Source organism: Salmo salar, chromosome ssa12 (assembly GCF_905237065.1).
Source record: "Salmo salar chromosome ssa12, Ssal_v3.1, whole genome shotgun sequence".
Taxonomy (NCBI): domain Eukaryota; kingdom Metazoa; phylum Chordata; class Actinopteri; order Salmoniformes; family Salmonidae; genus Salmo; species Salmo salar.
In genome coordinates this window covers 36,374,557-36,620,061 of record NC_059453.1, presented here as the reverse complement: position 1 = coordinate 36,620,061, position 245,505 = coordinate 36,374,557, and the positions used below count along the sequence as shown (strand labels likewise).

The following is a 245,505-nucleotide window of genomic DNA, read 5'->3' as shown; positions in this document are numbered from 1 at the left end:
ATCTAACGTTAGCTAGCGAAGCAGGCTAGCTAACATTTTAGCTAGCTATCTACGTCATTAGAACTTAGGTCATAGCTCATACAAGTTTATTGTGTATTGTCTAGATACTGCTGGTTATGTAACGTTGTCATTTGATAATGCTAGTGAGGCAGGCTAGCTATCTAGCTAACTACAGGCCAGCTATCTAGCTAGCTACAGGCTAGCTAACGTTCACTAAAGTGATCATACAAGTTTATTCTGTATTGTCTAGGGAAGGTATTCCCAAACTGGGGTACAGGTACCCCCAGGGGTACGTGCAATGCAGATGGGGGTACGCCAAATAAAAATGTGATTCACATTTAAATATATACTATTATTTTTTTTTTATTATTTGCTTCACATTTTCAAACAGTCCATTTATATTTTCCAACGGGGCTATACATTTGGGTGAGGTTTTTTTCTCGCCTGAGTAGCCTTGTTTCACTGCCAAAAATAAAATTAAACCATCTAGTGTTCAGTGAAATAACAACACAATGTCAAATACAGGTAGCCTAGTCAAATAAATAATGAATCCAGTTGTTTGTTTCATCCGTTTCGGGAAAGTACCCGCGTAATTGCGGACGCAACTCACTTAGGTGCTTTGCTATATCACATTTGACATTGTCCATAAGCTTGAGTTCATTTGCACACAAAAAAATCCTACAATGATAGAAAGACCTGTGTGTTGTCCTTGTTAATGCAGACAGAGAAGAGCTCCAGCTTCTTAATCATAGCCTCAATTTTGTCCTGCTCATTGAATATAGTTGCGGAGAGTCCCTGTAATCCTAGATTTAGATCTTTCAGGCGAGAAAAAACATCACCCAGATAGGCCAGTCGTGTGAGAAACTCGTCATCATGCAAGCGGTCAGACAAGTGAAAATTATGGTCAGTAACGAAAACTTTAAGCTCGTCTCTCAATTTAAAAAAACGTGTCAATCCTTTGCCCCTTGATAACCAGCGCACTTCTGTAGGTTGTAAAAGCGTTACATGCCCATACCATTGCATAGTGCAGAACATACACGAGAGTTCAGGGGCCTTGCTTTAACAATGTTAACAATTTTCACTGTAGTGTCCAAAACGTCTATCAAGCTGTCAGGCATTCCCTTGGCAGCAAAAGCCTCTCGGTGGATTCTGCAGTGGACTCAAGTGGCGTCGGGAGCAACTTGCATGCGCGTTACCACTCAACTATGTCTTCCTGTCATGGCTTTTGCGCCATCAGTACAGATATCAACATGAGCAGCAGCTACGTTTGGCTACATACGTACCGTTAGTGGAATTCCCATGAGAGAATAACGGTTAATGTGATTCATGCCTCCAGTCCACTTACCAATATCTGAACAAGGGAGCCTCATCGAAATTGCAACAAGCGGTCCTGTGAAATTTGAATTTAATCAGAAGCCACTGCCAGATTTCTGGATTGGGCTGTGCTCAGAGCATCCTGCCTTGGCAAATCGGCTGTTAAGACACTGATGCCCTTTGCAACCACGTACCGATGTGAGAGTGGATTCTCAGCCCTCACTAGCATGAACACTAAATACAGGCACAGACTGTCTGTGAAATGATTTAAGACTCTCTCCAATACAACCCAACATTGTAGAGTTATGTGCATCCTTTCAAGCACACCCTTCACATTAACCTGTGGTCAGTTATTCACAACTTTTGATGAACAAATAAGGTTTTATATGTAAGAAGGTTAAATAAAGAGGAAAATGATTATTATTATATATTATTTGTGCCTTGGTCCTATAAGAGCTGTTTGTCACTTCCCATGAGCCAGGTTTTGACAGAAACTCACACTTATTCTTATGTTTAATAAATGTATCGTATAGTGTGTGTGTGTGTAGCAGACTTACAATAAAGGTCAAAAAACAACATTTGAGAGTGCGCTGACCTTGTTGCTAGAAGGGGTACGCAGCTGGAGGTTGAATATTTGAAGGGGAACGGGACTATAAAAAGTTTGGGAACCACTGGTTTAGGGCAAAAAAAAATAATGAATGCAGCTGTGGTCGTAGCTAACTCATGTCTGAATCTGACTAATACAGTGAACTAGGAGCAAAAAAACGTAATGGCGTCACCGGCCTGAATCTAATCCAATCTGGAGCTACAGTCAGGCTACATCTGTAAAGCATAGAATAGAATTAGCCTGACCCGAGTTACTGCTCTGATGACACAGACGGCTTCATCAACAACTGTAATGTGTGTTATGTGTAAAGTTTTATTAAAAATACCCGGTTTGATAAACTAGTAGGTTAATTACCCAGCTAAGCAGATACAAGTAGTAGAGTCATTTTGGTTGTGAAGTGCATAATCAAAAAGCTTTTGTCTTTTCTTTATAATAAAATGCAATTTACCACTTGGCTGTCTATTGTACAACCCTGTCACAGGCCCTCCCGGTCAATACCACCTCATAAAATGAGGAAGTACATTGTTTATGGGGATTGCCTGCTGCAGTTGTTCGAGATATGTCCAGCCGAACACGCAACACAGAGAAGACCAGCAAGGGGACCCTTCAGCATCACCGACATGTCCTTGCTTTGAGCATTCCTATAAATGGAACAGGGAGTACACTTAAACCAGGTTGGTGCCATTTAACCTGGTCAAAGGTCAAAACTGTTTAGAGTTTTGTCCAAATTCACCTTCATAACCTAGCCTGGTGAAACCAGCCTGATCACCGTGTTCACCATTCTATTTCACTTCATATATCATGATATGTGAAGTGAAATAAAAGGTGACTCCACCATGCTAATCATAACCACCATTGATAATGTAATCAGTGCTCTGGGAGTGTGTTTGTGTGTGACTGTCCAGTATCTTTGAGGGGCAAGGGGCTGATCTACACTGCCTTGCTCATCAATGGGGCGCTGGTAAAGACCTTACCTCCAGCCTCACCTCTTTCCCACTCACCAATGGTCATAGATTAGGCAGGTTTGAGTCTGGACCTGTTCAAGCTTCAACATAGCAACATGCCTATGGTAATTCAACAGTGACTGTGTGTGTATGTGTTCACAGAAACATGTATGGAGCCAGAACATGGAGACTTGCAAGATAATGTGATGAAGTCCAGTCTGACAGATGGGCTTGATACTGATGTCTTTAAATGGAGAGAGACCTGGCACTCAGCATAAAACATGTACTAAACAGCTTTTACTTGAATTGCCTTTTTTTATTATTGAATTGAATCGTATCAGTCAATATGGGGAGGGAGAAACCCTATCTATTCTGCACTAGTGGCGCATCGTGCCAACAGAAACAAGCATCTTTCTGGTAAGAAGTAGGGCGGGGGTGTATGCCTTATGATTAACGAGATGTGGTGTGATCATAACATCATACAGGAACTCAAGTCCTTCTGTTCACCTGACTTAGAATTCCTCACAATCAAATGCCGACCACATTATCTACCTAGAGAATTCTCTTTGATTATAATCACAGCCCCATATATCCCCCTCAAGAAGACACATCGATGGCCCTGAACGAACTTCATTTGACTCTATGTAAACTGGAAACCACATAGTATAGAGACAAAGTAGAGTCGCAATTCAACGGCTCAGACACGAGAGGTATGTGGCAGGGTCTACAGTCAATCACGGACTATAAAAGGAAAACCAGCCCCGTCGCGGACCAGGATGTCTTGCTCCCAGACAGACTAAACAACTTCCTTGCTCGCTTTGAGGACAATACAGTGCCACTGACACGGCCTGCTACCAAAACCTGCGGGCTCTCCTTCACTGCAGCCGACGTGAGCAAAACATTTAAACGTGTCAACCCTCGCAAGGCTGCAGGCCTAGACGACATCCCCAGCCGCGTCCTCAGAGCATGCGCAGACCATATGTCGGTGTGTTTACCGACATATTCAATCACAATCCTTATCCCAGTCAGCTGTCCCCACATGCTTCAAGAGGGCCACCATTGTTCCTGTTCCCAAGAAAGCTAAGGTAACTGAGCTAAATGACTACTGCCCCGTAGCACTCACTTGCGTCATCATGAAGTGCTTTGAGAGACTATTCAAGGACCCTATCACCTCCACCCTACCTGACACCCTAGACCCACTCCAATTTGCTTACCGCCCCAATAGATCCACAGACGACGCAATCGCAATCACACTGCACACTGCCCTAACCCATCTGGACAAGAGGAATACCTATGTGAGAATGCTGTTCATCGACTACAGCTCAGCATTTAACACCATAGTACCCTCCAAACTCGTCATCAAGCTCGAGACCCTGGGTTTCGACCCCGCCCTGTGCAACTGGGTCCTGGACTTCCTGACGGGCCGCCCCAAGTGGTGAGGGTAGGTAACAACATCTCCACCCCGCTGATCCTCAACACTGGGGCCCCACAAGGTTGCGTTCTCAGCCCTCTCCTGTACTCCCTGTTCACCCACGACTGCGTGGCCATGCACACCTCCAAGTCAATCATTAAGTTTGCAGACGACACTACAGTGGTAGGCTTGATTACCAACAACGACGAAATGGCCTACAGGGAGGACATGAGGGCCCTCGGAGTGTGGTGTCAGGAAAATAACCTCACACTCAACGTCAACAAAACAAAGGAGATGATCGTGGACTTCAGGAAACAGCAGAGGGAGCACTCCCCTATCCACATCGATGGGACAGTAGTGGAGAGGATAGAAAGTTTTAAGTTCCTCGGCGTACACATCACAGACAAACTGAAATGGTCCAACCACACAGAGCGTGGTGAAGAAGGCGCAGCAGCGCCTCTTCAACCTCAGGAGGCTGAAGAAATTCGGCTTGTCACCAAAAACACTCACAAACTTTTACTGATGCGCAATCGAGAGCATCCTGTCGGGCTGTATCACTGCCTGGTACGGCAACTGCTCCGCCCATAACCGTAAGGCTCTCCAGAGGGGAGTGAGGTCTGCACAACGCATCACCGGGGGCAAACTACCTGCCCTCCAGGACACCTACACCACCCGATGTCACAGGAAGGCCAAAAAGATAATCAAGGACAACAACCACCCGAGCCACTGCCTGTTCACCCCGCTATCATCCAGAAGGCAAGGTCAGTATAGGTGCATCAAAGCAGGGACCGAGAGACTGAAAAACAGCTTCTATCTCAAGGCCATCAGACTGTTAAACAGCCATCACTAACATTGAGTGGCTGCTGCCAACATACTGACTCAACTCCAGCCACTTTAATAATGGAAAAATTGATGTAATAAATATATCACTAGCGTCTTTAAACAATGCCACTTCATATGTTTACATACCCAACATTACTCATCTCATATGTATATACTGTACTCTATACCATCTACTGCATCTTACCATCTTGATGTAATGTATCACTAGCCACTTTAAACAATGCCACTTTTATATGTTTACATACCCTACATTACTCATCTCATATGTATATACTGTACTCTATACCATCCACTGCATCTTGCCTATGCCGTTCTATACCATCACTCATTCATATATTTTTTTATGTACATATTCTTATTCATTCCTTTACACTTGTGTGTATAAGGTAATTGTTGTGAAATTGTTAGGTTAGATTACTCGTTGGATATTACTGCATTGTCGGAACTAGAAGCACAAGCATTTCGCTACACTCGCATTAACATCTGCTAACCATGTGTATGTGACAAATAAAATTTGATTTGTATACGAGAAACCACACAGGAAGGTATGACCACTGTGACATGTTTGCCAAGGTAGCCTCATTTCCATCAGAAATTATGATAGGCACAGTATCTGCATCAGCTGGGAATGACAATGAAAGATGCACGTTGTTATATTAGCAGAACACTGCTTCTATGGTAATTATGTAAATGGTGGTTTATTCTACATGGACCTGTTACGACATTTGAATATTATCAAAACACTTTGTTTAGAATATCTACACAAATTCAGCAATTGCGCTCTCAAATTACTCTGTAGGCTACTGACCTATTTGAAGCTTCCTCCAGCATCTCACCACACATCTATCTGCCTGCAGTTGTTGAACTCAACCCGCATTAGGTTTGTTTGTTGATTGAGTGGGGTGAAACAGCTGTGAGCAAAGCTCTGACAGATGGGCGTGTCTTGATGGTGACAATGACACAACCAAGAAACACCCACATCAAACCACACAGACTCAAGCCAACTGAAGTTTTGCTTCTGTCATGGCCACCAGCATTTTTTGAGGAGCAACCCAAAAAACAAGGCCAAATCAGCCTGTCCAGTTCCCCTTTAAATATAACCGGCCCTACACAATAGCTTTCAACATACCAGTATTGGTGTAAACCAAGAAATGCTGTTCTAAATAATACATTATAAAAATAAAAAGCATGTCAAAATATCAATTTTTTTTCACATAGGTGGTTGCAATGCTGTGAAAAACAGTTGTACTGCACCAGAGTGTTAAAAAACATCGATATGCCCAAAGTTTAGCATGAATTTGCAGGGGGACTCATATTTAAAAAAATTATTTAAAAAAATCCCCGGTCGTGCTACCAGCATAATATCCTGCTGCTAAGAGAACGGTACTCAATGCCGCTGCGCGATAGGAAGCGGGGGTGTCACGTGTGCATGTCCTTGGAAAATAAAACATGTGCAACGTCAAACCGAAGACGGTGTGAATAACAATGCTTTTTATAAATATGGTTTATATAAATCATTGGTATGTCAGCCACCAATGTTCCATTAAACGATGCCTGCACTATACTTGACTCTTTAAATGATAGTTTATCATTAGGGCTCGTTTCCTCCTCCTCGGGCTCAATTTTGTTCATTCTATTCTATATTCTGTTCTTGTTCTTTTCTGTTCTATTCCATTTCCATTATTAGAAAAGCAATACCCCTTGATAAGTTAAATAATTTGATTCATTTTCTCAAGACAACTGCTGATGGCTTGCTATGATTACCCAGCACTGACATGACATTGTTTGTTGTTGCAGTTATGCATAGGCATAGAGCGTTGTGCCTACATTGTGTCCACTGTCATCAAAGGCTATCAAAAGGTTAGTAAAAATAATAATAATAATAATAAATACCAGGACATGATAGCAGCTATTTTATTTAGGGTGTATTTGCATTCAATGAAGGAATTCTGACTGAAAATGATCACATGATATGAATATCATAACCTGAGAATGTTAAACAATCAGTTTTACACCACCAAAAAGACCCTTTAAACATTGAGTCATCTGAATATGAAAAACCTTCTCATCTACATATAAACACATATATAGCACCATAGTGATACATTTTAAATCTTACAATCATATTTAAACAAATATCATATTAAAAAAACATTCATAATTAAAGCATAATGATCTTTTTAGTTCAATACTATATTCACATGACTGATTAATACAAACTCAATAAAACATTATCAATCATTATATTTAAGCGGAATCATTTTTCATTATATAATTTAATATCTGTGTTACAACTGGTAAATAAATCTAATGGAACTTATCTCTTGCATGGCTGAATGAAAAGAAATGTCTTACTTTTGGTATCTCTCCAGTAAAGTTCTTAGGGAGGAAAATCTATAGAAAAAAAAATGAGCCTCCACTCTTCAACATTGAAACATTTTGACATCCATACAAAAGTTAGCCTTCGCCTGTGCCAGTCTGTTTGTGCTATCATGCCAACTTAGATGTCAATTATTATCATGCCAAACATGACAATTTTGCTGTGAGGCTAGACTGTTGGGCTTGAGAATCTGCAATGGACTGGTCAAGAGCACAAACAGATCAAGAACAGGTAAGATATGGCTTAGCTATACTCCTAGAAAAAAAGGTGCTATCTAGAACCTAAAAGGGTTCTTCGGCTGTCCCCATAGGAGAAACCTTTCAAAAAACTTATTTGGGTTCCAAGTAGAACCCTTCTTAGTTCCATATAAAACCCTTTACACAGAGGGTTCTACATGGAACACAAAAGAGTTCTACCAGGAACCAAAAAGGTTTCTTCTTTGGGGACACCCAAAGAAGCCTTTTGGAACCCTTTTTCTTACATTCACATACATTCATGTCATTTAGCAGACGCTCTTATCCAGAGCTACTTACAGTAAGTGAATGCATACATTTCATTATTTTAATAAAAAAAAAAATTGTACTGGCCCCCCGTGGGAATCGAACCCACAACCCCAGCGTTGCACACACCATGCTGGTATTGCAAACACCATGCTCTACCAACTGAGCCACAGGGAATGCCTTTTCTAGGAGTGTATAGCATGAATTGGAACTAGGATACAGCATTGGAAAGTATAGCCTTGGGAAACACTAGATCCCGGACCCTGAGATAAATAATTACTGTATTTGTTTCTTATACAGTGCCTGAAGATACGTAAAATAACCAGGTCAATATGTGGTTACAATCTAACCTAAAATGATAATTACATCATGACATTTGACCTTAACTGAGTAAGTACTTAGATTAAGGTTAATTTCAGTAGCTGCGCTTTCCCCCAGAGTTATTTGTGCTCATATTGCTCCTTTAACTTGAAAATCTCTGAGGAACACCCTAACTAATGAACATGGTCAAAAAATAAGTAATTTGGAACAAGCTAACAGGGGTCCTGGCACCACTTTAATTGTTTTACACTCAACAATGCTAAAGGCTAAACTGTAGTAACAGCTATATTTTCATTTAACTCGGCAAGTCAGTTAAGAACATATTCTTATTTACAATGACGGCCTACCCCGGCCAAACCCTAACAACGCTGGGCCAATTGTGCGCCGTCCTATGGGACTCCCAATCACGGCCAGTTGTGATACAGCCTGGAATCGAATCAGGGTCTGTAGTGACACCTCTAGCACGGAGATGCAGTGCCTTAGACCACTGCGCCACTCAGGAGCCCCCTATATAAACAAGAAATATCTGGTTCCATCAAATATTTTCTTTGTGTACATTTTTATTAGGTGAAGTACCCCTTTAAATCTCAGATATATTTGATTCTATATTCTAAATTCATGAATACCATCTTCATGACTTAATTTTACTATTTAACTACAGTACCGAGTATCTTCATGGTTATGGAAAGGGGGAGAAAACACTGCAAAAGGAAGCGTAATAGCTAAATTGGACAGCTCTTGAAAACAATAATCCTCTCTGATTTGGGAACAGTACTGACCCACCATGCTTTCGGAAGCTGCAGGTATAGTGAATAATAGATCCAGGCTTGGTCTCCATGGGAAACACTATTGTCCACAATATACTGCCCTGAGTGTCTGATTGCACAGAGCACCTTAAGGGGATTTGTATCAAACTAAGCCAAGCAGTAAGGATTCTCGCTGTCTAATCTCACAATATATCAATGACATTAAAACCAAGCACAATACTACAATATATATTTTTTGTATTCTACAGAAAGTCTTCAAAATGAATACAATGTCTAGAAAGCAGCAATAACATTAAACAGTGTTTAAATGTAGGAATGGAAAGTACAGAATTTATGTTTAGAATGAAACATAATATTTGGTAAATCTGTTGGGAGTGTGTATGTTCAGTTTCCGGTTCCACTGTAGAGCTCAACAGTACTGGAACTCAGGTTCCTGCTCTGCCTTAGCCTCCTGCCACCTGCTGGACTCTGTAATGAGAACGAGAGAGACAGAGACAGGAGGAGAGAGATAGGGAGACACAGAGAGAGAAAATGAAAGAAATACAGATGTAATTTTTTATTTCTATTTTATTATTTTTTTTAAATACAAGGTCATGCTTTATCACTAAACTTGATTCTGAAGAGAGAGAATGGTGGGGGTGTTTTTAGAACAGGTATGTTGATCCTGGGTGAACTAAGGTGAACTATTCAGCAGGAAGCTGATAGTTTGCATTATGGCCTTGTAGCAACGTAAGCAAGTATGAATATCACTATATCAACTAGGGGACGTGTTACCTGAAAGGAGTCATCGTCATCACTTCTCTTGTTCAAATAGTTCAGAGAGGCAGCTCGTTTCATACTGCAAAGAAAAACAAAGCATTTTCATTTTTACTTAAGCAAATTTAGATTAAATGTCTTATGCTTTGGTGAGTGTGTGTGTGTGTGTGTCTTTGTTCGTGTGAGGCCACTGAAGGGTACTGGACCTAGAATGAATAGAGGGATGTATCATGTTGTGTGAATGTGTGTGTCAAATTAATGTCACAACATTTTAATTTGTTTACACATTTGTCAAGTGCATTTCATATTTTTTTGATTATGATTTAGTAACACTGTTACTGAAAATCTGCTCAGAATAGCATAGCTTTGTGTGAGATTAATCATTAATATAACAGTACATTTAAGATTATTTTTGTGCTATTTATCTTCAACTGAATCTTATACAGAAATGTTGGGTTGGTGGTCCTAATAAAGAGGAAGACAGCTGTAAAAAAATATATATATATATTAAATAAAAAATAATAATCAGACACTGGAGCATTATCCTTAACCAAAAACGCAGTGTCAGACTTGAGGTGCTGTAGTTGCAGAAACACAATTAAGATAATGAAGATTGGAGTGGAGAGGGGATAAAACTTGGTTAAAATAATCTCCAATGTGTGAATATTGTCATCTAAATATATACATAAATAAAATGGTATTTTGACACTATTGAGACAGCATGGAAATCCGATGGGGATACAGGCAGGTGGGAGAAATGTACTGAAATGAATCACGTTTGACATTATTGGCTATTTTGGCATTTAAAGCCCCATTCAGCCTCCAAAGCACCTAATTTCCTCAGCCACGTTGTGATGCAAATATATATTTTTTAACCTTTCCCATATTCAAGTCATTTCCCATCTTTTCTTATTAGCCTCATGAACATAGCAACTTGGTTGCAGCTTCTATCTGTGCTAGAATGGTTGAGAAGGCCATAAAATGAAAAAAATAAATAGAATATCGTTAACAGCCCAGAATATCCACACCGGTGCATCCCTAATTGAATGTCTAAAACCAGATCGAAAGTATGTAGTCAGGTCCAAAATTATTGGCAAAAGATCAAACAAAAATTGTATAGAATAAATAACAAGTACTGAGCAATATAATATATACTGCTCAAAAAAATAAAGGGAACACTTAAACAACACAATGTAACTCCAAGTCAATCACACTTCTGTGAAATCAAACTGTCCACTTAGGAAGCAACACTGATTGACAATACATTTCACAGGCTGTTGGGCAAATGATGTGTTATTTTAGTGTTCCCTTTATTTTTTTGAGCAGTGCATATTATTGTTTACAATTATATTCAACAACAAAAAATTATGAGATTGGCTAACACATTGGGAGGGATCTTAGACCATTCCTCCATACAGAATCTGTCCAGATCCTTGATATCCTTTGTCTGCACTTATGGACTGCCCTCTTCAATTCAAATCACAGGCTTTCAAATAGGGTTCGGGGTCTGAGATGGCCATTGCAATAAAAAATAGTGGCCAATTAACAATTTCTTTGTGGATTTTGATGTGTGCTTGGGGTTATTGTCTTGCTAGAAGATCCACTTGCGGCCAAGTTTCAGGCTCCTGGCAGAGGCAACCAGGTTTTTGGCGAAAATGTCCTAGTACTAAAGATCATGATGGAAATTAGATTGGGATACAGGCAGGTGGAAGAAACATTGGGATACGTGAATGCTGGGATTGAACCCTGGGCCGCATTCCAACACTTAAAAGACACACCCTATCTACTCAGCCCTCAAATTAAGCGGACTTCTAATGACGAATCATGACGTCTGACGAGTTGACATTTGCAGGGCAAGGGAAGAATGAATTAATTTTAAATGGACCGTTCCTGCCCAGAAATGTGTCACTCCATCCCACGGTTGTATTTTTAGTCATCGTGGAACTGTTGTGTGTGCCTTATTGAAAGGGTTGCGGAACTGGTGGCAGTGAAGTCAGACGCAGGAGAGCAGAAATAGGTAATAGCATGAGCAGTTTAATTTCAAAACCAACGGCAATAAAAAAAGAACGTTCATGGGTACAAAACCCAACGCGCACCAGTATTATAGTGCACAAGCACTTACAAACAACCAATTCCATGCAAGGACATGGGGGGAACAGAGGGTTAAATACACAATGAGGGAAATGGAATCCAGGTGTGTAGGAAAACAAGACAAAATAAATGGAAAATGAAAAGTGGATCGATGATGGCTAGAAGACCGGTGACGCCGACCGCTGAACACAGCCCGAACAAGGAGAGGAAACGACTTCGGTGGAAGTCGTGGCACTTATGGCCCACCTTGCCTGGCGAGGGTTCAGTCTCCTCGCCGCCCGGATTTACTCCAGATTGCGGTGGTCAGCCCAATGCCTTGACGACAGCCAACAGCTCCCGGTCCCCCACGTCATAGTTTCGCTCCACCGGGCTGAGCTTCTTCGAGAAGAAGGCACAGGGGCGTAGCTTAGGTTGCATACCCGAGCGCTGAGAGCACGGCTCCTATCCCAGCCTCGGACCCGTCCACCTCCACTATGAATGCCAAAGAGGGATCCGGATGGGCCAGCGCGGGAGCCGAGGTAAACAGAGCCCTCAGGTGACCAAAGGCCCTGTCCGCCTCAGCCGACCACTGCAAACATACCGGTCCCCCCTTCAGCAGTGAGGTAATGGGAGCCGCTACCTGACCAAAACCCCGGATAAACCTCCGGTAGTAATTGGCAAACCCTAGAAACCGCTGCACCTCCTTCACCGTGGTGGGAGTCGGTCAATTACGCACGGCTGAGATGCGGTCACTCTCCATCTCCACCCCTGAGGTGGAAATGCGGTACCCTAGGAAGGAGACGGACTGTTGGAAGAACAGACATTTCTCAGCCTTGGCGTACAGGTCATGCTCCAACAGTCGACCAAGCACCTTGCGCACCAGGGACACATGCTCGGCGCGTTTAGCGGAGTATATCAGAATGTCATCAATATACACCACTACACCCTGCCCGTGCAGGTCCCTGAAAATCTCGTCTACAAAGGCTTGGAAGACTGATGGAGCATTCATCAACCCATACGGCATGACGAGATACTCATAATGAACTGAGGTCGTACTGAACGCCGTCTTCCACTTGTCTCCCTCCCGGATACGCACCAGGTTGTAAGCACTCCTGAGATCAAGTTTGGTGAAGAAGCATGCCCCGTGCATTGACTCAATTGCCGTGGCGATAAGAGGTACCAGGTAACTGTACCTCACAGTTATCTGATTAAGGCCTCGATAGTCAATACACGGGCACAGACCTCCCTCCTTCACAAAAAAGAAACTCGAGGAGACGGGGAAGTGGAGAACCGAATGTACCCCTGACGCAGGGATTCGGAGACATATGTTTCCATAGCCACCGTCGCCGCCTGTGACAGAGGATACACGTGACTCCTATGAAGTGCAGCGTCTACCAGGAGATTTATCGCACAATCCCCCCGTCGATGGGGTGGTAATTGAGTCGCCTTCCCTAAACTATGGGCAAATGATCTGTCAATAAAATTCCCAGCCGCGCCTGAATCGACGAGCGCCTTATGCTGGGAATGCGGGGAAAACTCAGGAAAAGTAACGAACAAAAACATGTGTGCAACAGAGGGCTCTGGGTAAGAATGGTGCCTTCTCACCTGGGGTGATGCCAGAGTGCCCTGCCTGCTGCCTCGACCCCCAGAGGAACTAACCCGGCACCGACCGGCAGTGTGACCTCTGTGGCCACAGATGGTGCACGAGACGGAATCTCCTCCGGTCTCCCTGAGCGCAGCACCTCCGAACTCCGTGGGCATCGGAGCGGTGGTGCTGGGGGATGGAACCAACAGACCCCGATCTGGACGTCCGCGGGTAGCCAGCAGGTTATCCAGCCGAATGGACAGGTCCACCAGCTGGTCGAAGGTGAGGGTGGTATCCATGCAGGCCAACTCTCGACGGACGTCCTCGCGTAAACTGCAGCAATAGTGGTCGATCAGGGCCCTGTCATTCCATCCCGCTCCGGAGGCCAGGGTCCGAAAGTCCAAAGCGAACTCCTGTGCGCTCCTCGTCCCCTTTTCTTTTCATGGAAAAGACGTTCACCTGCCACTCTGCCCTCGGGCGGGTGGTTGAAGACTGCCTGGAAACGACGGGTAAACTCCTCAGTGGTCCAGCACCACATCTCTTTCCACCAACACGCCGTTGGCCCAGTCCAGGGCTTTCCCCGAGAGGCAGGAGACGAGGGCGGACACCCTCTCACGGCCCGAAGGAGCCAGGTGGACGGTTGCCAGGTATAACTCGTAAACTGCAGCAGGAAACCCTGGCAGCGGGCAGCCGTCCCATCGTACTCCCCGGGGAGGGTGAGGCGAATCCCACTGGAACCGGGTGCAGGGGGAGTGAGTAGTGGAGGCCCCTGTTGTGCTGGGGGAGGCGCTGGAGGAAATCCCTGTCTCTCCCAGCGGTCCATGGTTTGGACAACGCGGTCCATGGCGGCGCCGAGATGGTGGCTCACCGCCTCTTGCTCCAGGACGCGCTCCTCGACCCCTATACCAGGGGCACCTGCTCCTGCTGACTCCATATGGGTGGTGTGGAATTCTGTAAGGGTTGCGGAACTGGTGGCAGTGAAGTCAGACGCAGGAGAGCAGAAATAGGTAATAGTTTAATTTGAAAACCAACGGCAATAAAAAAAAAGAACCTACATGGGTACAAAACCCGACGCGCACCAGTAACATAGTGCACAAGCACTTACAAACAAATAATTCCACACAAGGACATGGGGGGAACAGAGGGTTAAATACACAACACTTAATGAGGGAAATGGAAACCAGGTGTGTAGGAAAACAAGACAAAAGAAATGGAAAATGAAAAGTGGATCGACGATGGCTAGAAGACCGGTGACGCCGACCGCCGAACACCGCCCCGAACAAGGAGAGGAAACGACTTCGGTGGAAGTCGTGACACTTATGTGCGTTACAGTCAATTATGATTGCATTTCATATCTTGGCTAGAAGACAACGCATCCACAGACATTGAATGCCATCCTCACTGTGTCAGGTAAATCGAAAATTTAGGAGCACAATTTGTAACTTATTTACATTAGTTTTTACTTACACTTGTATGTTGACTTCTCCATATTAAGTGTTGGTTAAGTTTTGGCAAACTTTTCTTAGAGGATGTACAATCACCGCAAAGTGAATTATGGGGCATTTCAGGCCCGGAGTGAACGAGGGCTGAGGGGCTTACGTTGCCAACTTCCCTTGTTTGGCTAATCATTTGCACCAACGAGAAATGTGGCTGCGGGAATCCCCCAATGGCATAAGGCGAGGGTAAGTGGAGAAGGGTGTGTCTTTTATGAGTTTAAAACGCAGCCAATCACTTAAAAGACACACCTTATCCCCTCAGCCCTCAAATTAAGTGGACACTTCTGATGACGTATCATGACGTCTGAAGAGTATACACTTGCAGGGCAAGGGAGGAAGGAATGATTTTAAAAATGGACCACCCTTGGCCGGAAATTCGTCATTTGTTCATCCTGCGATGATTGTATTTTCAACCACCGGTAGCTTGTGGGTGCTTTATATGCGCTACAGTCAATTTTGAGTGCATGTCTACTTATATTAAATATATCATTATTAATATATACCTACTGTATGATAGCTAGCAAATTAATTAGCTAACTAACGTTAGCCTGCCTAGCTGGAAATTCTGAAGAAGGAAAATATTTTATTTCTACAATTTCCAAAAGATAACCAAACAAAAACATTCCTTTTTAGGAGACGTGTGTGATGTCATGTTCATTAGTAGCACTTGTTTTTACTTACACTTGTATGTTGACTTCTCCATTGATGTCGTTTAAGTTTTTGTTGACTTTACCAATTTATATGGTAAATATTTTCTTAACACTTCTTGAACTGCACTGTTGGTTAAGGGCTCGTAAGTAAGCATTTCAAGGTAAGGTCTACACTTGTATTCGGCGCATGTGACAAATACATTTTGATTTGATTTGCCAGAGAGGCAAAACTGGGGTCTGAAGTTATCATGTAATCGTCAAAGCATTTTATTCTCTGATCCTTGCCACTTTCATGGCCATTTAGAGCCAATTGAATGAAAAAGTCTTACATATTGTATCTTTAAGGCAGCAAAAATGTTATAACTGTGCATGGGGTGTGAGGACTCACTAGACACTGTGTGTTTGTGCATGTTTGTCTCTCTTACTGGGGGTTGCGTGGGTCGGGGGGACCATTCCCCTGTAGTTTCTTCACCAGCATCTCGCTGCTTCGCCGTATGACGTCCCGGAGCCTCCCCATCGATCCTGCTCTCCTCAAAACCCAACTGCCATCCTGAAACAACGCCCAGGGTCAGACAGTCCTGTAAACTCAGTCTCCCAATCCATTCCTGATAGACCCCAGGGGGTGTGCACATTTTTATTCCAGTCCTGCCCAAACATATCAGATTGCTTTGACAAATTGTCTCCAAAAAGCATCAGCAATAAATCTAGGCTGCCGGCCTGAAACTTCCTTCACCATACCCAATGTGTTTTTTGCGCTGGCCTAGAACAAAAACCTGCAGACCTTGTAGCTCTCCAGGGTTGCATCTCAATCTAGTAAAGTGGCTTACTCATACTCACCTTGTCTCCTTTCCTTCATCTGTTATGGTGGGTTAGGGTCAGTACTGGAAGATTACAAATCAAGTCCACAAATTGGTAGCCACCCTATCGTTTTAAACTGTTCAGTATTTTTCAGACCAGTACAAATGAAGGCTGCAGATGAGAAGAAGCTACCGAACCAAACCCTGCCCTCGCTAAGGCATAGTCAAGGGCATTATTTCAAAATCAGTACTTCTCCAGTAGGGGGCATAAGAGATAGGAATTTACAGTGTGTTGAAGATAATACTGTACATTTCAAACAAGAATGCATGAATAAGATGAAGCTGTAGAAATTCTTTGCTTTGAGAAACGAGTCTTTGATGCCCCACCACCACTGAAGTAAACCTTCAGTCCTTAGGGACTTAAACTGACACTAAGTGCACACTTCGAGGGAGAATGTACAAGTGCACACTTCAGGTAGAAGGTGGTGGAAATGTAATTGGATTAATCTGCAGCCTATTGCTGTGTACTACATTTTTAGTATGGCAGAGAAGCTATCATGCGCCAGAGCTTCCGGGTAGCGATACTAGGTCAATGGACTCCAGAGGGAGGAGAGCATATCGGATGTGCGGTTCCCCCTCAGGTTGGTTTACACAAGCATCCAGCCAAAGAAAACCCCAAAATGAAAGTCTTTATTTTCAGTCGATGTCAAACAAGGTTAAGAGAAACATTCATCACAACACAACAAGCGAGGGTGTGCGTAGGCCCACACAATGCCGGGACAGGAGAATCAGTAATGGAGAGCACAACGTTCTACAGATGGACCGAAGGGAAAAAAAGTATGATACAGCTAAATTGCTCCACTACATAGGCCTACCAACCAGCCAGCGTGTGTCAGAATTGGCTAGCTCCACTACTGCTGCAGTTTTTATATATTTTTAATCTGTTAGCGGCATTCACTGAGATGCTAAAATGCCAGTTACATGGAATTGCATTTTCATATGGTAACGATAGTGTAATTACTTTTAACTAGACATTAACTATTTGAACTAATAGTCTCAGTACCGCATCAGTTTTGGTATAGCGCATGCACTTTCTTTTAAACCATTATCTGTAACTGTACTATGATTGAGAAAAATAGTTATTATATAATCGTTAAAGTGCTTAGAGTAACTACATGGCATACAGGCAACTTCAATTTGGTGGTGTTGGCTAATGCTGAAACGACTGGCTAGCTAGAAAGTTAGTTACTAGTACTACACTTATTCAGACTAAAATACATTGTTTCCCCTCATTCTATATTTATACTAAATAAACTAATAGTGACTGAAAAATGGGAAATATAAAAGAAACTGGGATAGTTATAAAGTAGTGGACATCAGTGAGTACATTTCAAGAAACAGCGTTGTTTGAAACATCTTTACAGTGAGGAAACATGACACTGTTCAACGATGCCTCACAATATGATCACACCCAACCGAAAATCGATCTTTAAGCTGCTATAAGCATAGCATAACAATAGTTATCAGGAGCATTCATAAAATCCAATGTCAATTTATAACGTATAGCTTTTGAGCAGCCAGCTAGGTCACATGTTACAGTGTTCAAGGTAACTAGGTTGTTGGCTGACAAGATAGCTTACCTCGGTCATTTCATGTGTGCCATGGCTGTTCATAGCCGTGTCATAAACTAAAATAAGCTGTTATGAGTGCCTTACGTCATGGCAGGGTCAAGTAGACTTTTAAGACGAGAGGATAACAAGAGGGAGAGCTGTGCGAGGAACAACAAGAGGACCATCAAGCTAAAACCAAATAATGGACCTAACGAAATTTCACTCAGAAGCTTACAAAATACAAAGTCAAATACAACAACTTTGTGCGGCAGAGTGTACATTAATTTGTGTGTTTCTGCTGTTTGCGTCCCTTTTCAACGGCTACTTCAAAACATGAAACAAGATCTCTTGCTTGGAGCATAATTACAGATTATTATATTTTTTTTTTTTCAAGATATGGGTTTGGAGAAGCAATTTGCAAAATGCCATTAAATTCAAACATTTATTCTACAGTTAGCAAGCTGACCCTCTTTAAAACGTCAATACCATAGGCAGGCACTGACAACATAATTCCTAAACTTATGGCTATATAATAATAATAATAACAATAATGACAATGCAAAGAAATAAGCATTATGATAAACACTATGCTATATAAGAAAATATTTCAAAGTAAACAAAATAAAACAGGAGACAGATACACTCATCTCAATAACAAGTAATCGATGTGTAAACTCAAAAGGTGCTTGTAAGTGGCGACGTGACTTGGAATCATAATAGCGTCACAATATTTGTTTACTTTCTTACATTTGCTCCTATATAACATAATAGTACGCATAAATATTTTACAAGGGTCACGGTCACACTTAAAACAAGTTGCAAGTTAACAAAATAAGTGAAAATAAAAAAAAGGCACCTAGGTAGTTCAATCCTGGTCAAACGTCAGGACAAAAATCTGGCTGCAGCAAAATAAAAACCACTACTGTAGCTAGTTGCTCTTCAGTGGCAAATAATGTTATAGTAGTTGGAAATATGAAGATCAATTTAAAAACAATCATATTTGCATACAAGGAGAACAGAAGAGGGAAAATCAAACAACCAATCCAAAGCTTTGATAGTTAAGTTTCCAGTGTTCAATTGGTGCCACTGTCCAACATCTCTTTTGGTTAGAATATCATACACACTATACAAGTGATGACACAGCAAGAGAAAGGGAGAGACCGAGGGGGAGAGATGGATAGAGGAAGAGAAGGGCTGAAAGATGATGCAGCATGATGAGAGAAATCAGTGGGCAGGAATGAGTGAGGAAGATAGCTAGAGAGAAAAAGAGGGATAAATAAAACAAGAGGGCAAGCGGCGAGGGGTAGCGTGTGGAAGAAGATAGAGAACATGCGTGGCAGTGTGAGAGAGACAAAGGAGGGAAGAGAAAGAGGGGGCAGTGAAAGGGATAATCAGTTTGGGCCAGGATTTGGAGTGGGGATGAAGGAGGAGTCCTCCATGAGGGATTAGAAGAGGCTTCGCACAGAGGAAATGACGAGGGGCATCCATTTTTTATTCGATTGGCGTGATTTTGATTGGTTGGCTTGATTGGATTGGTTGAGAAGAGTGAAGCGTAGGAAGGTCATCCCGCTGATTTAGGCCTAATGAATGAATGAAGGACAAAGAGAGAAGAGAACAAGAAGAAAAGTGGAGAGCGAAAGAGACCGATACAAGAGAGATTGAGGAGAGAGTGAGAGAACCAGAATGGGGAGAAAGAGACAGATACAACAAAAAAGAGAAAGAAGATAAAAATACAGGCAGAAAAACACAAGGTTAACACACCATTCTAGAGAGGAACATAGCAAGATTAAAAGATCAAAGCTTTTAACATTATTTTATGACCAATATAAATAAAATCAGTATCAAACATGACTGCACACTTGCATTTGTCATAAAAAATTCAATGTAGAAGACAGACAGTGTAGGGCCACAAATGATTGACAATTATAAAATCACAGTAATCATTTGAAAAGGTTTGGAGAAGACAAAGCTTTTGTAGTATATTCGCTAAGCTGATCTGAATGCAATATTGATGAGTCAGCTAATGACATAATCAGTGTGAACCGCAGTGGGACTCGAAGGGCACCTTGGCAGTCTGCTCACCGAATACAGCATGCACCTAGCCATCTACAGTAGGGAGCAGGGCTGTGGAGAACCTGCTTTAAAACTGATTAGAAACCATTATACACCGAGTATACCAAACACTAGGAACACCTTCCTAATATTGAACAGCCTCAATTCGTCAAGGCATGGACTCTACAAGGTGTCGAAAGAGTTCCTCAGGGATGCTGGCCCATGTTGACTCCAATGTTTCCCACAGTCGTGTCAAATTGGCTGGATGTCCTTTGGGTGGTGGACCATTCTTGATACACATGGGGAAACTGTTGAACGTGAAAAACCCAACAGCGTTGCAGTTCTTGACATAAACCTGTGCGCCTGGCACCTACCGGTGCGCCTGGCACACCGTTCAAAGGCAGTTAAATTTTTTGCCTTGCACATTCACCCTCTGAATGACACAATTCATGTCTCAAGGCTTAAAAATCCCTCTTCAACATGTCTCCTCCCCTTCATCTACACTGATTGAAGTGGATTTAACAAGTGACATCAATAAGGGATTATAGCTTTCACCTGGATTCACCTGGTCAGTCTGTCATGTATATCTAGTATATATTAAACCAAGTATAATATATAAAAATACGTTATTAGAGGATATTAGGTTATTAATAACATGTCTTCTGGATTGACAAGTGCTCGTCGAACATCTCACTCCAAAATCATGGGCATTAATATCGAGTTGGTCCCCCCTTTGCTGCTATAACAGCCTCCACTCTTCTGTGAAGGCTTTCCACCAGATGTTGGAACATTGCTGCGGGGACATGCTTCCATTCAGCAACCAGAGCATTAGTGAGGTCGGGCATTGATGTTCGGCGATTAGGCCTGGCTCGCAGTCAGCATTCCAATTCATTCCAAAGGTGTTCGATGGGGTTGAGGTCAGGGCTATGTGCAGGGCAGTCAAGTTCTTCCACACCAATCTCGACAAACCATTTCTGTATGGCGTTGTGCACAGGGCATTGTCATGCTGAAACAGGAAAGGGCCTTCCCCAAACTGTTGCCACAAAGTGGGAAGCACAGAATCGTCTAGAATGTAATTGTATGCTGTAGCGTTAAGATTTCCTTTCACTGGAACTAAGGGGCCTAGCCCAAACCATGAAAAACAGCCTAGCCCAAACCATTATTCCTTCTCCACCAAACATTACAGTTGGCTCTATGCATTGGGGCAGCTAGCGTCCTCCTAGCATCTGCCAAACCCGGGTTCATCCGTCGGACTGCCATCGAAACCCATTTCGTGAAGCTCCCAACGAACAGTTCTTGTGCTGACATTGCTTGAAGAGGCAGTTTGGAACTCGGTAGTGAGTGAGGACAGATGATTTTTACGCGCTTCAACTGTCCCATCCTGTGAGCTTGTGTTGCCTACCACTTCGCGGCTGAGCCGTTGTTGCTCCTAGACGTTTCACATCACAATAACAGCACTTACAGTTGAGTGGGGCAGCTCTAGCAGGGGAGAAATTGACGAACTGACTTGTTGGAAAGGTGGCATCCTATGACGGTGCCACGTTGAAAGTCACTGAGCTCTTTAGTAAGGCCATTCTACTGCCATTGTTTGTCTATGGAGATTGCATGGCGGTGTGCTCGATTTATTTTAGCAACGGGTGCAGCTGAAATAGCCTAATCTAATAATCTGAAGGGGTGTCCACATACCTTTGTATATATATTTTACACTACATATGCACTCAATGCCTTCCTAAATAATAAGAAGGCTTAGGTGTGTGTGTCTATGCAGTGCACTCACCCCGTTCCAGTCCACGCTGCCGTCCTCCCCTGCTTCGGAGGGGCTCTCATATTTTACGCTGCTCAGACTCTCCCTGCTCCTCCTCCTGTCTCCATCTCTCTGCAGCTCCACCCCACCCTGAACAAAAAACACAAATCCTTTCAATATAATTTCACCTTTTGTTCTTACATTATTATTGAAAGTAATTGGTGCAACTGATTGGTAAAAATCAGTAAACCATGCAGTCACAAACACACAATCAAGCAAAATAGTCCATGAATATACAGATGTGCCCAGGATCAAAAGGCAAGCAAGAAATAGGGAAATACTAATACTCAATATGCAACAATAGATCTTAAAGTCTCTGTGAATGTCTACATTCAGTTCAAGCATTTCCATAACTGAATATACCCAAGTTTGGATTTCATAGTGTGGATTAAAGCTTGAACGTGTGTGCGTTTTTATACATTTGAGGGTTAATGTGTGTGTGAGAGAGAGAAGCTGACCTGTTTTCGGGACCTCAAGGCACACTCCTCCAGGGTCTCAGCGGCCTCCATCTTGCCTTGCCGGCGGTACAGAGCTCCCAGATTACGTAGTGTGGTGTTGACAGTGGGGCTGATACACACACACACACACACACACACACACACACACACACACACACACACACACACACACCAAGGCCACTTGAAAATCACTGCAGTGACTACAGAGATGCTAATCAGTACCCTTCCTTTACTTCGGTAGTGCTTACAAGTCTTTAAGTGGACTTATTTTCTTACCTATTCACCTTGCAGTTTTTATACCAGCCGCCATAATCTCCATAGCCGTCTTTGCTCTGGTGATAGAAAGATAGAGGGGGATAGAGGAGAAAGAGAGGGGGATAGAGGAGCAAAAAAAAGACCACAAAAAGGGAAACCCTTCACATTTTCCAAAATGACTCAGCTTTTTGACATCAAACACAGTGGGGCAACATCCTGCTTACAGAAAACAGAATTTAAATCTGTCCAGACCACCCCTACTGACTGTTAGCAATGTGCACCTTCCCTTGAGGCATGCTTGGGAAGAGCTTTTTGTTGTTTTCAGGTAGCAGGAAGTTGCTGCCTCGATGTATGATGTCATATCGCTGCGTCTACCCAAAATAAGCATTCTTCCCCCTAATTTTTGTCATTTAGCAGACGCTCTTATCCAGAGCAACTTACAGCAGTGAGTACATACATTTTAATGTTTTCTTACTGGTCCCCCATGGGAATTAAACCCCGAACCCTGGTGATTTCAAGCCCCATGCTCTACCAACTGAGCAACACGGGACCAGACCGAATTGACAAGTAAACAAATAGGCGTTCCTCACAACAATTGTCACCCCTGCCAAATGTCCGTTCATGCCCGCTCGCTCTCGCACACACTTTACATGGCACTCACCTTGCACTCCTCCCGCTCCTCGGCATGCATCCAGATGGGTTTGTTCTCAGCTGCAGAGAGAGGAGAAAGAGAAAGGTGTGCTGTGTGCTGGCAAAAACATCCCCAATGAGTAACAGACAAGCGTTGAACAAATGGTAGGATACAGACGTAGACAGCTGCACCTTGCTAACATGTAGGTAACATTAGTTCAACTTTGTTCCTTTTTTCGTGTGACAAGATCGTATCGCAACCTCTCAATCTCAGTAATCGTTTGAGATTGTTTTAAATGCTGTTTCAACCTGAGACCAGAGTTCTGATAATCCCTCAAATTCATCCCCACCCCCTCACAGAATCAATTGAGACCTATTTGTTAATTAACCGTGCATTATATTGGCATGGTAAGAAACTCAAGAGAAAGACAAGGTCACAATTCTGCCTCAAATTTATTGAGAATATGGAAAAAGCAATGCGTGAAAATAAAGTAGGCATGAAAGGCACTTGTGTGTAAAAATACTAAAACCTCAAATCAAAGTCAACCCATCATTTCGCATGTTACATCTTGAGGAGAGATACCTTTGATGAAAGCATTTCATTATGGATAAAAAAATAAATGAAGCATATTTAATTGATTTCATAAAAATGTAAAAATAAAATAAACAGAATATTGTCAATGTCAAAAACATTCAATAAACTCAACATAACATGTGACTGCGAAAGACAATGAAAGTACAGTAAAGAAAAATATATGTGGTAGCTTACTTGAAATATCTTGGCATGTTAAGCCTGAAAAACACTATCATAATGAAGACATACTTATCAACAAAAACTTTTGACAGTGTATGATAACCAACCTTTGTTTTCTTTACAGCGACATAAGTATTATGCTAGTAGTTATAAGTGGTCATGTATGTTATGTATAAAAAATACATGTGATCCTATAACAGTGTTTCGGAGGCATTGTGTCAGACTACTTCAAGAAGGGATTTCCAAAGAAAGGTTTGAAAGAAGAGATGACTTCATGACAGAAGAATAGAAAAAATACCAAAACCAAAAAATACAATGCCACTATTATATAAAGTATAACAAAGTGTGGAATTTTACACAAGACAACAAAAAAAAAACACACGAAACTAACAGTCTAGACAATTCCATGCCCTCATGCATGAAGACACAAAACCGAGACTTAAATATCTTTGTATCACAAATGGTAATAAATAACTAAATGGTGAGCAATATAATAAGCAACACCTATGTAAACCAAGTTGGATTTTGTTCTTGTTTCAGATATGTGCATATTTCACTCTGGGAAAAACCCCGCCAATGTTTCCACTTACCTTCATTGCTGTGTATCATATGCACACTCCCAGTGATTATCTTACAATGTGACATATGGCATTTAGAGAGAAAGTTCAAGAAGACCTTTTATGGCACTTCGATCATCTGTAACACCTCAATTGAAAACTATCAGATACAGCTTGCAAATGCTAGAAAATAGGAAAAAGCTTCCAATACAGTCAATATGGGAAGTCGTCAATTTTTTTCTTCTTCTTCGTGGTATCAAAATACTTCTTCCAACGGGGGAATATGACAAAAAAAAATATTGTTTAGTTAGCCAGATGGCCCTTAAAAAAATATATTCAAAATCTTCAATCTTCAAAAATCTATTTTTTTTAATATAAAAAAAAAATAAAAAATCTACTAAACAATCCTTTCATATACTCTATACTCTTAGTAACCAGTTGCTTTCTTTATAATATAGAAAGTCAAATTATTTCGAAGTACTTCTTGAACAGCTCTTAAATCAGTCTGCTCTAGCCTGCACTATTCTGTACTTCAAGTCGAATGTTGACTATGTTCTCATTAGCAATGAACCGCTACACTTCATTGTCATTAACTGGGTGTCATAATAACCCATCCTAACAATTGATTGCAAAATGTGACAAATCACAGTTAGCATTGTCTGCTGGCAAACTAGCTATGTGTGAAATAACGGTGTTCTAAAATGTCAGAACCACAGACTTATTGTATGTCTATGGTCAGTTCAGTCAAGTGCTCTATTGTTCCTTCTAGAAACGTAAGACTTTGAATTCACATAAGGATTTATGTAAATGACTCACGTTGATCTCGATTGACTGAACAGCCATTTCATGTGAAAGCAACACTAGAACGTACTGTAACTTTGTGTAGATGAAGAACATTCTGAAAAAAAAGTTAGCAAATAAGGCAAAGTGACTACTATCCCCAAGTGTTTGTTGTGGCCCTTTCGAGTTTTGGACTAGTTTGCTCACCATCCACGGATCCAAATTCCTTCTCGTGAGCTTGGGTGAGGATCTCTTTGTAAAGGATTTCCGCCTCCTTGTACTTCCCCTGCTTCAAGTAACACGAAGCCTGGGAGACAGGAGAAAAAGTTCAGACATTTCACCTTTGAACTACAAGTACGCACAAAGCAAATCACTGAACCAGATGCAACCATCACGGTTTTTGATCTTTAAAAGGAAAACAAAGTTCATTCTCATCCTTGCACCATCTTGTTTAGTCTAATACCAATATAAATAAAAACAACATAACAGGATCAAAGAGCTATGGTATGGATGAGCAACTTTGGTTCTCATAGGACAGGGGTTGTCAAATTCATTCCATGGAAAGCCTAGTGTCTTTTTAAAATATTTGTATTAAGCCCTAGACAATCAGGTGTCGGGAGTCAGTTCATCTATCAAGTTCAAGGGAGGAGTGAAATCCCGCAGACACTTGGCCCCCGTGGAATGAGTTTGACAGCTGTGTCGTATGGCCTTTGTGTCTGCTGGTTTTTTGTTCTTAATTTGAAACCACCGTCTGATTTAGACCTGCGAAACCGGGGTGGGCACTTGTGTGCAATCAGTGTCAGATGAAAGAGAAAACCAGCAGACACATGAGTTGTTCACCCTTGAGCAGCAGTAGACTCAAGCGCGGCAGTAAAGCCAGGCAGCCCCCTCACCAGGTTGTTCTTGGTCTTGGCCACGTTGGGGTCATCAGGGCCCAGCCTGCGCTCGTAGATCTCCAGGGCGCGGCAGTAGTAGTACTCCACCTCCTCGTACTTGCCCTGATTCTGGCACAGCAGGGCCAGGTTGTTCAGCTGCTTGGCCACATCAGGATGGTCCTTGCCCAGCACCTATATGGGAGGCGAGAGGACAGAAGCATCAACCAACACGAGTTGAGGTGCAGCCAAATAATCATCGGAACATTTCTTCTCGTTTTGAAAGACGTACTGTATAAAGTCTCAGTCAAAAGTTGACACACCTACTCATTCCAGTGTTTCGTTATTTTTACTATTTTATACATTGCAGAATAATAGTGAAGACATCAAAACTATGAAATAACACATATGGAATCATGTAGTAACCAAAAGTGTTAAACAAATCAAAATATATTTTAGATTCAAAGTAGCCACCCTTTGCCTTAATGACAGCTTTGTACACCCTTAGCATTCTCTCAACCAGCTTCATTAGGTAGTCGACAATCCATCATTACTTTAAGACATGGCCAGTCAATTCGGAAAATTTTAAGAACTGCCATAGAAAAAGAAGACCCAGAGTTACCTCTGCTGCAATTGTAGCTCAGACTGCAGCCCAAATAACAGACAACATCAACTGTTCAGAGGAGACTGCATGAATCAGGCCTTCATGGTTGAATTTCTGCAAAGAAACCACTAAAGGTCACCAATAAGAAGAAGAGACTCGCTTGGGCCAAGAAATACGAGCAATGGACATTAGACCGGTGGAAATCTGTCCTTTGGTCTGATGAGGCCAATTTCGAGATTTTTGGTTCCAACCTCCGTGTCTTTGTGAGATGCAGAGTAGGTGAACGAAGGATCTCCGCATGCGTGGTTCCCACCTTGAAGCATGGAGGAGGTGGTGTGATGGTGCTTTGCTGGTGACACTGATTTATTTAGAATTCAAGGCACACTTAACCAGCAAGGCTACCACAGCATTCTGCAGTGATACACCATCCCATCTGGTTTGCGCTTAGTGGGACTATCATTTGTTTTTAAACAGAACTATGATCCTAAACACACCTCCGGGCTGTGTAAGGGTTATTTGACCGAGGAGAGTGATGGAGTCTGCTCTAGCCTGCACTATTCTGTACTTCAAGTCGAATGTCGACTATGTTCTCATTAGCAATGAACCTGGCCTCCACAATCACCCGACCTCAACCCAATTGTGATGGTTTGGGATGAGTTGGACCGCAGAGTGAAGGAAAAGCAGCCAACAAGTGCTCAGCATATGTGGGAACTCCTTCAAGACTATTGGAAAATCATTCCTCATGAATGATTGAGAGAATGAGTGTGCAAAGCTGTCATCAAGGCAAAAGGTGGCTACTTTAAAGAATCTAAAATATAATTTGATTTGTTTAACACTTTTTTGGTTATTACATGATTCCATGTGTTGTTTCATAGTTTTGATGTCTTCACTATTATTCTACAATGTAGAAAATAGTAAAACAATTAAGAAAAATGAGGAATGGAATGAGTAGGCGTGCCCAAACTTTTGACTGGTAGTGTATATATGATAAAACAATGATGTTTTATAGCTGCCATGAAACAATTAGAACTGTTATGGGACAGAGTGACGGCATCATTTATTAAAGAACCTCCACTATCATCGAAGCTACAAAAAATTAATTGTAATGTAATAGGACCTCATATCAACGTCTCGCCATATTAAAAATGATTCATGAGCTGGTGATGAACTTCGGTTATAAGCACCACCTATGTAAAGTTACTTTTCAATTTCAGATTGTGACATTTGCAATTGTTGAGTATATTCATTGGTAATATTGCTAATTGAATGTAGCACAGTACAAATTAACTGACATTCTATCAATGTACCAAGTATGTCTGCACTGGGTATGTACTGCACTGAACCTACCTTCTCTCTGATCTCCAGAGCCCTCTTGCAAAGGGGCTCAGCTTCCTTGTACTTCCCCCTCTTTCCATACAGCACTGCCAGATTGTTCAGTGTTGCAGCCACCTGAGAAACAGAAGGATTAGTGAGCAGCTTTCATCATGTTATGTAGCTGCTCTGTGCCTGCAGTGAGGCGAGTCAAACAAGGGATCCTGTACTGTTTTAGTGCTCCCAAAAGTGCAACTACAAATGTGTCATCTTATAGACCTCTAACAGCACTACATATTGACATTAATATACATTGACAATAATTGTTCAATTTGTGATAACGGACATTTCACCTTTGGGAGCATTTACACAACAGTGACTGAGGACCTTTGCATTCCCGTCATGCTCATGTACTTTCCAGGAGCCTGTGATGCGGATGTGTATGAATGCATATTAACTAACATCTCTCTGGCTAGATGCCTGTCCAAGTTCTGACACAACCAGGTTTGCCATTAGGAATGTGATAAATAGTACATTCCTGTAATGTATTAATGGCCCACATGCTTCAGGACTAACCAGCCCTTGGAGCCGCTGACGGCGGTTTCAACCTGACCAGCTCCAACCCATGTCCTTGCAAATCTTAATATCCAACCAAAGATTAACAACAACAACAAAAAACGCAGAAAAGTCCCTTTCGTCTAGTGAGAAAAGAGATTGCTCCATCCGGTAGACTAGCTCACCGCAGGGTGGTCTTTCCCAAGGGTTTTCTCCCGGATAGACAGTGCATCGTTGAGAAGGTGAGCCGCCTCCTTGTATTTGTTCTGATCCCTGAAAAAAAAAAAAAAGAAAAATGCAAAAGTCTAAAAGAAAAAGATCCTGAATACACTCGGTAGAGTAGAGAGAAGCAGTGTGGTGTAGATAAGTGGTATTGGTGGTGAAAAAGTGTGGTTACAGAGGTGTTACAGTATAATGACAAAGGATAGCAGCACATAAGTGTGATAACACGGCTCCGACACAAAGACACACACCTGTAGACCAGGGCCAGGATGTTGAGCATGGTGGCCACGTCAGGGTGGTCGTGTCCGGATGTCTTCTCCAGGTCCTCCAGGGCCTGTTTGCAGAGGGGCACGGCCACCTCGTAGCGGCCCTGGGAGGCGTACTGGATAACCAGGTTGTGGAGGGTCCTCAGGCGGGCCGGGATCTCATAGCCACCCTGCTGGGCCGCAGCCACCGCTGCGCTGTTATGCTGGTGCGGCACTGAAGGAGAGGACGGGGCAGGGACATATGTGGTTTGTTCACAGTTAGAAGGTTTGGGCAGTTGCTGCAGAGTTTTACGTTCGTATAATATGGATTTGGAATTCTCATTGGCATACAATCAATAGAATGTAAAGATTTGAAGACCAATAAAATGCCAGTTCTGTGCTAATAAAATGATCCGATTTGAGGGTCCTTAGCTCAATATCTCTCAATATCTCCATTTCAAATATGGGACCTTAAATTTATAAAATAAGATGACGCAGCAGATTGTTGTTTGACGTTATGGACCAAAGATATGAACATGAAAGAAACTATACTAATCCGAAACTGTATGACGACGCAGGATATGGTTGTAGTAGACAGACCGCTTACTTCCTTGACTGTTTTCCTCCTCATCATTGGGGAAGAGGTCATCCAGTGCATCTTTTGGTGGCTCTCCATCTTTCTCCTCCTGGAAAAAAACAATGTCGCTTATTGCCAATTTCATCCTTTTCTCAGGACATCTGGTTTGGTCTAAGAAGTGGAATTCTAATTATATACTCAGTGGCAGTTACATTTGCCAAGACCTACCCCACAGTATACAAACAGCCAGGGCAGCGCTTTTGACTATAAATTAAAGTTACATTGTGCCTTTATATCCCAGATGGCCACAAGAAGTTTCCATCGAATTGAGGGTCAATGTTTGACAGACAGCAGGGTGCTCAAGGAGACTCATGCACCTCATCACGGTTCCCTTCAGGCTGAACTAGAAACACTCCACCCCATACCCCCTGTCCTTGCATTCCCAGACACGTACAAGAACTATAAATATTATAAAGTATAAATATAACAGCCGACATCATTTGAACAGTGCTAAATTCCAGTCTGGACTACATTTGGTACATATTAATGACCTCTCGTCAATATGTATACATGTTAATGACTAAATGCCTTAACAGCAGCCAAGGGATAGATGACTTCCGCCCAACATACACTTTAATCAGTTCATAATGGTTGGGGCTTCATTGTAAATAAGAATTTGTTCTTAACCGACTTGCCTAGTTAAATAAAGGGTAAATGAATATTAAAAAAATATATATATATATTAAAGATGGCGAGTGAGACCCATTCATTCACCTTGGCAGCCTGCATTGCTCATGAAAAGGGAGAAAAAGAGGGAAGAATAAAGAAGATTACGAGAGTGAAATGGCTCTTTTATGACAGAATATGTCGCTTGTCTGTCTAGTTAACTAATAGGCTGCTAGGCTTTACGAAAGACGTGCTCTCAGCTCTCATTTCATCTTGTAGGGAGAATTCCCTAGCCATCAATCTGCTCTAAAAATGATCTTGCACATAAATGGAGAGATCCAAATCCTGGTTGAGAATAGAGAATTTAGACTAAATTAGGCAGTAGAGAAGAGGTCAAGTGTTATCGATAGGTCACAGTTGCAACCCCCCAGAAGCAGCTGCTTCAGCTGAGGCTTATGCAATGCCTGATTACTTGCATGAGGATTACAGCTCTGGAGCTGGTTCAATTGTTTATGATCAGGGAGTTTGTGTGTGTATTACCTCAGAGAAAGAAATGTGTTCTCCTCATACTTCATGAACTGATTCGGCAGTAGTGCCTTTGTGCTTGCGTGCAAGCGATTGTGTTGTGCATCTAAATATGGGTGTATGCGAGTGCATAACAACTCACAGTAGGGGACACATCCTCGTCGTACTTCTTCAGCTGATTCATGAACTCCAGGTGCTTCTTCTCCTCTTCCAGCTGGGCCACACTCTGCTCGCTCTTCTGCAGCTTTTGCTGGGTGCCCGCCAGCTCGTCCCGCAGCCACTGGTTCTCTTGGCACAGTCGACGTACCTGGGCACGCAGCTTCTGCTTCTCCGACTCCACAGCGTTCAGGTGGGCAGACAGGGCCATCATCACCTGATAGAGAAAGGTGCATACATGCAGAGGGATCAATTAATTATGTATCATTGCATGTGATTCAGCCCTAGGACCATGCCTCAGGACTACCTGGCGACTCCTGGTTGTACCCGTCCCCAGTCCACCTGGTTGTGCTTCTGATCCAGTTTCTGCTGTTCTGCCTGTGGCTATGGAACCCTGACGTGTTCACAGGGTGCTTTCCTTGTCCCGGACCTCCTCGCTCTCGCCCTACCTACCGCACCTGCTGTCTCAACCTCTGAATGCTTGGCAATGAAAAGCCAGCTGACATTTACTCCTGAGGTGCTGACCTGTTGCCCCTCTACAACCACTGATTATTATTATTTGACCCTGCTGGTCATCTATGAACGTTTGAACATCTTGAAGAACGATCTGGCCTTAATGGCCATGTACTCTTGTAATCTCCACCTGGCACAGCCAGAAGAGGACTGGCCACCCCTCAGAACCTTGTTCCTCTCTAGGTTTCTTCTTAAGTTCCTGCCTTTCTAGGGAGTTTTCCTTCTACATCTGCATTGCTTGTTCTTTGGGGTTTTAGGCTCGGTTTCTGTATAAGCACTTTGTGACATCTTTATAAATACATTTCATTGATTGATAAATAATGAACGTCACAATTTGTGGCAGCGGTGGATTCATGTGGCCAGAGACAGGCAGCCTACATAAACCAGAGAAAGACTAGTTAACTTCAAAACATGAAACTCTGACGCATTCAACATTATCTCCAGTTAGCGTTAACTCATGGGGATCCCACCCAAGAATGGATTGAGAAACTGTTCTATAACCACCCCAAGTCTCTTCCTATCACCCAGGGACCCTCAACTCTTACCTGCGCCTCGCCCAGCCCCAGCTCGATCATCTCCACTGACTTGCGCAGCAGGCTGGACTTCTCGTGCACCAGGTTGGCCTCCTCGTCCTTCTTCAGGCAGCGGATGGTTTCCAGCAGGCTGTGCAAGATGGAGTTGTGCTCGCTCTTCAGCGCCTCCAGGCCCTGGATCACCAGCTTGGTGCTGGAGATGATCTCCTCCTGGGACAGCTTCTCCAGACGGTCTTCTCTGGGGTACACCATGATTGACATTGCCTAGTGGACCTAGGACCTAACACACTTAGTGGAGGGAAGTGGAAGAAAATGAAGGTGGATGTTAGCTCACTCTTGGGGCAGTGGTTCCTTTTATCGCCATAACCTCACTTTTGGGGATTTTCTTTGGACCCATCAGAGAAAAACAATAGCCTACTTCTTTTCACAAGCTGGTTTTTAGTGACACAGAAGGGACTAGCCGCTACTAACCTCCATTTGGGAAACTGCTCTAGGGTCAAGTGGGGGGGGGGGGGATACACACCTCAATTGTCTGGTCTCGTTACGAGCTACACAGAAACTTGTCAACAGGAAGCTTAGTAATGCTCCAAGACAAGTCAGAGTGATGCTCCTGTTAACTATTTACAAAACATAAATATTCTATAGGCTATAGATAGCTACTACTTTGACTGTGCCACGCGTAGTTGATCTACCTAAGTTCTACAAGATTCCAATATCTTGAGACTTCCACTGCCATTAACAGCAGAAAAAAAAAGCACAGCTCAAGTAAACATTCATTCATTGAGGTTGCTCCATTTACAATCCACGCTACATGTTTTGAATTAAGCTGGATAGAGATGTACAAGAAAATGGAAGCCTTGGGATACAAAATGACAAGGTAGGAGTCCAATCTAGGCCAAAATCTCTACACTCCCTAGAATCGACAAAGCCAGAGGAATAAAACACTTTGCTCCCCCTGCCTTCACAAGACAGTCACATGATTATGCTTGACGTGGGCATAGCAGCAGAAAATTAGGCTAACCCCCGAGCATTTAGCCCTGAGTTCATCATCAAAGCGCTTGTAGATAAATATGAGGAAACTGTTGTAGCCGGCTTAATGTGCATTTCCATTGTGGAAAAATTCCGCTCTAGTCACTCGTATTAGTATTCCTATTCCAAAACAGGCAGATAAATCACCACAGAGTTCGAGATTTTCATTTAAATTGAAATATCCCATTACAAAGTCTGTTTAGAGCCATGGAAACAGACGGCCAGAAATAGAGCACCAAGAGCCAATCATAAAATGAGAACTAGTCCTGCAGTGTGCCTACGTATCATTTCACCTGGATGCACAGAGCGAACGCAAGCGTGCACACACACGCAGCTTGACAGAGTAGTACAGTAGGCTACTAGCTTGCATGACATTCCTTTCATATTGAAAACACACGGCATTGAGCCTCAATCCATTCTTTTCAGCAAGCCTTCTAAAAATAGGTAGACGATACAGCCAAAGCCTATAGATTCAGAAAAATACAGAATTTCTTTTAAGAATGGGATTCGGCTAAATGTAATCTGGAAACAAACTAAATGGATATCTAGACTCTAGACTACATTGAACACAGGGTAAATAACTAGTGCAAATGGTAGCACATAGGCGGTCACCAATGTTGATACTAGGCATGACGGATTACAGAGGTCCAATTTCAAAGAGTAATGGCGCTTTTATAGGAGCATGAGTCATATTTAATGAAAGTGGCTACGGAGCCACTATTAGACTTCTCAATAGGCATCTGTAGGAAATTCCATTTCAGATTAACCTTGAGGCATAGTCAACAGTGTTATCACTCGGGGGGCAAGTTCCAAGAAAAAACATGATTCTTTGAGCAAGCATAGACAAAGGAAAGACGTCTTCAATACCATAACGCAGTTAGTCCATACGTCCAAAAGGTAATGAGATCTGGTATCAAAAACACTGATTTATTTGCATGGTAAAGCAAAGTAGTATATTACAGAAATAATGCCACACATGCAAACCAAGCATACAGCAGTGATAGTCTTCACAGGGTCAAGTACTGTTCAGCTACAATAGGTTAAGATGTAGGCTAGTAGAATAATTATGTCTAATTATTCATTGCAGTATAAAAGTTAGCTGTGGGCTAAAAGGAAGCTTGAAATTAGCTCTCTCTTAATTATTTACACAACGTCCCAGGGTGCACACTCAGAAGAAGAAAAAGGCACAAAGCAGAAAAACCATCATGATGTTAGCTCACATGAATAAGGGATATTGGGTTCCCTCAACAGAAATCACTAGCCAGGGTTGTACTAGCCTACACTGTGTTCCCTTTCAGTCAACTTAGGGGAATCAATTGAAATTCAACTAATTAATTAACAATTTCTCATAATTCTCTACTGTGGAGTTATCAATTAATGAAGTTGAATAAAGTTCCTGATTTGACATGGTATAGACAACAAACAAAAGCTTCTAGCAAATATGACGATGGTGACCGGGGCACACTACCATTTAAAGGAGAAGGAAGCTGAAATATAGAAATTGCCCTCCTTCTCACTTCCTCTGCATAATAGACCACCACGAGTGACATTAAAATTGCATGAGAACACAGTGTGGCTAATGCAGACGCTGTCTCCATCTCCACGCCCTGTCTCGTGTCATCCCGTCTCTTTGGTAGCATAAAGCCATTACTCTACAATCCCATCACGTCCAGATGGAATTATAGGTCCCATTGGTGAGCTATCTTTAAGCTGCTGATGGCTATGGGAGTGCTTTATCTTCTCCTGCCTCTGGTCTCTGCCGGTTACCAGTGGATAGGAGGGATTGCAGACTGATGTTTCTGATTTAGGGACATGTGGGAAGGAGGCACAGGTGGCTTTGGTTGAGGAGATGATATGTAGGGACGGCTGGAAACCTACTGGGGATGTCAATCAAAAAAAGAATACAACTTCAAAATACCTTAAATAGCTTGGTATACACTGTCATCATAAATTGCAAAAGCCTTCTTTGCAAAGTGATGAAATATTGTCGTAGCCTATTGTTTACATTTTGAGCTTCCATAAACATGAGCTGGGTCTACAGACAATCACGGACTACAAAAAGAAAACCAGCCACGTCACGGACACCGACGTCGTGCTTCCAGACAAACTAAACACCTTCTTTGCCCGCTTTGAGGATAATACAGTGACATCGACGCGGCCCGCTACCAAGGACTGTGGGCCTCCCCCCTCTCCTTCTCCGTGGCCGACATGAGTAAGACATATAAACGTGTTAACCTTCACTAGACTGCCAGCCCAGACGGCATCCCTAACTGCGTCCTCAGAGCATGTGCAGAACAGCTGGCTGGTGTGTTTACCGACATATTCAATTTCTCCCTATCCTAGTCTGCTGTCCCCACATGCTTCAAAATGGCCACCATTGTTCCTGTACCCAAGAAGGCAAAGATAACTGAACTAAATGACTATCGCCCCGTGGCACTCACTTCTGTCATCATGAAGTGTTTTGAGAGGATAATCAAGGTGCATATCACCTCCACCTTACCCGTCACCCTAGACCCACTTCATGTTGTTTACCGCTGCAATATGTCCACAGACGACGCAATAGCCATAACACTGCCCTATCCCATCTGGACAAGAAGAATACCTACATAAGAATGCTGTTCATTGACTACAGCTCAGCATTCAACACCCTAGTACCCTCCAAGCTCATCATTAAGCTTGAGGCCCTGGGTCTCAACCCCACCCTGTGCAATTGGGTTCTGGACTTCCTGACAGGCCGCCCCCAGGTGGTGAAGGTAGGAAACAACATCTCCCCTTCGCTGATCCTCAACACTGGGGCCCCACAAGGGTCCATGCTCAGCCCCCTCCTGTATTCTCTGTTCTCCCATGACTGCTTGGCCATACACACCTCCAACTCAATCATTAAGTTTGCAGACGACACAGCAGTAGAAGGCTTGATTACCAATGACGAGACAGCCTACAGGGAGGAGGTGAGGGCACTGGGAGTGTGGTGTCAGCAAAATAACCCCTCACTCAACGTCAACAAAACAAAGGAGATGATCGTGGACTTCAGGAAAAAGCAGAGGGAGCACCCCCACATCAACGGGACAGCAGTGGAGAAGGTGGAAAGTTATGTTCCTCGATGTACATATCATGGACAAACTGAAATGGTCCACCCACACAGAGTGTGGTGAAGGTGCAAGAGCATCTCTTCAACCTCAGGAGGCTGAAGAAATGTAGTTGTCACCTAAAACCCTCAATCTTTTACAGATGCACAATTGAGAGCATCCTGTCGGGCTGCGTCACCGCCTGGTACGTCAACTGCACCGCCCACAACCGCAAGGCTCTCCAGAGAGTGGTGCGGTCTGCACAAGCAACACCGGGGGCAAACTACCTGCCCTACAGGACACTTACAACACCCGATGTCACAGGAAGGCCAAAAAGATAATCTAGGACAACAACCACCCGAGCCACTGCTGGTTCACCCCGCTACCATCCAGAATGCGAGGTCAGTACAGGTGCATCAAAGCTGGGACCGAGAGACTGAAAAAGAGCTTCTATCTCAAGGCCATCAGACTGTTAAATAGCCATCACTAACACAGAGAGGCTGCTGCCTACATACAGATTTGAAATCATTGGCCATTTTAATAAATGGATCACTAGTCACTAAAATAATGTTTCCATATCTTGCATTACTCATCTCATATGTATAAACTGTATTTTATACCATCTATTGCATCTTGCCTATGACGCTCTGTCATTGCGCATCCATATATTTATATTCCATTCCTTTATTTAGCTTTTTAGGTAGTTGTTGTGGAATTGTTAGATTACATTTTAGATATTGCTGCACTGTCGGAACTAAAAGCACAAGCATTTTGCTACACTTGTAATAACATCTGCTAACCATGTGTATGTGACCAATAAAATTTGATTTGAGTATAGCGAAACAGGAAGATACTGCGGTTTATACTGAAGGTGGATCAGCTAAGCAACTTTATCTTTTGAAGAATCTGACTTTGTTCTTCACTACTTCTATTAAGGATGTATTGACATTTAGAAGTAGACATTTTACAGAAAGTAACTAAGATTGACAGTTTGTCTTGAACAAATGCATCTGTAACCTAATATATCCATTAACTCATTCAACGTCAACAATCAATAACATAGCCTCTCACAAGTTGCAATTAATATGTGTATTTCTTTTATTTAAACTTTAACTAGGCAAGTCAGTTAAGAACAAATTCTTATTTACAATGACGGCCTACCGGGCAAAGTGCACATTCTATAACATAAGCTACCCAACAGTGGTGCTAAAACTACCACATGCTTACAGGCCTAGGTCACACATGCATGCCATAAAGTCTTGCTCTGGACCAGACATAAAAGGCTTGGATCAGCATTTAGTGTCTGGTTCCTCTCAGGGAACTAGTTTATTAGTAAGACTACACTTTCCCATAACGTTTCCGTCTAACTGTGGCTAAATGGTTGATTTACTTTATGTGAATATAGGTAGGCCCATTTGTACACAATATCAAGTGAAAATAATGCATTGATGCTCACAGAACTCTTCTTGCTTAGATACACTGAAGGCCTTTAGACTATAATGGACACATGCTGACTTGAGATCCACGCATATAACTTCAAATTTCTCAGAACTCTCCTTTTGAAAGTCCAATTTACACACACATATTTAAAGTTAGGATGGGGCCCGGCCCGTATGTCTCCATTCTATCAAACCCAGTAAGTCAAAAGCAATGTTCTTCCGGTGTTTTCCAGCACAAAACAAATGTTGTTTTGAACATCCTAGACAACCAGTTACGGAGATTGAATGAAAATCTCTGCTGAGTCGCTAACCACCCTCTCCCATTTGTCTCCTCGATGTGACGCACCAAGGCTAAAGATACTTTTATAAACAGCTGGTCTGATATAATGGCTCTTCAAGCTGACATTTTCCAACCAATCTGGCAATGGTGAGTCATGGCAATGAATTGTTGATGCTGGTTCAAATGCCACGCTGCCTCTTTCAGTGAGGCAGAAGGAAAGGGAAAGAGGGATAGCTAGTCAATTGTACAACAATGCATTCAACTGAAATGTGTCTTCCGCATTTAACTCAACCCCTCTGAATTAGAGAGGTGCGGAGGCTGCCTTAATCGTCATGCACGTCGTCGGCGCCCGGGGAACAGCGGGTTAACTGCCTTGCTCAAGGGCAGAACAACAGAGGGGCTCCCGAGTAGCGCAGTGGTCTAAGGCACTGCATCTCAGTGCTTGACACCCTGGTTCTAATCCAGGCTGAATCACAACCGGCCGTGATTGGGAGTCCCATAGGGCGGTGTACAATTGGCCCAGCGTCGTCCGGGTATGTTCTTAACTGACTTTCCTAGTTAAATAAGGATTAATAAATAAAAGTATTTTATAGGCCTCTTTGTATGAACATTTTTGACTGACAAAGGAGACAACGGCCCAACGTGATTTCAAAAGTCGGTATGACGAGGGTCAATTATAGGCCCATTACCGTTTGTGTCAGCCCGCTTCGAGGTTTCACCACCAGGGCATACATTTATTTGACAGAGCACGTTGAAAGGAAACTTCACTGCAAACTACTATGAAAATAATTACAGAGGAACAAAAGCTTTCATACAGTACTGTATGTCTTCTGGGTGTGTGCACTTGAGCACCTGTCTGGTAAAACTGTAACTAAGGGACCAATTTCTTCCTTTTATCTCACTCTTTCAGATCCAGTTACATATCTGACTGCCATTGTTATGAGATGTCTGCAGTCCAAAGGTCACTTTACTTCTCCACTCTAGTATATAAAACAGCCAAGTGGACTGGACAAGCATCTCTGCTCAAATCGTTTGATGTCTGTTATTAGGAAAAACCGTCTGGGGGCAGGGCTCTAAATTAACATTTTTCATTTGTCGCACTGGTGCTCCCAACTTAAATTCTAGCTACTTTTGAAGCACATGTTGAGCCCTAGAAACTAATATGGAACTCTAAATACATGACTTTATTATAAAAGCTTGGTAAGAATACCTGTCATTTAAAGTACAAAGTCATTTGTGGAATATTAGATTTCTACATTGAGTTAAAGCACTATTTTCCTACCGAGATGCATTACATTGAAAAAAAACGGCAGGTTTGTGATGAGGACACGCAAGAGATCTGTCATTCATTCATTGCTATGATCATTGATTTCCTGAAGAAGCTATCCCTTTTCCTTTCTTTGTGCCCAGAAATGTTTGGATATACTGGTAAAGTTGGCAGGTTATTAGCCAATGAGGTAACATGACTGAAGAAAGACAAATGGTTATCATCGTCGAAGAGCGAGTAGTTTTAGAACAGCTCAAGATATGGTTTATTAATGTAAAATGTGGTCCCGTCGATTAGAGGTTGACAGACTACGATTTTGCAGCGCCGATACCGATATTGGAGCACCAAAAAAGCCGATACCGATTAATCGGAATGAACAATGAACTCTTTTATTTTAACTTAATATAATAAATACATAAATGAAATCTATTTTGTCTCAAATAAATAACAAAACATGTTTATTGGTTTAAATAATGCAAACGCAGTATTGGAGAAGAAAGTAAAAGTGCAATATGTGCCATGTAAAAAAGCTAACGTTTAAAATCCTTGCTCAGAACATGAGAACATATGAAAGCTGGAGGTTCAATATTCCCAGTTCTTCAATATTCCCAGTAAGAAGTTTGATGTTGTAGTTATAGGAATTATGAAGCGTCGACTATTTCTCTCTATACTATTTGTATTTCATATACCTTTGACTAATGGATATTGTTATAGGCACTTTGGTATTGCCAGCCTAATCTAGGGAGTTGATAGGTTTGAAGTCATAAACAGCGCTGTGCTTCAAGCATTGCTAAGAGCTGCTGGCAAATGCAGTTTGAATGAGTGCTTACGAGCCTGCTGCTGCCTACCACCGCTCAGTCAGACTGCTCTGTAAAATCGTAGACTTAATTATAATAAACACAAAAATACGAGCCTTAGGTCATTAATATGGTCAAATCCGGAAACTATAATTTAGAAAACAAAACATTTGTTATTTCAGTGAAATAAGGAACTGTTCCGTATTTTATCGAATGGGTGTCAACCCTAAGTCTAAATATTGCTGTTACATTTCACAACCTTCAATGTTATGTCATAATTATGTAAAATTCTGGCAAATTAGTTCACAGTTCGCAACGAGCCAGGCGGCCCAAACTGTTGCATATACCCGGACTCTGCTTGCACTGAACGCAAGAGAAGTGACACAAGTTCCCCAGTTAATATTGCCTGCTAATATGAATTTCTTTTAACTAAATATGCAGGTTTAAAAAAAATATACTTCTGTGTATTGATTTTAAGAAAGGCCTTGATGTCTATGGTTAGGTACATTTGTGCAAAGATGGTGCTTTTTTCGGTAATGCACTTTTGTTAAATCATCACCCGTTTGGCGAAGTTGAATTAGGCTGTGATTCGATAAATTAACAGGCACCGCATTGATTATATGCATCGCAGGACAAGCTAGTTAATCTAGTAATATCATCAACCATGTGTAGTTAACTAGTGAATATTGATTGTTTTTTATAACATACGTTTAATGCTAGCTAGCAACTTACCTTGGCTCCTTGCAGCCACAAGGTCCTTTTGATGCTGCACTCGTGTAACAGGTGGTCAGCCTGCCACGCAGTTTCCTTGTGGATTGCAATGTAATCGGCATCCAAAAGGGCCGATTACTGATTGTTATGAAAATTTGAAATCGGCCCTAATTAAAATCGGCCATGCCGATCTCTACCGTCAATGTACTATAAGAAGACCTAGTTGGGCTACAAGCAAGCCGTTTTCGCTGCAGTAATGGTGAAATCATGACGCTAACGAGTCTGCACTCCCTTGTCTCTCTAGGGCAGCGTTTCCCCAAACTCAGTCCTGGGGACTCCATGGGGTTTACCTTTTTTTGTTGTTGCCCTAGCACTAAACAGCTGAGTTTGGGAAATGCTGCCCTAGTGAGACAAGGGAGTGCAGACTCGTTGGCGTCATGGTTTCACCATTACTGCAGCACTTGGAAACAACAGTAGAGCGAAGCCTTATCATTACAATAATTATTATCTGGGAGATTTGTTTTAATAGTTGCACAGTTATCCCAAAATAAAACTCCTGGTCTATTGGTTAATTTTTATGCTAGGACTCCGGTACACAGGCGCGAAGCAGGGGCACTCCAGTACAGTAGGTGGCGGTAATGCACCACAACGTCAGATGCCAACCTGCGATAAACCCCAAAGAAGAGGCGGGGGTGACAATGGTAGCTAGTTAGCTAGGACACTGATATATGCAAAGCTGGAGATTCCACCAAGTAGGTGTGGATATCACCATAGGCTACTTTGGGCTATTTGGTAGGGTTGCCTCTCCAGCTATGGGTAAACAAATAGTGACTTAAGTATACTGCAATAGTTTTACCGTTAGTCTTAGCATGTCAGCTAACAAACTGGTGGCAGAATAAGTATCATGCAAATCATTTGTTGTTGTGATAGACAAGTATGTTAATAACGAACGACACGTGAGGCTGCTGAAAACGTTTATTGAAACGACAAGAGCATCAGCAGTTTGCTTAGATTAATTAAATGAGAGTAACAGGAGTAGCCTACGGCTGTATCATACTCGGGGGCGTGGACACGTTAAACCACGCCTTGCCGTGTATCTATCGACAAAGGCGTGAAGACGGCGGGGGCGCTCGTGCATCAATCAATGGGATGCGCCCCTGCCCAGTCATGTGACATCCATAGATTAGGGCCTAATGTATTTATTTCAATTGACTGATTTCCTTATATGAACTGTAACTCAGTGAAATTTGTCAATGTTGCGTTTATATTTTTTTCAGTATAAATAAAATAGGTCTTTACTACAACTGTTATCAAGAGGCTACTTAATGTCTATAGTTAGGCTGTGTAGTTAACAAGGCAAGAACAATCACACTGCCTCTCTGATGTGTTTTCTTATGCAAAGTGTTGAATTCTGTGAGCCAAGACAAAAACACAGATGCTGGTATATGTATGTGGTTACATACCTAAATTGGTTAATTCCTCGTAGGACAGCCAGGAACTATAGGAGCCTTCTCGATGTACATGCAACAGCAAGAAACCTATCCCAACAGAATTCGCAGATCAGCACGGCGATATGGTTCGGGAAAAATGGGTGAATTGTTTTTACAAGAACGACGCCATTTTATTGCGGACAACTGACAAACAAACTCTTTGACGGTACATTCTAAATAAATATCAGGGCGACCACAATGATAAATGTGTTGCCAACGGAGCTTATTTTAAATCCAAAATGTCTTCCATGGATATTGATCTCCCAGCATCCACAGCGAATATCTTTGAATGACGTCGTCATGTATTGGATTTTTCGGGCGTGGCTGCTCAGAGGCTGTGTGTATGAGTAACAAATCCAAATACATAATTTCCATAGATACATCATTGGTCATATAGATAAATAAATCCCCCATTTATTTTATTAATTTCAATGGATACTTGCCTTCAACTAGTCTACATAGCAAATACATTAAATGTGTTGATTTGATTAATAACCTAGTTATACAAAAAATACATATATAACTAAATAGGTCTAACCAAACAAAAAAAAGAGCAAAAATCCAGATGTTCGAATATGGTAAAAAAGGAAATTCAGTATTTCACAACTTAATGGTAGATGGTTCGTTACCCTGAAAGTAGTCTATGGGAGAAGCTAATCCATGGTTCAGTTTTCTTTGAACATCCACTAAAATATTTAGCTAACATTAGCCACGACTAGCTAATAATAATCAAAGGACCAAGCAGAGGCTATTTAAAAAAATCCTTTAAAGGAAATGTATTAAACAAACGGTTCTCAAAATGGAAAGAGATCAATAGTTTCTAGTAAATCATTGTGTGATGCATTTAATCATATGATACGAAGACAATTAGGAACAAGGAAACTCCTACATTTGAACGTGGCAAGAGTTGCGGGTTAAACCACACATCACTCGACGAACAACATTAATACCACGTTCAAGACAACTTGGAACTCGGAAATGTGAGACTTGTAAACTCGTTGTAGAAAGATGAGGTCCGAGTTTCCCACTTGAATATGATCAGAATCAACCAATAGGAAGCTCCACGCAAAAAAACGTACGCAAATTCAAGTTGTCTTGAACAACAAGACATATACGTAATTCAGAGCCCACATACCCAGGCTACATTACGAACAATTAAAAGACACACCCTATCCCCTCAGCCCTCAAATTAAGTGCTTGCAGGGCGAGGGAGGAAGGAATGATTTTTAAATGGATCGCCCTTGCCTGGAAATTCGTCACTCATTCATCCCGTGATGATGTTGATTTAAGCCACCGGTAGCTTGTGGGTGCTTTATATGCGCTACAGTCAATTATGATTGCATGTCTACTTATATTAACTATATAATTATTAATATACGACTACTGTATGATAGCTTGCAAATTAATTAGCTAACTGACGTTAGCCTGCCTAGCTGGAACTTCTGAAGAATGAAAATGTTTTATTGGTACAATTTCCAAAAGTCAACCAAACAAAAACATCATTACTTTTACAAGAAGTGTTTGTGCATTAGTAGCCCAATTTCTAACCGTTTTACATTCGTTTTTACTTACACTTGTATGTTGACTATCCATATTGACATTGAGGTTTAAGGTTTCGGTGGACTTTTCTTAGAGGATGTACAGTCATCGCAAATTGAATTATGTGGCGTTTCAGGCCCGAAGTGAACATAATTGTACACTCACAAAATCGATTAAAAAAAACAAGGGCTGAGATGCTTACGATCATTTGGCGAGGGTAGGTGGATGAGGGTGTATCTTTTTTTATTTGAAATGCAGCCTGGAGACGTGATAGCCCGGCGTCCCATTGTGACATAGCTACATGGCTCTGACAGATGGGATTCACTTCAGCGATAATTTGTCAAACCACACTAGCTTCGCCCGGAGTGGCTCAACATGTGGTTGCTAGCAAACCGAAAGCATGCTAGGTATCAACCGGCCAATGCATTTGTTTGGGGTGGCAGTTAGCCTAGTGGTTAGAGCGTTGGGCTAGTAACCAAAATGGTTGCTAGATCGAATCCCTGAACCGACAAGGCAGTTAACCCACTGCCTCCTAGGCCGTTATTGTAAATAAGAATTTGTTCTTATCTGACTTAGTTAAATAAAGGTAAAAAATCAACACCCAATCCAGTAAGGTCGATTAGTCAATCACGGCTCGATATTGCAGAGAATCCCGCCATTTTCACGTTCCCTCGCCCATGCTCGCATTGCCCAACGGTCCCCCACACTCTTCGCTTCCCTCGGATGAAAATGAATGGCTTCTGTTTTTTCATCGCCCCCTATCGCCATCAGTGGATAGCTACGGTGGACACGCAGCGCCCGGGGAACAGTGGGTTAACTGCCTTGCTCAGGGGCAGAACGACAGATTTTTTACAGGTGTATAAAATCGAGCACATGGCCATGTATTCTCCAAACATTGGCAGTAGAATGGCCTTACTGAAGAGCTGTGACTCCCTCCTAGAGTCAACTGTAAGTGCTGTTATTGGGAAGTGGAAACGTCTTTCATATTTTAGATTCTTCAAAGTAGCCACCCTTTGCCTTGACAGCTTTGCACACTCTTGGCATTCTCTCAACCAGTTTCACCTGGAATGCTTTTCCAACAGTCTTGAAGGACTTCCCACATATGCTGAGCACTTGTCGGCTGCTTTTCCTTCACTCTGCGGTCCAACTTATCCCAAACCATCTCAATTGGGTTGAGGTTGGGTGATTATGGAGGCCAGGTCATCTGATGCAGCACTCCATCACTCTTCTTCTTGGTCAAATAGCCCTTAAAACAGCCTGGAGCTGTGTTGGGTCATTGTCCTGTTGAAAAACAAATGATAGTCCCACTAAGCGCAAACCAGATGGGATGTCGTACCACTGCAGAATGCTGTTGTAGCCATGCTGGTTAAGTGTGCCTTGAATTCTAAATAAATCACTGATAGTGTCACCAGCAAAGCACCCCCCACACCATCACACCTCCTCCTCCATGCTTCACAGTGGGAACCACACATGCGGAGATCATCCGTTCACCTACTCTGCGTCTCACAAAGACACAGCGGTTGGAAACAAAAATCTCAAATTTGGACTCATCGGACCAAAGGACAGATTTCCACTGGTCTAATGTCCATTGCTCATGTTTCTTGGCCCAAGCAAGTCTCTTCTTCTTATTGTTGTCCTTTAGTAGTGGTTTCTTTGCAACAATTTGACCATGAAGGCCTGATTCACGCAGTCTCCTCTGAACAGTTGATGTTGAGATGTGTCTGTTACTTGAACTCTGAGAAGCATTTATTTGGGCTGCAATTTCTGAGGCTGGTAACTGCAGCAGAGGTAACTCTGGTTCTTACTCTCCCATGGAGGTCCTCATGAGAGCCAGTTTCATCATAGCTCTTGATGGATTTTGCGACTGCATTTGAAGAAACTTTCAAAGTTCTTGAAATGTTCCACATTGACTGACCTTCATGTCTTAAAGTAAGGATGGACTATTGTTTCTCTTTGCTTATTTGAGCTGTTCTTGCCATAATATGGACCAGGTCTTTTACCAAATAGGGCCATCTTCTGTATACCACCCCTACCTTTTCACAACACAACTGATAGGCTCAAACGCATTAAGGAAAGAAATTCCACAAATGAACTTTTATCAAGGCACACCTGTTCATTGAAATGCATCAGAGGTGACTACCTAATGAAGCTGATTGAGAGAATGCCAAGCGTGTGCAAAGCTGTCTGACATCGAGGCAAAGGGTGGCTACTTTGAATAATCTAAAATGATTTAATACTTTTTTGGTTACTACATGATTCCGTATGTGTTATTTAATAGCGTTGATGTCTTCACTATTATTCTACAATGTAGAAAACAGTAAAAATAAAGAAAAACCCTTGAATGAGTAGGTGTGTCCAAACTTTTGACTGGTACTGTAAATCAATGTATATGCAAAAACACAGGTATTGAAACAAACAATTCTGAAAATCAACCTGCAATACATGCTGTGAAATAAGATGATGATGATGAACGCGGTTTTGAGTGTTTTTTTTTTTTTAGCAAACATACATTTTTATTTTACTCAACAAGCTTGTTCAAATTCAGCTCACTTCGAGCAGAATTTGTTTAGTAAACCCACTTAAACACATTAGCTTAAATTCTTGTCCTTTTGCCCTCAACTCACAGAATAATTCTGATTAAGCCATCGGTTAAATTGGCTTTTTTTTTACCATGCAGATGATGATACCATAGTCTAGGAAAGGAAGCAGCAGTTGGGTTAATGTCTTTTTAATGGATACATTAAAACAGTTATTTAATCTATACAGTAACCCAAGGTTATTAATCGTTTTTCTTAGATAATTAATATGCTTTCCAAAAGATTAATCAAACAAATCCAAATATGTTTTTAAAAATCAACACTTTCAACAATTGTTCCATCTCTTGCATGAATGAAAAAATTGCCAGCTGTGAAGTTAATTCTTTGTCGTGTACCAAACAGCATGATATGGGACTTTGTTTGATTTAAAACCAAATAATTTGCTAGAAACCATTTGTGTTCATCTTGGAGACTTGCTCGTATCTGCAAAACATTTGAACCATACAGTATTTATAGAGGACTATCGTCAGCAGACCTGGGTTCAAATAGACGTCTTTAAGAGCTGCATTGTTGACAGCGCTCTGCAATGCGTGATCAAATTGAATCCCGGCCTTCGCCTTCTTTGGAATCTGTGTCCGACACGGAATGTGGGGCTGGACGCTTGCTCAAGTCAGCTATTGTTGATTGTGCTTATGAGGAGATGACCATGCCTCTGAATGGCACAGACGGCAGAGAGGGAGGGTGAAGGCTTCCTATTTGACAACCAAAGTTGGATCGGATTTAATTCATATTAAATCCAAACATGAAATTAAGCTCTGGTGTGTGGAATATCTGACCTCATTAACATTAAATTGAAAGATTCAGATCATGATTCAGATGTGTACAATGACTCCGCCATCTGCTGTTGGTAAGGGGAATCCAACACCATGAAACACTGTCCAGCCTCAGGTATGAGCTCATATTCTGTGTGTGTGTTCTGTATGCAAAGACAGGTCTAAGTATGGTTAATAAGTGCATGGTATTATGACAACATGAGTATCTTTCCAAATTGAAACAGTAATAAAACAATGCAAATTCTCTCAACACTCCTTTAATAGCCTGTTTTTACTCACAACACTTCAAAACCCAATTTCCAAACAATTTTTTTTTTACAAAAGAGCTCAACTCTTTTATTAAAAAGGGTTAGAATCATAAAATGGCCATACAAAAACGTAATAAAGAGTAAGATGGAAATAAAACAAAAAATATTGCAATAAACTAAAACTGATATGAAAAAAAAGACATACTGACATCATAAAAACAAGAGCTTTTACCTTGTATTCTTTAGTGGTTCATTTAAAAAAGAAAGAATACTGTCTGTCACATAATTTAAAATAATGTTTGTGCAAAAACATCTGCAAACTTTAACTATACTTAAAAGAGCTGTAAAGCTCAATGTTGAAGTTATTTGACTGTCCAGTTTTTCTTGGTATTACTTGGTGCCGCTTGACTTCCCAAAAGTAGTGCTATAATATACAGTTGAAGTCGGAAGTTTACATACACACTTTAGCCAAATACATTAACTCAGTTTTTCACAATTCCTGACATTTAATCCTAGTAAAAATTCCCTGTCTTAGGTCAGTTAGGATCACCGCTTTATTTTAAGGATGTGAAATGTCAGAATAATCGAAGAGAGAATGATTTATTTCAACTTTTATTCTTTCATCACAGTCCCAGTGGGTCAGAAGTTTACATACACTCAATTAGAATTTGGTAGCATTGCCTTTAAATTGTTTAACTTGGGTCAAATGTTTCAGGTAGCCTTCCACAAGCTTCCCACAATAAGTTGGGTGAATTTTGGCCCATTCCTCCTGACAGAGCTGGTGTAACTGAGTCAGGTTTGTAGGCCTCCTTGCTCGCACACGCTTTTTCAGTTCTGCCCACAAATTTTCTACAGGATTGAGATCAGGGCTTTGTGATGGCCACTCCCAATACTTTGACTTTGTTGTCCTTAAGCCATTTTGCCACAACTTTGGAAGTATGCTTTGGGTCATTGTCCATCTGGAAGACCCATTTGCGACCAAGCTTTAACTTCCTGACTGATAACTTGAGATGTTGTTTCAAAATATCAACATAATTTCCCTTCCTCATGATGCCATCTATTTTGTGAAGTGCACCAGCCCCTCCTGCAGCAAAGCACCCCTACAACATGATGCTGCCACCCCCGTGATTCACGGTTGGGATGGTGTTCTTTGGCTTGCAAGCCTCCCCCTTTTTCCTCCAAACATAACAATGGTCATTATGGCCAAACAGTTATATTTTTGTTTCATCAGACCAGAGGACATTTCTCCAAAAAGTACGATCTTTGTCCCCATGTGCAGTTGCAAACTGTAGTCTGGCTTTTTTTATGGTGGTTTTGGAGCAGTGGCCTCTTCCTTGTCGATATAGGACTTGTTTTACTGTGGATAAAGCTTTTTTACCTGTTTCCTCCAGCATCTTCACAAGGTTCTTTGCAGTTGTTCTGCAATTGATTTGCACTTTTCGCACCAAAGTACGTTCATGTCTAGGAGACAGAACTCGTCTCCTTCCTGAGCGGTATTACATTTACATTTACGTCATTTAGCAGACGCTCTTATCCAGAGCGACTTACAAATTGGATGACGGCTGCGTGGTCGCATGGTGTTTATACTACCGTACTATTGTTTGTACAGATGACCGTGGTACCTTCAGGCATTTGGAAATAGCTCCCAAGGATGAACCAGACTTGTGGAGGTCTACAATTTTTTCTGAGGTCTTGGCTGATTTCTTTTGATTTTCCCATTACGTCAAGCAAAGAGGCACTGAGTTTGAAGGTAGGCCTTGAAATACATCCACAGGTACACCTCCAATTGACTCAAATGATGTCAATTAGCCTATCAGAAGCTTCTAAAGCCATGACATAATTCTATGGAATCTTCCAAGCTGTTTAAAGGCACAGTCAACTTAGTGTATGTAAACTTCTGACCCACTGGAATTGTGAAAAAGTGAATTATAAGTGAAATAATCTGTCTGTAAACAGTTGTTGGAAAAATTACTTGTGTCATGCACAAAGTAGATGTCCTAACCGACTTGCCAAAACTATAGTTTGTTCACAAGACATTTGTGGAGTGGTTGAAAAACAAGTTTTAAATGACTCCAACCTAAGTGTTTGTAAACTTCCGACTTCAACTGTAAATATGTATTATGAAGTAGTGGAACATATTTATGTTTCAGTTATGTATAGATACACTACATGACCAAAAGTATGTGGTCACCTGCTTGTCGAACGTCTCATTCCAAAATCATTGGCATCAATATGCAGTTGACCGGGGCAGCTCTAGCAGGCCAGAAATGTAAGGAAATTACTTGTTGGAAAGGTGGCATCCTATGACGGTGCCACGTTGAAAGTCACTGAGCTCTTCAGTAAGGTCATTCTACTGCCAATGTTTGACTATGGCGATTGCTCGGCTGTGTGGTCGATTTTATACACCTGTCAGCAACGGGTGTGGCAGAAATAGCCAAATCCACTAATTTGAAGGGGTGGCCACATACTGTTGTATATTGTTGGTATCATGAAATAGTGGAACACTGTACAGTCAAATGAGTGGGATTGACCGAAGACCTTCCCCCTTTCTGAGGCAAAACATGAGACACCTTGACCGTCAGCAATGCATGACGGGTCAAAATTACGGTAACATACACTGTTGTTAATATTCAGCTACCACGGTGAAGATGAACAAAAAATAAGTCAAATGTAATACTATCCATGTAGTATCTAATCGCAAGAGAAGCCAGTTTTCAAAGGGTTGATATTGACAAATGGGGTTACACAGTACCCCTTCTGAGCGCATGCACACACAGACACACACTTAAAATCTCCAAAACACACTTTCATCCAAATGAAATGCATTTTCGTGTCAAGTCACAAACATACAAGGTCAAAAGATGGAGAGAGGCGAAATAACTAAGGAAGGAAGCTTTGACTTCCAGGTGTCCTGCATAGCCTCGACTGAAGAGGCACAGGACGCTATTTCCCTCATAGGTCTATGAGAAAATACACCTCATGAAAAAACATCAACACACAATACAACAACATTGCTGACATTAAAATCCTGGCAATTCCCTAAAAACCAATTAAGCCTGTGGCCCTTTTTGACTCAAAGAAAGTTTAAAGAAAGTATAAAAACAGAGAACAGTGGACAGCAATTAGTTCATTGTTGAATACGGCACGCTAGTTTTATAAAGGGATTCTTGCCTTTCAGAATGGATAAAGTTAGAAAAAAGAACACTTCAAAGTCACTGGTAAATAGTTTAAGAACTGGGGAATTCTTCTACCCTTTTCACACTACTGTATCAAGCCAAACTGTACTGTGTTTAACTGTATTTTTCCCCCCCCACATGGTCATTGTGAACACAGTTCCAGCAACTATAGTGGATGCTTAACCAAGCTAGTACAGTACAGCTTGGCTTGGGTCAACTCAGTAGTAGTGTGAGAAGGGTATTACTGAAAACTGCACTGCTGAGCCCTTTGCAGAGAGTAGGCTAATCAGGTGTGTTAGAGCAGGGCACTGGGAACAAGACATTTGCTTCCTTCTTTCCTTGCCCTCTCTTTCTCTCATTCTTCTCTCTCCTATACACGTTTGTGTCCAGAAATTCTTGCATGCACCTAGGGCCCTCTTCACAAATTCACAAGTGAAGTCATTGCATTGAACTCGCCTAAGGATACATTCCACTCTCTGATGAACGTCTCTCGTTATACAGTGCCAAGATTCTTGGTTACTGATTGTCCCTATTCTGTTTCCGTACAATGTGCTTCTAAATCAAAAAGGCAAGTATACTAGCCAGAAAGTAGTGTATCAAAAACTTGAGTAAGTCACTTTTCTCAATAAAAAAAGAGAACAAAATACATCTCTTCATAGCAAGAGGGGTTCCTCTGCAAATTTCACAGCAATTCCTCTCTTAGCATCCCACCCTTTATCCTAAAAATCAGTAACACACACTGCCTCCCGGCACACACTGCAAACACACACCAACACACCCCTTCAATCCTCTTACATTATATACAGGACATTTACCCACATAGGATTTCACAGAAATAATAATATAGTAACAAAACAAAGTGCCAACAAAGCTGCCATTACAGGTGGCCATTATAAGTGTCTAACCACAATATACACTATTATACTTAAAAGGCAGCATACATTTTTTTAACAAAAGATGTTTTTTTCCTTCTTTTTTTGCTGGTGTATAAAACAGTAACATTTGACGTTGACAACAACATCCATTTTATACTGGGAACACAGGTTTGTAACTGGACAGTTTCCACAGGAAAAGGACTAGGGAGTTTGTTTACGTTTTTTGCTTAGTCAGAGCAGCCTTGGCTGGGTTCCAATCTGGTGGATTACTCCCAGCCTTCCCCACTACCTTTGGTAACTTGGAGAGCCCACGGAGCTGAACGAGTTGGATTAATTTCAAATTTAGATTTAGAAATGTATTTCTAATAATTACATTTTGAAAAATTGGGAACCAGCATATAAGGACCTATAATCTTCACTTCATGGAGCTATTACCATATTGATAGCCTCAATACCTAGTAAATACAAATATCAAAGGACAGAAAGGAAGGGAGTGATTTTTCAGAATGTATTCCAGCTTGTCTCTCTCTATGGGAGATGAGGACTGTTCAAAGGGAACAGAATAATTTTTTCAGAATTGAACCCAGCCCCAGTCTCTCTATGGTAGATGAGGTTCGTTTTAAAGGACAGAAGGAAGGGAGTGATTTTTCAGAATGGAATCCAGCTCGTCTCTCTCTATGGGAGATGATAAGGGCTGTTCAGGGGTCAGGGTTTAAGGAGATGGGGGTAGCTGCAGCCCAATTTGTCGACCAGTGTATAGGCGAGTGGATGTGTTGAAAGGAAAGTAATGGGCGTGTGGAAAGGAGTGGATGTGTTGAAAGCGCTCTGTTACAGGTTAGACAGTTTTGATCGTGCAGTTTTTTTTGTCCGGTTCTTACCACACAACTATCGTACTGCGAGAGTTTGGACTTGAGTCTGAGTCGTCCAGAGGATGAGTCTGAGTTGTATTTCGCTGTTAGTTAAACATAAATAACTGTAGATTTTAAGTTGTAAAACTGACGATTGTTTATTTTTTATTAAAAGTACTGATGATGGGTGTACTATTGCTTGTATGCGTGTGCTCACTGTGACGGTCACCCTGATATTGGCTACTAATTAGCTACTTCCCACGCCGGGACAATGGTGCTTGGCAAGCGGGAGCAAGGACACTGTGTCCAGGTGTTGTTACCCTTCATGCCATGCCCATTGAGTAGTCTGTATTTATGTATCAATGTGAAATCTAGATGGTTATCAATATTAGTTATTTCTTGTGTAGGCTTCTATCCTACTTGAAATGAAATCATAGGAGAGAAGAAAAAAATTGACACGTTAGCTACCGCTGGCGACAACTTGACACAGCTGCCCAGTGGGAAGCACCTCCGGTTAGCAGGCATCTCGATACAAAACCGGTGCACTGGTCGGCGGCTTATCAACTCGTATCAGCCATGCAAAACGGTCTTGAGCGGCAACATATCTGCTCAATTAGCTGATTATCTTTCCAATCACCCACTCCTTTCGACACACCCACTCGCCTATACTCCGGTCGCCATATTGGGCTGCAGCTACCCCATACTTGGGTTTAGGTGGCAGTGATATGTCACATGGCGGGCTTGGTGTAGCCGAAGATGCCAACAGGGAAGTGCTTGACGTGAGTGGGCCACTGGGCAGCCAGCTGGAAAAACTTGACATCATTCCACTCCACGCCGTCAATGGACACTATGGAGAGAGGGAGAGAGAGTGAAAGAGACGCAATTTATTTTTTATTTTCAACCACTTGGTGGCGATATTGCACTTCTTAAAGACTCATTGAATTGAGGCTATTCAGGGAATTCACATTAACCTATGTGTGTGTCTTCAGCACGTACTCTACAGTATGTGTTAAAACAGAATAAGTATGTAGTATACATGTATGATTGAACATGTGGGTGCATGCTTGCGTTGAAGGGATGCAGAGTGGGGTGTTTGGGTAGTGCTGTGGCAGTCATGACATTTCGTCAGCCCCGTTTATTGTCTAATTACTGTCGGTCTCACGGTAATTGACCGTTAATTAACATGAACACGTCTAGCCTCCAAGCATACAAGCCTCTGATGTGCGCCTTTGGAACATCTACATTTTATATACACCATCAAAATAAATCCATTTTGAAGGAAACATTATTGAAAGGAAACGAAGGAAACAACATTATATAAAGACAATGTATTTCAGAAGAAGAGAATATATGTCATCTGGCTATGCGCCATGCCATAGGCTGTAGGCTAGTTCATTTAGCATTCAAGATATGCATAGAAGTCCCGTGGCGTTATTTTATATTATATGATTTTATATTAAGGAGAATATAATTGAACTTAGCTGAATAAAATAGACAGGATATTTTTCCTATTCCGGAGCAAGTGCGCATATGAAGTGGCTATGTTGAGCGTAAAAGTGATCATTTGAAACAGGTCCTATATGCTAGATTTAGATTTATTTGACTACTTTAGTTGTGTTGATACAAACCTTAGAATGTCTTTGAAATCAAAACATATATGGGCTGCATGATGCGACTATAGACTATTGATGATTTGAGAAAGTTGCTAAAAAAGCTTCCGCTCTGTTCCTTGCCTCAGGCTGCACACGCTGCTCTCTCATCAAGTGCACTCGAATAGTAAATGGGGCCGCTTTCCACGGTTCGTTTTTCAATCATGCCGGGTAGGCTATTCCGGTTTTATAGCGGAGCATGTTCTTAATATGAGCAGCTGAGAAATAAATAGAGTAGCGGCTGGGATCCTCCTCTTTTTGGTGGCAACCATCAAAACTCTGCTTTCACACGGGATTGCATATCGAAATGTCTGGACTTATAATACCAGTCAAAATTTTGGACACACGTACTCATTCAAGGGTCTTTATTTTTACTATTTTCTACATTGTAAAATAATAGTGAAGACATCAAAACTATGAAATAACACATATGGAATCATGTAGTAACCAAGGAAGTGTTAAACAAATCAAAATATATTTTAGATTTTACATTTTTCAAAGTAGCCACCCTTTGCCTTGATGACAGCTTTGCACACTCATTCTCTCAACCAGCTTCACCTGGAATTCTCTTCCAACAGACTTGAAGGAGTTCTCACATATGCTGAGCACCTGTTGGCTGCTTTTCCATCACGCTGTGGTCCAACTCATCCCAAACCATCTCAATTGGGTTGAGGTCGGGTGATTGTGGAGGCCAGGTCATCTGATGCTGCACTCCATCACTCTCCTTCTTGGTCAAATAGCCCTTACACAGCCTGGAGCTGTGTTGGGTCATTGTCCTGTTGAAAACAATTGATAGTCCCACTAAGCGCAAACCAGATGGGATGGCGTATCACTGCAGAATGCTGTGGTAGCCATGCTGGTTAAGTGTGCCTTGAATTCTAAATAAATCACTGACAGTGTCACCAGCAAAACACTCCCACACCTCCTCCTCCAAGCTTCACGGTGGGAACCACACACGCAGAGATCATTCGTTCACCTACTCTGCGTCTCACAAAGACATGGCGGTTGGAACCAAAAATCTCAAATTTGGACTCATTTCCAGATTTCCACCAGTCTAATGTCCATTGCTCATGTTTCTTGGCCCAAGCTCTTCTTATTGGTGTTCTTTAGTAGTGGTTTCTTTGCAGCAATTCAACCATGAAGGCCTGATTCACGCAGTCTCCTTTGCACAGTTGATGTTGAGATGGGTCTGTTACTTGAACTCTGTGAAGCATTTATTTGGCCTGCAATATTTGAGGCTGGTAACTCTAATGAACTTATCCTCTGCAGCAGAGGTGATTCTGGGTCTTCCTTTCCTGTGGCGCTTTATGGTTTTTGCGACTGCACTTGAAGAAACTTTCAGTTTCTTGGAAAATGTCTGGATTGACTGACCTTCATGTCTTAAAGTAATGATGGACTGTCATTTCTCTTTGCTTATTTGAGCTGTTCTTACCATAATATGGACTTTGTCTTTTACCAAATAGAGCCATCTTCTGTATACCACCCTTACCGTGTCACAACAACAACATGAAGTAAAAAAAAAAAAACACAAATTAACTTTTAACAAGGCACACCTGTTAATTTAAATGCATGCCAGGTCACTACCTCATGGTGTTTGAGAAAATACCAAGAGTGTGCAAAGCTGTCATCAAGGCAAAGGGTGTGTAAGAATATTTCGAAGATAAATACACAATGCAGAGGATGAGAGGTCAAGAGAGTACTAACGATCAATGGAAATAGTGTTTTTTCTGTAAGAGAGAATTATTGATCTATGGGTCAGAGACATGGGAGGAATTTGTCTAGGCATTGAGCCTGAAATATGATACTGATTATTTGGCCATTGGCCCAGTTTTATTGCAAGGAATTCTAATTGGTCAACCACAGGCTAAGGCTGGGTTATAAAACAACATCCTGTCCCTTTGTTCTGTGGGGAGAATCACAGGAGAGAATCACTGAGGACAGGGGAGGATGAACATCTACCATCTACCTCCCCGCATGATTTGTTCTCTTTCAATAAACCTATTTTCCTCCCCTGATTTGCTTTGGGGTTTGTGTTATTGAAGAGGAACATCAACTACTAACAGGTGGCTAATTTGAAGAATCTCAAATATAAAATATATTTTGATTTGTTGAACACTTTTTTGGTTACTACATGATTCCATATGTGTTATTTCATAGTTTATGTTTTCACTATTATTCTACAATGTAGAAAATAGTAAAAATAAAGAAAACGCCCTGGAATGAGTAGGTGTGTCCAAACTTTTGACTGGTACTGTATATCCCACCATGCATCAACCACTATTTGAGGAGCATGCAGCCTCTCGCAGGTGATATTCTGCCAAAACTCTGTATGCCATGGGCTCTCCAACCCTGTTTCTGCAGCTACCCAGTGTTTATTTTGGGAAACACAGTGCTTAATTTGGGTACATTGATAGCAACATGTTTTCACAACGAAACATATTTCATTTAAACTGTTGACAGCCCCTCTCTCTGCACGCTTGAGAAAGGAATGAAGGAGAGAGAAGAGATGGAAAAGCACGGTGGTGAGATATTCTGTAGCTAAAGGTAACGTGTCAGCCTATTAATTATGAAAATATAAAACATTTCCTATTACTAGGCTATTCAAATTCAAATACAAATTCACTATAATTGTAGGATAGCTCTGTGTGCCGCCCTGCACAACCAATGAACCAACAGCATCGCCTAGGCCTATACTTTCTCTCCCAGACTCATGGATAGAAAGTTTGGAGCGTAGCATAAGGTAAGGTAACCAGACCATCCAGTATGCATAATAATGCACAATAATAAAGTCCACATTCAAAGGAGATTACTAGAATTTGTTTAATTTTGGAGTATAGGTGAGACCAATTACAAAGACATCTTAAATCAATGTTTTTATATATTTTTTGCCGTGCGTAATAGGCCTTTGCGGTAGGTTATGTATTGTATGGCACAATCATGTGCTCTAATATGTGTATGAGTGTTTTGAATGAATCATCACCTTAGAAAGTGCTGTCCATTTCGTTATGTTAGACTTTGAAACAACATCCACAACAACCATGTTTTCCACTCAGGTTCAACCTACTGTTGAACTTCTTTCTTTAAATTGATCATCACACTGAGGTGAGTTTTAAAAACACGATACTGTTTTGATGATAAGTGTTTGATGTGATTTTCGTTTTTTATTTGCATTGACGTCAGAATGGTTAGAGGGACAATAGAGCCCTGAGTACCAGGCCATTAGGACCTGATGGTCGTTAGCGAGTTGGGTACTACTACTATCACAATCTCCAGAGGAGATTACTGTGACTCAACGGTCACATGGAATTTGACTGCGGTCATGACTCATGACTACAGGTGTGACGGTAATACGGTCACCAGTGCTTGACTTGGACTGAAATAGGTAGGTGCCAGTACTAATTTTAGGTGCAGGTACTTTTTATATTTACTGTAATTTCCGGACTATTAAGCACACCTGAATATAAGCCGCACCCACTGAATTACATTTTTTATTTATTTTGAACATAAATAAGCCGCACATGTCTATAAGCGTCATTGTTTAAGCCGCGAGGTTCAAAGCCTGGGAAAAAAGTTGCGGCTTATAGTCCGGAATTTACGCTAGGTGCAGGAGCTCCACAATACTTTTGAGCAAATTTTTTATTAGAGGAATAGGAGCTCAAGCAGTAGAAAATGTGATGTGCCAGTACTCAGCTCTGGTGAGCTCCTGCCCAAGTCAAGCTCTGGCGGTCAATGCAACAACCCTATGTGTGGGTATGTGTTTATGCTTACGTGTGTGTGTGTGTGTGTGTGTGTGTGTGTGTGTGTGTGTGTGTGTTTGTCAGGCCTGTACCTCTCAGCATGGTGTGCTGGTGTTTGGCAGTGCAGATCAGCCTGCTGATGCCCTCGATCACCTGGCTCTTGGAGTCCACCTCCTTCTCCTTGGGCTTTTTACTCAGGAATATCACTGCTCATCAAAGCGTGAGAAAGAGAAGAGCGAGAGAGGACATCACTGAAGTAAAGAGATCATTTGTTTTACTAAAGATGTAAAGGTAAAAGGTAAAGACGTCTTTTTCATGCCGACATCAACACAAAATCTTGTTGTTGCTGTATTTGGCCAGATAACTAGATTACAACCAGAAAAAGACGTCTTCTTCATCAGGCACAAATTTTCATATAGAAAAACATAACATGCTATGAGTTGTAAGATCGCATTAACGCTTATAGCGGGTAATAACGCATTCAACCCATTGGCTTTCAGTAAAGCGCCACCCACCTTTCTTGTTCTTCTCCTTCATGACAACGGTCATGGCCATGCCGGGAGGGGGTGTCAGCTCGCCCCCGTTGGGGATGCGGGACACCTGCAGCGAGCGGAAGTTGCTCTTCAGGGTATTCTTGATGCCCACGTCGCGTTTCTCGCCCTCCTTCTTCTTGTCGGCGCCGTGACATGTCCAGTAGTCCACCTGGAGTCCCATCACCTCCCCGCCTGTCACCGGAGAGCTGCACGGTGGAGGGATATGGGAGAGAAACATTTTAGGAACGTAACAGGAACGTTTTGTAGGCATGAAAGGGAAGAAAAAGGCCAAAACTGCGAGGTTTAGTACCATCTGAACTTGTGCGTGGCAGTGTGGGGCTGTAGCCAGTTTATTTTATTATGTACAACTTACAGGTCAAGTCATGAAAAGGAAGAAGACAAAGGGTACAGTAGAGCTCCAGTGAAAGACAGTACGGAACACAGAACAGTGGTTATTTCCCTTCCCCTCACCCCACCCAACATCTGGTCTGCAAGGAACATCTGGATGGAGTAAGGTCATTCATCTGGGAAGTATGCGGAGTGACGGGAAAGTGGGGTGGTGAAGGATGGCTATCCTCTCTCACTCGCTCCAGATTGGTCCATCTTTGGCCTTTTAAATTAATAATGTATAGTTTACGAATGCCTCATTAAATTAATAATATATAGTTTACAAATGCCTCATGAGCATAGTTCAACTGCTCTACCCCATCAGAACCCAAAATCTAATAAGAAACTTGTTAATGTGGAAGGTGTGGTCTGTACCTTGTGAAATTGTTTTATTGGCTACTGTGGCCAATGGGCCTCTATGGGGGTTGTAGCCATAGTTATAAGGTTGACCTTCAGATAAAATAATGGTTATGAGAGAAGGGAAGATAACTTAATTAACAAGACAGCTAAGGTACAGTACGTACCCGGCTCCGGCGAGGGTGGCTGAGACGGAGGGGGAGGGGGGCGGGGTGCAGGTCTGGTCCTTCATGTAGGTTGGTCCCGGCTGGGGGGGAGGGGAGGCCAGCATATTGATGCTCCCCATCACAGCATCATCAGAGTCCACTGAGGATTAGGGAGGAGGATTTGTTAACGTCTTTAAAAAATATATATATATGTCTGTCCCATGGCGTCTTGATCTCGTCATGAAAAAGTTGCTTTACCTGGTTGTAATCTAGTTATATGATGCCTTTTAACCAGAAAACCACTCAGGCTAAATATTACATGATTAAGACATCATACATACAGTATTTTGCCCGCTGGGCCCCTTCTCTCTGTCTTCCCTTCTTCCTTCCATCTCATTCGAAACAAAGGATTACCAAACAAGACAAAGAAAACGTATGGTCAAAGGAAAATAAAGAGTAGGATGTCTTACTTGAGGTTGAGAGGTTGTGCTCAACGATGCCCACTTTCACCAGCTGAGGGGGACAAAAACCCAGATTGAGATTTACATTTTGCTCATTTAACTTCTTATGGATGGTGGCAGTATTGAGTAGCTTGGATGACTGACGTGCCCAGAGTAAACTGCCTGCTACTCATGCCCAGAAACTAAGATATGAATATTATTAGTAGATTTGGATAGAAAACACCCTGACGTTTCTAAAACTGTTTGAATTATGTCTGTGAGTATAACAGAACTCATATGGCAGGCAAAAACCTGAGAAAAAATCCAAACAGGAAGTGGTTTGTAGTTTTTCAAGTGATTGCCTATCCAAACTACAATTCCTGTGGGGTCATTTTGCACTTCCTAAGGCTTCCACTAGATATCAACAGTCTTTTGAACCTTGTTTGAGGCTTCTACTGTGATGTGGGGATGAATAAGAGCTCATTGAGTGAGAGGACTGCCAGCAGGGCATGAGCCTCAGCCATGCGCACTCACATGAGAGGTAGCTCAGTTCCATTGCATTTCTGAAGACAAAGGATTTCTCCGGTTGAAACTTTATTGCAGATTTACGATAAAAACATCCTAAAGATTGATTCTATACATCGTTTGACATGTTTCTACGAACTGTAATGGGATTTTTTGAGTTTTCGTCTGACCTGCGCATCGTGAATTTGGATTTGTGAAAAGAAGGCGCGAACAAAAAGGAGTTTTTGGACATAAGGGATGGACTTTATCGAACAAAACAAACATTTATTGTTGAACTGGGATTCCTGGGAGTGCATTCTAATGAAGATCATCAAAGGTAAGTGAATATTTATAATGCTATTTCTGACTATTGTTGACTCCAACATGGCGGATATATTGTATGGCGTGTTTTTGTGTCTGAGCGCCGTACTCTGATTATTGCATGGTGTGCTTTTTCGGTAAAGCTTTTTTGAAATCTGACACAGCGGTTGCATTAAGGAGAAGTGTATCTACAATCCTATGCATAACACTTGTATTTTCATCAACATTTATGATGAGTATTTCTGTAAATTGATGTGGCTCTCTGCAAAATCACCGGATGAAGCAAAACATTACTGAACGTAACGCGCCAATGTAAACAGATGTTTGGATATAAATATGAACTTCATCGAACAAAACATACATGTATTGTGTAACATGAAGTCATATGAGTGTCATCTGATGAAGATCATCAAAGGTTAGTGATTCATTTTATCTCTATTTCTGCTTTTTGTGACTCCTCTCTTTGGCTGGAAAATGGCTGTGTTTTTTTGTGTATAGGCGCTGACCTAACATAATCATATGGTTTGCTTTTGCTGTAAAGCCTTTTTAAAATCAGACACTGTGGCTGGATTAACAAGAAGTAAAGCTTTAAAATGGTGTATAATACTTGTATGTTTGAGGAATTTTAATTATGAGATTTTTGTTGTTTTGAATTTGGCGCCCTGCACTTTCACTGGCTGTTGTCATATCGATCCCGCTTACGGGATTCAAGCCATAAGAAGTTTTAACAGACACTCTTATCCAGAGTGACGTACAGTCAGTACATTTAACCAAGGTACAATACTTGACCAAAAGTGTGTGGACACCTGCTCATCGAACATCTCATTTGTGCATTAGTGAGGTCAGGCACTGGTGTTGGGCAATTAGGCCTGGCTCGCAGTCGCCGTTCCAATTCATCCAAATCAAATCAAATGTTATTGGTCACATACACATGGTTAGCAGATGTTAAAGGTGTTCGATGGGGTTGGGGTCAGGGCTCTGTGCAGGCCAGTCAAGTTCTTCCACACCGATCTCGATAAACTATTTCTGTATGGACCTCGCTTTGTGCACAACGGCATTGTCATGTTAACACAGGAAAGGGCCTTTACCCCCAACTGTTGCCACAAAGTTGGAAGCACAGAATTGTCTACAATGTCATTGTATGCTGTACAGTTAAGATTTCCCTTCACTGGAACTAAGGGGCCTAGCCTGAACCAGGTAAAACAGCCCGAGACCATTATTCCTCCTCCACCAAACTTTACAGTTGGCACTATGGTAGCGTTCTCCTGGCATCTGCTAAACCCAGATTCATCTGTCAACTGCCAGATGGCGAAGGGTGATTCATCACTCCAGAGAACGCATTTCCACTGCTCCAGAGTCCAACTCCAGCTAACGCTTGGCATTGCGCATAGTGATCTTAGGTTTGTGTGTGGCTGCTCGGCCATGGAAACCCATTTCATGAAGCTCCCGACGAACAGTTCTTGTGCTAACGTTGCTTCCAGAGGGCAGAGGATTTTTACGCGCAACGCGCTTCAGCACTCGGTGGTTCCATTCTGTGAGCTTGTGTGGCCTACCACTTCGCGGGTGAACCGTTGTTGCTCCTAGATGTTTCTACTTCACAATAACAGCACTTACAGTTGACCAGGGCAGGTCTAGCAGGGCAGAAATTGACAAACTGACTTGTTGGAAAGGTGGCATCCTATGACGGTGCCACGTTGAAAGTCACTGAGCTCTTCAGTAAGGCCATTCTACTGCCAATGTTTGTCTATGGAGATTGCATGGTTGTGTGCTTGAATTGTATACACCTGTCAGCAAATGGTGTGGCTGAAATAGCTGAATCCACTAATTTGAAGGTATGACCATATACTTTTGCATATATAGTGGAAGTAAAAAACAAACATATCCCAGTCATCAACATATGCCAGAAAAGTAAAACTTTCCTCAATAAAGCAGCTACAAATAAAAATATGTGCTCATTGTGCATTATCGTGACAGCTTCAAATAAATGACAGATAATTGTCAGTCTAATTGGAGATGAGCGCTCAAAGATAACACTCACATTATTTAGTTGCTAGTGAATATTCTTACCCCAATAAATGGCACAAACTTCTGACAGGAGTCCTCGTCAGGGCTGAGGGAGAGAGAATGGGTAACAAATAATAATGTTAGTCTTGCGTTAACACAACGCTCCAGGATCAACACACTCCCTGTTTTGGATGTGGTGGTGTGATGGGTCTGAAGGAAGAATGAGTTTGTGTGTGTGGCTAAGTGATTCTGGAAAACCCAGAACATTTTGGGAACGAAGGTCATGCCGTGATGGGAATGCCAGGGAACGCTCCTTACAACCGACCCCTAAACGGGTGCGTTGTAAGCCTGCCGTGATGTGAGCAGTGGAGGAGGGGTGGAGTGAGTGAGGGGGCTAAAATTGTTGGTGACATTGAATGTGAACCTAATATACAGGGTGAGTTCTGCAATCCCACTGGTTTTGGTTTCTCAGTACTTGAGGTTACTGATCGGCAAAAAAAATAAAAATCAACAGCCGAAAATTAACAAGGATGAAAATCTACAGAACTATGGCACTCGAGCTCCAGCGCCGTGCACATCCACTATATATTGTGGGGCAAATCCTAACTTCCATTTAGGTACATTTTCACTTAGTCATTCATTGATGACAATGGGAGAATAAGCTAAAAGTTGACTTAAGTGGATGTTAGGATTCGCCCCTGTATTTGTAAAGGGTTGCTTAATAGACAGAGGGTTAAAGTACTGTTAGCATATTTCACATGTTCGGTCTAGTCAACTACTTCTGTGTGAAGTTGGTAGTGCTGCCTTCGTTTTACCAAAGCTATCCTTGCCTATTTCTCACAAATCCCCCAAAATATGCTCAAAAAGATGGATATGGCTGGTGCAAAACCAAAATAACCTGCAAAATGAGGCCAGAGAAGGTGAATTTTTGGAGAGCATGGTGAAAAGCTGTGAGAAAAACATGTTAGGACAGCAATGAGGCAGGACAAACAGAGCATAACAAGTTCATCTCCCTCGCGAGACACACTCGAGTAGCATTGAGAGTTTTCTAGAGTTTTTAGAGATGGAAAAAGCATTGACTAAAATATTGAGTATACACATCTGAGACTTTGCACCCTTGCTTTTCAAAGAGAAAGAAGACAAGTAGGTACAAACATTGCACATTGAGCAAACTCAGTCGGGCCCTTGGTGTACAGTAGTTTCCCCTGCCTATCTGACCAGAATATTATCTAGGACAGGGCTCTCCAACCCTGTTCCTGGAGAGCTACGATCCTGTAGGTTTTCACTCTAACTCTTAGCTAGCACACCTGATTCTAATAATTAGATGGTTGATGAATCAGTTTAGTTATAATTGGGGTTGGAGCAAAAACAGTACAGGAACATTGTTGTAGAGCCCTGATCTAGGATAATCTTCAAGTGCGTCTCAATATTCTAACGCGGCTTCCTCTCCTGGTCTCCTGTTCTTCAATGGCACTGATCTGAAAACACATGATAGATGAAAGCATTACTCCTCTCTGCAGAGTTCGGACTCGATCGGCTCTTTTCATGTTGTGACAATGCTCAGTGGACTCTGTCCCTGTCACCAAGAGGAGACTGGGAGAGACCGGGATTAGCCAATCAAAAGTCACCCTTCGTGCCTATAGTGCACTGCGCCTTTTATACGCCTGGTAATTGTTAAGGTGACCTTTAAATGTTTACGTGCTCATCCTCCCTGGTGGATATAAAGTGTGTGTGTATGTCATTACACTCTTAAAGGCCAGAATTGTTTCTGAGGTGGGTCAACAGTGACATCTGAGCAGAGATTTGAAAATAACGGTCACTCAAAAAAACAAAAAACACGCAGGTGTATCGTGTGTGTGAGCGAGTGTCACGTGGCTGGTGTTCTCTACCGCTGCACTATCCACTCTTTCTTCCTCCCTCCCTCCTTCCATCTCTTCAAACCACATAATTAGATCTCCACTGTCATCTCTCCTTCTTTACACTCATCCTCCTCCTCATTTTTAATCTTGTTTCATCCCCTCTTTCCTGATCTCCTCCACATCTCTTTCTCTCTCTGAGGTAATAGGAAAGAACACATTAATGTCAACCTTTCTCTCTTAGATCTCATTGCTTCAAGTTTGCCCTAACGTTCCCAACTTTAAAGAGCAAAGTACGTGGGAGACCTTAAAGGTAGAGTCAGCAATGTGACATCATCAAACACAGCGGGGCGACTTCCTGATTACAGATTTCAACGATAAAAGGGTTTCAATTCACCAAGACGGTCACTATTGGCTCTTCCCAATTTGTACATTCGGCACTCCTTTGAGGCATACCGACATCGGAAAGATCCAATAATGGCAGCCTTGGCAGATTTGACTTTTGTTGTTGACTTCTGTAAGCAGGAAGTCACCCTGCAGTGTACAGTATGATGATGTCATATTGCTGACTGTACCTTTAATGCGGTTGTATCTTATCTAAAATCCACATATCCAAACCAAAAGCCAACCAAGCCAGACAAACAAGTGGTTAAGACAGTAAGACATGCAAAAATTCAAATCAATACAGGGGTAGTCGATGCAGACCAGATATGAAGTTATGACGAACAGCGAGTGATGTGTGGGTGGGTTAGACATTAGACAACAGGTTATATTGGTGAACAAAATGCAACACAGCAGGGGGGCGGGGTCAAACGAAAGGCTGCGGCCAGGTACCTGATGTAAAAATCAAAATACAAGCTTCTCTTCCTTGAATGCAAATGAAAGAAAAAGGTAGAAAAACTCAGTGTGGTAAAATGGTACAAGTCGTTGTTGTTCTTTCTTCATGAGTTCATGACTTCTGTATGAGTCAACTGTCGCAAAATATGTGCTGTCAAAGTAGAGTCGACATGTTGATATTCTGTTGGTGTTAATTTGAATAAGCGAATGTTGTCGATGAATGTCATTGAATGTTGTTGAAATTATCAATACTGGTGTTGCTTTATCCAAAAATAAATTTGTGAGAAAGTAGCCACTAAATTGAATAATCTGAAGTGTAGAGGGAGCACTTGCTATACAATAGATAATGCAAATATATAGTTTAATAGCATAATAGAATAATAGCACACAAAACTATCTACATACATAATATCTACATTTTACCAGACATTTCATAAACACACGCACACATGCACACGCGTGCATGGGCACACACACACCCTTAAATATCACCCATTCATGCTGCACTCACATGCATGCACACGTTCGCTTGCACACACACACACACACACACACACACACACACACACACACACACACACACACACACACACACACACACACACACACACACGACACACACACCTTACCTTTTCTGTTTGTAGGTGAGCATGGCCTCAGAGATGGGACACTGGTGTGAGACGCTGGCCCCAGCCAAGTACTGAGACACACGGCCTGCCACATCAATGTTGTCTTGGGAAACCCAAAGTGGAGGGCACAACCTATCATGTTTTTGTTTTTACACCCTTTTTAAATCCCATGTATTACTATTATTTTATTATTAATGTATTGTATTATCATTCAACACCTACAGTAATGCAACAGTAGAAGAATCATAATATACTAATATTGTGTGTATGTGAGCATATTACACTTAAAGAAGTATTCGGTAAAACATCCTGCTATGAATACCCTGTACATAAATAATAACTTATATATTTTGTAATCATGTTTTTAATAAATAAATACAATATTATAATTATAACAAACTACTACATTTTAAGAACATTTAGAAAGACTTAAGCAAATTTGAAGAAAAGGATGCCTAAATTTTATCAGCATATCGACTGTAGTACTCGTGCTGCTAAAACACTAGACCACTGTTACTCCAACTTCTGGGATGCATTCAAGGCCCTCCCTGCATTCCTGTCACGACTTCTGCCGAAGTCGATGCCTCTCCTTGTTCGGGCGGTGTTCGGCGGTCGACGTCACTGGCCTTCTAGCCATTGCCGATCCATTTTTCATTTGTTTTGTCTCATTTTTCCACACACCTGGTTCTCATTGTCCCTCACTATGTGTTGTGTATTTAACCCTCTGTTTCCCCCATGTCTTTGTGTGGTATTGTTTATCTGTGTTGATGTATGTGCACGTTAGTCTGGTTGCGCTGGGTTATGTATACCCGTTTTGTATTTCGTGTTCATTGTGCCGTGTGCTTTTGGTTTGCCTGAATAAAAGGCTCTGTGTGCTACCAAATACCTGCTCTCCTGCGCCTGACTCCCTTGCAGCCACTTACGCATACCTGACAATTCCTTTCGGCAAATCTAACCAAGACTCCGTTTTGATCCTCCTATCCTATAGGCAGAAACTCAAACAGGAAGTACCCGTGCTAAGGACTATTCAATGCTGGTCTGACCAATCGGAATCCACGCTTCAAGATTGTTTTGATCACGTGGACTGGGATATGTTCCGGGTAGCTTCTGGGAATAATATTGGCGAATATACTGAAACGGTAACTGCCTTTATCAGGAAGTTTATAGGAGATGTTGTACCCACTGTGACTATTAAAATATACCCTAACCAGAAACCGTGGATAGATGGCAGCATTCGTGCAAAACTGAAAGCACGAACCACCGCATTTAAACACGGCAAGGTGTCTGGGAATATGGCAGAATACAAACAGAGTAGTCATTCCCTCCACATGGAAATCAAAACGTCAGTGTAGAGACAAAGTGGAGTCGCAATTCAACGGCTCGGACACAAGACAAACGTGGCAGGGTCTACAGACAATCACAGACTACAAGCAGACACCGATGTCTTGCTTCCAGACAAGCTAAAACCAATGAGGAGATGGGAGAGGCCGGATTTGCAGTGCATTGACGCGAGTGGTGTGGTCAGTACGTAACACAGTGCCACCGACGCGGCCCACAATCAAGGACTATGGGCTCTCCTTCACCGTGGTCGACGTGAGTAAGACATTTAAACGTGTTAACCTTCACTAGACTTCCGGCCCAGACGGCATCCCTAGCCGCGTCCTCAGAGCATGCTCAGACCAGCTGGCTGGTGTGTTTACCGACATATTCAATCTCTCCCTGTTCCAGTCTGCTGTCCCCACATGCTTCAAGATGGCCATCATTGTTCCTGTACCCAAGAATGCAAAGATAACTGAACTAAATGACCATCGCTCCGTAGCACTCACTTCTGTCATCATGAAGTGCTTTGAGAGGCTAGTCAAGGTTCATATCACCTCCATCTTACCTGTCACCCTAGACCCATTTCAATTTGCTTACCGCCCCAATAGGTCCACAGACGATGCAATCGCCATCACACTGCACACTGCCCTATCCCATCTGGACAAGAGGAAAAGATATGTAAGAATGCTGTTGATTGACTATAACTCAGCATTTAACACCATAGTACCCTTCAAGCTCATCATTAAGCTTGAGGCCCTGGGTCTGAACCCCGCCCTGTGCAATTGGGTCCTGGACTTCCTGACGAGCCGCCCCCAGGTAGTGAAGGTAGGAAACAACAACACCACTTCGCTGATCCTCAACACTGGGGCCCCCACAAGAGTGCGTACTCAGCCCCCTCCTGTACTCCCTGTTCACACGTGACTGCGTGGCCAAGCATGTCTCCAACTCAACCATCAAGTTTGCAGACGACACTACAGTAGTAGGCTTGATTACCAACGACGACGAGACAGGTGAGGGCTCTGGGAGTGTGGTGTCAGGAAAATAACCTCTCACTCAACGTCAACAAAACAAAGGAGATGATCGTGGGCTTCAGGAAACAGCAGAGGGAGCATCCCCCCATCCACATCGACGGGACAGCAGTAGAGAAGGTGGAAAGTTTTAAGTTCCTCGGCGTACACATCACTGACAAACTGAAATGGTCCACCCACACAGACAGTGTGGTGAAGAAGGCGCAACAGCATCTCTTTAACCTCAGGAGGCTGAAGAAATGTGGCTTGTCACCTAAAACCCTCAAACTTTTACAGATGCACAATTGAGAGCATCCTGTCGGGCTGTATCACCGCCTGGTACGGCAACTGCACCGCCCACAATTGTAGAACTCTCCAGAGGGTGGTGGGTCTGCACAACGCATCACTGGGGGCAAACTACCTGCCCTCCAGGACACCTACAGCACCCAATGTCACAGGAAGGCCAAAAAGATAATCAAGGACAACAACCACCCGAGCCACTGCCTGTTAACCCCGCTATCATCCAGAAGGCGAGGTCAGTACAGGTGCATCAAAGGTTGGACCGAGAGACTGAAAAACAGCTTCTATCTCAAGGCCATCAGACTGTTAAATAGCCATCACTAGCACAGAGAGGCAGCTGCCTATATACACAGACGTGAAATCATTGGCCATTTTAATAAATGGAACACTAGTCACTTTAATAATGTCACTTTAATTAATAATGTTTACATATTTTGCGTTACTCATCTCATGTGTATAAACTGTATTCTATACTATTCTACTGTATGCTCTGACATTGCTCATCCATATATTTATATATTCTTAATTCCATTCCTTACTTGTGTGTATTAGGTATATGTTGTGAAATTGTTAGATATTAATTGTTATTGCTGCACTGTCGGAACTAGAAGCATAAGCATTTCACTACACCCGCAATAACATCTGCTAAACACGTGTATGTGACCAATAACATTTGATTTGATGTGACGCATAATGCACTATAATGCTGATAGATGTTCCTAAACATCTATAACTGCATTTATGAAGCATTACGAGCAGATCCCTATCATACATGGCAATGTGGCTCATAGTAAACGTTAGTTGCTCCAGCTCTCTGCTGTACCTGATGTTGGGGCCTCCAGTCTGCCAAACAAGTCCCTCCAGCCGGCGTCCATGAATATGTTGTTGAACTTGCTGTCGAACGAAGACATGTGTTTGGCCAGAGGATGAGTGCCTGCAGAGGAAGGAGCAGTCTGATTAGAAGGCCACAGGAAAACAAAACGGAGTCCAACTTTTCTAGTCTGTATGTTGTTAGCCTGCTATGATACCCAGGGTCCTATATAAGATCTGTTCCTGCAACTATTGTTTTGCGTGCAGTTTTCCGTTTGACGTCAATGCATGATTTATGGGAGTCTTGAGTTATGCGTGCAGAATTGTAAATAGGCCATTATTTTCTATTGTTTGTGGACTTTTCCAATGCATGAATGAGAGTTTAAATGTATCCCCTAAATCTACTGAATTGAAATGGAATTGACGACTAAACAGAACCTGGACTCCATGGCGATTGGCTGAATTGCTGCTTACCGACAGGGATGACCAGGAAGCGGATATAGCTGAGCCAATCAGGCGTCTTGTTGGCCAGCTGCTCGACGAAGCACCTGAGGATGGTGCTGAGGTAACTCTGGTCTCCGGCCACCGCCACTTTGATGGTGGGGGGTGTCTGGGCATTGCAGTTACAGCTAGTCAGAGAAGTGGGGGGAAAAACATTGAGAAACAGTAACTTGTTTCCACATTATAACAATGTTATTACCCCTTTATTCTGCGCTGTAATGGAAAGTGCTACCAAAACATTTCACATATCAAAAATTATACGGGCCTAATCATGACCATCATAAGATCCACTCGCCTTGGTGACCACTGAATTAAAATTCACGTTAAAAAGTCTACAAGAAACATTTACATTTTTACAATGAAGCCAAGTTAAAGTGAAATCGATTTGTTTCTCTCAACTACAACCATTGAATTAGAAAGAGAACATGTTCTGCAAAGGAAGTGAGTTCTTACAATCTCTGGATCCTGGTGACGATGGTGTTGAAGGCTGCATGGACATCCGCACCAGAGATGGTGCACACTATAGGCTGGCTGTGCTCATGGAGAATCTCAGATAGATACTGCAGGGAGGGCGGGAGAGACAGAGGGCAGAGAGAGAGAGAGAGAGAGAGAGAGAGACAGAGACAGCGAGACAGAGACAGAGAGAGACAGAGAGAGAGAGAGAGAGACAGAGAGAGACAGAGAGAGAGAGAGAGAGAGAGACAGAGAGAGAGACAGAGAGAGACAGAGACAGAGAGAGACAGAGAGACAGAGAGAGAGAGAGAGAGAGAGAGAGAGAGAGAGAGAGAGAGAGAGGTGAGACGGGGCTTGGGATAAACTGAGCTAGTCAACCAGAAGCCGACTCAAAAGACCTCAGGTCTGTGCATTTGAGTGTACATCCGCGCACGTCTGTGTTTGTGAGCGCACATGCTCCAGAGTTGCATTATGTTTACATAAGCAATGGGTTCCCCCTGATTACTAAGCCTTTCTCCAGCTAGGCTTAGAGATATCAATGTCTAAAAATACCTGGTCTGGCGCATGTTCCTAAAAGGAGTATGTTTGTTGAGTGCACAGCTGATGCAAATGCTACTGACAGAATGAGTAGCATAATATACTATATGTATATGGTAAGAGGGTAATTTCATAGTATTTATACAATACTGTAATTACGATTTTGGATCTTTACAATTGATTAATTATACCAACTGTTTTGAATTATTTTATATGCCCAGATAGTACCCTTGGTTTTACCACATAATTAGGCACACAGACCCCCACACACAGAAGTAGCCTACCTGGCCCTGCCAGTCTGTGGTGTTGATGAGGATGATGCTCTCTGGGAGCTGCTCGTCAGAGATAAGGATCTGGTTCAGCTGGTCGTACACTGACTTCCTGGGGACCTGGCGGAGGAAGAGGCAGAAGTGAAAGAGATGTTGACATATGTTGATCTTGTACACACACACACACACACACACACACACACACACACACACACACACACACACACACACACACACACACACACACACACACACACACACACACACACACACACACACACAAGCTTACTTTACTATTGAGCACACACTCACACACACCTGGATAGCGATCCTGGATTCCGGGGATGTCTCACTGTCAATGCTGCTAGTCCTGTCACTCTGGGCCTTGGAGTTCTGCCGGTCCTTCATGGACGTGCTCCTAGGACGCCTCTGCAGCTTGTTCTCTGTTTTACTGTGGACCACAAACAGGCACGGACCCAATGAAGCACTGAGCCACAACTGAGCCAGGTTGAGCCACTGCTGAGAAATCTTAATAAATAAATCTCCATAAATAGTAAGTAGTAGATATGCCTACAGCAGAACTCCTCACACAATCCTGGCCATCTAATCATCCCCCGTGACTCTCCCCAGCAAAAGCTTTTCAAGCTTTTGTTCTGGAAGCATTTTGTGAGCACAAAATGTCTGCCACGCATTATCAGTGTGGTTGCTATAAGCCAGCTACACATTCATGGTTGAGTTAAATTATCCTTGCACAATAGAGAAATGTACAAAGACACATGTGCAATGTCTGTACTAGGCAGATTGCTTATTCAATGGATCTGACTTTGATTCATCAGATGAGTAGAGCGTCGGTGAAAGTGGTGCTAGGGGACGTCCTTCTGCTGATTAGTTTGTTTATAGATAGGCGTAGAGGGGGAAATCACTGTATGGCGCTGAAAAACCAAGACACCAGCTGCTGAATCAGAGGTAGACCTGATCTCTCCCTCTCTTTCTCATTCCTTCTCTCCCCCTCTCTCTCTTCCTCCCCCTCTCTCATCCCATCAATTTTATTTAGGGCATGTGTCTTATCCAACTTAGGCCCTGGAAAGCTACTGGGTTTGCGGGCTTTGTTCCAGCCCAGCACTAACACACCAGTTTCAAATAATGAACTAGTCATGATCAATCTGGATGACAGTTAGTGGTATCAGGTGTATTAGTGCTGGGTTGGAATAAAGTGTGCACACCCATCCTTGTTTCGTCAGAGTGTAATGGTTAATAAGCAGCACTGTGTGTGTGACTGTGTGTGTGTGACTGTGTGTGTGTGCGTGCGTGAATGCATAAATGTCATACATGCAAGTGAGCGGCTACCTGGGCGACATGAGTGTCTGGGACTCGGTCTTGCAGAGTTTGGCCACTGGGCCGGGCAGTTTGTCCGTGCTCAGGTCCCAGCTGGTGGGGGTGGGGTTGGGGTTAGCCTCCCCTGGCCCTGTGCCAGCCCTAGTCTCCTCATCCTCTGCGTCCTTGACATAATGGGAGAAATATAGTTCAAAATATATACAGGAATGTAGAGTACATACTAGGGTATTTCACCCATTTATTGGATTTCCATCCGCTGCACTGTGTTCCCGCTGGTTCATTTCTCTCCTTAGAGATTAATTAACACTTTCCTTAACAGTCCTTTTCCAGTTGGTATTGTCAGTGGGAATTCACTGACACCAGAGACACAAGTCACGAAGGTTCACCCTGTGCGAGTTGAGAACACCTGTTTTACAGGTAAACTCAATTATCTGCATCCCATATGGCACCCTATTCCATTTATAGCGCGCTCCTTTTGACCGGATCCCTACAGGCCCTAAATGAGTACACTACATAGGGAATATGGTGCCATTTTGGGGCGCAGCCATTGAGATCATTGTTTTCTCAATGGGATCATTCCCAAGAGGTAGCAACCAAAACCAATACGTAACAGACAATGAAATGCATATAGTACCTAGAAATCAACTATTTCTGTGCAGGGTACCCATTGTCGATGCATTTCAATGTGCTGTCATGGTGACCATGACAACATCACATAACGCCTGGCAGATGTCCGTGAACACATTCACATAAAGCTCAGTGTGTGCATGTAAGTATCATGTGTCAGTGTGTGCATGTAAGTATCATGTGTCAGTGTGTGGATGTGTGTGCATGTAAGTATCATGTGTCAGTGTGTGGATGTGTGTGCATGTAAGTATCATGTGTCAGTATGTGGATGTGTGTGCATGTAAGTATCATGTGTCAGTGTGTGCATGTGTGTGCATGTAAGTATCATGTGTCAGTATGTGGATGTGTGTGCATGTAAGTATCATGTTTCAGTGTGTGGATGTGTGTGCATGTAAGTATCATGTGTCAGTGTGTGCATGTAAGTATCATGTGTCAGTATGTGGATGTGTGTGCATGTAAGTATCATGTGTCAGTATGTGCATGTGTGTGCATGTAAGTATCATATGTCAGTATGTGGATGTGTGTGCATGTAAGTATCATGTTTCAGTGTGTGGATGTGTGTGCATGTAAGTATCATGTGTCAGTGTGTGCATGTAAGTATCATGTGTCAATGTGTGCATGAAAGTATCATATGTCAGTGTGTGCATGTAAGTATCATCTGCCAGTGTGTGGATGTGTGTGCATGTAAGATCATGTGTCAGTGTGTGCATGTGTGTGCATGTAAGTATCATGTGTCAGTATGTGGATGTGTGTGCATGTAAGTATCATGTGTCAGTGTGTGCATGTAAGTATCATGTGTCAGTATGTGGATGTGTGTGCATGTAAGTATCATGTGTCAGTGTGTGGATGTGTGTGCATGTAAGTATCATGTGTCAGTATGTGGATGTGTGCGAATGTAAGTATCATGTGTCAGTATGTGGATGTGTGTGCATGTAAGTATCATGTTTCAGTGTGTGGATGTGTGTGCATGTAAGTATCATGTGTCAGTGTGTGCATGTGTGTGCATGTAAGTATCATGTGTCAGTATGTGGATGTGTGTGCATGTAAGTATCATGTGTCAGTGTGTGCAAGTGTGTGCATGTAAGTATCATGTGTCAGTATGTGGATGTGTGTGCATGTAAGTATCATGTTTCAGTGTGTGGATGTGTGTGCATGTAAGTATCATGTGTCAGTGTGTGCATGTAAGTATCATGTGTCAATGTGTGCATGAAAGTATCATATGTCAGTTTGTGCATGTAAGTATCATCTGCCAGTGTGTGGATGTGTGTGCATGTAAGTATCATGTGTCAGTGTGTGCATGTAAGTATCATGTGTCAGTATGTGGATGTGTGTGCATGTAAGTATCATGTGTCAGTGTGTGCATGTAAGTATCATGTGTCAGTATGTGGATGTGTGTGCATGTAAGTATCATGTGTCAGTGTGTGGATGTGTGTGCATGTAAGTATCATGTGTCAGTGTGTGCATGTAAGTATCATGTGTCAGTATGTGGATGTGTGTGCATGTAAGTATCATGTGTCAGTATGTGGATGTGTGCGCATGTAAGTATCATATTGTCAGTGCGTGGATGTGTGTGCATGTAAGTATCATGTGTCAGTGTGTGGATGTGTGTGCATGTAAGTATCATGTGTCAGTATGTGGATGTGTGCGCATGTAAGTATCATAATGTCAGTGCGTGGATGTGTGTGCATGTAAGTATCATGTGTCAGTGTGTGCATGTAAGTATCATGTGTCAGTGTGTGCATGTAAGTATCATGTGTCAGTGTGTGGATGTGTGTGCACATAAGTATCATGTGTCAGTATGTGCATGTAAGTATCATGTGTCAGTGTGTGGATGTGTGTGCACGTAAGTATCATGTGTCAGTATGTGCATGTAAGTATCATGTGTCAGTGTGTGGATGTGTGCATGTAAGTATCATGTGTCAGTGTGTTGATGTGTGTGCATGTAAGTATCATGTGTCAGTGTGTGCATGTAAGTATCATGTGTCAGTGTGTGGATGTGTATGTGTGTGCATGTAAGTATCATGTGTCAGTGTGTGGATGTGTGTGCATATAAGTATCATGTGTCAGTGTGTGCATGTAAGTATCATGTGTCAGTGTGTGGATGTTTGTGCACATAAGTATCATGTGTCAGTATGTGCATGTAAGTATCATGTGTCAGTGTGTGTGCATGTAAGTATCATGTGTCAGTGTGTGGATGTGTGTAAATGTAAGTATCATGTGTCAGTATGTGGATGTGTGCGCATGTAAGTATCATATTGTCAGTGTGTGGATGTGTGAGATCATTGTTTTCTCAATGGGATCATTCCCAAGAGGTAGCAACCAAAACCAATACGTAACAGACAATGAAATGCATATAGTACCTAGAAATCAGCTATTTCTGTGCAGGGTACCAGTTGTCGATGCATTTCAATGTGCTGTCATGGTGACCATGACAACATCACATAACGCCTGGCAGATGTCCGTGAACACATTCACATGAAGCTCAGTGTGTGCATGTAAGGATGTGGATGTGTGTGCATGTAAGTATCATGTTTCAGTGTGTGGATGTGTGTGCATGTAAGTATCATGTGTCAGTGTGTTGATGTGTGTGCATGTAAGTATCATGTGTCAGTGTGTGGATGTGTGTGCACGTAAGTATCATGTGTCAGTGTGTGGATGTGTGTGCATATAAGTATCATGTGTCAGTGTGTGCATGTAAGTATCATGTGTCAGTGTGTGCATGTAAGTATCATGTGTCAGTGTGTGCATGTAAGTATCATGTGTCAGTGTGTGCATGTAAGTATCATGTGTCAGTTTGTGCATGTAGGTATCATCTGTCACTGCGTGGATGTGTGTGCACGTAAGTATCATAATGTCAGTGTGTGGATGTGTGTGCACGTAAGTATCATGTGTCAGTATGTGCATGTAAGTATCATGTGTCAGTGTGTGCATGTAAGTATCATGTGTCAGTGTGTGCATGTAAGTATCATGTGTCAGTGTGTGCATGTAGGTATCATCTGTCACTGCGTGGATGTGTGTGCATATAAGTATCATGTGTCAGTGTGTGCATGTAAGTATCATGTGTCAGTGTGTGGATGTGTGTGCACGTAAGTATCATGTGTCAGTATGTGCATGTAAGTATCATGTGTCAGTGTGTGCATGTAAGTATCATGTGTCAGTGTGTGGATGTGTGTGCATGTAAGTATCATCTGTCAGTGCGTGGATGTGTGTGCATGTAAATATCATGTGTCAGTGTGTGCATGTTAGTATCATGTGTCAGTGTGTGCATGTAAGTATCATGTGTCAGTGTGTGGATGTGTGTGCATGTAAGTATCATGTGTCAGTGTGTGCATGTAAGTATCATGAGTCAGTGTGTGCATGTAAGTATCAAGCGTCAGTGTGTGGATGTGTGTGCATGTAAGTATAATGTGTCAGTATGTGCATGTAAGTATCATGTGTCAGTGTGTGGATGTGGATGCACTTAAGTATCATGTGTCAGTGTGTGGATGTGTGTGCATGTAAGTATCATGTGTCAGTGTGTGCATGTAAGTATCATGTGTCAGTGTGTGGATGTGTGTGCATGTAAGTATCATGTGTCAGTATGTGGATGTGTGCGCATGTAAGTATCATATTGTCAGTGCGTGGATGTGTGTGCATGTAAGTATCATGTGTCAGTGTGTGCATGTAAGTATCATGTGTCAGTGTGTGGATGTGTATGTATGTAAGTATTACGTGTCAGTGTGTGGATGTGTGTGCATGTAAGTATCATGTGTCAGTGTGTGCATGTAAGTATCATGTGTCAATGTGTGCATGAAAGTATCATATGTCAGTGTGTGCATGTAAGTATCATCTGCCAGTGTGTGGATGTGTGTGCATGTAAGTATCATGTGTCAGTGTGTGCATGTAAGTATCATGTGTCAGTGTGTGCATGTAAGTATCATGTGTCAGTGTGTGCATGTAAGTATCATGTGTCAGTATGTGGATGTGTGTGCATGTAAGTATCATGTGTCAGTGTGTGCATGTAAGTATCATGTGTCAGTGTGTGCATGTAAGTATCATGTGTCAGTATGTGCATGTAAGTATCATGTGTCAGTGTGTGGATGTGTGTGCACTTAAGTATCATGTGTCAGTGTGTGGATGTGTGTGCATGTAAGTATCATGTGTCAGTGTGTGCATGTAAGTATCATGTGTCAGTGTGTTGATGTGTGTGCATGTAATCATCATGTGTCAGTATGTGGATGTGTGCGCATGTAACTATCATATTGTCAGTGCGTGGATGTGTGTGCATGTAAGTTTCATGTGTCAGTGTGTGCATGTAAGTATCATGTGTCAGTGTGTGGATGTGTGTGCATGTAAGTATCATGTGTCAGTGTGTGGATGTGTGTGCATATAAATATTGTGTCAGTGTGTGGATGTGTGTGCATGTAAGTTTCATGTGTCAGTGTGTGCATGTAAGTATCATGTGTCAGTGTGTGGATGTGTGTGCACATAAGTATCATGTGTCAGTATGTGCATGTAAGTATCATCTGTCAGTGTGTTGATGTGTGTGCATGTAAGTATCATGTGTCCGTGTGTGGATGTGTGTGCATATAAGTATCATGTGTCAGTGTGTGCATGTAAGTATCATGTGTCAGTGTGTGCATGTAAGTATCATGTGTCAGTGTGTGCATGTAAGTATCATGTGTCAGTGTGTGGATTTGTGTGCACTTAAGTATCATGTGTCAGTGTGTGGATGTGTGTGCATGTAAGTATCATGTGTCAGTGTGTGCATGTAAGTATCATGTGTCAGTGTGTGGATGTGTGTGCATGTAAGTATCATGTGTCAGTATGTGGATGTGTGCGCATGTAAGTATCATATTGTCAGTGCGTGGATGTGTGTGCATGTAAGTTTCATGTGTCAGTGTGTGCATGTAAGTATCATGTGTCAGTGTGTGGATGTGTGTGCATGTAAGTATCATGTGTCAGTGTGTGGATGTGTGTGCATATAAGTATCATGTGTCAGTGTGTGCATGTAAGTATCATATGTCAGTGTGTGGATGTGTGTGCATGTAAGTATCATGTGTCCGTGTGTGGATGTGTGTGCATATAAGTATCATGTGTCAGTGTGTGCATGTAAGTATCATGTGTCAGTGTGTGCATGTAAGTATCATGTGTCAGTGTGTGCATGTAAGTATCATGTGTCAGTGTGTGCATGTAGGTATCATCTGTCACTGCGTGGATGTGTGTGCACGTAAGTATCATGTGTCAGTGTGTGGATGTGTGTGCACTTAAGTATCATGTGTCAGTGTGTGGATGTGTGTGCATATAAGTATCATGTGTCAGTGTGTGCATGTAAGTATCATGTGTCAGTGTGTGGATGTGTGTGCATGTAAGTATCATGTGTCAGTATGTGGATGTGTGCACATGTAAGTATCATATTGTCAGTGCGTGGATGTGTGTGCATGTAAGTATCATGTGTCAGTGTGTGCATGTAAGTATCATGTGTCAGTGTGTGGATGTGTGTGCATGTAAGTATCATGTGTCAGTGTGTGGATGTGTGTGCATGTAAGTATCATGTGTCAGTGTGTGGATGTGTGTGCATATAAGTATCATGTGTCAGTGTGTGCATGTGTGTGCATATAAGTATCATGTGTCAGTGTGTGCATGTAAGTATCATGTGTCAGTGTGTGGATGTGTGTGCATGTAAGTATCATGTGGATGTGTGTGCATATAAGTATCATGTGTCAGTGTGTGCATGTAAGTATCATGTGTCAGTGTGTGGATGTGTGTGCACATAAGTATCATGTGTCAGTATGTGCATGTAAGTATCATCTGTCAGTGTGTTGATGTGTGTGCATGTAAGTATCATGTGTCAGTGTGTGGATGTGTGTGCAAGTAAGTATCATATGTCCGTGTGTGGATGTGTGTGCATATAAGTATCATGTGTCAGTGTGTGCATGTAAGTATCATGTGTCAGTGTGTGCATGTAAGTATCATGTGTCAGTGTGTGCATGTAAGTATCATGTGTCAGTGTGTGCATGTAGGTATCATCTGTCACTGCGTGGATGTGTGTGCATATAAGTATCATGTGTCAGTGTGTGCATGTAAGTATCATGTGTCAGTGTGTGGATGTGTGTGCACGTAAGTATCATGTGTCAGTATGTGCATGTAAGTATCATGTGTCAGTGTGTGCATGTAAGTATCATGTGTCAGTGTGTGGATGTGTGTGCATGTAAGTATCATGTGTCAGTGCGTGGATGTGTGTGCATGTAAGTATCAAGTGTCAGTGCGTGGATGTGTGTGCATGTAAGTATCATGTGTCAGTGTGTGGATGTGTGTGCATGTAAGTATCATGTTTCAGTGTGTGGATGTGTATGCATGTTAGTATCATGTGTCAGTGTGTGCATGTAAGTATCATGTGTCAGTGTGTGGATGTATGTGCATGTAAGTATCATGTGTCAGTGTGTGCATGTAAGTATCATGAGTCAGTGTGTGCATGTAATTATCATGCGTCAGTGTGTGGATGTGTGTGCATGTAAGTATCATGTGTCAGTGTGTGTCAGTATGTGCATGTAAGTATCATGTTTCAGTGTGTGGATGTGTATGTATGTAAGTATTACGTGTCAGTGTGTGGATGTGTGTGCATGTAAGTATCATGTGTCAGTGTGTGCATGTAAGTATCATGTGTCAGTGTGTGGATGTGTGTGCATGTAAGTATCATGTGTCAGTGTGTGGATGTGTGTGCATGTAAGTATCATGTGTCAGTGTGTGGATGTAAGTATCATGTGTCAGTGTGTGGATGTGTGTGCATGTAAGTATCATGTGTCAGTGTGTGCATGTAAGTATCATGTGTCAGTGTGTGGATGTGTGCATGTAAGTATCATGTGTCAGTGTGTGCATGTGTCAGTGTGTGTCAGTGTGTGCATGTGTGTGCATGTAAGTATCATATTGTCAGTGCGTGGATGTGTGCGCATGTAAGTATCATGTGTCAGTATGTGGATGTGTGTGCATGTAAGTATCATGTGTCAGTGTGTGGATGTGTGCGCATGTAAGTATCATGTGTCAGTGTGTGCATGTGTGTGCATGTAAGTATCATGTGTCAGTATGTGGATGTGTGTGCATGTAAGTATCATGTGTCAGTGTGTGCATGTAAGTATCATGTGTCAGTATGTGGATGTGTGTGCATGTAAGTATCACGTGTCAGTGTGTGGATGTGTGTGCATGTAAGTATCATATTGTCAGTGCGTGGATGTGTGCGCATGTAAGTATCATGTGTCAGTATGTGGATGTGTGTGCATGTAAGTATCATGTGTCAGTATGTGGATGTGTGTGCATGTAAGTATCATGTGTCAGTGTGTGCATGTAAGTATCATGTGTCAGTATGTGGATGTGTGTGCATGTAAGTATCATGTGTCAGTGTGTGGATGTGTGTGCATGTAAGTATCATATTGTCAGTGCGTGGATGTGTGTGCATGTAAGTATCATGTGTCAGTGTGTGCATGTAAGTATCATCTGTCACTGCGTGGATGTGTGTGCATGTAAGTATCATGTGTCAGTGCATGGATGTGTGTGCATGTAAGTATCATGTGTCAGTGTGTGCAAGTAAGTATCATGTGTCAGAGTGGGCATGTGTGTGCATGTAAGTATCATGTGTCAGTGTGTGCATGTAAGTATCATCTGTCACTGCGCGGATGTGTGTGCATGTAAGTATCATCTGTCACTGCCTGGATGTGTGTGCATGTAAGTATCACATGTCAGTGTGTGCATGCAAGTATAATGTGTCAGTGTGTACAGGTAAGTATCATGTGCCAGTGTGTGGATGTGTGTGCACGTAAGTATCATGTGTCAGTGTGTGCATGTGTGTGCATGTAAGTATCATGTGTTTGGCCACTGAAAACTCCATCCTTGGGCCCCAAACACAAGCCTCCTCAGAATCCCTCCCTCCCTCTCTCTAAAGAAATGCGTTGTCAGGTGCCCCTCGTTGCCGGGGTTCCCGGGGTGAACGATTGCAGAGGAGGCAACGAAGCGCGAGAGACAACGGTGAAGAATAACAAACACTGCTCTTCTCACGGACCAATACATACGCTGACGCCCTCTCTACAGCCAGCTGGACGTGGGCCTCAGAGTGGTGTCGGTGTGTTTATATATAATGTGTGTGTGTGTGTATGAGCGCGCTCGTGTGTATGTGTGTGTGTGTACACAATGTATGTGTGTGTGTGCGTGCATGTATGCTTGTGTGTAATAATGGAGGTCTTTGTGGTAACAGTGTAAATGTACTCTTGTTCGCATCAAACTGGTCGAGTGGAAGATAAACAGATGGGAGCTGATTTATGATAATGGACAAAACAGCAGTGCAGCGAGAGAGAGAGAGAAGAGAGAGAAGCGAGAGGAGCAAAAATGTTTAAGAACCCCGGGTCTATTTCCCCCATGTCTACCGTATTTTGTTCTGTCTACATTTTAGGAATGTTTACTGACAATTGCTGTTTCCATCAGGCCTGTCTTGAGTTTTTATCCGACAGGTACATTACTCAGAAAAATGGTTTGATGGAAACATGGTTAGTCAGAAAGAGAGAGAATGGGAAAAAAAGACAGGTAGAGAGAACAACAGACATCAAATGAGAGAACAGGAGCAAGTTGTGGCAAAGAGACAGGCAAAAACAGAGACAAAGTGGAAAGAAAAAGAGAAGTACTGAGAACCACTGAGGAAGAGAGAGAACAGCAAAAGAGACAAAGAGAGAAAGAGCACTTGGGAACAGCACAAAATATGTTAAGCCTACAGGGATACTCCAGAGGTTACCACGGTGTAGAGTAAAGTTGTCCCTAGACACTGATCTTGGGTCAGTTTTACCTCACTTATGGTTAAGGTCAGAATTGGGGGAAGGGAAGCTGATATTAGAGCTGTACCTAGGGGCAGCTTTCCCACTCACCCCCGCAGGAGACTCCAATCCGGCGCTGTCGTCTGTATACTTGGTCCCTATTAGGACTTTGGCCCTGTCCGGGGTCAGCAGATCTCCACCCTAAAAGGAGCAGAACACAGGACGCAGTTAATAAAACTGCCTGCTAGGGGACGCCCTTGAGCATATCCTAATTCCATGTCTCTAATATAGAAAAATAAATCACATGAACTCTATTCACAGTGAGTTTTCATATGCGCCAGCTGGCAGCGAAATAGCTGACTACTAACCCTTAGGTGGCTGGCTACCCCCTTAGCTGGCTACTTTTTCTTGACACAAGCTTTCTTGACACAAGCTATCAGACTTTCAGGAACACACTGTATTCATGACATTTCTATCTGCAACATTCTACAAGTTTGCTTACTTAAAGCTGGAATCCTTAATGGTAAAACTGTCACATTTCTTTGTGATATTACAACAACAAAGAAGTTACTGCAAACCAAGAACACTCTTTTCTTCCCTATGACATTGCATGTGCAATAGAACAGTAGAATATGTACTGGCATTCTTTTTATCCACGTCTCGCGACGCTCCTCGCCGCTTCATCAACAAAACAAAAACGATAAGAATGGCGGTGGGTCGGACAGTGGAACTGTTTCCCCTACTGCGGAATCCATCTTTAACGTGCGCAAGGGTCAAACTCTGAAATGCCTTTATTGATACTTTGTGCTCACGTATTTGATGAGACAATCAATGTTCTAGCTAGAATAGATACATATTTTGTGGCAATGTTTGACTCGCTTGAATTAGCGACAATTCCCCCTCAGTACAAATCATTTCTGCAGGGCTTAGGACACCGTGCACGCAGAATCGATCAGAATCGATATCTGACACTCACACTAAGAAACCACCCACACAGTTACAAAGTGTCTGGTGCAGTACACAGTATTACCATACATACAATTCCGAGATTATCCAGGAATGACAATCTAAAATGCCAGGCATATGGATGCCACATATAATTTACTATTTAAAGGGTATAGCTACAAATGTACCTAATCTAAAATACCTGGCATATGGATGTCAGAAATTATGTCATAATTATAGGGATAGTTCACCCAAGCTACAAATTTACCTAAACTAAAATGCCTGGCATATATATGGACGCCACAAATCATTACTATTTAAAGGGATAGTTCATCCTTCAAAATGCCTGGGGCTTCATTTATCAATCACGTGTAGCCACAAATCTGTGTGTAAACCATGCGTGAGATCATTTCCACACAAAGTGTGAGATTTATTTGCTTGAGAGTGTGTACATTTATGCACAGCCATGACCATGCGTACGCACAGTGCCAAGTGGTAGAATAAGGGAACTGCTTGTCAAGCGTAGAATTGGGAAAATACACTGAGTGTACAAAACATTCAAACGCATGCCATTCTGGTGCACATTAAAGTGCTATCCCAACGGGCACTTTTCAGCGGGAGCTTGCTAATCGCTATCTCACATCCCTGGAGGAGCCAATGTTTCGGACGCAATCATCAGCAAAACGAACTGTGACATACCATTTCCATACACCATCGCACAACAGGTTGAAGTCAAGAGGGGTTTCTTTGCCATCAATGGGTTCCCAAATACGAACGGAGCAATAGACGGCACCCACGTTGCCATAAAAGCACCATCCCAAAACGAGTTCAACTAGGTGAACAGAAAAGGCTTCCATTCTTAATGTGCAGGTAATAGGTTATGTGACGCGTAAAAAATGCTGCTGAATGTCGTGGCCTGGTGGAACCCATGACTCGTTCATTCTGCAGAACAGCAATGTTGGTCTATACGCCTACAGGAGGGAGCTGTTGAGGATGGATGGCTTATTGGTGACTGTTGCCTACTCATTTGAAATATATTTGCCATTGCTAAAGCAACTTGAATTGTTCTCTTTTTGTAGCTATGTTTTTATTTTTACTGGTCAAACCACAACTGAGCAAACCAAATAAAACCTTTTGGTTGTACTCTATTTCAGTCTAGGAGCAGTTTTCTTTTCTTAGCTTGTTTTGGTTGCGCCATTGTAGGCTATTTCATGGTACCACGTTGTATATTACCTACTGGCATTAATTTTGCTCATATATGGTTAATTAGGGGTGCTTCGAAACGCAAATAGCCAAGGTCGTACACAAGCACTGAGGCTGAGAACATTTGGTATTTATCAACGGTTATCTCCTACCGGTTAGTGTATGACACTCGTAGGATTGTTTGATAAAACATTTTTTTTTATTCGATTTTTAGTAATAGTTTCTATGCAATATTGATAAATGATGCCCCTGGCATATATATATATGGATGTCACAAATCACTACTATTTAAAGGGATAGTTCATCCAAGCTACAAATGTTCCTCATCTTATGAATAGCTAAATAGAGATAAACCTGGAGATCTAAATAGACAATGGATCTGGATAGTCAGCAACCTACCCATGTTTGCATAGCTTTAGAGCATTTGAGAGTTGTTGGGTTAAAATAAACAATGGGAGCGGTAGGACACATGTTAGCATTAGCATGCTAATCCAAATTATATTAAAAAGATAGTCCAGCAGAGTAACAAACAAAAACATTTGTGTGTGTGTGTGTTAGTGTGTGTGGCGTGGGATTGTTGTGACCTTATGCTCCAATGGCAACAAAGAGGAGTGAGTGTGTGTGCGTGTGTGTTTACTTACAATGCAGGCCAGGTCCCTGGCCTGGCTCTTCTGACTGTGCAGACTCCCAATCTCAGTCTGGGAGCTCGAATGCGACATTCCCTCAAAGAAGGGCCTGGGTGACAACCACATAAAAAAAATATTTGAGAGACTGTGCTGAGGTGGGTAGTAGTGACACTAACTTGTGTACCCATTTAGGTGATGTTTACATACTAGTCATTCAGCTGCAGTTGTCTCTCACGTTTCTCCCCTGCAGCGACTTTCTTTTCTCTCGCTTTTGATTTGATGTACAGTAACAACGCACAAATAAACTCCCTTTAACACTCAGGAAAATATGAGTCTTCACTTTGACTAAAGTGTGAACGTTATATGGGGCCCTGTTTGAGTTTAGCTGTACTCATGACATTTTGTGCGGCCATATTTGAGTGTAGGTGTACTGGCGACATGATGTGGGGCCCTACTTGAGTTTGAGTTTATCTGTATTTGGGACATTTTGTGGGGCCTTACTTTAGTTAAGGTGTACAGTACTGATAACATTTTGCAGAACCTTACTTGAGTTTGGGTTTGGGCGTGCTGAGGACACTCTCGTTGTCCTCCATCTCAGGGCCGCTGTCACTCTGGTTGTAAACCTCCAGACTATCATAGAGCAGGTCCAGATCCTCCTCCACCTCCTGGGTCTGGTCCACTGGGTCCGAGTCCAGAACCTAGCAACAACAAATGGACAGTGAAATAACCAGTCAATCAATCAATCAATCAAGTCAGTCAATCTTTTATCCATCCATTTATCAACCAATAAAATCACTTCCAATGAGCAAGTAATAGCACACTGGCAAGGAATAACTCCTTTGGCTGATGGAGTTGAAAGTTCAGAGTAGCATTGGTAACTCAGAAAATAGTTGTATACGTACACCACCAGTTTATTAAATACACCACCCTGTTCACGAAAATGGTTCGCTCCTGAGTCACGTGGCAATGGCTTGCTATATAAATCAGGCAGACAGGCATCCAGTTACTGTTCCATTGAACGTTAGAATGGGAAAAACGAGTGGCCTAAGCGACTTTGAGCGTGATATAATCTTCGGTGCCAGGCGTGCCGGTTCCAGTAACTCAGAAACGGACGGCCTCCTTGGTTTTGCACACACTAGTGTCTAGGGTTTACCGAGAATGACGCGACAAACAAATAACATCCAGTTAGCGGCAGTCATGTGGGCGAAAACAGCTCGTTGATGAGAGAGGTCGAAGGAGAATGGCAAGAATCATGCAAGCTAAGAGGCGGGCCACAAACAGGCAAATAACGGCGCAGTACAACAGTGGTGTACTGAACGGCATCTCGGAACGCAAAATTTATGGGTTCTTGTCACGGATGGGCTATTGCAGCAGACGACCACACCGGGTTCCACTCCTGTCAGTTAAAAACAAGAAGAAGCGGCTCCAGTGGGCATGCGATCACCAACACTGGACAATTGAGGAGTGGAAAAACATTGCCTGGTCTGATGAATCCCAGTTCCTGTTGCATCATGCTGATGGCAGAGTCAGGATTTGGCGTAAGCAGCATGAGTCCATGGCCCCATCCTGCCTAGTGTCAACGGTACAGGCTGGTGGCGGTGGTGTAATGGTGTGGGGAATGTTTTCCTAGCACACATTAGGTCCCTTGATACCAACTGAGCAATGTTTAAACTCTACACCTTGTAGAATCCATGCCACGAAGAATTCAGGATGTTCTCGAGGCAAACAGGGGTTCGACCCGGTACTAGATGGGTGTACCTAATAAACTGGTCACTTAGTTTATATATCTTTAGCCATATTGCTATTGTAACAACATAATGAATACATTTTCTCTACAATAGCAATTTGTTTTCTTTGGAAACATGAGAGGTCTCAAAGGAGAAAATTGGGATTTTTCCATATTTCCCTTTGGAATTGACAAACAGCTGGCGTTATTTGGAATACTGTAGTTAGACTTATGAAGCTATTGTAATGGAATATGCATACAGAATGCATATAACACAGATAATGTTCTTTCAACTAGGAGAGTATTTATATTATTTGTCAATTAGTTCTGAAATTACTTGGAGCACATAACAAAATGTATTTATTTTAGAGGTGCAAAACATTTTAATTAATTTCCACAGGCCATACATTACGGACTTGTTTGTCTCTGTGCCTTTTATGAATCATTACCAACCGAGATAAGACCAATTAAAAATATCGAAACATCAATTAAAAACTCACTGCTAAGCGATAATAAAATCAGCGTTCTGTTGTATATTTTGAATTTAGTTTTTGTTGCAGGAAGAATAATGAATTTCCCCTCATATTCTCACTAGCTGAATATCTCCATTTATTTTGACTCAAATGACGCTCATAGTTTGTAATTGGCTTTTACAAATGAATCCAACGTCTGGATTGGTGCAGTAATAAACTAGTGCTGCCAATCAAGGGTTCCCACACCCCTGCTACTCTCATCAGTTCCAAGTGAAGTGACACTCAATGAGTAATTTACAAGTATGTAATTATGATTCAATATATTGGCTGGTGCTGAAGCACAACTTTGGGTTAGGGAAGACGAACAATGTGAAACACTGGCTCTAATGGACAATACTTTTTCAAACGTTTTCAATGATTTATTTCCTCCGACGACAGGATGCATGACAAAGCTGTGACCGGGGTCAACCAATTGGTCCATAGAATGTCCTGTCAGTAAAATAGGTGTGTTGATCCAATCCTGCACATAACCAACCATTAATGAACCCAGCCAGCCCTGTATATGTTGAACCATGGGTTGTGTCCCAAATGGCACCCTACTCCCTACATAGTGAGAGATGGGCCCTGGTCTAAAGTAGTGCACTATATAGGGAATACGGTGCAATTTGGGACATATCAATGATGCCACAGTTGCCTTTCCTACTTAGGTCACTTCCTGCTTGAAGGACAGGTAATATTGTTAAGGAGTTAGGTGATAAAGGAGAGCGGCGCTCTCAGGGCGAGACTGGTAGACAGCGAGCGAGGTTAGGTTAAAGAGACTACAGTGGGCCTACAGTAGCAAAAGCACTTAAATCAATTAGATTGATCTGTAAACAGAAAGGGTCAAAGACTCCATATATCTGGGACTTCATTAACAGATTGCATGGTATAATGGTATAGTTTATTGGTTGGTAGAACCTTTTCACAAAATGGTTCTTTGAGGGTTCTTCGTTGGGTGAAAGGGTTCTACATAGAACCAAAAATGGTTCTACCTGAAAACAAGATAGGGTTCTCCTACAGGGACAGATGAAGAACACTTTATGAACCTTGTAGCATTCTACAAAAACTTTGAAGCAGTGGCAGATGAATCCCTTGCAGCGTGTTATTCATATAAAACTGAACAGTTGAAGCGTGCAGTACTAACCTCATCTGTCACTTTGAATCTCTTCAACAGGGCCACAAACTTCTGTTTGAAATTGGGTTGCTGTAAAAGGAGAGTGAGAGAGAGGGTGGAGGAGAGGGAAGGAGAGGAAGAGAGAGTTTGGTGTCAAAAAGAGTACACCAAGAACTTGTCAGAATGAACATTTTTAGTAGGATCTCCATTTGCTGACGCCATGACGTAAGCTAATCTTTCAGAGACGTCAGTGTAACCAACAAAGCTGTCTTCAAACTCATGTGATGACAGCTCTATAATACTGAGAGCTCAATAAATCACAGTGAAGTTAACACAATAGACTTCTGAGTCTAGTCTTCACCGCCAAATGTTATTACGCTCCGGAGTGAAGTTTCCTAATAGGTAAAAATCTAGGAAAAGCTTCCCCTACTCCAATCCTAACAATATTCATTCATTGGGAAAAAGATAAACTGACCCAAAACCAATGTCTAGGGGCAACTTCACCCTACTCCCATGAATATGCTTATCTGAAGAGTGCCAGCATCTGAAGAGCACTAGGATGCGCCATTAAAAGTCAGTTAATGTTCAGACGGCTTAGTGGCTTCGACCTCGATGACCTTATGTGTGCATGATTCGCTGATTCACCAAAGGCATATTAGGTCATTGGAGAGAGCCAGGCATGTCATTATTAACAACATCAAGGATTATTGATTGAAGCAAATACCCGGGCCTAGGGAAAAGTATTTGTTAAAGTGTGCATTTATTTGTGATTTATGTTTGTGTGTGTACATCTGTGTGTGTTACCAGCTGACATGTGTGGGTCTCAGTTTATGCATGTTGGTGCCTGCATATTTTGTATTCTTAGTTGGCGTTTTAGTCTGCGTCATCTACAGTGTTTTGGTCTAAAAGTGTATGTTGAACTCATTCCAGGACAACTCTCCTGTCACTACTGCTTAGATAAGGATTTAGGAGACATCTTCTGTGCCATCCCTGAAAAGAACAAGACTGAGTAGCAGACCTAACACAGACACACCTTAAAGAGATTACAGTGGACTCTTGATGACTGCACCCATTTGCACTGGCTTGGAACTTTCGAGACAGCGCACACTAAACCTGAGCATAAAGTTATCAGGAGCAAGGAATTGGGACCGAAAAACTGTATTGCATTTAAATGTAGTTTGTACTTACAGTGCCTTCAGAAAGTATTCACAACCCTTTTGTTGAGTTACAAATTGGGATTAAAATGGATTTAATGGTCTTTTTTTCTTTTTGACGATCTACACAAAATATTTGGTCATATTAAAGATTCATTTTTTAAATATTAATGAAAAGTATTAGACTAATATATATTGATAAAATAATTAGAATCACCTTTGGTAGCGATTACAGCTGTGAGTATTTTTGGGTAAGCCTCTAAGAGCTTTACACACCTAGATTGTACAATATTTGCCCATTATTCTTTTTTAAACACTTCAAGCTCTGACAAGGTGCTTTTTGATAATTGACAGCCCTTTTCAAGTCTTGCCATAGATTTTCAAGCCGATGTAAGTCAAAACTGTAACTAGGCCACTCAGGAACATTTACTGTCGTATTGGTAAGCAACTCCAATGTATATTTCGCCTTGAGTTTCAGGTTATTGTCCTGCTGAAAGGTGAATTTATCTCCCAGTGTCTGTTGGAAAGCAGACTGAACCAGGTTTTCCTCTAGGATTTTGCCTGTGCTTAGCACTATTCCATTTATTTTTATCCACCCCCAAAACTTCCCTAGTTCTTGCTGATGACAAGCATACCCATAACATACCCATAAGAGTGGTACTCAGTGATATATTGTGTTGGATATGCCCAAAACATAATGCATTGTACATAATGCATTGTATTCAAGACAAAAATGTAATTTATTTGCCACATTTATTGCAAACAGGATGCATGTTTTGGAATATTTTGATTCTGTACAGACTTCCTTCTTTTCACTCTGTCATTTAGGTTAGTATTGTATAGTAACTACAATGTTGTTGATCCATCTTCAGTTTTCTCCTATCATAGCCATTAAACTCTGTAACTGTTTTAAAGTCACCATTGGCCTCATGGTGAAATCCCTGAGTGGTTTCTTTACACTCCGGCAACTGAGTTAGGAAGGACACATGTATCTTTGTAGTGACTGGGTGTATTGATACACCATCCAAAGCGTAATTAATAACTTCACCATGCTCAAAGGGATATATATATATTTTTTATCCATCTACCAATAGGTGCCCTTCTTTGCGAGGCATGGGAAAATCTCCCTGGTCTTTGTTGTTGAATCTGTGCTTGAAATTGTCACGTCCTGGCCAGTATATAAGGTTAATTGTTTTGTAGTTTGGTCAGGGCGTGGCAGGGGGTATTTGTTTTCTGTGGTTCGGGGTGGTGTGTTTTGTGTAAAGGGTGTTTGATTTAGTAATTCCGGGTTTTGGTTTATGTTTAGTAATTCTATGGTTAGTCTAGGTTGTGTGTTTCTATGTTTGGTTGATTGGGGTTGGGACTCTCAGTTGAAGGCAGGTGTTGTCTATCTGCCTTTGATTGAGAGTTCCATATATTAGGGTGTGTTTGTATGTGTGATTTGTGGGTGATTATTCTGTGTATAGCCTTGTGCCTTACCAGACTGTTTATTTGTCGAGTGTTCGTGTTTTGTTATTTTGTATGGTCATTTTTGAGATTAATTAAAAATCAAGATGAGCATTCACGTACCTGCTGCGTATTGGTCCACATTTTCTGATGACGATTTCGCATTATCGTCAGAAGACGAAGACAACTGTGACAGAATCACCCACCACCAAAGGACCAAGCAGCAGAGGAAGGAGCAGACGGAGTTCGAGTTGGACTGGCGGGAGAAGTGGACTTGGGAGGAAGTTCTGGACGGGGCCGGACCCTGGCATCAGGCTGGGGATTATCGACGCCCGCAGGGGGGAAATTGAGGCAGCCAAGGCAGAGAGGCGGTGGTACGAGGCCAAGTACGCGCTGAAGGAGAAGCACGAGAGGCACCCCCAAGAAAATTTTGGGGGGGGCACACGGGTAGTTTGGCTAGGCGTAAGAAGAGCCGGAAGCCAGCTACTCGTGGTTATATGGAGGAGCGTATGGGGTGGAGAGCGCTATGTTTCGCTGAGGAGCGCACTATCTCACCCATACGCACGCACAGTCCGGTGCGCGTTATTCCAGCCCCTCGCAGGTGCCGTGCTAGAGCGGGCATCCAGCCTGGTAGGAGGATGCCTGCGCAGCGCATCTGGTCGCCGGTACGCCTCCGAGGACCAGGCTACCCAACTCCCGCTCTACGCACGGCTACCATCAGGCCCCTGCACAGCCCAGTCTGCCCTGTACGAGCACCCCGCTCGTACAGGGCTACTAGTTCCATCCAGCCAAGGCGGGTTGTGCAGGAGGTAAGATCTAGACCGGCTGTGCGCCTCCATAGCCCTGGGTTTCCAGCTCCTGTCTCTCGTGCGGACCCGGAAGTGCGTCAACCCAGTCCGACTCGTCCTGTTCCCGCTCCCCGCACTAGCCTGGAGGTGCGTGTACATAATCTGGTAATCCCAGTACCAGCACCACGCACCAGGCTACAAGTGCGTCAACCCAGCCTCGCCAGTCAACAGTCTTCATCAGAGCTGCCCGCCAGTCAACAGTCTTCATCAGAGCTGCCCGCCAGTCAACAGTCATCGTCAGAGCTGCCCGCCAGTCAACAGTCATCGTCAGAGCTGCCCGCCAGTCAACAGTCATCGTCAGAGCTGCCCGCCAGTCAACAGTCATCGTCAGAGCTGCCCGCCAGTCAACAGTCATCGTCAGAGCTGCCCGCCAGTCAACAGTCATCGTCAGAGCTGCCCGCCAGTCAACAGTCATCGTCAGAGCTGCCCGCCAGTCAACAGTCATCGTCAGAGCTGCCCGCCAGTCAACAGTCATCGTCAGAGCTGCCCGCCAGTCAACAGTCATCGTCAGAGCTGCCCGCCAGTCAACAGTCATCGTCAGAGCTGCCCGCCAGTCAACAGTCATCGTCAGAGCTGCCCGCCAGTCAACAGTCGTCAGAGCTGCCCGCCAGTCAACAGTCGCCAGAGTGGCCAGACTGCGCTGAACTGCCGGAGTGGCCAGACTGCGCTGAACTGCCGGAGTGGCCAGACTGCGCTGAACTGCCGGAGTGGCCAGACTGCGCTGAACTGCCGGAGTGGCCAGACTGCGCTGAACTGCCGGAGTGGCCAGACTGCGCTGAACTGCCGGAGTGGCCAGACTGCCCTGAACTGCCGGAGTGGCCAGACTGCCCTGAACTGCCGGAGTGGCCAGACTGCCCTGAACTGCCGGAGTGGCCAGACTGCCCTGAACTGCCGGAGTGGCCAGACTGCCCTGAACTGCCGGAGTGGCCAGACTGCCCTGAACTGCCGGAGTGGCCAGACTGCCCTGAACTGCCGGAGTGGCCAGACTGCCCTGAACTGCCGGAGTGGCCAGACTGCCCTGAACTGCCGGAGTGGCCAGACTGCCCTGATACTGTCCGGAGTGGCCAGACTGCCCAGAACTGTCCCGAATTGCCAGACTGCCCAGACTGTCCCGAATTGCCAGACTGCCCAGACTGTCCCGAATTGCCAGACTGCCCAGACTGTCCCGAATTGCCAGACTGCCCAGACTGTCCCGAATTGCCAGACTGCCCTTCCAGACTGTCCCGAATTGCCAGACTGTCCCGAATTGCCAGACTGCCCAGACTGTCCCGAATTGCCAGACTGCCCAGACTGTCCCGAATTGCCAGACTGCCCAGACTGTCCCGAATTGCCAGACTGCCCAGACTGTCCCGAATTGCCAGACTGCCCAGACTCTCCCGAATTGCCAGACTGCCCCGACTGCCCCCGGCGAAGCCAGAGTGGCCCGACAGCCTGGAACGGCCGGAGCCAGAGCCACCTCCAGAAATAGGTGGGTTGGGGAGGGGGTGTAGCACAGTGCCGTCGTTGACGGCAGCCACCCTCCCTTCCCTCCCTTTAGAAAAGGGGACTTTTTGTTGGTGTTGCTTGGGGTTATTTTTTTGTTAAGGTGCTTCTGGGGTAGCACCTTTAAGGGGGGGTACTGTCACGTCCTGGCCAGTATATAAGGTTAATTGTTTTGTAGTTTGGTCAGGGCGTGGCAGGGGGTATTTGTTTTCTGTGGTTCGGGGTGGTGTGTTTTGTGTAAAGGGTGTTTGATTTAGTAATTCCGGGTTTTGGTTTATGTTTAGTAATTCTATGGTTAGTCTAGGTTGTGTGTTTCTATGTTTGGTTGATTGGGGTTGGGACTCTCAGTTGAAGGCAGGTGTTGTCTATCTGCCTTTGATTGAGAGTTCCATATATTAGGGTGTGTTTGTATGTGTGATTTGTGGGTGATTATTCTGTGTATAGCCTTGTGCCTTACCAGACTGTTTATTTGTCGAGTGTTCGTGTTTTGTTATTTTGTATGGTCATTTTTGAGATTAATTAAAAATCAAGATGAGCATTCACGTACCTGCTGCGTTTTGGTCCTCATTCACCGACAACAACTGTGACAGAAATTCACTACTCGACTGAGGGACCTTACAGATAATTGTGTGGGGTACAGATATATTTTTTAAAATATATTTTTAATTTAACCTTTATTTAACTAGGCAAGTCAGTTAAGAACAAATTCTTATTTACAATGACGACCTAGGAACAGTGGCTTAACTGGCTTGTTCAGGGGCAGAACGACAGATTTTTACCTTGTCAGCTCGGGGATTCAATCTAGCAACCTTTCGGTTATTAGCCCAAAGCTCTAACGACTAGGCTACCTGCCACCCCAGATATGGGGGTAATCATTCAAAAATCATATTAACCACTATTATTGCACACAGAGTGAGTCCATGCAACTTGTTAAGCACATCTTTACTCCTGAACATATTTAGGCTTGCCATAACAAAGGGATTGAATACTTACTGACTGAAGACATTTCAGCTTTACATTTTTGTAAACGTTTCTAAAAACAAAATGTCACTTGTTGTGTGTAGATCAGTGGCACAAAATCTCAATTGAATACATTTTAATTTCAGGCTGTAACAAAATGTGGAAAAAGTCAAGGGGTGTGAATACTTTCTGAAGGGCACTCAAAAGGATTCGACAGTGCTGTTCTAAGTGAGTCAACATGCATAGTATGAAAAAGCATGGTATGAAAAACACACCATAATTGAAAACAACCCCCTTCCAAGAGTTTGTACCTGCAGACCCTGCCATCACATGAACAGGTGCTGTACCTCAGGGCTCTATGCTGGGGCTATTCTCATTCTCTTTGCACTAAAATAAACTTACAAGCTAGGCTTGATGTGTATTTCAATGAATTTATCCAACCACATTGTAAAGTTGTTGATATAGGGAGGCTCCCCCATCCTTACCCTTGTCATGGATGTTGTTCGAATCATTTTCCTCCGGTTTTTCTTTGGCTTCCTTTGGACATCATCATCCTCGTCATACAGGTCCTATGAAAGACAGTTTTGTGTCTTAAAGATCAGTGTTTTACAACCCATGGGAATGTACCTTTTTGTTCCAGCCCAGCACTAACACACCTGCTCATCAAGATTAGTTGAATCAGGTGTGTTAATGCTGGGCTAGAACAATAAAGTGCAGCACTGTGAGCTATAGATTGAGAAACACTAGGCCAATGACATTTTGGTCTATAACTACAACTAGAACCCAGGATAAATAGTATGCAGGGACTTACTGTATTGGTATTGCCGTGGAAATTCTTACACAGGGACACTCAAAGTCAATCTTAAATTAATCATTGTTTATTGTCAGCGCACTGGAGCGGTTCCAACCAACTCAATGCACCATAGTACTCAATCAGGAGCTCTGCCTGGGCAGACCCAGCAGTTGTCTTATATACGGCTATACACAGACAAGTTATATTTGCATGATTCAGCATAATTAATTAATCATTACCGTTTTGTTTCATTCATGTGACCGACCAATACTGTTTCATAACATGTGACAGACTAACACCTCACGAGACTTCTCCTCTCTAAGCTGAGACCTTGAAAATGAGATATCTTGCGTTTGTTCTCAAAACAAGGTCTGGGCGTACTGCCAAATTGCAGCTACTGATAAGTGAGGATTTGTAAAGTCAACCACTTGCATGAACACAGAAATTGGTTATTAGAACAGTACATGAATAGTAGACATTAGTTTAGTTAAAAGAAAAGCACAAACATAGAAAGTCCCTTACATCCCATCCTCTTACACAACAACAGTATACAGTGTGTATTTTTGGGTGTCCATTACAGACAATTAGAGCTGGAGATCTTTCACAACAACAAACTTTAAGATGTGCTGTGTCTCACCACTGGTTGAACAGCATCGTCGCTAGCTTCCTGCTCCGAAGAGTAGCTGTCGTCGTCATCCTCTGAGTAGTTATCCATATCCGGGGATCGATCTGGGGTCAAAGACAAGAACATAAGCTACATGTCAATTCTTCATTCACTCACTGGGAAACTCTGGAGAATTTACCATTGATTTTAAATGTCTATGTTCCGTTGCTCCACTCAGAGGCTCTGAGCTTAAAGGAAGAGGTCAAGTAAGTTTAAATGCCTCTAATGTCACTCCATACTTCCTCAAGGACGGGAAAATACAATGAATGAATAAGTAAGTGAGTTCAAGAACATTTTTCAAAAGATTTCATATAGCTTGCCGGCCATCTGGCTAATATTGCATCCTTGACAGATGATTTTATTTTGGGGTGCGGGCCGTCAGTTTCACAGTGAATTCCTTTACATTAGTGCAGCTGACATCTGTATCGTTTACTCAGCGTCCATTTTGGTTCTGGGAGCGCGAGGATCCTAAGGGAGCATCAGGTGCCAGACGGTAACCGCCTTAAGAACCACTGAAAATAATATCCTGCATTTTCCCTCAGTAAAATTGGTCCTAATGTACTTAAGCTGTCATGGTTAGGGCTATAAGCACCGATAGTAACGATGGTCTGTGGACACAGGCAATATGTTGGAAGGACCCTTCCCATGGGGAGATTAGTGGGTCTGTGGTGGGCTTATTGCACTTCAGTAAATAGACTTTTAAGTAGTGAATGTATGGAAATCTCTAGAGGTACACAAGGACGAGTGAAACATTGAGACTGAGAGGCTACACAGAATACGTTTCTTTCAAAAGCATTTTCTTTAGAAAAGTTAACATTTGTGAAAACGAGTTGTCAATATAGAAACAAATGTCTATTAAAATGTGCAATTGCCAAGGAAATGGTTTCACTCACATGACTGTCAGGCTAAGTGCAATGTAAATATGCACTTATTATGCAATTAAAAGCCCTGCGATAGACTAGCGTCCAGTCCAGCGGGTGTACTTGTACATCAAGCTGACTCATGCTACAAAAACAAGAGATAGGCTCCTGCCCCATGGGCCGTTCTGACTCGGACAAGGATACTTTATGCAATTAAATAACATTATGCCAAAAACATCGGTTTTCAGGATGAATAGCTTTCCTCAGTGTGCGGGCCAAACACTTGTGATGATAAGCACTGGTTTCCAGGTCCCCACCTAAGGCTTTGGCCTTGGTCCCTGTCTGCCCGCTGCCGTCCTCATGGTCAATGGGCTGACTGGACAGGGAATACACACTGAGCTCGGCCGCACGCACCGGCACCTCCTTCACGTTGCTATGGAGACCCAGGATCTGGGCTCCATCTGTCGGGTGTTGCATCACCTAAACACAAGTCAGGACAGAGAAGTGTGTGAGCGACATACAAGTGTTGTTGCGTTTATTCATACAGAACAATGAGTACCTGAGTATAATACATAATGCAGAAGCACGCACACAGACACACAAACAGACATACACATACATAGACACACACAGACACACACACACACACACAGCCATAAACACAGACACACAGCCATAAACACAAGCTCACAAGCGCAGGCACACACACATTCATAAATTTGCACATTCACACGCATGTTCAACTGAAGCACACAGTTTTTGTTAGAAACGGGGAAGCTTTATTTTCCTCCCCATGTTTTCTTCCTCATGTCTCACCAAATCGGATTTGTGCCTCTCACCTTGACACAGTTCGCTCTAAGCTCTAGGCTGTGTACCAAGTCGCATACAGTGCCATTTGAGAGGCAGCCCTGGAGTTTCATTAACCATCAATCACTGCGGCAGGTTGCATCGAGAATGAAAGCCCCAAATGTTCTCCAATCACTGCTGTCATTCAAATCCAAGAGAAAGCCTGACAGCACTTTGTTCATACAGTCACATCTCTACATCTCATTCTCTCCGGCATGCTGTATTATTCAGCTGTTTGCGGAGGCGGAGTTTGAAACTAATTGCGAGTGTACTGTGGATGGAGACCTGAGGAAATGTAGCGATGGTAGTCCTGTAATGTAATTGGGGGAATGGGGAAGCAAGCCTACATCCGGGGGCATTGTTTAATGTTGGCTGGTGGCTGTGCGGAATTGTTCATGGATGTGCATATAATGACATTGGCTGGTGTTCAGTCAATTTCAAATAGTGGGTTTCTGAATATCGCTTCTGTTCACTTTATGCATTCGGTTACAGTTCCTTGTTATGACCGGTTAATAGGTTCCTTCTTGCTTTGCCAACTTTGAATTTAGCACAGACCTTGCTAAAAATGGATTCTGAATTGGAACTGGTAGAGCAGCCTGATCTCATAGACTAGATGTAACATAATATACGTAAATTAAATTAGTATGATATGTTACATTTGGTATGGTTACATAACACAGAAGGTTGCTTAACGCAAAAACGAAAGGAGGGTGGTGGGTCGAGGTGGATGGGTAGGCCGTAGGCGTATAACGCAAACGTCTAGCAACCCAAAGGTTGCGTGTTAGAATTTCATCATGGACGACTTTAGCATTTTAGCTAATTAGAAACTTTGCAGCTACTTACTACTTTTTAGCTACTATGCAGCTACTTAACATGTTAGCTAACCCTTCCCCTAACCCTTTAACTTAACTCCTAACTCTAACACTTTAACCAACCTCCTAACCTAACCTTAACCCTAGCCTAGCTATGGCATACATTGTATTAGAAACCTAGCCAATGTTAGCCACAACAAATTGGAATTCGTAACATATCATACATTTTGAAAATTCCGAACATATACAAATTGCAATTCGTAACATATCAAACAAATTGTAATGCGTAACATAATCATGCGAAATGGAATATGGACATCCACAAAGTAATACATATCACACAAAACATATCATACTAAATGGAGTGCTTCAAATTTACGTACAGAATAATATGAAATGCTCTGAGACCAGGTTAGGTGGAGTTGTCTATGCCTCCTGCAAACCAATAAAGGCAGGCTATGTGTTGAGGTATAAGTGTGTGTTGGGGTATGTGTTGAGGTATGGGCCCTACCAGAGTGTGAATTACACCTGTTTTGAGTGCACGCGCTTAATAATAAAGACATAATTTAAACTGTAAAAAACCTTTTAATGTGACATGAACACAACAAGTCATGATATTTTCATCTGAATGTCAAACAAATCTCTTCAAAAAGTAGGAATGTTCATCCACTCCAAAATAATTCCAGCATCCAAACGGCATACTCACGCCATTTTATGAATGGAAATAGACCTGCTACAAAACACCAAAGAAGTGTGCCTAATGAGATTCCGCGATTGCCATTGATAAGGCCTACATTAATTGATGCGTCTTGCTGACAAATGTAACTTTTTTGTAGCCTGAAAAGTTGGGACACCTGAAATGCATTGGAATAAAGGCTATTTTTCTCAAGGGCGCATGGCAAACAAATGCCGAAAAATGAGGAAGTACAAAGGAAAATCTATGCGTAAAGGAGCTCATCTAAAGCTGAAATTCAGCACTACTGGATGGACAGCGCTGCCACAATACATGTTTTAAACCATGAAAAAAAGAGGTGGGGGTGTTCATTTCATTGGAAGATTTTATTTTCATATTTATCACAGTAAAACATATTTACCACTGCATTTTAAATGAATAGGAGAATGGTTAAATTAGCATTATTTTGTTGCATTTAGGGGAGCTAACATCTCATTCAGGAGAGCTGAGCCACCCCTTGGCTCCCCAGTAATTCGCACCATGGGCCCTGTTTCCATAGTTACGGATGTATAACCCCATGATGACAAGCAACGTGCGTTTGACTTCATATGCTGTTGTGATAAAAGAATTGGTCACAAATATTAAGCTGTTGTCTTTACCTCTGCCATATTGATGACGCCCACAGCTAAGGTCTTATACCCCAGGATGGTACGGTTTTTATATCGCTTCCTCCTCTGCAGCATGATCTGCAATCGGTTGGCGTCCCTTTTGAGGAAGTGGGGATACTAGGGGGGACAGAAAATGACGTGACACACATTAGGTGTTACAGGAGGTTACATCACACCTTACATCATGTCTGTAGCCATGATGTTTTTCCTCAGTCAGTCATTTCTTTGATGCCTTCAGATCCGCCACCTCAGATGGGCTTTGAACGCCAACCTGAGGTGCAGGAAATACACTAAAACTAAAAAAAGGGGTATATGTTTACATTATTAATGGCACTACCATTAATTTAGCAAAAAGTGCTGTACATCAACCGTTGGCTAATGAAAATACGGATTTCAGTCACATAACAGATCACTCTTTGATACTTTTGAAAGCCATGTTAACCTGGCCATACCTGGAGTGAGAAGGTTAGCTCAAGGTCAGTCTCCATCAGTCCGTCTGGGGGAAGGACATACTCATTGGACCTCAAGATGCGCTTGGACCCCTGTGGCGGAAAATTTAAAGAGAGGTACAGAGAGAGTTAGGGATCTAATGGTGACTGAAACAAAGACATTTGGTGGTAACACTTCGACTTTGCAATGTTCCTTTCCCCGAGAAAAGTGTATAGAAACTCAGTTCTAAAACGTACACATTCCTGTGTCAAAGAAGGAGTGTTTGCCAACGATGCCTAGAAGTTTAGGGGTTGTTTCTGGACAGGGTCTTGGAGTTGCATGTTACCTCAGTAACCTACTGATCCAGCTAATTTAAAGGTAGACTCAGCGATATGATGTACGTACAGAAAGTAAACAGCATAATGGATAAATTTCCACAACAACTAAGAGCGCTGAAGCACGAGGTTCAACTTCTTTGGTGCCCTTGCTAGCACGCTGTGAACAGAGTAGCTCTCTGCATCATTCCTCTACTGCATCTCCCCATTCCTCTCAAGCTACAGGTGACTCTTCAATTGATGCATGATTAGGCCTATGGTTAACTCAAGTTTACTCCAAATATGTTTTTCCAAATGCTAGCTTCTTAGCTAACAAGAACACTCCGCTGTAGAGAACGGTCACTGGGTGGGGTTACAGACGATCCTTTTCAGTTCATATGCAAAGCCATAACTGATGGTGCATTCATAACAACAGGGAACTCTGAAAAAAAACATGCTCCGACTGGGAAAAATATTTTTGAACAGTCATCCAACTCAGCTGAAATTCGGCATCCTACTAGAGCTGAAGATCACTGACGTCACGATTTTCCCCAGTCTGAGCTCGTTTTGTTTCCGAGTTCCCAGTTGTACGTTGCGGCCGCAGCATACTTTTTACTAAACAATACGTGCTAAATAGTACATAGTACGATTAATATGCAGTATGCAGTTTAAGTGAGTAATAGTCAAGACAAAAAATAGGGGGAAAAGCTTATTTTCTTTCTATCACGGTTAGTTAGCGCTTCACTAACTCTCCATGCTGACTGTTTTGTTTTCTTGTGGGAGGCTAGGCTAGCTTCACATCCAAATTAACTGACTGGAAATGCAACCGGCTATTCGCTAACAAGACAACAGGGAACAGCAGCAGTCAGCATCAAACTTCTAATGAGCTGTCGCATACAGCTGTACTAAAATGGACCAGCAGACAGTTATCAGTGTGGCTCAGTTGGTAGAGCATGGTGTTTGCAAAGCCAGGGTTGTGGGTTCGATTCCCATGGGGGACCAGTACCGAGAAAAAAATGTATGAAATGTATGCATTCACTACTGTAAGTTGCTCTGGATAAGAGCGTCTGCTAAAAATTACTAAAATGTAAATGTTAATCTTATGAAGCTTCACAAAACATTCAGTCTTTAGAGATGAAAGGGAGGAGGAAAGTTTGTGAGGAAAACAAAACACATGGAAAAATCTGTATTCGGACCTGCATTCCTCATGGTGACTCAGCAAACAAAAAAAGGGCGCTAGCTACAAGACATTAATGCTAATTGATCCCAGAGCAGGAAGAACAGACATGTGGCTTCCAAGAGTAGCCCCATCGGGCCCTGACAGACAACTACGTGCGTAGGTAGCTGTTGACTTCAGACAAGTCTGAAACCAAAGCTATTGGCTAGCTCAATGACAATACAATTAACTAACTTCTGAATGCATTAAAAAAACTGAAAAGTCCAAAAACAAGTATGCATTAGCGGGTTTTAACATACGGAACCAAACCGCCACAGTCTTCTGAGTTCTGTAGCTAGAGATACAGAGAGTGACCAAGAATAAACATTTTTCACACTATTTTTCCCTCCTGTCAATGGGGAATAAAGAGCAGTCGAGACCCGTCTTAACTCTTGCCTAAGCTGCAACTTTCGGTTCTTTTGTGTTGCCGCTCAACATGCCGCATCAGATGTGGCCATTTAAGTCCCCTTTCTGACAAGTAGCTGGCAGACAGGTGCTAGCTAGCCATTACAATTACCACTCATGGAAATGAATACACCTGAATGGTGTTCTCAGAAATATGCTGAAATACCGAGTTACTTGAGAAGAGAGCAGCCGTGGGAAATATTGACTGAACCTTCGGTCAATATATCTCTGTGTGCATCTGAAAGGTAAGCATGCCATGTACAGTGTATAGAATTATTGCAAAGATTTCTGATAATCTACCACTCAATGACCAGTGAATTTACCACCAGTAATGAGAGAGAACAGAAAGAACACAGTTCAACCACACAATGCTCTTTCACTCTGACTGCATAGAACCTTGAGCAATACGCGAGTACTGGGCCGTACCGCGACCAAAGCGACTACTTTGGAATGTAGAGTGCCCCAAGTAACGGTCAGACATAACTGTAATCTTTTTCCTTTCTCTCTGTTCCTATCCTGTTCCTATCGAACAAGATGTCACCTTGGTAACCGCTTGGGCAGTCCTCTGAGACTATTGAGCTTAGTGGAAGGAGAGATTCTGAAAGGTTGTCAGGTGTGAAAGGAAAAAGTATGTAGCTATGTCGCAGTTCTGCCAAGGTGCATGAAATAAAGGATGTAGAAAATATATGCAATGACTATAGAAATAGCTTGTAAGGAGGACCACAGAGAAGTGAAAAACACTTCCGATGTTGACCATGAGCTTTTGTTGGCCATTAGCTTTTGTTAGTTATTGCCATATTTGAGTAAATTGACGAGCAGTATTGACCTTGACATAGTCCTTTGACTTTTCTGTTCATTTCAGAAAATAGTATCAGCCAATTGATGCAAACAGTTGTTACCAAACCATCCCATAACACACTTCAATGGTCAACAGCAATCCAAGTTCCTATGTTTTTATGGACACTCCATTTGATACTAATACAATCCGAAGCACATTACTTAAATCGTCATAATATTCTTAAACTGGACTCACCTGTATTTTGACAGCTATCACCACAGAGCTAAGCTCTCGGTCCAGTTCTTTGAGGACAATCAGCTTCTTTAGGGTCAGGCTGCACAATCTGTGGTCAACAGGGGAGACAGGGAAGGGATTTAGTTTAGTTTCATTTATTTAGATCATTTCAACCATGCACAATGATACACAAACATCGCCATATATGATAAAGTGGTTAACTGATAGCATGTAAACAAAGCTATTGTAGGCATATTCCATTAGGGTCTTCAATGGAACATTTAGCGATGTTTGAACAAATCAATTCAAAGGATGTCTGCTTTACTGGTATGAATGGTAATACGTATAGTACTTTCAAAGCAAATGCAACATGTACACATACTGTAAAATGAATAATAGAGCTGAAGGAAGAAAAAAGATGAAGTCATGGATAAAAATGTACAGCTGAGCGAGAATATGAAAAGGTATAGATTCATATTTGACAACCCTTGTATTATGATAACTTGGAAATTGAGAAAGACGTCAAAGAAATGATGAATACATACATATTTCATTATTTCACACACAAAACAAATTGCCAGTAATAATGAAATAAAGTCATGACTGCCTATCATAACAAAACCGTTTTTATTTTTCATGATAATCACATCATTATCTTGATGCACTGCTTCATCCCTCTCAAGAGCTGCTGTCGTGAGGAAGGATCATGTATTTCAAAAGGATAGAAAAACACGAGTGTGGAACAAAAGGTACTCAGCCCACTACTTGAGATGAGTAGCGCTTTCATAGACATAATGTCTGTGGGCATAATTCTATTCAGACTAGGCATACTGTATTCACTGTGTGTGTGTGTGTGTGTGTGTGTGTGTGTGTGTGTGTGTGTGTGTGTGTGTGTGTGTGAGGGCTGGGCGGTAAACCGTACCTTCTATAACAGAATTTTAATGTTTGATTTATTACATTAAATCATTCAGTAATGACCCGTTTTTATCGCCAGTAAGAAACTGCTAACAGCTGAGAACTTCTAGTTAACACAACAAGTCAACAACTTTGGGAGGGCAAGCTTGGAAAATTGAGCCCCCTGAAATTGTCTGACTACCCCTTAGTGGCGAAAGTAAGAACTGCAATTGAAGCGGATAGAGGATAATAGTTATTCTGTCAATAAAAGTTGACGAATCAGAGGCATACTAAGACAAAAGAAACGTGACACAGTATGTAAATGATACCAATCTGTACAGGAAACGAAATGAAGAAATTATTTAAAATGCTGGAAGTGAATGCTGGAATCTAACAAATAATTTTGATTCCTATGCAACAAATAGGACTACTTCACTGTCAGTTTTGTCCTATTATTTTTGGTTGAAGTTCCGTTGAACAGTAAAGCAATTAGATTGGAGAAAACCCATTAAAACTACTTAGAATTAATTTGTTGTCATCGTAGGGTCATCCAAAAGCCATAAAGAATATTTAGAACTTTTATGAAGAAACATCCAATGCTGTCAAATACTGAGAAAAATACTGTGATAAGATATTTTTTTACATACATATACAGTTGAAGTCAGAAGTTTACATACACATTAGCTAAATACATACAATTCCTGACACTTAATCCAAGTAGAAATTCCCTGTCTTAGGTCAGTTGGGATCACCACTTTATTTTAAGAATGTGAAATGTCAGAATAATAGCAGAGAGAATGATTTATTTCAGCTTTTATTTCTTTCATCACATTCCCAGTGGGTTAGAAGTGTACATACACTCAATTAGTATTTGGTAGCATTGCCTTTAAATTGTTTAACTTGGGCCAAACGTTTCAGGTAGCCTTCCACAAGCTCCCCACAATAAATTGGGTGAATTTTGGCCCATGATCTTTGTCCCATGTGCAGTTGCAAACCGTAGTCTCTTTTTTTATGGCGGTTTTGGAGCAGTGGCTTCTTCCTTGCTGAGCGGCCTTTCAGGTTATGTCGATTTAGGACTCGTTTTACTGTGGATATAGATACTTAAGGACCTGTTTCCTCCAGCATCTTTACAAGGTCCTTTGCTGTTGTTCTGGGATTAATTTTCACTTTTCGCACCAACGGTGTCTCCAGGAGACAGAACGCATCTCCTTCCTGAGCTGTATGATGACTGCGTGGTCGCATGGTGTTTATACTTGCGTAGTATTGTTTGTACTGATGAACGTGGTACCTTCATGCATTTGGATGTTGCTCCCAAGGATAAACCAGACTTGTGGAGGTCTACACAATTTTTTTCTGAGGTCTTGGCTTATTTATTTTTATTTTCCCCATGATGTCAAGCAAAGAGGCACTGAGTTTGAAGGAAGGCCGTGAAATACACCCACAGGTACACCTCCAATTTACTCAAATGATGTCAATTAGCCTATCAGAAGCTTCTAGAGCCATGACATAATTGTCTGGAATTTCCCAAGCTGTTTAAAGGCACAGTCAACTTAGTGTATGTAAACTTCTGACGCACTGGAATTGTGATACAGTGAATTATAAGTGAAATAATCTGTCTGTAAACAATTGTTGGAAAAATTACTTGTGTCATGCACAAAGTTGATGTCCTAACCGACTTGCCAAAACTATAGTTTGTTAACAAGACATTTGTGGAATGGTTGAAAAACGAGTTTGAACCTGTTATGGCTAGGGGGCAGTATTTTCACGGCTGGATAAAAAACGTACCCGATTTAATCTGGTTACTACTCCTGCCCAGTAACTAGAATATGCATATAATTATTGGCTTTGGATAGAAAACACTCCAAAGTTTCTAAAACTGTTTGAATGGTGTCTGTGAGTATAACAGAACTCAAATGGCAGGTCAAAACCTGAGAGATTCCTTTACAGGAAGTGGCCTGTCTGACCATTTCTTGAACTTCTTTGCCATCTCTATCTTTTACAAAGGATCTCTGCTCTAACGTGACACTTCCTACGTCTTCCATGGGCGCTCAGAGCCCGGGAAAAACCTGAATGTCGTCATCCCAGCCCCAGGCTGAAACACATTATCGCCTTTCTCAAGTGGCCGATCAAGGGACTGTGGGCTTAGGCGCGTGCCCTGGCCGCCCCCGTCTTTGTGATTTTTCCTCTGTTTGCCGAAAAGGAGATTCCCGGTCGGAATATTATCTCTTTTTTACGAGATAAATTGCATAAAAATGGATTTTAAACAGCGGTTGACATGCTTCGAAGTACGGTAATGGAATATTTAGAATTTTTTGTCACGAATTGCGCCATGTGCGCGACCCTGATTTACCATTTCGGATAGTTTCTGGACGCATACGAACAAAAACGCCGCTATTCGGATATAACGATGGATTATTTGGGACCAAACCAACATTTGTTATTGAAGTAGCAGTCCTGGGAGTGCATTCTGACGAAGACAACAAAGGTAATAACATTTTTGTTATAGTAAATCTGATTTTGGTGAAGGCTAAACTTGCCGGGTGTCTAAATAGCTAGCCCGTGATGGCTGGGCTATGTACTTAGAATATTGCAAAATGTGCTTTCACCAAAAAGCTATTTTAAAATCGGACATATCGAGTGCATAAAGGAGTTCTGTATCTATAATTCTTAAAATAATTGTTATGCTTTTTGTGAACGTTTATCGTGAGTAATTTAGTAAATTGTTAGTAAATTCCCCGGAAGTTTGCGGGGGGTATGCTAGTTCTGAACGTCACATGCTAATGTAAAAAGCTGTTTTTTGATATAAATATGAACTTGATTGAACAAAACATGCATTTATTGTATAACATAATGTCCTAGGTGTGTCATCTGATGAAGATCATCAAAGGTTAGTGCTGCATTTAGCTGTCTTCTGGGTTTTTGTGACATTATATGCTAGCTTGAAAAATGGGTGTCTGATTATTTCTGGCTGGGTACTCTGCTGACATAATCTAATGTTTTGCTTTCGCTGTAAAGCCTTTTTGAAATCGGACAGTGTGGTTAGATAAAGGAGAGTCTTGTCTTTAAAATGCTGTGAAATAGTCATATGTTTGAAAAATTGAAGTTTTTGTATTTTTGAGGAATTTGTAATTCGCGCCACGCCTATCATTGGATATTGGAGCAGGTGTTCCGCTAGCGGAACGTCTAGATGTAAGAGGTTAATGACTCCAACCTAAGTGTTCGTAAACTTCTGACTTCAACTGTACATAAGATACGTTCCTTGGCCTTTTATAAACACATTTCATGCAATTCTACTATACTTTATATGACTGGAGACATTAGCAGAATATTTTTTAATGCGACAAAAATTACAGTGTAGCCTACTCTGCTGACACTGACAAAAAGATCAATAAAAACGACATTGTCTGATCCATATAATAGGCCTACGAGAAGGGAAGAAAAAAAATGCCTACAACATGACATCCATTTAACCTGGAGGAGGAAATGATTGTCCAAAAACTGGCACAACAATGATAAAGAGTGAATATGTGCACACCAATGCTCTCCAGGGATGCCAATAAGATAGGCTATACAGTTCAAACAATTAAGTTGAAAATGTTGATAACTATAAACGACAGATTAGTCTTTTCATTGTCTTCTCTTTACAGCAATATTGGCCTACCAAGCAAAAAGGCAGTAACTACTCATTTGGTTGGAAATTAGTTAATGTCATTTTTTGCTACATTAAATCATGTGGACAAGTATTCTGCCTCTATTGTACTGTGTTTTGGAGAAAATGGAGGTCATGTTAGCAGCAACTGCATAAAGTTACTGTGAAACCAAGGTAAATAAAAACAATTTTTCTCAGTTCTGCGCTATGAGCAGTTACTGCCTTTTTGCTTGGTAGGGCAGAATAGCCATTTGCTTTCCCAACTATGATAAAATATTGCGATACGCCTGGCTGGGCATCTCTACTTTTCACTGACAGTCACAACTCAACAATCTATGTGGTATTTGCATAGACATTAAAACCAGGGTATTTGCCGTACACACTGCTCAAATTACGGGCTATTCCGACTGTAGGAAATGTGATTTAAACAATCCACAGCTTTTGTTTTAGAAGCCAATTATCATCTGTGGCCAAATCATGCTTTCTGGTCTAGTAGCCTATTTTCAATGTTTTTTTTTTTTTTTTGTATAGACAGGAGTAGGCTAATTAGGTTAAATCATTTTGGCAATTTAATTCAATTTACTTTAGGGGAAGCTTAGCTTTTTATTAAATTTTTTATTGAACCTTTATTTAACTAGACAAGTCAGTTAAGAACAAATTCTTATTTACAATGACGGCCTACACCGGCCAAACCCGGACGATGCTGGGCCAATTTTGCACCGCCCTATGGGACTCCCAATCACGGCCGGTTGTGATACAGCCTGGATTCGAACCAAGGTGCCTGTAGTGACACCTCAAGCACTGAGATGCAGTGCTGCACCACTCGGGAGCTCCAGCTTATGGACACTGCTTATGTCCGTAGCGCACTTGTGATGGAGTTTTCAAAACAAATGGCCACTGGATTGATGCAAATAATCATGGTTCTGCCAGGTAGGAATAGGCTACTTTGTAGTTACCTTTTACTTACATATCCATCTCCTCGACCACGGTTAGGCTATCATTAGAATCGCTAAAGGCTACACAAAGTGGTAGACATAGGCCCGAAGCGCACTGCACACACACAGACAGGGGCATTCCCATGCTGTTGTTTCCTCTTCAGAAAGCTGGTATATTTTTGGTAAATTGCACATTACTGTTTGAATAAATCATGATAATCAAAAATAAAAAAGCAAATTGTGAAACGAAACTAACGTGGCCAGGTCCATTTTAAGCCCTGGCACCCTTGCGACCATTTAAAAATGTGTGTCGCAATGCCAAGTAAAACGGTTTTGGTCGCAGTATCAAACCCTGTGTAGAGACCTAATTAGTTCTCCGTCATTAATCTAACAGCTCAAGGAGAAGATATGCTATTGGATCGTAGGCTTACATAGGCTTATTACAATATAGTACTGTTCATTAATAAATGGTTATGAATCCATATTTTGAATTTCCAAATGATAAGAAATGCCTATAATGCTTAGGATTTTGAATGTATATATTGCTAATAAATCTTTATAAGGTTTTATTAAAAGTGGGTACTGGCAAAACTTTATTTATCCAATAGACTTAGGCACTCATGCCAGATTGTTGATTATTGGTTAAAAAGCCCTATCCATACGGAAATATAAAAGACACTGTTTGCGAGTCTAGAAACATTAACACGACACAAAAAAACTGCAGGCAGTGAACCATTGAACCTCAAATGTATGAAAACAAGGTAGAAAATAAAAAACATCTGCACACCATCTGCATGCCCCGAAGAGATATCTTTTTAATTATTACATTTCAAAACTGCAATAGGTCTTCGTCAGGAGACCATGAAACCAATGTACGTAGGCAGAACATGAAAACATGACAAAAAGGTAGGAAACAAAACGGATATTGTATTGTCAGTTCAGCTCTGAATAGGAGTGCTGCTGTGAGCTTCATTAAAATCTCACAGTGGCCCTGAGCTCTTCGTTTTCCCCTCAGACTGTAAGTGGGCCCGAAATGGCAGCCTATTCTCTAAAGTGCACTATGGGCCCTGGTCAAAAGTAGTGCACTAAATAGGGAATAAGGTGCCATTTGGGATGTAGCCTCTATCGAAGTACTGCATTGCCAGAGTATGAGTCATACAGGAAGCTAGAGACAGCTCCTATTCTTCCATTCTAGTGAATTTGGAGGAAAAAGTAGAGCTGGGGTTGAATGAATGTGTTTTGTTTCCACTTTTCACTCTCTCTCACACTCTCTGTGATGGGGTGGCAACCTTGGTCAGCAGAGTAGAAAAACATTCACTTTCCAATTCTCCATGCATACAGACACTTACTCAGAAACACATACACACGCACAAAAAAATACAATGGAAATGCAAGCACTTTCAACAGACTTACACCAAAAAACACACATCCTCTGACCCCTATCCCCCCCCCACCACACACACACACACACATATACACACAACCGAGGGGAAGTTCGGGTCACAGTCTCTGTCTTTGAGAATTTGGACTCGTCTGGAGTGTAGTTGACAGGCAAACAAACAGGCCAATTCAACATCCAGCACTGACAGCACACACACACACAACAAGAGACATGCACATGCACGCGCTCCAGGCAGACCATACAAACACAAATACACAAACGCACCCAAAGAGATGCACACAAACACACATGGACACAAAGGGGCTGGAATGTTAGGAAGCAGTCATGGAGAAAACTTTGCGCTAACTCAGCACAAAGCCAGACCACCTGATTGAAAGCATTCTGTACCGGCCATTCATCAGAAGGACAGAGGCAGAGAGAGAGAGTGAGAGACAGAGAGGGGGGGAGGGGGAGTGGATGGACAGAGAGATGAAAAGAGAGGGTTGGGGGGAGGGAGATTGAAATGTCTGGACATTCCAACACAGAGGCCAGTACACTAAAAGTATCACAGTACCATAGAAAAAAGAAATGGAGGAACATATTCAAGATAGATCAAGTGCAATATATTATAAAAGAAAGCGAACTGGATGGAATATGGGCAAAAAATGCATCAAATGATTTTTTAAATCTTCGACATAGAAATGCTACCAAAAATGATTTACTGAAACTTGTTACAAATGACAGAGTCAACGATGATTCACTAAACAATATTTTGAAAGAAGAAGCAAAGTATTTTAAGCATATGTTTTCATTTTGGTCTCCTCCATCTCCAGTAATGGAAGTTAATTGTATGGATTTATTTTCTATTAAAAATGTAAAATGAACAGCTGTAAAGAAAGACTCATGTGAAGGCCAAATTACAGAGGAGGAAATTATTGACGCAATTAAAGCCTTTAACTGGGGCCAAGCTTCCAGCCATCCAGGATCTCTATACCAGGCGGTGTCAGAGGAAGGATCTAAAAATTGTCAAAGACTCCAGCCACCCTCGTCATAGACTGATCTCTCTACTACCGCACGGCAAGCGGTACCGTAGCGCCAAGTCCAGGTCCAAAAGGCTTCTCAACAGCTTCTACCCCCAAGCCATAAGACTCCTGAACAGCTAATCAAATGGCTACCCAGACTATTTCCTTATCCCCCCCTCTTTTACGCTGCTGCTATTCTCTGTTTATTATCTATGCATAGTCACTTAAACTCTACCTACATGTACATAATACTTCAATTACCTCGACTAACCAGTGCCCCCGCACATTGACTCTGTACCGGCACCCCTTGTATATACAGTTGAGGTTGGAAGTTTACGTACACTTAGGTTGGAGTCATTAAAATTCGTTTTTCAACCACTCCACAAATTTCCTGTTAACAAACTATAGTTTTGGCAAGTCGGTTAGGACATCTACTTTGTGCATGACACAAGTCATTTTTCCAACAACTGTTTAAGTACAGATTATTTTACTTATATTTCACTGTATCACAATTCCAGTGGGTCAGAAGTTTACATACACTAAGTTGACTGTGCCTTTAAACAGCTTGGAAAAATCACAGAAAATTATGTAATGGCTTTAGAAGCTTCTGATAGGCTAATTGACATCATTTGAGTCAATTGGACGTGTACCTGTGGATGTATTTCAAGGCCTCCTACCTTCAAACTCAGTGCCTCTTTGCTTGACATCATGGGAAAATCAAGAGAAATCAGCCAAGACCTCAGAAAAGAATTATAGACCTCCACAAGTCTAGTTCATCCTTGGGAGCAATTTCCAAATGCCTGAAGGTACCACGTTCATCTGTACAAAAAATAGTACGCAAGTATAAACTCCATGGGACCACGCAGCCGTCATAACGCTCAGGAATGAGATGCGTTCTGTCTCCTAGAGATGAATGTACTTTGGTGCGAAAAAATGAATCCCAGAACAACAAAGGACCTTGTGAAGATTCTGGAGGAAACAGGTACAAAAGTATCTATATCCACAGTAAAACGAGTCCTATATCGACATAACCTGAAAGGCTGCTCAGCAAGGAAGAAGCCACTGTTCCAAAACCGGCATAAAAAAGCCAGACTACGGTTTGCAACTGCACATGGGGACAAAGATCGTACCTTTGGAGAAATGTCCACTGGTCTGATGAAACAAAAATAGAACTGTTTGGCCATACTGACCATCGTTATGTTTGGATGAAAAGGGGGGAGGCTTGCAAGCCAAAGGACACCATCCCAACCGTGAAGAATGGGGGTGGCAGCATAATGTTGTGGGGGTGCTTTGCTGCAGGAGGGACTGGTGCACTTCAAAAAATATATGGCATTATGAGGAAAGAAAAGTACGTGGATATACTGAAGCAACATCTCAAGACATCAGTCAGGAAGTTAAAGCTTGGTCGCAAATGGGTCTTCCAGATGGACAATGACCACAAGCATACGTCCAAAGTTGTGGCAAAATGGCTTAAGGAGAACAAAGTCAAGGTATTGGAGTGGCCATCACAAAGCCCTGACCTCAATTCCATAGAAAATGTGTGGTCAGAAGTGAAAAAGCATGTGCGAGCAAGGAGGCCTACAAACCTGACTCAGTTACACCAGCTCTGTCAGGAGGAATGGGCCAAAATTCACCCAACTTATTGTGGGAAGCTTGTGGAAGGCTACCCGAAACGTTTGACCCAAATTAAACAGTTTAAAGGCAATGCAACCAAATACTAATTTTATATATATATATATATATACTGCTCAAAAAAATAAAGGGAACACTAAAATAACACATCCTAGATCTGAATGAATGAAATAATCTTATTAAATACTTTTTTCTTTACATAGTTGAATGTGCTGACAACAAAATCACACAAAAATAATCAATGGAAATCCAATTTATCAACCCATGGAGGTCTGGATTTGGAGTCACACTCAAAATAAAGTGGAAAACCACACTACAGGCTGATCCAACTTTGATGTAATGTCCTTAAAACAAGTCAAAATGAGGCTCAGTAGTGTATGTGGCCTCCACGTGCCTGTATGACCTCCCTACAACGCCTGGGCATGCTCCTGATGAGGTGGCGGATGGTCTCCTGAGGGATCTCCTCCCAGACCTGAACTAAAGCATCCGCCAACTCCTGGACAGTCTGTGGTGCAACGTGGCGTTGGTGGATGGAGCGAGACATGATGTCCCAGATGTGCTCAATTGGATTCAGGTCTGGGGAACGGGCGGGCCAGTCCATAGCATCAATGCCTTCCTCTTGCAGGAACTGCTGACACACTCCAGCCACATGAGGTCTAGCATTGTCTTGCATTAGGAGGAACCCAGGGCCAACCGCACCAGCATATGGTCTCACAAGGGGTCTGAGGATCTCATCTCGGTACCTAATGGCAGTCAGGCTACCTCTGGCGAGCACATGGAGGGCTGTGCGGCCCCCCAAAGAAATGCCACCCCACACCATGACTGACCCACCGCCAAACCGGTCATGCTGGAGGATGTTGCAGGCGCAGGACGTTCTCCACGGCGTCTCCAGACTATGTCACGTCTGTCACATGTGCTCAGTGTGAACTTGCTTTCATCTGTGAAGAGCACAGGGTGCCAGTGGCGAATTTGCCAATCTTGGTGTTCTCTGGCAAATGCCAAACGTCCTGCACGGTGTTGGGCAGTAAGCACAACCCCCACCTGTGGACGTCGGGCCCTCATACCACCCTCATCGAGTCTGTTTCTGACCGTTTGAGCAGACACATCCACATTTGTGGCCTGCTGGAGGTCATTTTGCAGGGCTCTGGCAGTGCTCCTCCTGCTCCTCCTTGCACAAAGGCGGAGGTAGCGGTCCTGCTGCTGGCTTGTTGCCCTCCTACGGCTTCCTCCACGTCTCCTGATGTACTGGCCTGTCTCCTGGTAGCGCCTCCATGCTCTGGACACTACGCTAACAGACACAGCAAACCTTCTTGCCACAGCTCGCATTGATGTGCCATCCTGGATGAGCTGCACTACCTGAGCCACTTGTGTGGGTTGTAGACTCCGTCTCATGCTACCACTAGAGTGAAAGCACCGCCAGCATTCAAAAGTGACCAAAACATCAGCCAGGAAGCATAGGAACTGAGAAGTGGTCTGTGGTTACCACCTGCAGAACCACTCCTTTATTGGGGGTGTCTTGCTAATTGCCTATAATTTCCACCTGTTGTCTATTCCATTTGCACAACAGCATGTGAAATTTATTGTCAATCAGTGTTGCTTCCTAAGTGGACAGTTTGATTTCACAGAAGTGTGATTGACTTGGAGTTACATTGTGTTGTTTAAGTGTTGCCTTTATTTTTTTGAGCAGTGTATATAACTCAGCAACAACAAAAAAATCCCCTCACTGTCAACTGCATTCATTTTCAGCAAACTTAACATGTGTAAATATTTGTATGAACATAAGATTGAACAACTGAGACATAAACTGAACAAGTTCCACAGACATGTGGCTAACAGAAATGGAATAATGTGTCCCTGAACAAAGGGGGGGGGGTGTCAAAATCAAAAGTAACAGTCAGTATCTGGTGTGGCATTAAGTACTGCAGTACAATGACTCCTCATGGACTGCACCAGATTTGCCAGTTCTTGCTGTGAGATGTTACCCCACTCTTCCTCCAAGGCACCTGCAAGTTCCCAGACATTTCTCGGGGGAAGGGCCCTAGCCCTTAACCTCCGATCCAACAGGTCCCAGACGTGCTCAATGGGATTGAGATCCGGGCTCTTCGCTGGCCATGGCAGAACACTGACATTCCTGTCTTGCAGGAAATCACGCACAGAAGGAGCAGTATGGCTGGTGGCATTGTCATGCTGGAGGGTCATGTCAAGATGAGCCTGTAGGAAGGGTACCACATGAGGGAGGAGGATGTCTTCCCTGTAACGCACAGCATTGAGATTGCCTGCAATGACAAGCTCAGTCCGATGATGCTGTGACACACCACCCCGCACCATGACGGACCCTCCACCTCCAAATCGACCCCGCTCCAGAGTACAGGCCTAGGTGTAACGCTAATTTTTTTGACGATAAACGCGAATCCGACCATCACCACGGGTGAGACAAAACCGCGACTCGTCAGTGAAGAGCACTTTTTGCCAGTCCTGTCTGGTCCAGCGACGGTGGGTTTGTGCCCATAGCAACGGTGGGTTTGTGCCCATATATATATATACAGATACAGTCGTGGCCAAAAGTTTTGAGAATGACACAAATATTAATTTTCACAAAGTCTGCTGCCACAGTTTGTATGATGTCAATTTGCATATAGTCCAGAATGTTATTAAGAGTGATCAGATGAATTGCAATGAATTGCAAAGTCCCTCTTTACCATGCAAATGAACTGAATCCCCAAAAAACATTTCCACTGCATTTCAGCCCTGCCACAGAAGGACCAGCTGACATCATGTCAGTGATTCTCTCGTTAACACAGGTGTGAGTGTTGACAAGGACAAGGCTGGAGATCACTCTGTCATGCTGATTGAGTTCGAATAACAGACTGGAAGCTTCAAAATGAGGGTGGTGCTTGCAATCATTGTTCTTCCTCTGTCAACCATGGTTACCTGCAAGGAAACACGTGCCGTCATCATTGCTTTGCACAAAAAGGGCTTCACAGGCAAGGATATTGCTGCCAGTAAGATTGCACCTAAATCAACCATTTATCGGATCATTAAGAACTTCAAGGAGAGCGGTTCAATTGTTGTGAAGAAGGCTTCAGGGCTTCCAAGAAAGTCCAGCAAGCGCCAGGATAGTCTCCTAAAGTTGATTCAGCTGCAGGATCGGGGCACCACTAGTACAGAGCTTGCTCAGGAATGGCAGCAGGCAGGTGTGAGTGCATCTGCACGCACAGTGAGGCGAAGACTTTTGTAGGATGGCCTGGTGTCAAGAAGGGCAGCAAAGAAGCCACTTCTCTCCAGGAAAAACATCAGGGACAGACTGAAATTCTGCCAAAGGTACAGGGATTGGACTGCTGAGGACTGGGGTAAAGTCATTTTCTCTGATGAATCCCCTTTCCGATTGTTTGGGGCATCTGGAAAAAAGCTTGTCCGGAGAAGACAAGGTGAGCGCTACCATCAGTCCTGTGTCATGCCAACAGTAAAGCATCCTGAGACCATTCATGTGTGGGGTTGCTTCTCAGCCAAGGGAGTGGGCTCACTCACAATTTTGCCTAAGAACACAACCATGAATAAAGAATGGTACCAACACATCCTCCGACAGCAACTTCTCCCAACCATCCAGGAACAGTTTGGTGAGGAACAATGCCTTTTCCAGCATGATGGAGCACCTTGCCATAAGGCAAAAGTGATAACTAAGTGGCTCGGGGAATAAAACATCGATATTTTGGGTCCATGGCCAGGAAACTCCCCAGAACTTAATCCCATTGAGAACTTGTGGTCAATCCTCAAGAGGCAGGTGGACAAACAAAAACCCACAAATTCTGACAAACTCGAAGCATTGATTATGCAAGAATGGGCTGCCATCAGTCAGGATGTGGCCCAGAAGTTAATTGACAGCATGCCAGGGCGGATTGCAGAGGTCTTGAAAAAGAAGGGTTAACACTGCAAATATTGACTCTTTGCATCAACTTCATGTAATTGTCAATAAAAGCCTTTGACACTTATGAAATGCTTGTAATTATACTTCAGTATTCCATGGTAACATCTGACAAAAATATCTAAAGACACTGAAGCAGAAAACTTTGTGGAAATTAATATTTGTGTCATTCTCAAAACTTTTGGCCACGAATGTGTATATATATACACCCCAAAAATATATGGGAGATTGTAAATGATACAAACAATTACATTGATGGAAGCTACAATCTACCTGCAATATTAAAGCTGAACTACCCCCTAAAATAAATAAAAAAAATGTATTCATGCTAAACCCATTTTCAAACGTTAAGCAATTAGCTACAGGGAACACATGTTGCATCTGTCAAAAGAATGATTAATACACTTGGGACTATTAACATGGCAGCAGGTGGAGCACTACAATAGGCTTGGGCGGTATCCAGATTGTTATACCATCATACCGACCTTGTGCCACATTCAGTAATACCAGCACTGAACACAAGGGACGCTATTTTCAAATCCCACTGAGCATTTGTAATCCGAAGGTTTAGAGACTGCCCGAGAGAATGCTAACTAAATGCTAACGAGCGCATTGCAAACATTTTACACAGTCTCTGACCTATTTCTTTTTTATTTTATTTAACCTTTATTTAACTAGGCAAGTCAGTTAAGAACAAATTCGTATTTACAATGACGGCCTACCAAAAGGCAAAATGCCTCTTGCGGGGACGGGGGCTGGGATTAAGAATAAAATATAACTATAGGACAAAACACACATCACGACAAGAGAGACAACACAACACTACATGAAGAGGGACCTAAGACAACAACATAGCAAGGCAGCAACACAACAGGACAACAACATGGTAGCAACACAACATGGTAGCAGCACAAAACATGGTACAAACATTATTGGGCACAGACAACAGCACAAAGGGCAAAAAGGTAGAGACAACAATACATCACGCAAAGCAGCCACAACTGTCAGTAAGAGTGTCCATGATTGAGTCTTTGAATGAAGAGATTGAAATAAAATTATCCAGTTTTAGTGTTTGTTGCAGCTCGTTCCAGTTGTTACATGCAGTAAACTGAAAAGACGAGCGACCCAGGAACGTGTGTGCTTTCGGGACCTTTAACAGAATGTGACTGGCAGAACAGGTGTTATATGTGGAGGATGAGGGCTGCAGTAGATATCTCAGATGGGGGGAGTGAGGCCTAAGAGGGTTTTATAAATAAGCATCAACCAGTGGGTCTTGCGACGGGTACACAGAGATGACCAGTTTACATGACCTAAACAATGATCTTAACAATGACCTAAACAATTTTCAGGACAGACATCCCAGCTAATAAAGTTTTACAAATAACTCAAAAATGCTACTCACAGATGGCTGAATGCTCAACACTTTATATTAGACAGCAAGGCTCTTGATCCAGGAGGGGTTTCTCTGCTGTTTTCGGAAAGTGAAACTTGATTTTGGAAGAAGCTAACCACTTAGTTTGACAACTAGTTACTAAATTAGCAATCTAAATGCAAAACTGCAGAGTAGTTAGTATATTTTAGACAGTTAACTTAATAGTTATAAGATGTCTAGCTGGCAAACATTTAGTTCTGAATTCCATACTGTAACTAGGTCACCTGGTGCGTGAGAGTGACTCACCAATAATGTTTGTACCATGTTGTGTTTCTGTCATGTTGTGTTCCTACCATGTTGTTGTCATGTTGTGTTGCTACCATGCTGTGTTCGCATGTGTTGTTGCCATGCTATGTTGTTGTCTTAGGTCTCTCTTTATGTAGTGTTGTGTTGTCTCTCTTGTCATGATGTGTGTTTTGTCCTATATTAGATAAATAATGCTTAAATAAAAAAAAAATGGTGTGCTTGTAAACAAACACCACCTGACTTGGTACTACCGATAAAATTCATAATGAACATTATGTGACAGGTGAAATAAAAAACGCAGCCTTTTTCTAACATGTTGCACAAGTTGACTGCAGATATTTACTTTAAAAGTAGCTACAAATATTCACATTTGTAACAAAAACTTAAAAGAAAAAGTTGACGGTATTTAAAAACCATCCCGTGGCTATTTCCAAATAGCCTGGTGTACGGTATATACGGTATACCGCCCATGTCTACTGACTACTGACTTAGAAAATAGGTCCTTAAAAACTTGTTAGGGATAGGGGGCAGTATTCAGAATTTTGGATGACTGAGGTGTCGAAAGTAAACTGCCTGTTACTCAGGCCCAGAAGCTAGGATATGCATATGCATGGAAGTATTGGATAGAAAACATTCTGAAGTTTCCAAAACTGTTAAAATAATGTCTGTGAGTATAACAGAACTGATATGGCAGGTGAAAACCGGAGAGAAATCCATCCAGGAAGTAGGATTTTTTTTTATGTTTGTAGTTTTCTATTGAATTCCATTACAGTATCCATTGACTTAGGACTCAAATTGCTTAGTTAAAATGATGTCTGTGAGTATAACAGAACTGATTTGGCAGGCGAAAACCCGAGGACCAATATATTTTCTGTTGACCTGCCAGCCAATTCCAAGCTTAAGCTATTAAAACCAAAGACTTCCGCCTCCCAAATTGCAGTTCCTATGGCTTCCACTAGATGTCAACAGTCTTTATACATGGTTTCAGGCTTGTATTCTGAAAAACCAACGAGGAATAGTTGTTTATCCTCAGGAAGTCCTATGGCAAAACTAGTCTCATTGAGCGCATGACCGAGGGCGTGCGCTGCGTTCTTTTCCTTTCCTATTGAAAATAGTTTGCTCCGTATGAAATATTATTGTTTATTTAGATATTAGAGTACCTAATAATGAATTAGAAACATTGTTTGATTTGTTTAGATAAACTTTACTGGTAACTTTTGGAACTCCTATGTCTGCATTCTGAACGGGTGGATTACTGAACTCAATGACGCCGACTAAACGGACCATTTGGGATATCAAGAAGGGATTTATCGAACAAAACGACCATTCATTGTGTTCCTGGGACTCTTGTGATTGCGATCAGAGGAAGCTCTTCAAAGGTAAGTGACTTTTGTTATCGCTATTTGGGATTTTGTGACGCCTGTGCTTGTTTGGATAATATGCTGTTGTGGGGCGCTGACCTCAGATAATCGAATGCTGTGCTTTCACCGTAAAGCCTTTTTGAAATCCGACGACGCGGTTAGATTGGCAAGATTCTAAGCTAAAGAATCATGTATTACATTTACATTATTTAGCAGACGCTCTTATCCAGAGCGACTTACAAATTGGTGCATTCACCTTATGATATCCAGTGGAACAACCACTTTACAATAGTACATCTATATCTTTTTGGGGGGGGAGGGTGGGGGTTAGAAGGATTACTTAATCCTATCCCAGGTATTCCTTAAAGAGGTGGGGTTTCAGGTGTCTCCGGAAGGTGGTGATTGACTCCGCTGTCCTGGCGTCGTGAGGGAGCTTGTTCCACCATTGGGGTGCCATGACACTTGTATTATCATGAAGGTTTAATATTACGTTTTCTGTATTTTGAATTTGGTGCTCTGCAATTTCACCGGATGTTGTCGAGATGGGTCGCTAGCGGGACCACTGTGCCAGAAAGGTTAAAGGTGCACTCCGTATTCAACAGTGTGGCCAAAAAACTTGGGAGGACTGAGATTGAGGCCAATGCTGACCCCACATCAGTAGTTTGTAGCCCTTTCCTGCAGACAAATGACCTAGTGGCCTCATGGGTGGAATGTTATTCATATTTTTCATTATTTCATAATTAATAAACAATACAAATCCGGTGTTTCTGTGTCAAACTGTTTTGTTTTAGTTCAGTCTTCTGTGATGTATATAAAGTGTAATATTGGGATGCAAACTCAAAACTGAATACATTTCAACTCTATATCTCACATGTTACAGGTGTCTTCTTTTTGTTAAGCCCGTAACCACATGTGTGAGGTATATACTTTTGTTTCAAAGTAGATTTGTTTGTCCCAAGAAACACTCTGTGTGACCCTGATTTAGCCCACTGCAGTAAACGTTTGAGGCAGAACAACTGATAAAGGTTAATATTAGGGTAGGGAGATGTGATCCCACATCAGTTTTTATTGGCAGAACTATTAATAATGGTTAACATTAAGGTAGGTAAAACTGTTCCCACAACAGTTATTAAAGGCATAAGGTTGTTAACTGGGGATAAGTTGTGGCATCAGGGCAGAAAGAAAGCCATACATAAGGGCTTATCCCGGGTATTGATAGTGTCTCTGTCCCCGGGGAAACATTTGTGGGTTAATGGGAAAACTAAAAGCTGTACTTAATTACTGTGTGTGTGTGTGTGTGTGTGTGTGTGTGTGTGTGTGTGTGTGTGTGTGTGTGTGTGTGTGTGTGTGTGTGTGTATGGCATATGTGAGTGAGAGAAATAATGAATTGAGAAACGCTGCTGTATTGAACACTTTCCGACTGAAGTGTACCGCAAGGTTCTATATCGAACCATCTTAGTTCTGCATTATACTGCACTGTAGTCTTATCTATCCTTTCTTATGCTATTATATTGTACTCTCACATTTTCTTAACAGTAACAACACATCTAGGCTTCCTATTTGGAAAATGTCAATGGAATTACAACTTAATGAAAGATAATGTAAATGCAGCAGGCTTGAATTCATGTATGGCTGCACAGAGACAGTGACACTACCATAAAACCCAATACACACGGATAAAGTTGTGTGTTTCTGAATATACGGACTTGTATGAAGCCATTAATGGAGTCCTATAGTATTTAATTTTACAATGCATTATATGTGGTTCTTGTCAATGTAGTATTTCCCCCAGCACTTGGCTCAGTGAATGAGTGATATCCCTGACCTTATGCAAACACATACTACCACACATACACCACAGACACAGACAAGCACTCATATGCATACAAACACACACACCAACCCGCACCCACCCACACACACATTCATGAAAAACACCCCTGACCTTCGAAAGGACAGTGGCAGAATTGCTCCTCACTAATGTATTCCCCCCGAGTCGCACCACAGATTTATAGAAAAGAGAAAGGGCATTCAGAGCAGTCGGAACACAAGGGGCTGATTGAAGTGATCTGTCACCCACGTACACACACACATATCCATGCAAGCTTTATGAAATATAACACAAATGCACGTGCACACACACACACACACACACACACACACACACACACACACACACACACACACACACACACACACACACACACACACACACACACACACACACTAGGGTGGCACCATAGTGTAGCCGGAGGACAGCTAGCTTCCGTCCTCCTCTTGGTACATTGACTTCAATACAAACCTAGGAGGCTCATGGTTCTTACCCCCTTCCATAGACTTACACAGTAATTATGACAACTTCAGGAGGACGTCCTCCAACCTATCAGAGCTCTTGCAGCTTGAACTGACATGTTGTCCACCCAAACAAAGGAAGAGAAAGACAATAGTTGAAAAGTTTTCAACAAATTAATTAATTAATTGACTAGGACGTTACTTTAGCTAATATGGGGACAACGATGTAGGCTGTGTGTAGCGGTTATGATATGGTTTGGTTTGGAATGGTTTTTTCGCCTGGTCACATACAGCCGACGTATTGTTCATTGAAGTCCATAAACGAAGGAAAAAGGTGAGAGGTGGAGAGTGCATTGAAGCTAGAATGAATACAACATGGCTGCTATGATCAGGAGCATATTCATTCCGCCGATTCCGTTGAAAACATCTTATGAAACGGAAGTAAACGAAACTGGGATAAAAATACCTGAATTTGTCCAATAAAAACTAATGATTACATCCTAGATAAGCTAGATGCAGGCAAGAGTGGGAAAGGCTGTTCTGAATGTGTCATTGTCTGTCCATGTGTCACTGTTTGTCATCTCAAATTTCTCTCGACCTGTGTGCACCTACGTTGTAAACGTTCATTCATAGGCTAGGTTGTAGCAACGTCATGATGGGTATAGGGAAAATGTGTGTATCATGTAGTAGCCTAAACTACGATGTTACATTGAACTGGGTGAATGGAATTTGAATGACAGTCATCCAACATGCTATAATAGAAATAAGGCCATGCTCATGAAAAAAAAATTGTCCTCATCATAAACAGCACTAACCGCCACTGACTGTATTATGGTCAGAAAATGGAGTAACACACACACACGCACGCCCGCATGCACACACACAGACACTTGTATAGGCAATCATTTGACAGAATGAAGCACACACATCATCACACAACTGTACTGAAAAAGAGGGGACAAATGTCAAGAGGACATCGTAGCTCACAAAATATTATATAATTTCTTTCTATTCTTTCTGCCTTTGATCATGACCCAATATATTGTCTGTGAAGTTGCTAATCTCTCTGTAAGGGCCTTGACACATTAGAGAGAGAAGCAGGTTGCTTCCTGACGAGTTGTTCAAGGCTTAAGAAGATTAACTATGATTGGTCTAGCTCGTCCCATTTCAGCACCAAAACAGGGACACAAAAACACACGGCTCCTAATCTCCCCGCCTCCCGCCAGGAAGAGGATTGGACGTTGAATTGGTCGGATTCTACTTTTGGATGTCGGTGAAATCTGCGGCTAAAGGTTGTGTTACTGTCATGCCTTTAAATTATGCCGTGGCTGTATTTAATTAAATTATTTAATTAAATCAAAATCAAATCAACCCATCCGTGAGTGACAATTACCTCAGTGTTTCCCAAATCCTTTACCATCGATCCCCTCCCACTTGCTGTGATTTCATGTGGTTACATTTGAATATCTCAAAGTAGGAAGCCGTCTAAGACTATTGGCTATAGTCTGTCAATAGATTGACTACCTCCGATGACACAGCAAAAAACTAATTAGGAGTGTGCACCATATCCATTTTTATTACAAACTACTTTTCTCTCTCTCGCACTCTGCTGTGCCCTACATTATGCCCACAGCCTTGGGGGTTGTGTAATCCTGTGGTCGTGCCACACAGACATGGCACAATATCAACAATCCTCAGCTTGTGACATTTACAGGGGGTGGCCATGACTCTTCAGGCTTTACGGGCTAATGTACTACTCAATTACTTCCAAAGCAAGTCCAAACATGCTAGCTCAGACACATTAAGAGCAGCTTCATCACCTTTGTCACACCCTGATCTGTTTCACCTGTCCTCATTATTGTCTCCACCCCCTCCAGGTGTCGCTTGTTTTCCCCAGTGTATTTATCCCTGTTTCCCCTGTCTCTCTGTGCCAGTTCATCTTGTATGTCCAAGCCTACCAGTGGTTTTTCCCGCTTTGCCTTTTCTCCTTTTTCTAGTCCTCCCGGTTTTGACCCTTGCCTGTTCTGGACTCTGTACCCGCCTGCCTGACCATTCTGCCTGCCCTAACCTTGAGCCTGCCTGCCACTCTGTACCTCCTGGACTCTGATCTGGTTATGACCTTCTGCCTGTCCACAACCATTCTCTTGCCTATTCCCTTTGGATTTATTAAACATCTTAAACTCCAACCATCTGCCTCCTGTGTCTGTATTTGGGTCTCGCCTAGTGTCATGATACTTTATTGTTCGGGTTTGGTTGAATGACAGGTTTGGTTGCACTTTACTACACATTACTATTGCAGTAATGATGCAATTTCTTGTCACTTACAAATGAGTCAACATAGTGAAAATGGGTCATCTCTGGCACTAAATGCAAGTACACAAGCCGGTTATAAACTTTAACTATGAAATGGCACTTAAAGGTCATATCATGGTAAAATGGTACTTAAAGGGTAATATCACTGCCTGGATAAGAATTGCTATCATATAATTTGAAAATACATGGAATAGTGTATTGTAAGATAAAGTGCAAACAAATGTTTCTAACCAAATGTTAATCTAAGCCAAGTTCTGTTGTGAATGGGATGGCTACTTGCTTTGTGTCACGGCTGTCATAAGAACAGGACCAAGGCGCAGCGTGTGTAGAGTTCCACATCTTTATTCCAAAGCGAAACTTAGCAAAACAAAATCTATAAATAAACGAACCGTGACTACGTGGTGCACAAAACAATATCCCACAAACACAGGCGGGAAAAATAGCTACTTAAATATGATCCCCAATTAGCGGCAACGATTACCAGCTGCCTCTAATTGGGAACCATACCAAAACACCAACATAGAAATTTTAAACTAGAACACCCCCCTAGTCACGCCCTGACCTACTACACCATAGAGAAACAAGAGAAACAAGGGCTCTCTATGGTCAGGGCATGACACTTTGACTAACACTGTGGGACTGAGCAGCCTGCCTATTTCTGTTGGAACCGAGCAATCAACAAGAAATGCCTGCGCTAAGCGCCAAGAAAAGATGGGAACACTATCTTCCTTATTGAGACATACAAAATAATAGCTGGGAGGGATATTATTATTATTTTTTATTGTTTAATTTCACCTTTATTTAACCAGGTAGGCTAGTTGAGAACAAGTTGTCATTGACAACTGCGACCTGGCCAAGATAAAGCAAAGCAGTGTGACAAAAACAACCACACAGAGTTACACATGGGATAAACAAACGCAGAGTCAATAACACAATAGAAAAATCTATATACAGTGTGTGCAAATGTAGTAAGATTAGGGAGGTAAGGCAACAAATAGGCCATAGTGGCGAAATAATTACAATTTAGCATTAACACTGGAGTGAAAGATGTGCAGATGATGATGTGCAAGTAGAGATACTGGGGTGCAAAAGAGCAAAAAAATAACAATATGGGGATGATGTAGTTGGGTGGGCTATTTACAGATGGGCTGTGTACAGGTGCAGAGATCGGTAAGCTGCTCTGATGCTTAACCTCTCTAGGGGGTGTGGGACGCTACCGTCCCACCTGGCCAACATCCAGTGAAATTGCAGAGCGCCAAATTCAAAAACAGAAATACACATTATAAAAAATCATAAAAAAAACAAGTGTTATACATCGGTTTAAAGATTAACTTCTTGTTAATCCAACCACGGTATCAGATTTCAAAAAGGCTTTACAGCGAAAGCATACCATGCGATTATCTGAGAACAGCGCCCAGCACACAAATCATTACAAACAGTTACCAGCCAAGTAGAGGAGTTACACAAGTCAGAAATAGTGATAAAATGAATCCCTTACCTTTGATGATCTTCATATGGTTGCACTCACAAGACTCCCATTTACTCAATAAATGTTTGTTTTGTTTGATAAAGTTCCACTTTATATCCAAAAACCTCTGTTTTGTTCGAGCGTTTTGTTCAGTAATCCACAGGCTCAAAGGCAGTCACAACAAACAGACAGAAAATCTGAAAAGTATCAGTAAAGTTCGTAGAAACATGTCAAATGATGTTTATAATTAATCCTCAGGTTGTTTTTAGTCATAATCAATAACATTTAAACCGGACAATAGCTTTGTCAATATAAAAGGAAAACAAGAAAGGCGTGCTCTCGGTCGCGCGCATGAAAAACCTCTGGGACACAGCAGTGTCCACTCATTCAAAGTGGTCTTACTCCCTCATTTTTCAGAATAAAAGCCTGAAACAATTTCTAAAGACTGTTGACATCTAGTGGAAGCCATAGGAAGTGCAATTTGAGTCCTAAGTCAATAGATACTGTAATGGTTTTCGCCTGCCATATCAGTTCTGTTATGCTCACAGATATTATTTTAACAGTTTTGGAAACTTTAGAGTGTTTTGTAAAGGATATGCATATCCTAGCTTCTGGGCCTGAGTAGCAGGCAGTTTACTTTGGGCACGCTTTTCATCCGGAGGTGAAAATAGTGCCCCCTACCCTAGTGAGGTTAAAGTTAGTGAGAGAGATATGAGTCTCCAGCTTCAATCATTGGCAGCAGAGAACTGGAAGGAAAGGCGGCCAAAGGAGGAGTTGGCTTTGGGGATGACCAGTGAAATATACCTGCTGGAGCGCGTGCACAGGTGGGTGTTGCTATGTTGACCAGTGAACTGAGATAAGGCAGGGCTTTACCAAGCAAACACCTACAGATGACCTCGAGCCAGTGGGTTTGGCGACAAATATGTAGCGAGGGACAGCCAACGAGAGCATACAGGTCGCAGTGGTGGGTAGTATATGGGGCTTTGGTGACAAAATGGATGGCACTGTGATAGACTACATCCAATTTGCTGAGTAGAGTGTTGGAGGCTATTTTGTAAATGACATCGCCGAAGTCAAGGATCGGTAGGATAGTCAGTTTTACGAGGGTATGTTTGGCAGCATGAGTGAAGGAGGCTTTGTTGCAAAATATGAAGCCGATTCTAGATTGAATTTTTGATTGGAGATGCTTAATGTGAGTCTGGAAGGAGAGTTTACAGTCTAACCAGACACCTAGGTATTTGTAGTTGTCCACATATTCTAAGTCAGAACCGTCAAGTGTAGTGATGCTAGTCGGACGGGAGGGTGCGGGCAGCAATTGGTTGAAGAGCATGCATTTAGTTTTACTTGCATTTAAGAGCAGTTGGAGGCCACGGAAGGAGTGCTGTATGGCGTTGAAGCTCATTTGGAGGTTTGTTAACACAGTGTCCAAAGAAGGGCCAGATGTATACAGGATGGTGTCGTCTGCGTAGAGGTGGACCAGAGAATCACCAGCAGCAAGAGCGACATCATTGCTATATACAGAGAAAAGAGTTGGCCCGAGAATTGAACCCTGTGGCACCCCCATAGAGACTGTCAGAGGTCCAGTCAACAGGCCCTCCGATTTGACACATTGAACTCTATCTGATAAGTAGTTGGTAAACCAGGCGAGGCAATCATTTGAGAAACCAAGGCTATTGAGTCTGCCGATAAGAATGCGGTGATCTACAAAGTCGAAAGCCTTGGCCAGGTCGATGAAGACGGCTGCACAGTACTGTCTTTTATCGATGGCGGTTATGATATCGTTTAGGTCCTTGAGCGTGGCAGAGGTGCACCCATGACCAGCTCGGAAACCAGATTGACCGCAGACCCATTACGGACGCAGGCAATGAGGCAGTGATCACGGAGATCCTGGTTGAAGACAGCAGAGGTGTATTTAGAGGGCAAGTTGGTAAGGATGATATCTATGAGGGTGCCCATGTTTACGGATTTAGGGTTGTACCTGGTAGGTTCCTTGATAATTTGTGTGAGATTGAGGGCATCTAGCTTAGATTGTAGGACGGCCGGTGTGCTAAGCATATCCCAGTTTAGGTTACCTAACAGTACAAACTCTGAAGATAGATGGGGGGGCAATCAATTCACATATGGTGTCCAGGGCACAGCTGGGGGCTGAGGGGGGTCTATAACAAGCGGCAACAGTGAGAGACTTGTTTCTGGAAAGGTGGATTTTTAAAAGTAGAAGCTCGAACTGTTAGGGCACAGACCTGGATTGTATGACAGAACTCTGCAGGCTATCTCTGCAGTAGATTGCAACTCCGCCCCATTTGGCAGTTCTATCTTGACGGAAAATGTTGTAGTTGGGGGTGGAAATGTCAGCATTTTTGGTGGCCTTCCTAAGCCAAGATTCAGACACAGCTAGGACATCAGGGTTGGCGGAGTGTGCTAAAGCAGTGGAATAAAACAAACTTAGGTAGGAGGCTTCTGATGTTAACATGCATGAAACCAAGGCTTTTACGGTTACAGAAGTCAACAAATGAGAGCGCCTGGGGAATAGGTGTAGTACTGGGGGCATCTCTACATCACTAGAGGAACAGAGGAGGAGTAGGATAAGGGTACGGCTAAAGGCTATAACAACTGGTCATCTAGTGCGTTGGGAACAAAGAATAAGAGGAGCAGATTTCTGGGCATGGTAGAATAGATTCAGGGCATAACGTACAGACAAGGGTATGGTAGGATGTGAGTACAGTGGAGGTAAACCTAGGCATTGAGTGAAGATGAGAGAGGTTGCATCTCTGGAGGCATCAGTTAAGCCAGGTGAGATCTCCGCATGTATGGGGGGGTGGGACAAAAGAGCTATCTAAGGCATGTAGACAAGGCATAAAGCAATCACAGGTGTTGATCGGGAGAGCTAAGACAACAACGGGTAAATGGAGCGGCAGGTAGCCTAGGGGTTAGAGCGTTGGACTAGTAACAGAAAGGTTGCAAGGTCAGCTCGGGAATTCGATAAGGTAAAAATCTGTCATTCTGCCCCTGAACAAGGTTCCTAGGCCGCCATTGAAAATAATAATTTGTTCTTAACGGACTTACCTAGTTAAATAAAGGTAAAAAAATTAAAATGGGTAAATGGTGATGAATGGGCAGAGAGGGTCAGTTAGATACACACAGGACCTGAGTTTGAGGCTGGGGCTGACAGATAAACAAAATTAAGTACCGTGTTAGTGAACAGTCCAGCAGGCATCAGCTGCGTAGCCGAGTGATCATAGGGTCCAATGAGCAGCAATAGGTGAGTCAGGGAGCCGTTTGGTAGTTGCTACTACGCTAGGCGAGCGGGAGACACGGCGTTCAGATAGCTAGTGGGCCGGGGCTAGCAGATGGTTCTTCGCCGACATCGCAACGGAAAAGCCTGTTGAAAATACATAGGACGATTACGTCAGCAGACCAGTCGTGATGGATCGGTGGGGCTCCGTATCGATAATAAAGGGTCCAGGGCAATTGGCAAAAGAGGTATTGTAGCCCAAGAATGAGCTGGTATACTTCGTTGGCTAGCCGGGAGATGGGCCTAGCTCGAGGCTAGCTCAAGGCTAACTGGTGCTTGCTTCAGGACAGAGGCGTTAGCCAACAATAGCTACTTGGTTGCAGCTAGCTGTAACTGAGTGTAATGGTCCAGAGCTTGCGCAGGAATCTGGTGATGTGGTAAAGAAAAGCAGTCCGATATGCTCTGGGTTGATATCGCGCTGTGCAGACTGGCAGGTATTGACCGATATTACAGCTAACAATTGGTTTTACTACTAAACCTACAACGTTACTTGCTGCTGGCCACAAGAAAGTCTTGACAATATAGTTTCTATGGGGTATTTATTAAAGTGATACTAAGCTATACTTAAAAATGTTAACAACTAAACCACAGGCATTTACTGCACTAAAAAACTGGTTATCCACTAAAGCTACTAGCCTAGCTTTGCAGATGAGAACAACAGTCATTAACAACAGAACCAATCAATTCCTTCCATTACAGTAACACTAGCACTTAGCAATGACAGAGATGAATTGCAGCCTTTGGGTTGTCACTCGGGCAGGCAAAATCACATGAGCCACACAAACCAAGAGAATGTGGTCCTGCGTTGCTCACACAGAGCACGTTGTTAGCAACGCCACAGTCATGGATTCAAATCCCGCAAGGATCACATATACTAAAATATATGCAATCAATGTATTGTAAGTCACTTTGGATAAAAGTCTTCTAAATGGCATTTTTTAAAATTATTATATGAATGGGGGGGATACTAATAATTTGCTAGTGATGAATGCTAATGGCTAAAAAACGTAAATTATCTGGATTTGGGAGTGCAAATGGGGAGGCTGATAGAACTGTTTTTGTCTACTGCTGAACCACAAGCCTCGGATAGATTTAAATACATCCGAGATATTGGGAGTCAGAACAATGATGAACAGTGCCTTCAGAAAGTATTCATACTACTTTACTTTTCCCACATCTTGTTGGCTTACAGACTGAATTTAACCTTTTCATGTGTGAGTTCCAAATATCTCCAACGTTCGCCACAGCGTGAGTTTTTTTTATGTGAATGATGTCAGAATGTACTCACTGTTCTAAAATGTGATTGTTACGCAACAGGACAGTTAACCCGCGCTGACCTCAAATCAAGGCATGCTGCCTGCTAATTATCTATAGGCTATGTCTCAACTTGTCAATTTAAAATAATTTTCTAACATATTTGATTTTCTAACAACAGTTTGAATTTAGGTGTGTTCCGCCTCCTCTTTAATTCACTTAAGAAGTAGCCCATTTCACTGTTGCGGACAATTTATGTTTGAGGATTTACTGAGCAGGACAAACTTCTCTCTTCGATGAGAGCCCAAACACTTCCCCTGTGTTTCCCCTGATCAAGTATGAAGACATTGAGCATCTGTAGTCAGAACAGGCCTCGCACAAACTTTTTCCCACTGGTACATTTTCTGGCTGGCGACCGCATTGCCTCCATTGTTGTTTTCCTTACAAATAATAACTTTGGACATGTGTGCATGCGTTCCTATCAAAGTAAGTGCCTTATTTTCGGTATATCGTGTTGTCGTTTCTACTGCAGCATACCGTATGTATATATGGACCAAAATATATATACTGTTTTATTCACGTTTTCAAGTACTGTTGAGAAATCATACATTCCGATTCTTGTAATGGACACATATGATGTGTGTAAAATACTTTTTTGAAGGTTGTACTCATTATGATGAGCTAATGCTAAGTTATTTGCCAGCTATGTGTAACGCCATGTTTGTTGACATCATACAATGCATTCTGGTTGTCACGTAAGCGTATGTCAGACCAAGATATTCAAAAAAATGAGGTGAAGGGATATTTCACTCGACTGACTTATGGTGCTTTCAAGACAACTGGGAAATTTGAGGTCAAATCATGATGTCAGTGATCTTCAGGTCGGAAAGTCGGAGCTCTAGAAAGAGGCCCAAGTTGGATGACCGTTCAAAAATGTTTTTACAAGTCGGAGCTCATTTTTTCCCCAGATTTCCCAGTTGTCTTGAACACACTGAAGTCTGAGATTTCCGAGTTCCCAGTTGTTTTGAACATGGCATCCGATTGCAACTATGGTACCTCAGAGTTGCCAGCTCAGAATCCCCTTTCCAGGGGTTTTATTTTTATTTAGCATATAAACTTCTCCTGTGTTTGCCCCCCCTCCCATTTATTGATAAATCCCGCATTATATTAATATTTCCTTCAAGTCATGTGTTCCGGTTTATGTATCCACTAACAAGTACATAGAAAATTTGTATGCTGAAAAGTGGCCAAACTGAATATTTTTTCAGGAAATGGGCGCAGCCATCTTTGACTTTGTTTATTTGCGTCTTATAGTGAATGCTATTCTGGGATATGGGAGTTTTAACTTGTCAAATATTTAAAAAAAAACATCATAAAGAATTTAGCTGCTGTTAGCTTAGATGCATCTCATGGCGCCGGAGAAGATGGCTGACGTTTTACGTGCTACTAACCAATCATTTTTTTGCGTTGTTTGTAACTTATTTTTTTACTTATTCTGTACATAATGTTGCTGCTATCGTCTCTTACGACTGAAAATAACTTCTGGACATCAGAACAGCGATTACTCACCACGAACTGGCAGAAACTTTTTTTTTTAACGAGTCTGACACACCTGATGTGAAGGACATACTGCTTTCCCGGGAACAGGCCCAAATCCCCGTCATTTGCGTGAAGAGAAGACGGAGAAAAAGAGGTCGGGCTGCTTTCTGAGAATTTGTAGGCGATCGAATAAACCCCCACTGCCTTCCGTTCTACTAGATAACATGCAATCATTGGAAAATAAAATCGACGCCCGACGAGGAAGATTAAACTACCAATGGGACATTAGAAACTGTAATACCTTATGCATTACGGAGTCGTGGCTGAACGACAACATTATCAACATACAGCTGGCTGGTAATACGCTGTATCAGCAGGATAGAACAGCGGCGTCTGGTAAGACAAGGGGGGTCGGACTATGTATATTTGTAAACAACAGCTGGTGCACAATATCGAAGGAAGTCTCAAGGTTTTGCTCGCCTGAGGTAGAGTATCTCATGATAAGCTGTAGACCACACTATCTACCTAGAAAGTATTCATAAGACTCCTGAACATCTAATCAAATGTTACCCAGACTATTTGCATTGCCCACCCTCCACCCCCTCTTTTACGCCACTGCTACTCTGTTATTATCTATGCATAGTCACTTTAATAACTCTACCTACATGTACATTATACGCCAATTACCTCGACTAACTGGTGTCCCCGCACATTAACTCTGTACCGAGACCCCTTGTATATAGTCTCGCTATTGTTATTTTACTGATGCTCTTTAATTACTTGTTCCTTTTATATCTTATTTTTTAAACTGCATTGTTGGTTAGGGGCTTGTAAGTAAGCATTTCACTATAAGGTCTACCTACACCTGTTGTATTTGGCGCATGTGACTAATAACATTTTATTTTATTTGATAAACAATATTACACTTCTCCCTTGTGCTCACCAGAGGCGTGGTATATTGTAAACAAGTCTAGCTATTAGGTCGCTAACTTACAGTTGAAGTCGGAAGTTTACATACACCTTTAACCAAATACATTTAAACTCAATTTTTCACAATTCCTGACATTTAGTCCAAGTAAAAATTCCCTGTCTTAGGTCAGTTAGGATCACCACTTTATTTTAAGAATGTGAAATGAGAGAATTATTTATTTCAGCTTTTATTTCTTTCAACACATTCCCAGTGGGTCAGAGGTTTACTCAATTAGTATTTGGTAGCATTGCCTTTAAATTGTTGAACTTGGGTCAAACGTTTTGGGTAACCTTCCACAAGCTTCCCACAATAAGTTGGGTGAATTTTGGCTCATTCCTCCTGACAGAGTGGGTGTAACGGAGTCAGGTTTGCAGGCCTCCTTGCTGACTTTTTCAGTTCTGCCCACACATATTCTATAGGACTGAGGTCAGGGCTTTGTGATGGCCACTCCAATTCCTTGACTTTGTTGTCTTTTAGCCATTTTGCCACAACTTTGGAAGTATGCTTGGGGTCATTGTCCATCTGGAAGACCCATTTGCGACCAAGCTTGAACTTGGTGACTGATGTCTTGAGATGTTGCTCCAATATATCCACATAATTTTCCTCCACATGATGCCATCTATTTAGTGAAGTGCACCAGTCCCTCCTACAGCAAAGCACCCCCACAACATGCTTCACGGTTGGGATGGTGTTCTTCGGCTTGTAAGCGCTTTTACGATCTTTGTCCCCATGTGCAGTTGCAAACCATAGTCTGGCTTTTTTTATGGTGGTTTTGGAGCAGTGGCTTCTTCCTTGCTGGGCGGCCTTTCATGTCGATATAGGACTCGTTTTACTGTGGATATAGATACTTTTGTACCTGTTTCCTTCAGCATCTTCACAAGGTCCTTTGCTGTTGTTCTTGGGATTGATTTGCACTTTTCACACCAAAGTACGTTGATCTCTAGGAGACAGAACGCGTCTCTTTCCTGAGTTGTATGACGGCTGCGTGGTCCCATGGTGTTTATACTTGCGTACTATTGTTTCTACAGATGAACATGGTACCTTCAAGCAAAGAGGCACTGAGGTTGAAGGTAGGCCTTGAAATACATCCACAAGTACACCTCCAATTGACTCAAATTATGTCAATTAGCCTATCAGAAGCTTCTAAATGACATCATTTTCTGGAATTTTTCAAACTGTTTAAAGGCACAGTCAACTTAGTGTATGTAAACTTCTGACCCACTGGAATTGTGATACAGTGAATTATAAGTGAAATAATCTGTCTGTAAACAATTGTTGGAAAAATGACTTGTTTCATGCACAATGTAGATGTCCTAACCGACTTGCCAAAACTGTAGTTCGTTAACAAGAAATTTGTGGAGTGGTTGAAAAACAAGTTTTAATGACTCCAACCTAAGTGTATGTAAACTTCCGACTTCAACTGTATGTTTGGTTTTTTGTTTTGACTGGATGTGGTCCGTGTGTTGTTTGGATGATGAAGTTCACATTTCTTTTACAATAAAAGGTGAAATTGAGGAATAAAGATGTGAAGACCTTTATTTCCCCTCAGTACAATTTTTTGTTGATGATGCTTTTCAGACAATAATGCTGTTCACACGTGTTTGTTGTATCATACGTTCTGTTGCTACTGTTCCAATCACATATTTGCAATGGTACGCTGCAGGGTCTACTCAACAATGATCCGAAATATGTGATCGTATGCGTCAAAACAAAGAAGGGAAGGGGGATTGTTTGGTTTCATAATAAGAGAGCGTTATCTGAATGCATGAGAGGAATCTATGCTTTCAGGGGGAAACCAAAACATGAACTTTGCTACGTTTCCTCCAAGATCTTACAGTCACAGCAGCCTACCGAAGGATGAAGGACGTGCAATGGAAGAAAAAGCATGTTGTGGTATTGTAAATTGGTGGTACCTGCGACAACCAAACTTGATGGACAATGTTGATTGGCAGGTGAACTGATGTCCAATGAGGTTACAAGGTTAAAGTTGGAGGTAGAGTCAGGTCAGCACCGTATTATCCAATAAGGTTGCGAGGTGAGCCCAACATGCACACCCCACATGGACATCACAAGAGTTTTTTTTTTCTCTTCGGGCACACGCTACAGAAGTTTAAAAACAATGGCGTGATGACGTTGTACAAAACTGTGCACAATTTTCAGGCCGCTTTGGCTTGTTAGTGCTACTTTCTGAACTACTGGCTGAAATTATACAAATCCTTTAAAACGCATCTTTAACATTCCTCTTGCAACATTGAATCCCAGTTTAACCAAATATAAGAGGTATATAAGTGACATCTGTCACACTTGCATTGCAATATCAGTGAGTATTTAAGGTAATGATTATTTTGATATGGTAATCATTCTGTGGAAAAATCAAACATTATTTACGGTAAGGTAGGTCAACTCTGTAGTGTCCAGCCAAGTGCCCTGAGACTTTAACTGACCCTTTTAACCTCTATGGGCTAGGTGGGACGCTAGCGTCCCACCCGTGGTGCACTCCATCAACAGCAGGTGCATTTCAAGAGCGGCAAATTTGAATCCAAATAAATGTCAAAATTCAAATTTTTCAAACATACAACTATTTTACACCCTTTGAAAGATAAACATTTCCTTAATCTAACCACGTTTTACGATTTCAAAAAGGTTTTACGGCGAAAGCATAAATTTAGAGTATGTTAGGACAGTACATTTACAAGAGTTGTGTGTAATGTTTTGTCAATTCAAAGACAGGGTCACCAAAACCATAAAACCAGCTAAAATGATGCACTAACCTTTTACAATCTCCATCAGATGACACTCCTAGGACATTATGTTAGACAATGCATGCATTTTTAGTTCTATCAAGTTCATATTTATATCCAAAAACAGCGTTTTACTATGGCATTGATGTTGAGGAAATCGTTTCCCTCCAATAACCGGCAGTCAATTCAACACCACAAATTAAATAATTAAAATTAGAAAACATTGGTAAAATATTATATTGTCATTTAAAGAATTATAGATTTACATCTCTTGAACGCAATCAACTTGACAGATTTAAAAATAACCTTACTGGGAAATCACACTTTGCAATAATCTGAGCACTGCGCCCAGAAAAATACGGCGTTGCGATACAGACTAGACGTCATGTTGGGGAGATCTAAAATCGAAAATACTATGTAAATAATCCATTTCCTTTGATTCTCTTCATCAGATGTCACTTCCAGGTATCACAGGTCCATAACGAATGTAGTTTTGTTCAAAAAAGCTCATCATTTATGTCCAAAAATCTCCGTCTTGTTAGCACATGATCTAAGCCAGCCGGACTTCTCGTCATGAACGAGGGGGAAAAATATATTTACGTTCGTTCAAACATGTCAAACGTTGTATAGCATAAATCATTAGGGCCTTTTTTAACCAGAACATGAATAATATTCAAGGTGGACGAATGCATACTCTTTTATAACGTATTGGAACGAGGGTACCCAACATGAACTCGCGCGCCAGGTGTCTAATGGGCCATCATCGTTCCATGGCTCTTGTTCGGTCAGATCTCCCTCCAGAAGACTCAAAACACTTTGTAAAGGCTGGTGACATCTAGTGGAAGCAATAGGAAGTGCCAAAATATTCCTCAGCCCCTGTGTTTTTCAATGGGATAGGTTTAAAGGTAATACAACACATCAGGTATCCACTTCCTGTCAGAAAATGTCTCAGGGTTTTGCCTGCCAAATGAGTTCTGTTATACTCACAGACACCATTCAAACAGTTTTAGAAAATTTAGGGTGTTTTCTATCCATATGTAATAAGTATATGCATATTCTAGTTACTGGGTAGGAGTGGTAACCAGATTAAATCGGGTATGTTTTTTTATCCAGCCGTGTCAATACTGCCACCTAGCCCTAACAGCTGAGCCAGCCTTACTGACTATACTGACCTGGGGAAGCAGGTAGCCTAGTGGTTAGAGCATTGGACTAGTAACCGAAAGGTTGCAAGATCGAATCGTTGAGCTGACAAGGTAAAAATCTGTCGTTCTGCCCCTGAACAAGGTAGTTAAAACACTGTTCCTAGGCCGTCATTGAAAATAACAATGTGTTCTTTACTGACTTGCCTAGTTAAATAAAGGTAAAATAAAAATTCCTGTGGCAGTGAACCATTGTGTTCTGCACTGCTGAGACAAGTCTAGTTAAATGTGAATGAAACAACAAGAGCAGAGTCATCACAGACTGGGTGTGTGTGTTTTGTGGCTGAGAGAGAGTTAATGCCACAGCCACTCTCTTTCAGGCCCATTCACTACTAACTCATGCCCGTGCCACCCCAAGGGCAGGAAGTGACACAAGCTAGGTCAAACTTAAGTGTATTTGAATAGGGCTGGACTAAAACAAATTTCAAGCACAATAGCTGCAGTGATAACATTAGTTATAGTGTTTGGCTGGGGGAGGAAGATATCAGGAGTTGAATTCAGGTTTTATATAAATTCCTACAAGTCTGCTGTAGCACAGGAAATGCTTGAATGAACATCTTCAAGTAACTGACTGCCAGGCTTGATGGCTGGTTTCGTGGCGAGATAGATAGATGGTGGCTCTTCCCGCTCCCAAGTCTGTGGTTTCCTACCTGCCTTTGTGCTCTATAAACACACAATGAAGACTGGACTCAGAGCCGATGACATAGGGCCCAGTAACCCAGCACGAAATCAACAGCGCCGTTTTCATTAGGCACCAAATGGAAGAAAACAGACTGAAACAGGATGAAACTACCCAGACTCCTATAAGCAGCGCAAATTTTTATTGTCCGTTGCAAATCTTTCTAAAAACGTTATGCCTCAAAGAATATGGCCCTGGCTCTAACGGCTCGCATGGAATGATAACAAATGAGAGGGTTTGTATCTGTGGCCTTAGCCACCGGACCACAGACTAAGCACATCAATTCCACACTGCTGCTTCAGAATCAATCAAATCAATCAAATTTATTTATAAAGCCCTTTTTACATCAGCCGATGTCACGAAGTGCTGTACAGAAATCTAACCTAAAACCCCAAACAGCAAGCGATGCAGATGTAGAAGCACTGTGGCTAGGAAAAACTCCATAGAAAGGCCAGAACCTAGGAAGAAACCTAGAGTGGAACCAGTCTCTGAGGGGTGGCCAGTCCTCTTATGGCTGTGCCGGGTGGAGATTACAACAGAACATGGCCAAGATGTTCAAACGTTCATAGATGCCCAGCAGGGTCAGATAATAAAAATCACAGTGGTTGTAGAGGGTGCAACAGGTCAGCACCTTAGGAGTAAATGTCAGTTGGCTTTTCATAGCCAATCATTCAGAGTTAGAGACAGCAGGTGCAGTAGAGAGAGAGTCCAAAACAACAGGTCCGGGACAAGGTAGCACGATGACAATGACATGAGTCTGACAGCCCCGGCCTAAAACCAGAGCCAAGCATTCGTATCAATCTGTCTGTTTCTGTCCCTTCATATAGGCATCAAAACTGATCAGAGGCCAGTTTGTAGTTAACAGATGATAGTATTGATCACTCAGCACTTCTAGCCTGACAATGTTTGGACAGCTGGGGAAATCTGTGTAGTTGTGTTGGTTGGGAAGTTTATCACGCGCACACGCACGCACGCGCACACACACAGCGTCACTAATGCCACTAATGGCTGGTCGGAACTCAAGAGTAAGTAAGCCCGGGATACTGGAATGCACTATTTCCCCATGCTTATCCTGCTTCCTGGCATCAGCGCAGTGAGACAGAGCATTCCATAAGTCAGGCTCACCCCCCTGCGCCCCCGATGGACCTCTCACCCTGCCCTCCCCAGTGATCCAATAAAAACATTGACGACAGGATGTTTCATCCTGAATGGAGAGATGGGGGTGGCTTGTACATGGAGTATTCCTCTGTGGAGTTCAAAACCGGACATAGGCCTAACTCAAGTGATCCCCGGTATGTGTTCTTAGGTGCATCATGAAGCAGGGGGCGGCCATTCATATCCACACAGCTGATGTGAGAGGAGGATTTTGTTCCCATCAATCAGTACACCTGATTCAACTAATCAAAGTCTTTGAATGATTTGTTTAATCAGGGTGGTTACTAGGGATGCACGATATATCGGTGAGCATATCGGAATCTGACGATATTAGCTAAAAATGCCAACATCGGCATCGGGCTGATGTCTATTTTAATGTCGATGTGCAAAACCGATGTCAAAGCTGACGTGCATACATCTATAACGTAAGTAGATGACGTATTGACGCCACGAAAAATACAACGCTACACAGAACAAAAGCCCACACTTCCAACAACCAAACAAGTTCAAGTTGAGCAGTCATTTGAAAGAGTAAGAAAATTTCAGCGAGACAACTCAAAGGCGAAATCCATTAATGCCAAGATAATGAAAAATATTATGCTACTTGCTATGGGCGTCACAACTGACATTTGGACCAGCGATGTCAGTCCCATGAGCATGCTGAGTCTGACAGCACAGTGGGTCGACGAGGATTTCATACTGAGCAAAGCTGTATTGCATGCTCAAGAATGTGATGGTTCTCATACCGCTGCTGCCATTTCAATGGCATTTGAGAACATGTTTGAAACTTGGAAACATGAACACACTCCTAGCGCCATTCGAACAACTGACTCGAGAAATAAGCTCAACTGAGTCTGCAGCAAACGTAATACCCTCTGTCATGGCATTGAAACTAGAGGTCGACCGATTATGATTTTTCAAAGCCGATACCGATAGCGATTATTGGAGAACCAAAAAAAGCAGATACCGATTAATCGGCCGATTTTAAAAATGTATTTGTAATAATGACAATTACAACAATACTGAATGAACACTTATTTTAACTTAATATAATACATCAATAAAATCAATTTAGCCTCAAATAAATAATGAAACAGGTTCAATTTGGTTTAAATAATGCAAAAACAAAGTGTTGGAGAAGAAAGTAAAAGTGCAATATGTGCCATGTAAAGAAAGCTAACGTTTAAGTTCCGCGATTATCTGAGGACAGCACCCCGTGTAAAAAAGCATACAAACATTTACCAGCCAAGTAGAGGAGTCACTAAAGTCAGAAATAGCGATAAAATTTATCACTTACCTTTGATGATCTTCATATGGTTGCACTCACAAGACTCCCAGTTACACAGTAAATGTTTGTTTTGTTTGATAAAGTCCCTCTTTATGTCCCAGAAACTCAGTTTTGTTGGCGCGTTTTGTTCAGTAATCCAATGGCTCCAAGGCTGTCACAACAGTCAGACGAATACATACTAAAAGTTCCAGTAAAGTTCGTTGAAACATGTCAAACGATGTTTATAATTAATCCTCAGGTTGTTTATTGTCTATATAATCAATAATATTTCAACCGGACAATACCGTTTTCAATAGAAAGGAAAAATAACAAACGGCGGGGCTTACGGGAGCGCGCCGAATCAGGTCTGCAAAGTTCCTCTGTCCTCTGACCAAAATGGCTGTTTATTCGTTGTTTTTCAAAATTAAAGCATGAAACCATGTCTAAAGACTGTTGACATCTAGTGGAAGCCATAGGAACTGCAATTGATTCCTAACCCATTGGATTCTCTATAGGCATTGAGTTGAATAATAGCCACATGAAAATAATTCCACTTCCTGAATGGATTTTTCTCAGGCTTTCGCCTGCCATATCAGTTCTGTTATACTCACAGACATTATTTTAACAGTTTTGGAAACTTTAGAGTGTTTTATATCCAAATCTACCAATTATACGCATATCCTAGCTTCTGGGCCTGAGTAACAGGCAGTTTACTTTGGGCACGCTTTTACATTTACATTTAAGTCATTTAGCAGACGCTCTTATCCAGAGCGACTTACACATTTTTTTTTCATCCGGAGGTGAAAATACTGCCCACTACCCTAGAGAGGTTTAACGGCGTAAAGCAGCCAAAACTGTCTCAACCCAGGCAGAAATTGGTTGAGTCAACGTAGTTTCCTTGCGTATTTCAACAAACATTTTAATGTATGATTTTCTTGTGTCAACGTGGCTAGTTGATTGAATTTGCAATGAGTCATAACCGTTCACAGGTTGACTCATTGTAAGGCATTTTTCAATTCCGTATTTTTGGTGTAGTAGGACTACCAACAAAATATCTGTGAACTGAGGAACAACATAGTCAGTTTAACTACAGTAAGTCCAACTTTATTGCGTTGAACGGCTGGTGCTCTATTGCTCTGCTGTAGTGGCTTTGAGGGGAGCTCACGCCCTGGTTTCACATTGCACCTAAATGTTAGCTTAGCTGTCTAGCACTCTGGCGTCGAAACAGCTGCAGAAAGAAACACATGCTACAGCAGGGTTTGTAAACCTCAGCTTATCCACACTCGACCAGACTATTTTCCTGACACATAGACACACACACACACACACACACACACACACACACACACACACACACACACACACACACACACACACACACACACACACACACACACACACACACACACACACACACACACACACACACACACACACACACACACACCTCCACATTCTAAAGCACAACAAAGATCCTGTAGGTGATTGCCATAGTTCTGTGCTAGTTTTTGGGAAAGAGAGCATGTGCTTCTGATTTGGGGTGAGGCCTTTTTGGTAATTCCTCCAATAACAATATGAAGCTGGGCCTCTTTCACTTGGATACACATGCACGTACACACACGCCCCAAAAGCTGATTTGAAAAAAATACACAAGCGATTGTCCACTATAGCTCAGACAGTATAACAACATACAACAGCATAATGTGCATAATATGTTGGCATTTCTGATGACCAAGGACCAGATTTGGAAATATTCACCACAAAAACAGGCCACAAATAACAACAAAATGTCAAAAGCATTGGCATTCAACAGCGTATGTGTATCAAATGCTAACTAGGTTAGCGTCAGGAGAACGAATGCTCTGACCATGATCCATTCCACACATTAAAAGGGGCATGAGGCAATGACATCAGAAACTCGCAATTTACTCAAACCCGTGGGGTTTGGTTATCTGCCTTAATGCCAGTAGTTGGCCTTCGGAGAGCACGGTATAAAAAACGAGCACAGTCGGGGTCCGTAAGCACTCCCTTTCCAATTGCAATTAATTCCGCACGAGGTCTGCCTACCATAGTAGTTTTAAATATTTAAGAGGAGTCAGAGCGAGACAGAGAAATACTTTTTTTTTTCTACTAGCACTGACTTTACTGATAGCTACCTTATTGAGGAATAATGTTCTTACTATTACTAGGATATGTGGTTGTCCCACCTAGCTATCTGAAGATGAATGTACTAACTTTAAGTCGCTCTGAATAGGAGCGTCTGCTAAATGACAAAAATGTGAATGTAGCGAGAGAGATCAGCACCAGCTGAATGAAGACATCAAATCCACTGACAGGGGATAAGGAATCAGGATCTTTAATCAGGGATTTGCGCTCAGCGCCAGATCAAGTAATAGAGTAGATTTTTCTTTGGTGACAAAAGTGCCATGCTTCATTACTGAACTAAGGGGATTCTGTAGGTTGATGTTTTAAGCATTAAAATTGAAGGGAAAAATATTAAAGCTAAAGGGCAATGGCTCCAAAGTTCAACCCATTTTTGGGGCAATACTTTACAAAGACCTCCTTCCAGGTTAACTCATGGGCTGAGTCTCAAATGGTACCCTATTCCCTAGTAGGGCCCTGCTCAAAAAGAGTGCACTATATTGGGTATCAGGTGCCATTTGTGATCACTCCTGCTGTTTCCCTTTAACCAAAAAGCAAGTATGCAACAGTGCATACTTGGTCATGTTGGTTTTGATTAGCACCTTACAAAGGATGTTTCATATTCAACTCAGTTAATACCTTACCACCATTAGTTGTGAAACTTATTCCATTTTCCATAGGTTGCCATTTTGAATCGCTGGATGTCGTACTATACAATAGACAACATAGGCCAAGGATTTTGTCTTAGTTGCGAGTATTAGTTGAGAAACCCATTCCATTTTCCATACACGACACATTTGAGAATCGCTGGTTATCGTATTATACATTAGCCTATATAGTATTTTTGTCATTTCCAGTATTAAATAGATCACTCCCTATCGTACAGCACATTCAGTTAAGTCAACCCCATCCATCTTAAACGCAGCCCATTCCAGTGGAAATAATGGGTCCTGCACCAATTAAACACCAAAGGATCTCACATGAATAATAGAGGCGCTATTTGGCTGGCTAACCTGATTTCAGCACACACATTTAATTACTGTGGGTCCATCTATTCCTGGGTGGGTTCTCCGTCATTTATCTCTCCCTTCTGAGGAGAAACCGCAGTTGGGGTTGGGGTGTGTGTGTGAGTGGTATATCAGAGACATTTTTTTATTTTTTATTATAATGTATGTGTGTATGTATTAGGGCTGGGTCATATATTGAATTCATTCAATTCATTCAAACGTATGTTTTAGCGCAATGCTTCAAATGCCTGTATCGCGAGAATAAAGGTTTTTATATTTTTCCTTTTTTTGAGCTTTCCGTCTTTTTGGTATTGTCTCCTTCGCTCCTTCTATGTCGTGTGCAGCTTTCCGTTTGCTATTTCAGCCACAACCATTGTTGACAGGTGTATAAAATCGAGCACACTGCCATGCAATCTCCATAGACAAACATCGGCAGTAGAATGGCCTTACTGAAAAGCACAGTGACTCGTGAATACAGTATATCGTGAATCGCCCATAACTTTGAAAAGATTGAGATATGATTTTTAGGCCATATCTCCAAGCCTAAGTGTGTATGTGTGTGATGCACATGTGCACATACGTGCATGTGGAGGTCCCTGACCTCCCATCTGATCTAGAATGGGCTACCCATTCTGTTCCCTTTGCCTGAGATGAAAAGGTGGATTGGACTAAGATGTATGACAGAAGACAAGCTTCCTTTTAAACATACAGACGTTTCAAATGTCTAGAATGTTCTTTTATGGATGAACAGATACTAGTCCACCCAAAGATGGAGGAATCGAAGTCGGGTGAAGTTGCCCCTAGATGCTGATCTTGGGTTAGTTTAGCATTTTCCCCACTAATGGTTAATGTTGGGGGAGGGGAAGTGGATCCTTTAATTATGATTATTTTTTATTTATTATTAAATTAAATTAATCCTAGATCTGTCCCCATGGGAAACTTCCCTATGAAGGTCACAACTAACAGTTTCTATATGAGAAAAGGCTAAATTGATTCCAATATTGGTCCAAACTCAAATGCCCACCTCTTTATATAAATGGAGTAATAATATACCTACTCATGTTATTATCTGTGTCAGTTACTAACACAACTATTATGTTTTTTGACTTGACACAAAAATGACTATGTACTAATACAATGCCGACATTCACCAATGCTTGCACATATAGGTATACTACATTTTTTAAACTTTATTTATAGATTTTTCAGATATAACAACAAAAACAGTACAACCACAACCCCTCATTCTCCATCCCCTCACTCCTCCAACCCTCCACTCTCTCCCTCCCTCCCATCCATCCATCCTCCCCCTCCCTCCCACCCACCCTCCACTCCCTCCCTACTAACTACCCACCCATCAAGGCATCTATAAAAGTAAGTTAAATAGGAAATAAAAACAGAAACAAACAGTAATAGAAACAAAAACAATGAAAAAACAAGTTCTATAAAAATTTGTATCAGCACAAATGGCCACTAGAACAGACATGACTGCTTACCAAACTATGCAAGTTACACTAAGTAAAAGACAGGCTCTCCACGTATTGTATTGATGGGGACCAGGTTAAGTCGAACTTTTGTCAGGACCCGTGCACTAGAGGTCGACCGATTAATCGGAATGGCCGATTAATTAGGGCCGATTTCAAGTTTTCATAACAATCGGAAATCGGTATTTTTGGACACAGATTTGTCCGATATTTTTATTTGGTATTTTTTTAGACCTTTATTTAACTAGGCAAGTCAGTTAAGAACACATTCTTATTTTCAATGACGGCCTAGGAACGGTGGGTTAACTGCCTTGTTCAGGGGCAGAAAGACAGATTTTTACCTTGTCAGCTCAGGGATTCAATCTTGCAACCTTACGGTTAACTAGTCCAACGCTCTAACCACCTGCTTTACATTGCACTCCACGAGGTTACACGAATGCTGTAAGAAGCCAAGGTAAGTTGCTAGCTAGCATTAAACTTATCTTATCAATCATAATCACAAGTTAACTACACATGGTTGATGATATTACTAGTTTATCTAGCCTGTCCTGCGTTGCATATAATCGCTTAGGTACACGTTGCTCCAACCATAAACATCAATGCCTTTCTTAACCTGTTAGGGCTAGGGGGCAGTATTGACACGGCTGGATAAAAAACGTACCCGATTTAATCTGGTTACTACTCCTGCCCAGTAACTAGAATATGCATATAATTATTGGCTTTGGATAGAAAACACTCCAAAGTTTCTAAAACTGTTTGAATGGTGTCTGTGAATATAACAGAACTCAAATGGCAGGTCAAAACCTGAGAAGATTCTGTACAGGAAGTACCCTGTCTGACCATTTCTTGGCCTTCTTTGCCATCTCTATCCATTACAAAGGATCTCTGCTGTTACGTGACACTTCCTACGGCTGCCATAGGCTCTCAGAAGGCGGCAAAGAGCTGAATCGTGGCTTTGCAGGCTCTGGCTGAAAAAAAGTAGCGCTTTTGGGTAGTGGCTGGTTACAGTACTGTGAGACTCACGCTCGTGCCCGCGTCGACCGAAAGCTTTGTTTTCTTTCCTCTGTTTACCTAAACGGAGATTCCCGGTCGGAATATTATCGCTTTTTTACGAGAAAAATGGCATAAAAATTGATTTTAAACAGCGGTTGACATGCTTCGAAGTACGGTAATGGAATATTTAGAATTTTTTTGTCACGAATTGCGCCATGCTCGTAACCCTGATTTACCATTTCGGATAGTGTCTGGAACGCATGAACAAAACGCCGCTATTTGGATATAACGATGGATTATTTTGGACCAAACCAACATTTGTTATTGAAGTAGCAGTCCTGGGAGTGCATTCTGACGAAGACAACAAAGGTAATCAAACTTTTGTAATAGTAAATCTGACTTTGGTCAGGGCTAAACTTGGTCGGTGTCTAAATGGCTAGCCGTGATGGCTGGGCTATCTACTGAGAATATTGCAAAATGTGCTTTCACCGAAAAGCTATTTTAAAATCGGACACCTCGATTGCACAAAGGAGTTCTGTATCTATAATTCTTAAAATAATTGTTATGTTTTTTGTGAACGTTTATCGTGAGTAATTTAGTAAATTGTTAGTAAATTCCCCGGAAGTTTGCTAGTTCTGAACATCACATGCTAATGTAAAAAGCTGTTTTTTGATATAAATATGAACTTGATTGAACAAAACATGCATGTATTGTATAACATAATGTCCTAGGATTGTCATCTGATGAAGATCATCAAAGGTTAGTGCTGCATTTAGCTGTCTTCTGGGTTTATGTGACATTATATGCTAGCTTGAAAAATGGGTGTCTGATTATTTCTGGCTGGGTACTCTGCTGACATAATCTAATGTTTTGCTTTCGTTGTAAAGCCTTTTTGAAATCGGACAGTGTGGTTAGATTAACGAGAGTCTTGTCTTTAAAATGCTGTAAAATAGTCATATGTTTGAGAAATTGAAGTAATAGCATTTCTAAGGTATTTGAAAAGTGCAAATCAATCCCAGAACAACAGCAAAGGACCTTGTGAAGATACTGGAGGAAACAGGTACAAAAGTATCTATATCCACAGTAAAACGAGTTCCATATCGACATAACCTGAAAGGCCTGAAGAAGCCACTGCTCCAAAACCACCATAAAAAAAAGCCAGACTACGGGTTTGCAACTGCACATGGGGACAAAGATTGTACATTTTGGAGAAATGTCCTCTGGCCTGATGAAAAAAAAATAGAACTGTTTGGCCATAATAACCATCGTTATGTTTGGAGGAAAAAGGGGAATGCTTGCAAAGAACACCATCCCAACCGTGAAGCACGAGGGTGGCAGCATCATGTTGTGGGGGTGCTTTGCTGCAGGAGGGACTTGTGCACTTCACAAAATAGATGGCATCATGAGGCAGGAAGATTATGTGGATATATTGAAGAAACATCTCAAGACAAGTTAAAGCTTGGTCGCAAATGGGTCTTCCAAATGGACAATGACCCCAAGCTTACTTCCAAAGTTGTGGCAAAATGGCGTAAGGACAACAAAGTCAAGGTATTGGAGTGGCCATCACAAAGACCTGACTTCAATCCTATTGAAAATTTGTGGGCAGAACTGAAAAAGCGTGTGCGAGCAAGGATCCTACAAACCTGACTGTTTTACACCCACTCTGTCAGGAGGAATGGGCCAAAATTCACCCAACTTATTGTGGAAAGCTTGTGGAAGGATACCTGAAACGTTTGACCCAAGCTAAACAATTTAAAGGCAATGCTACCAAATACTAATTGAGTGTATGTAAAGTTCTGACCCACTGGGAATGTGATGAAAGAAATAAAAGCTGAAATAAATAATTCTCTCTACTATTATTTTGACTTTCACATTCTTAAAGTAAAGTAGTGATCCTAACTGACCTAAGACAGGGAATGTTTACTAGGATTAAACGTCAGGAATTGTGAAAAACTGAGTTTAAATGTATTTGGCTAAGGTGTATGTAAACTTCCGACTTCAACTGTAAATTGAAAAATGTATCTCTAAAAAACATATTTGGGGAAAATCAAAGTTCAATAAAAGATGCATAAAATAAAGAACAAATTGGATCTAGAAAAGATGCTCAGACAATCTTAAAGGACAATAGCCTATATTAGAATTTCAATAAAAGCCGTTATTAAAATCAATGCATTTTCGCACTCCGTTTAAAAAAAATAAGAAAGTAATTTTCCTCCAGCTGAATATCTTTGCTAGATCCCATTTGTTCTTCATTTCATGCACCTTGGTTTAGGGGTAGGCTACTGTGTATTACTGTGGAGTGGGTAGCGACTGTACGAAAAATGTACTCACAAGCCTGTATTGGGTTATAGAACGAATTCTGAGAAAGAGAAAATGGCAGTGTGGATATAGGACACTAGAGTAAAAAACCCATCTCGGTGAACACAATTACTTCCTTTCCTTTTCATCGTCTATGGGCAACTTTCTGGCATAGCCACTGAAAATGTATGTGTACATGTTAAGCGAGTACGAGAACAAGACAAAGCTAATATGATACGATGATATGCATTTTTTTAATCACTTTCAACTCTGCTCTGCCAAAGTAAAGACTTTTTTAGGTGTGTTACACGGGGCTTGCATTTCAAGATTGCAAGTTAAATGGGATAGATTGAAAAAGATGATGAAGAACATTGAGGAAAAGGACATCAAATCTATGAGAATGTATTTATGTATGAAGCATGAAGTATTTCTAAAACTCAAAGTCATTGCTGTAATGACAGAGGGTGTGCCATTTATCAACAGGTAAAACCTGTCAAGCCTGTTACCTCATACAATATACATTTAGCTAAGAGCAAAAACACAGGCACAATTGGTTCAAAAGTTAGGATTATGGATATTGAAATTGTCTTCAATTAGCCTGCAGAGCATAAATCATTTTCAGTTTCAATCACAAAATGTGGCAATGAAGCATATAGAGAGTTATGACAGTGGTTAGACCTACTGTGTGTGTGTTCTGAACAATGTTACTTGACATTTGGTGAAATAAGAACATGCTATGACATGTTTATGACACTATTGTGACAGTGCAAATAAAGTGCTGTCAAATGTTGAGTGAATAGGCCTAAGCCTAATGTAAGTGGGTTGGACCGAAAAACAATGCTAAGTAGCCTATAAATACAAGAAGAGAGCCATTGGGGGTAATCATTAGCCAATTCTACTGTCATCATTGAGCCTGTGATTTCTGGGTTATTAGAGCAAATAGATTAGGCTGACATACTGTATACAGGTAACTGCCAGAATAAAGGAAACACCAACATAAAGTGTCTTAAAGGTCCAATGCAATCATTTTTTATCTCTATATCAAATCATTTCTGGGTAACAATGAAGTACCTTACTGTGATTGTTTTCAATTAAAAATTGTCAAAAAGAAACAAAAATAGCATCTTAGCAAAGAGCAATTTCTCAATCAATAATTTTGCTAGGACTGTCTGGGAGCGGTCTGAGTGGAGAGGAGAAAACTGAAAATTAGCTGTTAATGGCAGAGAGATTTGAAACTCTTTGTTTAATAGGCCTATTAACTAATTTACTTCATGGCAATGTCACCAGGGGTATAATCAGTAGTCCAAACAGTAAACTGGAGCTTCCATTGGTCAAATTCAGGTAGGTCCTTCCCAGTTTCGTTCCATTTTCTTAGGTTTAAGAAACGTTTTGCAACAGAATCGGTGTAATGAATACATCACAGGGAAAGCCAAAACTCCATCCCACCAAAACAGGCTTAAATGTCAGGCAGTCTTTTCAAACAACTCTTACACTAAAAGGGTATTATAATCATGTTCACAATATTATTCCAACTGCAGTGTGGAAATATATATTAAACACAGAAAAATCATGTTTTTGACTGCACTGGGTCTTTAATAGGGTATTGGGCCACCATGAGCTGCCAGAACAGGTTCAATGCGCCTTGTCATAGATTCTGCAACACTATTCTTCCACGTGAAATTCCGTTTTGTTGGTGGTGGAGGAAAATGCTGTCTCAGGCAGTGTTCAATAACGGAGGCACATAAAGATGGCGGCCCCCATGCACTTACCACAAATTCCTTGTTTATCTAAGTTCACCACATTGTACATTGCTCTCTGTCACTCTTTTTTTGGTATGGTCATTAGCAAAGTATAGCCTACATGATCCACGTTATGCTTCAAGATGCGGGAATTTGAAAAACCTAAAAGTATATTGTGCTGATTTATTGGCCCATGGAACCATATAGCGTGTTGTAGTTAAACTCAGTTGATAGTGCAAAAACAATGACATATCTGAATTATGCCATTTTTACACAGTTCGCAATTGGGTTGAGATCTGGTGACAGACACACACACACACAGCCTATGCTCCTTTGAGACACCTCTTTCAAAGTCACTGAGATCTCTTCTTCTATCCATGGTAGCCAAAATAATGGGCAATGGGTATTTTTTATACATGACCCTAAGCATGATGGGATGTTTTTTGCTTAATTAACTCAGGGACCACACCTGTGTGGAAGCACACGCTTTCAATATACTTTGTATTCGTTATTTACTCAAGTGTTTCCTTTATTTTGGCAGTTCCCTGTTGATTCGCGAGGCAGTTTCATTGACTGGCAAACAGATTTTCTAGCTCCATATCAAGTCTGTTTTGCCAAGCAGCTCTGGAATGTAGGCTATGGGTGGGTGGAATTCATATCAAACGGTTTATCTCGGTGAAAATAACTCCATGTAGCCTAGAATAACGGTTATCTGCATCAAATAACGGGAAAGTGTCCCGTTGAAAGTCAAGAGGGGACTACGCAAGGCAAACGCTTTCTATGGAGAGCAAAACAGTAATACAAGTAGGCGATTATTAGACTAAAGTAGGCTATTATTATTAACAAGCTAGCAATTTAGCCTATGCAATTACATATTTTTTTTGTCCAGAAAACGTTTGTTCAGTCTGCGTATAACATAACCTTCCGTGGGAGTAAGATAGCCTTATCGTCATGTTGTTCTTTGTTGTCGTACATTCTTAAAATAAACAAACAAACCAGACTACGAGAACAGACTTTGATTTAATAAATCCCGAGCAATTAAATGTCTAGTCCGAGTGACCTACACCAACAACAAACTCAACCAAATGTCATTCAGTTATGGATGTGTGAGGTTATTGATACAGACCATGGAACAGTTCTAAAAATGTAGCCTAGCTATCTTGTAACAACAATGTAACAACCACTCCGAATAGGAAACACTACTACAGACGCCCACTCACAAAGAAAAAGGATTACATGTGTGCTGGAAAATGTAAGTAGCTTAGCCTACCTTGGAACACAACTCGGAGAAGAACGGTCTATTTCCCACGTTGCAAAAAGGTTCATAGGCACGGGCATGGGACCATCTGACCCACCCGAACCCACGCCTCCTGCTCCAACCGCGGCTCCGGGAGCAGTAGCCATAGGTGCCGGGGGTGGTCCACCGATCCCGCCGCCGCTGCCTGGATTCAGGAAAGCGGCCCGCACTCCTCCTCTCTCTACGGCCGCCGCCATCATCGCCTCTCCCCGGGTAGCAGCAGGCTATAGGCTGTGATGCTTGCTCGCGAAGCCACTCTCCGCTATATCACAGAAAGTTGTCAATGTAGCAGGCAGCTCAAGGCTAGCAAATCGAGAGTGCTGAAACGTAGGCATTGGAACACAAATCTGGGCGGGGCGTATTCAGCACGCACACACAAAAACGAGGCAAGGTTCTACTATTGGACGCTAGGGGCGCCCGCAGACAGTCTGATTTTTCAAAGGCGCGGATCATTGGTTGATTGGAAATAAAAAATCAGAGCTGAATATGGTTGGATTATCAAAATATTATTTCAATTGAATTAACCTCAATGTGATTGTAGCTAGTAGACAATTATTAGTCTATGCATAATTATTGATTGGACATTTTATGACCATAGTAAGAAACGTTATACACTGCTCAAAAAAATAAAGGGAACACTTAAACAACACAATGTAACTCCAAGTCAATCACACTTCTGTGAAATCAAACTGTCCACTTAGGAAGCAACACTGATTGACAATAAATTTCACATGCTGTTGTGCAAATGGAATAGACAACAGGTGGAAATTATAGGCAATTAGCAAGACACCCCCAATAAAGGAGTGGTTCTGCAGGTGGTGACCACAGACCACTTCTCAGTTCCTATGCTTCCTGGCTGATGTTTTGGTCACTTTTGAATGCTGGCGGTGCTTTCACTCTAGTGGTAGCATGAGACGGAGTCTACAACCCACACAAGTGGCTCAGGTAGTGCAGCTCATCGAGGATGGCATATCAATGCGAGCTGTGGCAAGAAGGTTTGCTGTGTCTGTCAGCGTAGTGTCCAGAGCATGGAGGCGCTACCAGGAGACAGGCCAGTACATCAGGAGACGTGAAGGAGGCCGTAGGAGGGCAACAACCCAGCAGCAGGACCGCTACCTCCGCCTTTGTGCAAGGAGGAGCAGGAGGAGCACTGACAGAGCCCTGCAAAATGACCTCCAGCAGGCCACAAATGTGCATGTGTCTGCTCAAACGGTCAGAAACAGACTCCATAAGGGTGGTATGAGGGCCCGACGTCCACAGGTTGGGGTTGTGCTTACAGCCCAACACCGTGCAGGACGTTTGGCATTTGCCAGAGAACACCAAGATTGGCAAATTCGCCACTGGCGCCCTGTGCTCTTCACAGATGAAAGCAGGTTCACACTGAGCACGTGACAGACGTGACAGAGTCTGGAGACGCCGTTGAGAACGTTCTGCTGCCTGCAACATCCTCCAGCATGACCGGTTTGGCGGTGGGTCAGTCATGGTGTGGGGTGGCATTTCTTTGGGGGGCCGCACAGCCCTCCATGTGCTCGCCAGAGGTAGCCTGACTGCCATTAGGTACCAAGATGAGATCCTCAGACCCCTTGTGAGACCATATGCTGGTGCGGTTGGCCCTGGGTTCCTCCTAATGCAAGACAATGCTAGACCTCATGTGGCTGGAGTGTGTCAGCAGTTCCTGCAAGAGGAAGGCATTGATGCTATGGACTGGCCCGCCCGTTCCCCAGACCTGAATCCAATTGAGCACATCTGGGACATCATGTCTCACTCCATCCACCAACGCCACGTTGCACCACAGACTGTCCAGGAGTTGGCGGATGCTTTAGTCCAGGTCTGGGAGGAGATCCCTCAGGAGACCATCCGCCACCTCATCAGGAGCATGCCCAGGCGTTGTAGGGAGGTCATACAGGCACGTGGAGGCCACACACACTACTGAGCCTCATTTTGACTTGTTTTAAGGACATTACATCAAAGTTGGATCAGCCTATAGTGTGGTTTTCCACTTTAATTTTGAGTGTGACTCCAAATCCAGACCTCCATGGGTTGATAAATTGGATTTCCATTGATTATTTTTGTGTGATTTTGTTGTCAGCACATTCAACTATGTAAAGAAAAAAGTATTTAATAAGATTATTTAATTCATTCAGATGTAGGATGTGTTATTTTAGTGTTCCCTTTATTTTTTTGAGCAGTGTATATTATATAGGCTAATGATACAGTATATCAAATCCAATCAAATGTTATTGGTCACATACACGTGTTTAGCAGATGTAGCGAAATGTTTGTGCTTCTAGCTCTCGACAGTGCAGTAATATCTAACAAGTAATATCTAACAGTTTCACAATATATACCCAAAAAAACACACACATCTAAGTAAGGAATGGATTAAGAATATACATATACGCTACCGTTCAAAAGTTTGGGGTCACTTAGAAATGTCCTTGTTTTTGAAAGAAAAGCAAATTTTTTGTCCATTAAAATAACACAAAATTGATCAGAAATACAGTGTAGACATTGTTAATGTTGTAAATTACTATTGTAGCTGGAAACGGCAGATTTTTTTATGGAATATCTACATAGGCGTACAGAGGCCCATTATCAGCAACCATCACTCCTGTGTTCCAATGGCACGTTGTGTTAGCTAATCCAAGTGTATCATTTTAAAAGGCTGATTGATCATTTGAAAACCGTTTTGCAATTATGTTAGCACAGCTGAAAACTGTTGTTCTTATTAAAGATGCAATATAACTGGCCTTCTTTAGACTAGTTCAGTACACTGAGGGCATCAACATTTGTGGGTTCGATTACAGGCTCAAAATGGCCAGAAATAAATAACTTTCTTCTGAAACTTGTTAATCTATTCTTGTTCTGAGAAATGAAGGCTATTCCATGTGAGAAATTGCCAAGAAACTGAAGATCCTTCTAGACAGAGTTCCTCTGTTCAGTGTCTGTGTTCTTAGGCCCATCTTAATATTTTCTTTTTATTGGCATATCTGAGATATGGCTTTTTCTTTGCAACTCTGCCAAGAAGGCCAGCATCCCGGAGTTGCCTCTTCATTGCTGATTTTGAGACTGATGTTTTGTGGGTACTATTTAATGAAGCTGCCAGGTGAGGACTTGTGGCATCTGTTTCTCAAACTAGACACTCTAATGTACTTGTCCTCTTGCTCAGTTGTGCACCGGGGCCTCCCACTCCTTTTTTTATTCTGGTTAGAGCCAGTTTACGCTGTTCTGTGAAGGGAGTAGTACACAGCATTGTACGAGATCTTCAGTTTCTTGGCAATTTCTAGCATGAAATAACCTTCATTTCTCAGAACAAGAATAGACTGCCGAGTTTCAGAAGAAAGGTCTTTGTTTCTGGCCATTTTGAGCCTGTAATCAAACCCACAAATGCTGATGCTCCCGATACTGAACTAGTCTAAAGAAGGCCAGTTTTATTGCTTCTTTAATCAGAACAACAGTTTTCAGCTGTACTAACATAATTGCAAAACGGTTTTCTAATGATCAATTAGCCTTTTAAAATTATAAACTTGGATTAGCTAACAAAACGTGCCATTGGAACACAGGAGTGATGGTTTCTGATAATGGGCCTCTGTACACCTATGTAGATATTCCATAAAAAAATCTGCTGTTTCCAGCTACAATAGTAATTTACAACATTAACAATGTCTACACTTTATTTCTGATCAATTTGATGTTCTTTTAATGGACAAAAAAACATGCTTTTCTTTCAAAAACAAGGACATTTCTAAGTGGCCCCAAACCTTTGAACGGTAGTTTGTCAGAGTGGTATTGGACTAAGATACAGTGGCATAGTATAAAGTACAGTATACACATATGAGATGAGTGATACAATATTTACAAACAATTAAAGTGACACTTGATACCGTAGAATAGTATAGAGTACAGTTTACACATATGAGATGAGTAATGCAAGATACAGAGACATTAATAAAGTGGCTAGTGTTTAATTTCCTTGTGGCCAGTGATTCCTAATCTATGTCTATAGGTAGCAGCCTCTGTTGTGCTGGAGATGCCTGTTTAACAGTCAGTGGTGTAGTATAGAATACAATACAGTATATACATATGAAATGGGTGATGCAATATGTAAACACAATTTAAAAGTGACTAAGATACCGTAGAATAGTGTGGAGTGCGGTTTATACATGAGATGAGTAATGCTAGATACGGAAGATTATTAAAGTGGCTGGTGATCCATCTCTAAAAGTGGCCAGTGATTCCTAATCTATGTCTATAGGCAGCTGCCGCTGATGTGCTAGTGATGGCTGTTTATCAGTCTGATGGCCTTGAGATAGAAGCTGTTTTTCAGTCTCTCGGTCCCAGTCTCTCAGTCAGGGATCTTTCATTCACAATAAAAATTGCTTCAACAACCAATTATATATTCCTTAATATAAAATCCTACTCCTCTAAAAATGTTATTTTTTAGATATAAAAAAATCCGCTGTGTCACTTACACATTCCATTAACAGTTGGAAAAATATGGTTCTGTTACACTTCATTTGAAGGTCTGCATGTAATCTGTTTATAATATTGTTTATTACATAGTTTATTTTGTGTGTGCTTAATTTAGATTGATATTTGCACTTTTGGGACGTTTCCATTGGATCCATTGTACTGGGAAAACTAAATTACTTTATATGTAGGCTTATTTAACCCAGTTCTGATCCCCAACTGTAATTTCTGTCAGTATTGGTGCTGATGACTAATGAACAGCAGGGCTTGACTTGGTCCCAATTTACCCATAAGGAGCACCCACACCTTGTTTAGTGTGATGTAGTGCCCTCCAGTGGAAATCAAACATACATTGACTGCTCCTACTAATGTATTTATATGTGATTATCAAATAAAATAAAATAAAATTGTATTTGTCACATGCGCTGAATACAACAGGTGTGTAGACCTTACAGTGAAATGCTTACTTACAAGCCATTAACCAACAATTACGTTTTTAGAAAAATACCTAAGAAAATAAGAAATAAAAGTAACAAATAATTAAAGAGCAGCAGTGAAATAACAATAGCGATGCTATATACAGGGGGTACCGGTACAGAGTCAATGTGCGAGGGCACCAGTTAGTCAAGGTAATTGAAATAATATGTACATGTAGGTAGAGTTATTAAAGTGACTATGCATATGTAACAGTGTAGGTTCCGTCCCTCTCTTCGCCCCAACCCGGGCTCGAACCAGGGACCCTCTGCACACATCAACAACTGACACCCCACGAAGCATCGTTACCCATCGCGCCACAAAAGCCGTGGCCCTTGCAACGCAAGGGGAAACCCTACTTCAAGTCTCAGAGCGAGTGACGTCACTGATTGAAATGCTATTAGCGCGCACCACCGCTAACTAACTAGCCATTTCACATCGGTTACACATAGATAATAAACAGAGAGTAGCAGCAGCGTAAAAGAGGGGTCTGGGTAACCATTTGATTAGCTGTTCAGGAGTCTTATGGCTTGGGGGTAGATGCTGTTTAGAAGCCTCTTGGACCTAGACTTGGTGCTCCAGTACCGCTTGCCGTGCGGTAGCAGAGAGAACAGTCTATGCCTAGGGTGGCTGGAGTCTTTGACAATTTTTAGGGCCTTCCTCTGACACCGCCGTTATAGAGGTCCTGGATGGCAGGAAGCTTGGCCTCAGTGATGTACTGGGCCGTACCCACTACCTTTTGTAGTGCTTTGCATTTGGAGGCCGTGCAGTTACCATACCAGGCAGTGATGCAACCAGTAAGGATGCTCTCGATGGTGCAACTGTAGAACCTTTTGAGGATCTGAGGACCCATGCCAAATCTTTTCAATCTCCTGAGGGGGAATAGGTTTTGTCGTGCCCTCTTCACGACTGTCTTGGTGTGCTTGATGTGGACATCAAGGGACTTGAAACTCTCAACCTGCTCCACTACAGCCCCGTCATTGAGAATGGGGGCGTGCTCGGCCCTCCTTTTCCTGTAGTCCACAATCATCTCCTTTGTCTTGATCACGTTGAGGGAGAGGTTGTTGTCCTGGCACCACACGGCTAGGTCTCTGACCTAATCCCTATAGGCTGTCTCGTCGTTGATTATAGCTTGTATAGGAACATCACATGCATATCTTCTCCTCTGCTCATATCTGACATTTACAGTAAAGCATGCTAGTGTAGTTATAATACACTGTAACACTTGTCATAGGCATGCATATGACCCCTCAGAATGTCTTATTATCTTCTTATAACGATTCTGACTAAAATAACAGACATATTGAGTCAGTTGAACATGTGCTACACAGAGAGACATATTATAAGCCTTGTGATAAGACATTAAAATTACAAGGGCTCACACATGGTTATGTCAGCTAATAAAGCATTAAACCTGTTGGCTTTACGTTAAGTGTTAGTGCAGTTCTCAAAGGAAATCATATTTCTAAACCAAAAATACTGGGTAGACAAGTGCACCAGCTCAGACCGTTCACCATCACTAATTGAATGAGAGACAAAACTTGAGGCAATACCCATTTTAAATTATTCAGTTTTCTTCTTCTTCATTGGATGATTGCTCCCAACTCATAGGAATCCTCATCCAGTTGACTACTATTGAAATCCTCAATCCTCAATAGGGAAACGAGTTGTTCAATACAAACCGTTCCGCCACGTAGAAAACATTCAAGCGAACTGAACCCACCTCAGTTTGGGAGATGGCAAATGTATTATATTCTCAGCCAGATTTAGAGCTCTCAACATGAAAAAAAATGAAAGAATTTAATAGAACTGGATGAGGACCCCTTTCTCTTGGTCACAGATGGATGAAATCAGTTCGTGCTTAAAGCTGAAGTTGTATCAAGTGTGCACACATTTGAATGGTGTCTCTGCGCTGCTCAGTTGACGTTTAGGAGAAAATCCTGTTGACAGTTCAATAAAATAGTGCCAATATTAAACAGTCACTAAGTATGATCAGATTTATTTTACAATGACAAAAAATCTAAAATCTTATAGTAAGTCATCTATAATTTGATTGTAATTATATTTCGAAAGCATTTGTCATTTCAAGCCCTATTGCCCCACTTTTGTTAGATAGTATTTGTACTATGTACTTGAGTCCTCAAAAGTGAGTACACCTCACCAATTTATATATTTTTTTTTACCAGAAAGATGAGTTCCAGACCTTTCTAAAACTATGCAACATTACCAGTTATTGTTTATGGCCATCTTATGAAACATTATTATGTTTAGGTAGGTCTTTTTAGGTGGAAATCTACATTTTGCCCTATCTTTTAATGGTTTAAACCCAATTTACGTACATATAGGCTACAAAAGGTGCCGTACACCAGGGCCAGGTTGCAAATCAAATCAGAGAACTACCTTGATGTTTTCAAGAACTTGTTTTTTCCCCTTACATTTCACAACATCTCACACCTGAGTTCCAATTGCTGTCGAAAGCAGATTTACCTTGAAAAATTAGGTACCTTAACATCAAACAAACCGCAATCAGATGGCAGTAAAAACTATTAGTATTTAACACCTGTCTACTAAAACAATTCACTGCAGAATAACCCCTTTTCCTATGCAAATTATTTAGCAATACTACAACTTGCTAAGCAATGTTCTATCTCTTCAGCAGTTTCTCAAAACATTGAGTTGTCTATTTGATTATCTAACATCCCAACATAATCCAAAATGTAATCACCCTCAGTAAATGTAATCACCCTCAGTAGTTTAGGATACATGGTAGATTCAGAGCAATAGATACATAGCGTGGTTTCAGTAAATTGATAGAAAAAACTCAGAAGCAGAAGGATGTGCTGACCAACTGGCAAGTGTCTTCACTGACATTTTCAATCTCTCCCTGTCTGTGTCTGTAATATCAACATGTTTCAAGCAGACCCCCATAGTCCCTGTGCCCAAGAACACTAAGGTAACCTGCCTAAATGACTACCGACCTGTGGCACTCACGTCTGTAGACATAAAATGCTTTGAAAGGCTGGTCAGTTTCAACTGTTCTGCCTGCGGCTATGGAACCCTGACCAGTTCACCGGACTTGCTACCTGTCCCAGACCTGCTGTTTTCAACTCTCTATACAGCAGGAGGGGTAGAGATACTCTGAATGATCGGCTATGAAAAGCCAAATGACATTTACTCCTGAGGTGCTGACCTGTTGCACCCTCGACAACCACTGTGATTATTATTATTTGACAATGCTGGTCATCTATGAACATTTGAACATCTTGGCCATGTTCTGTTGTAATCTCCACCCGGCACAGCCAGAAGAGGACTGGCCACCCCTCATAGCCTGGTTCCTCTCTAGGTTTCTTCCTAGGTTCTGGCTTTCTAGGGAGTTTTTCCTAGCCACAGTGCTTCTACATCTGCATTGCTTGCTGTTTGGGTTTTAGGCTGGGTTTCTGTACAGCACTTTGCGATGTCAGCTGATGTAAGAAGGGCTGATTGAAATTTGATTGATTGGTCATGGCTCACATCAACACCATTATCCCAGAAACCCTAGACCCACTCCATTTTGCATACCATTTTCCACATTGACTGACCAGAAATTCCACAAATTAACTTTTAAGAAGGCATACCTGTTAATTTAAATGCCTTCCTCATGAAGCTGGTTGAGAGAATGCCAAGAGTGTGCAAAGCTGTCATCAAGGCAAAGGGTGGCTTTGAAGAATCTCAAATATAAAATATATTTTTGATTTAACAGTTCTTTGGTTACTACATGATTACATAGAGTTGAAGTCGGAAGTTTACATACATAGACAAATACATTTAAGCTCAGTTTTTCACAATTCCTGACATTTAATCCTAGTTAAGATTCCATGTCTTAGGTCAGTTAGGATCACCACTTTATTTTAAGAATGTGAAATGTCAGAATAATAGTAGAGAGAATGATTTATTTCAGCTTTTATTTCTTTCATCACATTCCCAGTGGGTCAGAAGTTTACATACACTCAATTAGTATTGTGTAGCATTGCCTTTAAATTGATTAACGTGGGTCAAACATTTTGGCTAGCCTTCCACAAGCTTCCCACAATAAGTTGGGTGAATTTTGGCCCATTCCTCCTGACAGAGCTGGTGTAACGGAATCAGGTTTGTAGGCCTCCTTGCTCGCACATGCTTTTTCAGTTCTGCCCACAAATTTTCTATGGGATTGAGGTCAGGGCTTTGTGATAGCCACTCCAATACCTTGACTTTGTTGTCATTAAGTCATTTTACCACAACTTTGGAAGTAAGCTTGGGGTCATTGTCCATTTGGATGACCCATTTGCGACTAAGCTTTAACTTCCTGACTGATGTCTTGAGATGTTGCTTCAATATATCCACATAATTTTCCTCCTCATGATGCCATCTATTTTGTGAAGTGCACCAGTCCCACCTGCAGCAAACCACCCCAACAACATGCTTCACGGTTGGGATGGTGTTCTTCGGCTTGCAAGCGTCCCCCTTTTTCCTCCAAACATAATGATGGTCATTATGGCCAAACAGTTATATTTTTGTTTCATCAGACCAGAGGACATTTCTCCAAAAAGTATGATATTTGTCCCCGTGTGCAGTTGCAAACCATAGTCTGTCTTTCTTATGGCGGTTTTGGAGCAGTGGCTTCTTCCTTGCTGAGCTACCTTTCAGGTTATGTCGATATAGAACTCGTTTTACTGTGGATATAGATAGTTTTGTACCTGTTTCCTCCAGCATCTTCACAAGGTCCTTTGCTGTTGTTCTGGGATTGATTTGCACTTTTCGCACCCAAGTACGTTAATCTCTAGGAGACAGAACGCGTCTCCTTTCTGAGCGGTATGACGGCTGCGTGGTCTCATGGTGTTTATACTTGCGTACTACTGTTTGTACAGATGAACGTGGTACCTTCAGGCATTTGGAAATTGCTCCCAAGGACGAACCAGACTTGTGGAGGCCTACAACTTTTTTTCTGAGGTCTTGGCTGTTTTCTTTTGACTTTCCCATGATGTCAAGCAAAGAGGCACTGAGTTTGAAGGTAGGCCTTGAAATACATCCACAGGTACACCTCAATTGACTCAAATTATGCCAATTAGCCTATCAGAAGCTTCTAAAGCCATGCCATCATTTTCTGGAATTTTCCAAGCTGTTTAAAGGCACAGTCAATTTTGTGTATGTAAACGTCTGACCCACTGGAATTGTGATACAGTGAATTATAAGTGAAATAATCTGTCTGTAAACAATTGTTGGAAAAATTACTTGTCATTTTTTTGCCAAAACTATAGTTTGTTAACAAGAAATGTGTGGAGTGGTTGAAAAATGAGTTTTAATGACTCCAACCTAAGTGTATGTAAACTTCCGACTTCAACTGTATTACCTCAATTACCCCGACTAACCGGTGCACCCACACATTGACTCTGTACCGGTAACCCCTGTATATAGCCCCGCTATATTTATTTACTGCTACTCTTTAATTATTTGTTATTCTTATCGCTTACTTTATATATTTTTTAGGTATTTTCTTAAAAATGCATTGTTGGTTAAGGGCTTGTAAGCAAGCATTTCACTTTAAGGTCTACACCTGTTGTATTCGACGCAAGTGACAAATACTATTTGATTTTGGTGTTCCCTAGCTAGCACCACCATGTGGTCATTTGTGTGCCAATTTTTGAGTGAGTGCCAAATATGTAAAATATACTGTATGTACAGGCTGCCAAATATATGCTTGCATTGTGCTTTAAGGGAACATACAGTGGGTTACAAAATTATTGACAAAGATGTATAAAATAATAAAAAATACTTGGCTATATTGTACGCCAAAACAATTTGGGAAATTATATTATTTTCTACTAGTTCAATTGGTCAGAGAAAAATATTTCGTTTGACAAGTAATACAAACATTTCTCAAAAATGTAGATGTCAAATTTATTGACACCTATTGACACAAATGATTATAAGGGCACAAGGCGAGACCCAAATGCAGACACAGGAGGCAGATGGTTGAGCTCCGATATTTATCATAACAAAAGGGGTAAGCAAAAGCCAGGTCAGGGACAAGCGAGAGTTCATAAACCAGGTCAGAGTCCAAACAGTACCAGGTGATAGGCAGGCTCGAGGTCAGAACAGGCAGAGGTTCAGTGATGAGGTCCGTGATTGGTCTATCTACTGCAAAGATAGCCTGCAGAGTTCTGTATTACTATCCAAGTACCCAAACAATTCGAGCTTCTACTTCTAAAAATTCACCTTTCCAGAAACAAGACTCCCACTGTTGCTGCTTGCTATAGACCTCCCTCTGCCCCCAGCTGTTCCCTCGATACCATATGTGAATTGATTGCCCCCATCTATCTTCTGAGCTCGTGCTACTAAGTGACCTAAACTGGGACAAGCTTAACACCCCGGCCATCCTACAATCTAAACTTGATGCCCTCAATCTCACACAAATTATCAATGAACCTACCAGGTAGAACCCCAAATCCGTAAACACGGGCACCCTCATAGATGTCATCCTAACTAACTCGCCCTCCAAATACACCTCTGCTGTTTTCAATCAAGATCTCAGCGATCACTGCCTCATTGCCTGCATCCGTAATGGGTCTGCGACCAAACGACCACCCCTCATCACTGTCAAACGCTCCCTAAAACACTTCTGCAAGCAGGCCTTCTAATCGAGCTGGCCGGGGTATCCTGGAATGACATTGACCTCATCCCGTCGGTAGATGATGCCTGGCTATTCTTTAAAAGTGCCTTCCTCACCATCTTAAATAAGCATGCCCCACTCAAAAAATGTAGAACTAAGAAAAGATATAGTCCTTGGTTCACTCCAGACCTGTCTGCCCTTGACCAGCACAAAAACATCCTGTGGCGTTCTGCATTAGCATCGAATAGCCCCCGTGATATGCAACTTTTCAGGGAAGTTAGGAACAAATATACACAGACAGTTAGAAAAGCTAAGGCTAGCTTTTTCAAACAGAAATTTGCATCCTGTAGTACTAACTCAAAAAAGTTCTGGTACACTGTAGAAGTCCATGGAGAATAAGAGCACCTCCTCCCAGCTGCCCACTGCTCTGAGGCTAGGAAACACTGTTACCACCGATAAATCCACTATAATTGAGAATTTCAATAAGCATTTCTCTACGGCTGGCCATGCTTTCCACCTGGCTACCCCTACCCCGGTCAACTGCCCGGCACCCTCCATAGCAACCCGCCAAACTCCCCACCATTTCTCCTTCACCCAAATCCAGATAGCTGATGTTCTGAAAGAGCTGCAAAATCTGGACCCATACAAATCAGACGGGCTAGACAATCTGGACCCTCTCTTTCTAAAATGATCTGCTGAAATTGTTGCAACCCCTATTACAAGCCTGTTCAACCTCTCTTTCGTATCGCCTGAGATTCCCAAAGATTGAAAAGCTGCCGCGGTCATCCCCCTCTTCAAAGGGGGTGACACTCTAGACCCAAACTGTTATAGACCTATATCTATCCTACCCTGCCTTTCTAAGGTCTTCGAAAGCCAAGTTAACAAACCGACCATTTCGAATCCCACCGTACCTTTTCCGCTATGCAATCTGGTTTCAGAGCTGGTCATTGGTGCATCTCAGCCACGTTCAAGGTCCTAAACGACATCATAACCGCCATCGATAAGAGACATTACTGTGAAGCCGTATTCATCGACCTGGCCAAGGCTTTTGACTCTGTCAATCACCACATTGGTTTCTCAAATGATTGCCTCGCCTGGTTTACCAACTACTTCTCTGACAGAGTTCAGTGTGTCAAATTGGAGGGCCTGTTGTCCGGACCTCTGGCAGTCTCTATGGGTGTGCCACAGGGTTCAATTCTCGGGCCGACTCTCTTCTCTGTATACATCAATGATGTTGCTCTTGCTGCCGGTGATTCTCTGATCCACCTCTACGCAGACGACACTATTCTGTATACTTCTGGCCCCTCTTTGGACACTGTGTTAACTAACCTCCAGACAAGCTTCAATGCCATACAACTCTCCTTCAGTGTCCTCCAACTGCTCTTAAATGCAAGTAAACTAAATGCATGCTATTCAATCGATCACTGCCCGCACCCTCTCGCCCGTCCAGCATCACTACTCTGGATGGCTCTGACTTAGAATACGTGGACAACTACAAATACCTGGGTGTCTGGTTAGACTGTAAACTCTCCTTCCAGACTCACATTAAGCATCTCCAATCCAAAATTAAATCTAGAATTGGCTTCCTATATCGCAACAAAGCATCCTTCACTCATGCTGCCAAACATACCCTCGTAAAACTGACCATCCTACCGATCCACGACTTCGGTGATGCCATCTATAAAATAGCCTCCAACACTCTACTCAACAAACTGGATGCAGTCTATCACAGTGCCATCCGTTTTGTCACCAAAGCCCCGTACACTACCCACCATTGCTACCTGTACACTCTCGTTGGTTGGCCCTCGTTTCATACTCATCGCCAAACCCACTGGCTATAGGTTATCTACAAGTCTCTGCTAGGTAAAGCCCCGCCTTATCTCAGCTCACGGGTCACCATAGCAGCACCCACTCGTAGCATGCGCTCCAGCAGGTATATCTCACTGTTCACCCCCAAATCCAATTCCTCCTTTGGTCATCTTTCCTTCCAGTTCTCTGCTGCCAATGACTGGAACGAACTGCAAAAATCTCTGAACCTGGAGACTCATATCTTCCTCACTAGCTTTAAGCACCAGCTGTCAGAGCAGCTCACAGATCACTGCACCTGTACATAGATGGGCTGTTTACAGATGGGCTATCTACCTACCTCATCCCCATACTGTATTTATTTATTTATCTTGCTCCTTTGCACCCCAGTATCTCTACTTGCACATTCATCTTCTGCACATCTACCATTCCAGTGTTTAATTGCTATATGTAATTACTTCGCCACCATGGCCTATTTATTGCCTTAACTTACCTCATTTGCACTCACTGTATATAGACTTTTTGTTTTCTTTTGTTCTACTGCATTATTGACTCTGTTTTGTTTATTCCATGTGTAACTCTGTGTTGTTGTATGTGTTGGATTGCTATGCCGGTAGGAAAGAAAACCGGTAGGAAATGTTATGCTGAAGCACTGAAATTCCCACAGAAGAACGTTAATTTGTAAGCAAACCAGCAACACAATTTTATTTTTTATTTTATTTAGGATAACCAGGGGCACACTCCAACACTCAGACATAATTTACAAACTAAGCATTTGTGTTTAGTGAGTCCGCCAGACCAGAGGCAATAGGGATGACCAGTGATGTTCTCTTGATAAGTGGATGAATTTGGGGTGTCAGGGAAAATGGATAAGTGGATGAATTTTGGGTGTCAGGGAAAATCTATGGAGTAAAAAGTACATTATTTTCTTTAGGAATGTAGTGAAGTAAAAGTTGTCAAAAATATAAATAGTAAAGAAAAGTGCAGATACCCCATAAAAACGACCTAAGTTGTCACGTCCTGGCCAGTATAAGAGTTAATTGTTACTGTAGTTTGGTCAGGACGTGGCAGAGGGTATTCGTTTTATGTGATCCGTGGTGGTGTGTTTGTTGTAGGGGATTTTAATTGTGTATTCCGGGGTTTTTGGGCACTGTTCCTTGTTATGTATGTCTATGATTGATCTAGCTGTTGTATGTCTATGTGTGGTCAATTGGGGTTGGGACTCTCAATTGAAGGCAGGTGTTGTCCATTTGCCTTTGATTGAGAGTCCCATATATTAGGATGTGTTTGTATGTGTCTTTTGTGGGAGATTGTTGTGTGCACTGCGTTTGTTTGAGCATGCCACACTGTTGCCGTTGTGAGTTTTGTTTTTTCTTCAAGTGGATACCTTACCTGTTTTTATCAGGAATAAACATGAGTGTCCACAATCCCGCTGCATTTTGGTCCTCCTTTCCTCAACACAACGAAATACGTGACATAAGTAGTACTTTAAAGTATTTTACTTAAGTACTTTATACCACTGGCTTGGAGTTCAAAACAGGTAACCCAAACTAAGCTAGTGTTATTAAAAGTGTTATTCAAACATTCAGTCAAAGTTTGAAGGAAATTATTAAATCTTTTGATGAATGATTAAAACTTTTATATTTTGTTCAAAACATTCACAACATTTAGAGAATGTTCTCAAAACGTTATTTAATTACCTTCAAATAACCTAGAATTTCCAATCTCAGAATGTTAATAAAACCTCCCATGAAAACTTTCAGGGAACCATTGTAAAATGTTCTCAGAACCTCTCTGCAACCAATAAATTAACATTCCCAGAACAGGCAAAATGTTCACTGGAAAGAACATAGAATAGATGAGTGAAAAGATCACTGTAAAGCTTGAGATTATCATAATAAACTGTTTTCAGGTGGGCCCTTGTGAATACCAGAATGCAACAAAGGAAGCCTGGTGCAAGGGCTTCAACAGAGTTCCTCCTCTGGATGAAAAAGCATTTAGAGACACTTTGTATGAGGTTGGCCCTATCGCTGTGTCTGTGAACGCCACACATCCCTCCTTCAAGTTCAACAAAGATGGTGAGCTCGGTGTCACCTATGATTTGATTTTTTTAACCTTTATTTAACTAGGCAAGTCAGTTAAGAACAAATTCTTATTTACAATGACAGCCAGCAGGGAACAGTGGGTTAACTGCCTTGTTCAGGGGCAGAATGACAGATTTTTAATTAGTTAGCTCAGAGATTTGATCCAGCAACCTTTCGATAACTGGCCTAATGGTCCAACCACTAGGCTACCTGCCGCCCTAAGTATACATGTACATTCGCGTCAAGGGTATACTCTCCAAAAATAGGTAATAGATGATCTCTTTTGAGATTGTAGTAGTTTAACATTATTGCATGGACTCTTCTGCAAATGTATTGCTACAATTTCAGGTGTGAACCATTAAAAACCTCTTTGGGCTAGGGGGCCGAATTTTCACATCCGGATGAAAAGCGTGCCCAAAGTAAACTGCCTGCTACCCAGGCCCAGAAGCTAGGATATGCATGTGCATATTATTAGTAGATTTGGATAGAAAACACTCTGAAGTTTCTAAAACGGTTTGAATAATGTCTGTGAGTATAACAGAACTGATTTGGCAGGCAAAACCCCGAGCACAATCCATCCAGGAATTATTTTGTTGTTGAGCTCAATGTGTTTTCCATTAGATTTCTATGGTAAGCCCTTTTTAATAGAAATATGCTTGCAGTTCCTATGGCTTCCACTAGATGTCAACAGTCTTTAGAAATTGGTTGTTTTTTTTTCTTTTGAGAAATGAAGTATTCCTTTCCTTTCCATGTGTCACTCAGATAGACTCAAGTCTTTTGTTGCGAGCGACCTAGAATGCACTTCACTTTGTTTTTGTCCTGTATTGAGCACAGTATATCCTGTCTTAAATTTTATCGATTATTTACATTTTTGGATACCTAAGTTTGGATTAGGAACGTTGTTTGCAATGTTTGGACCAAGTTTCCAGGTAATTTATTAGATACTTTGTAGTCATGTTGGGTGAGTTGGAACCGGTGTATTTCTGAATCAAATGCACCAAATAAATTGGCATTTTGGGGATATAAAGAAGGAATTTATCGAACAAAAGGACCATTTGTGATGTTTCTGGGACATTTTGGAGTGCCAACAAGAAGATCTTCAAAGGTAAGGCATGAATTATATCATTATTTCTGACTTTTGTGTCGCACCTGGCTGGTTGAAATATGATTTTCATGTGTTTGTATGCGGGTGCTGTCCTCAGATAAACGCATGGTCTGCTTTCGCCGTAAAGCCTTTTTGAAATCTGACACTGCGGCTGGATTAACAAGAAGTTAAGCTGCATTTTGATGTATAACACTTGTATGTTTTATGAATTCTTATTATGAGTATTTCTGTTTTTGAATTTGGTGCGCTGCAATTTCACTGGATGTTGTCAAATCAATCCCGTTAACAGGATTCGAACGGGAATGAGGGTGAAAGGATCCCTAAGAGGGCAACAAATAAGTAAGAAGAACAAATACCCCTAGTCTTACCAATACCAGGCAATGGTTAACAAGCTAGTTTGAGGAGTACAAAGTTTCATTGTTGACAAAGATTTACAGCCCATGTAGGTCATACAGTGACAGAACTCATACTTTACATATAGAGACACATTAAAACATTACATACTTAAAGCAGGCATAACTTGCATAACTTGTTGTAATGCATTATAACGGCATAATGCATTATACCTGGATGCTTTAAGTAAAGTGTTACCATTACCTCTATTAAATTGTAAATAAATACATATGAATTGCACATTAACTCTTGTAGTGCTTCTTCTTTAGGAGTCCTCTACCAGCCTGACTGTTCAACAAGAACTAACCATGCTGTACTGGCTGTCGGGTATGGTATTTCTTACCTGGACTACTGGATTGTGAAAAACAGGTCAGTGTTTACTTTGAAAGTGTAAAGCCATCCAACAACTCAATATTAATGACATAGGGCAACATTTTTGATGCAGAAAATACAGTCAAACTCATCATAACCTGCCAGTGTGATTTAATTCTACACTTTTCTTCAGCAATTTGTGTTATAAAAAGGCCATCATTTATGCATTGATTTCTTTACCAAAAACCCAGTTAAATAATCCCCTTTTTATAACGCATATTGTTGAAGAAAAGTTCAAAATTAAATCATACTGCCTGGTTGTAACGGATTTTAATTGTATTCACATGTCATGTACATATCTAATGTAAATGTACACACACTCTCAGTACTAAGTATTCTTTAATTTCTCTGTTGGTTTTGCAGCTGGGGTACTGGTTGGAGAAGAGACGGGTACATTTTCATGGCCAGAGGATACAACCAGTGTGGAATTGCCAAGTGCCCAGTCTACCCTATTATGTGATTTGTGTATGTTGACACACTTGGAATCCTAGCTAGAGTGTGTGTAATTTTGGGGTGTAATTCATACGTTTGTGTAATTCATACATTGATCTCAATGCATGATTCCAATTTTAGTTTGATTAAGAGCACATTTAATTATTTTTGTGGGTAGTTGTTTCTTGTTTAGCTGTGTGTTTAGCTGTGTGCCTGACAGGACTGTTTTGGTCGTTCTTTTTGTTCAGTGTTCATTTATTTTAATAAAGAAGAAAATGAGCATTCACATCCCTGCTGCATTTTGGTCCAATTCCTACGATGGCCGTGACAATTGTACACTGCTCAAAAAAATAAAGGGAACACTAAAATAACACATCCTAGATCTGAATGAATGAACTAATCTTATTAAATACTTTTATCTTTACATAGTTGAATGTGCTGACAACAAAATCACACAAAAATAATCAATGGAAATCCAATTTATCAACCCATGGAGGTCTGGATTTGGAGTCACACTCAAAATTAAAGTGGAAAACCACACTACAGGCTGATCCAACTTTGATGTAATATCCTTAAAGCAAGTGAAAATGAGGCTCAGTAGTGTGTGTGGCCTCCACGTGCCTGTATGACCTCCCTACAACGCCTGGACATGCTCCTGATGAGGTGGCGGATGGTCTCCTGAGGGATCTCCTCCCAGACCTGGACTAAAGCATCCGCCAACTCCTGGACAGTCTGTGGTGCAACGTGGCGTTGGTGGATGGAGCGAGACATGATGTCCCAGATGTGCTCAATTGGATTCAGGTCTGGGGAACGGGCGGGCCAGTCCATAGCATCAATGTCTTCCTCTTGCAGGAACTGCTGACACACTCCAGCCACATGAGGTCTAGCATTGTCTTGCATTAGAAGGAACCCAGGGCCAACCGCACCAGCATATGGTCTCACAAGGGGTCTGAGGATCTCATCTCGGTACCTAATGGCAGTCAGGCTACCTCTGGCGAGCACATGGAGGGCTGTGCGGCCCCCCAAAGAAATGCCACCCCACGACTGACCCACCACCAAACCGGTCATGCTGGAGGATGTTGCAGGCAGCAGAACGTTCTCCATGGCGTCTCCAGACTGTCACGTCTGTCACATGTGCTCAGTGTGAACCTGCTTTCATCTGTGAAGGGCACAGGGCGCCAGTGGCGAATTTGCCAATCTTGGTGTTCTCTGGCAAATGCCAAACGTCCTGCACGGTGTTGGGCTGTAAGCACAACCCCCACCTGTGGACGTCGGGCCCTCATACCAGCCTCATGGAGTCTGTTTCTGACCGTTTGAGCAGACACATGCACATTTGTGGCCTGCTGGAGGTCATTTTGCAGGGCTCTGGCAGTGCTCCTCCTTGCACAAAGGCGGAGGTAGCGGTCCTGCTGCTGGGTTGTTGCCCTCCTACGGCCTCCTCCATTTCTCCTGATGTACTGGCCTGTCTCCTGGTAGCGCCTCCATGCTCTGGACACTACGCTGACAGACACAGCAAACCTTCTTGCCACAGTTCGCATTGATGTGCCATCCTGGATGAGCTGCACTACCTGAGCCACTTGTGTGGGTTGTAGACTCTGTCTCATGCTACCACTAGCGTGAAAGCACCGCCAGCATTCAAAAGTGACCAAAACATCAGCCAGGAAGCATAGGAACTGAGAAGTGGTCTGTGGTTACCACCTGCAGAACCACTCCTTTATTGGGGGTGTCTTGCTAATTGCCTATAATTTCCACCTGTTGTCTATTCCATTTGCACAACAGCATGTGAAATGTATTGTCAATCAGTGTTGCTTCCTAAGTCGACAGTTTGATTTCACAGAAGTGTGATTGACTTGGAGTTACATTGTGTTGTTTAAGTGTTCCCTTTATTTTTTTGAGCAGTATATTTTGGTCAGGGCGTGGCAGGGCTGTGTTTGTTTTGTGTTGTCGGGGTATTTGGGTATTCTATGTTTTGTATTTCTATGTTTTTTCCATGTTGTGTATTTCTTTGTGTTGGCCGGGTATGGCTCTCAATCAGGGACAGCTGTACATCGTTTTTGCTGATTGGGAGCCATACTTAGGTAGCCCTTTTTTCCACCTGTCTTTTGTGGGAAGTTGTTTTTGCACTGCTATGGTTAGCCTGCAATACTGTTTAGCTGTTGTTTGTGTTTTTTCATTTTCTTGTTTTGTGTAATGTTCTAATAAAAGTATTATGAGCATTCACGTACCCGCTGCATTTTGGTCTACTCAACACGACGGCCGTGACATAACCATTGATTCTTGAAGAATATAACTTATAAATGCCTCATGAGCTAGTTACACTGTCATAACCCCAAATAAATCTATTTTTTTACTCCAATGTTTGTAAACAATGTACTGTAAGTGGTCAATCCTTACATCCATAGCTCTCTCTATGAATTTGAGAATGGTTATATTTCTCCAGGCCCATCACTCAGCTTTTAAGGTAAGTATTATATCATGCTGTATTCTCTCGCTCTCGCTCGCTCGCTCGCTCTCTCTCGCTCGCTAAAGTATTATCAATAGGGACTTGCTTCATAAAGTACTGTAGGTCAAATTTATCCTCAGGTAGACTCCTTTCACAGGTAGTGTGTGCGTTTGCATGCCTGTAGTAGTTGTGAACAAGACATTTCCTAAACACTACTAGGACGTCATTTGACTCTCATGGTCTGCCAACAGATGGCAGAATTGTCCAGCAGTTGTGCTTTGTTGATTGAGGTTACACCATAGAGGTCGATAGAGGGGGCTTCTTTGCATCTGTGCCATAATGGCTTATGTGACCGCTTGGGCAGCTCCATTGAGGGCTTTCTCCATTTCAAAGCAGTACATTTCTTCTACTCCTACTTTTATTAGAGAAACTGAAAGGGTGCATACTGCCACTCTTAGTGAGTTGTCTGAATAGGTATAAAGCAAAGTTTGGTGATTTACTGCCACCTGCAGATATGTAATGTTTGCTCAGGAGTAAAATTAATTTGTTGACCCCTCCTTTACGTTACCCATAGGAAGTCCCACCCAGTTGACTACTTTAAAATGGTGAAAGTCCTCAATGGCGCTGCCAATGCTAAAATAGGCTTTGGGGCACTAGTGCTGTCTATGATTTACACTCAAAGCCTTACAATAGCACCACCAGTAGAGTGCGCCCTTTTACTTTTTGAATGACAGATCATCTACTGTTCATAACAATGTGCTTGCATTTCTGTTCATAACAATGTACTTGCATTTCTGTCTCAGTTCATCTAATCATATTTTTCTCAGGTCAATGGAAATGACTATGCCCAAATGAATTGGGCTCCTGGGTGGCGCAGCGGTCTAAGGCACTGTGTCTCAGTGCAAGAGGTGTTACTACAGTCCCTGTTTCAAATCCAGGCTGTATCACATCTGGCTGTAATTGGGAGTCCCACAGGGCAGCGCACAATTGGCCCAGCATTGTCTGGTTTTGGCTGGGGTAGGCCCTCATTGTAAATAAGAATTTGTTCTTAACTGACTTATCTAGTTAACCCTTGTGTAGTCTTAACATTCTGTATACTCCCCTTGTCCTAAGGGTAAAAAATGACCCGCCTTCACTAAACCCCTAAAACAAAGCAGCTTAATTGAATTTTAAACCCCAAATCTATTTTGCATGAAGAAACAACCTGTCATTCATCACAAACGTTGTGAATATCTGGGTTTTCCCTCTTCACAATGCAGAATGACTTCATTTAATCAGTGGACACCACTCGTTTTTATTACAACACACCTGTCATAATTGTTTTCTTTACTAAAGTAGAGGTTATTATTATTATTATTGCTAAAGGTACTGCATAGGTGTAAACATATTTTTTTGTTGTTGCAAGAAATCGCACTTGTATAGCCTAAGAAAGTAGAAGAAATGTGCAGAAAGTAGTTTTGAATGCATTTTATTGAAGGGAAACAATAAGTCTTAAACTTTTTGGGTAACATAGTGATATATTCTTATACAGTGTACAATGAGGAATTCAACTACAAAATACTAGTCTTCGCCCATTTTTTTAACCATTGCCCCACCTACAAGGTGTATAAAGAACAACAATAAATAAGAATAAAATAAGATAATAGATTCAAAACAAAAACGTGAAGAACATAAATCAATCAATTCTAATTAGCACATGTAGGACAGTATGCAAGTGTGTGTGCATGGACTTTGCAGATATATATCTCACATGTGCAGCACTTTGGGGGGCAGAATTGGCATCTCCTCCTCTTGCCTGCCCCAGCTGCAGCCTCAGGTGGATCAGGACAAGATTCAGCCCCCTGAACAGCTTTCACAAGCGCTGCAGAGCCTGCTGTGCGGGGGAGGCGCTCCCTTCTTTGAATGTATGGGGTTACAAGTGCCTTTCCCAGCTGCTCCAGGAACACCTTCATTTTGTTTCGCTTCTCAGGCATCCAGGTAGGGTTGATCTTGTTCCATATCATGAAGGCATTGTATGAGGACACATCAACGATGTTATGGAAGATGACCAGGGGCCAGCGGGCAGTCATCCTCATGCAGCTGTAAGTTCCAATCACCTTGTCCAGGTTGTCCACGCCCCCTTTGTTGTGCTTGTAGTCCAGGATGATGGCTGGCTTCCTGTCCTCACAATCACTGATCTCAGCTGTTTTGTGCAGTGTGCTCAGGAGGACCACATTCTTGTTCCTCTTTGGGAGGTAAGAAACTAGAGTGGTGGTGGGGGTGAAGGCAAACTTTCATGAGAAGGCAAACTTTGATGAGAAGGCCTATCTCCTTCTTGTTGCAAGGAGTGCAGGGGGGATCTCAGGCTTGTTCTTTCTAACTGTGCCAACAATTGTGATCTTCCTCTTCAGGAGCTGCTGGCTGAGTTCATAAGAGGTGAAGAAATTGTCACACGTGACATTGTGCCCCCTCAGTCCATCTGTCACATCAAGCACAACCCTCATCCCATGGTACTTCTCTGGGCCTCCATTGGTCAGCTTCCTTGTGTAGACTTGCATCTTCCAAGCGTAGCTGGATTGTGCGTCACAGGCCACCCATATCTTGATGCCATACTTTGCTGGCTTGCTGGACATATACTGCAGGAAAGGACAGCGATCTTTTGACAAAAGAGATTAATATCAGTAATTAGTATCAGTGTCACAGAAAACATCACATAAATCAATGATATCACAGCAATACATAATAAAATTAACAGTGAAAATCACTTACATTGCACATATGAAAATAAAAATGTACTTCTGAATGGAACCAATTGCTCATTCACTGTTTCTTTAGGCCCAGGGTTGTAGAAGTATGGCTGACGCTCCACCCACTTCTCCCAGACCTCTCTTATGGCCGCCAGTTTGTCTCTCACACTTCTTGCAGGTCTTGACTCACGGTTATCAAATCGTATCATTCTTGAGAAAGTGTGAAAGACTTTCAATGGCATTGTGGCATGGAAAATCGCCCTTCCACTCTCTGCATCCCAGAGACTACATGTAGCTTTGCCTCGGGACCTATACACACCCACTAAGATTAGCAGCCCTATGCAGGCACGCAGGTCAATCTCATCCATCCTTATCCAGTTGTCTCCATATTTACGGAAACCCTCCGAATTGGTCATCTCCAGGAGGATTTTTTCGATGGCTGGTGTGATGAACATGTAGAATGTTGAGGTGATGTCCTGGGCATGGGCAACTGCATGTCTTGTGGGCCCTGGGGTCATCCTTATGACATTTTGTGCTGCCATCCTGCCCTGGTTGTCATATGGTGACAAGGACCATCTTATTTTGCTGTTCTTTAGCAAAAATGTTTCTCTTTCAGCTTGGGGGATTTCTTCATCTGAAGATGATGCATCGTGCTCTGGGTTGTATTCTTTTCCATCTACTTCTTCAGATACCTCCTCCTTTTCTAAATCATTGTTCTCTTGTTCCTCCTGGACATCTGAAAAAATCGAAATCACAAAAAATCACGTGTGTGTCTTTGTGGGTTTTGTGGTGTGTAAATGATTTTATAACTGCCGGGTTAAAAATTACCCTAAGACAATCTTTTTACCCTGGTGGTGTACATCTTTCATGGAAATATGAACAAATGCAATGTTTCAATTTTTCTAATGTTGGGGTCACTCTCTTTTTCAAGTTGAAAAAATATGATTTAGGGGGTTTTCTCTGCTGTTAAACATAGTGGTGGGTCATTTTCTACCCTTAAGACAACACAAGGGTTAAATAAAGGTTAAAAAACATTGCACACCAGGGGCCTAATTGATAAACGTTGGGTACACACAAAATATAACCCAAAACACGCAAAAGTTTAGAAAAACTGAACTTGAGAATGTGCTTATCCTCCCGCAAACTTTAGACCATGTCTGCTCACAGTTTCTAGTGGTTGAAGACTTGCATTGCAAGAAGGCAAAAGTAGCCTTGTAGTACAAATGGGGAATATAAGACACTTATTCAAAACAAAAGCACAGGTAAGCCTAGTTAAATATAATAAGATGTAATCATCTTAAAATAATTAGAAATAGGCATATATTTCCATGATCATTGCAGAATAAATTCCTCAACTTTTCTGACCTTGATGGTTTCATAGGCTACTCACAAAATAGCCTATAGGCAGGCACTACAACAAGTTAGAATAGGCTATCATTCGTCCCATCTCTCATTTAATTGGACCCACTTCCAAGTAGTAAATCAAGTAGATAAGCTATTTCAAGCAGCCTATTTTGCTTTATGCGATCCGATCCGATGCACAGTTTAATGGTACAACAGACGGTTTACCCTTTCCATTGACATTTGTAGGCTATGTCTGAAAACTGTAATGTGAAATGTGTTGCGTAGAAAAAGATTTCATTTATAAACATAATACACAATGCATTGTTATTCCCATACCAATATAAGAGATAATCAGACAAATTATGCTACCCTCTGCCTATTGGCTACTTAGCTTATTCAAGCCTGTTTCAAAATACAACACTGCCCCTTTAAGACAAAAACAAGCTCTTTACCTGACTCGCTTTTCAAAGATGTCTAGAAAGTACATGTTTTTTGTATCTTGCAGGAAGCAATCACTCACCTGTTGTTGACTACAAATGATCTATAACTGGGCTAATAACTCACTAACTAGCAAAGAATATGAACAAAATGTGCACACGTGGCTACATATATCATAACCATTGCAGAATAAATTCCTCACCATTTCTAGCCATGATGAGTTCATATTCCCGAAGTAGCCATACAACAAATTACCATGCGCATAATTTGGCCTTTAGGTTATTATAATTTATAGTTTTTGCTCTATGCAGACGACAGGGTGCGCGTTTTTTAACATACGGCGGCAGGTAGCCTAGTGGTTAGAGCGTTGCTGGAAGGTTGCCAGATCGAATCCCCAAGCTGACAATGTAAAACTCTGTTGTTCTGCCCCTGAGCAAGGCAGTTAAGCCACTGTTCCTAGGCCGTCATTGTAAATAAGAATTTGTTCTTAACTGACTTGCCTAGTTAAATAAAAAAATACAGTAGAAGTGAACAGCTGATCTTTTGCATTGAAGTGTACATTATTGCATTCAAATGATCTGTTTAAAGTTCCACAACAATTTACAATTGTTTTTGTCTTCCAGAAACGGTCAGATACAGAAAATGTTACTGAAAAAATAAATATTCTGCCAACATCTCCAAAGACAATTTATCAAGTTTGTCATTATACTCTATAGATATAAAAGTATGTGGACACCCCTTCAAATTAGTAGATTAGGCTATTTCAGCCACACCTGACAGATGTATAAAATCGATTACACAGCCATGCAATCTTCAAAGCAACACTTAGCGCGTAAAACCATCTGTCCTCGGTTGCAACACTTACTACCGAGTTCAAAACTGCCTCTGGAAACAACTTCAGCACAAGAAGAACTGTTTGTCGAGAGCTTCATGAAATGGATTTCCATGGCCGAGCAGCCGCACACAAGCCTAAGATCACCATGCACAATCCCAAGCGTTGGCTGGAGTGGTGTAAAGCTCGCCACCATTGGACTCTGGAGCAGTGGAAATGCGTGCTCTGGAGTGATGAATCACTCTTCATCATTTAGCAGTCCGACGGAGGAATCTGGGTTTGGTGGATGCCAGGAGAATGCTACCTGCCCCAATGCATAGTGCCAACTGTAAAGTTTGGTGGAGGAGGAATAATGGTCTGGGGCTGTTTTTCATGGTTCGGGCTAGGCCCTTTGATTCCAGTGAAAGGAAATCTTAACACTACAGCAAACAATGACATTCCAGATGATTCTGTGCTTCCAACTTTGTGGCAATAGTTTTGGGAAGGGCCTTTCCTGTTTCAGCATGCCACGTGCACAAAGCGAGGTCCATACAGTAATGGTTTGTCGAGATCGGTGTGGAAGAACTTTACTGGCCTGGACAGAGTCCTGACCTCAACCTCATCAAACACTTTTGGGATGAATTGAAACGCTGGCTGCAAGACAGGCCTAATCGCCCAAAATTCTCTTGTGGCTGAATGGAAGCAAGTCCCTGCGGCAGTGTTCCAACATTTAGTGGAAAGCCTTCCCAGAAGAGCGGAGGGTGTAGCAGCAAAGAGGGGACCAACTCCATATTAATGCCCATGATTTTGGAATGAGGTGTTCGATGAGCAGGTGTCCACATACATTTGGTCATGTAGTGTATTTCCTTTAGACACTGTCTTGGCCTAATTACTTCCAAAGTATACAGCAAATAAGGGCATTATTGTCACCATAAAATGTGTATGATGGGTGTTTTTCAGGCGGCGTTATAATGTTCGTTCACGCGTGCACCGTTTAATGACAGATCTGATTTAGTGTTAAATTTACTGTATGCAACAGTTAGAAATGAGGCCCCAGGCCTTTGGCTTTCTACAACATGCTGGATGGGTGCATAAACAAAAACAGCTGCCGAATTCGAGTACCAGAGTTAATGTGTTAAACGTACAATCTGCTATATTTACTTCATTCTAATAGTATTTCAATATGGATATATAATCCATTGATTCTGGAAGGCTATCACTTATAAATGCCGAATGAGTTTAATACAACTGTCTTACCCCATCATAACCCCAAAATCTGAGGTTGTTTTTCTCCGTTATTTGTAGGGGAGAGTGGGGTAAGTTGAGCCAAAGGGGTAAGTTGTGACACCCTTGTTTCTTGGAAACCATACAGAAAATGTATCATTTGACCAAATATATTTCGGAAGAGGTCATCATTTCATGGAGTCTTTGAAGGAAGAAATCATATGGAAATAAAGTGGTAAGAAAGTAATTTGTGTTAAGAGTTTTCAAGATGCTTTTATCTAAATCAAAGTGGATCATTTTAAGATTGTTCTATACATCAGTTTTGGTCTCTTTTATTTAACTAGGCAAGTGAGTTTTAAGAAGAAATTCTAATTTACAATGACAGCCTAACTCGGCCAAACCCTAATCCGGACGATGCTGGGCCAATTGTGCACCGCCCTATGGGACTCCCAATCACAGCCCGTTGTGATACAGCCTGGAATTGAACCAGGGTCTGTAGTGACACCTCTAGCACTGAGATTTAGTGATATTACAGCAGCGCCACTCAGGAGCCCGGGAGTCTCTATGAGCTTCAATATGAAAGTGCATCCTTGTGGCAGTGGCTGAGAAAATGGCAAGTTGAGCAAATTGAAGTGTTTTCTTCCCAGGCGTAATACAAAGCATTATCGTTGGGATATGAGGCCTGGCCTATGTTAAAAGTGCTTAAAAAGGGGTTGAGACTGTTCTAAAAAATGCTTAAATTGATTCAAAGACAAAACAAGCAATTGTGATTGTGTTTAATTGTCTTTGGGAAAGAAAGATTGAAATGGTTTTAAAAAAGTAGTGGTAATATTTAATTCAGTACAAACATTTTTGGTGGCTTAATTTACCCTGTCCTGTGGGTCAACTTACCCCATACCAGTGCTATGTTGCGCCGAGAGAATTTTTTTTGTTGGACAAGCTATATTTTCAAAACTGATTATTTCCAGGGATACACAACATCCTGAAATATATGTAGATATATTTGTAAGAACGAATACTATATTTAATGCTGAATGTAAAAAATGGCTCAACTTACCCCACTCTCCCCTAAAGCTTAAAAAAACTTTCATACTTTAGGGGAGATCTCATGGACTAACAGTCCTTGAATCCATAGTTCCATCTATGAATTGGAGAGGGATTATATTTCTCCAGCTTCTACCAAAACAAGTGATGGCATAGCTGCCATTTGACTGAAAAACAAATGAAGGACTCTGCCTTTAACGTCATGGCTATAAGCTCTGTAATATGGCGACCGTATTGGACACTCTTTGACTGCTGTCTGGTGCCCCAAATCAATAAAAAGCGACTTCGCTGTCACAGTACAAGACAGATGCACCAATACACCAGGGACGCTAATTAGCATGAAATGTTAACCTTGTGCAGTCCAACACCAACACTATTGTGTGCTCACTGTAATTAATTCACACACATGCAACTTATTATACATTTTTTGTACACTCCTTTAGGGGTTTCCATATGGAAGTGCGATGAATGTTTTATGAAGACTATATGTAAAGTGGAGCCCTTGGGTTGTGTCCCAAATGCCATTTTAGTGCACTACTGTCGACTAGGGCCCTTACGGGGCCTAACCCTATTTGGAATGCAACCTTGCCCTACTCTACAGTTTGTAATCGGTACTCCTGGGAGATAACCGAGCTGAAGCTGTATTTACTCAGCATGTCTGTCAAAACTGGTACCATCAAAACCACTTTGGTTCTTAATACTGGAGACGTGTACAGAATTTTAACAGGATGATTGCTCCCACCCATGATAGGCAGTGTACAGTTGCCAACGTGACTGACAGATTGCCGTGTCGAAACACACAAGCGATCCTACAAGCGATGACACAGGAGTTTGAATGCACACACACACACACACACACACACACACACACACACACACACACACACACACACACACACACACACACACACACACACACACACACACACACACACACACACACAGGAGAAGGATGGCACAGGAGGACGTGTGAGATACGAGATGTATTGTTTCACACGTTGTCGAGCCTTTGAAGCTATTGCTCTGGACACTGTTGCATGCTGGGAGGATGGAGACGTTCCTAAAAAACATCAGAGGGGGTCTCCCAGGGAGTCAGCGCTTGGTTGGTTGGTGTGTGTGTGTGTTTTGAGGCGGTCTACCACCTTGCAATTTACAAAACCAACTCTATGGTAAGCATTTGCCAGTTAATGATGGAGTCCGCAGAAATTTGGCACAAAATGTGGAAGGAAATACTACTTTATATACAGTAGTATTGAACAATGATTGATAATGGCCTGCGACCTCTGGCTGACATTGAGCTTCCCTGGAGGTCCGTTAGTGCTAGAGGGCTGGTGAGCTGAGTGAGTTTGCCAGCTGGCCCAAAGGGCTTAACGTCCTGTAGGGCCTAGCTGACTGTCAGCAAGACAATGTGTGAGAATCCTCCACTACGGTCTCCATATTAGGAATGTCTCATTCTCAGCAGGAGTTGCCTCTGATATGCCTCCTAATATAGACACCGTACTCCACAATTTCCTTAACAGTCTGAGATGGTCTTTACATAAGGGGAATAGGAATAGGAATAATAGGAATAATAATAGGAATATAATAGGAATAGATCATGCCTACAGTAGTTTGATTATGTCTATTTCGCGATCAGGTCATAGTTTACCAATCAAAAGGGGTCAAGGTCAACATGCTATTGATTTGGAATGGAATGACCGTCAATTCCTTTTTATGGTGTATTATAGTGTGTTCAATTCCTTAACAGCAAGTACATCTTTAAAAAGTATTGATGTCATCCATCTGACTAAACCTTCCATTACTCTGCCCCTAGTTTATTTATTTATTTAAGAGAATCTGGGAGGGAGGTAGGGGTGAGGGGAAGGTGCTGGATAATGCTCTGGACCTTGGTGACAGATTTGGCGGCCATTTAGGATTGAGTGTTCAGGGGAAAAATACTACCTTATGAGGGAGAACACAGTAAAAGTTGAAGCATTAACAATTAAATGTATTTATTCCTCTCTTGTCAAGGCATATGTATTTATACTTCTATGTACATTTTGTAAGACATTAACACTTCGACTATAGCCTATGACTTTGAGATCATAAGAACATGGTGTCATGTTAAAAAGGCACTATAATTTGCACTATAAAGCATTGAATTCACAAGGAAGCTATCAATAATTCATAAACCCTCAAAACCCATTGGTGAGACAAACATTTAAAAAAATCTTTATTATAATATTCGCTATTACAGTCCTCAGATATATCATGATTCATCTTGATCAGCCAAGGGGCCAGGAGCGGTCTAGAAGCACGGTTTCAACTGCTCCTACTGCCTTGCTTCGGTACTGGAGTTTAACTGACGCCTGTCCCAGAAATACAATTTCCATAGACGGCCACATAGAGAAATCATATTTGAAAATTCTTAATAAGACACTTTACTCATCACTTTTGTACATAAAACATCAATTGAATCATTGGAAGAATTGGTGCTGAGGCCAATTTCTTTTTCATCACTCACGGCTGAAGATATTTCAATTTTATATTAATCTAATGTCTGCCATGTTTTTGGATGACTTGATGACGTCGTCGCTGCTTGCGCTGCTGCCTGTGCGCACTGAGTGCTAGTGCAAATGTGAATTTGGGCCATGTGAACCGGATGCAACCCGGATATAGATGGTTCATGAATCGGTGTATGTGAAAGTTAGTAGTTTATGTTGAAAACAACGGTCGGGCATCTTGGACGCAGTCCCCAGCTATTTATACAGCAGTGTGATCAACTGTATAATTACAGTACAATGCAATGACTGGGCATACATGATGTCTCCTTTAACAGCGACTGTAATCTCAAAATAACTTATTTATGGTTCTATTGAATCCCCAAAAACATTTTTCATTGCTTCCGTGCCAATCCTTCAAGTGCATTTATTTTATTCAAGCTCAGAATATTTTATACATTTTAAGACATCAGAATTTGATAGACCAAATTAAATTGCTAATTTGCTACAAAATAATAACATTAAAAGGAGCCCCACTATCTTTTACCATGTATTGTAACAAAATGACTGATTAATGTCGCAAATTCAAATAGATGGTTGTGTTATTTTTTATCAGGACTTTCTAAAAACTCTACCCCTCTCTGACTTTTGTGTTCCCTGGTACTTTGAAGTGTAGTGTTCTTGCCCTGACATGCTTTCGTCCTTTGCTGTTAGCCCTGGAAGCTGATCTAAGGTCAGTTTAGCTCATTTCCAGAAGATTGTTAAGGTTAGGATTTGGGGAGGGATAGCAAATTCTAGATCTGTGCCATATGTGACCCGATTCAGGAAACAAGGCGTATGTCGCAAGTCACAACTTCAGAGGAGAGCCGTTTGAATGTAAAATATATATTTTTTATCAAAATGTGTTTTTTGGCAGAAATGCCTTCTCGAACATGTGAACTTTCATGTGTCTTTATAACAAACTTGTATGCCATCTGTAAATTCGAATACAATTGTTAAATTACGAGCCGTCTGTCTATTTGAGCTTGTCAGTCTGTGTTGGTAATCCTGTCGAACGCGGCTTTAAAAAAAATGTATTGTGGAGTTGAGCTGCATAAGTGTTGCTCTCCATTTTCTGAAGGATCAAGTTTTGAAATCAGTGGAATTAGAGTATGATGGTTAAAGAGATGAAGAAAACACTTGTTTCCAGATTACATCTTCAAAACTTAGGGCAACCGTGGTATGACATTCCTGACAGGGAGACACATCCATGACGCATGTTGATGTATACGGGTAAGATAGTCTAGCGTTAGCTTGCTACATTCTCAGATATTACACGTTTCTAATTTTGACAGAAAGTGGTTTCAAGCTAAGGTGTACTGTTAGCTAGCTAGCTAACGTTAGCTGGCTTGCTCCCTAGCTGACGTTGTTATTTGTTTCCCAGAGCCGTTCGCTTTTCTAGTTAGAGCCTAATGTTAGGCAGTGTTGGCACTTTGTTCATTGTTGTTTAACTAGCTAACGTTAGCTGGCTGGCTAACATTACGTGACGTGTGTACAACACCTGTTGAATATGGCCAGTGTCAGTAAACGTCTGCAAAAAAGCGTAATGAAATTGTAGCCAGCAGAGATGGTTAGGCTGTTTTCATGTTATCCAGAGGTAAATAAATCATCGGCCAGAGCGTCAAGTGTGTGCTCGAGAGCGAAACGAGATAGGTGGGGCTAAAGCTTAAGAGGATGTGAACGATGTTGAATGGGTGTAGACAAAGAAGAGCTCTTCACTAGATACCAAAACATTCAAAGGTGATTTTCTCAAAAGTGCCCATTGTTCCTCAAATGCAGTGTATGATATACCATTTTGTAGCTCTGAGTCTCTACTTTTATCCAATGTAAAAACACCATTTCACATTTTGCTACATAAGCCTGAATCCAGGTGGTGAGTCACAAATGGCAACTTCTAACTGGAGCCCCAGAGGTCAGGATACTACCTCAATGCCCCCTGCCCTGGCAGAACCCTTTCCACAGAGGGTTCTACATGCATCCCAAAAGGGTTATACCTGGAACCAGAAAGGGTCCTGCCTTCTCCTATGGGGACAGCCGAAGAACCCTTTTAGAACCCTTTTTTGTAAGCGTGTATAACTGCTTATAACTCTGTTATGGCATGCTTATGACTGCATTACCACCATCGCACCAATAAGGTTCAGGTAATGTTTTCCCACAACAGCAGATGGATCTTAATAGAATGAGGCTCTCTCACCTCTCATCTTCACAGTCTAAACACGAAGCCAATCCGAACACAATTAAAACCACATAGTGTCAAGGGCCGTCCGCATCCATTAAAGTAACCTGTGAAGACTGCGAGGAAACGGACGGAAACGACAGAAACGAAGGGTCCCATGCACCGTGCGAGGGTTTTCAGATGACCTGTGCAGCTGTGGGAAAAGCGTAGGCAGGCAAAACTCACTGAAGCGTGAAGAAGAAGGATGCCATCTTTTGGAGCCGAGAGGCAATTACCCGCCTGGCTCCAGAACACCATAACAGTCCTTCTGACCTGGTTGTGTGCTGAGAGTCTCATACTGTATATACACACACTTTTTCACATAAATGTCCAAAGCACTTCCTAAGGGAAAACCTGGTACATACAGAAAGCTTTTTGACAACCGGAAGGCCAAGGAGTTGATGGAGGAGGCCATTTTGGATAAGATAAAAGATAAACAGACTGGTTAAAGTTATCAAAGCTGACTGAATTGTCCAGGGTAATGTCATACTTTGTGTAATTGAGTGTTGTGTTGACAGTCTTCCAACATTTGTATAAATTGTTTGATATTTCATTGTCCCTGATACGTGTTCCAGAAATGCCCGTCAAAACTATTATACTGTATTTGAAATCCTTGTATCTTGACTTTATTTATTCTGACAACTATTGTGTCTTATGGGAGTAGGCTGTTCTTTTGAAAGGTAAAGCGACCGTAACATTTTTGGAAAAATAATGTAGTGTTGACACATTGAAGACTCTTTGTCAAAATAATTTGGGATCTGTGAAGAATTTGTAACTTAAACCTGTTCATGACCTACAATGACTTTAAATAGTGTCAGTAACATAATAAACTGGAACACGTGATTTAGCGAATCCCCAAAGACTGTATCCGCACTGTGCTTGTAGCATTACTCACACACACATGCACACGCACACACATTTTACAAAAATCTAGGGGGGATGTATATTGGTCTAAGGATAGAAACTATAACATCAAACACTAATCGGTTTACCGCTAAACATACCCACATTTTATGGAGATTGAAATTTATTTCTTAGCCTGGATGCTAGGGACGAGACAATGAAAGTAACTGTTTCAGGTTTTACATACTTATTTCAGTTTATTTCTGATTTACAGTTACAAGCTCAAAGACATAAATAATAGAGGGATAGCGCCTTTTGGGCAAAGACAATGTGTGAGTTACTGGAACATTCATGGGTTCAAAATGAGTTCTATTAGCTCTTTGACAGCAGTGCTTTCAGCAGGTGGTGGATTAGAGAGGGAATTGAAACATAACATTCATCTTACATGTACTTTTGTCACTCCCTGATGTGTTTCACCTGTCTTTGTGCTTGTCTCCACCCCCCACCAGGTGTCTCCCATCTCCCCTCATTATCCCCTGTGTATTTATACCTGTGTTCTGATTGTCTGTTGCCAGTTCGTTTTGTTCGTCAAGCCTACCAGCGGTTTTCCCCTTGATCCTGTCTTTTCTAAAGTTCCTGTTTTCTAGGTTTCCCAGTTTTGACCATTCTGCCTGCCCTGAGCCTGCCTGCCGTCCTGTACCTTGTTCCACCACACGGGATTATTGACCTCTGCCTGCCCTGACCCTGAGACTGTCTGCCGTTCTGTACCTTTTGGACTCTGATCTGGATTACTGACCTCTGCCTGCCCTTGACCTGTCGTTTTGCCTGCCCCCTGTTCTAGTAATAAACTTTTGTTACTTCGACATTGTCTGCATCTGGGTCTTTCCTAAAACGCGATAGCTTTAGAATGAAAAGACAAAAAGCCCCATTCTGTTTTACTCTGTTCGGCTTGAAGGGCTGATCTAGGACTTCCGTACCCATGTAACCTTTTTCATTGTGTTCTAAAAGGCCCTTAGCAGTCCTACAAAACTTGTATTTAAAATGTGGGGAGCAACATCAGACAAGGGTTCTGGGGGACCTCCTCCATTGCTATTCAAATCTCTTTTGCCAAATTGCCATTCAAAGCTCATTTCATACATTTCTACAGTATGTAATTGGGCAATAAATTATGACATCACTAGACAAAAGTGTTGGGGAGAAACATTTAACATTGAAATGTATGTGTGTGCGTCCCTAGTCCCTTGCAGACCTGGATTTAAATAATATTTCAAGTCATTTCAGATACTTTATTATCACGTCTCAGGATATGAATCAGATGCAGACACAGGAGGATAGTTCGATTCTCAGAATATTTATTATTACAAAGGGGCAGGCAAAAGGCAGGTTGAAGGCAGGCAGAGGTTCGTAAACCAGGTCAGAGTCACGCAGGTACAGGACGGCAGGCAGGCTCAGGGTCAGGACAGGCAGAACGGTCAGAACCGGGTAGACTAGAAAACAAAAACTTGTACTGTATGCAAATGTACTGTATGCATATTTCTTAAGAATTAGTGATCATGAAGCTCTCATGAAAAGGAACTTGTTCTTTCATAACAGATGTTTAAATACAGGAACATGGTTAACTATGACCCTTATGTAATGCCTGCCTACCTATAAATATCAATAGGCTAGTTAGAGTAAAGAGGAAGCCTAAAAACTATAAACCGTTACATTGCTTTCATTTTCCCTTCCCATCAAGGCAGGAGCATTCAAACCCAGGTAACGACTTTATGTAGTTTTACAGCTTTACATTACTCTGCTGTCATCACAAGGTACTACTTTGATTTTTTTTTTACTCAGGCAAATAGCATACAATATAGCTCATATTTGCTCATCTTTATCAAGGGTCTCAATAATTTGGATGCATAATTAAAGCACATGCCTATATCAATATAACACATTAATATAACACATATTCTACGGAAAATATTACGAGCTAGACCATAGAAACCTTTATAGAGATGATAATTTAAACTAAATTCAGGCTTGGTTCCCTAAATTGAGGGCAGGCTACTCCAAGTCAAACATCAGGCTACTCCAAGTCAAACAATCAAATTTGATTTGTCACATTTGCCGAAAACAACAGGTGTAGACCTTACAGTGAAATGCTTACTACAAGCCCTTAACCAACAACGCAGTTTTAAGAAAATTCAACAAAAAAAGTAGAGATAAGAATAACAAATAATTAAAGAGCAGCAGTAAATAACAATAGTGGGGCTATATAGAGGGGGTATGGTACAGAGTCAATGTGCGGGGGCACCGGTGTCGAGGTAATTGAGGTAATATGTACATGTAGGCAGAGTTATTCACCGCATTTGGTGTGATGATTCTTAAATTTATTCCTTAGCCTATTATCGATTTTTTGGTATAATATATAATATTCCTTTCTCCAAAGGTAACATTTTCTTTGAAATTGTATGCCAAATCTGCTCTGTAGAAATCTTACCTTTGAATGATTTTTCTAAATAAAATCAATATGCTCAGGAACAAAATGGCTTTGTGATTTGTGCAAATGTATTGTATGCATATTTCATGAGAATTAGTGATCATGATATTCCTCTACATTGCTTTCATATTCTCCATAACATTTTTTACTCAGGCAACTATTCACGTTTACAAATGATCGAGTAATGTAAGTGTAAATGCTAACTCTGTGTGTGTGTGTGTGTGTGTGTGTGTGTGTGTGTGTGTGTGTGTGTGTGTGTGTGTGTGTGTGTGTGTGTGTGTGTGTGTGTGTGTGTGTGTAGGATGCAGATGAAACTCCTACTAATGGCACTGTGTACAGTGGTGTCCTCTTTCAATCAGCCACTGAGCACTGAGCTGGATGGCATCTGGGAGGAGTGGAAAACCCAACACGGCAAACAGTATTCCAAGGTTACTTAGAGCCTATGTTAAACACAGTATGCCAATCATACAGTATGAGTTAATCCTAAATTTCACTTAAATATGCACTACGCAGAGATTACGCTGCAATTTCCTGGTTGCAGGAAAATTGTAATATTTTGCCTAAATTCAGTTTAAAATCCAAACAAATCAAAATCCAAACACATGGTAACCAGGTGTTTATGTGAGTGTAGTGAAATGCTTGTGCTTCTAGTTCTGACTGTGCAGTAATATTTAACAAGTAATCTAACAATTCACTCAATTCTAAAGGGATGGAATAAGAATATGTACATATAAATATATGGATGAGTGATGATGGAGAGACATAGGCAAGATGCAATAGATGGTATAAAATACAGTATATACATATGAGATGAGTAATGTAAGATATGTAAACATTATTTAAAGTGACTAGGGATCCATTTATTAAAGTGGCCAATGATTCCGAGTCTGTACTGTGCAGCAGCCTCTCTGTGCTAGTGATGGTTGTTTAACAGTCTGATGGCTTTGAGATAGAGCTGTTTTTCAGTCTCCCGGGTCCCAGCTTTGATGCACCTCTACTAACATCACCTTCTGGATGGTAGCGGGGTGAAGAGGCAGTGGCTCGGGTGGTTATTGTCCTTGATGATCTTTTTGGCCTTCCTGTGACATCGGGTGCTGTAGGTGTCCTGGAGGGGAGGTAGTTTGTTTGACAAAACAAGCAAGTATAGTGTAGATAATCATTGTACCATCTAAACCTCTGTGAAATATAACCAAAAATATTGTATTTTCAGCTGTTTGAAGCTGGTTTACATAACCAAATGTAAAATATGCAAAAACGATATTAAGAAAGTGAAGCATAGAAAAAGCACATATAGAACAGATCTACAGTTTCTTAGACTTTCAATGAGAATGACAGATCTATAACTCCATGTGAATTTGGTCGGATCACCCAAAAAGTTCCATATTGCAGCTTTAAGTCAAATTTTGTGCCCAGCTAGCACATAATGTTCTGAGAACCCTATGTTTCTTAGAGCTTGGTGAGAGCATGGATGTCTATGGTTATTTTGCATAAAACCTTCCCACAACGTTCTGGGAATGGAGCAGGATATTTGCTTGGCTTTGAAACATTCTCAGCACATTTAAGGAACTTAAATAATTGTCTTGATATTTCCTTACTTTAACAGAACATTTCCTAAAAGCTCACAAGGATCGTACCCTTTTTTAAAATCTTCGCCTAAAATGACACTCAAATATAACTGTCTGTAGCTTAGGACCTGAAGCAGAGACAGCAGGGATTCAAACTGTAGATCCAGTTCCTACATTTGAATATAAAAATGTATTTTATCAAACAAAACTATGCTACCTTTTAGGATGACAAATCAGAGAAAGATTACTGAATGTAAGTACATTATTTACCTTCAGAGGTCAATGTATCAAACCAGTTGCCTTGATAAAAGCGTTTTGTTGTTGTGCACTCTCCTCAAACAATAGCATAGTATTTTTTCACTGTAGTAGCTACTATACATTGGACAGTGCAGTTAGATTAACAATAATATAAGCTTTCTGCCCATATAAGACATGTCTATGTCCTGGAAAGTTGGCTGTTACTTACAATGTAATTCTAGTCACTTTAGCGCACGTTAGCAACAACCATCCTGATTTAGGGATACCAATCCCATGTTCTTGGAACATTATCTAACTGGTTTGACATTGGGAATGTTCTCAAATAGTTTAGAGTACGTTAAGAAACAACGTTCTTCTGTGGGAATTTCAGTACTTCAGCACAATTCTTCCTACAGGTTTCCGTATGGTTCTAATTAAAGTAATGTTCTCAAATTGGTCAGAGAATGTTAAGAAACAAAATGTCTTCTATGGGAATTTTAGTACTTCACCATAACATTTTCTGCAGATTTCTTCATGGTTCTATTTAAAGTGTCCTCAGACCATTAATGTTCTCAGAACATTAAGAAAACTGTCCATAAAATCAACAAGAAATCTGTCGTAACATTCAAAGAACGTTCTAAGAATGTTATTTAAAAAATATACATTCCGTTTTCAGTGTCAACAAAACTCTCTATCTTGTTAAGTGTGTTTAGGTGTGTTGGCCGAGCCCACTAATTGCCCACACTTGAACTTAAATTAGTTCTTGGTTCCTTTGAAATGGGGTCTGTTTGAACAGCTTTGTATGAGTTTAAAAAACATGGCACGCTTCCTCCATGCTGGTGGCGCAGTGGACTTATTTCAATGATAGGGACCAGAGATCATAGGTTTGAATCGCACTGATGCTGAGCCACAATAAAAATGTTTTGGTGTTTGCATGATTAATGCCTAAGCAAATAAATGTCCACGTTGCCTCTCTGTGCTTGGAGTTCAAAACAGTTAACCCCATCCAGCGAAAAATCATATCGCCATTAGCATAACAAAATTTTATAAAAAAAAAAATTCAATTTTTTTTTCAAATTATATCGTTTTATAGATACACCTCTCCTGAATCGAACCACGTTGTCCGATTTCAAAAAGGCTTTACAGCAAAAGCAAAACATTAGATTATGTTAGAGGAGTATATCGTAAAAGTAGCCACATAGCCATTTTCCGACCAACCACATGCATCACAAATAACCAAAAAACAGCTAAATGCAGCACTAACCTTTGACAATCTTCATCAGATGACACACCTAGGACATCATGTTACACAATACATGCATTCTTTTGTTCGATAAAGTTCATATTTACATATAAAAACAGCATTTTACATCGGTGCGTAACGTTGACTAACTATTTTCCCTCAAATGCATCCGATGAAACAGAGCTACAATTTACTAAATTACTATTCGAAAACATTTTTAAAATGTAATATTGTCATTCTAAGATTTATAGATGAATATCTCTTGAAAGCACCTGTAATGCCAGATTTAAAAATAACTTTACTGGGTAATCACACTTTGCGATAAAAGGGGATGCGATACTCAGAACAATAGGTTAGCAATAGCAATAGGCTAGCCATCTTGGAACAATTGCATATCACATCTAGTCTTGCATACTATTGTCAATAATCCCTTACCTTTGGTTGTCTTCATCAGAAAGCACTTCCAGGAATCCCAGGTCCACAACAAATGTATTTTCGTTCGAAAAAATGACTCCTTTATGTTCCAAGAGCTTGTTCTTGTTAGCGCGTCTGAAGGCTGCTCCAAAACTTCCGTCGGCCACGGGACAGCCATTTCGAGAAAATGAATTTTTTTCCCATTTAGGTTAGTTCAAACATGTCAAACGTTGTATAACATAAATCTTCAGGGCGTTTTTCAACAAGAGAGCCAATAAGATTCGAGGGGGACGATTGCATTGTGTTTCAAAACATTTCGAAAGGGGAGGGTAACCAGGGGCGCCGGCGTCATAATGGTGATGGCCCTCTCTGTCTGACTACGTTCCACAGCGTCTCATTCATTCAGTTTTAACAGTAGAAGGCTTAAACCAATTTGTGAAGACTGGGGACATCTAGTGGAAGCAATAGGAAGTGCTCAATGAACCATAGCTCACGGTGTGATTAATAGGCAATGTGATGAAGTTGAGTTCGTAATTCAGAATTCCACTTCCTGTTTCCATCTGTCTCGGGGTTTTGACTGCCATATGAGTTCTGTTATACTCACAGACACCATTCAAACAGTTTTAGAAACTTTAGCGTGTTTTCTATCCACAAGTATTAATTATATGCATATCCTAGCTTCTGAGTTTGAGTAGGAGGCCGTTTAAAATGGGCACAAATCTTTTTCAAAAATCGCTTTAGCGCCCCCTATCCTAGGGGAACGCCAAGAGGTTAATCCAAACCAAGCTAGCAGTGCTATTAAAAGTCGTATTGAAACATTCAGTGAAAGTTTAAAGGAAATTATTCACAAACCTCCAAATAACTTTTACATTTCTTTCACATTTAGAGAATGTTCTCAAAACGTTATTTAATTACCTTCAAATAACTTTGAATTTCCGTTCTCATAACATTAATAAAACCACCCAGGAACATTTTCAGGGAATCATAGTAAAACATTATCAGAACCTCTCTGCAACCCAAAAATATACATTCCCAGAACAGGCACAATGTTCACTTCTGTTCTCAGAATCTTAAAAAAACATTCAGTTTTACCAGTCAGGAAATGTATGCCTTCATTCCCAGAACCAATGGGAAACCAAAAATGTATGTTCCCACAACTTCCAAGGAACCAAGTGTGCTAGCTGGGTGAAAATGTGACTTCAGTGGAAGTTTAGCATATGCATATCACCCTTGTGTTACGATTTGCACCATAGAGATTAATCATGATGTCAATAACTTGTGGGGCTTTTGGCTTGTCTTTCTCAGGTGGATGAGGGCTTCAGAAGGATGATCTGGGAGACAAACCAAGGCCTCATCCGTCAACACAACCTGGAGGCAGAAATGGGAAAGCACACCTTCACCCTGGGAATGAACCAGTTTGGAGACATGGTAAGACAACCGACAATTGTAATTGGATCAGCAATTGGATGAGCATGAAACATGAATTTAAGAAATATAAAAAATATAAATAGGAAAGAGAGCAGCTTTTACAGATTGTTTTACTAAGTCCCAGATAAAGGGGAAGTTCAGTATATTACAACTTAATATTAAAGAGGAACTGAACCCCAAAAATGACTTATCTGCTTGAAAAAGGCCTATATGGCATCGATAGTAGTAATAAACATAAATTCTAGTGCCAAAATTGATTAAAATGTGTAAGTAGGATTACTTTCGTCATAAAGTCAGTATTTTCCAAAACTGAGTTTTGTGAGATTTAACTTAACTTGAAATGTTATCACTTCAGAGGTAAATAGTTGGCCTACCTGTTTCTCCCATTGAAGACATTAGATGTCAGTTTGCTCCAGCAAGGCTAGGTAATATTGTGGGAAATACTGTATGCTGTATTGTAGACAGTGGAGATTTTAGAATGTAAATCTCGGTGGTGCAAACTCCCCACAAAAATGTTTATGCATGCCAGCAAAGCCACTACACAACACAACACTAATCAATACATTAATTGGACTATAATGGTGGCAAACGGTTAGGGCCTACATAAAAGGTGTCCCAACAGCAGAGTCTCAACAGCAGTCCCAACACCTTACTACTGCTACATCTGGCTGTCAGTGGAGTCTTGTCTGACAGCGAAACACTTCATTCAGCCGCATTTACTGCCTTTTAAAATAACATAGCTGATATGGCTGGCTTGCTTAAACAAATGTGGTTTCTACTGACAATTGAGATGTACAAACTATGGCATGAGGGGACGACGAGCAGATAAGAGGCAATCCGTAATTTTGATTAAGACATTACTGAGAGAGCTAGGACGGACGTATTCTCCCTGTACACCAAGTCAGAACCGTAGTCAATGAAAGGTCTAACAATATTCGATGCTGACATTTCTCTAAAACAGGCTATAAGCTACATGTGCACCACCAAGTCAGAAAAGAAGGCTAAATTATGAGGGGAAAGGGGACCAAATTATTAGGAGGACGCACACGGGCTACTAACAGCTTACTACACAACATACAAATAGTATTACTTTCTTAGCTACAGTATACATATCTCCCTGGCATATTACATCATTTTTGCAGCAACATACAATACATTTTTGGACTCACTTTGTTGTGCTGTGCTCACATGAACAGGAAGGTGGTGTGGCGGTCCTTCGTGGGCAAATTTTGTCATCAAACTTTGTCATCAAAGTCTCTCATTCTCTGGATTTATGGTGCTTTCAACTGGGAACTCGGGGAAAAAAGCAAGTTCGAATCATGACGTTAGTGATCTTCAGGTCGGAGCTCTAGAAAGAGGCCCGAACCCCCAACTTGGAAGACTGAGTTGGATGACCGTTCAAAATATATTTTCCCAGTCTGAGCTCGTTTTTTCAGAGTTCCCACTCACTGAAGTCTGAGATTTCCCAGTTCCGAGTTTCCAGTTGTTTTGAAAGCGGCAGAAGTCATGCTGGATTGACAACATGGCCAATGTTGAATGTTTATCCTTTTAAACTTGGAAAAGAGACCCTTTAACCAAGACTTGGACATCCACTCCACTGAATAGCAGGCTTGCAGTTAGCCACTGATTCCTTCCAAACCACTCATTCTTGAATTTGCGATTTCCAAGTTTTTGTGAAATGTTTATGTCCAATGGCCGATGAGCAACGATACGTTTTATCTATAATTTCATCTTCATAATTTCTCTTCATATGACAAGTATTGAAAAGGATTTGCCAGTAGATTGTCGGCTTGATTCATGATCAAATCAAATCAAATTTATTTATAAAGCCCTTCTTACATCAGCTGATATCTCAAAGTGCTGTACAGAAACCCAGCCTAAAATCCCAAACAGCAAGCAATGCAGGTGTAGAAGCACGTTGGCTTGGAAAAACTCCCTAGAAAGGTTAGAACCTAGGAAGAAACCTAGAGAGGAACCAGGCTATGAGGGGTGGCCAGTCCTCTTCTGGCTGTGCCGGGTGGAGATTATAATAGAACATGGCCAAGATGTTCATAGATGTTCATAGATGACCAGCAGGGTCAAATAATAATAATCACAGTGGTTGTCGAGGGTACAACAGGTCAGCACCTCAGGAGTAAATGTCAGTTGGCTTTTCATAGCCGATCACTCAGAGTATCTCTACCACTCCTGCTGTCTAGAGAGTTGAAATCAGCAGGTCTGGGACAGGTAGCACGTCCAGTGAACAGGTCAGGGTTCCATAGCCGCAGGCAGAACAGTTGAAACTGGAGCAGCAGCACGGCCAGGTGGACTGGGGACAGCAAGGAGTCATCAGGTCAGGTAGTCCTGAGGCATGGTCCTAGGGCTCAGGTCCTCTGAGAGAGAGAAAGAAAGAATTAGAGAGAGCATACTTAAGTTCACACAGGACACAGGATAAGACAGGAGAAATACCCCAGATATAACAGATTGACCCTAGCCCCCCGACACATAAACTACTGCAGCATAAATACTGAAGGCTGAGACAGGAGGGGTCGGGAGACACTGTGGCCCCGTTTTACGATACCCCACGGACAGGGCCAAACTGGCCCTGATGATGACTGCTAGCTTGCAAGCTAAGATTTTGAAAGTAGTATGTTGAAATGATCAATCCAATCAAAGGTACTGTAGATATAACGTGGTTTGACATACTTGTATCTGTGGCCAATGACCTTGAGCCTTCTTGGATGGGCACTTCTAATGTAACTCTATGGCAGCACCCAAGAGGCTTGAATTTTTGAGCTCTCCCTGTAGATTTTGCGGTGACGCAGTGTCCCCATGAGTGACAGAACACTGAGCAAATCACGGTGCAACTAGAGAATATTAGCACTCCCTATGCTTGGAATTTTCACAGCCTGCCCCATCACCACAGAAAGCCCAGAGCTAGGCTGTAACACCTGATATTCAAGAAAGCAAAAAAGAGACCATCTTTGTATGCGGCTTTATTAACTCAATAATATATATATTTTTCATTGTTTGCAAACTGATATGTGACACATATTAATGGCAAAATAACATGCAAAACAGGCACAAAAATAAATAAATAATAATATATCCAGTGCATTCGAAAAGTATTCAGACCAGAAAAGTATTTTTTCCACATTTTGTTACATTACAGCCTTGTTCTAAAACTGATTACATAATTTTCCCCCTCATCAATCTACCCACAATACCCTATAATTACAAAGCAAAAACTGTTTTTTAGAAATGTTTACTAATTTATTAAAAATAATAAAGTTAAATATTTCATTTGCCGAAGTAGGTACTTTGTTGAAGCACCTTTGGCAGCGATTACAGCCTCAAGTAGCAAGATGGCGCCAGAGGGGAGAGTTGCCGTCTTATCGGCTCTTAAACAACCATGCTATTTTTTTTGTTTTTTCGCATTGTTTGTAACTTGTTTTGTACATAATGTTGCTGCTACCTTTTCTTATGACTGAAAAGAGCTTCTGGACACCAGAACTGGGATTAATCACCTCAAATTGGACGAGTTCTTCTTCAATGAGTTGGACGTGAGGGATATACTACAGACAGCCGACCCGGTCCAGATCCCCGTGATTTGCTGGAAAAGGAAACGTAGGTTTCGCAGAAAGAGATCAGGATGCCGTGTGAGGCGACGAGTGGCTAATCTGCCCTTGCCTTCTGTTCTGCTAGCTAATGTTCAATCGCTGGAAAATAAATGGGACGAACTGAAAGTATGTACACTACCGTTCAAAACTTTGGGGTCACTTAGAAATGTCCTTGTTTTTGAAAGAAAGCATTTTTTTGTCCATTAAAATAACATCAAATTGATCAGAAATACAGTGTAGACATTGTTATAGTTGTAAATCACTATTGTAGCTGAAGCAATACAACTGGCCTTCTTTAGACTAGTTGAGTATCTGGAGCATCATCATTTGTGGGTTCGATTACAGGCTAAAAATATCCAGAAACAAATAACTTTCTTCTGAAACTCATCAGTCTATTCTTGTTCTGAGCAATGAAGGCTATTCCATGTGAAAAAGAAACTGAAGATCCCGTACAACGCTGTGTACTACTCCCTTCACAGAACGGCGTAAACTGGCTCTAACCAGAATAGAAAGAGGAGTGGAAGGCCCCGGGGCACAACTGAGCAAGAGGACAAGTACATTAGAGCGTCTAGTTTGAGAAACAGACGCCTCACAAGTTCTTAACTGGCAGCTTGATTAAATAGTACCTCCAAGCACCAGTCTCAACGTCAACAGTGAAGAGGCGACTCTGGGATGCTGGCCTTCTAGGCAAAGTTGCAAAGAAAAAGCCATATCTCAGACTGGCCAATAAAAAGACTAAGACAGGCAAAAGAACACAGACACTGGACAGAGATAGACCACCTTTACTCCACACACAGAGATGTGTACAAAGCTCTCCCTCGCCCTCCATTTGGCAAATCTGACCATAACTCTATCCTCCTGATTCCTGCTTACAAGCAAAAATTAAAGCAGGAAGCACCAGTGACTCTGTCTATAAAAAAGTGGTCAGATGAAGCAGATGCTAAACTACAGGACTGTTTTGCTAGCACAGACTGGAATATGTTCCGGGATTCTTCTAATAGCATTGAGGAGTACACCACCTCAGTCACTGGCTTTATCAATAAGTGCATCGAGGACGTCATCCCCACAGTGACTGTACGTACATACCCCAACCAGAAGCCATGGATTACAGGCAACATTCGCACTGTGCTGAAGGGTAGAGCTGCCGCTTTCAAGGAGCGGGACTCTAACCCGGAAGCTTATAAGAAATCCCGCTATGCCCTCCAACGAACCATCAAACAGGCAAAGCATCAATACAGGACTGAGATCGAATCATACTACACTGGCTCCGATGCTCATTGGATGTAACGGGGCTTGCAAACTATTACAGACTACAAAGGGAAGCACAGCCGAGAGCTGCCTAGTGACACAAGCCTACCAGATGAGCTAAAAAACTTCTATGCTCACTTCGAGGCAAGTAACACTGAAACATGCATGAGAGGCCCCGGGAAAAGCTGAAAAGCTGTTCATGACAACTGTGTGATCACACTCTCCACAGCCGATGTGAGTAAGACCGTTAACCTCTATGGGCTAGGTGGGACGCTTGCGTCCCACCTACTCAACAGCCAGTGTAATCCCGTGGCGTGTTATTCAAATACCTTAGAAATGCTATTACTTCAATTTCTCAAACATATGACTATTTTACACCATTTTAAAGACAAGACTCTCATTAATCTAACCACACTGTCCGATTTCAAAAAGGCTTTACAACGAAAGCAAAACATTAGATTATGTCAGCAGAGTACCCAGACAGAAATAATCAGACACCCATTTTTCAAGCTAGCATATAATGTCACATAAACCCAAACCACAGCTAAATGCAGCACTAATAACCTTTGATGATCTTCATCAGATGACACCCCTAGGACATTATGTTATACAATACATGCATGTTTTGTTCAATCAAGTTCATATTTATATCAAAAACCAGCTTTTTACATTAGCATGTGACTAGCATGTGACTAGCATTCCCACCGAACACTTCCGGTGAATTTACTAAATTACTCACGATAAACGTTCACAAAAAACATAACAATTATTTTAAGAATTATAGATACAGAACTCCTCTATGCACTCGCTATGTCTGATTTTAAAATAGCTTTTCGGTGAAAGCACATTTTGCAATATTCTCAGTAGATAGCCCGGCATCACAGGGCTAGCTATTTAGACACCCAGCAAGTTTAGCACTCACCAAAGTCAGTTTTACTATAAGAAAAATGTTATTACCTTTGCTGTTCTTCGTCAGAATGCACTCCCAGGACTTCTACTTCAATAACAAATGTTGGTTTGGTCCCAAATAATCCATAGTTATATCCAAATAGCGGCGTTTTGTTCGTGCATTCAAGACACTATCCGAATGGTAAAGAAGGGTGACGAGCATGACGCATTTCGTGACAAAAAAATTCTAAATATTCCATTACCGTACTTCGAAGCATGTCAACCGCTGTTTAAAATCGATTTTTATGCCATTTTTCTCGCAAAAAAGCGATAATATTCCGACCGGGAAAGCGTGTTTACGTTCAAAGAGAGAGAAAATAAAAACATCTCGTGCCCTCGTGCACGAGCCCCAGTCTGATGGTCCTCTGACAGGCCACTATCCAAACGCGCTAATGGGTTTCAGCCAGGGGCTGCCTCGATATCATTCAGCTTTTTCCCGGGTTCTGAGAGCCTATGGGAGCCGTAGGAAGTGTCACGTTACAGCAAAGATCCTCAGTCTTCAATAAAAAGAGCCAAGATGAACAAGAACTTGTCAGACAGGCCACTTCCTGTAAGGAATCTTCTCAGGTTTTTGCCTGCCATATGAGTTCTGTTATACTCCCAGACACCATTCAAACAGTTTTAGAAACTTTAGGGTGTTTTCTATCCAAAGCCAATAATTATATGCATATTCTAGTTACTGGGCAGGAGTAGTAACCAGATTAAATCGGGTACGTTTTTTATCCGGCCGTGTAAATACTGCCCCCTATCCCCAACAGGTTAAACAGGTCAACATTCACAAGGCCGCTGGGCCAGACGGATTACCAGGACGTGTACTCCGAGCATGCGCTAACCAACTGGCAAGTGTCTTCACTGGCATTTTCAACCTCTCCCTGTCCGAGTCTGTAATACCAACATGTTTCAAGCAGACCACCATAGTCCCTGTGCTGAAGAACTCTAAGGTGACCTGCCTAAATGACTACCAACCCGTAGCACTCACGTCTGTAGCCATGAAATGCTTTGAAAGGCTGGTCATGGCTCACATCAACACCATTATCCCAGAAACCCAAGACCCACTCCAATTTGCATACCGCACCAACATATCCACAGATGATGCAATCTCTATTGCACTCCACACTTCCCTTTCCCACCTGTACGAAAGGAATACCTATGTGAGAATGCTATTCATTGACTACAGCTCAGCGTTCAACACCATAGTGCCCTCAAAGCTCATCACTAAACTAAAACCCTGGGACTAAACACCTCCCTCTGCAACTGAATTCTGGACATCCTGACGGGCCGCCCCCAGGTGGTAAGGGTAGGTAACAACACATCCGCCACGCTGATCCTCAACACGGGAGCCCCTCAGGGGTGCGTGCTCAGTCCCATCCTGTACTCCCTGTTCACTCATGATTGCACGACTAGGCACGACTCCAAAACCATCATTAAGTTTGCCTCATGACACAACAGTGGTAGACCTGATCACCGACAACGATGAGACAGCCTATAGGGAGGAGGTCAGAGAACTGACCGTGTGGTGCAAGGACAACAAGCTCTCCCTCAACGTAATCAAGACAAAGGAGATGATTGTGGACTACAGGAAAAGGAGGACCGAGTACGTCCCCATTCCCATTGACGGGGCTGTAGTGGAGCAGGTTGAGAGCTTCAAGTTCCTTAGTGTCCACATCATCAACAAACTAACATGGTCTAAGCACACTAAGACAGTCGTGAAGAGGGCACAACAAAACCTATTCCCCCTCAGCGGACTGAAAAGATTTGGCATGGGTCCTCAGATCCTCAAAAGGTTTTACAGCTGCACAATCAAGAGCATCCTGAAGGGTTGCATCACTTCCTGGTATGGCAACTGTTAGGCCTCCGACCGCAAGAGCGTAGTGCGAACGGCCCAGTACATCACCGGGGCCAAGCTTCCTGCCATCCAGGACCTCTATACCGGCGGTGTCAGAGAAAGGCCCTAAAAATTGTCAAAGACTCCAGCCACCCTAGTCATAGACTGTTCTCTCTGCTACCGCACAGCAAGCGGTACCGGAGTGCCAAGTCTAGGTCCAAGAGGCATCTAAATAGCTACTACCCCCAAGCCATAAGACTCCTGAATAGCTAATCAAATGGCTGCTGCTACTCTCTGTTATTATCTATGCAAAGCCACTTTAATAACTCTACCTACATGTACATAATTACCTCAATTACCTCAACAGCGGTGCCCCCGCACATTGACACATTGATTTGGAAAGGCACACACCTGTCTATATAAGGTCCCACAGTTGACAGTGCATGTCAGAGCAAAAACCAAGCCATAAGGTCGATGGTATTATCCATAGAGTTACGAGACAGGATTGTGTTCAGGCACAGATCTGGGGAAGGGTACCAAAAAATGTCTTCAGCATTAAAGGTCCCCAAGAACAGTGGCCTCCATAATTCTTAAACGGAAGGAGTTTGGAACCAACAAGAATCTTCCTAGGGATGGCGGCCAGGCCAAACTGAGCAATCTGAGTCTGGGAGGTGACCAAGAACCCGATGGTCACTCTGACAGAGCTCTATAGTGCTTCTGTGGAGATGGGGAACCTTCCAGAAGGACAACCATCTCTGCAGCACTCCAGACTGAGGCGAATGTTCACCTTCCAACAGGACAACGACCCTAAGCGCACAGCCAAGACAACGCAGGAGTGGCTTCGGAACAAGTCTCAGAATGTCCTTGAGTGGCCTAGCCAGAGCCCGTACTTGAACCCGATATAACATCTCTGGAGAGACCTGAAAATAGCTGTGCAGCAACGCTCCGCATCCATCCTGACAGAGCTTGAGAGGATATGCAGAGAAGAATGGGAGAAACTCCCCAAATACAAATGTGCCAAGCTTTTAGCGTCGTACCCAAGAAGACTCAATGCTGTAATCGCTGCCAAAGGTGCTTCAAGAAAGTACTGAGTAAAGGGTCTGAATACTTATGTAAATGTGATTTCAGTCTTATTTTATGTTTAATACATTTGCAAAAATGTCTAAAAAACAGTTTTTGCTTCGCCATTGTGTGTAGATTGATGAGGTCAAAAAAACTATTTAATCAGTTTTAGAATAAGGCTGCAATGTAACAAAAGATGAAAAAAGTCAAGGGGTCTGAATACATTCTAAAGGCATTGTAGGTTATGAATGACACCCCCTGCCCCCATTTGTCCAGACCACAGAGACACAGTACAATGCAGACGTATCTACACATTCATTGTTTTTTACAATATTTAATCAGTTTCTAGAATTAATGTTTTCTTGACTAAGGTGATCCATTAGGATGCCGATCCATTCTAGTTTTAATTCTGTGTTCCAGACGAATAAAGAGTACAACGCCTTGTTGACCGCTAATGATGCTGAAGAGGTGAAAAGCCTGGATGGGATCCCCCTCTCTAAGTGGAACTGCAGTCTCTCAGCAGCTCCTGAGATGTGGGACTGGCGTCTATATGGATATGTGACTCCAGTGAAGAACCAGGTTGAAGAGCAACCTCTTTCATTTGTTCTCTCTCACTTTTGGGCGAATCCTAACTTCCACTTAAGTCGACATTTCCTTTAGTCTCCCATTGACATAATGCATGACTAAGTAAACATTTGACTTAACTGGAAGTTATTATTCTCCCCTTCATTTTTCTGGTATTGTACAGACACTGATATAGAAAGGATTAGAGAAGTGGGTAGTCTAGGTGCCACTTATTAGACATGACATGAAAAGCCACTTTCTCTGCATTTAGAAAGGTGACGAAACTGTACCTATGTTTCTTAGACACTGTTGACGTAGTGGCTTGATATGATGAGAAGCGACAGGAGTTTTTCCTGAGCACTTTACCAGGAAAAACATGCCGCCATAGCTCTAGAGGATAACTTCAAAGCACAATAGGGGAAATAAAATGGGTATTTTATCTAGCGGCATTGTGGATCTTGCTACGCATTTACATCTAGGCAATAGCTTCAAAGCAAAACAGTAGATATGACAACTATTTTATTTGATCTAGGGGTCTTGTGGATCTTGCTATGCATTTGCTGCAGTCGGAGCACTGGAGGGCCAGTTGTTCAAGCAGACAGGCAAACTGTTGCCTCTGAGTGAGCAGAACCTTGTGGACTGCAGTGGAGACTATCACAATCATGGCTGTGGTGGTGGCTTGGCCATGAGGTGTTTTAGTTACGTTTCAGATCATGGGATTATGTCGGAGAGGAAATATCCTTACACTGCAGAGGTACAATACAATATGTTACCATTAGGGTTGCAAAATTCTGGTAACTTTCCCAAAATTCTTAGGTTTTCCAGAAATCCCAGTTGGAAGATTCTTGGAATCAGGAGGGAATAACCATGAAACCAGGAATCATCCAACTGGTATTTCTGTAAAAAGTGGGAATTTTGGAAAGAACATAGAATAGATGAGTGAAAAGATCACTGTAAAGCTTGAGATTATCAAAATAAACTGTTTTCAGGTGGGCCCTTGTGAATACCAGAATGCAACAAAGGAAGCCTGGTGCAAAGGCTTCAACAGAGTTCCTTCTCTGGATGAAAAAGTGTTTCGAGACACTTTGTATGAGGTTGGCCCTATCGCGGTGTCTGTGAACGCCACACATCCCTCCTTCAAGTTCTACAAAGATGGTGAGCTAGGTGTCACACCTATGATTAGATGTGAACAAGTATACGTGTACATTCATGTCAAGGGTACGCTCTCCAAAAAGAGGTAATAGATTATCTCTCTTGAGATTGGAACAGTTCGACTTTACTGCATGGACTCTTCTGCAAACGTATTACTACAATTTAGGTGGGAACCATTAAGCAACAAATAAGTAAGAAGAGAAAATAGCCCTAGTATTACCAATACCAATGAATGGTCATACAGTGACAGAACTAATACTTGGAAACACTTTACTTGAAGAATCCAGGCATAACTTGTTATAACCATGTACGAGTCTTTATAATATTTATATTATATTTATATTATATTATATTTTCAACTGGTTATTTAGCCCGTATCACTATGAAATTATTATAATGTAAAGGGGTCATCATCATCATCATGACAACTCGTTATGCATTATAACTGCATAATGCATTATACCTGGATGCTTTCAGTAAAGTGTTACCATTACCTCTATTAAATTGTAAATAAATACATATGAATTGCACATTAACTCTTGTAGTGCTTCTTCTTTAGGAGTCCTCTACCAGCCTGACTGTTCAACAAGAACTAACCATGCTGTACTGGCTGTCGGGTATGGTAGTTCTTACCTGGACTATTGGATTGTGAAAAACAGGTCAGTGTTTACTTTGAAAGTGTAAAGCCATCCAACAACTCAATATTAATGACATAGGGCAACATTTTTGATGCAGAAAATACAGTCAAACTCATCATAACCTGCCAGTGTGATTTAATTCTACACTTTTCTTCAGCAATTTGTGTTGTAAAAAGGCCACCGTTTACGCATTACTCATCCAGCCAAATAACCCTATTATATTTTTTAATTTTTAAAAGAAAAGTTCCAAATTCAATCATACTACCAGGTAATTGATTTGAGTTCTATTCACACGTCATGTACATATCTCATGTAAATGTACACACACTCTCGGTACTAAGTATTCTTTAATTTCTCCATTGGTTTTGCAGCTGGGGTACTGGTTGGGGAAGAGACGGGTACATTCTCATGGCCAGAGGATACAACCAGTGTGGTATTGCCAGACACCCAGTCTACCCTATTATGTGATCTGTGTATGTTGACACACTTGGAATCCTAGCTAGAAATACAGTGCATTCAGCAAAAAAATCAGACCCCTTGACTTTTTCAACATTTTGTTACATTACAGCCTTATTCTAAAATGTATTAAATATTTTTGTTTTCTCAAAAATATACACACAATACCCGGAAATGACAAAGTGTAAACAGGTTTTTAGAAATGTTTGAAAATGTATTACCAATAAAAAACAGAAGTATTCAGACCCTTTTCTATAAGACTCAAAAATGATCTCAGGTGCATCCTGTTTCCATTGATCATTCGTGAGATGTTTCTACACCTGGATTGGAGTCTGCCTGTGGTCAATTCAATTGATTGGACAGGCACATACCTGTCTAAGATCCCACAGTTGACAGTGCACGTCAGAGCAAAAACCAAGCCATGAGGTTGAAGGAATTGTCCGTAGACCTCAGAGACAGGATTGTATCGATGCACAGATCTGGGGAAGGGTATCAAAACATTTCTGTAGCTTTGAAGGTCACCAAGAACATAGTGGCCTCCATCATTCTTAAATGGAAGAAGTTTGCAAATGTTCACCTTCCAACAGGTCAACAACCCTAAGCACACAGCCAAGACAACGCAGGAGTGGCTTCGGGACAAGTCTCTGAATGTCCTTGAGTGGCCCAACCAGAGCCCGGACTTGAACCCGATATAACATCTCTGGAGAGACCTGAAAATAGCTGTGCAGCGACGCTCCCGATCCAACCTGACAGAGCTTGAGAGGATCTGCAGAGAATAATGGGAGAAACTCCCCAAATACAGGTGTGCCAAGCATGTAGCGTCATACCCAAGAAGACTCAAAGCTTTTAGATTGATTGAATTCATTTATAATAAAATAAATTCACAGCCAGGGTACCATAAATTGTGTTGTAAAATCCTTAGTTGCAATATCCATTTGTGGATGTATAAATTAATGGTATATACCCATTGATTCTTGAAGAATATAACTTATAAATGCCTCATGTCATACCCCATCAGCACCCAAAATATATATTTTTTACTCCAATGTTTATAAACAATGAAAGTGTAACAAACACTGTATAGCCTCAAAACATGGTTAACACTATAATGTTGATGTCATTGTTGGTCAGTCCTTGCATCTATAGCGCTGTCTATGAATTTAATGGTTACATTTCTCCAGGCCCATCACTCAGCGTTTAAGGTACAGTTGAAGTCGGAAGTTTACATACACTTAGGTTGGAGTCATTAAAACTAGTTTTTCAGACACTCCACAAATTTCTTGTAAACAAACTATAGCTTTGGCAAGTCGGTTAGGACATCTACTTTGTTCATGACACAAGTAATTTTTCCAACAATTGTTTACAGACAGATTATTTCACTTATAATTCACTGTATCACAACACCAGTGGGTCAGAAGTTTACATACACTAAGTTGACTGTGCCTTTAAACAGCTTGGAAAATTCCAGAAAATGATGTCATGGCTTTAGAAGCTTCTGATAGGCTAATTGACATCATTTGAGTCAATTACAGGTGTACCTGTGGATGTATTTCAAGGCCTACCTTCAAACTCAGTGCCTCTTTGCTTGACATCATGGGAAAATCAAAAGAAATCAGCCAAGACCTCAGAAATAATTGTAGAAATCCACAAGTCTGGTTCATCCTTGGGAGTTATTTCCAAATGCCTGCAGATACCACGTTCATCAGTACAAACAATAGTACGCAAGTATAAACACCATGGGACCACGCAGCCGTCATACCACTCAGGAAGGAGACGCGTTCTGTCTCCTAGAGATGAACGTACTTTGGTGCGAAAAGTGCAAATCAATCCCAGAACAACAGTAAAGGACCTTGTGAAGATGCTGGGGGAAACAGGTACAAAAGTATCTATATCCACAGTGTAATAAGTCCTATATCGACATAACCTGAAAGGCCGCTCAGCAAGGAAGAAGCCACTGCTCCAAACCCGCCATAAAAAAGCCAGACTACGGTTTGCAACTGCACATGGGGACAAATATCGTACTTTTTGGAGAAATGTCCTCTGGTCTGATGAAACAAAAATAGAACTGTTTGGCCATAATGACCATCATTATGTTTGGAGGAAAAAGGGGGAGGCTTGCAAGCGGAAGAATACCATCCCAACCGTGAAGTACGCGGGTGGCAGCATCATGTTGTGGGGGTGGTTTGCTGCAGGAGGGACTGGTTCACGTCACAAAATAAATGGCATCATGAGGAGGAAAATTATGTGGATATATTGAAGCAACATCTCAAGACATCAGTCAGGAAGTTCAAGCTTGGTCGCAAATGGGTCTTCCAAATGGACAATGACCCCAAGCATACTTCCAATGGTGTGGCAAAAACATGAGAATATTTGAATTTTTTTCTGGTGGAACTAAAATTAAGTAAATAAAAATATGTCAATATGAACACACTTATAAAATCAGCTTGAATATAACACACTCAAAATGAAAGTTCAGTAGCGAGACCAAGAATCGACACAGAAAAGTAACAAGAAACGCCCTCATAAACAGCTCTCGCCACCGTGTGGCAAAAAGTGGCGGCGCACTCACGTTAACTGACATCGGAAAGTTACTACCGTAACAGCACAATTACATCACTAAATAATCATACTATCACCACATACAATTAATAAACAGTATATTATATTTCCCCCACTCACTCATGCTACCAGGAGCTTCTTGAAAATTCAGCTTGTGCAGAATGCGAACCCATTCATATGCAGACGTTTTGCCTCTGGTGTGCATCAGCAACCACCGTACTTCTTGAAGCCGGCTTGATGATTCCTTCACGTGACGTCCAGCGAAGACAAGAAGACGTGTCTCGGCACCAGTGTAACAGATGCTAATCGTACTCTCCTTTCGTTGTGTTTTGTTCAAAGAAATCACCCCAGCCAGTGGTCCCAGTTAAGCATTATTCATTATCTGTAGTTAAATAGGAAACAGCACGTTAGTTGTGCAGTGCTAAATTATGTTGATGGCTGTCGATGGTTAAAAATATAGCATGAAAACAACTGTGTTAGCAGTGGGCTTAAGTGACCATTACATTGTTGCATGCTAGCTAACACACTTATATACAGCAATCATATACCAAAGCACATCCCAGAAAGCCCCTCATTCCCTAACAGGTACCATATACCCACACATATAAATCAGCAATGTACAGCAAACTTGTACACATTGTAAAATATAAAAATAGAATACAGTATTCAGAACGTGACCTACCTCTTGCGTGACATTTTCATGCTGGGGAGACCTGACGTTTGTGATCTCCACCCATCTCTAAGCGGGGCCAATAACAACACACCTTATTGTCATCGGAATTGAACCAACCAATAAGAATGCTTGAACATTAAATACACATTTCTTTAGAGGCAAGTGGAAACATAACCAACCCTGTTACACATGCAACTTATTATACATTCTTTGTACACTCCTTTAGGAGTTTCCATATGGAAGTGCTATGAATGTTTTATGAAGACTAAATGTAAAGTGGAGCCCTTGGGTTGTGTCCCAAATGCAATCTATTCCCATTTTAGTGCACTACTATCGACTAGGGCCCATACGGGGTCTAAACCTATTTGGAATGCAACCTTGCCCTACTCTACAGTTTGTAATCGGTACTCCTGGGAGATAACCGAGCTGAAGCTGTATTTACCCAGCATGTCTGTCAAAACTGGTGCCATCAAAACCACTTTGGTTCTTAATACGGGAGACGTGTGCAGAATTTTAACAGGATGATTGCGCCCGCCCACGATAGGCAATGTACAGTTGCCAACGTGACTGACAGATCGCTGTGTCGAAACACACAAGCGATCCTACAAGCGATGACACAGGAGTTTGAATGCACACACACACACAAACACAGGAGAAGAATGGCACAGGAGGACGTGTGAGATATGAGATAGATTGTTTCACACGTTGCTGAGCCTTTGAAGCTCTTGCTCCAGGCACTGTTGCATGCTGGGAGGATGGAGACATTCCTAAAAAACATCGGAGGGGGTCTCCCAGGGAGTCAGCGCTTGGTTGGTTGGTGTGTGTCACTGTGTGTGTGTGTGTGTGTGTGTGTGTGTGTGTGTGTGTGTGTGTGTGTGTGTGTGTGTGTGTGCGTGTGTGCGCGTGTGTGTGTGTGTGTGTGTGTGTGTGTGTGTGTGTGTGTGTGTGTGTGTGTGTGTGTGTGTGTGTGTGTTGTTTTGAGGCGGTCCACCACCTTGCAATTTACAAAACCAACTCTACGGTAATCATTTGCTTAGTTTTAATAAGGAATGGAAATTGTAACATGCTTAGGGGAGAGAAACATGCAGAGGAATATTTTCCCCCACATGTCATTCAGGTAGTGTTGTGCAACAATTAACACTTACGAGGAAAACAGTGTTGTGGAGTAGGTAGAGAGGTTACCCCCCCCCCCAACTGACATAGGATCAGATATCTTCTCAATCTTCTAATGGTTAGATCGTGGGTGGGTGGGATAATCTAATCTCCAAGATCTGTAGTTACTGTAACACAGTGGGCTACTCTGCATAGCATCATTTTCAAATATTGAAAGGTGCTGCTGGTTCCTGGAACCAGTTAATGATGGAGTCCGCAGAAATGTGGCACAACATGTGGAAGGAAATACTACTTTATATACAGTAGTATTGAACAATGACTGATAATGGCCTGCGACCTCTGGCTGACATTGAGCTTCCCTGGAGGTCCGTTAGTGCTAGAGGGCTGGTGAGCTGAGTGAGTTTGCCAGCTGGCCCAAAGGGCTTTAACGTCCTGTAGGGCCTAGCTGACTGTCAGCAAGACAATGTGTGAGAATCCTCCACTACGGTCTCCATATTAGGAACGTCGCAGTCTCAACCTAAGTTATTTCATTCTCAGCAGGAGTTGCCTATGAATGCCTCCTAATATTGACACCGTACTAGTTCATGGTTAATCATTTTTGGTCTGGGAATAGTCGTTTTATACCATGGGCAAAATAGAACTATGAACTGACTTTTTTTTACCAATCAAACGGAGACAAGGTCAACATTCATTTTTATGGTGTATTATAGTGTGTGTTCAATTCCTTGACAGCAAGTATCTCTTTAAAAAGTATTGATGTTAGTATTGATGTCATCCATCTGACTTAACCTTCCATTACTCTGTCCCTATTGACAATAACGTGCATGGCTAAAACAAACATCCATCCAAAGTTCTCCATCCTTCCTGGTCAAATGGGCGCTATTAGCTTCTGAAATGGTGGTGATTGCCATAATATCCTAAATATTCTAGATTAATGTTTGATCAGTGCTGATACGATCATCACTGTAAAGTATTGAGGCAACGACCACGACAACAAAATCAATGCACACATCCCATTAGCCACGCTCCAATGGAGATTGGCTGAGAGGATGTCCTGTCACGTGGTTGGCCATTTTGTAACTGTGGCGGGTTGGTACAGTCTCTGTGACCCCTTCACAATCCAATCAATGACTCAGCAGGCTCCTAAATTATGGTCTTTAGGGTTGTGGGAGTGGGAGAGAGGGGCTTGAAGACAGGCTTTAATTCAATATGCATTGCATAAGAGGGGTGGGTAGAAATGAGTAATTATTATATGGTGGGTTAGGAGAGGTGAGCTGAGCTGAGCTGAGCTGAGCTGAGGAAAGAATTTTGTGGATTAGGAGAGAGTCTGGGAGGGAGGCAGGGGGGGGAAAGGACCAGTTAATGCTCTGGACCTTGGTGACAGAATTGGCAGCCATTTTGGATTGAGTGTTCAGGGGGAAATACTACCTTATGAGGGAGAACACAGTAAAAGTTGAAGCATTAACAATTAAATGTATTTATTACTCTCTTGTCAAGTCATATGTATTTATACTTCTATGTACATTTTTGTAAGACATTAACACTTCGACTATAGCCTATGACTTTGAGATCATAAGAACGTGGTGTCATGTTAAAAAGGCACTATAATTTGCACTATAAAGCATTGAATTCACAAGGAAGCTATCAATAATTCATAAACCCTCTAAACTCATTGGTGAGACATACATTTAAAAAAACTTTATTTTCATGATCGCTATTACAGTCCTCAGATATATCATGATTCTTCATGATCAGTCAAGGGGCCAGGAGCGGTCTAGAAGCACGGTTTCAACTGCTCCTACAACCTTGCATCGGTTCTGGGGTTTAACTGATGCCCGTCCCAGAAATCGAATTATCATAGACGGCCACTTTGAGAAATCATATTTGAAAATTCTTAATTAGACACTTTACTCATCATCTTTGTACATAAAACATCCATTGAACCATTGAAAGAATTGTTTCTGAGGCCGATTTCTTTTTCATCACTCACGGCCAAAGATATTACAATTTTCTAATAATCTAATGTCTGCCATGTTTTTGGATGACTTGATGACGCACTGAGTGCTAGTGCAAATGTGAATTTGGGCTGTGTAAACTGGATGCAACCCGGAAATATGTATGAATCGGTGTATGTGAACGTTAGTAGATTATGTTGAAAACAACGGTCGGGCATCTTGGACGCAGTCCCCAGCTATTTATACAGCAGTGTGATCAACTGTATAATTACAGTACAATGCAATGACTGGGCATACATGATGTCTCCTTTAACAGTGACTGTAATCTCAAAATAACTTATTTATGATTCTATTGACGACCCAAAAACCTTTTTGCATTGCGTCCGGGCCAATCCTTCAAGTGCATTTATTTTATTCAAGCTCAGAATATTTGATACATTTTAAGACATCAGAACTTGATAGACCAAATTAAATTGCTCATTTGCTACAAAATAATAACATTAAAAGGAGCCCCACTATCTTTTACCATGTATTGTAACAAAATGACTGATTAATGTTGCAAATTAAAATAATGAAACTTTAAATTATTAAGGATTTTAGATGGTTGTGTTATCTTTTTTATCATGATTTTCTAAAAACTCTACCCCTCTCTAACTTTTGTGTTCGCTGGAACTTTGAAGATTAGTGATCTTGCCCTGACATGCTTTCGTCCTTTGTTGTCTGACCCAGTGGGGAGTAAGGTAAAGTTGCCCCTGGAAGCTGATCTAAGGTCAGTTTAGCTTATTTCCTGACAATGGTTAAGGTTAGGATTTGGGGAGGGCAAGCCGATTTTAGATCTGTGTCAAAAGGGAACTTCTACCTGGAGCCCCAGTAGTTAGGTTACTACCCCGATGCCCCCTTCCCTGGCAGAAGTAAGTCAAGGCTTAGCTATACTCTTAGAAAAAAGGTGCTATCTAGAACCTAAAAGGGTTCTTCGGATGTCCCCATAGCAGAACCCTTTGAAGAACCCGTTTTGGTTCCAGGTAGAACTCTTTTGGTGCAGGTATAACCCTTTTGGGTTTCATGTAGAACACTTTCTACAGAGGGGCCTGCCTGAAACCACAAAGGGTTCTCCTATGGGGACAGCCGAAGAACCCTTTTAGAACCCTTTTTTGTAAGAGTGTATAACTGCTTATAACTCTGTTATGACATGCTTATGACTGCGTTACATCATCTCACCAAGAAGGTTCAGGTAATGTTTTCCCACAACAGCAGATGGATCTTAATAGAATGAGGCTCTCTCACCTCTCATCTTCACAGTCTAAACGCGAAGCCAATCCAAACACAATTAAAACCACGTAGTGTCAAGGGCCGTCCGCAACCATTAAAGTAACCTGTGAAGACTGCGAGGAAACGGACAGAAACGACAGAAACGAAGGGTCCCATGCACCGTGCGAGGGTTTTCAGATGACCTGTGCAACTGCGGGAAAAGCGTAGGCAGGCAAAACTCACTGAAGCGTGAAGAAGAAGGATGTCATCTTTTGGAGCCGAGAGGCAATTACCCGCCTGGCTCCAGAACACCATAACAGTCCTTCTGACCTGGTTGTGTGCTCAGAGTCTCATACTGTATATACACACACTTTTTCAGATGAGAGTCCAAAGCACTTCCTAAGGGGAAGACATGGTACATACAGAAAGCTTTTTGACAACCGGAAGGCCAAGGAGTTGATGGTTTGGTTGGAAGATAAACAGACTGGTTAAAGTTATCAAAGCTGACTGAATTGTCCAGGGCAATGTCTTACTTTGTGTAATTGAGTGTTGTGTCTACAGTCTTCCGACATTTGTATAAGTTGTTTGATATTTCATTGTCCCTGATACGTGTTCCAGAAATGCCCGTCAAAACGATTATACTGTATTTGAAATCCTTGTATCTTGATTTTATTTATTCTGACAACTATTGTGTCTTATGGGAGTAGACTGTTTTGAAAGGTAAAGCAACCATCATTTTTTTATTTATTATTGACTCCTTGTCAAAATAATTTGGGATCTGTGAAGAATTTGTAACTTAAACCTGTTTATGGCCTATAACGACTTTAAATAGTGTCAGTAACATAATGAACTGGAACACATGAGTTAGCGAATCCCCAAAGACTGTATCCTCACGGTGCTTGTAGCATCACACACACACACACACACACACACACACACACACACACACACACACACACACACACACACACACACACACACACACACACACACACACACACATTTTACAAAAGTCTAGAGGGGATGTATATTGGTCTAAGGATAGATACTGTAACATCAAACACTAATCGGTTTACCGCTAAAGACACCTGCATTTGGTGGAGATTGAAATTGATTTCTTAGCCCAGATGCAAGGGACGAGACAATGAAAGTAACCGATTTGTTTTGTGTGAAAAAATGTCAGGTTTTACACACTTCTGTCACGTCCTGACCCTAGTAAGATGTCATTTTCTATAGTAGAGTAGGTCAGGGCGTGACAGGGGTTGTTTTGGGTGGTTTTTCTATGTTCTCTATTTCTATGTTTAGTTCTAGTTTTCTATTTCTATGTTGGAGTTTTTCGGGATGATCTCCAATTAGAGGCAGCTGGTTCGCGTTGTCTCTAATTGGAGATCATATTTAAGTTGGGGTTTTTTCTATTGTGTTTGTGGGCAGTTGTATTCTGTTTAGTTGTGTTCTGTGTAGACTTCAGTACCTGACAGAACTGTTAGCTGTTTTTTTTCTCTTTGTTATTTTCTTTAGTGTTCTGAGTTTAAATAAACGTCATTATGAGCACTTAACACGCTGCGCCTTGGTCCCCTCTATACGACAGTCGTTACAACTTCTTTCGGTTTATTGCTGACTTACAGTTACGAGCTCAAAGACGGGAATAATAGAGGGGGTATCGCCTTATGGGCAAAAAAATGTGTGAGTTACTAGAACATTCATGGGTTTATAATGAGTTCTATTAGCTCTTTGACTTCTGCAGTGTTTTCAGCAGATGGGGTTAGAGAGGGAATTGAAACATAACATTCATCTTACATGTGTTTTAGAATGAAAAGACAGAAAGCCCCATTCTGTTTTACTCTGTTCAGCTTGAAGGGCTGATCTAGGACTTCCGTACCCATGTAACCTTTTTCATTGTGTTCTAAAAGGCCCTTAAATTAACATTCCTACAAAACTTGTATATAAAATGTGGGGTGCAAAATCAGACAAGGGATTTGGGGGACCTCCCCCATTGCTATTCAAATCTCTTTTGTCAAATTTCCATTCAAAGCTAATTTCATACATTTCTACAGTATCTAATTGGGCAATAAATTATGACATCACTAGACAAAGGTGTTGGGGAGAAACATTTAACATCGAAATGTATGTGTGTGCGTCCCTAGTCCCTTGCAGACCTGGATTTAAATAATATTTCAAGTCATTTCAGATACTTTATTATCACGTCTCAGGATATGAATCAGATGCCGACACAGGAGGCGGATAGTTCAATTCTCAGAATATTTATTATTACAAAGGGGCAGGCAAAAGGCAGGTCGAGGGCAGGCAGAGGTTCGTAAACCAGGTCAGAGTCAGGCAGGTACAGGACGGCAGGCAGGTTCAAGGTAGCCAGAATGGTCAGAACCGGGTGGACTAAAAAACAAAAACTTGAGAACAGGCGAAATGGGAAACATGCTGGTAAGACCTAACAAAACAAGTCGCACTGGCAACAGAAACAGAAAACAAAGGTGTAAATACACATGGGATAATGGGGGAAATGGGAGACACCTGGTGGGGGGTGTAGACAAGCACAAGACAGGTGAAACAGTTCAGGGTGTGACACTTTATATGTGCATGACTGACCTTGTCTGGCTTAATGGACCAATAGAATAGTCACAAAGCTGCAAACCCCACCCATCTAACACTTCAGGCTGACTAGGGAAAATGCTCAAAGTATTTGAGAGATGTCAAATAGTATTTGAACCCAGGTATAGTCCCTAGCGGAAATTATGCCCATGCATCTCTCCCAATGAGAAGTATTTAATCCAACAGCTGCCACAAATTAGGGTGCATCTGTAGGTATGTAAATATATGCTAATGTAGGCCTCTTTCCTCTCCCGCTGCTTTGAAGTAAGCTAGGGCAAGTGGATGGCTGAGAGTTTGGACTAGTTAGCATCAGGAAGCATGTGCCTGGAGGCTGATGCAGGCACTGTCCCTCGAGTCCTAATGAGACAGATTTATATAATCAGTAATTCACATATACACTCAGTTAACAATATAAATAGCCCCCATTATATTTAATTCATGAAGCCAATCAATGAATAATTGTTATATGTTGCTTAAATTAGGTACATTTCCTATTAAATTGGTTTTTTACCAAAACGGATGATCATTTTAAACTTAATAAGACTTTTTTGTTGTCCCACAAGGCTTTGAGAATTGTTTGGGGAGTTGTGTTTAATTCAACTTTAATTTAATTATGTGAAGTTTATCTCCAGGATTATAGTCTTATAGTCTATTTGACTTGGAGTTGAAGAAAACAGATACCTCCTTCAGTAGAGAAAGAGTAAGCATCTCATGTCAAGTACACAAGGAGAGAAAATGCCAGAAAAATGTGAACAAGTTTTATATCATGTGACAGCGTGAAATGCAAAGAACTGTGGGAAGCTGTGTGTCCGCAGTGTACATGCCTTTGGGTGCCAGATGCAATTTTACACTCATGAGTGGAATACTGAGGATTTTGGATGTGTGTGTGTTTGTGTGTGAGTATGTGCATGTGTGTATGCATGTGTGTCTGTGTGCATCTACATTACCTCTTTGCAAAATAAACACCCACACACTATGAAATATAAGCTGAAGATATAAGAGTGGACATTCAAAGTAAAGGAAGCCATGCTGAGAGAAACATATACGTAGGTAACGCTTCAGGCACCCTACTGTGAATATAAACCATAGACACATTCATAAACAGCTTAAGGCATTAGAAGCACCAATACAGTTTCAGTTTTGTTTTTGCAAAATAGATGCAATGCCAGGCTTGCAAAACATGTTCTATATCTGTTTTCCCCTATATGAATGACATTAAATAGCACAATCAAATGTCTGAACACATTACAAACACTCCTAATCTAAATCCTATTACAACAGTATAACCCTTGAAAACATGATATATATATTTTTAAGTCCCCTTGTGACCGCTGATAGGTGAGAGGAAAGGATTGTATATAGGGGTACATCTCAATAGTCTAAAGTGGCTTCCTCTCCTTTCCTCAAAAGCACATTCCTGGTGGCAACCACAACATTACTCTGACCTATCCTGTGTTTTGAGGTCAGTACAGAAAAAGGAGAGGAGGCCAGTTTTTAGATGCACCGCATGTTTCCACGTCACTGCTGGCACCTATTTAGTCCAAGTTGGAAAGGAAACTAGGGAAAGAACTACGCTATAAGAATATTTGGACCTAGACACTGGTTTTAGGTGTGCTTCTGAGGATATCTATAGCGGAGTAAATTGGGCTAATTTGATTCATCCGTTTGCATTTCCAGAGCATTTTTTCATGACTTTTTAATGTTTCCATCCCATCTAAAACTTCTAAAAATAACACATTTGTGGGTCAGATGATACATTTGTAAGATTTCTGGTGTCTGGGAATCTTGGTCTGATTATTGACTCACGTGGTCCTTAAAATGAAAAATGAAGATTCTGATGACTAATTGTGTCACAGTTGTGCCAAGCTGTCTGGATGTCCGTTTTTGATACACAGGGGAAACTGTTGAGCGTGAAAGTTTTGCAGTTCTTGACACAAACCAGTGTGCCTGTCACCTACTAGCATACCCCGTTCAAAGCCACATACACAATTGATGGCTCAATTGTCTCAAATCCTTCTTTAACCTGGCCCCTCCCCTTCATCTACACTGATTGAAGTGGATTCAATAAGTGACATCAAAAAGGGATCATAACTTTCACCTGGATTCACCCGGACAGTCTATGTCATAGAAAGAGCAGGTGTTCTTAATGTTTTATATACTCAGTGTACAATTTACAAATCAGCAAGTTGATTTCTGTAGGGTAGTAACTTTGAATGTTTGAATGAAAACCTTTAATCCATATGCATACTTAACATTTAATCGCAACAAAGTAATAAGGGGATCGCAATATTGGCTTATTGGCACCAGCGAACACAAACACCTACACAATGTTTGGTAATACACAGGTACAGTATGTGGCTGTGTATCATCGATTCTGTTTGATGCTCATCGACAGATGGACTTGTTCACATGTGTATGTTCCAACAATGGACCCATAGCAATACATGCACATTTGTGAGTCAAGCCAATCTGTCAATTAAGAAAAACAAAGCCTTCGAAAAACCCTGCCTGCTGGTAAGTCAGTGTTTACCAAAATGGGCTTGCAAAACTTGGTCATGCTGTTCTTTGCACACAAAAAAGCTGTGATAATTTCTCTTCCATGTGCCTCAGAAATTGTGCTGGTAGGCCTATTTCTTCTGTTCAAAAACATACATGTAAAGGGATTTTTTATAAAACGTAAGGGGTACATTTCCTATAGTCAAGCAAATGTGACTTACTATCCAATATGGTAATTAACTGTAGTACAGCAGGCTACATTAAACATCATTTTTCTTTCGGTGCTCTTTCTGTGAAGAAAAAGGTGACATGAACGATAGTGGTTACACACACCAATGTTCCCAAGAACCCCCCCCCCCCCTCCACCACACTTACACAACCCACAGGTGATTACGGAAAGGAAAAAATATTATCTTCAAAGGGAGAAATTTACGATGGGACTTGAAGTGCCCGTAAACATAAATGGCCATCGTCAGTAATGGACGGCCTCTCTCCATGGGGTTCACTGGGTTGCGTCTCAAATAGCACCCTTTTCCCTACGGGCCTTAGTGAGAAGTACTGCCCTACATAGAGAATAGGGTTTAATTTGAGGCACAACCTGGGTATCTGCTGCAGCTCTCTACTTCTGTGCTCCTGAGTGCCTTCTTTGCCCCCGAGTGGCTCATGCGAGTCCAGATAAACAAATTAGGCACGTGGTATAACGTGTGGATTATACCACCCATACACATTTGACAGGACATATATCCTTCTTATGTATACAAACACATGCAGATGCAAATATTTATCACAGAAAACATGTAGCACAATTTTATAGATGTTAGATGTTATATCCGCATCCACGACCACAGCACGGCAGATGGATAGGGTACGCTTTTCTGACCGACCGTGACCATGGCCATTACTCTTGGTGGCACGGGACCCGGGCTCGCACCAGCTGGAAAATGGGCTTTTGGTTGGAGGCAGGCAGGGCCTTTAAAAGTAAGCCACATGGAGGGGCAATGAGGCACCAGTAACAGCTCTCCAGCTGGCAGGACCAATTTTTCACGGTAAAGGAAGAAATAGGTCAGCGCCAAGTAGTAGCCGAGCTGTTGCTAAGAATATCGCTAGGCCCAGTGGACATTTTAGAACTCCTAGGTACTTTATCTCCACAAGGTACAGGTGACTACTCTGTTGTGAGTTTCCAGTGTTTGCCCAGCCAATAAGACAACCTAATGCTCACAAACAGGTGAAATTGGGAAAAGTCACTTAGAGTACTGTAATTGTCACAAAAAACAAACATTTTTGCATGTCAAAATGATTTCCATACACCGTACGTGTTGGACACATTCCAATTCTACCCCTACTCACAAAAGTTGTCACTGGGATGATATGATTCATAGACTTATGATGTGCAATTTGAGCTGTATCAGGTATCAGATGATGCTGTGTTTGGATGGTGTTGAGTGCAATGTTGCCCAAATTGCTCACTGACACCTTAAATTCTGTTGATACAATTATGCGAGCAACAGAAATTCCACCCTTGTATCAAACAGTCACCCTTGTATTAAGACTCCAAAATCCACCAAAGGTATTTTTTCTCATTTTTTTCTCATTATTTCATCCAATTTATTGGAGGGTGAAGTCATATGTGTAATGCATGTTGTTGGCTGCTGTGGAACTGTTATATCGCCCTCATAGTTTATTGCCTCTTTGAGATAATATGATTTGAGAACCTCACAATTTGCATTTGCGTCTCCTGTTTCATTACAGTAATGGAGTTAGCTCTACTTTGTGCACTTTGTGCATTGAATAGAAGAAAGGGTCTGGTGCCAGTTGCAATTAAAGGAAGTTAGACACAATTGGAATTGAGAAGTCACTCCTTGTAGTTTCCATAGCAATAACCAACGGCATAAGACATTGGCGTTATAATCACTTGGAAATGAAATACAAACAAGCTGTTATTCCTTTTTGATATGTTCTAACATCCCTAGTCCCATTTTCCCTGTTAAAATATAATTACATTGTAAGTCAGAAAGCACTTTAGCTCTTGCTGAAAGCTTTCACAGAGTCATTGTGATTGATTGTACATAATTGTATATTTTGAAGTGGTTTCGGCTGTGATGATGTTGCTAGTGAGAAAAACCACAAGAATATCCAAACAAGTCATAACAAAACATGTAATAGAACCAAAGTGTTATTTTTATTAGTAATTCAAATTATTTTATTGTTATGGCACATTCAAATTGACAGATTAAACAACACATTAAAACATTTAAGAGATACAATTAAGAGTATACTAATGAAAAATAAGTGGTCACCTCAGTGAAACACCAATCCTGGTTTCAGGGAGTATTTCTTAGAAAAAGGAAACTACAGTTAAGGCAGAAAGAGACTAAATGATTTCCCTGCAGAGAGAGAGAGGCTACAAAGCACAATTAACACATGTATCTACTTGGTGGAAAACACTTTCCATTTCTACTCGGATACAGATAGTGCATTACTACAGTGGGTATGGACGATAGGCTGTCTGCTTCACTGGTGTTTAGAGAGTGTAATACAAGCATTCACGACAGGGAAAGTGGCTGGAGCCAATGACACGCGATCCAATAAACTGATGGCCGGTGCGGTGGCTTTACTGACATCCCCCTCCAACCCCGCTCAAGCCCCCCGCCTGTGCGCTCATATTTGGGAGTAATGCATCACATAACCTGTCCCCTGTGGGGTGTCTTAACAGTCTGATGTTAGGATTTATGCCAAGCGATCAAACATGCCTTATTAGCCTAGCATAGCCTAGCGCTGGGGCTAACGCTCCCCCACACTGGCTCAAAGACCTAGTGTGGCGCTAGCCCTCCCTCTCTCCTTCCCCATTTATTACTACATGCTTAATTAGTCTAGCGAAGCACTGGGGCTAGGCAGCTAGCACCTTCACACACTGCTAGCCCTCCCTCTTGCCCATTTATTATTACATGCTTAATTATCCTAGCGAAGCACTAGGGCTAGGCAGCTAGCACCTTCACACACTGCTAGCCCTCCCTCTCGCCCATTTATTATTTACGCTTGACGATCCCTCTGTTAATTCTGGAAAAGAGGAGTCTTTCATTAATTATGAAATAGCCTGTCTGTCCAAAAGGAGAGATTGTGATGTTGAGGTTCATGTAATGGCTTCTAATGAGTCGGCATGAATTATCAGCCATAGAAATAGGATTTCTGGAACAGGCATCCTCATTTAAGTCAATGGTCATGTTAATGTTCCATGATTCTATTTCTAAGTTATTGATGATTCTATTTCTATGCTCCCCTATCGCTATTGTTATAAATTATGTATAATTGCACCCACATTTTGTAGGGATGGTGGTATATTAAGTGCTCTGAGTATCTCGTCTCTCACCACTGTGATTCAGTGTTCCCTTAAAGAAATCAGTGCAAAGGTTCTGAAAGAGCAGCCAAGGCTTAGCCTTCCCCTTCTCCTCTCACACACACACGCACGCGCGCGCGCACACGCACACACACACACACACACACACACACACACACACACACACACACACACACACACACACACACACACACACACACACACACACACACACACACACACACACACACACACACACACACACACGGAGCCGCTGGGGACGTGTGGATCACTCATTACACTGGAGTGTGTGTGGGGGTGTGTGTTACTCGTCTCAGTGAAGTGTGTATGCGATTTGTATGTCATTGAATCGCCCCCCGAGCGTCTTTGCCCTCCCCTGATAAAAGGAGGATCTCAACATCTGAGGGGTTGGGTGGACTTCACAGCAGGGATCAGTCACTCTGAAGAAGAGGGGCGGAGGGATTTAAAGAGCATGGGCCAGGAGTGGAAAAGAAGGGATGAAAAAAGAGAAGAGAACTTGATGGCAGGAGGCAGCTCATACATGACCATCACCATCGCTCCCTTACATCCCTGTCTCTCCTTCCCTTGCTCTCTCTCTCCTCCTGCAGCTGTGGCTTTCTGAGCATGCCTCTTCGACATCCAACGGCTGAGCACACACGAGTGGGGGAAGGAAGAGAAGCAAGAGAGGGGCGAAAAGAGATTCCATCAGACCTAGTTTGGGAAGGCACAGACAAACAGCACCTCAAGTAGGAGCAAGGAGGGCAAATATTTAGAGATTTTCACATTAAAGGACATTTGAAACTGGGAGAGTTGACAATGCTGTGACAATGTGATGGCCATTCGCAAGTCCTTTTCGGACGGGGAAAGAAGATGAGAAAGGAGTGAAAAGGGCTTTTCGTTGATGGCTGTGTGTCTCAATGGGCAGTGGGGCATGTCCGGCATTCGATGGTTCACCGCACTCCGTGGGACATTCTAGGACACTCACCTAGAACGGATCGTTGATCAAAGGGACACATTATTTTTATTGTTCCACCTGAATCTCCGCATTAGGAGCTTTCGGTCGTCTAGGGGAGAGCATCTTTGAAGTGAGAGCACTTGTTATTGAAAAGGACAAGAGGCTTGTTGTTTTTCAGGGATTCAACTTCAAAGATAAACTTTTCTAGGTCCTTTCTTTTTGAGGTTGCACACACAGGTCCCTGTTCCCTTCTATGAGTCAAAAGGGGTGTACGGGGGATGATTTTGTGGGTCAACAGAAAGAGAACGTTGGAATCGCAGTTGTTCGTTTCCTTTTGTCAACACAATATATTGGGAATATCACATTGTTGGGAACGTGTGAGGATTACAATGGAGACGAAATCTATAATTTGTTGCAGTGGATATCCAATACTCACATAATGAACCCTATCCATCATGTTTTTTCACTCCATGCCACTGTATGGAATTAGTGCTGGGGTTGGCAATTCCACATTGGCATCAAACCGGAAATATAATGCTGCGAATCATTATGATTGATTATGACTGGAGACGTAAGTGTAAGTGCATTGCTGAATCCATTGCGCTCTTTGTTACTGCTCGGAAGAGCTCCGGGAGAATTTTTTATGCGGCAACTTATCTACAATGTCCAACATCTAAAATGATATCAACCACTGACAGAATTACAAGAACATTAAAGTAATAAAAGAGCAATTCCCAGTTACTGCAGATACTAAAGGACTACAAATCGATGACGTGGAGGCATTGTGTTTAGAGTGTAGAGTTATAGAGTTAGGGCTAAAAATATTATATTTCGATTTTTATTAGGATCCCTAGGCAGCAATGCAGTTTCAAATGTACTCTGCTTGACTGTTTCCCTGCTTGCTGAGTACTGAATAGAGGTTGAAGGATAACTATTCATATTTATGAGGGTATTTTGGGGGAACTGATGGCAGGTCATGCAAGTGGACCTGACTTTGTACAAACAGTCATCTGATGGGAATACAACTATCTGAACCAAATGGTAGGATATACCTGATTCAACCAACAGGACTAAAATGAGCTGATGAACAGAGACAGTTACCACAAATTTATTATAATACCCAACCCTCTTTGAACCAAGGTTTTTGCTTTGACCCACAACTTTCATTAATTTTTTATTATTTATTTCTTAACTCTTTTTTTCTTGGAACTTCATTTTTGTTTGACCTTTGGTTTGTCTTTTGTCTTGGATCTTGGTTTCCCTTTTTTCCTGGACGTTCACCACCTGGTCAGTATGGTGCCACCACCACCCGCCAACAAGCTTCATGTGTGCTTGTCGGCCGTCTTGATCATGGGCAGCATGGCGCTGATGGACGCCTACTTGGTGGAGCAGAACCAGGGGCCCAGGAAGATCGGTGTGTGCATCATGGTCCTCGTGGGGGACATCTGCTTCCTCATTGTCCTACGCTATGTGGCTGTGTGGGTGGGTTCTGAGGTGCGGACCTCCAAGCGTGGCTACGCCATGATCCTATGGTTCTTCTATGTCTTTGTCCTGGAAATCAAGGTCTACTTCGTCTACCAGAACTACAAGGCCGAGGACGGAAAGGGGAGAAGTTTGGACGGTTGGACTGGCAGCGGCAGCGTGGACGGGGTGGCACGGAAAGCGCTGACATTGCTTCTGTCCATTTGCGTGCCCGTGGTCTACATCACGTTGGTGGCCATCGACCACATGGAGTACGTGCGGCCGCAGAAGAAGAAGGAGGAGATCCGGTGTCGACTCTTCTGGGTGGTGGTGGACTTGCTCGACGTCCTGGACGTGCAGGCCAACCTATGGGAGCCTCAGAGGAGAGGGCTCCCCCTATGGGTGGAGGGACTCATGTTCTTCTACTGCTACATCCTGCTGCTGGTGCTGCCGTGCGTGTCGCTGAGTGAGATCAGCATGCAAGGTGTGAACATCGTGCCCCATAAGATGATGCTCTATCCGATTCTCAGCCTGGTGACTATTAACATTATCACTCTCTTCATTCGAGGTGGGAACATGGTTTTCTATAGGGACTCCAGGGTGTCTGGGATACTGATGGGTAAAAATGTGATCGCCATTGTTCTCAAGACATGCAGTTTCGTCCAGTATCGGAGGCATCTCGGCGAGGTCCCGTCTCCCGCCCTTGGCGTAGAGATGCAGAAGAATTGCATTGTCCACGGCCCAAAAGTGACTATGCCTGTGCCCATGCCGATGCCCATGCCACCCCAAGTAGTGATTCAAGACTTCACAACGTTTCCCGAAGAGATGGTGTGTGTGAGTGACACAGAGGTTGAGCAAACGTGACACAGGTCTGGGTGAGAAAGTAATAAAGATACATAACACATTATAAGCTTTATTATAGGACATTATAAAATACTCATTCATGCGTATAACAAGTTATTAAGCATGATGCCTGCAGGGTTTTAGTAAAGTGTCACCAGAACAGTTGGCACAAGGAAGCAGTGTAGGGTCACGACAAGTAGGGTCACAACCATTTCCTTGGACCAGGGAGGAAATTACTATAGGGAGAAGTGAATGTGCCCCTCCCAATAATGATGATGTAATGAGGAACAAAAAACTAAAATGAAAGGTTAAAGGGATACTTATACTTGTATAAGATATTGTGCAGAACAAAGTATGATGCACCTTTTAATTTGGGGAGGATTTTTGTCTCTTTGTGCACCTGTAAAACTACCTAAAAATATTAATGTGAGGTGCTGGATACAGTAAATGAAAGATATTCCGCACACTCTCCTGATCATTGCTGTGTTTATTATTTATTTTAGTATTGTAAAGAGGCAGTTCAATGAACAGTAGAGTACCTTCACTCTGACCGATCCTCCTTTCCAAACTGTTTTTGTTCTAATGCTGTTTGAGCGTCAATGTGAACCATTTGTATCGAATGACTTGTCTTTGATAAATGAGCCCTGTATTGAAAGAGTTCAGGTTGCGGTTGTTATGTATTTTGCATTCGATTAAGCGATAAGCGTAACACTGAAGAGCTTTAAAAGAAAAAGGAGCAATTCAAAGCATTTCTTTTCCAATAATTTTGCTAAGAAAAGTTGGCTTTTTTCTTAGACAATTTCTTACTGTTCACTGTGGTCAACCAAATAAGATTTAAGAAAATACTTTAATGCGACTGGAATATGTGTACTCAAAAATAGGCCTTTATCAAATATGTATTGAATATGAAAATGAGAGATGTCTGCTAACTTGTTTTGACATGCGCTTATGAAGCTGAGCTTTAGAGGTAAGCTGATTACAAAGACAGATATTTGTTTTGAAAGAAGACGTTTTATCAAAGAGAGATATTCTACACACATTCGTGTTCAGACAGAGAAATCACAAGACAACTTCTGTCCTGTGAAAACTACATATTTTTTTATTATTGAGGCATGGCTGTTCTCTTCACTTCCTCCATTCACCCTTGGAAGATGCGTTGACCTTTTTCAAAAGTACAATTTCAGTATACATAAGAAAAACTATATCAAGTGCATAATTAACCCAAAGACATTGAATTTGGCAATCAGTGCTCCCTCAAAAAATAAGGACATGACGCCTCTGCATTCAGTGTTGGTAGAGAATATATTCCGACTCACAGTATGAGCTCTATGTTTGAGAAATGTAACTAATACACAATATCAAAATTCTGTTTACAGTTTTCTCAGAAAGACCATGCTGCATAATTGGTGTGGTATCCATGGCTACCAAATATCTTATGATGACTGTGATATCTGCAGTATGAGGAAGATAAGTTAACGATTATTTAACTGTCGCTAGCTAGATCATTATATTTCCTTCTGTATTGTTCTCTGATATTGTTTTACAATGCCTTTACATCAGCACTCTTCATTTACGGTTAGGCTTTGAACCCTTAAAAGCACATTATTTATAGAGTAAGTATTACAGTATGCAGGCAATGTTCAAACAAAATATTCCATCTCACAATTTATTCCTCACTTTTTGGACCCTAAGAGAAAATAATAAAATACAATAAACTTCATTTAAATATGATCAAGGACACAATGTACACTGCTGCAGGGCAGTTATTCATCCTTTAGGAGGTGTCTGTTGCTGAGGTTGTCTATAAGGAATGGGTAAGTGAAATGGAATTCATTGAAAGAACATCAACCATTAATAAGAGTTAATTATGGAATGCAGTTAATATAGAGTGCAGTGGTCTTAAGGTCCTCTGATGGGTCAAATTCTGACCCATACTCACACACGTATATTATATATGCACAAATACAGATGCAGTATTTTTTTGCACACGTTACATCACAGCACAGCATGCCACACTCGCCTGGGTCAAAATCACCTGCAGAAAATTGAAATAACAAATGCCACTCATCCTCATCAAAGTAATTAAAGTATTTTGTGCAAGACTTCATGACTTCACTGCAAAAACTGATGTTTGTCCAAAAGACGCAAACATCACTGCAGTCAAACATCCTATACCTATGAGGAATTCTTATGTGAGAATGCTGTTCATTGACTATAGCTCAGCGTTCATTAATATATGTAAATTCTGCGATGCAAGAACATTTTCAGCAACAACAGAGTGATCGAATTAAGAGTCTTTATCTGTAGTCCCCTCCAAGCTCGTCACCAAGCTCGGGACCCTGGGACTGAACACCTTCTGCAACTGGATCCTGGACTTACTGACAGGCTGACACCAGGTGGTGAGGGTAGGCAACAACACCTCTGCCACACTGACACTCAACACGGGGCCCCTCAGGAGTGTGTGCTTAGCCCCCTCCTGTACTCCCTGTTCACCCACGACTCCGTGGCCACGCATAACTCCAACACTATCATCAAGTTTGCACCCCAAAAGGTGCTTCCAGGAACCTTTTCCCTGAGGAATCTTCCATGTCCCATTTATTATATTATGAATATTAGTAATAATAACAATAATAATAATAATAATAATAATAACAATCGTACTATTAACAATAATAATAACAAAATTGATTAGCACACTTGTAAAGTCACACATTCATTTTATTGACTTTGAAAGTCACAGAAAACCAAACATGCAATCAATAAATAAAGTACAATGTCAACCGTTGACGAACGTTCATATTTGATGTGTATCGACAACAAGATAGGAGCCTATACTAAAAATGCAATAGTAATTATTGTCATCAACTATACCAACCAAAGACCCCATCTTACTGATGCAAATGATATGTTTACGAGAGTATTTCACAGGTCAATCATGTAGAGAAACTAACAAAGCATTAGCACATCAAATAACACCTTTATAAGTGGTTTCTAATTTTAGTAATTTGGCTGATACAACTGACCTCGTGTTACTTTGTGCTCTGGTCTCCTCTACAGCAAAAAGTTTGCCATTCAACATTTGTTTGTAATTTAACTCTCTCATCAATTGCCACAACACATTTCTGAATGCATAGCATAGTGCTTCTCCCCGATGCTGCATACTCAATGTTAAAAAGGAAATGGACCCCTATTGCCACTCCCAATCCCATGGAGATGTCCTCCTGCTCTTCAGTGAGTAGCTCCTCTCTGTCCAGGAAGAGTTGGATGTGGCTTAGAGGGATTCCCCTCTATTGGTACGGTAGGTAAGCTAACGTTTACTCACCTTGCCCGTCGATCCTTTGCAGTTGTCTCTCATCTGTTGTGTATCCAACCGTCCATGCACTTTTATTGTTTTTTATTTAACCTTTATTTAAACAGGGTCACATTGAGATTAAAAATCTATTTTACAAGAGAGCCCTGTACACATTACAATAAAAACAGAATATTAAAACATACACATGTGTATAAAACAATGTAATTCAGCAAACAATTAACAAAAATAAACATTTAATAAAACCAATCACATTCAACTACATAGAGGTCCTCAATCAATAATTTAAACTGCCTGAGTGGCGCCAGTACATCTAGCTGCAGTGAACTCTGCATATTGTTCCACAAATTAGGGGCAAAAAAACTAAACGCAGAATTTTCTGTGGAGACTGAAGGGATCTCTAGTGTTATCCATTCCTGTGAACGGTTTTGGTAAATTATTATTCTTATCTTAATTAATGAAGTTACATATAGAGGGAGTTTCTGTAAGATTACTTTGTAAATAAATAAAAGAGAATGCAGCTCTATTCTTACAGACAGAGAGGTCCATCCCACATTTTTATAGAGACTACAATGACGAGTCCTAAAATTGTCCCCTGTGATAAAACGTATTGCGGAATGGTAGACTGCGTCCAAGGGTTTCAAAACAGAGGTTGCCACATGCATGTTAACAATATCACCAAAATCCAAAACAGGGAGAAGCATTGCTTGAACAATCTTTCTCCTATTTTTAATACTAAGGAATGATTTATTTCTATATAAAAAAACAATCTTGGATCTTAGCTTAGTCAGATTTTTTATATGCTTTACGAAGGATAACATGTAATCCATCCAGACACCCAGGTACATATATTGAGAAACAAGCTCAATTTTGGCTCCATTTATAGCTGAAATATGCAGGTCCTCAGGGTCAACATTTTGTGACCTAGAGAACAGCATGAGCTTGGTTTTACTTGTATTCAACACTAATTTAAGATCTGTAAGTGATTTCTGAATTGAATCAAAGTCATGCAGAAGTTCATGAATGGCCTGCTGCACTGAGGTGGCACAGGAATACAAAACTGTGTAATTGGCATAGAAATGAATGCTACAAGAATTAACAGTGTTTGCTATGTCATTAATATACAAAGTGAACAATAATGGACCGTTAGGAACACCTTTTTGAATTTCAAGAAATTCTGATTTAACCCCATCTATCAAGATGGCCTGAGTTCTGTCGCTAAAATAATTCTGAAACCATAAACAGGCTGTATATCCAGGCAGGGGCGAAAATCTGATATCAACTTTGGAGGGGACAATTACATAAAATTTGCTCAAGAGCAATTCCTGTGGGGGACACCAAAAGTAGTGCTGTAACACATAGCCTACATTGTAATATGGTAAATGTATATTGAGGAACCAAAGAAATAAGGTGTTTGCCCGTACTCCTAACTACCGGTACCCAAAACTACACAACTAATCACAACAGCAATACCATTGCCTTTAACAAATCTTAGTTCAGTCACCAGTTTAAGTTGAGAGTGGGGGTATCCATGGCATTTTCCAATTATGTTCCTATTTTACAAGTCAAAAAAATGGAGAACCTTTCATAATGTTGCCAAACAAAGACTCAACAAACTTACCTGAGACTCCCTGTCTCTGCCAGTCTGTCCCTGCATATCTGTCCCCAACTCTGCTGTCTGTGTGCCATCTGTTGCCTGCTCTGCCTAATGACATCATTGTGAAACATTTCCATTAGAATTTCATTTCTTTCTTATGAACATTTTATCAACTAGTCTTTGAGATATTAGGCTACTAGGGTTCTTACTTTGCGTTTTGGTGTACTGAAAAATACTCTGATGTCCGTCTTTTATTTTTCTGCCATTTTTCTACCCGGCTGGCTGGCTGGCTACACACACACACAGTGTGTAGATTATTTACAGTAGGAGATGGGCTTCTATCATCTTATCTTTTATCATTCTATTTGGGCTTCGATCTAAAAGGTAGCTAGCAAATGTGAAACAGATTAAAATGACAAGAGTTGACAGCTGTATGAGTTCACCATTTACACAACATATGCTGCAACCTTTTGTAATTTTAATAGTTTGTTTCATATTGGCTGGCTTCCAACAATAGCTGAATTTGCAAAGCTAGCGAGCACCAATTCCGTTTCAGTGGTGTTTGCTATAATCTTTGCTACCCGGGTTAAATAAAGGTGAAATAAAATAAATAAATAAAAGTTCCCTTGCGACAATTTAGCTTTTGCAACGAGACCATTAAATATATTTAAGACAATGGTAGAAGAGAGTGTAGTTCTGTTCAGTTTGGACTTCAGTTTATCGCTTACCTTATCGCAGGGACTTTGAAGCACTAACTGACATCATCTGCATGCTGATCTTGGAATAAATTGACGATAGCAAAGATTCCATCTTTGACGAGGCCACATAAATGGAATAGGTACTAGCTAGCTTACTAGTTAATATTTGCGCGCTAGCTCTGCATATTCAGCTAGTGTGTGTGCGCGATTGACTGGATTAACCTCACTTCAGTTACGTTCATTGAGTGCCTTTCAGACAGTAGATACGACCCCTCTGTTACCTTGCCAACTAAGGAACTGGCAGTGGATCAAAACATTGTGAGGCAAAGGGTAGGGGGGTCGCAATCTTTTGAAACTTAAAAACGCGCTATTAAGTGTCTATAATCAGCACAATTGCTTTCATTGCGTATTATTGATATTATTTAAATTACATAGTTATGTTTCAGTGATATATTGGGGGGGACAAATCATATTTTTCCAAGGATGGGGGGGTCGTGTGTCCCCCGTCCCCCCCGGGATTTCCGCCCCTGTATCCAGGCCTACTCTTGATCATTTCTTCAGCAAAACAGAATGATCAATAGTGTTGAACGCCTTTGACAGATCAATAAACAAGGCAGCACAGCTCTTTTTAGCATCCAAGGTATTAACGAGATCATTAACAACTAGCGTGGTTGCTGTGGTAGTACTATGCCCAGGCCTAAACCCTGATTAGTTTATATTAAGAATGCAATTATCAGATAAAAAGGAACAAAGTTGTACATTAACCAAGGATTCAAGAATTTTAGCTAAAGAAGGTAGTCTTGAAATGGGGCAATAGCTGTCAAGATCATTTGTATCCCCACCCTTATGGAGTGGCAGCACATATGCGGATTTCCAAGCTTTTGGAGTACTTCCTGATAACAATGTTAAATTAAAAATGTAGGCTACTGAGCCAGCAATAAGGGGTGCTGCACACTTAAGCAGACCAGGATCCAAATGATCAGCCTTTGTGGATTGTTTTTGTCTAACGTTAACAAAGTATCCAGGACTTCTTTATCAGGGAATTTCCGAAAAGAAAACTCCTGACAAGCATTTTCAGTATCATTCAATAGATTTTCACCATCTACATCCAAACTACTCTTTTAAAGAGCTGGCTTTGAAATACATTCAAATATAAAGCCTGCAGAGATAAAATGGTGATTACTGTAAATGCATTAATGATATCAATTTATTGGGGGAGAAAAGATGAGATTACAACCCTTCAGTGATTTAACAGCTTTCCAAAAGTTTGCTGGGTTTCCTGTACATTCAGATATTGTATTAACATAATAATCAGATTTAGCTTTTTTAACTAGTTTTACACACACATTTCTCAACCGCCTAAAAGACTGCCAGTCTGGGCCCGAGTCTGTGAATCTAGCTTTGGCCCAGGCAGCATCTCTGTTGTGTATGACTTCAGATAGCTCTGGACTGAACCAAGGGCAAGACCGATTTTTAATTCTCAATTTTTTAAGGGATCATGTTTACCTACAATACAATTGAAAACATTTTAGAAGTGGTTCAGAGCCAACTCTGGCTCAGACACGAGAGGTATGTGGCAGAGTCTACAGTCAATCACGGACTACAAAAGGAAAACCATCCCCGTCGTGGACCACGATGTCTTGCTCCCAGACAAACTAAACAACTTCTTTGCTCGCTTTGAGGACAATACAGTGCCACTGACACGGCCCGCTACCAAAACCTGCGGCCTCTCCTTCACTGCAGCTAACGTGAGTAAAACATTTAAACGTGTTAACCCTCGTAAGGCTGCCGGCCCAGACGACATCCCCAGCTGCATCCTCAGAGCATGCGCAGACCAGCTGGCTGGTGTGTTTACGGACATATTCAATCAATCCTTATCCCAGTCTGCTGTTCCCACATGCTTCAAGAGGGCCACCATTGTTCCTGTTCCCAAGAAAGCTAAGGTAACTGAGCTAAATGACTATCACCCCGTAGCACTCACTTCCGTCATCATGAAGTGCTTTGAGAGACTAGTCAAGGACCGTATCACCTCCACCCTACCTGACACCCTAGACCCACTCCAATTTGCTTACCGCCCCAATAGATCCACAGACGACGCAACCGCAATCACACTGCACACTGCCCTAACCCATCTGGACAAGGGGAACACCTATGTAAGAATGCTGTTCATCGACTACAGCTCAGCATTTAACACCATAGTACAACTGGGTCCTGGACTTCCCCAGGTGGTGAGGGTAGGAAACAACATCTCCACCCCGCTGATCCTCAACACTGGGGCCCCATAAGGGTGCGTTCTCAGCCCTCTCCTGTACTCCCTGTTCACCCATGACTGCGTGGCCATGCAGGCCTCCAACTCAATCATCAAGTTTGCAGACAACACTACAGTGGTAGGCTTTATTACCAACGACAACGTGACGGTTTACGGGGAGGTGGTGAGGGCCCTCGGAGTGTGGTGTCAGGAAAATAACCTCACACTCAATGTCAACAAAACAAAGGAGATGATCGTGGACTTCAGGAAACAGCAGAGGGAGCAGCCAGGGGCGGAAATCCCGGGGGGGACGGGGGGGACACGACCCCCCCCATCCTGGGAAAAATATGATTTTTCCCCCCAATATATCACTGAAACATAACTATGTAATTTAAATAATATTAATAATACGCAATGAAAGCAATTGTGCTTTCACGACCCCCCCACCCTTTGCTTCACAATGGTTTGATCCACTGCCAGTTCCTTAGTTGGCAAGGTAACAGAGGGGTCGTGTCTACTGTCTGAAAGGCACTCAATGAACGTAACTGACGTAAGGTTAATCCAGTCAATCGCGCACACACACTAGCTGAATATGCAGAGCTAGAGCACAAATATTAACTATTAAGCTAGCTAGTACCTATTCCATTTATGTAGCGTCGTCAAAGATGGAATCTTTGCTATCGTCAATTTATTCCAAGATCAGCATGCAGATGATGTCAGTTAGTGCTTCAAAGTCCCTGTGATAAGGTTAGCGATAAACTGAAGTCCAAACTGAACAGAACTACACTCTCTTCTACCATTGTCTTAAATATATTTAATGGTCTCATTGCAAAAGCTAAATTGTCGCAAGGGAACTTTTATTTATTTATTTTATTTCACCTTTATTTAACCCGGGTAGCAAAGATTATAGCAAACACCACTGAAACTGAATTGGTGCTCGCTAGCTTTGCAAATTCAGCTATTGTTGGAAGCCAGCCAATATGAAACAAACTATTAAAATTACAAAAGGTTGCAGCATATGTTGTGTAAATGGTGAACTCATACAGCTGTCAACTCTTGTCATTTTAATCCGTTTCACATTTGCTAGCTACCTTTTAGATCGAAGCCCAAATAGAATGATAGAAGATGATAGAAGCCCATCTCCTACTGTAAATAACCTACACACTGTGTGTGTGTGTGTAGCCAGCCAGCCAGTCAGGTAGAAAAATGGCAGAAAAATAAAAGACGGACATCAGAGTATTTTTCAGTACACCAAAACGCAAAGTAAGAACCCTCGTAGCCTAATATCTCAAAGACTAGTTGATAAAATGTTCATAAGAAAGAAATGAAATTCTAATGGAAATGTTTCACAATGATGTCATTAGGCAGAGCAGGCAACAGATGGCACACAGACAGCAGAGTTGGGGACAGCTATGCAGGGACAGACTGGCAGAGACAGGGAGTCTCAGGTAAGTTTGTTGAGGTTTTTTTTGGCAACATTATGAAAGGTTCTCCATTTTTTTGACTTGTAAAATAGGAACATAATTGGAAAATTCCATGGATACCCCCACTCTCAACTTAAACTGGTGACTGAACTAAGATTTGTTAAAGGCAATGGTATTGCTGTTGTGATTAGTTGTGTAGTTTTGGGTACCGGTAGTTAGGAGTACGGGCAAACACCTTATTTCTTTGGTTCCTCAATATACATTTACCATATTACAATGTAGGCTATGTGTTACAGCACTACTTTTGGTGTCCCCCTCAGGAATTTCTCTTGAGAAAATGTCATGTAATTGTCCCCTCCAAAGTTGATATCAGATTTTCACCCCTGGGAGCAGCCCCCTATCCACATCGACGGGACAGTAGTGGAAAAGGTGGAAAGTTTTAAGTTCCTCGGCGTACACATCACGGACAAACTGAAATGGTCCACCCACACAGACAGCGTGGTGAAGAAGGCGCAGCAGTGCTTCTTCAACCTCAGGAGGCTTGTCACCGCCTGGTATGGCAACTGCTCCGCCCACAACCGTAAGGCTCTCCATAGGGTAGTGAGGTCTGCACAACGCATCACCGGGGGCAAACTACCTGCCCTCCAGGACACCAACACCACCCGATATCACAGGAAGGCCAAAAAGATCATCAAGGACAACAACCACCCGAGCCACTGCCTGTTCACCCCGCTATCATCCAGAAGGCGAGGTCAGTACAGGTGCATCAAAGCGGGGACTGAGAGACTGAAAAACAGCTTCTATCTCAAGGCCATCAGACTGTTAAACAGCCATCACTAACTTTGAGTGGCTGCTGCCAACATACTGACTCATCTCTAGCCACTTTAATAATGAAAAATGTATGTAATAAATGTAGCACTAGCCACTTTAAACAATGCCACTTTATATAATGTTTACATACCCTACATTACTCATCTCATATGTATATACTGTACTCTATACCATCTACTGCATCTTGCCTACAGTGGGGGAAAAAAGTATTTGATCCCCTGCTGATTTTGTACATTTGCCCACTGACAAAGAAATGATCTGTCTATAATTTTAACGGTAGGTTTATTTCAACAGTGAGAGACAGAATAACAACAAAAAAATCCAGAAAAACGCATGTCAAAAATGTTATAAATTGATTTGCATTTTAACGAGGGAAATAAGTATTTGACCCCCTCTCAATCAGAAAGATTTCTGGATCTCAGGTGTCTTTTATACAGGTAACGAGCTGAGATTAGGAGCACACTCAACCTGTTGGGGCTAGGGGGCAGTATTGAGAATTTTGAAAAAAATATGTGCCCATTTTTAACTGCCTCCTACACCAACTAAGAAGCTAGAATATGCATATTATTGTTCAGGTTTGGATAGAAAACACTCTGAATTTTCTAAAACTGTTTGAATGGTGTCTGTAAGTATAACAGAACTCATATGGCAGTCAAAACCCTGAGACAAATTCTGACAGGAAGTGGATACCTGATGTGTTGAATTACCTTTAAGCCTATGCCATTGAAACACACAGGGGCTTATTAATTGTTGAGAACTTCCTATGGCTTCCACTAGATGTCACCAGTCTTTAGAAAGTGTTTTGAGTCTTATACTGTGAGAACTGAACGAACAAGAGCCTTGGAACGGTGATGGCCGATTAGACTTTTGCGCGCGAGTTCATGTTGGGTACTCTCGTTCCAAAACGTTTTAAAAGAGAATGCAAACGTCCGCCTTGAATATTATTCATGTTCTGGTTAAAAAAGGCACTAATGATTTATGCTATACAACGTTTGACATGTTTGAACGAACATAAATATTTTTTTTCCCCTCGTTCATGACGAGAAGTCCGGCTGGCATAGATCATGTGCTAACAACACGGAGCTTTTTGGACATAAATTATGAGCTTTTTCGAACAAAACTACATTTGTTATGGACCTGGGATTCCTGGAAGTGACATCTGATGAAGAGAATCAAAGGTAATGGATTATTTACATAGTATTTTCGATTTTAGATCTCTCCAACATGGCGGTTAGTCTGTATCGCAAAGCGTATTTTTTTGGGCGCAGTGCTCAGATTATTGCAAAGTGTGATTTCCCAGTAAGGTTATTTTTAAATCTGGCAATCCGGTTGCGTTCAAGAGATGTAAATCTATAATTCTTTGAATGACAATATAATATTTTACCAATGTTTTCGAATAGTAATTATTTAATTTGTTGTGCTGCTTGACTGGCGGTTATTGGAGGGAAACGATTTCCTCAACATCAACGCCATAGTAAAACGCTGTTTTTGGATATAAATATGAACTTGATAGAACAAAAAATGCATGCATTGTCTAACATAATGTCCTAGGAGTGTCATCTGATGGAGATTGTCAAAGGTTAGTACATCATTTTAGCTGGTTTTCTGATTTTGGTGACGCCGGTCTTTGAATTGACAAAACATTACACACAGCTATTGTCAATGTACTCTCCTAACATAATCTAACTTTATGCTTTTGCCGTAAAGCCTTTTTGAAATCGGACAACGTGGTTAGATTAAGGAGATGTTTATCTTTCAAAGGGTGTAAGATAGTTGTATGTTTGAGAAATTTGAATTATGACATTTAATTGTTTTCAAATTTGGCGGTCTTGATATTTCACCTGTTGTTGATTGGGTGTACCAGGGGTGGGACGCTTGCCCATAGAGGTTAAAGGGAGTGCTCCTAATCTCAGTTTGTTACCTGTATAAAAGACACCTGTCCACAGAAGCAATCAATCAGATTCCAAACTCTCCACCATGGCCAAGACCAAAGAGCTCTCCAAGGATGTCAGGGACAAGATTGTAGACCTACACAAGGCTGGAATTGGCTACAAGACCATCGCCAAGCAGTTTGGTGAGAAGGTGACAACATCTGGTGCGATTATTCGCAAATAGAAGAAACACAAAAGAACTGTCAATATCCCTCGGCCTGGGGCACCATGCAAGATCTCACCTCGTGGAGTTGCAATGATCATGAGAACGGTGAGGAATCAGCCCATAACTACACGGGAGGATCTTGTCAATGATCTCAAGGCAGCTACGCCGTGAAGGACTGAAATCCTGCAGCGCCCACAAGGTCCCCCTGCTCAAGAATACATATACATGCCCGTATGAAGTTTGCCAATGAACATCTGAATGATTCAGAGGACAACTGGTGAAAGTGTTGTGGTCAGATGAGACCAAAATGGACTTCTTTGGCATCAAGTCAACTCGCCGTGTTTGGAGGAGGAGGAATGCTGCCTATGACCCCAAGAACACCATCTCCACCGTCAAACATGGAGGTGGAAACATTATGCTTTGGGGGTGTTTTTCTGCTAAGGGGACAGGACAACTTCACTGCATCATTTGACGGGGCCATGTACCGTCAAATCTTGGGTGAGAACCTCCTTCCCTCAGCCAGGGCATTGGAAATGGGTCGTGGATGGGTATTCCAGCATGACAATGACCCAAAACACACGGCCAAGGCAACAAAGGAGTTTCTCAAGAAGAAGCACATTAAGGTCCTGGAGTGGCCTAGCCAGTCTCCAGACCTTAATCCCATAGAAAATCTGTGGAGGGAGCTGAAGGTTCGAGTTGCAAAACGTCAGCCTCGAAACCTTAATGACTTGGAGAAGATCTGCAAAAGGAGTGGGACAAAATCCCTCCTGAGATGTGTGCAAACCTGGTAGCCAACTACAAGAAACGTCTGACCTCTGTGATTGCCAACAAGGGTTTTGCCACCAAGTACTAAGTCATGTTTTGCAGAGGGGTCAAATACTTATTTCCCTCATTAAAATGCAAATCATTTTATAACATTTTCGATATGCGTTTTTCTGGATTTTTTGTTGTTATTCTTTCTCTCACTGTTCAAATAAACCTACCATTAAAATGATAGACTGATCATTTCTTTGTAAGTGGGCAAACGCACAAAATCAGCAGGGGATCAAATACTTTTTTCCCCCACTGTATGCCGTTCGGCCATCGCTCATTCATTAATCTTTATGTAATATTCTTTTTCATTCCTTTACACTTGTTGTGAAATTGTTAGATTACTTGTTAGATATTACTGCATGGTCGGAACTAGATGCACAAGCATTTCTTTTGACAAATACAATTTGATTTGATTTATAGATGTGTTACAATCAAAGTCATCAAAATAAATGTCACAAAAAAGGCCTGTTCATTGAAATGTTTAACATTTCTCATGTTGATAAAACGAGGTTTGGATCGAGGCATTCGTATGTCCCTGACACATGCAATGGGACATTGGACACTAATATCCAAAGCAAATACCCAACTCCCAGCATATTTCTTTGGAGTATTTGTAAATATGAGGTCAATCAAAGTCGATTTTGTAGGGTCCTTTAAGTTTGGACGAGTGGGCTTTGTAATCAGCTGGGTCAAATTTAGATTAGTACAAAAATAATTTTGACAATCAGCATCCTGCCTTCCCTGTGCAAGATTAAAATCTCCAGGTATCAACACGTCTGGGGTAATAAAAATGGCAATTAAATCAGTGAGTTCGTTTAGTGCACATTTCTTGGCGGAAGGTGGGCAATAGATTCCTATAACTGTTCTTCTTGCATATGAACACAACTGAAGACTTAAAACCAACAATTCAAATAGTTTAGGACTGGAAGTAGCCTTTAACAGAGACACAGAAAGAATATTCCTTGTTTAAATAGCGACACCACCACCTTTGCCTTTCCTGTCAGCCTGAAACCCAGTGTAACCATTCATAACAACATTAGAGTCCAGGGTTTTATCAGTTAACCAGGTCTCAGATACTATAAAAATATCAGTCTCTGCCTGAGGCCCAAATGTTGACATGATCAATTGTAGGTAATAAACTACGAATATTAAGATGTAAAAAAGTCAAACCTTTTCTGCATTTAAAATCATACGGAGTTTCAATACTTTGAGATTTCAGAACAACAGGATACTCAATCATTGGATTATACATATTAGGAAAAGAAAAGAAAGTAGGAATAGCAATGACATTTCTCCGGTTAGCACCAACATGTGGAACTCTCACAGTGACCAAAGAGGAGATGGTAAAAACTGACTTACATGTAATGCTAATATTGTCCTCATATAAATTTATTTGACAAACAACCTTTCCAATGTTTGATGACAACAGCCGGGAGCCATTTTCACCCAGGTGAATTCCGTCTTCCACAACGTAGCCAGGCCTATTCCAGAAGGCGTCAAAATTGTCGACGAAGGACATGCCCAAGTCCTTGGTCAAACGCATTAACCACTGGTGAAAAGACCAAAGATGGCTAAAACACTCAGTCCAATTAACAATTATATGTCCTGCTAATTTCTGCACACTCACACACATAAACACGCACACACACATTGACGCCACACACATTCACCTATATACGCTGCTGCTACTATTATTATTATATATTTTATTTCTCCTGCTGCCCAGTCATTTTACTGCTGCCCCAGCCTACATGTACATCGGTGCCTTCAGAAAGTATTCACATCCCTTTACTTATTTAAAATGTTGTTGGATAATTATTATTTATTTTCATTTTTTGTCAACAATCTACACAAAATACTGTGTCGTGTAACATTTGTAAAAAAAAATTCATAAAAATAAAACACTAATATATCTTGATTACATAAGTACTCAACCTACTTTCTGGGTAAGTCTCTAAGATCTTTACACACCTGGATTGTACACTATTTTTACATTATTCTTTTAAAAATTCTTCAAGCTCTGTCAAATTGGTTGTTGATCATTGCTAGACAGGCATAGATTTTCAAACTGATTTAAGTCAAATCTGTAACTAGGCCAATCAGGACCATTCATTGTTGTCTTGGAAAGCAACTCCAGAGTATATTCGGCCTTGTGTTTTAGGTTATTGTCCTGCTGAAAGGTGAAATTGTCTCCCAGTGTCTGTTGGAAAGCAAACTGAACCAGGCTTTCCTCTACTACTTTTCCTGTGCTTCGCTCCATTCCGTTTCTTTTTATCCTAAAAAAACTCCCTAGACCTTGTTGATTACAAGCATACCCATAACGTGATGCAGGTACCAGTATGCTTGAAAATAGGAAGAGTGGTACTCAGTGATGTGTTGTGTTGGATTTGCCCAAACATAACACTTTAGATTCAGGACATTAAGTTAATTTCTTTGCCAAATTTCTGTAGTTTTACTTCAGTGCCTTATTGCAAACATGATGCATGTTTTGGAATATTATTATTCTGCACAGGCTTCCTTCTTTTCATTTAGGTTATTGTTGTGGCGTAACTACAATGTTGTTAGTCCATCCTCAGTTCTCCTATCATAGCCATTAAACTCTGTAACTGTTTTATAGTCACCATTGGCCTCATGGTGAAATCCCTGAGCGGTTTCCTTCCTCTCTGCGAACTGAGATAGGAAGGACACCTGTATCTTTGTAGTGACGGGGTATATTGCTACACCATCAAATGTAATTAATAACTTCACCATGCTAAAAGGGATTATTTTTTACCCATCTACCAATAGGTGCCCTTCTTTGCAAGGCATTGAAAACCTCCCTGGTCTTTGAGTTTGAATCTGTGTTTGAAATTCCGTGATCGACTAAGGGACCTTTGTATGTGTGGGGTACAGAGATGAGGTAGTCATAAAAAAATAATGTAAACACTATTATTGCACTCAGATCGAGTCCATGCAACTTGTTTTGTGACTTAAGCACATTTTTACACCTTAACTTATTTAAGCTTGCCATAACAAAGGGGTTGACTACTCATTGACTCAAGACATGTTTAGCTTTCCATTTTTAATTTAACAAAAAACATAATTCCACTTTGACATTATGGGGTATTGTGTGTAAGCCAGTGACACATAATATAAATTGAATACATTTTTTATTCAGGCTGTAACAACAAAATGTGCAAAAAGTCATGGAGTGTGAATACTTTCATAAGGCACTGTCTTTACCCTGACTACCACTGTATTCCTGCATATTGCTAAGATAATGGTACTGATCTTGTATTTAATTAACATACATCGTCATGTGTTTTACTTCTCATGTGTTTTTATTCTTCGATTTGTTGTAAAGTCGTTTTTATTTTTAGATATCTGACCTAGGATTGATTCTGTACTCTTTAAGATCCTATTCTGGATTTTCTATTTTCTTACTTTTATTGAACACTGTATTGTTGAGAAGGAGCTTGTAACTAATCATTTCGCTGGACTGTTTTACATCTATTGTATGCTGTGAACGCAACAAATAAACTTTGATTTGATAACGCCTTAAAATGTGAGACTGGCTTGCCGAAATGCGAGATGAAGATATCGGGCTCATTCGCCTGTAGGACGCAATAAACTTGAGGATAAAGTTGATGCATTAACTTGTGTGAGGTTAAAGACTTTTCTCTCACATAGTCACGTAACATCTGCGCATGTGTATTGGTTCGCTTCACGCTGTTACAGCGTGGTAGCAACAGGACCAAAACAGCAGAGATGTTTAGCCTCACACTTTAAAGCTCTTAGTTGTTGCTGAAATTGACCCACTATGCTGTTTACTTTGTGCATCTATGTCATATCGTTGAATTTACCTTTAAAACAGAACGACAAAACAGAAACAAAACCGAAAGTGAAAAAACTGCCTGATTTGAGGATCAAACCCACAATGGAAGCTGTAAGCAAAGGTTTAAAGGAAAATGTCATAATTTCAACCTCATATTCATCATCTCCAGCACGACCCCGACGTCAACATATGTGAAAACGGTGGGTTGTTTGTTTTTGTAGTACACACAATTAGTGTATTTAGGTGAGACACATTAGGTGAGACAACAACACATCACAACTGTATCAAGTACATTTTCCCTCAACAAATTATTGATCAGCAAAGTCAGTTCTAGTGTGAAAAGAAAAGGGGGCGCCATGAGAGTTATATAAGATACTCTTCAAAGACGTAGGGTTTCAGATGTTTTTGAAATATGGGCAGGGACTCCGCTGTCCTGACTTTTGGGGGAAGCTTGTTCCAACATTGGGGTACCAGGACAGAGAAGAGCTGACCGGGCTGAGCGGAGCTGCCCTCCCATGTTGTTGATCCATCCTCAGTTCTCCTATCATAGCCATTAAACTCTGTAACTGTTTTATAGTCGCCATTGGCCTCATGGTGAAATCCCTGAGCGGTTTCCTTCCTCTCTGCGAACTGAGATAGGAAGGACACCTGTTTCTTTGTAGTGACGGGGTATATTGCTACACCATCAAATGTAATTCATAACTTCACCATGCTAAAAGGGATTACTTTTTACCCATCTACCAATAGGTGCCCTTCTTTGCAAGACATTGAAAACCTCCCTGGTCTTTGAGTTTGAATCTGTGTTTGAAATTCCGTGATCGACTAAGGGACCTTTGTATGTGTGGGGTACAGAGATGCTCCATAGGCAAGCATCAGGGTCTTGAAGATGATTTGAGCTTTGACTGGAAGTAGTAGAGTGTGCAGAGGAGCGGGGTGACATGGGAGAATTTAGGAAGGTTGAACACTAGGCGGGCTGCGTCTAACTGGACTGGGGACAAGTCTGGACAAGTTGCAGGGGTTTGATGGCACAAGTGGGAAGGCCAGCCAACAGAGAGTTGTAATAGTCTAGACGGGAGATGACAAGTGCCTGGATTAGAACCTGCACCCCTTTCTGTGTGAGGAAATGTTGTAGAGCATGAACCTGCAGGAGTGAGTCACTGCTTTGATGTTTGCAGAGAATGGGGGGGGGAGTAGTTGAGTGTCACCCGCATAACAATGATAGGGAGACCATGTGAGGATATGACAGAGCTGAGCGACTTGGTGTAGAAAGAAAAGAGGAGAGGGCCTAGAACCAAGCCCTGGGGGAACACCAGAAGTGAGAGGACGTGGTCCAGACACAGATCCTCTCCACTCCACCTGGTAGGAGCGACCTGCTAGGTAGGATGCAATCCAGGAGTGTGTGGAGCCTGATACGCCAAACCCTGAGAGGGTGGAGAAGAGGATCTGATGGTTCACAGTGTCAAAGGCAGTGGATTGATCTAGGAGGATGAGAACAGAGGAGAGAGAGTTAGCTTTGGCAGAGTGGAGAGCCTCTGTGACACAGAGGAGAGCGGTCTCAGTTGAGTGAGCTGCCTTGAAGCCTGACTGGTTAGGGTCAAGAGGATCGTTCTGAGAGAGATAACGAGAGAGTTGGTCAGAGACATTACTCAAGTGTTTTGGAAAGAAAAGAAAGAAGGGATATCGATTTGTAGTTTTTGACATCAGAGGGGCCATGATTGTTTTTGCTGTTCTCCAAATAGAATTTTGAGTTTTTAAATTGTGTAGAAATGCAGTAAGTTTTTTTTATTTATCATATGAGATTTTTCACCGCCTTTTTTCACCTTGTAGGGTTGTTTTGAGTTATGTCACGTCTATGCTCAAATTTGCTAGCTAGCTAACCAACAACAGTAATGAGAGCCAAGAAGTGCTTACTGTTCAAATGTATTTATAAACAATAAACAATACACATTTGGAGACAAAATTACTTGTCAATAATCCTATGATTGTAAACCAACCCCATCTGTTTCCTGACAGTTCGATGAGCGCACATAATTTTTGTAAGTAAACATTCCACCCGTCTATGGATACTCGCACACGCAGAGCGTAGGGAGCAGGGGGCAGCGCTGTGAGCTGGGGAGAGAGCGAGACCAGCAGCTATTTAATTTTGGCAGAAGCAATCGTGTAGGGCAGGGCCTGAATGTTGCGGGCATGGAAGGGGTTTGGGCTTCAAATTCAGGCCCGTATTGGACTCATGTCACAACTGTCTTCGTCTTCTGAAGAAATAGAAAAGTCCTCATCTGACAAAGTAGACCAATATGCAGCGGATGTCATGTTCATCTTTGAATTTAATTAATCGCTAACGTGAACACTATACAAAAACAATAAACAACGACAGTGCAACAGTTTTGCAGGCTATCCAAAAACGCAGTGCAAAATCAATCTCCCACAAAAGACAAACACACCCTCATATATGGGACTCTCAATCAAAGGCAAATAGACAACACCTGCCTTCAATTGAGAGTCCCAACCCCAATGAACCCAAACATAGAAACAGACACACTAGACTCAACATAGAATACATGAAAATCAAACAGTGCCCAAAAACCCCGGAATACTTAAATCAAATGCCCTTTTTAGAAAACACCACCCCTAACCACATAAAACAAATACCCTCTGCCACGTCCTGACCAAACTACAATAACAATTAACCCTTATACTGGCCAGGACGTGACAACTCACAAATTCAGCTGCCCTCATCTCCTCCCTACAAATGTTTCGAAAAGAAGTCAAGCCTGGCTCTACCCACCATCTGACACACTCGCACAAACAAACCTGCAGAATTAACACTTAAATGTGTTAACCCTCGTAAGGCTGCAGGCTCAGACGTCATCCATAGCCGCGTCCTCAGAGCATGCACAGACCTGCTGGCTGGTGTGTTTACGGACATATTCAATCAATTCCTATCCCAGTCTGCTGTCTCCACATACTTCAAGATGGCCACCATTGTTCCTGTTCCCAAGAAAGCTAAGGTAACTGAACTAAATTACAATCGCCCCGTAGCAATCATTTCTGTCATCATGAAGTGCTTTGAGAGACTAGTCAAGGATCATATCACCTCCACCCTACCTGTTACCCTAGACCCACTCCAATTTGCTTACCGCCCCAATAGGTCCACAGATGATGCAATTGCCATCACACTGCACACTGCCCTATCCCATCTGGACAAGAGGAATACCTATGTAAGAATGCTGTTCATTGACTACAGCTCAGCATTCAACACCATAGTACCCTCCAAACTCATCATTAAGCATGAGACCCTGGGTCTCGACCTTGGGTCTCGACCCCACCCTGTACAACTGGGTTCTGGACTTCCTGACCGGCCGTCCCCAGGTGGTGAAGGTAGGAAACAACATCTCCACTCCGCTGATCCTCAACACTGAGGCCCCACACGGGAGTGTTCTCAGCCCTCTCCTGTACTCGATGTTCACCCATGACTGCGTGGCCATGCACACCTCTAACTGAAAACAAAAGAGATGATTGTGGACTTCAGGAAATAGCAAAGGGAGCACCCCCTATCCACATCGACAGGACAGCAGTGGAGAAGGTGGAAAGTTTTAAGTTCCTCGGTGTAAATATCACCGACAAACTGAAATGGTTCACGCACACAGACAGCGCAACAGCGCCTCTTCAACCTCAGGAGGCTGAAAAAATTGGGCTTGTCACCGAAAACCCTTACTAACTTTTACAGGTGCACAATTGAGAGCATCCTGTCGGGCTGTATCACCGCCTAGTACGGCAACTGCACTGCCCACAACCGCAGGGCTCTCTCTTCGAGGAGAGCCCTAGTGTTTCCGCAGTTCAAGCATGCAGACATTTGCACAGTCTTGCACAAACTGGCATATTTTCTGGCTGGCATTTACAGTTATATTCACATGTTTTCAAGTACTGGTGACAACTAATGCATTCTGACTATTGCACAGATTGTAATGGACACATATGATGTGTGTAAAATACTTTTTTGAAGGTTGTAATGATTGTAGTGAGCTAACGAAAAGCTATTTTCCAGCTTTGTGTGGCACCATGTTTGTTGACATTATACAATGCATTCTGGGTGTCACGTTCTGGGTGTCACTACTTCTGTGAATGTCTGAATATTGCGTCCGAAAATAAACAGGTCACATTCAGGACATAACTTTGTATGGACTGTGTTTGTGCAAAATGTTTCTGTGAAAAAAGAGGCCAGCTCAAATGCTGACTATTGTGTCAATCGAAACTGGATGTTGTAAATAAGTGTTGTAATCACACCAGTTTGAGCATACGCTGCAGGGACCACTGTAGTATGACCACACCCATTTGTTGGTACACGTGAAAAGGTTAAGCTAATATCATTCAAACTTTAAAATGTGCAGAATAGTCTGGATTGAGTTGCTTGTATACAAATCAAATTTCAAAATCAAATCAAATTTATTTTTATATAGCCCTTCGTACATCAGCTGATATTCTCAAAGTGCTGTACAGAAACCCAGCCTAAAACCCCAAACAGCAAGCAAAGCATGTGAAAGAAGCACGGTGGCTAGGAAAAACTCCCTAGGAAAAACTCCCTAGAAAGGCCAAAAACCTAGGAAGAAACCTAGAGAGGAACCAGGCTATGAGGGGTGGCCAGTCCTCTTCTGGCTGTGCAGGGTGGATATTATAACAGAACATGGTCAAAATGTTAAAATGTTAAAATGTTCATAAATGACCAGCATGGTCAAATAATAATAATCATAGTAGTTGTCGAGGGTGCAACAAGCACGTCCGGTGAACAGGTCAGGGTTCCATAGCCGCAGGCAGAACAGTTGAAACTGGAGCAGCAGCACGGCCAGGTGGACTGGGGACAGCAAGGAGTCATCATACCAGGTAGTCCTGAGGCATCCTCCGAGAGAAAGACAGAAAGAGAGAAAGAGAGAATTAGAGAGAGCATATTTAAATACACACAGGACACCGGATAAGACAAGAGAAATACTCCAGATGTAACAGACTGACCCTAGCCCCCCGACACATAAACTACTGCAGCATAAATACTGGAGGCTGAGACAGGAGGGATCAGAAGACACTGTGGCCCCATCCGATGATACCCCGGACAGGGCCAAACAGGCAGGATATAACCCCACCCACTTTGCCAAAGCACAGCCCCCACACCACTAGAGGGATGTCTCCAACCACCAACTTACCGTCCTAAGACAAGGCCGAGTATAGCCCACAACGATCTCCGCCATGGCACAACCCAAGGGGGGGGCGCCAACCCAGACAGGAAGACCACGTCAGTGACTCAACCCACTCAAGTGACGCACCCCTCCCATGGACGGCATGGAAGAACACCAGTAGGCCAGTGACTCAGCCTCTGTAAAAGGGTTAGAGGCAGAGAATCCCAGTGGAAAGAGGGGAACCGGCAAGGCAGAGACAGCAAGGGCGGTTCGTTGCTCCAGCCTTTCCGTTCACCTTCACACTCCTGGGCCAGACTATACTTAATCATAGGACCTACTGAAGAGATAAGTCTTCAGTAAAGACTTAAAGGTTGAGACTGAGTCTGCGTCTCTCACATTGGTAGGCAGACCATTCCATAAAAATGGAGCTCTATAGGAGAAAGCCCTACCTCCAGCCGTTTGCTTAGAAATTCTAGGGACAATTAGGAGGCCTGCGTCTTGTGACCGTAGCGTACGTGTAGGTATGTACGGCAGGACCAAATCGGAAAGATAGGTAGGAGCAAGCCCATGTAATGCTTTGTAGGTTAGCAGTAAAACCTTGAAATCAGCCCTTGCCTTAACAGGAAGCCAGTGTAGGGAGGCTAACACTGGAGTAATATGATCAAATTTTTTGGTTCTAGTCAGGATTCTAGCAGCCGTATTTAGCACTAACTGAAGTTTATTTAGTGCTTTATCCGGGTAGCCGGAAAGTAGAGCATTGCAGTAGTCCAGCCTAGAAGTAACAAAAGCATGGATTAATTTTTCTGCGTCATTTTTGGACAGAAAATTTCTGATTTTTGCAATGTTACGTAGATGGAAAAAAGCTGTCCTTGAAACAGTCTTGATATGTTCTTCAAAAGAGAGATCAGGGTCCAGAGTAACGCCGAGGTCCTTCACAGTTTTATTTGAGACGACTGTACAACCATCCAGATTAATTGTCAGATTCAACAGAAGATCTCTTTGTTTCTTGGGACCTAGAACAAGCATCTCTGTTTTGTCCGAGTTTAAAAGTAGAAAGTTTGCAGCCATCCACTTCTTTATGTCTGAAACACAGGCTTCTAGCGAGGGCAATTTTGGGGCTTCACCATGTTTCATTGAAATGTACAGCTGTGTGTCGTCCGCATAGCAGTGAAATTTAACATTATGTTTTCGAATGACATCCCCAAGAGGTAAAATATATAGTGAAAACAATAGTGGTCCTAAAACGGAACCTTGAGGAACACCGAAATTTACAATTGATTTGTCAGAGGACAAACCATTCACAGAGACAAACTGATATCTTTCCGACAGATAAGATCTAAACCAGGCCAGAACTTGTCCATGTAGACCAATTTGGGTTTCCAATCTCTCCAAAAGAATGTGGTGATCGATGGTATCAAAAGCGGCACTAAGATCTAGGAGCACGAGGACAGATGCAGAGCCTCGGTCTGACGTCATTAAAAGGTCATTTACCACCTTCACAAGTGCAGTCTCAGTGCTATGATGGGGTCTAAAACCAGACTGAAGCGTTTCGTATACATTGTTTGTCTTCAGGAAGGCAGTGAGTTGCTGTGCAACAGCTTTTTCTAAAATTTTTGAGAGGAATGGAAGATTCGATATAGGCCGATAGTTTTTTATAATTTCTGGATCAAGATTCGGCTTTTTCAAGAGAGGCTTTATTACTGCCACTTTTAGTGAGCTTGGTACACATCCGGTGGATAGAGAGCCGTTTATTATGTTCAACATAGGAGGGCCAAGCACAGGAAGCAGCTCTTTCAGTAGTTTAGTTGGAATAGGGTCCAGTATGCAGCTTGAGGGTTTGGAGGCCATGATTATTTTCATCATTGCGTCAAGAGATACAGTACTAAAACACTTTAGTATCTCCCTTGATCCTAGGTCCTGGCAGAGTTGTGCAGACTCAGGACAATGGAGCTTTGGAGGAATACCCAGATTTAAAGAGGAGTCTGTAATTTGCTTTCTAATGATCATGATCTTTTCCTCAAAGAAGTTCATACATTTATTACTGCTGAAGTGAAAGCCATCCTCCATTTGCGAAGGCTGCTTTTTAGTTAGCTTTGCGACAGTATCAAAAAGAAATTTC

General features: G+C 41.8%; 4 protein-coding genes and 1 pseudogene across 6 annotated transcripts; 2 read left to right on the top strand and 3 right to left on the bottom strand.

Annotated features, from left to right (window-relative positions):
- Window positions 1–7,019: 7,019 nt before the first annotated feature.
- Window positions 7,020–42,481, bottom strand: LOC106564808 (kinesin light chain 1). 2 transcript variants are annotated; one of them, XM_014131226.2, is made up of 16 exons: window positions 42,172–42,481; window positions 32,133–32,408; window positions 31,061–31,291; window positions 29,758–29,836; window positions 29,157–29,385; window positions 28,869–28,956; window positions 28,165–28,266; window positions 26,235–26,408; window positions 25,549–25,648; window positions 23,282–23,331; window positions 22,642–22,697; window positions 22,366–22,474; window positions 21,881–21,997; window positions 16,070–16,194; window positions 9,862–9,925; window positions 7,020–9,555 (listed from the first exon to the last, which is right to left on the bottom strand). In XM_014131226.2, the coding sequence occupies exons 2-16, from the start codon at window positions 32,379–32,381 to the stop codon at window positions 9,472–9,474; spliced, it is 1,857 nt and encodes a 618-aa protein (XP_013986701.1). In that variant the 5' UTR covers window positions 32,382–32,408; window positions 42,172–42,481; the 3' UTR covers window positions 7,020–9,471. The 2 variants fall into 2 exon arrangements, with proteins under 2 accessions (XP_013986701.1, XP_013986702.1); XM_014131227.2 differs by lacking the exons at window positions 7,020–9,555; window positions 9,862–9,925; window positions 16,070–16,194 and adding an exon at window positions 17,113–19,631 and having other exon boundaries at window positions 42,172–42,479.
- A 7,659-nt stretch (window positions 42,482–50,140) lies between these two features.
- LOC106564809 (phosphofurin acidic cluster sorting protein 2) lies at window positions 50,141–150,249 on the bottom strand. 2 transcript variants are annotated; one of them, XM_014131228.2, is made up of 25 exons: window positions 149,872–150,249; window positions 102,317–102,404; window positions 99,372–99,461; window positions 98,911–99,036; window positions 96,238–96,400; window positions 95,034–95,125; window positions 94,089–94,172; window positions 87,744–87,803; window positions 84,908–85,059; window positions 84,377–84,470; window positions 81,699–81,788; window positions 72,199–72,350; window positions 71,170–71,302; window positions 70,867–70,971; window positions 70,046–70,152; window positions 69,566–69,720; window positions 69,105–69,215; window positions 65,655–65,757; window positions 65,023–65,055; window positions 62,396–62,438; window positions 59,534–59,576; window positions 59,085–59,223; window positions 58,156–58,379; window positions 57,733–57,846; window positions 50,141–53,101 (listed from the first exon to the last, which is right to left on the bottom strand). In XM_014131228.2, exons 1-25 carry the CDS (start codon window positions 150,096–150,098, stop codon window positions 52,983–52,985), a joined length of 2,847 nt encoding a protein of 948 aa, XP_013986703.1. In that variant the 5' UTR covers window positions 150,099–150,249; the 3' UTR covers window positions 50,141–52,982. The 2 variants fall into 2 exon arrangements, with proteins under 2 accessions (XP_013986703.1, XP_013986704.1); XM_014131229.2 differs by lacking the exon at window positions 65,023–65,055.
- Window positions 150,250–156,150: 5,901 nt separating this feature from the next.
- LOC123725644 (uncharacterized) lies at window positions 156,151–173,424 on the bottom strand (annotated as a pseudogene).
- An 11,528-nt stretch (window positions 173,425–184,952) lies between these two features.
- LOC106564981 (procathepsin L) lies at window positions 184,953–202,191 on the top strand. The gene is made up of 8 exons (XM_014131537.2): window positions 184,953–185,021; window positions 186,050–186,176; window positions 190,513–190,635; window positions 199,738–199,896; window positions 200,414–200,635; window positions 200,871–201,036; window positions 201,593–201,692; window positions 202,043–202,191. Exons 2-8 carry the CDS (start codon window positions 186,051–186,053, stop codon window positions 202,137–202,139), a joined length of 993 nt encoding a protein of 330 aa, XP_013987012.1. The 5' UTR covers window positions 184,953–185,021; window position 186,050; the 3' UTR covers window positions 202,140–202,191.
- A 16,355-nt stretch (window positions 202,192–218,546) lies between these two features.
- Window positions 218,547–222,044, top strand: LOC106564810 (transmembrane protein 121-like). Its single transcript, XM_014131230.2, has one exon. It carries the CDS (start codon window positions 220,379–220,381, stop codon window positions 221,408–221,410), a length of 1,032 nt encoding a protein of 343 aa, XP_013986705.1. The 5' UTR covers window positions 218,547–220,378; the 3' UTR covers window positions 221,411–222,044.
- The last annotated feature ends 23,461 nt before the right edge of the window (window positions 222,045–245,505 follow it).

What these genes read in the sequence shown, in the direction of transcription:
- LOC106564808 (XM_014131226.2), bottom strand. Translation starts at nt 32,381, where the DNA reads ATGTCAATCATGGTGTACCCCAGAGAAGACCGTCTGGAGAAGCTGTCC. An exon ending in TGGGGCTGGGCGAGGCGCAG is followed by an intron (nt 31,292 to 32,132) that starts GTAAGAGTTGAG and finishes TTTCTCTATCAG; the next exon opens with GTGATGATGGCCCTGTCTGC. An exon ending in CCTTGAGGTCCCGAAAACAG is followed by an intron (nt 21,998 to 22,365) that starts GTCAGCTTCTCT and finishes TTTTTTGTTCAG; the next exon opens with GGTGGGGTGGAGCTGCAGAG.
- LOC106564809 (XM_014131228.2), bottom strand. Translation starts at nt 150,098, where the DNA reads ATGATGGCGGCGGCCGTAGAGAGAGGAGGAGTGCGGGCCGCTTTCCTG. An exon ending in TGATAGCTGTCAAAATACAG is followed by an intron (nt 99,462 to 102,316) that starts GTGAGTCCAGTT and finishes TTTCCGCCACAG; the next exon opens with GGGTCCAAGCGCATCTTGAG. An exon ending in GTCACCAGGATCCAGAGATT is followed by an intron (nt 69,721 to 70,045) that starts GTAAGAACTCAC and finishes TTCTCTGACTAG; the next exon opens with CTGTAACTGCAATGCCCAGA.
- LOC106564981 (XM_014131537.2), top strand. Translation starts at nt 186,051, where the DNA reads ATGCAGATGAAACTCCTACTAATGGCACTGTGTACAGTGGTGTCCTCT. An exon ending in TGACTCCAGTGAAGAACCAG is followed by an intron (nt 199,897 to 200,413) that starts GTTGAAGAGCAA and finishes TATTTGATCTAG; the next exon opens with GGGTCTTGTGGATCTTGCTA. An exon ending in AATATCCTTACACTGCAGAG is followed by an intron (nt 200,636 to 200,870) that starts GTACAATACAAT and finishes AACTGTTTTCAG; the next exon opens with GTGGGCCCTTGTGAATACCA.
- LOC106564810 (XM_014131230.2), top strand. Translation starts at nt 220,379, where the DNA reads ATGGTGCCACCACCACCCGCCAACAAGCTTCATGTGTGCTTGTCGGCC.